The 250,189-nt window shown below is 43.6% G+C and overlaps 8 protein-coding genes across 13 annotated transcripts; 6 read left to right on the forward strand and 2 right to left on the reverse strand.

Annotated features, from left to right (window-relative positions):
- The first annotated feature begins 13,064 nt into the window (after positions 1–13,064).
- On the forward strand, positions 13,065–23,792 carry LOC139368174 (ATPase H+ transporting V0 subunit cb). Its single transcript, XM_071106784.1, has 3 exons — positions 13,065–13,368; positions 22,201–22,384; positions 22,681–23,792. The coding sequence occupies exons 1-3, from the start codon at positions 13,296–13,298 to the stop codon at positions 22,883–22,885; spliced, it is 462 nt and encodes a 153-aa protein (XP_070962885.1). The 5' UTR covers positions 13,065–13,295; the 3' UTR covers positions 22,886–23,792.
- Positions 23,793–25,342: 1,550 nt separating this feature from the next.
- LOC139367515 (nucleotide binding protein 2 (MinD homolog, E. coli)) lies at positions 25,343–31,026 on the reverse strand. Its single transcript, XM_071105756.1, has 7 exons — positions 30,934–31,026; positions 29,431–29,549; positions 28,004–28,202; positions 27,609–27,766; positions 27,249–27,359; positions 26,959–27,028; positions 25,343–25,698 (listed from the first exon to the last, which is right to left on the reverse strand). Exons 1-7 carry the CDS (start codon positions 30,947–30,949, stop codon positions 25,559–25,561), a joined length of 813 nt encoding a protein of 270 aa, XP_070961857.1. The 5' UTR covers positions 30,950–31,026; the 3' UTR covers positions 25,343–25,558.
- Positions 31,027–35,186: 4,160 nt separating this feature from the next.
- LOC139368176 (splA/ryanodine receptor domain and SOCS box containing 3b) lies at positions 35,187–48,783 on the forward strand. Its single transcript, XM_071106786.1, has 7 exons — positions 35,187–35,265; positions 39,788–39,914; positions 41,262–41,451; positions 41,783–41,970; positions 44,401–44,503; positions 44,614–44,739; positions 46,285–48,783. The coding sequence occupies exons 2-7, from the start codon at positions 39,795–39,797 to the stop codon at positions 46,803–46,805; spliced, it is 1,248 nt and encodes a 415-aa protein (XP_070962887.1). The 5' UTR covers positions 35,187–35,265; positions 39,788–39,794; the 3' UTR covers positions 46,806–48,783.
- LOC139368175 (essential meiotic structure-specific endonuclease subunit 2) lies at positions 48,550–51,734 on the reverse strand. Its single transcript, XM_071106785.1, has 8 exons — positions 50,983–51,734; positions 50,588–50,709; positions 50,398–50,490; positions 50,188–50,312; positions 50,016–50,088; positions 49,696–49,811; positions 49,124–49,313; positions 48,550–48,742 (listed from the first exon to the last, which is right to left on the reverse strand). The coding sequence occupies exons 1-8, from the start codon at positions 51,455–51,457 to the stop codon at positions 48,587–48,589; spliced, it is 1,350 nt and encodes a 449-aa protein (XP_070962886.1). The 5' UTR covers positions 51,458–51,734; the 3' UTR covers positions 48,550–48,586.
- Positions 51,735–53,311: 1,577 nt separating this feature from the next.
- Positions 53,312–59,558, forward strand: LOC139368177 (major facilitator superfamily domain containing 1-like). Its single transcript, XM_071106787.1, has 13 exons — positions 53,312–53,561; positions 54,076–54,176; positions 54,403–54,512; positions 54,595–54,650; positions 54,834–54,977; positions 55,202–55,360; positions 55,762–55,877; positions 56,108–56,208; positions 56,503–56,614; positions 56,944–57,081; positions 57,810–57,949; positions 58,072–58,183; positions 58,526–59,558. Exons 1-13 carry the CDS (start codon positions 53,540–53,542, stop codon positions 58,661–58,663), a joined length of 1,449 nt encoding a protein of 482 aa, XP_070962888.1. The 5' UTR covers positions 53,312–53,539; the 3' UTR covers positions 58,664–59,558.
- A 2,711-nt stretch (positions 59,559–62,269) lies between these two features.
- On the forward strand, positions 62,270–175,097 carry LOC139368178 (centrosome-associated protein CEP250). Of its 6 annotated transcripts, XM_071106791.1 has the most exons (26): positions 62,270–63,272; positions 71,727–71,804; positions 75,012–75,077; positions 125,178–125,329; positions 130,173–130,257; positions 133,880–134,096; positions 135,509–136,034; positions 137,342–137,489; positions 138,980–139,090; positions 147,602–147,658; positions 147,794–147,862; positions 147,989–148,078; positions 151,774–151,886; positions 152,042–152,080; positions 153,537–154,344; positions 154,442–154,558; positions 155,626–159,507; positions 160,489–160,636; positions 160,748–160,853; positions 166,297–166,456; positions 170,640–170,747; positions 170,838–170,924; positions 171,185–171,347; positions 171,509–171,594; positions 171,822–171,894; positions 173,684–175,097. In XM_071106791.1, the coding sequence occupies exons 1-25, from the start codon at positions 63,153–63,155 to the stop codon at positions 171,852–171,854; spliced, it is 7,569 nt and encodes a 2,522-aa protein (XP_070962892.1). In that variant the 5' UTR covers positions 62,270–63,152; the 3' UTR covers positions 171,855–171,894; positions 173,684–175,097. The 6 variants fall into 6 exon arrangements, with proteins under 6 accessions (XP_070962892.1, XP_070962889.1, XP_070962894.1 ...); XM_071106788.1 differs by lacking the exon at positions 171,822–171,894; XM_071106793.1 differs by lacking the exon at positions 171,822–171,894 and having other exon boundaries at positions 135,509–135,653.
- Positions 175,098–177,255: 2,158 nt separating this feature from the next.
- LOC139368180 (conserved oligomeric Golgi complex subunit 7-like) lies at positions 177,256–194,768 on the forward strand. Its single transcript, XM_071106797.1, has 19 exons — positions 177,256–177,540; positions 177,631–177,853; positions 178,927–179,075; positions 180,806–180,922; positions 181,372–181,540; positions 181,665–181,747; positions 181,863–181,985; positions 183,030–183,228; positions 183,746–183,873; positions 184,208–184,362; positions 184,861–184,977; positions 187,430–187,495; positions 187,686–187,872; positions 188,190–188,330; positions 188,425–188,508; positions 188,747–188,861; positions 189,247–189,390; positions 193,940–194,127; positions 194,476–194,768. The coding sequence occupies exons 2-18, from the start codon at positions 177,691–177,693 to the stop codon at positions 194,104–194,106; spliced, it is 2,307 nt and encodes a 768-aa protein (XP_070962898.1). The 5' UTR covers positions 177,256–177,540; positions 177,631–177,690; the 3' UTR covers positions 194,107–194,127; positions 194,476–194,768.
- Positions 194,769–195,494: 726 nt separating this feature from the next.
- Positions 195,495–221,572, forward strand: LOC139368181 (ubiquitin carboxyl-terminal hydrolase 31-like). Its single transcript, XM_071106798.1, has 17 exons — positions 195,495–196,954; positions 204,191–204,328; positions 205,022–205,110; positions 205,379–205,471; positions 205,723–205,858; positions 209,175–209,322; positions 209,766–209,949; positions 210,135–210,246; positions 210,333–210,427; positions 210,683–210,760; positions 211,060–211,189; positions 211,283–211,402; positions 211,709–211,934; positions 213,597–213,755; positions 216,569–216,721; positions 217,046–219,297; positions 219,331–221,572. Exons 1-16 carry the CDS (start codon positions 196,406–196,408, stop codon positions 218,626–218,628), a joined length of 3,993 nt encoding a protein of 1,330 aa, XP_070962899.1. The 5' UTR covers positions 195,495–196,405; the 3' UTR covers positions 218,629–219,297; positions 219,331–221,572.
- The last annotated feature ends 28,617 nt before the right edge of the window (positions 221,573–250,189 follow it).

Below are 250,189 nucleotides of genomic sequence, written 5' to 3' on the forward strand. Positions count from 1 at the left end.
GATGACCTTTTACCCTTTTCAAAAGGAGGCGAGAAAAGACAGAGGAGAGAGGAAGCAGGTATTGAGCAAACCAATTGAGAAAAGGACAGCGATTGGATTCTACCTCTCTGGTTGGGTACTCTTGTACTTCCTCGGCGGGAGAAGGCTATCAAGGACCTAAGGACACTTCTCAGTTCGCCTACTAACTAATTGACACTCTCCTCGACCACTTAGCGGTTTCCGTCAGCTGTCACTAATTTGAAGAATCTAATATCTAAAATGTATTTAGATTTGTTTAAGTATTTTTTTGGTGGCTTCATGATTCCATAAAGGTTATTTCATAGTTTTGATGTATTCATATTATTCTACAATGTACAATGTTTTTTTTAATTAAGAAAAACCCTTGAATGAGTAGGTGTGTCCAAACTTTTGACTGGTACTGTGTATATTCAAATATTAACATCAGACAGTGGACACCATAGCCTATAGGCCTTTGCATGCAATGCCCTGATACAGATAGTGCTCAAATCTCTAACAGCTAAACCATGAGGTGGACAATTACTGTTTAAGAAAAGTAGCCCAAAAAATACATGCAATTCGTTTTAGGATGTTTTTAAGGACACAGAAATGGGTCTTATTTGGCCAACATCTCTTGTTTATTGATGGGCGCTGGCTGCGTCACGTTGGATCTGAATGCATATGGATGTCCGGTAAATTAATGTCTTCCGTCATGTTGCCCGGCGCCAAATTTTCCAAATGGAAACTGAAATGGCATATTGTTTTTATGAAGATTTTAGAATATTCACATGAAAATCTCTCACCAATTGGATAGAACCCTAGCTATTGACACCCTAAAGACTCTGGCAAGAGCGCTAGTCCAGTGTCACTTTGATTATGCCTGCACATCATGGTTCACCCGCAGCCCCAAACATCTAAAGAATAACCTACCAGCCAAACTAGCTTGTAAGAATTGTACTTAAACTCCCCCCTCATACTCATCTGGAGGTTGAGTATTTTGTTGTCTATCTCTGTAATGTGTCTGTATCTACAGTTGAAGTCGGAAGTTTACATACACCTTAGCCAACTACATTTAAACTCAGTTTTTCACAATTTCTGACATTTAATCCTAGTAAAGATTCCCTGTCTTAGGTCAGTTAAGATCACCACTTTAGTTTAAGAAGGTGAAATGTCAGAATAATAGTAGAGAGAAGGATTTATTTCAGCTTTTATTTCTTTCATCACATTCCCAGTGGGTCAGAAGTTAACATACACTCAATTAGCATTTGGTAGCATTGCCTTTAAATTGTTTAACTTGGGTCAAATGTGTCGGGTAGCCTTCCACAAGCTTCCCACAATAAGTTGGGTGAATTTTGGTCCATTCCTCCTGACAAAGCTGGTGTAACTGAGTCAGGTTTGTAGGCCTTCTTGCTCGCACATGCTTTTTCAGTTCTGCCCACAAATTTTTAATGGGATTGAGGTCAGGGCTTTGTGATGGCCACTTCAATACCTTGACTTTGTTGTCCTTCAGCGATTTTGCCACAACTTTGGAAGTATGCTTGGGGTCATTGGCCATTTGGAAGACTCATTTGCGACCAAGCTTTAATTTCCTGACTGAGGTCTTGAGATGTTGCTTCAATATTTCCACGCAATTTTCCTACCTCATGATGTCATCTATTTTGTGAAGTGCACCAGTCCCTCCTACAGCAAAGCACCCCCACAACATGATGCTGCCACCCCGTGCTTCACGGTTGGGATGGTGTTCTTTGGCCTGCAAGCCTCCCCCTTTTTGCTCCAAACATAATGATTGTCATTATGGCCAAACAGTTCTAGTTTTGTTTCATCAGACCAGAGAACATTTATCCAAAAAGTACAATCTTTGTCCCCATGTGCAGTTGCAAACTGTAGTCTGGCTTTTTTATGGCGGTTTTGGAGCAGTGGCTTCTTCCTTGCTGAGCGGCCTTTCAGGTTGTGTTGATATAGGACTTATTTTACTGTGGATATAGATACTTTTGTACCTGTTTCCTCCAGCATCTTCACAAGGTCCTTTGCTGTTGTTCTGGGATTGATTTGCACTTTTCGCACCAAAGTACGTTCATCTCTAGGAGACAGAAAGGGTCTCCTTCCTGAGCGTTATGAGGGCTACATGGTCCCATGGTGTTTATACTTACGTACTATTGTTTGTACAGATGAACGTGGTACATTCAGACGTTTGGAAATTGCTCCCAAGGACGAACCAGACTTGTGGAGGTCTACAATTATTTTTCTGAGGTCTTGGCTGATTTCTTTTGATTTTCCCATGATGTCAAGCAAAGAGGCAGTGAGTTTGAAGGTATGCCTTGAAATACATCCACAGGTACACCTCAATTGACTCAAATGATGTCAATTAGCCTATCAGAAGCTTCTAAAGCCATGACATTATTTTCAGGAATTTTCCAAGCTGTATAAAGGCACAGTAAAGTTAATGTATGTAAACTTCTGACCCACTGGAATTGTGATACAGTGAATCATAAGTGAAATAATCTGTCTGTTAACAATTGTTGGAAAAATTACTTGGGTCATGTGCAAAGTAGATGTCCTAACCGACATGCCAAAACTATAGTTTGTTAACAAGAAATTGGTGGAGTGGTTGAAAAACCAGTTTTAATGACTCCAACCTAAGTGTATGTTAACTTACGGCTTCAAATGTATGTAATGGTATATGTATCTATGTAAAGAAAATAGGGACCACAATGGAAATACACTACATGAGAAAAAATATGTGGACACCCCTATTTTGTGGATTCAGCTATTTCAGCCACACCCATTGCTGACAGGTGTACAAAATCGAGCACACAACTATGCAATTTCCATAGATAAATATTAGCTGTAAAATGGCCCGTACGGTGACTTTCAAAGTGGCATCGTCATAGGATGCAGTGCCACTTTGAAAGTCACTGCTAGAGCTGCCCCGGTCAACTGTAAGTGCTGTTTTTGCTCATGGAAACGTCTAGGAGCAACAACAGCTCAGTCGCAAAGTGGTAGGCCACACCAGATCACAGAACGGGACCACCGAGTGCTGAAGCATGTTGCGATTAAAAATTGTCTGTCCTATTGCAACACTCACTACCGAGTTCCAAACTCATTGGCTGGAGAGGTGTAATGCTTGCCTGCCATTGGACACTGGTACAGTGGAAACAAATTGTCTGGAGTGATGAATCATATGCTTCACCATCTGGCAGTCCGACGGACGATTCTGGGTTTGTTGGATGCCAGGAGAACGCTACCTGCCCCAATGCATAGTGCCAATTGTTAAGTTTGGTGGAGGAGGAATAATGGTCTGGGGCTGTTTTTCATGGTTTGGGCTAGGCCCCTTAGTTCCAGTGAAGGGAAATCTTAAAGCTACAGCATACAATAACATTGTATACGATTCTCATTTTGGAATGAGATGTTTGACGAGCAGGCGGTAGGGAGCGATGTATTTTCTGTTTGCCTAGATTGACATAGTCTATTTATTGTTGTGTTGGTAACACAAACCATGGTATTGAAGTACCCGAAGTCAGTGTGCTTTGTTCATTGGTTGTGTGATTTATTGGCACAGAAACCTGTTAGTGGAAAATTTGTTGCATATATTTTATATATTTAAAAATATGGAATCAAAATGTTAAAAATCTGATTTCCCCCTAGCTGATCATTGTCTGCAGCCGGCTCTGAATGTAGTGCAATGAAACAGCCAGGGAGAGTGAGCTCGTCTGTGGTGGTCGGTGAATGCTCAACCCGTAGCCCTGCGTGGCATGGTCTGTGCCACAAAAGCATGCTAAAGAGGCAAAGCCAATATCCATGTTTATAAACACAGGGTTGCTAAAGTTATTGTTATTTGTGGTCATAAACATTATTCTTTAGCTAATTCTATGTGGGGGGAGGGTGTTCAATGAATTTCCTCCCAGTACATTTTGTTCTGGCCCTAATTGGTGCAATATCAGCTGATGTTAGAAGTTAGTCATAGGACTCACTGACAGTGTATTAAATCTATTTTCTATTTTTAATCTGTCTCGTGTGGACTGTCATGACAATGCCCTTTATGTCTGGAAAATGACACGTGGTGAAAATGAGTAAGATGGAACAGTTATACATTTGAACTAAAATTACATCTATACTCACTGTTCAATAGCCTGTGAGTCTAGGCTATGCCTATGACACAATTAGTACTTCATCCAAAATGTAAATATTATTAGGATGGATTCACAAATATAAAATCAAGTGGGTATTGACAATTGTCAAGGTTTTATATTTTTAAAAAGAGAGAAGAGGCCACTGCTGAAGAAAAGCTTTCCGGTTTAACACACAGAATCAATTCAAACCGTCACCCCATACAAAATGCATCACAATCCATTTGTTTTCAATGGGTGCAGTTCTTTTTAAACATCCAGAGGGGAAAGACAGACAGACAGACAGACAGACAGACAGACAGACAGACAGTATGTGGTAGAGTTTAAGTAAGTCTTTCCCTAAGTGGCATTGACTTCCCCTTCTTGGCAAGGCCATGCTGTTCATTCAGGATTCTCACCCTGCTAATCGCACATGCACTCCTATTTTTAGCACCTCCTTTGGGTGTTGGACGGTGCGGATCCTGAAATTCACGCTTTCCAGCCTCAACCAACCAGTAAGATAGATAAGATGCTTAAGTGTTTAACACTACACTGAGTCTGCCTCCATGGCTGATGCCCAGCCCCCTCCCCTAGACGAGGAGTGGATGAGGGATTAACGTCCAAACCAAGGGGTCTGTCAGATATTTGTTTTGGCTCACAGGGAGAGACAGTGTTACAGGCGTGTTTCCGTTTTCCATGGATGCCTTTTGTCAATAATAAATTGCATCACTAACTGTGCTTTTGCTGTTTTGTTTTATCAGTAATATGAGTTCTGATAACTGGTATATTTGGTATAACCAGAGTCATTGATTAGCCCATATGTTGCTACTAAATATAAATAAATGGAAAAGCAAAGGTAAGGCTACTGTACTATCCGTAGACTATACTTAGACTGCATTCTCACACTAACCCAACATTCACAACGGATCAACACAGCACCGTTTTTTTAAATTCCACCTTCCCCTGTTTCGGTAAGGATGTGGACTGTGTGAGGGGATGACAGAGATTCGCCTCATAAGACACTGTTTCATGATCACTAATGGTGGTCTTAGGCTCTTATAGCTGCCAAAGCATCACCCAGGTGGGTACTACACTTTCGGTGTTGGATGTTCCAGCCTACCTACAGAGGAGGAGTAGCCGTGATCTTCCTATACAGAGGTTCCTGGTGAAAAGCCTGTCTGATTGATGTTCTCCCTCCTAGCTGTACCATTGACGCCACCACTCAATTGAACTCATATATTGAACTGCATTATCATGTAGGTGTGGAAGACCTTCTCCCATGAACTGTCAGATCCCTGAATTCGCTATTTTTTGTTTTTCAAAGCGCTAAATAAATAAATACATAATTATTATTTATGGGCCAGATGCTAAACCTGAGAAGCTTAGCTCAGCTACTTCCTTAACATTAGGTTTACAGTCCTGAAATTGCCTCTTGCGATATAGTATCAAAAATAGAAATATGCACATCCTTTGTGCAAATGAATCTACCCACTCAAAAGGCATTTAAAATGTCACATGCACCGATCACAACAAGTGTAGATTTTAACGTGAAGTGTTTTTATGTACGAGCCCTTTCCCAATGATGCAGTTAAAAAGTACGAAAATTAACAAATAGATGAAAATAAAATAGTAAGACAATAAAATAACACAAAAAATAACGAGGATATATATATACAGTGCCTTGCGAAAGTATTCGGCCCCCTTGAACTTTGCGACCTTTTGCCACATTTCAGGCTTCAAACATAAAGATATAAAACTGTATTTTTTTGTGAAGAATCAACAACAAGTGGGACACAATCATGAAGTGGAACGACATTTATTGGATATTTCAAACTTTTTTAACAAATCAAAAACTGAAAAATTGGGCGTGCAAAATTATTCAGCCCCCTTAAGTTAATACTTTGTAGCGCCACCTTTTGCTGCGATTACAGCTGTAAGTCGCTTGGGGTATGTCTCTATCAGTTTTGAACATCGAGAGACTGAATTTTTTTCCCATTCCTCCTTGCAAAACAGCTCGAGCTCAGTGAGGTTGGATGGAGAGCATTTGTGAACAGCAGTTTTCAGTTCTTTCCACACATTCTCGATTGGATTCAGGTCTGGACTTTGACTTGGCCATTCTAACACCTGGATATGTTTATTTTTGAACCATTCCATTGTAGATTTTGCTTTATGTTTTGGATCATTGTCTTGTTGGAAGACAAATCTCCGTCCCAGTCTCAGGTCTTTTGCAGACTCCATCGGGTTTTCTTCCAGAATGGTCCTGTATTTGGCTCCATCCATCTTCCCATCAATTTTAACCATCTTCCCTGTCCCTGCTGAAGAAAAGCAGGCCCAAACGATGATGCTGCCACCACCATGTTTGACAGTGGGGATGGTGTGTTCAGCTGTGTTGCTTTTACGCCAAACATAACATTTTGCATTGTTGCCAAAACGTTCAATTTTGGTTTCATCTGACCAGAGCACCTTCTTCCACATGTTTGGTGTGTCTCCCAGGTGGCTTGTGGCAAACTTTAAACGACAGTTTTTATGGATATCTTTAAGAAATGGCTTTCTTCTTGCCACTCTTCCATAAAGTCCAGATTTGTGCAATATACGACTGATTGTTGTCCTATGGACAGAGTCTCCCACCTCAGCTGTAGATCTCTGCAGTTCATCCAGAGTGATCATGGGCCTCTTGGCTGCATCTCTGATCAGTCTTCTCCTTGTATGAGCTGAAAGTTTAGAGGGACGGCCAGGTCTTGGTAGATTTGCAGTGGTCTGATACTCCTTCCATTTCAATATTATCGCTTGCACAGTGCTCCTTGGGATGTTTAAAGCTTGGGAAATCTTTTTGTATCCAAATCCGGCTTTAAACTTCTTCACAACAGTATCTCGGACCTGCCTGGTGTGTTCCTTGTTCTTCATGATGCTCTCTGCGCTTTTAACGGACCTCTGAGACTATCACAGTGCAGGTGCATTGATACGGAGACTTGATTACACACAGGTGGATTGTATTTATCATCATTAGTCATTTAGGTCAACATTGGATCATTCAGAGATCCTCACTGAACTTCTGGAGAGAGTTTGCTGCATTGAAAGTAAAGGGGCTGATTAATTTTGCACGCCCAATTTTTCAGTTTTTGATTTGTTAAAAAAGTTTGAAATATCCAATAAATGTCGTTCCACTTCATGATTGTGTCCCACTTGTTGTTGATTCTTCACAAAAAAATACAGTTTTATATCTTTATGTTTGAAGCAAAAGGTCGCAAAGTTCAAGGGGGCCGAATACTTTCGCAAGGAACTGTAGTACAAGGCTATACACAAGGAGTACCAGTACCGAGTCAGTGTACCGGGGTACAAGGTAGTTGGGAATTGATGGGAATTGATGTAAAATATATCACTAGGCACTTTAAACAATGCTACTTAATATAATGTTTACATACCCTACATTATTTATCTCAAATGTATACGTATATACTGTACTCGATACCATCTACTGCATCTTGCCTATGCTGCTCTGTACCATCACTCATTCATATATCTTTATGTACATATTCTTTATCCCTTTGCACTTGTGTGTATAAGGTAGTAGTTTTGGAATTGTTAGCTAGATTACTCGTTGGTTATTACTGCATTGTCGGAACTAGAAGCACAAGCATTTCGCTACACTCGCATTAACATCTGCTAACCATGTGTATGTGACAAATAAAATTTGATTTGATTTGATTTAGTTGGGGCGATTGATTGAGGCAATATGTACTTGTAGGTTTGGTTAGGTGATTGATTGATTGATTGATTGATTGATTGATTGATTGAAGAACTATGTACATGTAGGTAGGGGGTGAAAAGCAGAAAGTCCGGCTAGCCATTTAATCAACTGTTCAGCAGTCTTATGGCTTTGGGGTAGAGCCTTTTGGTCCCAGACTTAGCACTCTGGTACCACTTGCTGTGCGCATAGCAGAGAGAACAGACTGTGACTTGGGTGGCTGGAGTCTTTGACAATTTTTAGGGCCTTCCTCTTACACCGCCTGGTATTGAGGTCCTGGATGGCATGGAGCTCGGCCCCAGTGATGTACTGGGCCGTACGCACTGCCCTCTGTAGCGCCTTGCGGTCAGATGCCGAGCAGTTTGTGGTGATGCAGTCAGTCAAGATGCTCTCAATGGTGCAGCTGTATAACTTTGGCCCATGCCAAATCTTTTCAGCCTTCTGAGGGGCAAGAGGCGTTGTCGTGCCCTCTTCACGACTGTGGTGTTGTGTTTGGACCATAGTGGACCATAAGTCCTTAATGATGTGGACACAGAGGAACTTGAAGTTCTGTCTCCACTACATCCCGTTGATATGAATGAATGGGGGCGTGCTTGGCCCTCCATTTCCCATAGTCCACAATCAGCTCCTTTATCTTGTTGATGTTGAGGGAGAAGTTGTTGTCCTGGCACCACACTTCCAAGTCTCTTACCACCTCCCTGTAGGCTGTCTCATCGTCGTCGGTGACCACTGTCGTGTCATCAGCAAACTTAATGATGGTGTTGGAGTCATGTGTGGCCACGCAGTTGTGGGTGAACAGGGAGTACAGGAGGGGGCTAAGCACACAACCCTGAGGGGGCCCCGTGTTCCGATGTGTTGATGTTGCTTACCCTCACCACCTGGGGGTGGCCCTCCAGAGTCCAGTATCCAATTGCAGAGGGTGGTGTTTAATCCCAGGGTCCTTAGCTTAGTGATGAGATTGGAGGGCACTATGGTGTTGAACCCTGAGCTGTAGTCAATGAACAGCATTCTCACATAGGTGTTTGTTTTGTCCAGGTGGGAAAGGGCAGTGTGAAGTGCAATAGAGATTGCGTCATCTGTGGATCGGTTGGGGCAGTATGCAAATTGGAGTGGGTCCAGGGTGTCTGGGATGATGGTGTTGACGTGAGCCATGACCAGCCTTTCAAAGCATTTCATGACTACAGATGTGAGTGCTACGGGGCAATAGTCATTTAGACAGGTTACTGTGGTGTTCTTGGGCACAGGGACTATGGTGGTCTGCTTAAAACATGTGGGTATTACAGACGGGGTCAGGGAGAGGTTGGACATGTCAGTGAAGACACTTGCTAGCTGGTCAGCGCATGCTCTGAGTACACGTCCTGGTAATCCATCTGGCCCAGCAGATATATTAACCTGTTTAAAGGTCTTACTCACATTGGCTACGGCGAGCGTAATCAGACAGTCGTCCGGAACAGCTGGTGCTCTCATGCATAGTTCGCTTGAAGCGAGCATAGAATGAATTTAGCTTGTCTGGTAGGCTCACATCACTGGGCAGCTTGAGGCTGGGTTTCCATTTGTAATCCGTGATAGTTTGCAAGCACTGCCACATCCAACGAGCATCAGAGTCAGTGTAGTAGGATTCGATTTTAGTCCTATATTGTTGCTTTGCCTGTTTGATGGTTTGTCGGAGGGCGTAACAGGATTTTTTTAAGCGTCCGGATTTGTGTCCCGCTCCTTGAAAGTGGCGGCAGCTAAATGAGGAGGTTACTTGTAATCCATGGCTTCTGGTTGGGATATGTACGTACGGTCACTGTGGGGACTACGTTGTTGATGCACTTATTAATGAAACTGGTGACTGATGTGGTAACCCCTCAATGCCATTGGATGAATCCCGGAACATATTCCAATCTGTTCTTGCGAAACAGTCCTATAGATTAGCGTTCACTTCATCTAACCACTTTCCTTATTGAGCGCATTTCTGGTACTTCCAGTTTGAAAATGTGCTTGTAAACAGGAATTAAGAGGATGGAGGATGCCATATCTGACCATAAGAGAGCTTTGAGAGCTTTGTATGTGTGTAGAGTAGAGGTTTTTTCGCCTCCAGTTGTACAGGAGACATGTCGGTAGAAATGAAGTAAAATGGATTTCAGTTTCCCTGCATTAAAATCCTTGTCCGCTAGGAGCACCGCATCTGGGTGAGAATTTTCTTGTTTGCTTATGGCCTTATACAGCTAGTTGATGGCCAGCATTGGTTTGTGGTGGTAAATAAACAGTTAAGAAAAATATACATGAAAACTCTCTTGGTAAATCGTGAGGTATACAGCTTATTATGAGTTATTCTAACTAAGGCGAGCAGGACCTCGAGACTTCCTTAATATTAGAGATTGCGCACCAACTGTTGTTGATAAAGAGTCACACCGCCCCTCCCCTCAGCTTACCGGGCGCATCTGTTCTGTCCTGCCGATGTATAGAAAAAATACATTTCACATGGGGCGGCAGGGTAGCCTAGTGGTTAGAGCGTTGGACTAGTAACCGGAAGGTTGTAAGTTCAAACCCCTGACCTGACAAGGTTGTTCTGTCGTTCTGCCCCTAAACAGGCAGTTAACCCACTCTTTCTAGGCTGTCATGGAAAATAAGATTTTGTTCTTAACTGACTTGCCTAGTTAAAAAAAGGTTTAAAAAAAACGTCCTTGTTCAGCCATGACTCTGTGAAACATAGGATATTACAGTTCTTCAGATCACGTTGATAGGATAGTCTCGAACGAAGCGCATCCACTTTATTTTTAAATGATTGAACATTTGCCAGTAGAACGGAAGGTAATGGTGACTTATCTACTCGCTGTCACGGTCTCGATAGATATCCCGCACGCCGACCTCTGTAGCGTTGCCTCCTCCTCCTCCAAGTGACAGGGATTTGGGCCTGGTCTGGTTATGTCCTTCAACTTTGATTCATTGAAATAGAAGTCCTCACCCCAATCGTGGTTAGTAATCTCTGTTTTGATGTCGAGAAGCTCTTTTCGGTCATATGAAATAGTGGTCAAAACATTACGGAGAAAGAAAGTTGGGATCAGTGCAGAAAAACACGAAATAGCAATTGGTCAGGGGCCTGTAAAACGGTGGCCATCCCCTTCGGTGTCATTATAGTTTTTGCAACAAACCCTATGAGTGTATCATGACAGCTCACTCCTGCTCAGAAACAATCCCTAGCCCCTAAACCTAACATAATTTTACAGATCTGAAGAGATCGGCTGGATAAACAATATGGTCATAGCTCCTCCTTGCCCTCTGATAGGCTTGCCATACTGCTTGAACCTATCCAATGTTCTCAGATCTACACATATGCCTGGGGAGACAGTCACTTTGAATCATGCCCTTGTGAGAATGTTTCACATGGTTCCCTATTTTGTGAGTTCCCCCTATCCATGAAACAGATGCACAGTGGAAGTCACTGTCTTTTCTCTGATTAATCTCTACTGTCAGAGACCATGTCTCGCTCGATGAACGTGGATCCACCAATCCTGACATTCACCAACACACACATGGGAGCGTGAGTTCATATGACAAAATGTTCAGGCAGGGAGTTGCTGAGTATGCATCACAGATATGCTATCGTGATAAACTTGCCTTAATGGAGGAGAGGTTACCTTTAGCTGCCTCGTCAAACATCACAGTAATGAGATTCCTGGATCAATAGCTGTTCAGTCACCCGTGAGAAAATAAAACAGGACACAAATCATATCCATTCAACTTTGACCTTTATGTTTTTGATGCATCCTCTTCCTGTGCATCTGTAGCACAAAATAATGTATTTCTCTGCAAGATAATGATAATTGTGAACCTCAAATATGTCAGGTAGCATATGGGCCTATAGTATGATGCCAGTTGAGGAAAACATAAACTAGAGAGAGGCCTGTGATGCTGGTATAGAAATGACATCACGGTGAAGGGGCTTGGTGGGGGGAGGGGTTGCTCTGACAGCCTGCCTGCCTATGAGGAGAATGGGGATGTAGAGGGGGTGGATGGAGGGATGGAGGAAGGAGGTGGGACTCTGCACAATCTCTCTCTGACTCACACACTCAGCGTCACTCCCTTGCTGTCCTCTTGCTGTCCCTGGCTCTCTGAGCCTGCAGTTGCTGGGAGCGATATAGTGGGATTCTCAGCTCCCTCCCCCACCACACAATCTCTGACACTCACGCTTCACATGACTTCTGCATATCACAGCTTACTGTAAACGACCCTCTCCTGCATGTTATCCAGGTGCAAAATGAACAAATTAATTCACAACGGAATTATACGTCTTGAATTTGTGTTATTGTATCATGTGCAAATCACTTTAAGAAATGCATGATTTCAAATGCATTATGTCTGTTTTGGAATTTAGTCACTCAATATCTAGGCTACTCTTAATGAATACAAAATGCATTGAGCCTCACTTCCAACAATGCAAGTCAGAAGCATATTGTTGTTGAGCAATAGTGAGATGTATTTCACTTAATTTTCAAGGAGAAAGGCATAACCCCTGAGCATCCACACCCTTCTTCCACTCATTTCATTCCTCATTCTGAAGGAGGGTGAATGCCTAGATAGCAAAGGGAAAGGGTGCGTTCCTCGGACCAGGCGTTGCTGGCGTATACCAGATCTTTACAACGCCTGGATAGGTATTTTACGCTTCACCTAACCAGATCACAGGCTATAGCAGTCTGTCAGTCGATGACACCAGTGATGACGTGCATGCAACCGTTGGTTGATGCATGCAACTTCTAAGCATGGGAACGCGGCGGTTGTCACTAGTTACCACAGACACAAAGTCAACATTTCTATCACATTTTTGGTCGTCATTTAATGTTAAGGTTGGGCATAAGTTTAGAAGTGTGGTTAAGGTAAGGTTATGTTTCAAATCAGATTTTCAGAAGGTAAATTGTAGAAATATGCGGGGTTTATACATTTGTGGCTGTGGTAACTAGTGACGTCCGAACGCCACAAAGCCTGCAGCGGAGCACACCAAAAGAGATTAAAATAGGGGATGACCTTCAAAAAATGAAATACAGAATCTGGAGATAAACCATTTACTTTGCATGGATTTAGTCGTAAATGTATACAATTGTTTTTGTCATTTTCATTATGTTAGATTTGTTTGTTGTTGTAATTTGAATTATGTTGTGATTTGCTGCAGTAAATCATTATTAGAGTTACTTGTGAGCGCCTCCCCTACACACAGTTGATGATGAGTTTTGTCCATATGACCAGTCAGGTGATCTTTTCCACTTCGCCATTTTGTGCTGCTGCTACGCCGGGTATTTATCTGAACGTTCGTGACTAGTCCATTTACATTGCTAGTTAGCTAGGTGTTATTGTATCTTTCCCAGTTTACAGCTAAAGACCATTGCCTTCGATAGGTTTAGTACCTAAACCATTGGGAAACATAGTAATAGCCGTTTTGTATTATTTAGCTTACTGTGTGAGAAAGAATGTCGTCCGAAAGCCCCGAATACTCTCCGTTCTTCGCAGTGATGGGTGCCTCTGCGGCTATGGTTTTCAGCGGTAATTATCACACAATTCAAATACTATCTTTATTAGCTAGCTGCATTTAAATTATACATTGTATGTGTAATTTGTCAATTTTAACAGCATAATTCTCGTTATTGCTTGAAACCAGCTAACGTTAAAGGAGCCCAGGCAGAAACTGTCATTGACGTAACGTTATTTGACATTTTAATTAACTTTAGCTAGCTAATATACTTGTCCAGTATTTTGCTTAACTGTCATTACCAATAACCACACCTTCAGATCAACGCATTTGAAGTGAGAGTTCGTTCTTTCTCAATTTTAGGCGCTTTTCGTTTTACGCTTTGTGACATGCGCCACACTAAGACACCACCAGATTTGAGCGTAACATTACTGGCGAGTTGGTCATTATGAAGGCAGGAGGCCTATTGATGGTGAATATTGACCATCCGTGTCAGATGTTGAGTATAAACAACTGATACTATGAAGAATACCAGCTCAAATTGGTTATAGATTTGTGCAATGTAACGTTAGGCATAACCAGCAGGGGAGCACGCTCATGCGATGACAACCTAGGGAATGGAATGCCATCGTTTGGTCCACGTCATACGAACAATTCCATGTACATTCGGGTGATTTAAAAGGCCACTGCATAGGAAATGGGCGCTTGTGGACCAATTCATGTGTATAGGCCTCAGATAATTGAAATGGAAATATACTGCACGAGACACTTTAGATTCAAGGAAAATGGCATTTGCATCAATATCACATGACAATCACACGATTGGACTTGTGATTTGGAATGTTAAAGTAGCAAAGGATTTAGGAAGTGCACTTGTGGTGTAGACCTATAAACAATATACCACTATAACATGATTAATATAACATTTAATCAGATTTGATACATTTGCATGTCTAAGAAGACAAATTGTCAACCAAGTGCAATAATTTGATCTCTGGCTCATGTTCTGGGTGGCCTCAGGTCCAAGTGAACGTGTAGAAACGACGGTCTAGTGATCTTTCTCATGACAAATGAGAACAGGGAAGACGATGATGTATCAGTATGGTCTTAGGATTTGTTTTATTGTCCTGTTATGTCTGATGTGTTCACTCAAGCATTTTGCATAATATACTTCCTAACAGCATACAATTACCAACCAACTGTGCCATTGACTGCAATATACATGGTTTGGACTATCCCTAGGCCAAAATTAGCAATCAATGTTTAAACATCCACTCCGGCAATCTTTTTAAACTTTTTTCCAGTGGAAAAACTATATGGCACTAAATACAGTAATGTACACACTTAGACATGTTCTGGAACTTTATCTACTCCTGCTATGATCTGTAAGTGTTAATGTGTAGCTCATACATGCAGAATTACTGTCTCACCTCAATTAGCCACAATCTCTAGTTTGAAAAAAACAGTTTTTCTGGAAGCTGTGGTGCCATTCCCCCCCCCCAATGTGGGCCCAGCCCCCTAGCAATTTGAGTTCAAGCAATGAGCTTCAACCTCTCGCCATATGAGTGACAGCTAGCAAGATGCACGTTGCACCCACAGCAGAGCGAGACAGGTCAATGATGTAGTTCAAAGCACACGGCCATGCAATCTCCATAGACAAACATTTGCAATGGCCTTACTGAAGAGCTCAGTGACTTCCAAGTCAGTTTGTCAATTTTTTTTGCCCTGCTAGAGCTGCCCGGTCAACTGCAAATGCAGTTAATGTGAAGTGGAAACATTTAGGAGCAGCAACCTTACAGAGCGGGACTGTTGAAGCGCATAGCAAGTAAAAATGGTCTGTTCTCAGCTGCAACACTCAGTACCGAGTTCCAAACTGCCTCTGGAAGCAACGTCAGGACAATAACTGTTCTTCGGGAGCTTCATGAAATGGGTTTCCATGGCCGAGCAGCCGCACACAAGCCTAAGATCACAATGCCAAGCGTCGGCTGGAGTGGTGTAAAGCTCGCAAACAGGAGCAATGGAAACACGTTCTCTGGAGTGATGAATCTCGCCTCACCATCTGGCAGTCCGACAGACGAATCTTGGTTTAGTGGATGCTACCTTTTTGCTACCTGGGCTCGAGCCAGGAACACATCGACAACAGCCACACTTGAAGCAGCGTTACCCAGAGCAAGGGGAACAACCACTCCAAGCATCAGAGCGAGTGACGTTTGAAACCCTATTAGCGCGCACCCCGCTAACTAGCTAGCCATTTCACATCGGTTACACCAGCCATTAGGCTGATAGGCTTCAAGTCATAAACAGCGCTGTGCTTGCGAAGAGCTGCTGGCAAAACGCACTATAGTGCTGTTTGAATGAATGCTTACGAGGCTGCTGCTGCCTACCATTGCTCAGTCAGACTGCTCTATCAAATCATAGACTTAATTATAACATAACACACAGAAATACAAGCCAGCGTCCCATCTGGCCAACATCCAGTGAGATTGCAGAGTGCTAAATTCAAATACAGAAATACTAATTCAGAAAACAAAACATTTTTTACATAGGTTTAAAGATGAACTTCTTGTGAATCCAACCACGGTGTCAGTATTTTAAAATGCTTTACGGCGAAAGCATACCTTATGATTATTTGAGAACCTAGCCCAGTTGACAAATTATTACTAACAGTAACCAGCCAAGCAGAAGCTTTACAAAACTCAGAAATAGAGAGAAAATGAATCCCTTACCTTTGATCTTCATATGGTGGCACTCAGAAGACATTCATTTACTCTAAATGTTCCTTTTGTTCGATAAAGTCTCTTTATATCCAAAAACCTCCGTTTTGTTCCCGTTTTCTTCAGTAATCCACAGGCTCAAACGCAGTCAAAACAGGCAGACAAAAAATCCAAATTGTATCCGTAAAGTTCATAGAAACATGTCAAACGATGTTTATATTCAATCCTCAGGTTGTTTTTAGCCTAAATGATCTATAATATTTCAACCGGACAATGTCATCAATATAAAAGGTAAACAAGAAATGCACTCTCTCGGGATTGCGCATGAAAAAGCTCTGACATGTCAGGGTCCACTCATTCAGACTGGTCTTACTCCCTCATTTATAAGAATACAAGCCTGAAACCATTTCTAAAGACTATTGACATCTATTGGAAGGCATAGGAACTGCAAATTGAGTCCTAAATCAGTGGATACTGTTAATGGCATTGAATAGAAAACTACAAAACCAAAAAAAAAACTTCCTGAATGCCAAATCAGTTCTGTTATACTCAGACACTATTTTAACAGTTTTGGAAACTTTAGAGTTTTCTATCCAAATCTACCAGTTATATGCATATCATATCTTCTGGGCCTGAGTAGCAGGCCGTTTAATTTGGTCATGCTTTTCATCCAAAATTCCGACTGCTGCCCCCTACCCTAGAGGTTAAGACTTTCCAAGTTAAATAAAATGAAATGGAATGTGTTTTTTTGTAATGTCAGTTGAGTTGAATGAACAGCTGATGAAGTCACTGCACTGGCAGTGGCGACCGATGTCCTTGCACAGTGATGCCATCTGACGTAAGACAATGACAAGTCACAGCACTTATTGACGTGTACACGTCCTGCTTTTACTTCCTGCTTTAACTTCATTCTTTGCGCCTTCTGGGTACTCTCGCAATGGCTGCCTTCATTGACTTGAATGGGGATGCCCATTATATTTCAATGGCAGCACATGCAGTGAAGAGAGTATGGTTTGCTATTCAAATGGTTATTCCGGAGACCATTTGGCTGGCCAATTACCTTCATCCAAAATTCAATTTCTGTCACCTTCCAGCTACTAGCAGTTAGGGCTGTATGTGGCACTATTGGCTCCTGTAGTGTGGTGGGGTGGCATCATGCCACCTGTCTGTCAACCTGGGCATTTGTATTGAGTAATAACCAGCATCTTAACCATTTAGGCCTAACTGCACAATTGAGAGCAGGTGTATGACAGCTCATATTTGGGGAAATGTTGTCTTTTTTATTTTTTCACAACCAAAGTGAATTGGTGACTCTAGCCTTACTGGCTGTATTGTAGTTCAGCTTTGGTATTGAAAATGAAGCCATGGCCTATAGAAAACATGGTTCTGTAATAACGTGGATGAAGGGTGGCATCAGTTATACTCGTGTCTAGTGCATTAAGTAAGTCTACTTGTACTCCTTTTCGCAGCCCCAATGTTCAGAAATGTGTATGACCCTCTCACCTAATGTTTCTGTCAACACTCCATACATGTGGAAACTGATTGCCCTGAAATAGACCATAACAAATATGTGTCGGTATGTAGGAAGCACACTGGCTAGAGGCTAACCTAACTGGAGTCTATACATGTTTAGTGCTGACTCTGTGCTCCTATGGATAGTGACGGCACAGGGCAGCGCGGGTAGCCCCTGTAGCTGGCAGTGGGCGTGATCTGTGACGGGCAGGGTGGGAAGGAGTGACAGATTGGGAATTAGCCAGCTGAGAGGGCTGCTGGTGGGTGGCGCACCCAGTGGAGGGGGCTGATTAGGGACACCGGTGATAATGGCCCAGCAGCATTAAGCATCTTACAAGGTTTATATCCTACAGGAAGCCTGCCATCTTGTGGTGTCTGCACCACCACTACCACCATACTTGAGATTGAGAAACAATATGTAAATAGACATTTTATCTATTGATTTTAAATGTGTTTTTGATCTACTGGTTTGTGTTTGTAAACCATTGCCTATATTGTGCTTCATGATCATTTTAAAGTGCATGCAGCAGCCTCTGAAGACCGTCTCACACTTATTTCACTGTTGCCGTTCCCAGTTATTTTCTTTCATGTCTTAACTCTGTGTGAAGGGTCTGCTTTGGCACGGTGGAAGCACCATGATGGAATCCAAAATATTGGTTAGAAGTCTCACTTGTAACAGAGGCATCATGAACGGCCTTAGAACATCACCACCATGAGTTGTACTGTAGCATTTTAACATAATCGATAGCCTAATAATTTGATAACTGGTTGTTGTGGCTATTTTTCATTAAACAACTTGTTACTTTCTGGTGCTAAACTGAGGTCGCTGCTTAGGGCTCTGACGATCATGGAATTTTGGATGACTATAATTGGCCAGCCAAATGACCGGTCTGTAATAACCGTTCGAATAGCATACACATTTTAAATGCAGATTTTCTCCTTTCCATGTGCTGCCATAGGAGGAGATTGGGCGTCAAGTCAATGATGACATGATGGGTGGACTGGCGGCCATTGAGAGTGTACCCATAGGCGCAAAGAAGGAATTGGAGTAATGGGTTTACCAGTTGAATTGCTATGGTTAGAGGTTCCAAACCCATTCTATTCATAGTTTGCTACTACACCTTGCTCATTTCGGCAAGGGACAACAAAGTTTAATCACAGAAATTGTCTCAACTGCACAAATACCCGGCTGTCCCGTCTTCAGTCAGATGTTCGTTCCCAAAAAATAAACGGTTATTTTATTTTCATGATGGTCAGTTGTACGGTCATTGTGCCAGCCCTAGTGGCTGTTCCAAGTTGCTTGTCCTCAGTTACGCTTGCGTCATATCGACTGGTTAGTATTGTTTTGGGCTGTTATGTCTGCAGCCTTCACTGCTTGAGGCCTCTGCTCTTGGTTGGTAGTCAGTACAGGCTCTGACTGGCTGTGACGAGCATGGTAGCGATATCCTTCAATGGCACTGGCTGACCCAGTCTACCATAGTGAGCTGTGCTGCACATTATCTCAGTAGTGCACACCCTAACCCTCCTAACAACTACTAGCCTATTCATGGCACTGGAGGAGATGCTTGACTTCAGAATTTATAGTGTTATATAGCCCAAAGTAGGGGCATAAGCATAATTTTAAAATGCTTGACTATTGCAGACGACAAGTTAAAATTTAGCCTTGTTATCTACTGGTGTATTTAAGACCTCCTAAAAGCCTGGTGTTGTATAAAAGTCCTCCTTTTAACTGAGGTGGATTGTGTCCTCCCTACTCTCAAAGCTAATATTTTTGTGTAATGAGTCAACCTATTTTGATTATTTACTAGCATTTTTGTTGTCTAGTTTTGTTCTATTACTGCTCAAATGGCATTTTCTGTCGGTTGGTTCAATAGATTTAGGAGTAGCTTTATATTTTTCCATAACATCATGGAGAGTACATTATTCTAAGGGTCTTATTTACTCCATTTGACCATTTTTGATCCCTCACATCACTACTAAACCCAGATTCAGCTCCACCACATTTTGTTCAGTGTCTATAGACATAGTTTAGGGATTGTTTGCTCAAAATATTTAATTAGATGGACCAGTATTTTTTTTTTTTTTTTTTTTTTTTTTTTTGCTAAATAAATGGGTGCTATATTGCAAAGCAGATGTAGATGCTTGGGCAATATCCCTGGCTTCACTGCAATACTGTCCACTACGGTTTCATCAAGGTAGCTTACAGTTAATGTGCTGTTTAAGACCAAGAGTTGGCTATATTATGCTTCATATTAAAGTACTGATAAAGGGCTGTTTGAGCATCTTTTTCACTGAACAGCAGTTTGATTACTTCCGTCTCCACAGTATCTTTACATTGCAGAGCGTCTGAGGCATCAGGGTGTAGTAACGTTAATGGGTGATCTGGAGGGGGGAGAAAAAAAAGAAAGCTCTTTACCTCTGCAGAGGATTAGGATTAAAGCACAGGGGTTCTGTCTCTCATGCCACCCATTGCAGCAGTCCTTAAACTCAACATTTAATCTTCAGAGAATAAAGCCATGGGACCTTGTCTCCACTAACCTGCATGTTTATTTACATTTTTACCTTCATTTAACTAGGCAAGTCAGTTAAGAACGTTCTTATTGTCAATGACGGCCTAGGAACAGTGTGTTAACTGCCTTGTTCAGGGGCAGAACGACAGATTTTTTACCTCGTCAGCTCCGGGATTCGATCTTGCAACCTTTCGGTCCAACACTCTAACCACTAGGCTACCTGTAGATCTGGGTCGTGTTCAGTAAAGCACACCATAGCAACAAAAAAAAAATCCAACTCCCCAATTAGAACACTGATTGTAGTTGACTAATTCTCTAATTTCACTCAACTATTTCTCTACTGAACACGACACTGGTGGGTATAGTCACTCGATCTATGGTTGCGTTGGTCTTCCTTAATCAAAGAGCAGGCATAAGGGCCAGCTGTTTGGAGAGGGTAATTCATTGTGCTTCAACATGGAAGTCATTACATTAACCATACACCACCTCAGGTCAGAGTAGGAGCTGCAAGATGGTGCTTTAGTGGTTGTGGCATGAATAGATACTGTATAGAACCGTTCAGCGGTTGGAAGTGGTCTTGTCTTGGTCTCTGAGGTGCTGTTGTAACATAAAGCCCTTCTGTCTATAGACTTCCCTCAAGTGAAATTGAAGTGCTTGGCTATTTCGTAAAACCAATCACCAAGACACATTTGATGGGGAAACTCGAAACCAATATGCAGTAAATGCATTTGGGTATTGGTACTACTTTGTCTTAGAAATTGGCTAGTGTGCGGCACTGCCTGACCTTTCGAATTTTGTAAATTGTCTCTGGTCTGACAAATTCTGAACATGACTGAATGCCTCACTCTGCTATCAGAGATGTAGGTCCAGACAGCATCCACTTTAAGTCACTCGTACTCAGGGGCTGAACAACTCTTCTCTATATGGCCTGAGTGATTAAACCTTGCATCGACGGCGTCAGTCTTGTGATGAATAAGTGAATGTAGAGGGAGTAGTGACCTGACAGGTGGCTGACTGCCATGTGCACATTTTAAGGATTGGCCAGCCACTTCCTCCTCTAGAGATTATATCCACTTCCTCATTCTTTCCCGTTGTCGCATAGAGATGTATAGAGGTCACAATGTTGTATCTGTCCTATTATGGTGTCTGAGCGCACGGGCAGTGCCATTGAGATGGATGCATCGTTTGCGATCTCTATGCTACAAAGGGGAAAGAATGAGGGAGTGGATAGAATCTTGTTTTTATGATTATCAGTGAAATTTATAAAATGTTGGTTACTATGTATGCAAGACTATAAATGACCAAACACCCAGCTTTTGAGGAGCTGGTTACTGCACTGGCAGACTTCCAGCATTTGTGCTAAGCTAATGATATGCTAACGTCACACTCAACTGCATGCAGAGACACATTGTATCCATGAGTTTGTCTGACTCTGAGATTTAGGTATTTTATCTACTTTCCCAATCTTGCAGTATTTTTTTTTTTAGATGCACCATTGCATTAATCGTGAAATGTCCATATGGCTCTCTGCCTCATGGTCTGTCATCACGCGCCACCTGTCTGTGCTGACTGCGTTCTGCGGGGCCCCTACCGGTTAGTGCTGTCATAGAAATAGAATGGACAGACTCAATTTCTATGATTGGTGCTGGTTTGTGTCCCTTCTGCTGTTGCTGGTTGCCTCTGGAGGGATGTGGCATCCTGCTGTCCTCTGATGTCAGAAGCTTCCTGTGTGAAGAGCCTAATGAGTTTTTCAGGCAGGGAGGCGGTGTGATTTAGAACACTGCAGCTCTGGCACAGAGCCATGAAAGGGGTTAAACTGAGCTCCATTCCCTGTTGGGAGCTATGGGTTGAGTAGAATTAGCCTGAACCGTAGCTGTAAAGGGGAATGGCTGGTTTGAGAACCGCAGTCGAGCACATCAGTGGCAAGCTGCTATTTTGGGGGGGGAAACGTGATGCTGGTAATTTCCTCATACACAGGCAGAATTCCCCAGCTTGTAGCCATGTTGACCTTGTTTGTAAAGGGAACAGAAACTGATTACATTACGATCTTCAATTTCAGTTCCTCATGTTGCTCAACCCTGTATTCTACTGTATTTGTACATTGATCTAATCACAAAATGAAGTAGAACACTATTATATCTAATGCTCTACCTCCTTTCCCCTCCACCAGCCTTAGGAGCAGCCTATGGGACGGCTAAGAGTGGCACAGGGATCGCTGCCATGTCGGTGATGAGGCCGGAGCTCATCATGAAGTCGATCATCCCCGTGGTCATGGCGGGTATCATAGCCATCTACGGCCTGGTAGTAGCTGTGCTCATTGCCAACAACATCTCTGAGAAGGTCACCCTCTACAAGTAAGCCTAACCCCTCTCATGACATCTCTTACATCTAGAAATGTGCTCGAGTTGCATTTCATCTTTCCCAATACTACAATGTGAGGAACTTAGAACAGGCTGGGAGGCAACTGGTCCGTCAATCCATAACACCTGACATTGACATAAGATCAAATCTTTATACTGTGGAAATTGTAGTTTTATTGCCAAATGTCTTATTGAAAACATCTCTGCTTGCTTTTGTCATTGTTCATTCTGCATCACATAGTAACCCTGTAAATTGTATTGATCCTATTGTAATCCTCTCTCTGCTGTAGGAGTTTCCTCCACCTGGGTGCTGGCCTGAGTGTAGGCTTGAGCGGGCTGGCAGCTGGCTTTGCCATCGGCATCGTAGGTGACGCGGGCGTGAGGGGCACGGCCCAGCAGCCCCGGCTTTTTGTGGGCATGATCCTCATCTTGATCTTCGCCGAGGTCCTAGGACTCTACGGTCTCATTGTGGCCCTCATCCTGTCCACGAAATAAACCACCAACTTCTCCACCAAAATATGTCCTATATGTTGCTGCTGGAGAAAAGAGTAAAACCAGAAATAAAATGTAAAGAGAAAAAAAAAAGGAAAATGTATGACAAAGTTTAAAAAGACGAAGGTGAAATAATTACATAATTAAAAATGGCTCCGTAAATATGGTCTTATCTCTACAATGTGTACAGTCCAGATTTGATAGTCAAACTTCTTGTAAATGCGCAATGTAGTGATTTTGTCTGTCGTGTGTAAATGTCTGGAGATTCTTCCCCCCCCCCCCCCCCCCCCTGGTTTAACGACATTCAGGTGCGCCAGGTTTCTTGCTGGTTTCTGCCTCGTCTTAGATCCTCACCAAAGGGCCCCACTGCATTTTTATTCTCCGCATTCAGTTGGGAGTTCACATGATTTCTGTGTTGTCTATGGGGATCTATTTGTAAAGAGAATTGTATGGACTTAGTTTGTTTTTTGTTTTTCCACTGGTTTTATTTATAAAGAATTGTTCAATGAATCTGTTTTTAAATGGAGCAAAAATGTTAAATTCCCTAGAAGATATATATATATACACATACATACAAATATCTAAAGATTTAATGCACTGTGGGTTAATTGTGATAAGTGGTTGGAATTCCTCTGGATGTATTAACGTACTTGGTTTAAAATTAAGATTGCCTTTAGTGTGTGACTGGTGGAGTGGGAGTTGTGTAGTTTAATCATTACAAACATTCTTGAAACACTTCAATGTTTTCCTGTAGTACCGCTGTTTTGATTGCATTAAAGGTGTGTGTGTGCCCCGTGTTGGGTCTCACGTGTAATTTCCAAAACTGTCATCTCCAGCTTCTTCATCCACCTCATCTGTAGATGTATGCATTCTCACCACAACTCTCCCATTAAACGTGCATGGAGCTATGGTTTTTGGTCCAATTCCTTGTACGTCGCCATACTCACTGTGCCATCGTAATTCAAATAGGTAGCCAGGTTGTTTAATTGTAGAAATGTCACTTGAAGTATCGCAGGTGATTTCCTTGATTTGGGTTATTTTAAAGGTGATCGTTAATTGTAACTCCAATGCGCTACACTGAACAAAAATATAGATGCAACATGCAATTTAAAATATTTTACTGAGTTAGTTCATATAAGAATTGGTCAATATAAAGTCAATAGGCCCTAATCTAAGGATTTCACATGACTGGGGAAACCGATGCCTCTGGTCACATAGTTTAAAAATACAAACTCCTTTGCATAGTTCATTGTGCCCTGTGGAACGTTGTCCCACTCTGCAATGGCTGCGAAGTTGCTGGATATGGGTGGGAACTAGAACATGCTGTTCACATCAATCCAGAGCATCCCAAACATGTTTAATTGGTGACATGTCGGGTGAGTATGCAGGCCATGGAAGAACTGGGACATTTTCAGCATTCAGATCCTTGCGACGTGTGGCGGATGAATGGCACGACAATGGGCCTCAAGGATCTCGTCACGGTATTTCTGTGCATTCAAATTGCCATAGATTAAATGCACTTGTTTGTTGTCCATAGTTTATGCCTGCCCATACCATAATCCCACCACCACGGGGCACTCCGTTGACATCAGCAAACCTGCTCGCCCACACGACGCTGTCCGCCATTGTCCAGTAGATTTGAAATCGGGCTTCATCTGTGAAGTGCACTGCTCCAGTGGCCATCGAAGGTGAGCATTTGCACACTGAAGTCGGGTCAAGACCTTGGTGAGGACGAAGGGCACGGAGATGAGCTTCCCTGAAACGGTTTCAGACCGTTTGCAGAAATATTTTGGTTGTGCAAACCCAGTTTCATCAGCTGTCAGGGTGGCTGGTCTCAAATGAGGTCCTGGGCTGGTTACACGTGGTCTGCGGTTGTGAGGCCGGTTGAACCTATTGCCAAATTCTTTAAAACAATGACATGGTAAATAAATGAACATTACATTTTCTGGCAACAGTTCTGGTGGACACTCCTGCAGTCAGCACGCCAATTGCATCCTCCAAACTTGAGACAACTGTGGCATTGTGTTGTGACAAAACTGCACATCTTAAAGTGACCTTTCATTATCCCCAGCACAAGGTGCCCCTGTGTAATGATCATGTTTCTTGATATGCCACCTGTCAGTCAGGTGGCTGGATTATTTTGGCAAATGAGAAATGCTCACTGACAGGGATGTAAATAAATAACCTTTTTGTGCTTTTGGAACAATTCTGGGGATTTTTTTGTTAACACATGAAACATGGGACCAACACTTTACATGTTGCATTTATATTTCTGTCCAGTGTAATTAGAAATCTGAACATGAACAAAACTATTGAAGTTTGTCTATAGTGGAACATAATTTAGTAATCGGATTTATGGTTGTCTAGACAGAGAATATTCAGCTGTCCATTCGTTTACCATAACCTAAATGTCTGCTGGCAGCCAGGTAGTGGTGAAGCGGATTTCACTCAGTTCTGCTCTCAATTAAATATCAGCCCACTTTATTACATTTGTGAAGTATTACATGTGGGTAGTTTTCTGAAGCTTACATACCAGTAGTATATGACAAGATAGATGCAATGTAAAAATGTCTTGTGTGGTTGTGTGTGCCTGCCTGTGATATATATATATGATTTTACAAAAGCTAAATACTACGATAGTGTATTGCTATTGAATATGCAATGGGATTTGAATGCTCAGGGATTCTGTATGCTTGTTAGGAGGGTCTGTGCAATGCTGTTGATGGCACTGAAGGTGGCGCTGTCTGGGAATGTCTGGATGAAGTCTTTGCCCTCCTCTATACTGGTAGTGAGCAGAGGGTCCAGGGGCACAGAGCCTGAAATGGGAAACACACAATCTGAGGCCTTCGCAACCATTGAAAACAATATACACACACACACACACACACACACACACACAAGCAGCTAACACACTGGCCTACTTTAGAAAACAAGACACTATGGTGTCTTTTGAGGTCAAAACTTGAAAATATCAAATGCTGTTAACATTACATGCAAAGGCTGTGTTCACGCAGGCAGCCCAATTCTGATCTTTTGCTAATAATATGGTATTTTGACCAACCGGATCAGATCTTCTGCTAGTAACCGCAAAATATCAGAATTGTCTGCCTGTATAAACGCAGCCATAGTCTACTACATACATCTAACCCAGGGCTCTCCAACCCTCTTCCTGGAGAGCTAGCCTCCTGTAGCTTTTCACTCCAACCCCAGCTGTAACCAACCTGATTCAGCTTATCAAGCAGCTAATTATTAGATTCAGGTGTGCTAGATTAGGGTTGGAGCGAAAACGTGCAGGACCGTAGCTCTCCAGGAACAGGGTTGGAGACCCCTGGTAGACCCAGTAGTCTTCACACAGTCTACATCAATGGTACACAGTTCTCTCAAAACCTCTCCATCCACAGCCATAGCAATACTGCAGTTGGCTGAGAACAGTGCTGTAGCCTTAAATATGGCTTCTCACTGCTCTGGGCTTTAGCTACATTAATCGCTTCATTACTCACCGATTGGTTTCCACTCTTACAAAGCATATGGTCGTTGAGTGTTAATGGTGAAATGGTCAATAATATACCACTTAGATTGATCCCCATCGCTTTGACTGAAATGTATCAGCTCTAACCCCAACATTTTACAAGCACTCCCACTGCAATGAAGACCAACCATTTTATCAGTGCAGCTCTGCTGTAAAATGCCTGCTAAATGGCGACAAGCAGTTTCAGAGTGCTGGAGTCGGTTGGGTTAGAGTGACATCTAGTGGCTGTTTAATAAAATACCCATCATATCACTAAAAGCCGATTCGGAGGCTCCGCACGGAGAGTATGAAGAGCCACATTTTTGAACAATGTGGAGGGCTCCGTATAGCTCTGCATTGATATGATTGGACAGTAGGTGCGGGCTGTACATCCTGTATAAACACAAATACACTTCCTTGACAACTTCCTTCACATAAGCTCTGCGAAGTGTAAGATGTATGAATGCCCAGACTTCTGCAGAGGCCGCATCGCAGGAAATGCTGTACGGCCAATGCAGATGCCGGAATGACCATCAAAAAAAAAAAAAAAAAAATATTTTTATTTTACCCAAATATACTGATCCTGTCAACTTGGCCAGCTCCTCTCCTCCTCCCTTGGAGAAGATATTACTGCATTCCTGTAAGCAAACACATTATATTAGAATGGTCAGAACTGGCATATGCTGAGATTCTAATATGACAAAATAGTGACACTATACATTTTTAAATGACACCGCTTCAGACTGACGATTGTGTCCAGCGAAATAATGCACATGAAGCTAATCTAAAACTAACTGGAGACCTGTTTGCAACAAGCACATATGGTGTGTGTGTGTCCATGCATATTGGAGTACTCACAGAGCAGTGTGGACACACAAATCCACTCATGTTCTCTACAATCCCCAGGATGCGCAAGCCTGTCTTCTTACAGAACGTTATCTCTCTCCTGACGTCCCCCGTCGATACTGCCTGCACAGAATAACAGCATATCTAAGTACAATATAATGTAATTAATACAATGAATCAACCAGGGGGAGTACAAGTGCGCACTTCAGGAGAAGGGTCGATATTTATCAGAACAAAAGGTTTCCTGTTGCCAACATTTAAGACCCACCACAGCGAAAGCTATTTTGTTTCTCTTCTAGAGAGGAGGCTGATCACTGATTAAACACGGAGCGCAGGAGTTGACACAACTTCCAATCTTTCCTTGTACTGTACCTGCGGTGTAGTGATCAGAATGGCTCCGTCCACTTTGTGCTGCTTCTTCAAGTTTTCCAGGACGGCCAAGTGTTCGTCTGACGTCCCCGGGGGCGTGTCCACCAGGAGCACGTCCAGTTCCCCCCACGCCACGTCAGACACAAACTGCCCAATCAGAGCTGGGACGTGACCATACGGCAGGTGGTGCAGGAGAGAGAGCCAGAGAACGTGAGAGGATATTGATGAGACACCAAAGTCCCACCCAGTAAGCCCCTACACTCTTCATGTTGATCAAGGGGAGGTATACTTCAAGCGTCTCAAATGAAGAGTGCTGATCCTGTGATCTAAACTTTTTTTTTTTGTTACTGTGGAAGCTCCACCTTGGCCTCTAATAGTCCGATGTAGACTGAGCATACCCGTTTTCTTTGGACCCCTCCAGACAACTGCTTCGTCTGGGTCCTCCAGCAGGAAGCCTATGGACATGAGCGCCAGGCTCTTCTGGGCATCTGTGTAGACGGGCACCCAGCCCGAGTCACACTGGTGCACCTCTGGCTTGCCCACACTCAGCATGCGGGGGATACTGGGACCACACAAGTCCACGTCCAGGATCCCAACCTGATTGATTGAGACAGACAAGACAAGACAGGACAGGACAGGACAGACAGACAGACGAGACAGAGACCACACATGTAGGCATGTGTGAACATGCACATAGTTATGTGGGCTCAATATTCCACACAGGTCCAAAATACCAACCTGAGAAAAAGATACTGTACAGTCTCACACATACATGGTTGGACAGATAACTAGGAAATGTGTAATCAGTAATCGATACATTTACAAGACAATAAAGGTAATTAGTAACAAAATCCACTTGATTACTCAAAATGAATAGCATAATCCGGTATTGGTATTTTATTAGTATCCCCATTAGCTGTTGCGAAAGCAGCAGCCACACTCGTTTGGCAGTTAAGTAATCGGGAAAATAATTGGCAACATCAAATGGTTTTGTGATGAATAAGCCATCTGAGTTGAATTTGTTTTTCTGTCCATAATTTCATTTAAAGTCGTTTTTTTTCTCCATCATTCTTTATATAATTGATCTTGGCTTCATAATACTGTTTTCTTTTTGTTGAGTTTCTGCAGTAAGTCAGCCATCAGATGTGCAGCCAAACAATCCAGCCAACTTGACAACTGTGAGAAGCATTGGAGCCAACATGGGCCAGCATCCCTGTGGAACACTTTTGACACCTTGTAGAATCCATGTCCCGACAAATAGAGGCTGTTCTGAAAAGGGTTAGGGTTCCCACATGGCCATATTTCCATGTTACTGCGCTTATTTACAGAAAACAGATGGAAGACTACCTGTGCTAATTAGCTATCTGCGTCTCCGAACATGTAACAGTATAACTTTACGTCCGTCCCCTCGCCCCGACCTGGGCGCGAACCAGGGACGCTCTGCACATGTCAAGAGTTACCCATCGCTCCACAAAAATCACGGCCCTTGCAGAGCAAGGGGAACCACTACTTCAAGGTCTCAAAGCGAGTGACGTCACCGACTGAAATGCTATGAGCGCGCACCACCGCTAACTAGCTAGCCATTTCACATCCGTTACACAAAGACACATCTTTCCCCAGCACAGCGGCTATGGCTGGGCCAAATACCCATGTTTTCGTTCAAACAATTTCTTCTCTCTCAAAACACAAGCATCTTCTGTTGTGAAAAGCAACTGCGGATCTGGGCTTTAGCATAACAGAATGGAGCTGTGTTGACCCATCAAAAATGTCCATTTGATACAAAGATCCTGATGACACACACACACATGAATGTTATGTCTCCCACCTTCTTGCCTGCGTGTCTTAGGGCCAGGGCTAGCTCTGTGGTGAGGGTGCTCTTGCCCACCCCTCCTTTTCCAGACAGGATCAACACCACATGTTGGACCTGGGCCAAGTTCCCACCTTCTGTGGAGAAACAAGTTAGTGAAATATATGGACATGAATGTGTAACAGTATAACTTTAGACCATCCCCTCGCGCGAACCAGGGACCCTCTGCACACATCAACAACAGTCACCCACGAAGCATCGTTACCCATCGCTCCACAAAAGTCGCGGCCCTTGCAGAGCACGGGGAACCACTACTTCAAGGTCTCAGAGCAAGTGACTTCACCAATTGAAACGCTATTCAGCGAACCACCGCTAACTAGCTAGCCGTTTCACATCCGTTTCAAATGCATGAACAAATACACACGTTCAAGTCCTATTACTGTGAAAGCAGCATTTACTAATTATATCCATTAAATCTCTCATTACTGTGTGTTCACTGACACTGAAAGATTCTAAGGACCCAGTCACGTTTTATCACGCAGGTTGAAGTTTATTGTCATGAGTCTTGTCCTGGAGGCAGAACTGAGCGATGTCCCCTTTCGGAATGTGAATATGTGCATGAGCTCGGCAAGTATGTATGTCTCTCGTGCATATATTTTTATATTTTGAGCATGCTTCAGGTGATAGAAATCTGAACGCACTACCAGCGCTTTGAAACGTTTGTAAGTATACTTTCATGTGGATATATTGTATCACATTCCTACCGAAAAAAAAGTACCAACAAGTAAAGTTCATTAAAATATAATTTGATTCAACATTCTGGCTTGTAGAGGTCGTGAGAGGAAACTTTTCTGATTCAAATGCCTATTTCTGCCCAACGAATAATTCAATACTTTTCAACATCAGGTTTCCAGGCAAAGCCGGCTGCAAAGTCAAATGTGTTATTAATTTTTTAAATGAAAACTCAAATATGTTTTCTAGTCTTAATTTAAGGTTAGGTTTAACAGTGTCGTTAGGGTTCAATTTAAAAGCAGATGTTTAGACTTAGTGGCTGTGCCAGCTAGTGATCACTCTGCATAGCTGCCTCCAGAACAAAGATTCATGACGAAAAACCTGGACCTGCTGTCCATACACATTTTAACTAGTCAAGTGAACGTATTGCTTTGCCAGATAACGAATTGCACCATTAGCCTAGCAAAAATTCGACTTGAAGGTAACTAGCTAGCTAACAGTAGCTACTGAACTTAATGTCGAGTTTTGGCTAAGCACTGCCACTAGCCTTGCCCATGACAGCTTCTTGAGCACATTAATGTATAAATATTACGGTATCTAGCTAGTTATCGAACAGATTAGAGCTAGTTGTTAGCTAATTACCTAGATAGAAGCTAACGTTAGCAATGTGAAAACAACATGTGACAGTTTATCGTTCTGACAAACTCATAATAGAAAGATGCCTTATTTTCAAAGAAGGAAGCTATATACACATGCATATTAACTGGCAGCGTAATATGGTTTTCATACCATTGTTTTCTTCCATATTTGCTTTATATATCACTTTTTTGTTGTTGCACTTTTGGAGTGTTCCGTATACTTCCGCACTTCGTCACATGAGCACCAAATATCCAATGGAACGAATGGGATTGCGTGTTGCGCTCGCCTCCAAAAATAAGCAAACAATCAGTTGCCTTAACGTCTAATCTGTTATGTGCGCAACCGTACCGCAAGCAATGCGTTTTGAAGTTCAGGGCTCTGAACAAAACTCCTGGATCGAAGATACCTTTTCTTGAATATATGCTAGAGTTAACTAGCGTCTATGAATAGGCTAGTCCTTGATCATGACTCTCAGTTCTATTACATTATGCAGTGCATTCGGAAACTATTCAGACCCCTTCCCTTCTTCCACATTTTGTTACATTACAGACTCATTCTAAAATTGATTAAATATTTTTTTCCCTTATCAATCTACACACAATACCCCATAATGTTAAAGCAATAAACGGGTTTTTAGATTTTTTTGCTAATAAAAACCCCCAGATACATTATTTACATAAGTTTTCAGACCCTTTGCTATGAGACTCGAAATTGAGTTCAGGTGCTTCTTGTTTCCATTGATTATCCTTGAAATGTTTTTACAACTTGATTAGAGTCCACCGTGGTAAATTCAACTGATTGGACATGATTTGGAAAGGCACACACCTGTCTGTATAAGGTCCCAGAGTTGACAGTACAAGTCAGAGCAAAAACTAAGCCATGAGGTCGAAAGAATTATCCGTAGTGATCAGAGACTAGATTGTATCGAGGCACAAATCTGGGGAAGGGTACTGAATCATGTCTGCAGCAATGAAGGTCCCCAATAACACAGTGGGCTCCATCAATCTTCAATGGAAGAAGTTTGGAACCACCAAGACTCTTCCTAGAGCTGGACGCCCGGTCAAACCTAGCAGGGCCCTGGTCAGGGAGGTGACTAAGAACCCGATGGTCACTCTGACAGAGTTCCAGAGGTCCTCTGTGGAGATAGGAGAACCTTCCAGAAGGACAACGATTTCTGCAGCACTCCACCAATCAGCTCTTTATGATAGAGTGGCCAGACGGAAGCCACTCCTCATTAAAATGCACACGACAGCCCGCTTGGTGTTTGCCAAAAGGCACCTAAAGGACTCTGACTATGAGAAACAAGATTCTCTGGTCTGATGAAACCAATATTGAAATCTATGGCCCAATGCCAAGCGTCACGTCTGGAGAAATCTTGGCACCATCCCTACAGTGAAGCATGGTGGTGGTAGCATCATGAAGTGGGGATATTTTTTCAGAGGCAGGGACTGGGAGACTTGTCGACGGAAAGATGAACGGAGCAAAGTACAGAGACATCCTTGATGAAAACCTGCATCAGAGCACTCAGGACCCAGACTAGGGAAAGGTTTACTTTCCAACAGGACGACGATCCTAAGCACACAGCCAAGACAATGCAGGAGTGGCTTCGGGACAAGTCTCTGAATGTTCTTGAGTGGTCCTGTCTTGAACTCGATCGAACATCGCTGGAGAGACCTTAAAATAGATGTGCAGCGACGCTCCCTATCCAACCTGAAAGGAAAAGGATCTACAGAGAAGAATAGGAGGAACTCCCCAAATACAGGTTTGCCAAGCTTGTAACATCACACCCAGACTTGAGGCCGTCATCACTGCCAAAGGTGCTTCAACAAAGTCCTGAGTAAAGGGTCTGAATACTTATGTAAATGTGATATTTCCGGGGTATTGTGTGTAGATTTATGAGGGGAAAAAATGTAATCAATTTTATAATAAGGCTGTAATGTAACAAAATGTTGAAAAAGTCTAGGTCTGAATACTTTCCAAATGCACTATACAGTTGAAGTCGGAAGTTTACATACACCTTAGCGAAAAAACTCAGTTTTTCACATTTCCTGACATTTAATCCTAGTAACAATTCCCTGTCTTGGGTCAGTTAGGATCACCACTTTATTTTAAGGATGTGAAATGTCAGAATAATAGTTGAGAGAAATTATTCATTTCAGCTTTTATTTCTTTCATCACATTCCCAGTGGGTCAGAAGTTAACATACACTCAATTCACATTTCGTAGCATTGCCTTTAAATTGTTTAATTAACTTGGGTCAAATGTTTTGAGTAGCTTTCCACAAGCTTCCCACAATAAGTTTCGTGAATTTTGGCCCATTGCTCCTGACAGAGCTGGTGTAACTGGGTCAGGTTTGTAGGCCTCCTTGCTTGCACACAGCCCAGTACGTCCTGTGCCAGCACCCCGCAGGTGCCGGGCTAGGGTGAGCATCCAGCCAGGAAGGGTGGTACCAGCTCTACGCTCCAGACCTCCAGTGCGCATCCTCGGCCCAGTATATCCTGCGCCGGCTCCACGCACCTGGCCTCCAGTGTGTCTCTACGGCCCAGGATATCCTGCGCCGTCTCTGCGCACTGTGTCTCCGGTGCGTCTCCACAGCCCAGTACGTCCTGTGCCAGCACCCTGCAGGTGCCGAGCTAGGGTGAGCATCCAGCCAGGAAGGGTGGTACCAGCTCTACGCTCCAGACCTCCAGTGCGCATCCTCGGCCCAGTATATCCTGCGCCGGCTCCACACACCAGGCCTCCAGTGTGTCTCTCCAGACAAGTGAGTCCTGTGCCTGCTGCACGAACGAAGCCTCCAGCGACGATCCATGGCACGGAGCCTCCAGCGACGATCCATGGCACGGAGCCCCCAGCGACGATCCATGGCACGGAGCCCCCAGCGACGATCCATGGCACGGAGCCCCCAGCGACGATCCATGGCACGGAGCCCCCAGCGACGATCCATGGCACGGAGCCCCCAGCGACGATCCATGGCACGGAGCCCCCAGCGACGATCCATGGCACGGAGCCCCCAGCGACGATCCTTGGCACGGAGCCCCCAGCGACGATCCTTGGCACGGAGCCCCCAGCGACGATCCTTGGCACGGAGCCCCCAGCGACGATCACCGGTCCGGAGCCCCCAGCGACGATCACCGGTCCGGAGCCCCCAGCGAGGTTCCCCGCACCAGAGGCGCCACCAAAGTGGGGTGACGGGTCTACGTCCCGCACTAGAGCCGCCACCGCGGATAGATGCCCACTGTCACGCCCTGACCTTTAGAGAGCCTTTTTATGTCTCTATTTTGGTTTGGTCAGGGTGTGATTTGGGTGGGCATTCTATGTTCTGATTTCTATGTTTTGGCCGGGTATGGTTCTCAATCAGGGACGGCTGTCTATTGTTCTTTCTGATTGGGAATCATACTTAGGCAGCCTTTTCCAACCTGTGTTTTGTGGGTAGTTGTTTTCTGTTTTGTGTCTGCACCAAACAGAACTGTTTAGTTTCGTTCCACTTTGTTATTTTGGTTCAGTGTTCAGTTTGAATAAATTATCATGAACACGTACCACGCTGTGCTTTGGTCCTCTTCTTCAGACGGGCGTTACAATGTCAGTGAGAAATAATAATTTAAAAAAAAGTTTAAATTGATACACATCTTTTTATAGGGTTAGGGTTCCCACACAGCCATATCTTCATGTTACAAAGCTTGTTAACGGAAAACAATAGGCAACCACCTGTGCTAATTAGCCATCTAGCATGCTCCAAACACCTGTGTGTAAGCGTAACACAGGAAATGTTTCAGGTTTTTGCCGTTGGGTGCACAGGGTGTATGAGCATAGCATGGAAACTACTTGATGCTGTTAAGAAAGCTTTGAAGCCACAAACTACAAGTGAAGTCATGCAGCCTTGGCCTCTATTGAATTTCGCAATTATGATTTCTGTACCTACCCTAGAACCCTTTCCCCCACTCACGTGTGAATTTTAATGACTTGCATTTTCTCTAAAACAAATGTTTAAATGTCGCTTATGCTTTGGCCCTTGACGTTCAGGAATGCCACCTTTCTCATTTTGGCTATAAAGGTAATTCATTTCCCTTGCATATTTCCTGATGTTCATAAACTTTAACAAATATATTAGTATCAAATTTTGACAATATTATCAAATGAATATTTACTGTCTGTTCTGAATTCTCATGCTTTATGTAACCAGGGCAATGAGAACATGCATCAATAAGTAAAGCCTGTTAATACTGACACAAATGACACCTACATAAAGCCACAATACAATTTCTACCAGAATGTTATATCTACCCTATTTAGATAGGGAAATTAGCATAGACTCCTCCCTTTTAGCACACTTATCCAATCAGTGCTAGGTGTGAGCGTGTAAGGGTATTGTTGATGTCTGGCGTGCAGGGAACTAGGTCATAGAGCAAGTTGCACCTGTCACACTCAGGAGTCTGGTATAGAGGACCTAACATGCAAGATAGTTCATAAGAAGACAACTATAAGGTAGGAACCTTTTCCTAGTTTAATGAAAGTAGGGGGGCAGGTAGCCTAGCGGTTAAGAGCATTGGACAAGGCACTTAACAATAATTGCTCTGGATAAGTCCGTCTGCTAAATGACTGAAATTTAAATGGCTATTGTGTTATATATTTGACAGTCCTCAGATATCAGTTAAGTATAGCCAGCCTATGGCTTTTATGTAAATCAAACAGTGTACAATGACAAATTGCACTTTTGGTTCAACTAACTGCATTACTATGTAATGAATAGATAGGAAATCATTAGGGATTTATGGATTGGAAAACCAATATTTACTTAAATTCAGGGGGAAACTACTTGCATATAAATGTTTACTAAATAACCCATTGCATCTTGGACATAAGGAAGTAAGCTAAGAGCAATTCAAACTTGGCTCTGAATAAAAATGTATTAAGAAAATAAACAAACTATGTGTTTGGTGCTCATGCATAAAAAAGAAATGGGTTGAGCTTGTATCCAGATAATATTACATTAGATTTTGATTGACGTGGAGCTATGGATGCAGCCTGAGTTACTCAGATGACGGTGATAGAGTATATAGGCTAAGCACTGTTAAAGTGAGGCGCATCAGACTCCCTTATCTAAACCATTGGCAATTATCTGGTGCACCTGTTTGGACAGCAGTCTACCCAGCTGCTACCTGTTTTCTGTGGAAACATTAGGCCTAAGCAAGGCGTGCCATCAGCTGCAGATTCCATGTCAGCTCAACTCCGCTGAGCATACATTATTTGACCCCCAAATCAAATCCTTAGCATAGGGACATAAGTGGGCCTCCATCCCCATCCCATTCCCCCAACCCCACCCAGGGGCTTAATAATTTATGATCACATCACTCGATACAGTCAGTGGGTCAAAAAAACATTATCACTGTTGATCTCATGAACCGGCTCACAGACTGCAAACTCGCTGCCAAAGTGGCACACTAGAAGGCAGGTCGGATTTAAAGGTCAAACTTACATGTGGAAACAGTCCATATGGAGCAACAGTACTTCAACCTCCGACAAGGGAGAATATAGGTTAGCAACTCCAGAGTTCAGTTTGTGTGTTGTTCTGTGGAGCCTATTTGTTTCAAGCAGGCTAGGGGTCAGTTCTATTTAAATTCAGGAAGCTAAGTGAAATTCCATTTCAAATCAGTTAAATTCTTATTTCAGACATTCTAAACTTCCCATAGTTAAATCAACGTTGACTTGACTGTAAAAATGGACTTTGGCACAAATCAGCTGTTTTGACCACTTCCCCAACAGGTTAAACAAAAACTTAGAGCACATGAAATCTTTACCTATTTTTTTTTAAATATTCAAATCTGGAATCGGATTAGAGAAATATAATTCCAATCCAGAGGTTACTTCAACCAACAAACACTGTTTTATTCCCTCAGACATCATTACACATCATGCACATGCGATAGAACAGCAGAGTATGTACTACAATGTTTCTGTTTTATTATGTTGCTGGATGCTCATCTCCTTTTTCTATGTATTTTTTTTTACCCCCCTTTTCTCCCTAATTTCGTGATTACTATCTTGTCTCATCGCTGCAACTCCCCAATGGGCTCGGGAGAGGCGAAGGTCGAGTCATGCGTCCTCCGAAACATGACCTGCCAAACCACGCTTCTTAACACCAACTCGCTTAACCCGGAAGCCAGCCGCACCAATGTGTTGGGGGAAACACCGTTCAACTGACGACCATCGTCAGCCTGCAGGCGCCCGGCCCGCCACAAGGAGTCGCTAGAGCGCAATGAGACAATTAAAGCCCCCCCCCGGCCAAACCCTCCCCTAACCCGGACGACGCTGGGCCAATTGTGCGCTGCCCTATGGGACTCCCGGTCACGGCTGGTAATGACACAGCCTGGATCGAACCACAAGTTGTAGTGACGCTGCAACACTGCGATGCAGTGCCTTAGACTGCTGTGCCACTCTGGAGGCCATCATTTCTTCCTTTTTAAAGAACAAAATGATAACAATAACAAATGGGGCGACCAGTAGCGCTGTTTCACCGGTCGCGGATCTCAACTGGGGAAGCACATAAGACTGATTATAATCTGGGTAGTTTGGGTCATGGATGCTGAATGGCTTAAACAGTATTTAACAATATATATATAAGTATGACAAAAACTCTTACTATTGTTGGTAACCAGTTAATAATAGCAGTAACGCACCTTGGGAGCTTGTGGTATACTCTGCTTCGCGTCGCGCATAAGAACAGCCCTTAGCCGTGGTATATTTAAGCAATAAGGCCCAAGGGTTGTGGTATATGGCCAATATACCACGGCTAAGTGCTGTTCTTAGACAGGATGTGAAACTGACTTTAAAATTTAGCAATAAGGCACGAGAAGGTGTGGTATATGGCAATTATACCACAGCTAAAGGCTGTTCTTACGCACAACGCAACGTGGAGTGCCCCTAGTCATGGTATATTTGTAATGATCAACGCTGGTAGACGAGAAACAAGTACAGGGAGTGAACATTTTAATTAGCAACGGACATGGAACAGGACAGCGTCTGGACATGAACACATAACGACACTAATGCTGACACATGGAACAAACTGAGGAGCAGACAGAAGTAGGGAAGGCAATCAACAAAGTGAAGGAGTCTAGGTGAGTCCAGTGATTGCTGATGCCCATAATGATGGTGACAGGTGTGCGTGATGAAGAGCAGCATGGCGCCCTCGAGCGCCAGAGAGGGAGAGCGGGAACAGGCGTGACAATATGGGCCATACACCACAAACCCCCGAGGTGCCTTATTATTATTATAAACTGGTTACCAATGTAATTATAGTATTTTTTGGGGGGGTCATATCCATGGTATATGGTTTGATATACCACGGCTTTCAGCCAATCAGCATTCAGGGCTTGAACCACGTGGTTTATAATGACCATTAGCCTGCCATTTAGCCTACCTATCTACACCAGTAATTATTACTGCTGCAGTGTAGTGCTACAACTACTAGGCCTTCTACTACTGGCCTACAGTCACTATTGCAACAGTCACTATTTCCACCACTACTGCAGCAGTGCTGTAAAGTACTTAAGTAAAGTAAAGTACTATTTATAGTTTGGACTACTTTTACTTCACTACATTCCCAAAGAAAATAATGTACTTTTTACTCCATACAATTTCCCTGACACCCTAAATAATGAATTGCATTTGAATGCTTAGAAGGACAGGAAAATGGTCCAATTCATGCACTTATCAGGAGAACATCCCTGGTCATCTCTACTCGACTCACTAAACGCACGTGATTCATTGGTAAATGATGTCGGGGTGTAATGTGGCCCTGGCTATCCGTAAAAAAAATAAGATGGTGCTGTCTGGTTTGCTTAGAATAAGGAATTTGAAATGATTTATACTTTTACTTTTGATATGTAAGTATATTTAAAACCAAATAATTTTAGACTTACTCAAGTAGTATTTTACTGGGTGATTTTCACCTTGAGTCATTTTCTATCAGGGTAGGTTTATACGACTAAAGTGGTATAGTGAAATAAGTGGTGTGTATATATAGGGTACTTTTTCCACCTCTGTACTGCAGTCACTAATTCTGCTGTTACTTTCCCACCACACTAGTCTCCAACAACTTCTACAAAAAATACTTTTGGACAGCTGAAGCAAGTCACACAATTTTTCTTGAAAAATAACCCTTTTCTAGTTTCAGTTTAATTCCTGAATTGAGATGGTATTGACCCCAAACCTTTATTTCAGTGCTGTCTCAAGGACTGGTTTTGGGCTCCCGAGTGGCGCAGCGGTCTAAGGCACTGCATCTGAGTGCAAGAGGAATCACTATAGTACTTGGTTCGAATCCAGGCTGTATCACATCTGGCCGTGATTGGGAGTCCCATAGGACGGCGCACAATTGGTCCAGCGTCGTCTAGGTTTGGCCGGAGTAGGCCGTCATTGTAAATAAGAATTTGTGCTTAACTGACTTGCCTAGTTAAATAAAAATAGTTGGCATCTTGTATTGCCCATAGAGGATAAGGGGGTAGGGGTGAAAGAGGATACAATCGACCTAGTTTGTGAGAGAGTTGAAATGAGCACTTGCTCAGTATTTGAAAAACAATCTTGTGTCATTTCTTATGCCAAAAGACATCCCTATCTGGATCATGTAAACCAAATAAACCAATAAAATCACTGTTTTTTCCAAATGTAATATATTTTATTAGATGCTACATCAATGCCAATGATATTTCAACTTCCCCACTACATGTGACTGAGTATTTTAACTGATCATATCGTTCCCACCAGCAGGGCATATAAATGATTCAGGTTCAAATAGCTTTGTCAAGTTGAACGTGTGTGGTGTGATCTTCGAAACATATTTAGCCTAGTTTCAAGTAGGGCAATGGGATGCACATGTCTGCCAACATAAGTTCACCATGCTGAAATTGTGGGATATAGGTTATACAATTATATTACTAAGGTTTTATGACAATCCTTTGTATTGTGTATTATGTATGTGATATTTAATTTTCCCTTCCTGTCCCTTTAGAGTGGCCATGCTACGGAGAAGCAGGAACAGCCGAGCTCCGCACTACGTGTGGAGTGACATCCGACGAGACATTGACGCAGTGGTACTGGGGAATGACCGAGAAGAGTGGGGCAACGAACACACACAGGTGAGAACCGGGAGAAGGGGGACGGATGGAAGTGGGGGAGAGAGAGAGTAGGTTATCTTTACCATTGTAAATACAACCTATATTTATGTTTATTTATTTTCCCTTTGGTACTTTAACTATTTGCCCATCATTACAACACTGTACATAGACATAATATGACATTTGATATGTCTTTATTCTTTTGGACATTTTGTAAGTGTAATGTTTACTGCTCATTTTTTATTGTTTATTTCACTTTTGTTTATTATCTATTTCACTTGCTTTGGCAATGTAAACATATGTTTCCCATGCCAATAAAGCCCTTATATTGAATTGAGAGGAAGTGGGGGAATGAGAGGGAGTGGGGTAGTGAGAAAGATTGAGTGGGGGAGTGATAGAGATGGAGAGAGAGACAGAGGGAGGAGTGGGGGATGGAGAAAGGAGGAGTGCAGTGGTGAGATGTAAATGGAGGGAGGAGTGCAGTGGTGAGATGTAAATGGAGGGAGGAGTGCAGTGGTGAGATGTAAATGGAGGGAGGAGTGCAGTGGTGAGATGTAAATGGAGGGAGGAGTGGGGGATGGAGAAAGGAGGAGTGCAGTGGTGAGATGTAAATGGAGGGAGGAGTGCAGTGGTGAGATGTAAATGGAGGGAGGAGTGGCGCGAGGAATACAGATGGTTTGAAATAATAAAGAATAGAAAGGGTGGAGTGATGAAAGGTAAGAGTGTGGAAGTGTGTGTTTGGGGCAGACCCAGAGAGGAGTTAGGGTAGAGAGGGGGTGATAAGTGTTGAAAGAGCAATGGGAGAATGCTGAGACAGAGAGAACACGAGGCCACGGCATGATCGAAAATATGACCTGGCTAGAGCCGGTAGTTTTCCATGGTGGATTCAACTGTCTCAAAATGGCTGTCTCTACTGAATGGGGACTCCTAAGGCATGGATGGTCTGTATTTTTGGCACAGGTCTATTTTTAAATGTTGGCATACCCTGCTTGCGCTCCAATGGGAATGCAAGGGCCTCTCTTTAGGGAAAGGGTCAACCTATAGAAGCTTTAAAGAACCTGAACAAGCTCGGTGCTTTAGTTGAGGTAACCGACTGAGGAGAGGTTGCAGTGCACAGTATTTCCAGATGTTTCTCAAACAGGACCTACTAAGCTAGTTTTTGGGTAGTCTAGTCGGTTTTTGTTTTGTATTTTGTATTTTTTCTTTCTTTCTGAAAGCGCTCCGATTGTAAATTCCTCAGATTCTCACAGATTAGTCTTCTCAAGTGTGGTTCAGTCTACCTGTTCTCTCAGTTAAAACTAGGGACATTCTCAAATGTCCAACTCATTTGCCTTGACCATCTCTGTCTATCCCATGTGCGTCAATCAGATCAGCGACTCGGACTCAGAAGTGGATTACCTGACCGTCACCCCGGAGGTGACAGACGTTGTGCCCGACACGGTGCCTGTGACAGGGGAGTCCTACTGTCACTGTGACGCCCAGGAGGAAACAAGCCCTGGGACTCTGCTGCAGGGCTTCCAGCCCCTCAATGACTGCCTGTGTGGAGAGGAGGACCAGGGTGTGTAGTGGGAACTATGGATCTGTGTATGTCTTTCAACTTAGTCTGGTCTGTGTTTACTGTATAGGTGAATGAATAATTGTCTCCTCTTTGTATTGTCAAGCAATGTCAGTTTCTGTGTTTTGACTCCAACTGGATGTGGGCTGACAATACTGTGTGCGCAGTATGTGCGTGCATGCACTTGTATGTCCACGTTTTGAATGGATGTGGAGCTATTATGTATATGAGCATGCACGTATAGCTTAAACAGTGAATCTGGGAAATGTAGCAGGTGTTATCAATGGATGGGTCATGAATTAGTGTGGATAACCATCATATTGTCTCTCTGCAGGTTTCGACTGGGTGTGGGACGAGGGCGTCAAGTCCAATGCAGTGCTCCTGAGCTGTGACAACCGCAAGGTGAGCTTCCACTCTGAGTACAGCTGTGGCACAGCCGCCATCCGCGGCACCAAGGAGCTGACAGATGGACAGCACTTCTGGGAGATCAAGATGACGTCACCCGTCTATGGCACAGACATGGTACGTACACAAAAAAAACATCCAGGTCAGGAATTACCCTAAGTGGGTTAACCTTAACCCTTACATGTTTACAGATACTGTAGGCCCATAGTATAGCTACAGTGTAGACAGGGGTCGATTTGTTAACAAGTGTCGTGGAAATTCAACAAAAGTCTGTAGGACTGTTGAACCTGTAGAGACTTGTTAACTAAACGTAAGGCTAAACGTTATTGTACTCCCAATGGCGTTTTCATTGATATCCCAAATGATTCTAAACCAAAAAATTCAACCACTCCCCGAGACTGAGTCAGAAACTGGCTCTATTTCCCAGTCTATCCCGTCTCAGGTGAGACTTATTATGGACAGAGTACTCCATCTACAGTGGACTGATAGACAGTGCCAGCCCAGTTATAATACACGTTGATGCCAGAAAGTTTCTCTCTTCCCTTCTGAATTGGCCGATGTGTTTTATAAATTTGCCGCATTACCTGCTAATCTTGAAATAAGAGGCATTTAATAAGTGTGAAGCAGAAAGTGAATATCCGACAGAAATTGGTAATACATACATAGAGTAACATTGTTAGTGTAGACTAAAATGAAAACAATGCCTTCCAATGAGGAGAAAGTTATCATGTTTGTTTTGTTTCTCAACCTTACAATAGGGGTAAAAGCAGAACATTGTTTGAGAGTGATCCGTGTGTATTAGCAGTAGTGAATGAGGGCTGTCAGCGGGGCATTCCCATGGTACTGGTACTTGCCCTCACTGCTGTACCCAGGGAGGAGGAAGCTAGGGGGATCCTGGGGCATTTGTTTTGTTAAAGCAGTTAGTTGGTCAATTCTGAGCATCCCTGGGAGGCTTAGGCCTATGACCGCGGTGGAATTAAACTAAAATCACAAGTTATCGGCGGATGTGATGGATTGCGACGCAGCCCATTAAAAAACCCCAGATATCTCCAGTTTAAACTGACGTATTTTGATGGGGATTTTCTTTTATTAGGCCAACTAGATTTCTGCAGGGGCACGGACATCGACTCTAGGGGGTTAAAACAGTTGCAGAGTTTAATGGAGGTTATAGGAGCAAACTGAGGATGGATCAGCATTGTAGATATTCCACAATACTAATCTAATTGACAGAGTAAAAAGAAGTAAGCCTGTACAGAACTTTGACTTCAATACAAAGCGTTATGTTTGGGGCAAATCCAACACATCACTGAGTACCACTCTTCATATTTTCAAGCTTGGTGGTGGCTGCATCATGTTATGGTTCTGCTTGTCATCGGCAAGGACTAGGGAGTATTTTTTTTTAATGAAAATAAATGGAAAAGAGCTAAGCACAGGCAAAATCCTAGAGGAAAACCTGGTTCAGTCTGCTTTCCAATAGACGCTGGGAGGCCAAATATGCACTGGAGTTGCTTACCAAGATGACATTAAATGTTCCCAAGTGGCCTAGTTACAGGTTTTTTACGGCTTTAAGATCAATGGCAAGACTTGAAAATGGCTGTCTAGCAATGATCAACAACCAACTTGTCAGAGCTCGAACATTATTCTTTAAAATTAAAAAAAATATATTGTACAATCCACGTGTGCAAATCTCTTACTTACCCAAGAAATATTCACAGCTGTAATCACTACCAAAGGTGATTCTTGTTAGAATTTTTCTTCCACTTTGACAAAGCAGACTATTTTCTGTAGATTGCTGACAGAAAATTACAATTAAATCTCTGATTCAGAGCGGTTGGGTTGAATGCAGTCAGTTGTGCAACTGACTAGGTATCCCCTTTCCCTATTTTAATCCCACTTTGTAACTTTGTTTCCTGAAATTCATGACATTTTTAAGGTAGGCTATTTCATGATACATAATTAAATAGGGGGGACATAAAGTTGACTATTTTCACAAATGTTATTCTCCTAATAAATATGTTATAATATTGTAATTTATTTGAACTATCAAGTATCAATTTAGTTAAACATCTTATTTTTTAGAAAGTGATTAACTCTATCGATAGCGAGAGTCACAGACATTACTTCCCAAGCAGTGTTCTTCTTTTTTCTTTACTCCTCGACATTAGAAAAACGTAGCTCAGCCTCTGAATATTATAGAGATGACCCAAAGATATCCCCATGTGCATCAGAAGCATATCTTCCTTGTGAAAGCTTGATTCTAGCCTAAAGCACTTAAGCGTCATTATAGATCCCTGTATATAATCAGGATACATTTTTCCCTTTTAAAATCTTAAGCTAACAAGTGGTATGGCATTTCTTCCACAAGGTGTCTAATTCGAGCAAGGCAAGGCCAACCAGGCAGACAAACAAGGCCAGCCAACCAGGCAGATAAACAAGGCCAGCCAACCAGGCAGACAAACAAGGCCAGCCAACCAGGCAGACAAACAAGGCCAGCCAGCCAGCATTTAACATTGTTACCTACTATTGTATGTTTTGTCTTCTATGTAGATGGTGGGCATCGGGACCGCTGAGGTCAACCTGGACAAGTTCCAACACAGTTTTTGCAGTATGCTGGGGATGGACGAGGACAGCTGGGGACTTTCCTACACAGGTGAGGAAGTGACACATAAATGTTATGAATAGGCATGCCTTATGGATATGACGTTTTATACATAGTAATTCACTAATTTGCCTCCGGTTTTTATTAATTTCCTATTCAAGGTATGCTTCAGCACAAAGGGGACAAGGTGAATTTCTCGTCCCGTTTTGGCCAAGGCTCCATCATAGGGCTGCACCTTGACACGTGGCATGGAACCCTTACCTTCTATAAGAACCGCCGCTGTATAGGTGAGTGACACCTTGATTCAAACTATACTGAACAAAAATATAAACACAACATGTAAAGGGTTCGCCCCATGTTTCATGATTTTAAAATAAAAGATCCCTGAAATTTTCCATACTCACAAATTTATTTACATTCCAGGTAGTGAGCATTTCTCCTTTGCCAAGATAATCCATCCACTAGACAGGTGTGGCATATCAAGAAGCTGACTAAACAGCATGATCATTACACAGGTGCACCTTGTGCTGTGGAGAATAAAAGGCCACTCTAAAATGTGCAGTTTTGTCACACGACACATTGCCACAGATGTCTCAAGTTGCGGGAGCGTGCAATTAGACTGCTGACTGCAGGAATTTCCACCAGAGCTGTTGCCAGAGAATTGAATGTTCATTTCTCTCCTCGTTTTAGAGATATTGGTAGTACGTCCAACCGGCCTCACAACCGCAGACCACATGTAAACACATGCCAGCTCAGGACCTCCACATCCGGCTTCTTCACCTGCGGGATGGTCTGAGACCAGCCTCCCAGACAGCTGATGAAACTGTGGGTTTGCAAAACCAAAGAATTTCGACACAAGCTGTCAGAAACCGTCTCAGGGAAGCTCATCTGGGTGCTTGTCGTCCTCACCAGGTCCTTGACCTGACCTTGACCTGACCGGCAGTTCGGCGTCTTAACCTACTTCTTCAGTAGGAAAATGCTCCCCTTCGATGGCCACGTGCACTCTGAAGTGTGCTCTTCACAGATGAACCCCGGTTTCAACTCTACCGGGCAGATGGCGTCGTGTGGGCGAGCGGATTTCTGCCGTCAAAGTTGTGAACAGAGTGCCCCATGGTGGCGGTGGGGTTATGGTATGGGCAGGCATAAGCTATGGACAATGAACACAACCTCATTTTACCGAGGGCAATTTGAATGCACAGAGATACCGTGACAAGATCCTGAGGCCCGTTGTCGTGCCATTCTTCCGCCACCATCACCTCAAGGTTCAGGATCTGTACACAATTCCTGGAAGCTGAAAATGGCCTGCATACTCACCAGACATGTCACCCATTGAACATGTTTGGGATGCTCTGGATCTTCGTGTACAATAGCGTGTTCCAGTGTTCCGCAAACATCCAGTGACTTTGCACAGCCATTGAAGAGGAGTGGGACAACATTCCACCGGCCACAATCAACAGCCTGATCAACTCTATGCGAAGGAGATGTGTCGCGCTGCATGAGGCAAATGGTGGTCACACCAGATGCTGACTGGTTTTCTGATTCACGCCCCTACCTTATATATATATATATATATATATATATATATATATATATATATATAAAACCAACAGATGCATATCTGCATCCCCAATCATGTGAAATCCATAGATTAAGGCCTCATGAATTTATTTCAATTTACTGATTTCCTTTTATGAACCGTATATTTTTGTTCACTTTAGATTGTTCAGATGGCTGACGTATCCTACCTCAACTGTAAGGGTAACATTTGCTCTAGATTTACATGTGACCATGTGCCTAATGTCTCGGTCTCTTCCCTTCTTCCTGTTCCTCAGGTGTGGCCGCCACCAGGCTGCAGAATAAGAAGTTCTACCCTGTGGTGTGCTCCACTGCAGCCAAGAGCAGTATGAAGGTGATCCGGTCCTGCTACACGCCCACCTCCCTGCAGTACCTCTCTTGCTCTCGCTTGCGCCAGCAGCGGCCCGACTGCCCTAACATCCTGAACGTGCTGCCCCTGCCCCCGGGCCTGCGCCACCTCCTCCACAACCAGCTTGGCTGGGTGTTCACCCTCAGTAACGGCGCCCCCGAGCAGTCTGAGGACTTGATGGAGGACTTGAATGAAGACTTCTTTGATGACTTTGCAGTGGAGTTGCCTGATGACTTGCCTGAGGAGCCTAGTCCATGCCCGAGCCCCTGTCTCAGCCAGGTGCCCACCCTAAGTGCCTGCTCCTTCCCTAGCCCTGTACCCAATCATGCCAATGCCCCTGCCTCCTCTCGTCCAGTTCCCAGCCCTTCCTCTCCCTGTGCCCCTGCCTGCCCACCCTTCCAGGGAGCAACTCAGACAGTGAGGACATGACTTTTCTTTTCAAATATCCACTCAGAAATGTTAGATAAAGTTGGCACTTTATCTCTTCTGAACCTTTCTATAAATGCCATTACCATCTACTGGTGGAAAAGTCCACAAGAGTGAAAGAGTTTTATCTTAGCTCAGATTTCTAAGCACTTTAAGACTTTCTGAGTGGATTGCTCGCTCACCCTCGAGACTGTCCTTCCAAACTCTCCCCAGTTTGCCTGGCTGAAGGGAAGGGGAAGACAGCCACCCCGGATATCCACCACCCCGCTCAAGTCAGATGACTTAGTTCTAAATCTAATGTTATCTACTGTATGTACACTCCCTATACTGAATGATTGGATCCCTTGATAAAGATGAGCAAAAAAGACACTGTAAAATATAATACAAATACTGTGCTATATTGTATGCTACATTTATTTTTTACAATATTATTTTATACTAATACTTTTGCGCAGAGAAAGAGATTATATTTAACAAGTAATAAAAATCTCTAATAGATAGCAGTCAAAATTATTGGATCCCGTTTTTCCATGCAGAATCTTTCCAGATCCTTGATATCCTTCGTCTGCGCTTATGGACTGCTCTCTTCAACTCAAACCACAGGTTTTCAATGAGGTTCAATTCCGGAGACTGAGACGGCCATTGAAAAATGCGTGCTTGGGGTTATTGTCTTGCCGGAAGGTCCACTTGCAGCCAAGTTTCAGCCTCCTGGCAGAGGGAACCAGTTTTTTTGAGGAGCTAAAATGTCCTGGTACTTGATAAAGTTCATGATGCCGTTGACCTTAACAAGGACTCCAGGACCAGTGGATGCAAAATAGCTCCATAACAAAGATCCACCACCATATTTTACAGTAGGGATGAGGTATTTTCTGCATTGTTCTTTTGAAAGTCAAACCCACCGCGGCTGTGCGTGGCCAAAGACTTCTATTTTTGTGTAAGGTGACCATTATAGCACTGGTTCCAATCCAAGTGCCAATGCCATTTAGCTGAATCCAGGAGGTGCTATGGTCAGATGACATGAAAATAGGTATTTGGCCACACACACACCAATGGTGGGTTTGGCCTTCGAAAGAACAATGCCGACATACAATTAACATTATCAAAATGTTTTATACTGCGCATTGGTGGTCATGTTCTTGTGTTCTTTAATAGCGCTTAGCTCTCCATGTTTTTCCGATATTTTGCAGTTTATCTGACTCATGCTTTACTTATAGTAGCTTATAGTCACCATGTGATGTGTCCTGCAGTAAAATGTTTTTTTTTTCTTGCCAATTTGTATAACCTTTCATGCTGAACGCAAATGAATTGTAAAAAAAATAAATGTAAAACAAACATTGTGTGTTAAACTTTTAATCATAATTTACTATTTTTTTATATCCAAATCTATTGCCATTCTCTCTTAAATATACAAAGTGCTACAGTACTATACTTCACTCATTTTGATGATCACCCCATGTGCAACCAAGGCCATAACTTTAACTTATGTAAACGTAAAAGTTCTGCATGTATTCAAGTGCTTAGAAAAGTTGTACACCCAAACCCAAACTGACCCCAGGCCTGAGGCACTTAGAATGATCAATTCACTCAGGTCTATCTAAGGTTAAAGATGGAGTTCCACAGGGTTTGGTCCTTAGGCCATTATTGTTCTGATATGCTCCATCCAGGCCATCAAAGCGCAAGAGATATTACTAATACTGCTGATGCCTAGACCTACACAACATGCCAAAGGGACAATTAGGAATTCATTAGGTATCAATTAGTTACAGTGACGCCAGAATGGTCAACTAGTCCAGGACCAGCTGGGGGTTTTGCGCTGTGAGGGAACGGTAGACTCTGGCTGAGATTTCAGGTCCGATGCGTCTCTCCTTCCCTCCAGTCTTCACTAGTAGGCCTGCCAGCAGCCCCCTCTTCTCTTCCTCAGACTCTAAGCTACTGTAGGCCTGAAGGTGAAACATTAAACAAGTAAACTATCCACATTCAAGTCAGACCTGTGTCAAATATAGATTGACATACTTTTATACTGTATGTATTTCATCTATGCAGTTTGTTGATATCATGTCAGTGATGTGGCCATGTCATACGCCAAACAAATTTCAACCTGACCCCAAAGAAAACCCATAACTTCTGGTCATGCCCTTATATGCAATGAAAGTCAACCCATTATATAACAGTCATATAAATGATTGGTAATGCTAAACATATAGTCTGCAGGTATAGGCCATTGTGGTACATTTCTAATGAATTGTAGGACTTACATTGGTCATAAATGCTTATGTTATGTCAATGATCCTGACTAAACAGACACGTAGAACGATTCCTACCTGCAGTAGTATCTGCGGTGAGGGGTAGGCTGTGGTCAAAGTGGAGGCCACTGCAGGGCTGACCCTGTTGAGCTGTGTGATCTGCCTGCTCCACACCTCGCCCAGCCCAGCTCCATCCCGCTCCACACGCACCCCACTGGCCCATGAGCCATCCACACAGAACGGCAACTCGCACCGCTCCGTCAGCAGTCTGCAGTGGCGTGGAAAGGCGTGACCACAGTTTAAATGGACTGCTCACCAAGCCTCGTCAACCCTGGACAGCTACAGGGTTTGCAGGATTAAGTTTCAGCCTAGCTCAAACACACATTAGAATCGAAATCATGAAGTCGATCGGTATCTCAGGTTTGGTACTGCTGGGCAGGAGCAAAAGCCTGCATGCTTTGTAGTTTCCTACTGTATCCATCACAAAAGTTGGTTACCGGACTTAGTGTTTAATCACAGTAAAGAAAGTAAGCTAGCGGTGCTCAAAGCCTGTTCTCATGGCATGGCAGTAAATTTATTCCAACTGATAAGATTCCTAAGTTGAATAATTCTTAATTATGTGGAATATGAAGAGTTCACTGGGTTCATACTTGTAGGGCCGTTTGGACAGGGCCTTGGTGACGGCACACACGTGGTCTGTGACATCCTGCCAGCTGTCCAGGAAGACCACAGTAATGTTCCGGTACAGTTGCAGGAAAACCAATACCTGAGGACAGATGAAGACAAGTTAGGTGAAAACCATCGAGCTCCATGACACGATGGGTAGGAACCGTTCGAGGAGCCAAGTACAAAAAGCAGCTTGAAATGGTTCATTTATGCACGACACTGGAAAACAGAAAAAACTGCCGCTACAAATGCATGTATTGAGGAGAGAAGAGAGATTGTATAGTATATCAGAAAGATACCTTACCTCCTCAATGTCCAGATCCTCCATTCCCAACTGAGATCTTTGGCTCAACTCGGGTACATCCCATGTCCCAGTCCTGGTGACAGACCAACATATACATCCAGTCTCTTCTCATACAGGGTGTCTCAAGGACCAAGGTTCAGAGACAGATTCTTAAAACAGATCTCATACGAACCAGCTATTTGCGTTGGATCCCATCACTAAAACAGTAACCGCCATCTTGGCATCTCGGTTGAGGCACTCGGACAAAAGCTTGAAGACAGACTCCACTGCCGATTCCTCCCAGTTGCCATGCAGTGTCTGGGTGAACAGAAAATGTGAACGTTCGCTTTGCACACACTGGTGGAGACACCAGGGAATTGGTTGAGGTTTAAAGGGCACTCACCTGTTTGACTGACACCACCATGCTCATGAAGTCAGTCAGACCCAACACCAGCAGAACCTGCTCCTCCTCCAGTGGTCCACTGCTGTCTTTCTCCTGACAACACCAAGACATTATCTAGTCAACCTGAGGGGCCGAGACAACAAGCCCAGCGTTGTGGCGCTCGTGTTGTCTGTGTGTGATGGTATGTTACCGGCGGAAGATCTCTGGTCCAAGTGATGCTGTGAGGGAGCTGCTGTGTCTCAATGCTGCTCCTCCACTCAACTGCAGACAGAGTTCCCAGCAACACATCCGATCCATCATCCTGCAGTAGAGCTGGGGAGTGGAAACACACATTTAAAAAATGTCCACCATCCTTTAGTTGTGTCGGTGGTCCTCTGATGTCACATCTTATTTACAGTGTGCCTTTGACACGGAGGAGGCTGGTGGGAGGAGCTATAGGAGGACAGGCTCATTGCAATGGCTGAAATTCTATAAATGGATCGGTATCAAACATATGGAAACCACGTTTATAGCGCCGCCCACCAGCCTCCTCTGCTTCAACGCCATCTGAACCCCTTCCACCTTCATTCACAAAGGACCAATTACCTGGATCAATACAGACAGTCAGGCACTTCAAACAGTTCTCAGGTCTGAGGCTCTTTTGACGCTCTGCAGCTTCTTTTCTCCTTTGTTGATCTTCTCGCCTCTCCTCTTTCTCTTCGGCCCTCACCCTCTTGAGTTTCTCTCTGGCCTCCTTCCTCTCCTCAACTCTCTGTCTGTCTGTCTCTATCTCCTCTTTGGTTCGGCGTTTTCTCCCCGGACTTGCGGTACCGGACCTAGCGGGTCGTGGAGCCACCAGTGTGTCACTTGGTTCGGTTTTGGCTGTTGACTTGCAATCTGTGTTGTGGTCTTTGTTGTCCTGTTCGAGACTGTCAGTAGGACTATTGGCCGTCGCTGTTTCATTGTTATCGTCACTCTGATCGGTAAATGCAATGCATTTGATTGAAGGTTTAGTTTCAGCATCGCTTTCGCCCTCAGATTCAGATATCTCCCATGTTTTGGCTCTTTTCAATACGGACATATTTCTATCCAAGACAAAATAATGGAATGCCTTTTCATAACGGAATGTAATATTACACAAATCAAATCTAAGACAGTAGAAGAAACCTAGCAATAACGGAATACACCAGCCTTAGTTTGAACTTCACTGTTTTCAAACTGGTTATTTTTATAATGCGGGTTGCAGCTTCTGGCAACAACGTATCAGCTTCTGGACGGAGTGGTACGAGGTACAAACATCAAATCGTTCTCCGTGCACAATTTCGTGGTCCGCCATAATATCCCAAATCATGATGACCAACTGACTGTCAGTCAGGGAGGCTGGTGGGTGGAGCTACAGGAGGACGGGCTCATTGTAATGGCTAGAATGGAATAATGGAATGGTTGGACTCAAACATTTGTTTTCCATATGTTTGATGTATTTGATACCATTTATTTATTCCATCCTAACCATTACAATGAAGCCGTCCTCCTATAGCTCCTCCAACCAGCCTCCTCTGCTGTCAGTATTTAACATTCTATTTCTAATGGTTAATCCTACAGCTATACTGCACGTGCCGTGTGTGTAGGTGTGCGTGTGCAAGACACAAACCATCATTGGATTAGAATTATTTAACTGGAACAGCAGATGGTGGACAGGCTGGCAGAGACACGTCAGCTGTCATGATCCTTGCCTTAGCTTGTACAGAACAGTACACTTGAGGCATGTTGTTCATAGACCAACTGTCTCTCACAGGTATTTCCTGATTGGATTGTATGAATGATGGCTCAAAACCACATCTCTCTCTCACACACACACACACTGTATAAATAGCATTATAAACTGGGTGGTTCGAGCCCTGAATGCTGATTGGCTGAAAGTCATGGTCTATCAGACCGTCTACCACAGGTATGAGGTATGGCAAAACATTTATTTGTACTGCTCTAATTACTTTGGTAACCAGTTTCTAAAAGCAATAAGGCACTTCAGGTGTTTGTGGTGTATCCTCCCGAAAAGTGTGTATTTTTATTTGATTTTTTACAGACATAAGTGTTTGGGTTGAAAGAAAACATGTTACCAAGATGGTTTATTATTGTTATTTGCCTGTTATTGTAAGTACAAAATTGCCCTCTGTAGTGGTCATTAGGAAGTAAATACGAAAAAAAATTACATTACAGTAGGTGAAAAACATAGTTGTGGCATCCGGGTGTCCACTACAGAGGACATTTCTTGATAAACTCTACTTTTGCCTATTTATTAATCTGAACAAATTATTACACAGTTCTGATAACTCACGTAACTATTCCTGAGCTATTCACTTTCTAGAAACAATTTGAATATCAAACTTACAAACATTTTAATGAATAATTACACACACACATGTGATATCATTGAAAAGCCCAGAATGTCCTCTCAGATGGACAACAGGATTTAATACAGTGGCTTGTATGACCAAGAACTTTAATGGACCAAGAACTGATGTCCACTAGGCACTCTGCGTTGCGTCATGCTAAGAACAGCCCTTGGTCGTGGTATATTAGCCATATATCACACCTCCGCGGGCCTTATTGTTTAAATACAACATTATAATAACACAAAACGATATAACCTCTTGATTGGGCATTATTGCTTAAATATAATATTAGAATAACACAATTACAAAAAACCCAAACTTGGGAACTTGGGCCTGTTTCTAGAGCTCCGACTTCCCGACCTGAAATTAATCGACGTCATGTTTTTACCTACCGCATTTTCCCGAGTTCCCAGTTGTTTTGAACGCGGCATAAAATACAATCCCTTTATTTGACAGGAGCTGGGGAACCAATCCAAACGAGGAACTGTGTCAGTAAGGAAGTGACGACGGCGCACGAGGGCAGTGGAAGTTCTTGCCATTACACCTCGAGCACTTGTGCGCGTTCAGCGACTTGTAAAGCATCCGTGTATTCGAAAAGTGTCTCATAATCTATCCATATACTTTAAAGTGTGCGCAATCTGCGTAGTTGCAACTTGGAATACGGCGATTTATTGAGTAACCGTTCGGTTCTTCCGACCGACATAAACAGAAAACAAATGGGTATTTACGTTTAGGCTACTTTAGTTTTGTGGACCTCGTTTTAGCTTACTATGGCGCAGCCGGCAGAGAAAGGTATGGGGCCCAGGGTATTCTGTTAAGTTTTTTTATGTGGATAAAGAGAGATCATCAAATTCAGAGATCCATTGCCAAGAAACCCCTCTTGAATTGTGCAATATCACAAATGATTCTCGTAATTGCTTAGTTGGCAAACTTGGCTCACTGCAAACTCCACAAATGTCTTCTGTTTATATTTATTATGGTTATTTATAACATTTAAATAGTTATTGAATATTCATTATGTTGGTCAAATCTATAAAGTGCAGTGGTCGTGTTGTTGGTCCTGTAGCTCACACGTTGTGCAAGCTCTTGTTTCCAGCCCAGCATTAACTCAAATGATTCAACAAATGAACTGCTCATCAAAACCCTTATTAACTGACTGGAGTGTGATAGTGCCGGGCTGGAACAAAAAGCCTATACACATCCTGTAGGTTTCCAGGACCAGGGTTGCTGACCACTGGCATTTAGCAGCAACGTTTTGTGACATGGATGTTCGTCACGTGTCATGCATCACACTGTCTTTTCACAGCATACTACCGCTTTCTGGTATTGTTCTTCAACTGCCTGCTCACGTTTGGCTCCTACTTCTGCTTCGATATCCCTAGTGTCCTCCAGGACCAGTTCCAAGGGGTGAGTCGCAGGAGCAGCCTATATAGGCCTTTGCACAACGAGAGTAAAGTAGCCTCGTCACTCACACTGAATGCACTCATTTCACCACAGAGATTAACCAATAGTTCTACACATTGACCTTCATTAATAACACATGTTGTGATGGAATTGTGAATTACACCGTGTCTAACGCACCAACACCATCGGGTTGATAACAAAACACTGTTCATTTCCCCCCTGCACAAAGAATTTGACGTGTGCCAATACAACCGTGATCAATGGGACAGTGGACTGTGTGGAGGGACTGGGGATGACCCCTCAGGAGTATAATCTGCTCTATGCCATCTATGCCTGGACGTAAGTGTAAACAACCCCTATATATATTCATGAAATGATTAACTATAGGCCCGATGTCTCACTCTTTTCTCTCTGTCAACAGTAATGCAGTGGTGGTTATAATGGCTGGGTTCCTTATTGACAAACTAGGCAACCGCTGTAAGTTGATATTGTCTACTCCACAGCACTAAACTGAGATTCAAAACTCTTGACATTTTTAATCATTGAACTCACATTGATTGATATGCTGGAACAACCCATGTTTCTATTCTCTGGTGTATGGCGCTGAATGTTCTGTTGGTTCTCCTAATGTTCTCTCTCTCTGTCTCTCTGTGTGTGTAGTTGGTGTGTTCCTCTTCTCCTTCCTGTGTGTGCTGGGGTCAGCCATCTTTGCTCTGGGTTCTCACTTCAAAGGAACAGGTTACCTGCTCCCTCTCATGCTCACCGGCCGTTTGCTGTTTGGCTCTGGCAATGGATCCCTCACCAGTAAGGCCACCTTATTATCTGATTCACACGATAGGCTGTCCTGGTTTCCGCATCCACCATAGGTTCTGGAACCGTGCTGGAAAGAACAATGTGAAAAGAAAATGCACGACCCAGGCCAAACACAGTACGGAGTGAGGCAATATACTGCTACGGGCCGAGTTCCAATACTTTCAAAGTCATCCTTCCTGCATTTGAGAACTAAGCACCCTATCCCTCCCCCTCAGTTGTCCAGAACCGGATTACAGCGTTCTGGTTCCGGGGGAAGGAGCTGGCCCTGGCGTTTGGCCTGACCCTGGCCTTCTCCCGCCTGGGCTCCGTCCTCAACTTCTTCCTCACCCAGCGGTTCCAGGCCCAGTACGGCATGCAGTGGACCCTATGGGGAGGTAGGATATACAACGCCTGCACTTTATTTTACGGCACATAAAGGAACTGGTATTTATGCCGAAGTGACATGGCAAGACGGTAGTGGCACAATAATAACCTATGAGACCTTTTTATTTACCTTTTAAGGATCCATTCAAACAGGCAACACAAGGCACTTTTTGGTATAAAGTATTTGGAAATTGTGTTGAAATGGGTGCGAGAGAGTACCCATTGATACCACAATTTTTTAGTAATTACTAGTGGAAACAGTAGTACTACTGGAATACCAGGTAAATATACTGGTGGAAAAGTACAGTAAATGAAAAGTGCTCAAATATAACTGTATAATAAAGCAGTAAAGCCAGAAGAGGCTGATCAATCCTGCATTGTTCACAGCTAAGGTGTGTGTGTGTGTGCGCAGGTGCCTTCCTGTGTGTGCTGGGCTTCATGTCTGCCATCACGGTCAGTGCCCTGGACAAGGTGGGCATGAAGCAGCTGGGACTGGATGGGGCCATTCAGGAAGAGTCACGCAAAGTGGTGAGTTGAATGGGCTTGGGTGGTATTCATAAGACGCCAAACGGGAAGAAAACCCGACTGAAACAAGGAGGGACTACCTGAACTTGTCCAATAAGAAATGCTAAAGATATCCTTCGGGGTTGCAAAACATTTAAAAGCATTTTCCATTGTATGCTCTAATGAATAATACAATCCTGTTGACTTGCCTTTGTACCTATTGACAGGACAGATATGTCTATGTGTCTGTGTAGAGGTTTCAGGACGTGAAGCTGCTCTCTCTCAGATACTGGCTGTTGGTTCTCACCATCATGTTCTTCTACAACGGCATCTTTCCCTTCATAGCTGACGCCAGGTATTGATTTACATATGCACGCACAGTTGCACACACACAGCCTACATTTTCACACTTTACCCTCGGAGACTAGGGTTGCAAAATTCCAGTAACTTTCCTAAAATTCCCCGGTTTTTCCAGAAATCCTGGTTGGACGATTCTGGATCTTATTCCTTCCTGACTCCAGGAATCTTTCAACCGGGGACATCTGGACAACCTGAGATTTTTGGGGAAAGTTAGCAGTATTTTGCAACCCTATAACTCGCACAGTTGAATATTTAAACAGTATGTGAGTCCTCTTGTCTCCCTTTCCAGTAAGTTCATACAAGACAAGTACAGTGACTACAGCCAGAAAGAGGCAGCCTACATCGCTGGTGCCGTATATGACAGCTCCCTTGTCCTCTCTGCCACTGTCGGAATTCTCATCGTAAGCCACCGTTACTGTACCTTATGCTGCGTACAACAGCTGTGTTATGGCAACCTTACCTGAACCAGTGAGAACCTCATTCATAAATCCTGCTTTCTGGTATCTGAGGTAGTCACAACAACCGTCAAATTCTAAACTGTGACAAAGTGCTTTTCAGTAATTGGCTTAGACCCCAAACAGCAAGCAGAAGTTAGAAGCAGCACAGTGGCCAGGAAAAACTAGCCTTTGACCACCAGATCTGATGTACTGTATATATCTGACTCTCTCTCATTGGTGTGCCTGTGTCTCTGTTGTTGCAATTGTTGACACTTGTGTGTTTTGTGTTGCAGGACAATGTGGGTTTGCGTGGGGTCTTTGCCGTGTCCTGTGCTGTCCTCACGCTTCCTGTCTTTGGCCTCCTGGCCTTCACTTTTGTCCCCCCTCTGGTATCCACCATCTGGCTGGGGGTCACCTACTCCTTCGCTGCTGTGAGTAGCCCTATCGAAGAGTTAAATTGAATATTGTAATGTACTGTCCGGTGTGGCTGCTGGTTGAGTATAGCGCTTGCGAGGGCAGGATTGTGGGTTCGATTCCCACAGGGGGACCGGTATGAACATGTTTAAACTCACTACTGTAAGTCTCTCTGGATAAGAGTGTCTGCTAAATGACTAAGATGTAAATGTATACATTGTGTGAGCCCTATACTTTGACTATACTAAACCTGCTCTCAAGTAGCTCTGTAATCCATTGCACATTCCACCTATTTTTGTACACTTCAGCTAGTATCCTTCTGATTTAGGATAAACACCCTGGGAAGATCTCAGTTGCATACTCCTCGCGTCCTCTCTCCTCGTCTCCGTCTCAAAACCCATTGGAGGAGAAGGTCAGAGGGGAGGGACCTCTGGCTTTCTCATTCAATGGGATTTGGGAAGGAGAGGGGGCGGGAGGAGTATGCAATTGATCTTCCCCCTGTTGTGTTTGGTAGTGTATAAAACTGCTCTTTCGAGTGCACATTTGCTGTTAAGTTGCATATTGTATCCGGGTTGGAGAGGATTCACATACAGTAGGTGACTCAATTGGTCTATCGGCAGTCCCCATTGAAGTGTAGGAAAGGGATCGTCTTGTACTTCACTGTGCATTTTCATTGAAGCACATTACAAATACACTTGCAATGACACACGTGCTCTTTCTTAGATGTATGTGTGTTGTTTTTCAGGCAAGCATGTGGCCCTCTATTCCCCTGGTGGTCCCTCAGGCAACTCTGGGGACAGCTATGGGCCTTGCCACCTCAGTACAGATGGTAGGAATTGGCATATCCAACCTTGTCGTTGGCCAGATCTTGGGAACCAAGTCAAGGTAGAGCTCACTGCAGCACAATGATGATGTGGTGTTAACAAAATGACTTATTCTTTTCTTTTCCTCGGCGTAGTGTTATGGCATGTCTGTATGTAAACTGTGCGCGTCTCCTGTGCGGGTAGTGACGCTAAGATCCCACTGTGGCGCTGGCAGCAGATGATGATCTTCATGTTGGCCAACACCATCGCCTGCATCGTCACCTCTGTGGTGCTCAACATCGTGGACCACCGCCAGGTCAGACCAGGCTCACTTTCTTTCTGTCTCCCTCCTCCATTTCCTGTTTCACTGCCACGACAGGTGTCCACTCTATAATGAAACTCGCCCGTCTAAAATAATGTGTTCCGATTGTCCGAAGTAATTCTAGCACTTGAAATCAGCCCATTGAGCTGAAATTGTTTGCTTTCATGTCAAATGGCTTGTTTTTATTAGATACCTAGAGCAACATCAACTGTTTGTGTGTCTGTGTCACCTCTGAGGAGATCCTTTAGTCAATGTAACAATGAAGTTGTATCATTTTCCACATTTGTTACATTGTGTTGTTACATCAGTAAATCTTCTATTGTCTTGTATCCTCAGGGTGGGATTCTGAATAAGACGACCAAGAGATCTGGCTCCCCGCCCCCCAGCGGACCTTCAGACAGAGAACCTCTCGTGGAGGGAGAGGAGGGGCAGAATGACGAAGGGGCTGTTCGCTCTCCCTCCAACAGTTCCTAATCACCTCACTCTTCTCTTAGAAGAGTCTGCCTCAGATAGTTGAACTGAAGTGTGTACACAATCGGCTTGAATTGTTTTCTCCATCTATATCTCTTGAGCCTTTTGGGGGAGGAGAGGGATTTTTTTTTACAGGATTTGTTAAGGGAAAACACTTCAGGACTCTGCCTATAATCTGAAAATGGAGGTGGTCGGATCCCCTCCCCTCATGGTTCACTAATCTTGTAGATTATACTCACTTATCAGACAGACACTAAATATTGCCTTTTTAAATCATGGTTTGTGTCGATGGAGCCTTTGCCCAAGTACAAGGCTCATGTTATTGAGTGCTACGGCAACAAACAGTGAACAGTATTGAAGTCAGCAAAATCATGTCTTCACACTAAAACAATCGGAAGCTAACTAATGCATGTTTTTGGTTTTGGTCTTATTTCAGTGATCCAAAAGTTCTCCTTCTTTTATAAGGTTAAACACGTAAGTTGGTTACTAATTTAACCACTATTAATAAGGAGTCAACAATAACCTGTTGCATAACTGTTTTATATAATTCTTTCAGTGATATTTCTGCACATGTTTCTGTGACGCCAATAATGACATCTTTAATTTCAGATAGCAACAACAATCGCTTCGGATTACATGAGATCTCTTTTTAATTTTTTTTTTATGTGGTGTTAGCAGTGGTCCAAAATGCTCAAGTTGATGTAACATGCAGCAATTTGTTCTGGCAATTACTGCCTTTCCAATCAAACACACCATTGCTTTTACTACAGGTTTCAGTCAATAGAGACTATGCATGCAGCGGTTCAAGGTCCGCCAGTGTGAACCTTCTATAAGGGAATGGGACCGATTTGCTTTATACTGACAAGCTAGCACAAATAAAAAGGTGTTGCTACAGTAACGACTGGTGTTGTTGTCATAGCTGTATTTTCACCCTTTTTCAAGGGCTTTTTGTACAACTGGCTGACGAAAAGAAACATTCAGCTGTTGCGTGGTGGTTTCCGTCATTTACTGTACACCAAATTAGCACATCTCGCATAATGATAAGTGGAAGAACAATAAAACCATTCTAGTAGGCCTTCAGCAGATTAACTGAGGGTTATATGATGTCATTGAAGATGTTGACACCAGGCACATTTAAATCATATACGCGACCGTTCAAAAGTTTGGGGTCACTTAAATGTCCTTGTTTTTTAAATAATTTTTTTTTTGTTTTTTTTTTTGGCCATTTTAAAATAACATCAAATTGATCAGAATTACAGTGTAGACATTGTTAATGTTGTATCGTAGCTGGAAACGGCAGATTTTTATGTCATATCTACATAGGTGTACAGAGGCCCATTATCAGCAACCAACACTCCTGTGTTCCAATGGCACATTATGTTAGCTAATCCAAGTTTATCATTTTAAGAGGCTAATTGATCATTAGAAAACCCTTTTGCAATTATGTTAGCACAGCTGAAAACTGTTGTCCTGATTAAAGAAGCAATAGAACTGGCCTTCTTTAGACTTGTTGAGTATCTGGAGCATCAGCATTTGTGGGTTCGATTACAGGCTCAAAATGGCCAGAAACAAAGACTTTCTTCTGAAACTCGTCAGTCTATTCTTGTTCTGAGAAATGAAGGCTATGCCATGTGAGAAAATGACAAACTGAATATGTTTGCTGATAATGGGCCTATGTAGATATTCCATTCAAAATCAGTCATTTCCAGCTACAAGTCATTTACAACATGTCTACACTGTATTTCTGATCAATTTGATGTTATTTTAATGGACAAAATGTTTTGCTTTTCTTTAAAAAAACAAGTACATTTCTAAGTGATCCTACACTTTTGAACGGTAGTGTACATTTAAAATGAATTAAGAAAATAAATGATACATTTACGGTGTACAGTAGTTATTCTCTGTATAGCCTACCATGCTTGAGCAGTCTCAGGCATTGGCCAGAGAGCCAGAGAAAAATCCCTGGGCAGACCTCTACTCTGTGGGACTGGCTGAAGACCACAGCGCCCTCTGTTGGCAGATAACAGATGCTGCACCTGCAGACACAGCGATATCCTGCAGCAGCGAGATTCAGACACCAGTGTGTGTATTATTGTTAATTATGTAATTTAACCTAGATCTATACTGGTTTGTCTCATTGAAATAAACATCTATTTTATAACAGGGATCTTATGTTTGGCTGGGAATGGTTCTCTATGTTGTGAATACAAACTCAATGGTTCACTGTCACTATCAGGTTAGAGTCACAGTTGTTCTGTGGAGTTTAGAGTGCGTTTATATTATAGGTCCAGGCAGACGAGTTCCTCATGACGCTGTCATTAACCATCATAACTGTCATCGACCATCAGCAGAAGAAGCTGGATGGAGCGCTTGCTGAAGCTCTCGTTGAGGGTCTCTCCACCAACCAGGGATGCTCAGAAGTCTCAATGTCTCAACACAGCAGTCAAAAGGAGGTCAGGTGCAAAGATAGTTGACAGCCAAATTACATTTGACCAATCACAATCAATGATTTCATGTTCCATGACCAATAACTTGACACTATTGTATTTTCTCAATTGTTATTTTGTAGTTGGGAAATTTTAGCGACCCGATAGACTGTACTGACCAAACACATGGAGGCGCTGTCTGGGAAAGTGGAGCGTCTCCGCAAAGCCAAACAGGGAGAACCTCAAAATGGGGTATTATTTTTTTTTTTTAACTAGGCAGGTCAGTTAAGAGCAAATTCTTATTTACAATGACGACCTATCAAGGAACAGTGGGTTTACTGCCTTGTTCAGGGGCAGAATTATCGATTTTTACCTTGTCAGCTTGGGGATTCTATCCAGCAACCTTTCGGTTACTGGCTCAACGCTCTAACCACTAGGCTACCTTCCTTCAGTGCTGGTAAAGTCACTCAACATGTTTTCTAAGCTATTGTCACTTGAAAATATGACCATGTTAAAGAGCATTTGTTTAAGCAGGTGTGGGCAGGAGGTCTCAGGTAAACACAGTGTGATTTCCAGAGGTCATACCTAGAGCTGTCAACGATGAAAATGTAGTCAAACAATGCACTATATATTTCTCAATAAAGATGAATTCCATAGAATTAGGAATTAGAAAACAATTACATCCTGTATGATGAATAATACCATGTATTCTCAAGCTCCCTTTGATTGTGATACACTTTCATTTTCAACTAGTTTAATACCACAGGAGGGCGTTACATAGCTACATATGATTGCACATGCCAGGTAAATTCAGTCTTAATTGATTCAAAGTGGAATACAGAGCCTGCTTTCATTTCATTCCCAACCCAGAAAATGTAGGGTAATATCCAATTGACAATTCCCTGCTACAGAACACTGTTAAAAAAACACTTACAATACTACAAACTTGGAATACTCCAACTGAAGCCAAAGACCTTGAGAGCCCACCTAACTTGATCCGTGTTGTTCCATAAAATTGGCAAGTGTTTCTAATATTTTCTATTGGACACACATCAATTGAAGTCTTAGTAGTGGGCGTGTTTCTTTTTCTCATTGGTACGTTTTGCTGACAGTCAACAGCTCATTCGTTTTCAGCACCTCCTCTTCTCTCCGCTGACTGGCTCCCCGTGACTTTGTTAGAGAGTGCGTTTACAGTTTTCAGCGCAAGCTACGTTCCTATGTTGCTACCACGACCACAGACCAAAATGCGTTGGACATGGCTACAAACTACAATTCCTGACGAAAGTTGGATCATTTTGATCATGGAGAATCAATTTGAGGGGAACAACAAGCGTTAGTCACCTGGATATAGCTGCAATGCATTCCGTTGGCTACTTATTTGAGAGATAGGGGAAAAACTGCAACTCCTGTTGTGGTGTTCATGGAGGCTCACAGGACCATTTCAGTGAGCGAGAGGACCGGCGAAATGTCACCTGTGTAGTCTTGTACACCTTGTAGTAAAGTATTTACCAAGACGAGAGTGCGGAGTACAAAAGCCTGGATCCCCATATTCTGCGTCAATTTATAAATTGGCCTGTTCAAATGTGAGCAAAAAAGTTATCACGACAGCAGCTGCGCTGTGGGAGGTACCTCGCGAGCAACAAGATGATAAGATCATTGATATGACCTACTCCTTTATCCCGTTTAGTAAGCATTAGTCGATTATAATGAGCTTGTAGGTATCAAAGTAAAAGGTGGACGTCGCTGTGGTTTCAAAGCACCTTCCATTATGTGCTGGACTAGCTACTTGATCTATCTAGGCTACTAAGACATTCAGACAGTTTTTCCATGAAGTAGTTTTCAGAATTTTGAATGAACTCTCATATCGTGTTGTGGAATTTGGAATGACTTTATGTCATTGCCGCACACACCTTGGACCAGCGTCTAGAGCTCCAACGCTATTGACTGCAACCCACCCGGGATAGTAGGCTACACAGGAAGAATTACGCAGTTTTCAGGTTTTTGTTTGTGTAGTCTTTTTACGGGTTCAATTGGCACCCATTTAAGCTCAGCTGGGTATTTCAACCATGTCCTCGAAAGACAATCCATGTCGGAAATTCCAAGCCAACATTTTCAACAAAAGTAAATGCCAGAATTGCTTTAAACCAAGAGAATCTCATTTATTGAGCGACGAAGATTTAAATCAGGTAAGCAAGTGTTGCCATATGTTTCACAGTCATGGGGTCATGCTCATTGGCGTAGCGCAGCTCCCGCTAGGCGTGGGGGGCCACAAGCTTTGGGGGTACTCACGGAGGTCGGGCCCCAGCCCCCCAGATAGCATATGAACACGTCATAAGCCACGAACAAACAATTTAGACAGACAGGAAATTGGCTTTAAAGCTGCAACATTTTCTCTCTCATGGCAAAATCTGTAGAATCACAGGAAGTTGGCTCAGGGATTCTTTAAAGTCGGGACGATCCTTGTCCAGCAGCAAAACTATTTTAATACTAGCAAAAAAAATAGTTTTATTCAGTCTTAAATTTACCTTTAGTATAATTTTATAAGGGAATATATTTGACTTAGGAATTTTGAAAGTACTTGAAATATTATTGAATATTACAGCCTGGTCTCAGACTAGACTAACCACAGTAAATGTAAATCCGGGACACATTTGTATGATATGTTACTTTTGGTATGGCTACTTAAGGAATAAACGAAAGTAGGGTTGCGAGTTCGAACCTCATCACTGACAACATTTTAGCAACTTTAACTAAACTTTTTTGCTACTTTGCAACTACTTAGCACGTTAGGTTAAAGGGTTGAGGTTAGGGTTAACTCCTAAACTTAACCCTATCCCCTAAACTCTAGCCTAGCTTGAATTCGTAACATACGGTGTCTTCATAAAGAATTGACTGATTGACCTTTTCCACATTTTGTTACATCCTTATTCTAAAATTGATTGAAATTGTTTTCCCCCTCAATCTAAACACAATACCACATAATGAGGTTTAGAAAGTTTTGCAAATGTAATAAACTGAAATCACATTTACATAAGTATTCAGACCTATTACTCAGTACTTTGTTGAAGCACCTTTGGCAGCGATTACAGCCTCGAGTCTTCTTTGGTATGACGCTACAAGCTTGGCACACCTGTTTTTAGGGAGTTTCTCACATTCTTCTCAAGCTCTGTCAGGTTGCATGGGGAGCGTTGCTGCACAGCTATTTTCAGGTCTCCAGAGATGTTTGATTGGGTTCAAGTCCGGGCTCTGGCTGGGCCACATTCAGAAACTTGTCCTGAAGCCACTCCTGCGTTGTCTTGGCCGTGTTCTTAGGGTTGTTGTCCTGTTGGAAGGTGAACCCTTGCCCCAGTCTGAGGGCCTGAGCGCTCTGGGGCAGGTTTTCATCAAGGATGTCTCTGTACTTTGCTCCATTCATCTTTGCCTTGATCCTGACTAATCTCACAGTCCCTGCCACTGAAAAACATCCCCACAGCATGTTGTTGCCACCATGCTTCACTGTTGAGATGGTGCCAGGTTTCCTCCATGTGACGCTTGGCATTCGGGCCAAAGAGTAACATTTTGGTTTCATCAGACCAGAGAGTCTTGTTTCTCATGGTATGAGAGTCATTAGGTGCCTTTTGGCAAACTCCAAGCAGGCTGTCATGTGCCTTTTACTGAGGAATGGCTTCCAACTGGCCACTACTATAAAGGCCTGATTGGTGGAGTGCTGCAGATATGGTGGTCCTTCTGGAATGTTCTCCCATCTGTACAGTGGAACTCTAGAGCGCTGTCAGTGACCATCAGGTTCTTGGTCACCTCCCTGACCAAGGCCCTTCTCCGATTGCTCAGTTTGGCTGGGCGGCCAACTCTAGGAAGAGTCTTGGTGCTTTCAAACATCTTCCATTTCAAAATGATGGAGGCCGCTGTGTTCTTGTGGACCTTCAATGCTGCAGAATTTTTTTTGGTACCCATCCCCAGATCTGTACCTCAACACAATCCTATCTCGAAGAGTTCTATGGACAATTCCTTCGACCTCATGGCTTGGTTTTTGCTCTGACATGCACTGTGGACTGTGGGACCCTATATATTGACAAGTGTGTGCCTTTCCAAATCATGTCTAATCAATTGAATTTACCTCAGGTGGACTCCAATCATGTTGTAGAAAAATCTCAAGGATGATCAATGGAAACCAGATGCACCTGAGCTCAATTTCGAGTCTCAGACCAAAGGGTCTGAATACTTATGTAAATAAGGTGTTTATGATTTTGATTGGCAATTGGAAATTTCAGCAAAGTTCCAGTTTCCCAATACAGAAAGTGTACATTGTGCAGTAGAGTTTCCTGTGAGTTAGCCATCTGTCAAATAGGCATAGTACAAAGGTTTAGTTTAATTGGATGTAATTAGTTGTTAGCCTATACCCTGGGGCTATCATCCTTAAACTAATCTGTGCACGAATTAACTCCCTGACATGAAAGAGCACAATGCATGAAATGGCACTGACCGTTTTAAAAGAAGTCAACGAGGAGATGCATGAATGCAGGATACATTTTGTTAGGCTTGTCAAACACATCGTGGTTGAATGAAAAGCATATTGAATCAAATCAAATGCATTTATAATGCCCTTTTTACATCAGCAGATGTCACAAAGTGCTATACAGAAACCCAGCCTAAAACCCCAATCAGCAAGCAATGCAGATTCAGAAACCCCAACTTAGTACTTTTCCTATGGTGAGAATAGAATCATTGCTTACCTTGCACATTTTACATTGTTGCCATCACCTTGACATAAGAGAGCTGGCTAAGAATGGCCTTGGTATAGAATTAAGTTGTTATATTGGTGAGAAGTGCCTGCTCTTTAACAGGGGAGACACCCAAAAAGCCATATAATTTTGATCAGAAGACTACAGGAATAGCTACGCAGTGACAGTGCTGATTTTCTCAATGCTGTACACCATTCGTTCTAGACATGTGAGAGGTTGTTGGGTCAAATCTAGATATTAGCCTTACAGCATGTACAGCCATGGCATTTGGAAAGCTCTTAGAAGCAGGTGGTCCTGACTCAACACTGAAACACGTCATATTATGACTAAATATGTGATTGACTCACACGTTGCATCCACGGACACACACACACACACACACACACTCATTCACTCTGTCTGGGCCTGCTTGACTTTAGGAGTAGTTTGTCTCTTGACTGGACATACACCTTCAACTGTACACAGCGCCACATCTATTCCACTACATTGACACTAGAGACTGACACCTTTAGCTAGACACAACATTACATCTATTCCATGATATTCACAACCGACTGTCCTCCTTGCACGGATGAAAATAGCTCTGTGGCAGACTCTTACCTAGTGGAATTCCTGACCCAAAAGGCTATCAAAAGACCTCATTGTGCTACTAACTTGCAAACTCTAGTCTCGTTAGCCAGGTGTCTCATTATCATCAACACCAAAGGCTCAGCACACATTACATACGAGAGTTTTTTTCCGTAAATCTCATTCCAAACATATTTTCAGCAAGCGCTTTGGTCATTCCTTTAGTATTTGACCCCCCCCTCCCACTCATCCCATCTAGCCCACATTCTCTCAGTGCGGTATTACATAGTCATTATGATGGGGGGGTTGTGAGATGAACGCACCACACAAATGACTGTGTTTAACCATTGAATGGTAAAAGCTGACCTAAATCCATCTTGCTCGTCCCTTCTCAGGGGAATTCAGCATAGGCCCCCTGTCTGGTCATGTGAAGAGAGATTGCTCTTTTTCTCTCTCTAAAGCACTGCTCTATTTTTCTCTTATTTTTTTTTTTACCTCTTCTCATTTTCTAGGGGCAGGGGGGTAACATTCTGTAACATATCTACATTGTCTTCTTCCATCTGTAATATAGTCATATCGGCTTAATCGGAATGAACAGCCATTATCCCAGAAATGCTACAATGGATTCCCTGCTCAGCCCTAAGATGGTGACTTATCAATATTTTAAGCATATAGACCACACACTTAAGTGGCTATCTGAACTCAGATGTTGTTAGTGTAAAGAGACTCATAAGTTCCTTTTTGTATGCTTGACGTGTACTATACAGGTAACTGCCAAAATAATGGAAACACTTGAGTAAGTGAGGGATGCGAAGTATATTGAAAGCTGGCACTTCCACACCAATGACTGTGTATATAAATGGACAAAGCCATTGATCACGTGACACCATTCATAAAAAAATATTTTTAACACCTTTTCGTGATATCCAATTGGTAGTTACAGTCTTGTCCCATCGCTGCAACTCCTCTATGGACTCGGGAGAGGCGACGGTCGAGAGCCATGCGTCCTCTGGAACACAACCCTGCCACGTTGCACTGCTTCTTGACACACTATTATTTGTACCCCTTTTTTGTGATAATGTAGAAAGTACGCGTGACCATTCGATTATTTGTTCAGCTGTCTTATAGTTTGGGGGTAGAAGTTGTTAAGGAGCCATTTGGACCTAGACTTGGCGCTCCGGTAGCACTTGCTGTGCGGTAGCAGAGAGAACAGTCTATGACTTGGGTGACTGGAGTCTTTGGCAATTTTTTGGGCCTTCCTCTGACACTGCCTAGCATAAAGGTCCTGGATGGCAGGAAACTTGGCCTCAGTGATGTTTTAGGCCGTACACACTACCCTCTGTAGCGCCTTACGGTCGGATGCCGAGAAGTTGCCATACCAGGTGGTGATGCAACCGTTCAGGATGCTCTCGATATGCAAGCTGTAAAACATTTTGAGGATCTGGGGACCAATGCCAAAACTTTTCAGTCTCCTGAGTGGGAAACGGTGTTTTGCCCTCTTCACGACTGTCTTGGTGTGCTTGGACCATGATATTTTGTTGGTGATGTTGTCACCAAGGAACTTAACTCTCGAACTGCACCACTACAGCCACGTCGATGTTAATGGGGGCCTGTTCGGCCCTCCTTTTCCTGTAGTCCACGATCATCTCCTTTGTCTTGCTCACATTGAGGGAGAGGTTGTTGTCTTGGCACCGCACTGCCAGGTCTCTGACCTCCTCCCTATAGGCTGTCTTTTCAGTGATCAGGCCTACCACTGCTGTGTCGTCAGCAAACTTAATGATGGAGTTGGAGTCGTGCTTGGCCACTCAGTCGTGGGTGAACAGGGAGTACAGAAGGGGACTGAGCACACACCTCTGAAGAGCCCCGGTGTTGAGGATCAGCGTGGCGGATGTAGTTGCCTGCCCATACCACCGGGGGGGGGGCAACAGGAAGTCCAGGATCCAGTTGCAGAGGGAGGTGTTTAGTCCCAGGGTCCTTAGCTCCGTGATGAGCTTTGTGGGCGCTATGGTGTTGAACGCTGAGCTTCTTCTGTCCTTATTTTTTTTATTTTTATAATCTGTTCAAGGACATACATCTGGTGTATTAGAAGCAATTTTTGGCGCCATGATTGTCTTCAATGTTTTTTTTTTACACAGATTGACCATGAAGATTGAAAACTATAAACCATATGCCATGGCCATGCATCTCAGTCACCAGATCTCAACCCAATTGAGCACGTATGGGAGAATAGAGCGGCGCCTGCGACATTGTTTTATACCACCATCAACAAAACACCAAATGATGGAATTTCTCGTGGGAGAATGTTGTCGTATCCCTCCAATAGAGGTCCATACACGTGTAGAATCTATTCTAAGGTGCATTGAAGCTGTTCTGGCTCATGGTGGTCCAACCCCATGTTAAGAGAGTTTATGTTGCTGTTTCCTTTAAGTTGGCAGTTACCTGTAGCTATCACTGTTTTGACATTATCTTGCCTTTCATCACGCCAAGCAGAGAAACATCCAACATTGTAATCAAAGATAAAGGAGCTTTACATTGGATTAGAAATAACATTTAGCGGGGGGGAACGTTTGACCTTGATCAGAGTATATTAAAGTGGGACATTTAGCTCTCTCATTGTCACACTCAACATTGTCCCCTTTTTTATACTTTCCCATAGCGACATGATGGATTTATGGAGTTATAACTGAGCACTTTCCATAAGCCAATTTGATTGTTTAGGTTTAATGGGAGTAGGTAAGCATAAATCCTTTTTAAACATGCTCAACAAAACTCCAGCAATGGCTATATACACAGTGAGACCAATCCAATCCCTTCAGATCAAGTTGGAGCTCAACAGGCTTTAGTAGTGTTGTTGCGTACATAGCCAAAATCTGATTTCACTAGGCTAACTGCTGCCTGTGTACGAGTTAACTGCATTTTAAAAATATAACGCAGTGAATGAGAGTCCTGAGTCTTTTTTTTGTTTTTTTTTTTGTGTGAAGAGAACAGATTTTTGTCACACTGCTTCTCCCTTCCTTCTCTGCTTCGCTCCTCACTTTCTTGCCCGCCCACTTAGGGGGATCACAGGGAAAATCACGTGTTGGAGGCTGTTTCCCCCTTTAAAAAAAGAAGAAAAAAGGCAGTACTGGTGCTCTGGAATGCAGCCAGTTAGTGTGTGCAGCCTGAACACCGCTCACACAGCTGGTCCAAACAGCCAGCCAAAGCGTGCAACTTGTACACAATCTATTGAAACAGACAGCCAGCGTGTCGTCAGATTATTCTGGGACATACTTGAGTAATCATCCAGGGCTCGTAATCGTGGCCAAATACCAACCAGGCCCCTGACCTCCAGGGGGCCCACATTTGATTTTGTTAGTCATTCTCACTCGTATCATATTATGATGGCACAGGTCATTACAAAATGTGTAGAATTTGTCCATTTTTTTTTTTTTTTTTTTACAAAGGTGAGGGAGTGCCAAGATGGAGGTGCTTCAAAACCCCCTGTCAGTCATTTAGTGCGTGTGTGATATATATAGATAGATATCATATATATCTCATTGGCTGTGATGGTCATGGAATTTTGGATGATGGTTATTGGTCAGCCAAGTGATTCCGGTCACCATAATAACCTTTCGAATAGCAAAAAAAAAACCGTTTCATTTTTTAGATACACATTTTGTCCCCTCCTCTGCTCCTTACTGCATGTGCTGTGCAGGGAATGGGGGTGTTGGCTAAGCAACCGAAGACTCTCATTTGCTACAACGTCTTGCTTGTTTCAGCAAGGAGCAGCAGTTTAGGTTTTACATAGAGTCCATGTTGCAGCAGAAACGGACTCAACCGCACGAATGCCCGGCCGTCCCGTCTTCAGTCAGCTGTTTTGTTCCACCAAAAAATTCAATGTATATATTTTAGCGTTATTATTTTATGGTGGTGTTCATCCAGTAATTACGCCAGCCCTAATGTGTTGTGTGTGTGTGTGTGTGTGTGTGTGTATATACACAAAAGTATGTGGACACCCCTTCAAATTAGTGAGTTCGGCTAGTTTAGCCACATGCGTTGCTGACAGGCGTATAAAATCGAGCATCTGGCCATGCAATCTCCATAGACAAACATTGTCAGTAGAATGGCCTTACTTGAAGAGCTCAGTGACTTTCAACGTGGCACCGTCATGGGATGCCACCTTTCCAACAAGTCAGTTTTTAAAAAATGTCTGCTCTGCCAGAGCTGCCCCGGTCAACTGTAAGTGGTGTTATTGTGAAGTGAAAATATCTAGGAGCAACATGGCTCAGCCGCAAAGTGGTAACGGGACCGCTGAGTGCTGAAGCGCGTAGCACTTAAAAATAGTCTGCCCTCGGGTTGCAGCACTCCCCACCGAGTTCCAAACTGCCTCTGGTAACAACGTCAGCACAAGAACTGTTCATCGAGAGCTTCATGAAATGGGCTTCCATGGCCGAGCAGCCGAGCATTGATTGGAGTGGTGTAAAGCTTGCCGCCTTTGGACTCTGGAGCAGTGGAAACGCGTTCTCTGGAGTGATGAATCACACTTCACCGTCTGGTAGTCCGATGAACGAATCTGGGTTTAACGGATGCCAGGGGAACACTACCTGCCCCAATAGTGCCAACTGTAAAGTTTGGTGCAGGAGGAATAATGGTCTGTTGCTGTTTTTCATGGTTTGTGCTAGGCCCCTTAGTTCCAGTGAATGGAAAAACACTACAGCATACAATGACATTCTAGATAATTCTGTGCTTCCAATTTTTTGGCAACTGTTTGGGGAAGGCCCTTTCCTATTTCAGCATAACAATGACCCTGTGCACAAAGCGAGATCCATACAGAAATGTTTTGTTGATCGGTGTGGGAGATCTTGACTGGCCTGCACAGAGCCCTGACCTCAACCCAAGCGAACACTTTTGGGAGGATTTGGAACGCTGACTATGAGCAAGGCCTAAAGGACCAACATCAGTGCCCGACCTCACTAATGCTCTTGCGGCTGAATGGAAGCAAGTCCCCGCAGCAATGTTCCAACATCTAGTGGAAAGCCTTCGCAGAAGAGTGGAGCCTGTAATGGCAGCAAAGAGGGCACCAACTCCATATTAATGCCTATGATTTTGGAATGAGATGTTTGACGAGCAGGTGTCCACATACTCTTGGTCATGTAGTGTACATTGGTAATAAACAGCTATAACGCAAGGCTATTTCAATGCTATGCGGTCTGACATTACTCTTACTGGAGGTTACGCAAGAGTCCCTAGATAAGAGCATATGCTTGGTCAGTCTTATTAAATCATTATTTCGCCAATTAATTATTTTGTTAACGCTTTCTTTAATCCATCTTCATTTTTTTTCTTCCCCATTAGGCAAAACCTATATATGGAGGATGGTTGCTCCTGGCTCCAGAAGGAACCAATTTTGGCAATCCCTTGCACAGATCTCGGGTAAGTTAGTTAACCTCTGGTTGGTTTTTGACAAATATATTCTAACCCAGTTGTAAACTTGTTGTCAAGTGCATTCAATTGAGATGTCAAAATGTATTGTAGGAGTCCTTCTAGATTCCGGGTCACTCAATCATTTGGTACGGCTATGCAGAAGAAGAAAGGTCACACTTTATCAAAGCACAGGCCTACAGCAATTGATTTTTATGTTGCCTCTAAAGTTCTGAGTTCCCAGCAAGCTATTCTTGCGACGTCGGTCTCTGTAGTCTTGTCTCTGTTCTGCCACAAACAAACAGAAATTAATAAAACTGGAGTTGCGGTTTGCAGAAAGTTAACAATTGTTAGCTTAGCAGATGGAAAAATAACTGCAGTAGTCTTGAATCAGGATGTTTTGACTCGCCTGCGAGTCTTGTATGAGCTCTGATCAAGTTACCTCTTTAAGGCTACGCTCGACTGAGGTTTGGAGCCAGAGTGTGACCGTTTAGTCACAATTTGCAACCCTTTTGACTTGGCTGTGCGAGTAAGAACACAGTGAGTGGGCGGCTCCCTGTGGGTGGCATGGTGCGCCTTCTAAAAAAAGAACCCCCCCCCCCCGACCAGCTCTTTCTCAGGGGCTAATGAGCATAATATTGACTCCGTGTCTCTGCTGCCGGTGCCCTGGGTTAGTTTGTAAGACTTACTTTCCGTGTTCGCTCCGATATGATGTTGGAGCATCCTAAAAGAGGAAGATTGAGGGGGAGTGGGAAAAGTCCCGGTTCTCACAGCCCCTGATGGCTTCCATATGGAGGGGGAGCATCTCTGGAGCCATTGGCCTCAGCCCTGTCAACAGTTCCCACCTCGTGATATCATTCACAGGCACTTTTTTTTTCTTCAGGAGTGTAAATAAACACACATGCTGAATTGGGGGTTGAAATGGTTGGCCCATATGAAAGGTTGACGATGGATGTATGGATCCCTGTTAGATTTGAAGTTGGCAGAGGACTCAACTGTAGGTATGGTCGGTCCCGTATTGGGTAGGTATGGGGGGGGGGGATCGCTATTACAGTGCCGTTTTCTCTATTTTTGCATAGTATGGACACTGAATGTTGTCAGCTCTTCAACCAAAACATAATATTGCAACTTTTTTTTAAATGTATTTAATAAACAAAGTTATGTACCTGTGTGGAAAAAGTAATTGCCACCACACACTCCATAACTGGTTGTGCCACCTTTTTTAACTGCAATGACTGCAACCAAACACTTCCTGTAGTTGTTGATCAGTCTCGCATCCCCGTGGAGGAATTTTGGCCTGCTCATCCATGCAGAACTGGTTTAACTCGGTGACATTTGTGGGTTTTCGACTCTGAACTGATCGTTTCAGGACCTGCCACAACATCTCAATCGGGTTTAGGTCTGCACTTTGACTAGGCCATTCCAGAACTTTTAAATGTGTTGTTTTTGAGTCATTCTGATGTAGCGTTGTTTGTGATTTTTGGATCGTTGTCTTGTTTGCATGACCCAGCTGCACTTCCGCTCACAGATGGATGTGCCTGACATTCTCTGATACAGAGCAGAATTCATGGTTCCATCAATGATGGCAAGTCATCCAGGTCCTGAGGCAGCAAAGCATCCCCAAACCATCACACTACCGCCACCGTGCGGTTCTTACTGTGGAATGCGGTGTTTGGTTTTCACCAGTCCCGTTGTCCAAAAAGTTCCACTTTTGACTAGTCTGTTCATAGAACATTCTTCCAAGAGGCTTCACAATCTTCCAGATGTGTTTTTTTGGGGGGGAGGGGGAGGGCTTGAGTCAACCTTTTGGGGCGACATGGGTCCCGCTATGTCCGGCGAAAGCCAAACACTGCATTCAGTGGTCCCCCTCTGAGCCTTATATTACAGTTTTAATGGCCTCTGAATTAGTATGATGTTCCTGTAAGTCAGGCTTCGCTGAGGCCGCCTATCGGCAGCCCTATTCGGGGGGCCCCCGACTCCCCGTAGCTCACAAAGCACTTCCCCGTCTTTTATTGATGGATCTCGGCAGAAAACCAAGGCCAGAAACTTAAACACCCGGACAAAACTGGGCATTAAGAAAGAAGGGGTTGGTGATAGAGGGCTAGTGTAGAGGGTATAAAAGTGTGGAAAACACAGCCTACCATTTATCATATTCACTAAAAAGAGAGTCACTGAGCTCTGGTTTCGCCCTCAGGTTTCTTTGCATACGTTCTAATACCTGGAACTCCACTAGTGCCTTCAAGGGGAAAACGAGGGAATGAGATGGAACAGATTGGGTTTAAGGGATGATTTCGTTTTTTTTGTCTTGTGGTGATCCAATCTTCTCCTCAAACAAACATGGACTAACCTGGTTGTAGAATTTACACTTGGAGGACACTTTGGTGTTGAAGGGTTTAGCTACAGTACATAGAGTGTATGCTGGATGTTTCTGTTTTGGCTGTGGCATGTTTTCATCAGATGCTAGCGGAGGTTCCTGTTAGCGCCAGGAATGTATCCTGGTGAACAGTGATCGCTCAGCGATCATATCTAGGTGGTTTGCTTAAGTCAACCTCCCCTCTGTTACAGAGTTTGAGGCATTCTCTCTCTCTCTCTCTCTCTCGGTTACTCTCGGTCTCTCTCTCTCTCTCTCGGTCTCTCTGTCTCTCTCTCTGTATTTAAGTGACACACATGTCCAGTATGTAGTACAAAAGTCTGTCATTTTCAAATGTTGCCAAGCCAACACAGTAGATACCGAATGGTAAGCTTTACCCGTGTGTGTGTGTGTGTGCGCGCGGCGCTTGTCTGCGTGTTGGGGTAATAGTGTTGACTCAGTCCTGGCTTTGGGATCAAGGACACACTGACTCACTAAATCATCTGCAGCCATGTCCCCGAAAAAAAGAGCTATGAAACCGCAAGGCATGCTGGGGACTTTTCGGTGTTGTTGGGCTTGGGGATTCTTCTGAGTGATCCCTGCTTTATAACGTAGCCACTATAGGTTCATAGATTCATAGGCTAACTCCCTACACATACAGTATGTGTTCTGTGCTCATTGAAAATCCAACCGTGCCTGTATATCCACCACTTTCAGAAGCTGCGTTGCGCTTAGCATTTGAGCTACATTGCTTTTACCCAAATCAACAGTTTAAGTCCTATAATAGCATACATATTATTGTAGCGTAAGTTGCCCTATCAGATGTCACTATAACTAGCATCTCTCTCTCGCGCTCTCTCTCTCTACAGAAATGGCAGAGGAGGTTCTTCATCCTATACGAACATGGATTACTCCGTTACGCCCTGGACGAGATGGTGAGTCAACTTCCCCGTTAAGCACTAAATTATGTTTTATGATGTCCGTAGTTTATTAGCGAGTTCCTTCTCCACGAACGCCGTTTTTTTTTTTTTTTTTTTTTCACAACCGGAGACGTTTACGCCCAGTTTAGACATGAAAACAGTCTAAATGTTGTGCGTGTGTTGTCAGTCAGGTTGGACACATGCCTTTTTTGATGTTTTCCTGCATGTGTAAGCCGGAGTGTTGGGATTCTGACACTCTCCTGAGGCGTACCTGTGTGCCTGAGGTGGGCCCGGTGCCACAGGGCTGGGTTGTCAACACTCCGAGCACACCGTCCCTCTGGGGCTAGCATAACATCACGCTAACATGCTAATTCGTAGAGAACTAGCTCAGTGAGCATGAAAGGAATGCGGGGACACCAGGTGTCACAGATAAGTCTGGTACACAGGTGTGCTTTGTTTTAAGGTGCAAACAAACCTGTGCAACTGACCATGGCAACTTCCCACCTGAGGCATAAAAACGGCCATTTTTAATAAACTTTGACGCCTTTCTGTTTATCAGTGTCACTGTTGGATACTCTGTATCCTACTACCTTCCCTACCAACACATGATGTTCTGACAACTTGTGACAACGTTACATGTTGTTAAGAAGGTTGGTCGTGATGACATTACCACGTGACAGCGTTGTGACGAAGTTGCCACAAAGTTGTAATTGTTTCTCTAAAGTAAATAAAGTTGAGGTACACATATTCAACACTGCCCTCTTAGTGCCAGCAGTTTAGCAATTCATATGAGGAGTGGAGAGAGTGGGCAGGCAGTGTATTGATTGGCCCCTATTCCTCTTATCCAACTGCTTGGAAAGAGAGGCTCTTTAAAAAACGAGAGGTGAAAACCGCATCGGGAGGAAAGAGCACTTTGCTCAATGCTGTTGACTCATTCTCTCTGCGGTGTTCGTTGGTGAGAGATGCTGAGTGTCCTTATGTAAGCGAGGCAGTGGGAAGAGGCCTTTTCTGGTGTGTGTGTGTGTGTGTGCGTGCACATTGGCGGTGAAGCTATTGGTATGTGGGTGGAAAACGCATCTCTCAACTCGAAGGGGTCATCAGAAAATAACTGTTGATCTGTGGAGACCTGTTACGTACATACTAATGCACACATGTATCAGTGTGTAGGAAAGGAACAGGACATGTCACATTGATCATCCTCTCACCGGGTGAAGCATACCTGAGAGTCAGTGAAATGAAATATTTCTGAGACAGCGAGTCCAAAGGAGCGTAACGTACGGTCTTAAAGACAGCGATTTGGATTTGAGCGAGGGGACAAATAAAGAATACGTACGGAGGAGAGGAGGAGGAAAGTGAAAGAAAGAGTGTCTCCCACTCGCCCTCCCTTTCCCTTCCTCCTCGGTTAGTGTCACTTCATCTTTTCATCTGCCGTCTGAAAGGAGGATCAAAATGGGTCAGCAACGGAGGTGGAGAGCTGGAGTGCTCTAAATATAGATATGTGAAGTGTAGAACAAGCGATGATGAATACATCATGTTTGAATAATTGTTGGGCCATTTTTAATAAGCGGCTACAAATTGAGCTAAATAACTCCTGTATCTGGCACCAGAAGCTAGGCCTTTGGTGAAACAGAGCACGAGTTGCTCAAATATCCTTTATTATACTCTCTTGTTTGATTGTAACCTTTATTTAACTAGGCAAGTCAGTTAACTTCTTATGGCTGCCATCCCGTTAACGGGATAATTGTCATCAACAACCCCTGAATGGCATAGCGCCACATTCAAATAATATTACTACAAATATTTATATTCATGAAATCACAAGTGCAATATAGCAAAACACAGCTTAGCCTTTTGTTAATCCACCTGTCATGTCAGATTTTGAAAATATGCTTTACAGCGAAAGCAATCCAAGCGTTTGTAAGTTTAATGATCGCTCGACAAAACATGATGTACACCTAGCATCAAGTAGCTTGGTCACGAAAATCAGAAAGGGAATCAAATGAATCGTTTACCTTTGATCTTCGGATGTTTTCACTCACGAGACTCCCACTTACACAGCAAATGTTCCTTTTGTTCCATAAAGATGTTTTTTATATCCAAAATACCTGTTTGTTTGGCACGTTATGTTCAGAAATCCACAGGAAAAAGCAGTCACGACAACGCAAACAAATTCCAAATAGTATCCGTAATGTCCACAGAAACATGTCAAACGTTTTTTATAATCAAGCCTCAGGTTGTTTTTAAAATATATAATCGATAAGATATCAACCGCAACTGTCTTTTCAGTCGGGGAGGGAAAGGCAATGGCAACCCAAACTCTGTTACGCATACAAAACGCTGCTGGCACCCGGCCATATAATGACGCGATGTTATATTTCTCGCTCATTTTTCAAAAGAAAAGCCTGAAACTATGTCTAAAGACTGACACCTTGAGGAAGCGATAGGAAAAGGAATCTGGTTGATATCCCTTTAAATGGCGTATAGGCAGGCTATGGAACATGGAGTTTTCAAAATAGAAGCCACTTCCTGGTTTGATTTTCCTCAGGGTTTCACCTGCAATATCAGTTCTGTTATACTCAGACAATATTTTGACAGTTTTGGAAACTTTAGTGTTTCTATCCAATACTACTAATTCTATGCATATATTAGCAACTGAGACTGAGGAGCAGGCCGTTTAGTTTGGGCAATTTATTCATCAAAGCTACTCAATACTGCCCCCCAGCCATAAGAAGTTAAGAATAAATTCTTATTTACAATGACGGCCTACCAGGGAACAGTGGGTTGTTCAGGGGCAGAACGACAGATTTTTTTTTTAACCTTGGCTCCTTGGGGATTCGATCAGCAACCTTTCGGTTACAGGCCCAACGCTCTAACCACTAGGCTACCTAGCAGTGCTTCTGATCTTGGGGTGTGTGTACCTTCAGGGGTGCTTGGCTTATCCACAGGGTATTTGGGAGGACTCATAAGAACATAGGCCTACTGGTAAAATGCATGAGAGGGTACGTCCGTGGTACTCCAAGCAGAGCATAATGTGATTTTGAGGGTACAGGAACCAAAAAAGGTTGAGAACCACTGGCCTAAAGCACATTGCGTATGTGGGAGAGGCGAGTTGTGTACCGTCCCTAAGAATTATTGCACTGTGTAGAATAAGGTGTGTGTGTGTGTGTGTGTGTGTGTTTCGCATGTGTGTTTCCCTCCCTGATGGAGAGTGCTGTATCCCCAGGACATAATGAGAGGGCAGGGATGGATGAAGGCCTCGGTGGGGCTGCTGAGACCACACTCCTCCTCTTCTCTTCCTCTCCATATCAAATATACCCTTCGTCACCCAGCCTCCTAACAACATACATGCACTACGTTAGAAAAACAAGCAGCACTACGCACGACTACACAACACTAGGCATACACGTCTAACCACAACACAAGGGCATGGGCAATAATATCATACAGCATAAACGCACTCCAAACAGGACAATGACATGTACAGTAACGCACTTTAACACAAGGAAATGCACGCGCACACACACACACACACACACACTCCTTTAGACTTTTGAGAAATGGGAACGACAAAAAGCATGACGTCTCCTCGAAACCATGAAACCCAGGGCCTGTAGCCACATCAGAGGCCCACCAGAGAGCACAGGGTTGGGTTTAGGAGATGAGAAGGTTGCCCCTGTGTGTGTGTATTTTTTCCGGGGCCTTTAGTTTTTATGGCTCTGGTGTCCTGCATGGCTCTAAACAGGCCCAGATGGGCTGTGGTCCCAACCCGCAGGATGTGGCATCGCCCTGGGGGGGGGGGGGGGGAGATCACACGTTCCCACTGGGCGTTTTTGGGGTCACCCTCCACTCCTTCAGGGGTGAACAGTGAACACCCAGTGAGACTCCACCACCATTTTAGACCAGGAGGGCAAGAGTGGCTTTGAAGAGAGGTTATCAGAGGGAGACTGTGTGTGTGGAAGGAGAGGGGGAAGATATACCAAAGTGAGAGAGTGTGTGTGGGAGGAGATAGCAGAGAGAGAGAAAGTGTGGGTGGGTGGATGGAGAGTAGGAAGAGTTACTTTCCAGTAGCAGTAGATGGGAAAAAATAGATGGAGGGAGAGAGAGAATGAGCGGAACGTGTCTGCCTATATCAAACATGTGCATCCGTCCTAGTGTATGGTACAATGGGCTTTGTGCTTTAGTGCTGGGTTTGTCGTAGCATAGGCCCCAAAACAACTAACATTTTCTAAGTACATTTCCAAAATGAATCTGTAAACTTGGAGCTTTATGTTAAAGATTTCATCCTTGTTTCTGATTTTGAAAGATATGAATTCAATTGACATATGAATGAAAGCACCAATCGTGGAACATGCGGTATTGACAAGTTTTGCAAGGGCTGTCTGAAGTTGTCGCGTTGCCTTGGCAACGCCTTTCTGTTTCTTTGTTCAACAGCGTGTTAAATGGATGTTTGACCATGGCATGGGTGAATTGTAGGCTACCAGAGGTGACTTTTTTTTTGTTATCTTTTGTTAAAAGAACTAGCTGTTTTTGCAATCCTAAAGCGGCTCAAGAATGTGGTGTGCGAGCCGTGTGTGTGAGCGCTTGTGTAGGACAAAGAGTGCTTGACTGCAGAGTGTGTGTCAGGAACAAGTGTTGCTGGGTCAGAAGTGTTTCAAGGCCTCCGACAGGAGTCACGGTCACCTGAAGGAGTTGAGTAAGCAGTTCTAGAGGAACATAATGTCATTGCTGAACTTATTTCCACAAATATGGCTTTCACTTTTGCATGGAACATGTTGTGATGTGTATTATGCTTAGACTGCGTGAGAGAAGCGCGTATCACAGACGCACGCTCCACAATCCCTTATCACACCTCGGACAGAAGCAGGTGAGGCGTGGAGATTTTTCGTCTCAGCGGGAGACTCTTGACAACATCACCAGCACACCGCTCGACACCCACTCTCTAATGACCCTCTTGCGACGCGGTCTAAAATGGGCCCGGCCACACCTCCTATTGACCACTTCGTTGGCTTGGTTCAAACGCACAGCTCAACACCTAATCTCCAACAGCCACTGTGTGACGTGGCTTAAAATAGGTTTGGTGTTCATGTTAGTATTCATGCTAAAGAAAGTCGCACACTCCATCTATAAACTCCCAGCAATTTATTGGGTATTTACCAACGTTTCGGCCTCACTGTGCCTCCCTCAGGGTGCGGAGGTAGGCACAGGGTGCGGAGGAAGGCACAGTGATGCCGAAACGTTGGTAAATACCCATTAAATTGCTGGGAGTTTAAATATGGAGTGTGCGACATTCTTTATTTTTAGAGTTTATTCGCCGTTAGTCAGCACCTCAACACAAACACATTTGTCTGGTTGTGCGCCAGCTCATGTTTTTAATCTAGTATTCATGCTCAACACACCCACTAACTCGTTGGCATGAGGTGGAGAATCCGACTCGGGTGGGATATCGTTTTGTCTTGCTGCTGCTGTTTGTTTTTTTTCTCCAGACGCTGTAGAATTACATCTATGAATGTTATCATATTAGGTTACTTGTTTCCTGACTGTGTTTCAGCTTTTGTATCCTGTTAGGGTAGGCCAGATTCTGCTGCTGTATCGAAAACCATGAATTAGAGCTAGGATTGATTTATGTTGATTTTTTTGCAATCGTTGTTTCTGCTTTGGCAGTGCCTTTTTAAGTTAATATTACATGCTGTCTATTGGGCGTGTTGTTATATTGGCGTGTTAGCCTAAGTAACTTTGATCAGTGATTGGATCACCGTTCCCTTGTTCTCACTGGTTCTATCACGGCAGCTATTTTAAAAGCGTTGCCTTTAGCATCCCGAGGCTAGTAGTCTTATCTAATTCTTCTAGTGTGAATTATGTAAAAGTGGTTGTCGAAGGATAAGGGATTGTGGGGTTGGTCAGAGCCGAGGCGGATCTGATTCTACACGAAAGCCATAGAGGCACCACTAAATGCTGTTCAGTCTCACTTGGACAAACCGAACTGTACGTACTTTTTAATTGCTGGCGTTTTGGCCTTCTTTCCCTCTTTTTACAGCTTGTTTGCTTGAACGCACCGCTACAGGTTTTGTGTAAGACCCCAGTCTGAGTTTGCCTTGGCCAAAGATTTGGCTAAAGATTTGTCTGCTTGCCACACGTGAGATGAGATTGTGACACACTGGAACGTGCAAGGCCCCCCCTCCCCAACATTAAACTGCAAGCTATTTTTAACTGGCTCCAAAAAGCCTTTTGTCTTTTGCCTGATCATGTGGATACAGGGGACAGGGAGTGCTGCAGTGTTGTTGCCTCCAGGCGATCTGTGGCGGGACATAACTGGAAGCCCACTTCCCCCCCCCCCCCCCCTCAATTAGAGCTGCTCGCTCCCAGAAGGCTTTCGAAACACTGCAGCCAGCCATGGGAAAAGAGGGGAGAGGCGGAGTAGGGAGGGAGGGGGACTGGGTTTATAGGAGAGAGCGCGGGATGGAGTGAAAGAGGTGGTGATGGTGTAGGAATGGGAGTAGATTTGAGAGGGATTTGGGTAGTTAGGGATGTTGGAAAGAGAATTCACAGGGATCGAAGGAGGGGTGGGTGGGTGTGTGGAAGAGAAAGGAGGGATTTAGAAATAGACGGGAGGGAAAGCGACCGATAAAGAGGAGTTGGGAAGTGGATTACAAGTCAGACCGTCTATAAGACTGTGTAAGTCTAAACCCAAGTGGTGTTCTCTGCTAGTTTGTTTACAGACCGCGTCAAGGCTTGTTTTGGACTGGGAAGATTGGGTGCGTGAGAGTGCTTTTTAACCCCTGCCCTTCCTTCCCCTGGCTCCAGTAGGAACTGATCTTCTGGAATGTAAACAGCCGCGGCTTACAGTGGGGTCACTGTTCCCGACGTACAAAGCCGCAAAACCATGGGAATACCCATTCACTGGGCTTCTAATCGCCTAGGTCCATACAGTTTGCTCCCGAACAACTACACAGCCCTGCCACAGATCCCAAGGCAGAAAGCTATTGTCTCATACAATGGCAAATTATGTTTTGTAAACATGCCATATTTTTCGTTTGAATGCTCCCTTGCGTTTAAGCTCCGCCATTAGTGGAAAGCCAAATCAGTGACATAATATGCAAAAATAAAACCAAAACGAAGTTTGCCGTCTGTTTTCTTGTGATAAAGGTTGTGTGTTTTGAACATTATCCAGAAGTTATTTTGATAACTTAAAAAGTGAGTTATTCAAGGGCTACTCGGCAAACCAATGCGCTAAAGAGGCCTATTGTGCCCTGTCTGCCATGTTTGCAGATGGAAACTGGGAAATGGGTGGGTAAAGAGACCAAGGTTGAGCAGCCTTGAAGAGAGTCATAACGTATGCTGCTAATTCTAGTGCCTGTTACAGTATAGTCCTATATACTGACACACACACACACACACACACACACGGACCTACTTCCTGTGGGTGCTTTCACACTATTTGTCACTCCACTACCCTCTTCCTGTCTCTCTCTTTTTCCATCTGTTTAAACCTCTGCTCTCCAGTCTTTCTGGCCTGGCTTTAGTCAACAGACATCCCGGATATGACACAGATAAAGATCTAATCTGTCCCAGTGGTTCACTGTTTGGATACTTTCATCACTTTAGTCAAAGCAGCTCGGTCCAGCCGTGCTTTCTAGACTTACTGCACTGTAGGCCTACTGTCCGTCGGCTAGGCTAACACTGGCTGTCTGCTAAATAACAATGCTAAGGTTCTTGCCGCCAGTCTTTTAGCCCCTAATGGAGAAATTACTGTTCACCCTATCTATATCTCAATGACCCCAGCAGAGGTTTAGAGTAGCTTGTAATGTGACATTGTTATGCTAACGCAATGCAAATATGCTGAAGGTTGCTATGCTAATGCTGTGGCTCATACAGAGACTATTTCTACCAGACGCTTTGAAGAGAGTAGTTACTAAAAGAAATTGACACCCTACCTCCTAAAAAAAAATAAGGACTTCCCAAATTACAATGTCTAAACAACATTCCCAGTGGCCATGCTTAAATCCACACACACAGTCCTCACAGTTTACAGATTTGCCCAACATAGTTACATGGAACCCAGACTGGCTGCGTGCATAAATATATTATGTTCCACTACACCAAACGCGATCACGACATGCAGGTTAAAATTTCAAAACAAACTCTGAACCAATTACATTAATTTGGGGACGGGTCGAAAAGCATTAAACATTTCTGGCAATTTAGCTAGTTAGCTTGCACTTGCTAGCTAATTTGTCCTATTTAGCTAGCTTGCTGATGCTAGCTAATTTGTCCTGGGATATAAACATTGAGTTGTGCATTTCAGGTCAAATAACAAGGTCCTCTACTCCGACAATTAATCCACACATAAAACGGTCAACCGACTCGTTTCTAGTCATCTCTTCTCCTTCCAGGCCTTTTCACCTTTGAACTTATATGGTGATTGGCATCTAAACTTTCATAGTATTACCACGACGACCGGCAAAACAGTTTGTCTTTCAATCACCCACGTGGATATAACCAATGAGGAGATGGCACGTGGGTACCTGCTTCTATAAACCAATGAGAAGATGGGAGAGGCAGGACTTGCAGCGCGATCTGCGTCAGAAATAGGAATGAATTCTATTTTAGCCATTGGTAAAACGTGAGCAGTGTGGATGCAATAATTGAATAACATGGATTTCTACATTTATTTTGTGGTCAGCCTGTTACCCACCCTCAGCGTTAGTCACTCCCTCCTCCAAACAAACTGTGTGGTGCCCAAACTGTTGGGATGTGTGTGATCTCTTCCTTCTACTTCATGTGAGAGAACCTATGGAGGCAATGTTGTAGATGTCTTGTTAAGTGGTTCATTGTTTTCACATGATTGTATTCTCTTGCGAGATTCCTCAGTCTTTACCTCCAGTTAGGCAAGCTGTCTGGCACTGGACAGAATCACTCAAGGTTGGGGCAGTATATCTCTCAGCACCTCTGGTGTTTTTGTATGAGTTGTAAGATGGCGCTAAAGTGGATAGCAGCCGTTTTACATGCTCCTGACCAATTTTGACTATTTTGTGTTTTTTTTTTTACGCTGATCTTTGTTCATAATGTCTCTGCCATAATTTCCTATGAATGAATACAGCTTCTGGACATCAGAAGAGCTACGTTTTCCCCCCTTCCCCACAGTGACAATACGTACATATCATGATGAGAAGCCATAGATTACATGCAACATCCGCACTGAGCTAAAGGCCTGCTTCTTTCAAGGAGCGGGACATTAATCCGGACGCTCATAAGAAATCCCGCTACGACATCCGACGAGCCTTCAAACGGGCATAGCGTTGTCGTGTCTTTACTATCATTAACTGAAGACTGATCGTTTTTTATCAAAGATTCTCTGTAATTAGTTACTACGCGATCAACTGATTAGTCACATAACTAATTAACTAGGAAGTCGGGGCACCAAGGAAACATTCAGATTACAAAGTTATCATTTCCTAAAATAACTTTTCAGATATTTTATCTGATCAATTAGTCTTCGAATTAATGAATTATTTACTTTACCTCATGTTAGTCTCATTCCAAACATTGTAAATTGTTGGTTATCTGCACGAATCCAGTCTTCACTATGAGTCATCCATACATCAATTGTCTTAAATCATTTATTTATTACTAAGTAATTCACAGAAATGCATAAACAAACAAACAAACAAACAAACAAACAAACAAACCAGGTAAATGTAATGATAGGAGAATGTGCCCTAGTGGGCTAAACCGGCATGGCGGCTTGTTAGACAAAAGGGGAAGTGGGGGTCGACTAAGTCACTACAGAGTGATTAATTTATAATAATTGAAATGCTAATCCTTTGCACATTAACACTCACTCATTCGGGAACAATTGCAATCAATATATATATTTACGCTCAGTGTGTCGTCTTGATCGCTGGTGAAAAGTTTGTCTTTCGTAGAATTGTCCGTCTCTCTCCCTCTCTCTGTCTTTGTTAGAGGGGATAGTTCAAAGTGATATTCGTTATAAAATGGATGTTTCGGCGGTTGTCGTTCTTCGCGTTCAATGATACCGAATTCCTAGCAGCAGACTAGTAATTAGTATCAAAGACTTGTTCTCATTCTGTCGGTATCGATAGTCTAAGAGTTTAACCACGTGGTGTGGTTAAAAGATTCAGCAATGGTCTACAACCTTTAGCCGTCTCGTAATTGAGGTAAGCTCGGTCTGCTGATTTTATTGGGAATTGCAGAAAAAGCTGTCCCAGGATGTCTGACCCTAACTGGGCTCAGGGGCGGTCCTCTGATTTAGTTCAAATCAAAAGGGAATTGTATTTTTCTTCATTAAACAGTCCAAAATCATATTATACAAACAGTATCATACTCACTCATTCATCTTATACAACAATGAGATGTAAACCTCATATCTGAGGCTATTATATAAACAGCGTTATGGTAATGTGTCCACACCGTCTCCCATGAGCTTTCCCAAGTTGTGACAAATGGACCAGTTCGTAGCTGGATTCTTCACCAATCTTTTATACTTTCTCTGGAACATGAAATTTGTTCGTACCTCAAGTTCTGTGAGGTGGAAGGATTTCCTTTGTCCTCTATGAAAGTTTACTCTCTCTCTACTGTGTCCATGAGGAGATCCTCTCAGGAATTTACGACCTCTGACCACAGCAGCCTAGTTGAAGGAGGCAATAGGGAGAGGGGGATGGGGTTGCTATACCCAAAGAGGCCAACGTCAATACAGAACTAAGATGGAATCCTACTAAACTGGCTCTGACAATCATTGAATGTGTCAGGTCTTGCAAACTATCACAGACTACAAAGGGAACACCAGCTGCGAGCTACCCACTTACATAAGCCTACCAGAGGAGTTAAATGCTTGCTTTGAGGTAAGCAACACTGAACCATGCATAAGAGCACCAGCTGTTCCGTACCTTTCACACTGTAGCCGATGTAAGACGGGTTAACAGACTGATTACCAGGACTAGGGCTGTTGCAGTGACCATATCACTGCCACACCAACAGTCATGAATCATGACCGCAGTAAAATTCTAAGTGACCGTTGAGTCACGGTAATCTCCTTTTATGGACTCTGGACAGGCATTAGTAGTACCCAACTCGCCAATGATCATCAGGTCGCTAATGGCATGGTTCTTAGGGCCCTATTGTCCCTCTAACCACAGACATCAATGCAAATTAAATTGAAAATCACAAACACTTATGAAAATAGTATGTGCTTTTAAAACTCATCTCACTCTGATCAATTTGAATAAAATAAATTCAACCGTTTGAATCGAAAACATGATCATTGTGGATGCTTCAAAACCTGAACTAAAATATTGATACAATACATACTGCATATTACACAAGGCAGAAAAACATGTAAAACAAATGTGAATAAAAAATACTGATTTTAAGATATCTTTGGCACATAATTGGTCTAGCCTAAATTAACAAATTCATATTTAGCCTAACATTATGGTGGATTTGATTTTGAATAGCCTTGTAATAGGATATGTTTTATATTTTCATAATTAATAGGCGGACACATTACCTTTATAAAAAAAAAAGAATATCTCAGTACCAGTACAAGTTTCCATCCCATCCCCTCCCCTCTCTCCTTCAGTCCTGTCTCCAGCGTGCATTGAGAGGGGATGTCAACAGTTTAATGAAATTTGTTTTGTTGTGAGAACATGTTACTATCGACGTTCCTGAACAGATCTCACTTGCTTTCCCAAATTAAGCACTAGGTAGCTGCAGGAACAGGGTTGGAGAGCCTAGGGCTGTGGTGGGCACAAAATGTAGTCAGCCGGTGATTGTCAAGCAAATAACTGTCAGTCTCATGGTAATTCACTGTTAATTAACATAAACACATTTAGCATCTCCTGGCTTCCACACACAGCCTTCAAGCCATTTTAAAAAGTTGAATAAATCCATGTAATATAGCCTACAACTTCACAATAAATCCATTATTTTAGACCGGTCTAAAGAAGCATGATATGAAGAAAATGGCTATGCCAAATGGCTGTAGGCTACACTAGTTAATTTAGCAGACAAGATTTGCTTATCATTCTGTGGCATTTATTTTATAGAATGAAGAATACAATTGAGCAAAAAGCTGAATAAAATATCAATATTTTCTCAACGATTTGAGGGAGTGCGCACATGCGGCTATTCTGTGAGTGGTTAACAGAGAAATAGGTATTCCTATATGCTTAATTTAGACAACTTTAGTTCTGTAAACTTTGGGCTATATGTTTTGATTTTTAATACACTGCTCAAAAAAATAAAGGAAACACTAAAATAACACATCCTAGATCTGAATGAATGAAATATTCTTATTAAATACTTTTTTCTTTACATAGTTGAATGTGCTGACAACAAAATCACACAAAAATGATCAATGAAAATCAAATTTATCAACCCATGGAGGTCTGGATTTGGAGTCACACTCAAAATTAAAGTGGAAAACCACACTACAGGCTGATCCAACTTTGATGTAATGTCCTTAAAACAAGTCAAAATGAGGCTCAGTAGTGTGTATGGCCTCCACGTGCCTGTATGACCTCCCTACAATGCCTGGGCATGCTCCTGATGAGGTGGCGGATGGTCTCCTGAGGGATCTCCTCCCAGACCTGGACTAAAGCATCCGCCAACTCCTGGACAGTCTGTGGTGCAACGTGGCTTTGGTGAATGGAGCGAGACACGATGTCCCAGATGTGCTCAATTGGATTCAGGTCTGGGGAACGGGCGGGTCAGTCCATAGCATCAATGCCTTCCTCTTGCAGGAACTGCTGACACACTCCAGCCACATGAGGTCTAGCATTGTCTTGCATTAGGAGGAACCCAGGGCCAACCGCACTAGCGGTACCTAATGGCAGTCAGGCTACCTCTGGCGAGCACATGGAGGGCTGTGCGGCCCCCCCCAAAGAAATGCCACCCCGCACCATGACTGACCCACCGCCAAACCGGTCATGCTGGAGGATGTTGCAGGCAGTAGAACGTTCTCCACGGCGTCTCCAGACTCTGCCACGTGCTCAGTGTGAACCTGCTTTCATCTGTGAAGAGCACAGGGCACCAGTTGCGAATTTGCCAATCTTGGTGTTCTCTGGCAAATGCCAAACGTCCTGCACGGTGTTGGGCTGTAAGCACAACCCCCACCTGTGGACGTCGGGCCCTCATACCACCCTCATGGAGTCTGTTTCTGACCGTTTGAGCAGACACATGCACATTTGTGGCCTGCTGGAGGTCATTTTGCAGGGCTCTGGCAGTGCTCCTCCTTGCACAAAGGCGGAGGTAGCGGTCCTGCTGCTGGGTTGTGGAGGAGGCCGTAGGAGGGTAACGTCTCCTGATGTACTGGCCTGTCTCCTGGTAGCGCCTCCATGCTCTGGACACTACGCTGACAGGCACAGCAAACCTTCTTGCCACAGCTCACATTGATGTGCCATCCTGGATGAGTTGCACTACCTGAGCCACTTGTGTGGGTTGTAGACTCCGTCTCATGCTAGCACTAGAGTGAAAGCATCGCCAGCATTCAAAAGTGACCAAAACATCAGCCAGGAAGCATAGGAACTGAGAAGTGGTCTGTGGTCCCCACCTGTCTTGCCAATTGCCTATAATTTGCACCTGTCTATTCCATTTGCACAACAGCATGTGAAATGTATTATCAATCAGTGTTGCTTCCTAAGTGGACAGTTTGATTTCACAGAAGTGTGATTGACTTGGAGTTACATTGTGTTGTTTAAGTGTTCCCTTTATTCTTTTGAGCAGTGTACATTGTAAGGCTGCATGAGACTAATGATTATTAACTGTGTGCGTCCTTATCCAATTCCGAGGTGCATATTGAAGATAATGGAAGAACTGCCCACATTTACATTTCGTCAGCCAACAAGTTGAGTAGGCCTAACGAACAGCAAGCGCACTAGCCTATATCAGTCTACTATTCCCCCATAGGACAAAAGTCGACCTATTCTGTGCAAGAAATAAATATTCCGAACAGTTGTGGGATGCGATGGATGCCAAATGTAATACACGTGCAAGCATCAAAACCTTTTTATGCAATGTGGCTGACGCAACAGATCAGAATGTTTAACTTTAAAATGTTGATAGCCTAATAGTTTATTTCTTCCCATTATAGGCGCAGTAATGCGCACACGGCAGTAGGCTATAAGCGAGAATGTTCCGTTTGCGTAAAACACCATTATCAATAGTGACCGGAAATGTGATTATGCATATAAGGCTTTTATTATAAAGGTGCATTTTTATGGTTAAAATTATCTTCCTCAAACTTGAACTTAACGCGCTGTGTATATATATGCCAGTTAGGCTCTACACCCCTTGTAAAGTGGATTGATGTGCTTTAATTTTAAGAAGTTATTTGGCCACTTTAGTTGTGATACAAACCGTATTAAAACATATTGGCCTATGGGCTAGGCTAAATGAGGGGTGCGACTATGATTTAGAAAACGTAGCAAAAAAAAGGCATAGTTTCATATGCTGGTCCTCATTCACGAGTGATAGGCTAATATTGTCACCCATCAGACTATTCTTGATTTCATCTGGTCTTTCCATATAATATATATGTGTGACATTTTGTTAGGATTTAGAATAGACTATTGTCATGCACCTGTATCACCCGGGGCAGCAGGAACAAATACAGTACGTGTCATCTATGCACTTTAAATAGCGAATGGAGGACGCTTTTTCCCCCATGGTTTATTTTAATGCCAGCCAGGTAGGCTATACTTCTGTTATAAATATAAGCAATGTGCTTAATATTAGGAACGTTGAGAAATAAATATAGTAGGCCTAGCCTATAGAAAGCTGATGGGATCCTCCTCTTTTTATTAGCAGCCATCACTCTATTTTCTCCCACAATTAAATAGCCTATAGAAATGTTGCGCAACATGAGATCATGGGCCCTCATGAAGTGTTTGATTTAGATTTTCAAATACGTTTCCATTGATGTCAGAGTGATTAGATGGACAATAGAGTGCTGAATACCAGGCAGTTAGCAAGTTTGGTAGGCTACTAATGACCAGCAGCAGCATCAGAACTTGGAGAAGCCTAATTACCGTGACTAAAGCGGTCATGTGGAATTTGACTGCCTTCATGACTCGTGACCGCCGGTAATAGTCACCGCAACAGCCCTTGGAGAGACCATGGTAGACTTTGGGCGGAATATCACCTGTCTGTCGCGCAGCGAAATTACCGGAGTAGCAACCTGACATGAGTGAAAAACTACCGGCGGGAAAGTGGCCTCCATTCGCTATTCCAGTGTATATGGATGACATGTCATTTTTAGTCTTACCCCTGTTCATGCCCATTTCATAACGGGCCATTCTAAATTTAAACTTGACATATTAGTAAAGTCAAGATTAAATTGAGAATAGTCTGATGGTTGTTGTAACATTACAGCCTTATTCTAAAATGGATGAAATAAAATGTTTTCCTCATCAATATCCCATAACGACAAAGTGAAAACAGGTTTTTAGAAATGTTTGCAAATTTATTAAAACTAAAAAACGGATACCTTATTTACATACAGTGAGCACCATAATTCATTGGACAGTGACCATTTTTTTTGTTATTTTGGTTCTGTACTCTAGCACTTTGAGTTTGACAATGAGGGTGAAGTGCAGACTGTCAGCTTTAATTTGAGGGTATTTTCATACATATCGGATGAACCGTTTAGAAATGACAGCACCTTTTGTACATGGTCCCCCCATTTTAAGGTACTACAAGTATTTGTTGAATTGGCTTCACAGACGTGTGTCGTTAGGCAGGTGTATTCATTCGTGTCGTTAGTAAAAGCAGCAGAGCTGTTAATGAATAGTATTGATTCTAGACTTTGCTATTGCCTTTAGAGGTTGTTGTTTGGTGTGACAACATGAGGAAGACAGCAGTGTCAATGCAAATGAAGCTGGCCATCGTAAGGCTCAGAAATTAAAATCAATCAATCAGGAACATTGCAGAAACCATGGACATGCCCAAGTCAACAGTTTGGTTCATCATTAACAAGAAAAAAACAAAAACTCAATGTCAAAAGACCCGGTAGACTGAGGAAGACCACTGTAGTGGATGGCTGGAGAATACTCTCTATGGTGAAGAAACCCCCCCTGACAACAGCCCAACAGATCAAAAACACTCTCCTGGATGCAGGTGTAGATGTGTCAGTCTACCATACGTAGAAGACTACACCAGCAAGACTACAGTGGGTACACTACAAGATGCAAACCACTGATGAGCCTGAAGAACAGAAAGGCGAGATTACAGTTTGCTAAAAAGCACCTAAAAGAGCCCCAAGAGTTCTGGAAAAAAGTATTGTGGACAGATGAGACAAAGATTAACATGTACCAGAGTGATGGAAAGAGGAAAGTGTGGAGAGAAAAAAAAAACATGCCCATGATCCAAAGCATACCACCTCATCCGTGAAACATGGTGGAGGGGGTGTTATGGCTTGGGCCTGTATGGCTGCCAGTGGAACAGACTCACTTGTCTTCATTGATGATGTGACTGCAGACAGAAGTAGAACAATACATTCTGAAGTCAACAGAAATATTTTATCTGCTCAGATTAAACCAAATGCCTCAACTCATTGGACGGCGCTTCATCATGCAACAAGACAATGACCCTTAACATACTTCTAGAGAAACAAAGGGGTTTTTGATGGCCAAAAAGTGGAAAATCCTTGACTGGCCGAGTCGATCACCAGATCTGAATCCAATTGAACATGGATTTTACATGCTGCATCGCAGACTTCAAGCAGTCATTGCATGCAAAGGATATGCGACCAAATATGAACAATTATTACTTTATTCTACATTATGTTAAACTGTCCAATGTTTTTTGATGCCTGAAAATGGGATGGGACTGTGTACAAAAGCTTCTATAATTTGTAAACTGTTCATCCGATATGTATGAAAATGCCCTCAAATGAAGGCTGATAGTCTGCACTTCACCCTCATTGTCATTGTATCCTTTCAAACTCAGTGCTAGAGTACAGAACCAAAATAACAAAAAAATGGTCACTGTCCAATGAATTGTGGTGCTCACTGTAAGTATTCAGCCCCTTTGCTATGAGACTCGAAATTGAGCTCAGGTACATCCTGTTTCCATTGATCATCCTTGAGATGTTGAGCCTCCATCCATTCCTTGAGCCTCCATCCATTCTTAAATGGAAGAAGTTTAGAACCACCAAGACTCTTCCTAGAGCTGGCAGCCTGGCCAGACTGTGCAATCTGGGGAGAAGGGCTTTGGTCAGGGAGGTGACCAAGAACCCGATGGTCACCGTGACAGAGCTCCACCAATCAGGCCTTTATGGTAGAGTTGCCAGACGGAAGCCACTTCTCAGTGAAAGGCATATGACAGCCTGCTTGGAGTTTGCCAAAAGTAAAAAGGACTCTGACCATGAGAAACAAGATACTCTGGTCTGATGAAACCAAGATTGAACTCTTTGGCCTGAATGCCAAGCGTCACGTTTGGTGGTGGCAGCATCATGCTGTGGGGATGTTTTTCAGTGGCAGGGACTGGGAGACCAGGATCAAGGGAAAGATGAACAGAGTGAAGTACAGAGAGATCCTTGATGAAAATCTGCTCAGGACCTCGGATTAGGGCGAAGGTTCACCTTCCAACAGGAGAATGAACCTAAGCACACAGCCAAGACAATGCAGGAGTGGCTTCGGGACAAGTGTCTGAACGTCCTTGAGTGGCCCAGACTTGAACCCAATCGAACATCTCTTGAGAGACCTGAAAATAGCTGTGCAGTGGCGCTCCCCATTCAATCTGACAGAGCTTGAGAGGGTCTGCAGAGAAGAATGTGAGAAACTCTCCAAATACAGGTGTGCCAACCTTGTAGCATCATACCCCAGCAGAATCTAGGCTGTTATCGCTGCCAAAAGTGCTTCAACAAAGTACTAAGTAAAGGGTCTGCATACTTTTTAATAAAAAAAAAAAACATGTTTTGCACATATCTGAACCTGTTTTTGCTTTGCCATTTTGGGGTGTTGTATGTAGATTGATGAGAACAAAAACAATGGAATCAATTTTAGAATAATGCTGTAACCTAACAAAATGTGGAAAAAGGGAAGGGGTCTGAATACTTTCCGAATGCACTGCATGTACATATCTACCCCAATTTCCTCATACTGCTGCATCGACTCTGTACTGATACCCCGTGTATATAGCCAAGTTAAAGTTACTCATTGTGTATTTATTCCTCGTGTTATTTTCAATTTGTCTCTCTGCATTGTTGGGAAGGGACCCTTAAGTAAGCATTTCCCTGTTAGTCTACAGCTGTTGTTTACGAAGCATGTGACAAATGACATTTCATTTGATGAGTGCCATCCTGGTCATAACACCATAAAAGAGGAACAAATCCTTTATACAGCACTTTTTTTCTCCACCCTCTTCCTTTCTCTCACTCTTCCTTTTAACGATTTCCAACCATTCATGGTGCAGAGAAAGCCTGTCTCTGGGAGGCTTTGGCTAGATGAGTGTATACTCTCTCTCACGTATACTCTCTCACTTAATTTTTTACTTTCCCATTACATGCTCACTCTCTCCCTCTCTCGCTGTCCCCTACCCTCCCTCGCTCACTGACTTTCACTCTTTGTCTGTCTGTCTGTGTCTGTCTGTCATTCACTCCCTCTCCTCTGTGCCAATAAATCATTTGAGTTTGAGATGGGAGCCAACAGCATTGTTTAACTTCTTTCTCCCCTGAACCCCCTCGTCCGACCCCTATAAAGACAAAAATGGTCTGACTGACTGCTCGCTCAGTTTGCTCCAAACACTAGACCAGGACACCGACAAAAGGTTTCATTTGAAGCCTCAGGGCGAAGAGTTTAGCCAACTCTGAGACAAGCGTCTAATAAAGCGAAAGACTGAGGGAGGGGCTAGCTGGAATGAGAGGGGACGGGACATTTTCCCCTCAGGACTTGTGTGGCGGCGTTCATGAGTGACACACACACAGACACGATACTGTATCTCAGTCCCGAGTCTGTTTGTCTAGAGGTCATAGCCCAGCGCTGCCAGTGGCCTGCTGTGAATGACTGCTTCTAGCGCTGCCTCTATTTGACCACAAACTGCTTCAAAACTTAAGTCGCCATACGAGGAAGCTATCAACATGTGTGTTGATTTAGCTACAAGGCAGTAGCACGTTCATGCATACAGAAATGGCAACCTGGTGATTGAGGGTTCTACCATCTTTATTGACGGTATGGTTGTATTTGTCTGTATTTTATGCTTCTGAATATAATAGTGATGGGGAAAAATCTATACAGTTCCATATTGTAATCTTATTTTGGACAATTTTATATTCTTACTTTGACTCCAACTATTGATTTGTTAAAAAATCTAAAAAAAAACAATTTTGTTGTTGCTAGATAGCCTTAGCAAATGCTAGTCAGCTCAGCCGTACCTGCGCCAGAACTCTGGCATGATTCATCCTTCAGCTTGTTCTCAATCATCTTTTTAAATAGTAAGCCAATATGTTTTCAACACTTTTTTTTATTTTTATAACCATGACTGATCAATATTCATTACTCATGATCTCTCTCTCATCTTTCTGTGCGCAATATGTTTTGACGCTCGCAGTATCGAATCGTAGTACCTATAGAATCATGAGAATCGCAATACATATTGTATCAGCGCGTGATATCGTTTCGTGAGATTCCTGGCAATTCCCAGCCCTACTGAATAATACAAATTCAAAATATGTTTTATGAGTAGTGCATGACCCTCGATGGCAACAAATTAATTCTAAGTGGTTTTAAGGGGCTGATTAATTTTATATTCAACCGAACATAACTGGGAGGGAAGTATTCCAATTTGTAGAACTTTTCATTTTCTTTAGCACTGTATCAGCATATCTTTATAGACAATATTGTAGACTGGTATTGACGATATATAGCCCAGCCGTACTACCCCTGGTATTTTACGGGTTGCGTCTCCGAGAGTGACGGGTGCAGGTGTGTTGTTTGACCTCTCACCTTGGCTTTAACAGGCTGCTAACCCGGTCAGCTGTTAAGGTCAAGTCACTGCAGAGCCCAGGGTGGAATCTGAAGGCTTTGAAATTAGTTTGGTTTGACCAGGACAGGTCATATAGATATTAATAAGACTGCTGGAGTACAGTAGTTTGAATTGGCTGATAACCTTTAGTAGGCATAGGCCTATATTTTATCCTACATTAGAATTGATAGCCTAGATAACGATGTTACTTTTTGACATCGATTGAGTCATTTTTTTTAAGACCAAGTTCCCCGACCACAGCTTTCAAACATTCAACTTATTTTTATAGTCATTGTTTATATTCTTTCACCCCATTTTTATGCATAGTGCCAAGTAGTAAAAAGCCACACGACCCCATACGCCAGTTCCTTGGCCAACCCGACAGTCTCATTGTTGTTGGGTGAGCCACTCGCTCTTTAATAACCCACTCCAGCTTCCTTAGGACCTAGCCCAGCATTCCCACTGCCGACGGCCACGGCTTGGCACCTCTCCAGGGCACAACCTAATCAGCTTACCGCTACCTCCCTCCCTCTCTCTGCTCCGCTCCCTCTCCACTCCCTCCTCTGTTATTTTGTTTTTCAAACTCCTTCATTACCCCCCCCCCAAACAGCTCACTCTTTCCCAAGGGTAGTGCACTGGGAACAGCAGGCTGATGGCTAGGCACTGCAGAACACTGTTAGAACAGGCTAACAGCTAGGCACAGACCTGAAAAAAAGAACTGTTACAGCAGGCTAATGGCTAACTGCAACGTACAGGGCTGCGTAGGCTAACTGCTATGTCAGGCACAGGCCTACAGAACACTGTTACAGCACTGTTGAGGAATGTTTCACCCTAGTACCAGGGTGTCAAACAGAGACCATAGAGTTCCTAGAAGAGCACATGTGGGTGAATGGGTTCACTAGCCTGCCTTGTCTTAATTACTTTATCAGCTCGGGTGGTGATTTGAGTCAATAGTTGGACATGTGCCCTGAGATTTCCACTAAAGACTCATTATTTGAGGCCTGACTGCACTTGTTATGTTCTGTTATTGCTTGACTGGGTGTAGAATGGTAGACATGAGCTAGCAGGGAACTATGACGATTGGGATGTTGTACAAACATGAAACTCGTGTAGTAGCAGTGTGTCCTCTGTTTTAAGCAGTGGAAATGAGAGCATGGGAATCAACGTATGGCCCTCTTTACATAATAATAATAATAATAATAATAATAATAATAATAATAATAATAATAATAATAATAATAATAATCAACTTTTAAAGTGCTATTCATTACTTAAAGACTCTCAAAGCAACAAAAAAAGACCAACCAATTTTGAAAAACATCATCCATGAGATGGAAGGTAATCAAATTGTATTTGTCACATGCGCCGAATACAACAGGTGTAGTAGACCTTACCGTGAAATAGTTACTTACAAGCCCTTGACCAACAATGCAGTTCAAGAAAGAGTAAAAAAAAAAAAAAAAAGTAACTAAAAAGAGTAAATGTAATTAAAAAGGAGCACAATAAAATGACATAACAATAACGAGGCTATATACAGGGGGTACCGGTACCGAGTCAATGTGCGGGGGTACAGGTTAGTCGAGGTCATTTGTACATGTAGGTAGGGGTAAAGTGACAATGCATAGATAATAAACAGCGATTAGCAGCAGTGTAAAAACAAGGAGGGGTGTGTGTGTGTCAATGTGAATAGTCCGGGTGGCCATTTGATTTAATTGTACAGCAGTCTTATAGCTTGGGGGTAGACGCTGTTAAGGAGCCTTTTGGACCTAGTACCGCTTGCCGTGCGGTGGCAGAGAGAACAGTCTGACTTTCGGGACTGGAGTCTTTGTCATTTTTTTGGGCCTTCCTCTCACACTGCCAAGTATATGGGGCGGCAGGGTAGCCTAGTGGTTAGAGTGTTAGACTAGTAACCGGAAGGTTGCAAGTTCAAATCTCCGAGCTGACAAGGTACAAATCTGTCGTTCTGCCCCTGAACAGGCAGTTAACCCACTGTTCCTAGGCCGTCATTGTTAATACGAATTTGTTCTTAACTGACTTGCCTAGTTAAATAAAGGTAAAATAAATAAATACAAATATATTGGTCCTGGATGGCAGGAAGTTTGCCCCAGTAATGTATTGGGCCGTATGCATTACCCTCTAATAGAGAAATGCTTATGATTTTTTTTCAACGCCGATACCGATTTTATTGGAGGATCAAAAAAAGCCGATACCGATTTAATCGGCTGTTAATCACATTGTAGGATTTTTAATGAATGTATTAGCAAAATATGGTGGAAAACGTTTATTATTGACCAAATACTTATTTATCTCAAAATTTTGTTATATACCCTTTGTTGGCAATGAGAGGTCAAATGTTTTCTGTAAGTCTTCACAAGGTTTTCACACACACTTGCTGGTATTTTGGCCCATTCCTCCATGCAGATCTCCTCTAGAGCAGTGATGTTTTGGGGCTGTTGCTGGGCAACACGGACTTTCAACTCCCTCCAAAGATTTTCTATGGGGTTGAGATCTGAAGACTGGCTAGGCCACTCCAAGACCTTGAAATGCTTCTTACGAAGCCACTCCTTCGTTGCCCGGGCGGTGTGTTTGTCATTCATCATTGTCATGCTGAAAGACCCAGCCACGTTTCATCTTCAATGCCCTTGCTGATGGTAGGCTTTGTTACTTTGGTCCCAGCTCTCTGCAGGTCATTCACTAGGTCCCCCCGTGTGGTTCTGGGGTTTTTGCTCACTGTTCTTGTGATCATTTTGACCCCACGGGGTGAGATCTTGCGTGGAGACCCAGATCTAGGGAGATTATCAGTGGTCTTGTATGTCTTCCATTTCCTAATAATTGCTCCCACAGTTGATTTCTTCAAACCAAGCTGCTTACCTATTGCAGATTCAGTCTTCCCAGCCTGGTGCAGGTCTACAATTTTGTTTCTGGTGTCCTTTGACAGCTCTTTGGTCTTGGCCATAGTGGAGTTTGGAGTGTGACTGTTTGAGGTTGTGGACAGGTGTCTTTTATACTGATAACAAGTTCAAACAGGTGCCATTAATACAGGTAACAAGTGGAAGACAGAGGAGCCTCTTAAAGAAGAAGTTACAGGTCTGTGAGAGCCAGAAATCTTGCTTGTTTGTAGGTGACCAAATAATACTTATTTTCCACCATAATTTGAAAATAAATTCATTAAAAATCCTACAATGTGATTTTCAGATTTTTTTTTTTTCATTTTGTCTGTCATAGTTGAAGTGTACATATGATGATAAATTACAGGCCTCATCTTTTTAAGTGGGAGAACATGCACAATTGGTGGCTGACTAAATACTTTTTTGCCCCACTGTATTTGTATTAATGACAATTACAACAATACTTAATGAACACTTTATTTGAACTTAATACATAAAATCAATTTAGTCTCAAATAAATAATGAAACATGATCAATTTCAACTAAATTATGCAAAAATGTGTTGGAGAAGAATGTAAAGTGCAATATGTGTCATGTAAAAAAGCTAACGTTTGAGTTCCTTGCTCAGAACATGAGAACATATGAAAGCTGGTGGTTCCTTTTAACATGAGTCTTCAATATTCCCAGTTAAGAAGTTTCAGGTTGTAGTTATTATAGGACTATTTCTCTCTATACAATTTGTATTTCATATAACTTTTGACTATTGGATGTTCTTATAGGCACTATAGTATTGCCAGCCTAATCTCGGGACTTGATAGGCTTGAAATCGTAAACGCCGCTGTGCTTCAAGCATTGCGAAGAGCTGCTGGCAAACGTAGGAAAGTGCTGTTTTGAATGAATACTTACGAGCCTGCTGCTGCCTACTACCGCTCAGTCAGACAGCTCTATCAAATCATAAACTTAATTATAACATAATAAACACACAAATACTAGCCTTAGGTCATAAATAGGGTCAAATCCGGAAACTATAATTTCGAAAACAAAACGTTTATTCTTTCAGTGAAATATGGAACCGCTCCGTATTTTATCTAACGGGTGGCATCCATCAGTCTAAATATTGCTGTTCCATTGCACAACCTTCAATGTTATGTCATAATTATGTAAAAGTCTGGCAAATGAATTACGGTCTTTGTTAGGAAGAAATGGTCTTCACACAGTTCGCAACGAGCCAGGTGTCCCAAACTGTTGCATATACCCGGACTCTGCTTGCACTGAACACGAGAAGTTGCACCATTTCCCTAGTTGATATTGCCTGCTAACATGAATTTCTTAACTAAATATGCAGGTTTAAAAAAAAAAAAGTTTTTTAAGAAAGGCATTGATGTTTATGGTTAGGTTCATTGGTGCAACGATTGTGCTTTTTTTCACAAATGAGCTCTTGTTAAATCATCACCCGTTTGGCGAAGTAGGCTGTGATTCAATGACAAATTAACAGGCACCGCATTGATTATATGCAATGCAGGACAAGCTAGTTAAACTAGTAATATCATCAACCATGTGTAGTTAAATAATGATTTTGTTAAGATTGATTTTGTTTTTCATAAGATAAGTTTAATGCTAGCTAGCAATTTACCTTGGCTCCTTGCTGCACTCGCAAAACAGGTGGTCAGCCTGCCACAGTCTCCTCGTGGATTGCAAAGTAATTGGCCATAATCAGCGTTCAAAAATGACGATTACCGATTGTTATGAAAACTTGAAATCGGCCCTAATTAATCGACCATGCCCTCTAAAATGCCTTACAGTCAGATGCCGAGCAGTTGCCATACCAGGCGGTGATGCAACCAGTCAGCAGGATGCTCTTGATGGTGCAGCTGCAGAACTTTTTGAGGATCTGGGGACCCATGCCAAAGCTTTTCAGTCTCGTGAGGGGGGAAAAGGTGTTGTTGTGCCTTCTTCGACTGTCTTGGTGTGTTTGGACCATGATAGTTTGTTGGGGATGTGGACACCAAGGAACATGAAATTCTCAACCCGATCAACTACAGCCACTTCGATGTTAACGGGGGGCCTAATGAGAAGGTCGGGAACATTCATTGCTTGAGTGGTCATCAGAGGAAGGCGGTCAAAGGGGGATAGCAAGCAAAGATGGTCTTTTGAAGCAAGTCTAGGGGCAGGTAGGCAGCACGGTTTTATCAAGGTGACTCGCCGTCCCTGCCGTCTGTGTGGCTTCTCCATAATAGGACTCGGATAAGGTTTGAGCTCAGCTACTGCGGTTCATGGACTCTGTAGTAGGCGGTGTCCATGAAATTAAGCACCCACTTGGCATTCATGTGGCGTCAGAAAGCAGACAATGTTTATCATTCAAGATATAGGGTCTTTGTCTTTTCAGTCGACTTGGTTATTTGTATGATGATTACTATGGTGGTGGTGAAGTGCCCAGTTGTTGCCAGCGAGGCAGTACATTCCCAATAAAGCCGGTCAACCCAAGTGCTGTGTCAGAGGACACTGCAGAGACCCAGACACTGCTGCTTGGCTCCTACCATCTGATCCTGGATCTGTTGCTCAATGTACTTAGGAATCCACTCTTTACAGAATTGTTTTTGATTAGAAATTAAACTGATTAAATGGAATGTGGACATTTTTGTTGGAACTTTTCAAAAAAAGAGTTGTCCATCAAACTGGCACTACCATTGTTATTGGATCGTAGTTGTTCTTGGATAGGTTGCCCTGGTGACACAGCAGGTAGCGTCATACATTTTGATTGGCCCGTGTTGTGGAGAGTGGTCAAGTGTCAAAGGCTTCACGCTGGTTATGTGTTTACTCACTGAATATTCCATAAACTAAAGCCAAGCCACCTAGGGGGTTTAGATAAGCCATCCCTTCCTGTTACCATGGGAACAGGATCAACGGCCCTGACCTAGGCAGTCAATAAAATCAAAACGGTCTCTCTCGCTGTTGCAGATCTCTCTACTCCCTTTTCATCCATCTGCCATATTACATAATACCAAAAAAGGAACATGGACCATTGGACACCAAATGTACACATCTTGTAATGAATGAATTGCTCAGACTATAAAATCAGCAGCAAAGTGTGAAAAGTGGGGGCTGAATGATGAGAGCAGACGGACACAGCAGATGCGTCGAAGCAGGTGGGCGTCAGAACAGTAGGATGGTGAGAGGCAGAGGGAAACCATACAGACAGAGATGCAGTGCCTTCAAAGTATTCATACCCCTTGACTTATTCCACATTTTGTTGTGTAACAGCCGGAATTAAACATTTTATAAATTTTTTGGAACTCTCACCCAGCTGCACAACAATACCCCACCCATACTGACAAAGTAAAAATATGTTTTTAGGAATCTTTGCAGCTGTGAGTCTTTCTGGGTAAGTCTCAAAGCTTTGCACACCTGGATTGTACAACATTTGCACATTTTATTTAAAAAAGTATTCAAGCTCTGTCAAGTTGGTTGTTGATCATTGCTAGACAGCCATTTTCAATTCTTGCCATAGATTTTCAAGCAGATTTAAGTCGAAGCTTGTAACTAGGCCACTCAGGAACATTCAATGCTGTCTTTGTTTTAGGTTATAGTCCTGCTAAAAGGGGAATTACTCTGTCACTTGGAAAGCAGACTGAATCAGGTTATCTAGGACTTTACCTGAGCCTAGCTCCAATCCTGTTTCTTTTTAGCCTAAAAAAAACTCCCTAGTCCTTGCCGATGACGAGCATACCCATAACATGATGCAGCCATCACCATGCTTGAAAATATGAAGAGTGGTATTCAAGGTTGTGTTGGCTTTGCCCCAAACATAACGCTTTGTGTTCAGGACATAATATTTATTATTTTCCACATTTTTTTGCAGTTGTACTTTAGTGCATTATTACAAACAGTATGCATGTAATGGAATATTTTGTACATGCTTCCTTTTCACTCTGTCATTTAGGTTAGTATTGTGGAGTAACTTCAATGTTGATCCCAGTTAGTGTGTAATGGCTCTGATAGGAGAAAACTAACTGTTTTAAATCCACCATTGGCCTCATGGTGAAATCCCAGAGCGGTTTCCCTCCTCTCTGGCAACTGAGTTAGGAAGGACGCCTGTACCTTTGCAGTGATTGGGTGTGTTGATACACCATCCATAGTGTAATTAGTAACTTCTCGATGCTCAAAGGGAAATTTAGTGTCAGCTTTTTTTAACCCTCTACCTTTCCGAGGGATTGGAAAACCTCCCTGGTCTTTGTGGTTGAATCTGTGTTTGAAATTCACTGCACGACTGAGGGACCTCTGTGGGGTACAGAGTTGAGGTAGGCATTCAAATCATGTTAAATACTATTATTGCCCACAGTCTATGCAAATTGTGACTTGTTAAGCACATTTTTACTCCTGCACTTATTTAGGCTTGTCATAACAGATGGGTTGAGTACTTACTGACTCAATGGAAAGATTTCTATATGCACTGATTTATCCCAGACATGCTGAGGAAGTAAAATAAGAGGTTAAGAGATGAGCAAGTGAAATGGGGAAAGTGAGGCACCTCTGTCTCGGACAGGTCTGAACAAAAGTCAAGAACCCCCCCCCCCCCCCCCCACACACACACACACACACACACAGTTCATGCCCAGTAGTCTAGCAAAAAAATACACTATCCACCCTATAGCCAGGAAGCAGAAACAGGTGCTATCTCTTACTGCGACACAGCACCAGACTGACTCTTCAGCTCCACTATACACAATGCGTTGTCATTAGCGTTGCGTCAATGTGATGTTCTACCTGCTACACAGGGTGTTTTGAGAGTGGAGAGTATTAGAGGGAAGTGTCTTTATTCTATTTTGCCTGCTGTACTGTACCATATTCATCGACTTGTGCGTAAGTACAATAGCTTTGGCCAAAACCTGGACAAGTACCCATTAAATGTTGTTAGTAGTTGTACTAAATGATCCTCTACGTTCACAGGTTGCTTTTGTTTAAATTGTGAACCTAGCTAGTAGGGCTGGGCTATATGGCCAAAATATATCACAATATTTTTGACGATATTTGATGTTTTTGAATAATACAAGTTCTAAATATGCTTTCTGAGTAGTTCATGACCCAAGGGGTGGCAACACATCAATTATAAGTGATTTCAATGGGGCTTTCTCCATTTATACTGTAGTCTAAATCCAAACAAATTATTTTCAGGATTTTCAATTTCTGCATTTCCTGCACTTTTCTTATAACACTGTGCCACGCAGCGTGAAAAGGGCAAAAAATCTAGGCCTAGTTAATTGAACTGCCGAAATCATGGAAATATAACAATTATTCTAAGTCTATAGTTGGAATATAGTGGCCGGCTTCTTGAATACATTGTTTGACTTGACGACAAATGATTAATCCAGTGAGGAATTATTGACAGGATAGGAACAAATTTTTGTCCGTTTCAAGATGACCCTAATTAGATATTTCATGAAGAATGAAAACGTGAAATGTATCCAGCCAGCCAACATATATTCATGCTTCGCCTATTCCTCTCTGATGCGATACCGTTTCACAAACATGCTTATCTAGGCTTACACCAGCACTGGTACCAGGCAGAATTAGCTAGCTAGCTAGCTAACGTTGCGACACTTAGCCGCTAATGCTAATCGCTAGTTAGTACTAACACAAATGATTTCAGCAGCACCTTGCTAAGAAAAGACAAACTAGCAAACAGTCGTTTGCAAGACAGTAAGATACGCAAACGAATAGTGTGATTATAGAACGCTTGTGGAAAGTAGCATGTCCCCAACATTGTTGCATCCGCCTGACCATGCGGGTCGAAGAAAGTGCTCGTGACTCCGCGGTCAAGCAACTGCTCTCTCCTTGAGTGACAGGTGGGTAGGGCTTTGTGACTTGAGAAGCAAACTAGAGTAAACTATGAAAATGGACATTCCACGTGCTGGAGTTGCATATCACATTTAACAAACCAAACATTGAAATACCGTTAAAGGTCAAGTAAAAACTCAAACTGGTCTGTGTCAATACCGTTATATAGTAAACTACGGTATACCGCGTGGTGTGTAGTCGAGGCCATATGCAACCCAAATTCACTTATTTTTCATTATTTCAATTCACAAGATGGCATGACCGCACGTCAGCCATCGAGAATTGAACCTCTGATTCTTGAGCTTGGACACTGACCATTGGATGTGACGCAACGCGAGCACAACACAGGCAGTGAAGCAGCTTTCACTGGTACACAGAGAATACTGAGAGATATACACACACACACACTGACAGGCATGACTATTTATGCTCAGCAACACAGAATCAGATAAATGGGTACAATTTGACAGTTCTAAAGATTCACCCATACACTCTTACTCTGTCAATCTCTTTTCTCTCTTGCTCTGTCACGCACGCACACGTACACACCAGAGCTGTAGCAGTTATGTGAACGTATGGAAAAAGATGGCATGACAACACAGGTATTTCATATCTAGCTGTTCTACTAGCTCAAATAATCTTCATCCTCCAACTCACTCTCCTCCTCTTCCTCCTCCTCTGCATTCTGAGCTCTGGCACTCTCCAGTCCTGCAAATGTAACATTAAACCGCCCACACCACTCTCAATGGAGAGGAATGGCGCTGCAATGGAAAGCAGACGTTTTATATGCTCCTCACCAATTCTGCTATTTTGTATGTTTTTTTTCCCTGTTCTTAACATTTTTTTTGGACACACTTTTTCCGCCATCGTTTCCTATGACTAGAGGTGTTGCTGTGACCGTGTTACCGCCACACTGGCCGCTATGACCGCAGTAAAATTCCATGTGACCGCTGAGTCACGGTAATCTCCTTTCATACACTCTGGACACGCGTTGGTAGTACCCAACTTGCTAACGACCATCAGGTCCTAATGGCCTGGTACTCCGGGCTGTATTGTCCCTCTAACCACAGACATCAATGGAAATGCAATTGGAAATCACATCAAACACTTTTCATGAAAAACAAGTAGGCCTATTGTACTTTTTAAAACTCACCTCACTGTGATGGTCAATTTGAAGAAATAAATTCAACAGCAGGTTGAAGCAGTGTTCAAATGAGGATGTTTCAAAAGCATAACACCACAAAATGGACAGCGTTTTCAAAGGGGAATTCAAATCTCACATTAGCGCATATGCATAGGCTTATGAGCCCTAGCCCGAATAAAAATAAATAACAAACCTGAATAAAAATTGACAATTTAGGGCATCCCGAGTGGCGCAGCGGTCTAAGGCTCTGCATCGCAGTGCTTGAGGCGTCACTACAGACCCGGGTTCAATCCCAGGCTGTGTCACAGCCAACTGTGACCTGGAGACCCATTGAGGCGTCGCACAATTGGTCCAGCGGTCGTCCGGGTTAGGGGAGGGTTTGGCCTGCTTGTCCCATCACGCTCTAGCGACTCCTTGTGGTGGGCCGGGTGCCTGAATCCTGACTTCGGTCGCCAGCTGGACGGTGTTTCCTCCGACACATTGGTACGGCTGGCTTCCGGGTTAAGCGAGCAGTGGGCCAAGAATCAGTGAGGCTTGGCAGGGTTGTATTTTGAAGGACGCATGACTCTCAATCTTTGCCTCTCCCGAGTCCCATCGCTGCAACTCCTGTATGGACTAGACTGTCTACCAATAGGCTATCATGAAATTGGGGAGAAAAGGTATAAAAAGTACAAAATATAAATATGACAAATTTGAGGAAAAGTCTGAGTGTATACATACTGGATGAAATTGTTACCTTTTTATACTATGTTCTCTCAGTAATAAAGCCCTTTAGTGGGGAAAAACTCATTCTGATTGGCTGTTGTCTCGTAGCCATGGTTGGGCCTGGGAGGGCATAGGCCCACCCACTTGGGAGCCAGGCCCAACCATGGCTACACTCTTACCCAGTCATGTGAAATCCATATACTGGGTCTCATGAATATATTTAAATTGACTGATTTCCTTATATGAACTGTAACTCAGTCAAATCTTTGACATTGTTACATGTTGCGTTTTATATTTTTGTTCAGTATAATTTTACATGTGAGTAAAGACTAGATTAAATTTATTAAATTGAGAATAGTCTGATGGGTGAAAATATGATCACTCGTTGAGACAACAGCTGTGTAGCCTGAGGCAAGGAACAGAGCACAAGATTGTTTTGCTACTCTCAAATCATCAATAGCCTGTAGCCGTACCATGAAGCCCATTATATATTTTGGATTTCTAAGACATTCGAAGGTTTATATCATTCACAACTAAAGCTGCCAAATAACTAAATCTAGCATAAAGGACCTGTTTTCAAATGATCACTGTTACCTCAACATAGCTACTTCATATGCACACTCGTTCCATAATGGGGAAAAAATATCCTTTCTTTTTTACTCAGTTCAATTATATTCTTACTGTAAAAGAATGGTACGAGACTTATACGCACGTGTATCTTGTGAGCTTGAACAAGCCTATGGCATGGAGCATAGCCAGATAACTAACATGCAGTAGATTTATTAGACTTTTAGTAGTTGTTCCAAAAGTGAGCATCAGCAGCTTGTATGCGTGACGAAACAGCTGGTGCACAATTTCTAATATTAGCAAAGTCTGGAGGTTCTGCTCGCCTGAGTTAAAATACCTCATGATGAGCCTGTAGACCATACTATTTACCGTCTATTTATAACCACAAACTGATGCTGGCACGAAGACCTCACTCAACGAGCTGTATAGGTCCATAGGCAAACAAGAAAACGCTCATCCAGAAGTGGTGGTCCTAGTGGCCGGTGATTTTAATTCAGGAAACCTGAAATCTGTTTTACCTCATTTCTACCAGCATGTCACCTGTTCAACTAAAGGTGAGAACTTTTTACTCACCTTTACTCAACACACAGAAAATCATAAAGCTCTCCCTCGTCCTCCATTTGGCAAATCTGACCATAACTCTCTCCTCCTGATTCCTGCTTACAAGCAAAAACTCAAACCGGAAGTACCAGTGACTTGCTCAATACAGAAGTGGTTCAATGAAGCGGATGCTAAGCTACAGGACTGTTTTGCTAGCGCAGACTGGAATATGTTCTGGGATTCATCCTATGACATTGGAGTTTTAACACATCAGTCACCGGCTTCATTAATAAGTGCATTGACGATATTGTCCCCACAGTGACCATATGTACAGTGCATTCGGAAAGTATTCAGACCCCTAGACTTTTTCCACATTTTGTTACGTTACAGCCTTATTCTAAAATGGATTAAATAAAAATAAATGTAAAAATCCTTATCAATCTACACACGATAACCCATAATGATAAAGCAAAAACAGAAATACCTTATTTACTTACATAAGTATTCAGACCCTTTACTATGAGACTCGAAATGAGCTCAGGTGCATCCTGTTTCCATTGATCGTCCTTGATGTTTCTACAACTTGATTGAAGTCCACCTGCGTTAAATTCAATTGATTAGACATGATTTGGAAAGGCACACACCTGTCTATAGTTGACAGTGCATGTCATAGCAAAACCCACGCTATGAGGTCGAAGGAATTGTCGGTAGAGCTCCGAGACAGGATTGTGTCGAGGCACCGATCTGGGGTAGGGTATTAAAAATGTTCTGTAGCATTGAAGGTCCCCAAGAACAATGGAAGAAGTTTGGAACCACCAAGACTGTTCCTAGAGCTGGCCGCCAGGCCAAACTGAGCAATCAGGGGAGAAGGACCTTGGTCTGCAAGGTGAGCAAGAACCCGATGGTCACTCCGAAACACAACCCAACCAAGCCACACTGCTTCTTAACACAGCGCGTATCCAATCCGGAAGCCAGCTGCACCAATGTGTCGGAGGAAACACCGTACACCTAGCGACCTGGTCAGCGTGCACTGCGCCCGGCCCGCCACAGGAGTCGCAAGTGCGCGATGAGACAAGGATATCCCTGCCGGCCAAACCCTCCCTAACCCGGACGACGCTAGGCCAATTGTACGCAGCCCCATGGGCCTCCCGGTCGCGGCCGGCTGCGACAGAGCCTGGGCTCGAACCCCAGAGTCTCTGGTGGCGCAGCTAGCACTGCTATGCAGTGCCTTAGAATTTTTTAAACCTGTTTTCTACCCAATTTCACGGTATTCAATTGGTAGTTAGTCTTGTCTCATTGCTGCAACTCACGTACGGACAATGTGTCGTAGGAAATACCATGCACCTGGTGACCGTGTCAGCGTGCACTGCACCCGGCCCGCCGCAGGAGACAAGGACAGCCCTGCCGGCCAAACCCTCCCCTAACCCGGACGACGCTGGGCCAATTGTGCGCCGCCCCATGGGTCTCCCACAGCCTCCGGCTGCTACAGAACCCAGAATCTCTAGTGGCACAGCTAGCACTGCGATGCAGTGCCTTTAGACCACAGCACCACTCGGGAGGCCATCTGAGGAAACCAAGATTGAACTCTTTGGTCTGAATGCCAAGTGTCATGTCTGGAAGAAACCTGGCACCATCCCTACGGTGAAGTGTGGTGGCAGCATCCATGCTGTCGGGATGTTTTTCAACGACAGGGACTGGGAGACTAGTCAGGATCAAGGTAAAGATGAACGGAGCAAAGTACAGAGATCCTTGATGAAAACCTGCTCAGGACCTGGGACTGGCGCGAAGACTCACGTTCCAACAGGACAACAACCCTAAGCACACAGCCAAGACGACGCAGGAGTGGCTTCGGGACAAGTTTCTGAATGTCCTTGAGTGGCCCAGCCAGAGCCCGGACTTGAACCCGATCAAACATGTCCTGGAGAGACCTGAAAATAGCTGTTTAGCGACGCTTCCCATCCAACCTGACCGAGCTTGTGAGGATCTGCAGAGTAGAATTGGAGAAACTCCCCAGATATACAGGTGTGCCAAGCTTTTTGTGTCATACCCAAGATGACTCTAGGCTGTAATCAATGCCAAAGGTGGTTCAACAAAATACTGAGTTAAGGGTCTGAACAGTTATATAGATGTAATATTTCAGTATTTTATTTTTTATACATTTGCAACAATTTCAAAACAGTTTTTGCTTTGTCATTATAGGGTGTTGTGTGTAGATCAATCAATTTGATCCATTTTAGATTAAGGCTGTAACATAACAAAGTGGAAAAAGTGAATACTTTCTGAATGCACTGTACATATCCCAACCAGAAGCCATGGGTTACAGGCAAAATCCGCACTGCGCTAAAAGTTAGAGCTACCACTTTCAAGGAGCGGGACACTATTCCGGACGCTTATAAGAAATTCCGCTACGTCCTCTGACGGACCATCAAACAGGCAAACAGGCAAATCCTACTACACCGGCTCTGATGCATGAGGATGTTTTTTATTTTATTTATTTCACCTTTATTTAACCCGAAGGCAAGTTGAGAACAAGTTCTCATTTACAATTGCGACCTGGCCAAGATAAAGCAAAGCAGTTCGACCCATACAACAACACAGAGTTACACATGGAGTAAAACAAACATACAGTCAATAATACAGTATAAAAATAAGTCTATATAAAATGTGAGCAAGTGAGGTGAGATAAGGGAGGTAAATGCAAAAAAAAGGCCATGGTGGCGAAGTAAATACAATATAGCAAGTAAAACACTGGAATGGTTGATTTGCAGTGGAAGAATGTGCAAAGTAGAGAAATAATGGGGTGCAAAGGAGCTAAATAAATACATACAGTAGGGAAAGAGGTAGTTGTTTGGGCTAAATTATAGATGGGCTATGTACAGGTGCAGTAATTTGTGAGCTGCTATGACAGCTGGTGCTTAAAGCTAGTGAGGGAGATAAGTGTTTCCAGTTTCAGAGATTTTTGTAGTTCGTTCCAGTCATTGACAGCAGAGAACTGGAAGGAGAGGCGACCAAAGGAAGAATTGGTTTTGGGGGTGACCAGAGAGATATACCTGCTGGAGCGCGTACTACAGGTGGGTGCTGCTATGGTGACCAGCGAGCTGAGATAAGGGGGACTTTACATAGCAAAGACTTACAGATGACCTGGAGCCAGTGGGTTTGGCGACGAGTATGAAGCGAGGTCCAGCCATCGAGAGCGTACAGGTCGCAGTGGTGGGTAGAATATGGGGCTTTGGTGACAAAACGGATGGCACTGTGATAGACTGCATCCAATTTATTGAGTAGGGTATTGGAGGCTATTTTGTAAATGACATCGCCGAAGTCAAGGATCGGTAGGATGGTTAGTTTTACAAGGGCATGTTTGGCAGCATGAGTGAAGGATGCTTTGTTGCAAAATAGGAAGCCGATTCTAGATTTAATTTTGGATTGGAGATGTTTGATGTGAGTCTGGAAGGAGAGTTTACAGTCTAACCAGACACCTAGGTATTTGTAGTTGTCCACATATTCTAAGTCAGAGCCGTCCAGAGTAGTGATGTTGGACAGGCGGGCAGGTGCAGGCAGCGATCGGTTGAAGATGCATTTAGTTTTACTTGTATTTAAGAGCAATTGGAGGCCATGGAAGGAGAGTTGTATGGCATTGAAGCTCGCCTGGAGGGTTGTTAACACAGTGTCCAAAGACGGGCCAGAAGTATACAGAATGGTGTAGTCTGCGTAGAGGTGGATCAGAGACTCACCAGCAGCAAGAGCGACATCATTGATGTATACAGCGACATCATTGATGTATACAGAGAAGAGAGTCGGTCCAACAATTGAACCCTGTGGCACCACCATTGAGACTGCCAGAGGCCCGGACAACAGACCCTTTGATTTGACACACTGAACTCTATCAGAGAAGTAGTTGGTGAACCAGGCGAGGCAATCATTTGAGAAACCAAGGCTGTCGGGTCTACCGATGAGGATGTGGTGATTGACAGTCGAAAGCCTTGTCCAGGTCAATAAATACGGCTGCACAGTGTTGTTTCTTATCGATGGCGGTTAAGATATCGTTTAGGACCTTGAGCGTGGCTGAGGTGCACCCATGAACAGCTTTGAAACCAGATTGCATAGCGGAGAAGGTATGGTGGGATTCGAAATGGTCGGTAATCTGTTTGTTGACTTGGCTTTCGAAGAACTTAGAAAGGCAGTTTGGGTCAAGAGTGTCCCCCCCTTTGAAGAGGGGGATGACCGCAACTGCTTTCCAATCTTTGGGAATCTCAAACGACACAAAAGAGGTTGAAAAGGCTAGTAATAGGGGTGGCAACAATTTCGGCAGATCATTTTTAGAAAGAAAGGTTCCAGATTGTCTAGCCCGGCTGATTTGTAGGGGTCCAGATTTTGCAGCTCTTTCAGGACATCAGCTGACTGGATTTGGGAGAAGGAGAAATGGGGAAGGCTTGGGCGAGTTGCTGTGGGGGGTGCAGTACTGTTGACCAGGGTAGGGGTAGCCAGGTGGAAAGCATGGCCAGCCGTAGTAAAATGCTTATTGAAATTCTCAATTATAGTGAATTTATCGGTGGTGACAGGAAACACTATCTTCAGTGCAGTGGGCAGCTGGGAGGAGGTGTTCTTATTCATGGACTTTAGTGTCACAGAACTTTTTTGAGTTTGTGTTGCAGGAAGCAAATTTCTGCTTGAAAAAGCTAGCCTTGGCTTTTCTAACTGCCTGTGTATATTGGTTTCTAGCTTCCCTGAAAAGTGTGGCAGGGCTTGCAAACTTTCACGGATTACAAAGGGAAATACAGCCGCAAGCTGCCCAGTGACGCAAGCCTACCAGACGAGCTAAATGCCTTCTATGCTCGCTTCGAGGCAAGCAACATTGAACCATGCCTTAGCTGTTTTGGACAACTGTGTGATCACGCTCTCCGTAGCCGATGTGAGCAAGACCTTTTTAAACAGGTTAACATTCACAAGGCCGCAGGTCCAGATGGATTACCAGGACGCGTACTCTGAGCATGCGCTAACCAGTTGTAAAGCGTCTTTACTGACATTTTCAGCCTCTCCCTGACCAAGTCTGTAATACCTACGTTTCAAGCAGACCACCATGTGCCAAAGAACGCTAAGGTAACATGTCTAAATGAGTATCACCCATTAGCACTCACAGCTGTAGCCATGAAATGCGTTGAAAGGCTGGTCATGGCTCACATCAACAACATCTTCCCAGACACCCTGGACCCAATCCAATTTGCATTCCGCCCCAGCAGATCCACAGATGATGCAATCTCTATTTCACTCCACACTGCCCTTTCCCATCTGGACAAGAGGAACACCTATGTGAGAATGCGGTTCTAATCAAATCAAATTTTATTGGTCACATACACATGGTTAGCAGATGTTTTTGTGTGCATGTGCGAAATGCTTGTGCTTCTAGTTCCGACAGTGCAGAAATATCTAACAATTCCACAACTACCCAATTAACACGTCTAAGTAAAGGAATGGACTAAGAATATATACACTACCGTTCAAAAGTTTGGGGTCACTTAGAAATGTCCTTGTTCTGGGAAAAAAAGCTGAATTTTTGTCCATTCAAATAACATCAAATTGGTCAGAAATACAGTGTAGACATTGTTCATGTAAAACGGCTGATTTAAAAAAATAAAATAAAATAATTGAATATCTACATAGGCCCATTATCAGCAACCATCACTCCTGTGTTAGCTAATCCAAGTTTATCATTTTGAAAGGCTAATTGGAAAATTAGAAAACCTTTTTGCAATTACTTTAGCACAGCTGGAAACTGTTGTCCTGATTAAAGAAGCAATAGAACTGGCCTTCTTTAGACTTGTTGAGTATCTGGAGCATCAGCATTTGTGGGTTCGATTACAGGCTCAAAATGGCCAGAAACAAAGACTTTCTTCTGAAACTCGTCAGTCTATTCTTGTTCTGAGAAATGAAGGCTATTCCATGCGAGAAATTGCCAAGAAACTGAAGATCTAGCTAACACAACGTGCCATTGGAACACAGGAGTTGATGATAATGGGCCTCTACACCTATGTAGATATTCCATAAAAAATCTGCCGTTTCCAGCTACAATAGTCATTTACAACATGAACCATGTCTACACTGTATTTCTGATCAATTCTATGTTATTTTAATGGCCAAAAGCACATTAATTCTTTCAAAACGAGTACATTTCTAAGTGACCCCAAACTTTTGAACTGTAGTGTATATATAAATATATGGATGAGCAATGACAGAGTGGCATAGGCAATATGCAGTAGATACAAAACAACAGTATATACATAAGAAATAAGCAATACAAGCTATGTAGCATTATTTTTTTGTTATTTAACCTTTATTTAACTAGGCAAGTCAGTTCAGAACAAATTCTTATTTACGATGATGGCCTAGGAACAGTGGGTTAACTGCCTTGTTCAGGGACAGATTTTTACCTCGTCAGCTCGGGGATTCGATCTGGGAACCTTTCGGTTACTGGCCCAACGCTCTAACCACTAGGTTACCTGCCACCCGTTATTATTATTACATTATTAAAGTGGCATTATTAAAGTGACTAGTGAACCATTTATTCAAGTGGCAAATGATTTCAAGTCTGTATGTAGGCAGCAAGCCTCTCTGTGTTAGTGATGGCTGTTTAACAGTCTGATGGCCTTGAGACAGAAGCTGTTTTTTGTCTCGGTCCCAGCTTTGATGCACCTGTACTGACCTCGCCTTCTGTATGGTAGCGGTGTAAACAGGCAGTGGCTTGGGTGGCTGTTGTCCTTGATGATCCTTTTGGCCTTCGTGACATCGGGTGCTGTAGGTGTCCTGGAGGACAGGTAGTTTGCCCCCGGTGATGCGTTGTGCAGACCGCACTACCCTCTGAAGAGTCTTGCGGTTGTGGGCGGTGCAGTTGCCGTACCAGGCGGTGATGCAGCCCGACAGGATTCTCTCAGTTGTGCATCTGTAAAAGTTTGTGGGTTTTAGGTGACAAGCCAAATTTGTTCAGCCTCCTGAGGTTGAAGATGCGTGTGGGCGGACCCATTTCAGTTTGTCCGTGATGTGTACGCTGAGGAACTTAACTTTCCACCTTCTCCACTACTGTCCCTCTGCTGTTTCCTGAAGTCCACAATCATCTCCTTTGTTTTGTTGACGTTGAGTGAGAGTTTTCTACAGCTCAGCGTTCAACACCAATCTGAGCTTGTGTTTTGCAATGTATCATGAGGACTTCAACTGTGACAAATGCATACTCTGTTGGTCTTCACTTGACAAGGAAAGGGCTGCATATAGCCCAGGTAGCTTTCCTAGTATAGTATGTAGCTTTCCTAATAAAATACATTAGGTTTTTAACAAATAATATTCACATTTTAGCTTTAACTGAAGTTAATGACAGACAAATGAACATGCATTGATATAGCCTACTTAGAAGGGATAGGAATGGTGGTGTAGCATTGTACATTCCGAATCATATACTTTCAGGAGGGATGAATGTTCTGCCTCGTACTTGAGCCCATAATGTATGTCAAGTAATCTGCCTTACCAGGCACCCATATTGGTAGGATGTGTGTACAGATCTCCTAGCTCTGTGTTTTAGTCTGAATGATTTATGCACTGGGTTTGACAAAGCCACACATTAGTAAACAATGTTTTTTTTTAAAATTTGGGTGATTTTAATATAAATTGGAAGGATCAGGATAATTTAAATATAACTACATTTATTGAGATGCTGAGCACTGTGGTTTGAAAAAAATGCTTAATGACACTACTAGATCATCAACCAAGTTGGGTCACCGTTCGGACACGTGCATTGATCTGATTTTCTGTAATGCACCATTTGCAATTCTCAAAGGCCAGATAAATGCCAGTCGGCTGGACAGACCATAATATTGTGACCGTAACCATGAACACCAAAGTTCCAAAGAACCACTGATTTAACTAGACAATGATTTAAATCACACTACAGAATGTTTTATTGAGTTGCTGGCGGGTAATGGACCATCATGCCCCAGTAAGAAACAGTTGGGGCACGTCCTTCTCCATGGATTGATAATGAACATCGAGTGTGGAGGTTGACGAGAGAACAACAACAAAACCAGCTGACATTGACAATCATTTTGCAGATTTGTGTTTACAAAGAACTAATTTACTGAGAGATAATGTAAACACCCATTCTTCCAAGCAAGCTATTGTCCAGTGGATTGATTATCATATTATGAGCAAAAAACATGCTCTTTTAGTCTACCACTGGTGTCAGTAGAGCGGTTGTTAAACCTATTGAAGTCATTCCCCAATGGTACATCGATGGGTTAGGATCTTATGGCCAATTTATTACTTTGCCATGCTGCTCCACTAAAATAGAGTTGAAGTCGGAAGTTTACATACACTTAGGTTGGAGTCATTAAAACTCATTTTTCAACCACGCCACAAATTTCTTGATAACAAACTATAGTTTTGACAAGTCGGTTAGGACATCTACATTGTGCATGACACAAGTACTTTTTCCAACAATTGTTTAGACAGATTATTTCACTTATAATTCACTGTATCACAATTCCAGTGGGTCAGACGTTTAAATACACCAAATTGACAGAGTCAATTGGAGGTTTACCTGTGGATATATTTCAAGGCCTACCTTCAAGCTCAGTGCCTCTTTGCTTGACATCATGGGAAAATCAAAAGAAATCAGCCAAGACCTCAGATTTTTTTTTGTAGACCTCCACAAATCTGGTTCATCCATGGGAGCAATTTCCAAAAGCCTGAAGGGACCACATTCATCTGTACAAACAATAGTACGCAAGTATAAACACCACAAGATCACGCAGCCATCATACCGCTCAGGAAGGAGACGCGTTCTGTTTCGTAGAGATGAACGTACTTTGGTGCAAAAAGTGCAAATCAATCCCAGAACGACAGCAAAGGACCTTGTGAAGATGCTGGAGGAAACAGGTACAAAAGTATCTATATCCACAGTAAAACAAGCCCTATATCGACATAACCTGAAAGGCCGCTCAGCAAAGAAGAGGCCACTGCTCCAAAACCACCATAAAGAAGCCAGACTACGGTTTGAAACTGCACATGGGGACAAAAATCGTACTTTTTGGAGAAATGTCCTCTGGTCTGATGAAACACAAATAGAACTGTTTGGCCATAATGACCATCGTTATGTTCGGAGGCAGAAGAAGAACAGCATCCCAACCGTGAAGCATGGGGGTGGCAGCATCATGTTGAGGGGGTGCTTTGCTGCAGGAGGGACTGGTGCACTTTTTAATTATTTTATTTTTTAACCTTTTTATTTAACTCGGCAAGTCAGTTAAGAACAAATTCTTGTTTTCAATGACGGCCTAGGAACAGTGGGTTAACTGCCTGTTCAGAGGCAGAACGACAGGTACCTTGTCAGCTCGGGGATTTGAACTTGCAACCTTTCGGTTACTAGTCCAACGCCCTAACCACTAGGCTACCCTGTCGCCCCACTTCACAAACTAGATGGCATCATGAAGGAAAATTATGTGGATATATTGTAGCAACATCTCAGGAAGTTAAACTTGGTCGCAAATGGGTCTTCCAAATGGACAATGACCCCAAGCATCCTTCCAAAGTTGTGTCAAAATGGCTTAAGGACAACGAAGTCAAGGTATTGGAGAGGCCATCAAAAAGCCCTGACCTCAATCCTATAGAAAATTGGGCAGAACTGAAAAGGCGTATGCGAGCAAGGAGGCCTACAAACCTGACTCAGTTACACCAGCTCTGTCAGGAGGAATAACTGACCTAAGACGGGGAATATTTACTAGGATTAAATGTCAGGAATTGTGAAAAACGGAGTTGAAATGTAGTTGGCTAAGGTGTATGTAAATTTCCTACTTAAACAAGTCAACATATACATACAGTTGAACACTTTTTTTGGTTACTACATGATTCCATATGTGTTAATTCATAGTTTTGATGTCTTCACTATTATTCTACAATGTAGAAAAGAGTCAAAATCAAGAAAAACCTTTGAATGAGTAGATGTGTCCAAACTTTTGACTGGTGTTGGTGGAATGTTTCCTGTTAGTTAGATACAACTGTACCAAATTCAATGCTCTCCTTAAACCCATAATGCAGTAATTTTGTTAAATGATAGTTAATGATCCACTAAATCAAATGCTGCACTGAAATCTAAAAATAGTACACCCAAAAACTTGCCATTATCCATAGCACTGAGCCACTGGTCAGTCATGTCAACCAATGCAGTGGTAGTGGAATGGTTTTTGCAATAAGCATGCTTCTGATTGGCTGTGATCAGATCATTTTTTCCCCATGTATTCCCATATTTGTTTCCTCACAATACCCTCCAATATCTTAGAGTGAAGGGAGTAGACTGATTGGTCGACTATTGGCAGGAGTAACGGGCTCTTTGCTATCTTTTGGGATTTGGACACTGTTTAGCCTACGTTCATACATTTTGGAAACATTTGGAAATTGCCCCTTTTCCAGTGACCAATTAAATATGTACAGTTGAAGTCGTAAATTTACATACACCTTTAGCCAATTACATTTAAACTCAGTTTTTCACTATTCCTGACATTTTAATCCTAGTAAAAATGCACTGTCTTAGGTCAGTTAGGATCACCATTTTATTTTTCAACAACTTTGGAAGTATGCTTCGGGTCATGACCCATTTGCGACCAAGTTTTAACTTCCTGACTGATGTCTTGAGATGTTGCTTCAATATATCCACATATGTTTCCTTCATGATGCCATTTATTTTGTGAAGTGCACCAGTCCCTCCTGCAGCAAAACACCCCCACACCATGATGCTGCCACCCCTGTACGTTCATCTCTAGGAGACCGAACGCGTCTCCTTCCTGAGCGGCATGACTGCTGCTTGGTCCCACGGTGTTTATATACCGACTTGCCAAACTATAGTTTATTAACAAAAAAATTGTGGAGTGGTTGAAAAATGAGTTTTAATGACTCTAACATAAGTGTATGTAAACCTCCGACTTCAACTGTATTTGAGATTCTTCAAAGTAGCCACCCTTTGCCTTGATGACAGCTTTGCACACTCTTGGCATTCTCTCACCCATCTTCATAAGGAAGTCACCTGGAATGCATTTCAATTAACAGGTGTGCCTTGTTAAGTTAATTTGTGGGATTTCTTAATGCATTTGAGCCAATCAGTTGTGTTGGGACAAGGTGGGGATGGTATACAGAAGAAAGCCCTATTTGGTAAAAGACCACGTCCATATTATGGCAAGAACAGCTCAAATAAGCAAAGAGAAACAACAGTCTATCATTACTGTAAGACATGAAGGTCAGTCAATCCGGAAAATGTCAAGAACTATGAAAGTTTCTTCACCCGCTATGATGAAACTGGCTCTCATGAGGATCCAGAGTTACCTCTGCCGCAGAGGATAAGTTCATTAGAGTTAACAACACCTCAGATTGCAGCCCAAATAAATGCTTCACAGAGTTCAAGTAACCAACACATCTCAACATCAACTGTTCAGAGGAGACTGCATAAAACAGGCCTTCATGGTTGAATTGCTGCAAAGAAACCACTACTTAAGGACACTAATAATGTGCAGAGACTTGCTTGGGCCAAGAAACATGAGTAATGGACATTAGACCAGTGGAAATCTGTCCTTTGGTCTGATGAGTCCAAATTTGAGATTTGTGGTTTCAACCTCTTTTATCTTTGTGAGATGCAGAGTGAACAGATGATCTCTGCATGTGTGATTCCCACCACGATGCATGGAGGAGGAGGTGTGATGGTGTGTGGGTGCTTTGCTGGTGACGCTATTGTGATTTATTTAGAATTCAAGGCACACTAGGCACACTTAACCAGCATGGCTACCACAGCATTCTGCAGCGATATGCCATCTCATCTGGTTTGCGCTTAGTGGGACTATAATTTGTTTTCCTATTTTTCAATAGGAAAATTGCCCAACACACCTCCAGGCTGTGTCAGGGCTATTTGAACAAGGAGAGTGGAGGAGTGCTGCATCAGATGACCTGGCCTGCACAATCACCTGACCTCAACCCAATTGAGATGGTTTGGGATGAGATGGACCGCAGAGTGAAGGAAAAGCAGCCAACAAGTGCTCAGCATATGTGGGAACTCCTTCAAGACTGTTGGAAAAGCATTCCAGGTGAAGCTGGTTGAGAGAATGCCAAGAGTGTGCAAAGCTGTCATCAAGGCAAAGGGTGGCTACTTTGAAGAATCTAAAATATATTTTTATTTGTTGAACACTTTTGGTTACTACATGATTCCATATATTATTTCATAGTTGTGATATCTTCACTATAATTCTACAATGTGGAATAGTAAAATAAAGAAAAACCCTTGAAATAGTAAGTATCCAAACTTTTGACTGGTACTGTATGTCAATGGGTCGTTTTCTTCCCCTCATTAGACTGTGGAGTATCGCAGGGCAGCTACATTGGGCTGCAGTGCAGCTAGGCAACTGCTTATCCTGGTCGTCTCAAATAACTAATCTACAGTATGTCAGTGTCTTGTGTCTGTATTTGTGTTTATATGTGAAAATGTGCTTGTATTATAAATTGTATTTTAATGTTCAAGGAATCCCGGAAGGTTAGTCCTAATGAGGAGTAATAGAGATCCTAGTAAAAATCAACCATAGTGCCCTCCACGCTCATCAATAAGCTGGGACTGGACCCTGGGACTGAACACCTCCCTCTGCAACTGGACTTCCTGACATGACGCCCCCAGGTGGTAAGCGTAGGCAACGCTGACCCTCAACACGGGGTCCCCTCTGGAGTGAGTCCCCGTACTCTCTGTTCACCCACGACTGCGTGGCCGGGCACAACTCCAACACAATCATTAAGTTTGCCGGCGACACGACGGTGGTAGGCCTGATCACTGAGAGCTTAAAGTTCCTCAGTGTCCACATCACTAAGGATCTATCATGGTCCGCACACACCGACACAGTTGTGAAGAGGACACGACAACGCCTTTGGATGTGGAAAAGTTTTAGCATGGGCCCTCAGAGCCTCAAAAGGTTCTACAGCTGCACCATCGAGATCCTATTGACTGGCTGCATCACTGCTTGGTATGGCAACTCCTTGGCATCCGACCGCAAGGCGCTGTAGTGGGTACGGCCCAGTACATAACAGGGGCCAAGCTCCCTGCCATCCAGGACCTCTATACCAGGAGGTGTCAGAGGAAGGCCCTAAAAATTGTCAGACTCCAGCCACCTTAGCCATAAGACTGCCAAGTAGTTATTCCGGGTAGCTATTTGGTTATCTGCATTGACCCTTTTTACACTAACTTTTTTTTGACTCGTCACATACGCTGCTGCTACTGTTTTATCTGTCACTTATTCCTAGTTCTATGTATATAACTACCTCAATTACATCGTACCCCTGCACATCGACCCGTTACTGGTACCTATCTTTTATTTCAACAAGGAACACAGACTGAGACCAAGGTCTCTTTTACAGCTGGGCCCTGCGTATACATGTTTACACATACAGTTTAGGTACAATGATTAAGAAACTACACAAGACACAAACAAAATGATCACAGATGACACAAAAAACACAACAACAAAAAATACAGCAGCAGATGATTACATTTACACACATTTATTCCCCTAACAACACAAGAACCTGCATTACCCGAAACGGTTACAAGCAATACAAAAATAAAAATCAAGAGTCTGAAGTTGAAGTTTAGTCTCCCAGGCTATTCCATATGCAAGGAGTGTAACAGGAAAAGGCAGCCATACCCATCTCTGTGGAAATCACATGGGCCTCAAGTGTAATCCATGTTTGCTGGTTTTAGGAATTAAATAGGTAAGTATATAGGCAAGTTGTCGTCACGCATTGTGTATTTTATGTTTTACTTTTCTATTATTTCTCTAGCGCCCACGGGGACACATCGTTTTGAAGAGTCATCCAACTCTGAACTCCAAGTCGGAAACTCCTGGCATTTCTAGAGCTCCCGACTTTCTGACCTGAAGATCACTGACGTCATGATTTGACCTCAGATCCCCCCCCCGAGTTCCCAGGTGTCTTGCAAGCACCGTTAGTCCTATACTGTAATCATAAAGTTCAGTTGAACCTCCTGAACACATTCCAGTAGGGCGAGGTGAGCAAACGTCTGGATGGGTATACTTGCCCTGACAGCACCGCCTGATATCCACCATATGGCATAGCATGATTTACGGAGGCTTCTGTCTGGCTGGGCTTAATATTAAGGGTGGGTTTAGGGTCAGCATCAAGGTCAGGGAATGAAGTTGATTTATACATAGGAAGGAAGTATGTTGGCGTATTGGTTCGCTGTTTTTGCAGGAGTGAAATTATAGGACATGGAAACTACAGGACAGGGAGATATTGTGATGGTAATCTCTGGGGGTTGATGATATATCAATCTGTCAACTCTGCGTCACCTGGTCTGTTTCCTTCATGTTTGGGTGTTCATATTCTTCTGGAATGAAGAAGTATATGACTCCATCTCTTTGGCACCCAGGAGCTGCTGGTGTTGGCTTGCTCAACCATGTCTACAGAGTGTGTTTACCCTTGTTGTTGTAAGTCTCCAAGGAACAATTGATTGCGTAATTGGCATTATCAGTTACAACCCCAAATGGACCCGATACAACTCAGTGTTCGTGAGTCAGTCAGGACTTCTCTAGTAGTGCCAGGTTGTCAGCACACCCATTGCTTTTAACTCACCTCTTGAAAAATGGGATATGTTGGAAGGCTAAATCTGAAATCTGTGCAGGAGTTGAATGTGGGAGCTGTTCAACAAAATACTTGCTGAATAATCTAACGATATACATCGTAGTAATCTATAGTGTAATCGACAGTATACCTGAAATCCATTCAAATACTGTAATCCAATTGGAAATCGGGGGGAAATGACATGCCCGTGTTATTGTTGCCAATTCAGCTACTGAAAATGAAACCCTTTTATCATACGTGTGAACAACCGCATTAATGCAAGTGCTCTTGTAACGGACCATAGCGATCAATAACACTATGACATGCAACATACTGTGTCAACCCCTCCCATGTTCTTCTAATTGAGTGAGTTTCCCCCGACTCTCATTTCTGTTTTCAGAAGTAGACCATCTCCTGCCTGGAATCCAAATGGACTTTGCTACATTTCAACGTTGTTTGACTTGACCGCAACTTTCAGTCTGGTTAAACCAGGCTAAACAGACTCTAGCATTGACAGAAGAACATCAATTAGCCTCCAACCCAACAAAAAATGTAAAGCACACAGCGAGCTGCCAGAGTAAACGCATCCTCTCTTCCAAAATGCCAATAGGGGAAGAACAAGGCTGTTTAGCTTTACTCTCCCGGGTCTTAGGGTATAGACTACAGGCCATGGCCTCCAATTTGTGTTGGGTGTCCCATAATCGGAGAATGATCCGTCCACTAATTGACCACTGTTCAGTTTCTACTCAGGACAACATCTTGAGATTGATTACAAAGCGGGCGAGACAGAATGCGAGAACGGGGGAATAGACTGACGATGAGACAGGGGGGGGGGGCTACAGAGGAAAGGCAGACTGTGTGAGAGAGAGAGAGGAAAAAGACAAGTTGATTTTAAAGTGTGTGTTTAGCGTGGCGGGTCACTGTTCTCAGACCAGAGAAGAGACTGACACCCTGGGTTAGCCTAACTTCCCGGGAGAGTTCGCATGGCAGCACTGTTGGGATAATCCAAGTAGACATTAGCCGTGCATAGAGATGGGCAACAAACAGACGCTGCTGGCACAGAGTATAACAAGACCACACCGGCACCCACTCTTAATGTAGCGTAGCTTCTGTGCAAAGTAATTGTGCCTAGGGCCTAAATGAAATCACACACACAAAACAACTCTTTGTGTGCACTTGAGTCACGCCTGAAGTGGAGCCACTGATCACACCATTGTCTGAACATCTTGAGAGACAGGAAACTGTTTACCCGGTTTATCAAATCAAATGTTATTTGCCACATACACATGTTTAGCAGATGTTATTGTGGGTGTAGTGAAATGCTTGTGTTTCCAACTCCAGCACTGCAGTAGTATCTAACAATTCACAACAATACACACAACCTAAAAGGAATGGAATTTTTTGTTTTCTTATTTGACCTTTATTTAACTTATGAAAGCAGGGTTGTTTTTGGTCTCTTTGGTCAAATCTTGGTCACTTCCTCGTTAGGAGGTAAGTGGGGCGGCTGTGGTGGTGCTTGTTGACAATCCCACATTGTGTTTATGCTAGTGCTACTCCACAAAGGGCTCATTGTGGAGAGTGACGGCCCAGGAGAGGGGTCCAGGACTCGGCTAAGGGACTGGGGGGTGTTTTGGGGCTGGAGGCTGGGTGGGGTTTTGTCCGGTGGAAAGGCCAGACCGTACTGTACTCAGCTGACGGGGCTGGGAGACTGCACATGTGAGAGGAGTCCCGTGCTCGACTGCTCGGTGTCAACGCCGTGCCTCCAATAGTCCTCCAGATCTCCCGCTGTGCTGTAATAGTATTATGAAAGGGATTTTTCATCACAAACTCAATGTTGTGGATTCTTGTTACATGAAAAAAAATTGTACTCTGAGTTTAAAGCTGAGATCTTAAGCGGCTTGGAAAACTGTCCACAGAATTTGTAATATTGTTGTTTTGGCCTATACTCTCCTGACCTCTCCCAAGGACACACACACACACACACGTTTGTTTACATGGACAGATGGACCTTACCTCCTCTCGATTCCTCTTCTTCTCTTACTATGTTGCTGGAGCTGAAACTGTACACAGAGGCACCTTGTAAAAAATTGATTCGACAATGTATCCTATGACATACTGTAAACAGCCCATGTTTCTCTTCTCCTCTTTCAACCCCCCTCCCCCCTTTTTTCTCTAATGTCTGAGAGTGACAGGACTCTCAGGTCAAGCTGGCGCCGTCTCTCTCTGAAGCAGGAACAGGCCCTCTCTCCCAGCTGTCTGTCCGCCTGCCTGTCAGATTCGGCTGTTGCGCTGGCCCCTCACCCTAGACTTAAGAGCCCTTCCACACACTACAGGCGTTTTATAGGGCCAGAGGCCCAGGCGAGACGTGCAGAGAAAGTTATAGGATTATCATAATGGCTCATTCTAGGTCTCTGCAAGTTTAGGCTTAACTCTTCTGTGGTGAAAACTCAGGTGTCCGTCAGTCAGTCAGTCAGCTGGAACACACATGCCCTTCTAGCACAGTTCTCTATGAATTGAGAGGGACTGTAAGGGTAGGGCAAACTGGGCCTCTCGACCGCTTTTTGGGCGGGATAACCATAAACTGTCAGTCATCGAATTTCTTCACCACATCAAAGAGCCTCTAGGGCTAAATTGCTCAATGATTGACAGGGCATGGTTATCCCGCCCATCTGGGCTTATGTCACTTATTCCATCACTAGCTTGACTTGACCTTTTTTTAATTTGGCCTCCCGCTTTTTCTCTCGGCGTAATTCAGGATCGATGGTGGTTGTAAATCTTCTTCTGTGGCTCTTCTGCACTGATGCTTAGGACCTCAGTGGCATTTTGGGTGCCTGTAATTCTGCCTGTTTGTTTTGAGTAGAGAAGGGCTTGGGGTTTGGGGCTGTCCACGTTGACGCCTGTGTTCTTCTTGGTGGTACACACGTAGCACTCGTCAGTCACGTCCTTTTAAATCCCGCTGCGTACTTGAGTTCATCCTGGGCTCTCCACCGGCTCGGTCAGGAGTAGGTCCGACTTCCCAAAGAAATGCCAAATTCTCCAAAAATGCTCAGTGTTTTTTTGTTTTGACGTGTGCATGATTGGGAAGAGTTGCATGACGACGATGCATCTCTCTGTAACCCGTGTGTTTATACACAGTGACTTTGTGAAAGATATTTACAGACGGAGCTCCTTCTCCGTTCAGGGTCGTGTCGGCGCTCCACTATTCACTGTCAACGAGCCGTAACCACACACACACAAACCCATAGTGTATTTGTGTTTAACTGCATAGAAGGTGGACTGCTTGGGTGAGCAGACACTTAACCAGTTTTGTTGCTCGGCTAGTTCGGCGGTCCCGTTGCTTGTGCAGATTAAAGGATGGAGGAGCCATGTACTCCATGCATAGCTGTTTATACAGCCCAGCTAGCCATCGTTGGATGTGTGGATTAAATTAAACGCTCTCACTCTCCCTGTGTGATCCTGTGGCCCTGCAATGTTTACAAGAGGGCAGAACAGAGATCAGTACTGTGCGGGGAAATTCTGGAGATCAATGGCATCAAACACAACATGTTTTGAGTTTGTATACGAGTTTGGTTCCCCAGGTGTGTGTCGGGTTATGTCTGTGTTTACATCTGCATTGGTGTGTGTGTGTGTTCATCTTTGTAATACTTACTATACTCACTCAGTGATACTCAAATGGTGGTTTGAAGGCCTATGGTTTTAAATTGGGCTGTGACTAGGAACTGTTTATTTGGTGCGTCCCCCCCCAAAAAAAATAATTTGGGGGGGGGTGTAGTGGGTCACTAGCACTATCTGACCCTGCCCTGTCTCCATCTCTGTGTTCTCTAGCCCAGCACGCTGCCCCAGGGCACCATCAACATGAACCAGTGCTCTGACGTCATCGACGGGGAGTCCAGGACGGGCCAGAAGAACTCCTTGTGCGTTCTCACCCCCGACAGAGAGCACTTCATCCGGGCCGAGTGCCGCGAGATTATCAACGGGTAAGACATGCATCTGGCTAGGGCACAGTGTAAGAAAGCTATATTCTTCTTATTGGAAAATTTCAGGTAGTAGGGAGATCACAACAACAACCCCTCTACCTCCTTCATTTGTTGTGGCGGCCTCGCCGTCTCCCATTTACATTCGTACTGTTCTCAGTGGATGTCTTTTGACAAGTGGATGCACAGGTTAGTGTTTTTCATCATGAATCTTGTTCTGGAGGCAGCTCTGCAGAGTATTATGTAGTTGGCACAGCCACAGTCGGATTTTAAACACAACCTTAACCCAAACCTCAACCACACTGCTAACCGTAATGCCTAATCCCAACCTTAAATGAAGACGAAAAAGTTTATGAATTTTTACAATAAGCAGTTTTAACTTTGCAGCTGGCCTATCTAAGAGGAAGTTGCTTCGTTCTGCCTCCAGGACAATAAACATCAACCTGAGCCACAAGCAGGCATCCATCATATTGCTTTCACCTATAAAGGGAAGAATAAGAGAGGAAGCCCTGGTGTCCAATGATTTCAAATACTGGAGTTCTGTCCTAGAGGTCATTGGACCTGTGGGGAGAAAGCCAGTCAGAGGGAAAGGAAAAGATGGCTAGAGAAAGTGTTGTTGCACAGCCTTGTGGGTGCTGTTCCATTGCTGTGTGAACAGCTCTGCCCCCTGTTGTCTCTATCAGGCAGTGCAGTCGGTGCTCTCTCCCTAATTCGCACTGCAATGACAGTGCACATTCTTTCACTGCCCCCTGCCTCTTTCACTGCCTCCCATCTCCCTCGTTCACTCACCACCGCATTCACTCACTACCTCCTCTTTTATTAAGCCCTCTCACCAACCCCAACCCTTAATACTTGCCTAGTTAAATAAAAACCAAAATAATAATACACTGCCCAACCTTGTACCTCCTGTCCATCCACAGACGTGATAGCACTGCTCTGCTAGCATCTCCCTTCCTCCTGAACACACTCCTGTTCTAGCTACCATTTTATGTCCCCGTACCAACTAACACACTGTCATTGCATGTTAACAAATCACCCTAGTCCCCATGCCTCTTTCTCTGTCAACCCCCCCCAATTTATAATACACTAACCTTACTGCCCTCCCCTGCAAAGTCCTTCACGACCCACCTCTTGACACACTTCACAGTGACCCCTCCCTCCCGCTGTACCTGGCTCTCTGCCATCCTGGAAACATATTGGCCCGGGCAGTGTTACTGCCATCTGATTGGGGGGGGGGGGGGGCTGGGCCAATGACAAACACCCAGATTAAGAGGATCTCTGTTTTTCTCATGGTCTGAATAAGCCTCTGGCTTTCCCCCCACCCCGCTACCCAGTCTTCCATAGAGGGGGATTAGGCCTGACACATACAGAATGGGGGGGGGAACAGCATGAAAACTCACTTTCAATCTCAAACTACCAGATTATATACTGTACTGTACAACAGCTGTAAAAAAAAAAAAAAAAAAAACAATAAAATGAATCAAATCGAAAACATTTTACAATTTCAATCTTGGCACAAGACTTCCTCAACAATTTTCTCAATCTTAATCTGTACTCTAATTTGCGGTAACATGCTAAAAACATTCACTTGTCCCACAAACTAAGATCTATGCTGCTGACATTACTATGCTTGTAGGCGCCATGATAGTGGACTTTTAGGAGGTGCTTTACTAGTGGGCAAAGACGAATGCCAGTAGTACACTGAAATGAGATCTCTGCTATTCAATTTGTTGTTGGATTGGTGTTGAAATGCCACCCCGCCAAGGTTGCCTTGACAAAAGCCAGCCACGTTCCTGTAGTACTTTCATTAGGCCACAGTGTTTTAATATCACAGAGCAGAAACGTTGAATAGGCTTTCACACTCACAAGAGGGCCGGACAATGGGGGAATTGATATGGCTTTGTGTTCTGTGCCATGGTGATGCACTTAGCTCTTCAATTAGTCACAACACAACCATTGTTTAGGCCATCGCAACCACTACCGTTTTTATCAGCGTTATTCATTCATTCATGGAATAGTTCATGTGATTTTGAACGGTTAACTAGTTATCACATTTCTACAAAATAGGTTTGCCACCTCACAAGTTGAACCTGAACTCCTATGAAGATATGAATTAATTCATTGATACTTCCCCGCTGACGTATTGTGGACTCCCACTCATACAGACTGGACAGGTCATGACTTGACGCACATCAGCTGGATTGGTGTGTGACTTATGGGGAACAAATGTTGACAAACACCTCCTTCCGTGGGGGGGGGGGGGGTGGTGTGTGCCTCGAAATGTTGTAAATGAGACTTGTTTGAGTAGCAGGGATTCTCACCGCCAGTTAGTGGATGTGTAATTCAGTATATCTGAGGATATCAGAGAATGCCATGACAGAAGAAGTACAGTAGGTGTGGCAGGTGACCGAAAGGCTGCTAGATCGAACCCGTGAGCTGACGAGGTGAAAGTCTGTCGTTAAGATCTTATGCCCCCGAACAAGGCAGTTAACCCACTGTTTCCTAGGCCGTCATTGTTAATACGAATTTGTTCTTAACTGACTTGCCTAGTTAAATACAAATGAAATAAAAGGTGTAGGACTGACTAGGTGTCAAGAGTCTCCCAAGCACAGTACCTACATGGGCACGGTTTCCCGATTAGCGACAGAACTTAAATTCACAGGCGTTTAACCATACATAGTTCCTATAACTGACGAAGATGTCACACACGTGTTTCCCAAAATACCACCCAGCGAGAACGTTCACCAAGTGCAGATGGGACCGAAGGAAAGGCAGCTCTACTTTCGGATTCGTTTTCTCCCTTCAAATCTGAGCTAACATTATAATTGTTCCACAATACTGACGACAGATCAGCTCCTAGAGACCTATATGGCTGTAAATATTGAGGGGGCTTATTCTAATGCTTACCCTATAATATTACAATGATTTGGCACATCATTGTGCACATATTAAAGGTAAAACAATATTGTCACACATTATGAAATATATTGAGGCAAAAGTTAGACGACCTACAATTAGCAAAATTGAACTGATTTAATAGAACATGAAATGTATTTCAATATGATTGAAATAAACTCGTCAAACAAAGAAACGTCCTCAATGTCAACTACGTTTATTTTCAGCAAACTTAACATGTGTAAATATTTGTATGAACATAACAAGATTCAACAACTGAGACATAAACTGAACAAGTTCCACAGACATGTGACTAACAGAAATGGAATAATGTGTTCCTGAACAAAGGGGGGGTCAAAATCAAAAGTAACAGTCAGTATCTGGTGTGGCCACCAGCTGCATTAAGTACTGCAGTGCATCTCCTCCTCGTGGACTGCACCAGATTTGCCGGTTCTTGCTGTGAGATGTTACCCCACTCTTCCACCAAGGCACCTGCAAGTTCCCGGACATTTCTAGGGGGAATGGCCCTAGCCCTCACTCTCCAATCCTGGAGAGTCATGTCAGGATGAGCCTGCTGGAAGGGTACTACATGAGGGAGGAGGATGTCTTCCCTGTAACACACAGCATTGAGATTGCCTGCAATGACAACAAGCTCAGTCCGATGATGCTGTGACACACCGCCCCAGACCATGACGGACCCTCCACCTCCAAATTGATCCCGCTCCAGAGTACAGGCCTTGGTGTAAAGCTCATTCCTTTGAAGATAAACACGAATCCGACCATCACCACTGGTGAGACAACCGTGACTCGTCAGTGAAGAGCACTTTTTGCCAGTCCTGTCTGGTCCAGTGATGGTGGGAATGTGCCCATAGGTGACGTTGCTGCCGGTGATGTCTGGTGAACAACAGGCCTGCAAGCCCTCAGTCCAGTCTCTCTCAGCCTATTGCAGACGGACTGAGCACTGATGAAGGGATTGTGTGTTCCTGGTGTAACTCGGGTAGTTGTTGCCATCCTATACCTGTCCCGCAGGTGTGATGTTCGGATGTACCGATCATGTGCAGGTGTTTGTTACACGTGGTCTGCCACTGCGAGGACGATCAGCTGTCCGTCCTGTCTCCCTGTAGCGCTGTCTTGGGTGTCTCACAGTGCGGACATTGCAATGTATTGCCCTGGCCACATCTGCAGTCCTCATACCTCCTTGCAGCATGCCTAAGGCATGTTCACGCAGATGAGCAGGGACCCTGGCCATCTTTCTTTTGGTGTTTTTCAGTCAGTAGAAAGGCCTCTTTAGTGTCCTAAGTTTTCATAACTGTGACCTTAATTGCCTACCTATCTGTAAGCTGTTAGTGTCTTAACGACCGTTCCACAGGTGCATGTTCATGAACTGTTTATGGTTCATTGAACAAGCATGGGAAACAGTGTTTCAAAAAAAGATGGACTTAGCTGTTCTACGAGTGGTCTGAGGCAATTGGTAAATGAGGGCTTTCAACCGCACGGGGACTTAACAATGCTTTTACGAAGGTTCTAACGATGAACTTAACCTTCAAATGCTTTTGGGATACCGGGCCCTGGTCACAAAGAGTAGTCTACCTTGGCTTGAACTTGTTCTCAACTGGCCTACCTGGTTAAATTAAAGGTGAAATCAAAAATACAATTGGTGATGAGTGTTCTGAGACACACACGTACTGTATTTCACAGACCAGAACCAGTGTTTTCCAAGTGGTAGGACCAGCTGGCAGGTCAGAGCCTGTTTGTTTTCGGGTTGTGACTGGGTCACGTCTAGGAACAGTGCTTTTGTTTATTCAGTGGCTCATGGGAAATCTCCAAAAACCTATTGATGGGTCTTAATTCACACAAAAAAACCGTTTGGGAACCATCAGTCTGTAGTTTTTGTCTTGTTTTTATGTTTGTCACTAATGACAGATTTTTGCCTCTTTGATCGTCTCTTCAGATGGCAGGAGGCCCTGACGGTCTATCCCCGGACCAACAAGCAGAACCAGAAGAAGAAGCGCAAAGTGGAGCCACCCACTCCTCAGGTACCATGCCCTCCACTCTGAGATTCTAATTAAGTACTGTATATACTGTACAATGTATTGGATATGTGGTCTCCCTATTGCAGGGCTTCCCAAACTCGGTCCTCGGGACCCCAAAGGGTACACATTTGCGTTTATTGCCCTAGCGCTACACAGCTGATTCAAATGATCAACTAATCATCGAGCTTTGATCGTTTGAATCAGGACCGAGTTTGGGAACCGCTGCCCTATTGTACAATGTACTCCAACAAACTGAATGGTCTTATTGTAACAGGGTGTATGGTGGATATCGGACCAGTACACACTAGCTTAAGATGAATCATAACGATTAGGTATAATGGACTGGTTTGGTATGAAGTCGTGTTATTGTATTGAATTTAAGAGGCTTGTATGATAACATGACAGACACTTTTGCCCTGAGGGGAATTCAAACGAAATGTCCATGTCAGTACATGCTTACACTACAGAGGTTCTCTCTGTTAGAGAGTTAGATACATGAAAAAAAAGAGGGTAACGTAAAGGTAAGAGGTTTTAATGACTAGATGAAGTAATGGTATTGAATATCCTCCTCTACAGACCACACACTTTGCGGTGTGGTTTGTTATTTTCCTTTCTTCCTTTCATTTTGATGTGATGCCAGATTTGTGGCGGGCGCAGAGACTGGCTCCGAAGCTCATTGTCTGGGTCTTCTAATGGCAGTGGACCGAAACAGACCCCCCCCCCCCCCCCCCCACACACACACACACACTGAGTCTAGTAGACACTAACAGCCTCATTTGCTTAAGAGAAAACACAGACAGAGGGGTGACCCTCACTTTTATGCCATGTTGGCCTCCTAAGTCCTGTGTTCCTGAAGTCTGCGCCGCACAGCAGTGAGCGTAGCTGCTTTCTGTCTGTCTGTCTGTCTTGCTTTGTCTAATTGGCTTGTCTGTCTGCCCCCTCTCCCTGTGCCCTCCCTTTACCCACTCGGTAGCAGTAATTACTGGTGCTGGCTGGCAGCATTCTGCACAGAAACCACAGAACAAATGCAGGGGACAAAACTGGGTTAACAGTGCTCTGGATCAGGATAACCCGACCAGTGGGGGGCCAGGAGTTATTGCTTGTTCCTACAAAACACTGTCTGCCTGACTTTCTGTACTTCTCTTTTATATGTATGTACAAGTATGGTATGTGTTGAGTCAATGACATTCTGGCGGCATCCACTTGCAGACATACGGTACAATGAGTCAAGGCCAAGCCATGTAATTAAGGTTGTTTACTTGAGCGAGTGATGACGCTTTCATTGCAGGTTCCAGATCGCTTTCCGTCCTCGTCGCATCCAGGTCTGACCAGCGCCGTTTGACTGATCTCTGTACCAGAGCGTATAGGAAAGAGCTTGTCACATAGGTGCATATTCAATGTAAGACTGAATGTTTCTCCACTTCCCCATTACTAAAAACGGTGCTAAGAAGCCATTTCCACCTGAAACCTCTCCACCCGCTTACACGTTTCTCACCAGAGATTCCTGTTTGCTCTGTAAATACGTAGGCACAGAGAAACATCTGTTTGCTTTCTGGGAAGTGGTTCCAAGGCAAACAGCACCTGACAAGGAGAGGTTAAGTCCATTGTATCTTGACAGGCCATTCTGGTGTTGCTGGCTTTTCGTGAGAGTGGCCGGCCATAAACTGTCTTTCTATGATCCTCTCTAGTTGGAAAAAAAAACCTTGGGACAGAAATGCAATGTTTGCTCCTCCAAATCCTTGCTGCTGGCTATATGGTCTTGAGTATCAGGGACTTTGAGGCTAGAGGGAAGAAAATCTGCTCCGCCATGGCAAGGGGCCACCGGCAGGGCATTAGTGACTCCATGTCCTGTTCCAGGCTTCAAGAATCTTCAACCCTGTTGAGAAGACCAACCTCTGGAATGGACCCCCATAATTGTCACATACCCTCTAACCACTGCAGTGAAATGTGTTGTTTTACAGGGTCCTGGAACAAAGTAGGGTTAAGGGCCTTGCTCAAGGGCACACCAACACATTGTTCACTTTGTCGGCTCGGGTATTAGAACCAGCGACCTTTCGGTTACTGACCCCAACCCTCTAACCACTAGGCTACCTGCCGCCCAATAGAGCCACCCCCTAACTGCAAAGGCTCTGTGTGATTTGCAGGGTGTACGAAGTCCGAGCTGTCATTTTTCCACCAGAGACATGAACGGACATGCTTTGAGTTGAGCCAAGCTGGATGAACTTCAAACCTGAATGGCTACACAATCCCAATCTCAAACCTTAATCCCAAACCCAATCAATCCAGGTGGAGGGGGATCGAAGTGGACACTCTTATACATCTTTCTTGTTTCAAAGGCAGTAATTCAGGGTTCAGTGGCATGCCTCCATATGTGCTGTTTGAGAGGGGATTGGCCGGAGATAGCAAGGGTCTATTCAGATTTAATTATCTCCGGCCACACGTAAACATATCCCAGGGCCTACCAAGTGTTGCAGCGGTCTAAGGCACTGTATCGCAGTGCTAGAGGCCTCACTACAGACCCTGGTTCGACTCTAGGCTGTGTCGCAGCCTGCCGCGACCGGGAGACCCATGAGGCGGCGCACAATTGGCCCAGCGTTGTCCGGGTTACGGGAGGTTTTGGCTGGCCAGGATGTCCTTGTCCCATCGCGCTCTTGTGGCGGGCTGGGCGCATGCACGCTGCCTGTACGGCGTTTCCTCCGACACATTGGTGCGGCTGGCTTCCGGGTTAAGCGAGCAGTGTGTCAAGAAGCAGTGCGGCTTGGCGGGGTCACGTTTCGGAGGATGCATGGCTCTCGACCTTCGCCTCTCCCGAGCCCCATCGCTGCAACTCCTGTACGGACAAGACTGTAACTACCAATTGGAAATCATGAAAGGGCGTCAAAAGTACCCTCAGAAAAAAAAGAACATATCCCAAAAATATAGTCGCAGGGAAAGGAGTGAAGAGCGGTACTGACGGAAGTAAGAATTATCAGTATCGCAAAATACTAAGAGTCAAGAGTCTACCTTTTTATTATCCCTGATTACATGCCAAAACGGATTTGTTTTGTGTGTATGTGTACTATATGTACTGAATGCAGGTATTGGTAAAAACCATAAATGAGCAGGGACTTTACAGTAAATATACTGCCTTGTTATTAACAAGCATTTGAAGACATTAAGTATGAAGTCAGGCATAAGTCGTCACATCTCTATCCCACAGAATGTTTCCCTTGTCTGTTCTGTCCTCTACAACAACAACAGGTGTGACTGCCATGAAGGAGCTCTTTGTTCTTTGTTGAGCTGTCTGTCTGCCTCTCTTTCACTTTGCCCCTCCCTCCATCCCTCTTAAATCTGTCAATCTGTACTGTTCTGTAATGAAACAATACTCTTTGTACATACGGTCTCTTCGCTAAACTTTTATTGAAAATGCTAAAGGAACTCTTAGTCATCGGAATACATGAAAAAGCTCCCCCAAAGAAAGAGATGGAGAGATGGACTCAGTAGATGGTCACGATTCATCTTCATTGTTGACATGTGTAACGATTGCATTTGTCTCTTTCCTCCTCCACTGAACCCTCTTGCACTCTTGTCTTTCCCTCTCTCTTCCTTTTACCGTTCTCGTCCCCCCACCCACCTCTACCCCCAGGAGCCTGGCCCAGCCAAGGTGACAGTGACCAGTAGCGGGGGCAGTATCCCCTGCCTGCCCAGCAGTATAGCCAGTGCAGAGCGGGTGCCGGCCAGCCGCTCCACACTGTGGCAGGAGGAGAGATGGAGCAGGGCATCCACCATCCCCTGCAGCCGCAGCGCCTCCTGTCTCAGCCAGCTGACCCAGAGCCATCCGGGGTCAAGCGTCACCAGAGAGGGTGAGGAAAGACTGGAGACACACTTTCACCAAAGCACCTGAGCCAATACATTTTTGGGTGTCAGCATAGCAGTCAATTTAGTTTGTAATCAACAGCAAAGGCAGTTATTGGATGCCAATGTTGATATCCTCGCTCTGTGTTCATGTACATACACTACCTGGCCAAAAGTATGTGGACAACCATTCAAATTAGTGGATTCGGCTATTTCACGTCCGTTGCTGACAAGTGTATAAAATCAAACACACCGCTATGCAATCTCCATTGACAAACATTGGCAGTAGAATTGCCCGTACTGAAGAGCTCAGTTACTTTCAATGTGGCACTGTCATAGGATGCCACTTTTCCAACAAGTCAGCTCGTCATATTTCTATCCTGCTAGAGCTGCCCTGGTCAACTGTAAGTGCTGTTATTGTGAAATGGAAAAGTCTAGGAGCAACAACGGCTCAGCCGCGAAGTGGTAGGCCACACATGATCATAGAACGGGAGTGGCGAGTGCTGAAGCGCATAGCGCGTAAAAATAAATGTCTGTCCTCAGATGCTAAACTCAGTATCGAGTTCCAAACTGCCTCTGGAAGCAAAGTCAGCACAACAACTGTTCGTCGGGAGCTTCATGAAATGGGTTTCCATGGCCGAGCAGCCGCACACAAGCCTAAGATCACCATGCGCAATGCCAAGCGTCGGCTGCAGTGGTGTAAAGCTCGCCACCATTGAAGTAACGCGTTTTCTGGAGTGATGAACCACGCTTCACCATCTGGCAGTCCGTTGGTCGAATCTTGGTTTGGCGGATGCCAGGAGAACGCTACCTGCCCGAATGCATAGAGTGAACTGTAAAGTTTGGTGGAAGAGGAATAATGGTCTGGGACTGTTTTTCATGGTTCGGGCTAGGCCCATTGGTTCCAATGAAGGGAAATCTTGACATTCTAGACGATTCTGTGCTTCCGACTTTGTGGCAACAGTTTGGGGAAGGCCCTTTCCTGTTTCAGCATGCAAATGCCCCTGTGCACAAAGTGAGGTCCATACAGAAATGGTTTGTCGAGATCGGTGTGGAATATCTTGACTGACCTGCACAGAGCCCTGACCACAACCCAATCAAACACCTTTGAGATGAATTGGAACGCCAGGCCTAATGGACCAACATCAGTGCCCAACCTCACTAATGCTCTTGGGGCTGAATGGAAGCAAGTCCCCACAGCAATCTTCCAACATCTAGTGGAAAGCCTTTCTAGAAGAGTTGAGGCTGTAGCAGCAAAGAGGGACCAACTCCATATTAATACCCATGATTTTGAAATGAGATGTTCGACGAGAAGGTGTCCACATCCTTTTGACTACGTAGTGTACGTGCTTGTGTATTATTTTCTGCCAAACATTTTTTGTAATCTTTCCCTTGCTCTGCTTTGTTTGTGTGGTGCAAGACGGTAGCTCCCTGAGCGGCGGACGCAAGGTACGAGTGGAGAGTGGCTACTTCTCCCTGGAGAAGACAAAGTCGCCGGAGCCCCCGCAGCCTCCCCAGCACCAGCCCCTGACCACCTCTACCTCCCTCGGCGTCCTCCACCACAGGTACAGCCCCTGTGACTCCCCCTCGTACCCCAACACCTCCCTGAACTACCCCTCCTCAGACCCCCTCCCCTCCCCAGGCGCCCTCCTCTCCCCTAGCTACTCCACCGTCAGCTCCTCCCAGAGCTCCCTTGACTCGGAGCCCAGCAGCAATGCCCTGAGCTGGGACAGCCGAGGCGGGGCAGGTGGGAATGTTGGCGGTGGTGGTGGGGGAAGAGTGGGACGACCAGGCAAGGACTACGTGGTGCTGTCGAACGTGCCGCGGGCTCGCCGGCTGAGCCACCGCGAGGCCTTCCGCTCGGACAAGAAGAGGGTGGAGCTGAGGGCGCGCACACGCAGCCCCGGACGGGAGGAGGTGGCCAGGCTGTTTGGGCTGGAGCGCAGGTGAGGATATTGAGATGACCCACCACACACCGCACATTTATTTAACTTATGCACAAAGGCACTTAGAAACAGTCAAACCCACACTACACCCAGCATTGCTTTGTAAGCCCACCGACTATATTGAATGTTATCACGCATGCGATCTTCAGTGTTTTTTGGTTTTGTCAAGCCTCCACTAAATTCAATTACTATGATCTTCATGAGCTGTATTGGTCTTCTGGCACCACCTAGTGGCAGCAGTCCTCGAGATCCTCTACTGCCTCTTTCATAATTAAATGGCTCTCTTGGAGCCAAATGTAAAAACCAACGTATGTTTATTGCTTGCATATTTCCCCCTCTGTCCAGCTCTGTCTACTTTGCTATTTTTTTTTGTTTTTTTTGTTTTGTCTCTTCCAGGAGCTTCTGAAAATTTGCCCTCCCAAACCTTCCACCTCCGTCCTGCTGCGCCCTGCTGGTTACCGCTGACTCCTGCTTTCTCTCATTCCACCACACACACACACACACACACACACACACACACACACACACACACACACACACATGCTCTCACTCATTCACTCACAATCTCTCACACGCTCAGTCAGTCACTCACAACTGGTCCAGTCTCCTTGGCTAACGCTGCTGATGCTGCCATTGCTGCTGCTCCTGGGAATATGGTCCTTAATCCTACAATGATCCTCCTTCCTCTCCATCTGAAGTTTGATCTCTTCACATAACACTCTATACTCATCATACTCTATCAGTCTCTTGTGGACCATTTTCCTTTTCTAGTTGCACTTACACATTCTCTCTATGGAATATGTGTTGTGCCAAAATGATGAATCAATGTCGTCATTGATCAAAATGTTCTTACATTCAAACCAGACTGATACTATAGACTTATAGATTTTTGGCACAAAGCAGCCTCCATAGTCCTGCTCTGCTCTTTTAGTCAACGCACATTGACGCTAGGACCTTGAGAGGATTTGCTCTTTTTTTGTTTGGTTTTTTTTGCAGCTCATTTGATTGTGTGTTATATCCTGACGCATGGCCGAAGAAAGGCTGCAGACGGTTTTAGTAGCAGCAGCTTGAGTGTGTTAGAGCCTCGTGTTTTACTGGAAAACCGTCGGCAACCTTCTTATAAAAGGCATGTTACTCTTCAGTTATTGGAAACAAAATGCTGTCACTTAAGTACAGGAAGAGATGATCCATAGCTGAGGTTTCAAAGACCCTATGTCATGCTGTTTATGTGATACTGTTCATGATTTTGTGTGTGTGTGTGTGTGTGTGTGATGCTGGCTGACTGCGTATGTGTATGTTTTCCACAGGCGTTCTCAGGTGATAGGGAAGTTTGAGTCGGGGGATGGGGAGGGCGTGGAACACATGGACACCACCTCTTCTTCGGAGCCCCCCTCCAATACCGTGTCTGTCCAGAGGCAGGGGCGTAGCGAGAGACGCTCCCTCGCTTGCAAACAGGTAATGTCCCCCCTCCCTCCCCCCTAACACAAGGCTGTCGTTAGGGGTCATAAACCATACATGGCACCTAACATTAGCTCCAATTTACAGAGAACTCTCATTCATCATAAACCTTTCATAAATGTTTCAGTTGACGTCAATATGAAGATAACCGTGTTAAAATTGACACGTGAATACATACACTACAGTAGTTTACGGTGCATTCGGGAAGTACTCAGACCCCTTGACTTTTTCCACATTTTGTTACTTTACAGCCTTATTCTAGAATGGATTCAATTGTTTCCCCCCCTCATCAATCTACACACAATACCCCTTAATGACAAAGCAAAAACAGGTTTTCAGAAATGTTTGCAAATGTATTAAAAATGTAAACTATCACATTTACACAAGTATTCAGACCCTTTACTCAGTACTTTGTTGAAGCACCTTTGGCAGCTACTCAAGTCTTCTTGGGTATGATGCTACAAGCTTGGCACACCTGTATTTGGGGAGTTTCTCCAATTCTTCTCTGCAGATCCTCTCAAGCTCCGGCAGGTTGGATGGAGAGCGTCGCTGCACAGCTATTTTCAGGTCTCTCCAGAGATGTTAGTTCTGGCTCTGGCTGGGCCACTCAAGAACGTTCAGAGACTTGTCCTGAAACCACTCCTGCGTTGTCTTGGCTGTGTGCTTAGGGTCGTTGTCCTGTTGGAAGGTGAACCTTCGTCGTAGTCGGAGGTCCTGAGTGGTCTGGAGAAGGTTTTCATCAAGGACCCCTTTGTACTTTTCTCCGTTCATCTGTGCCTCGATCCTGACTAGTCTCCCAGTCCCTGCCACAAAAAACATCCCCACAGCATGACACTGCCACCACCATGATTCACCGTAGGGATGGTGCAAGGTTTCCTCCAGACGTGATGCTTGGCATTCAGGCCAAAGAGTTCAATCTTGGTTTCGTCAGACTAGTGAATCTTGTTTTTCATGGTCTGACAGTCCTTTAGGTGCCTTTTGGCAAACTCCAAGCAGGCTGTCATGTGCCTTTTAATGATGAGTGGTAGAGTGCTGCAGAGATGGTTGTCCTTCTGGAAGGTTCTCCCTTCTCCACAGAGGAACTCTGGAGCTCTGTTAGAGTGACCATTGGGTTCTTGGTCAAGGCGTGTGCCTTCCAAATCATGTCCAATCAATTGAATTGACCACAGGTGGACTCCAATCAAGTTGTAGAAACCTCTCAAGGATGATTTAATGGAAGCAGGATCCACTGGAGCTCAATTTTGAGTCTCATAGCAAAGGGGTTGAATACTTATGTAATTAAGGTATTTGTTTTATTTTTTACAAATTTGCAAAGGTTTCTAAAATCCTGTTATGGGGTATCGTGTGTAGATTGAGGGGAATTAGGTTATAAAGCAAAAAATGTAGATAAAGCGAATGCTTTATATGAGCTGTAGTGAGTGTTTTTAGTCATATTTCATAGCCAATGGATTCATGTCATGTCAACCCTATATGTTGGGCATTTTCAGGAGATGTCATTGGATGCTGAGAAGGAGCGTCGCGTTCCTGATGTGTCCTGCTCGTTCAACTTCCGGAGGGCCAAGTCCCTGGACCGCCGAGTGACTGAGTCCTCTATGACTGTGAGTGCTGGGCAGTAATTTACTTTACGCAAGGTCACTCCACTGTACTTTATGCTAGGTTACTTTATATTAGATCACTTTAGTTTGTGATAGGTTGTTACTTTGCGCTAGGTCACTCCACTGTACTTTATGCTAGGTTACTTTACATTAGGTCACTTTAGTTTGTGATAGGTTGTTACTTTGCGCTAGGTTACTTTACTTTACTTAACACTAGGTTACTTCACTTTACTTAACACTAGGTTACTTTACTTTACTTAACGCTAGGTTACTTCACTTTACTTAACGCTAGGTTACTTCACTTTACTTAACGCTAGGTTACTTCACTTTACTTAACACTAGGTTACTTTACTTAACACTAGGTTACTTTACTTAACACTAGGTTACTTCACTTTACTTAACACTAGGTTACTTTACTTAACACTAGGTTACTTTACTTAACACTAGGTTACTTTACTTAACACTAGGTTACTTTACTTAACACTAGGTTACTTTACTTAACACTAGGTTACTTTACTTAACACTAGGTTACTTTACTTAACACTAGGTTACTTTACTTAACACTAGCTTACTTTACTTAACACTAGGTTACTTCACTTTACTTAACACTAGGTTACTTTACTTTACTTAACACTTGGTTACTTTACTTAACACTAGGTTACTTTACTTAACACTAGGTTACTTTACTTAACACTAGGTTACTTTACTTAACACTAGGTTACTTTACTTAACACTAGGTTACTTTACTTAACACTAGGTTACTTCACTTTACTTAACACTAGGTTACTTTACTTTACTTAACACTAGGTTACTTTACTTAACACTAGGTTACTTTACTTAACACTAGGTTACTTTACTTAACACTAGGTTACTTTACTTAACACTAGGTTACTTTACTTAACACTAGGTTACTTTACTTAACACTAGCTTACTTTACTTAACACTAGGTTACTTTACTTAACACTAGGTTACTTCACTTTACTTAACACTAGGTTACTTTACTTAACACTAGGTTACTTTACTTAACACTAGGTTACTTTACTTAACACTAGGTTACTTTACTTAACACTAGGTTACTTCACTTTACTTAACACTAGGTTACTTTACTTTACTTAACACTAGGTTACTTTACTTAAGACTAGGTTACTTCACTTTACTTAACACTAGGTTACTTTAGGTTACTTCACTTTACTTAACACTAGGTTACTATACTTTACTTAACACTAGGTTACTTTACTTAACACTAGGTTACTTTACTTAACACTAGGTTACTTCACTTTACTTAACGCTAGGTTACTTCACTTTACTTAACACTAGGTTACTTCACTTTACTTAACACTAGGTTACTTTACTTTACTTAACACTAGGTTACTTTACTTAACACTAGGTTACTTTACTTAACACTAGGTTACTTCACGTTACTTAACACTAGGTTACTTTACTTAACACTAGGTTACTTTACTTAACACTAGGTTACTTTACTTAACACTAGGTTACTTTACTTAACACTAGGTTACTTTACTTAACACTAGGTTACTTTACTTAACACTAGGTTACTTCACTTTACTTAACACTAGGTTACTTTACTTAACACTAGGTTACTTTACTTAACACTAGGTTACTTTACTTAACACTAGGTTACTTTACTTTAGGTCACTTTAGTTTATACTAGGTCAGGTCTGGGCAATTATTTTCCATGGAAGGCCACATTAGAATGCATTTTTGCCATTGTTCGATAAGCTCAAGTTGCAGGTCAGTGGGAGCGTTATCCACATTGAAGGTGAAAGGAGAGGAAACCAACAGCATGTCATTTTCCAACACTTTGAAATCCTCAAAACGATGAGAACTCACAGTTCAAAGCACGCAGCAGCGATGTGTACTTCTCCCGCTGGTCAACTGATAGGGAACAGACTAGTAGTGTCGGAAGGTCATCTGATAGGGAACAGACTAGTAGTGTCATCTGATAGAGAACAGACTAGTAGTGTCATCTGATAGAGAACAGACTAGTAGTGTCAGAAGGTGGGTGAGATTGTTGTCATCTGATAGGGAACAGACTAGTAGTGTCATCTGATAGAGAACAGACTAGTAGTGTCATCTGATAGGGAACAGACTAGTAGTGTCGGAAGGTGGGTGAGATTGTTGTCATCTGATAGGGAACAGACTAATAGTGTCGGAAGGTCATCTGATAGGGAACAGACTAGTAGTGTCATCTGATAGGGAACAGACTAGTAGTGTCATCTGATAGGGAACAGACTAGTAGTGTCAGAAGGTGGGTGAGATTGTTGTCATCTGATAGGGAACAAACTAATAGTGTCGGAAGGTGGGTGAGATTGTTGTCATCTGATAGAGAACAGACTAATAGTGTCATCTGATAGGGAACAGACTAATAGTGTCGGAAGGTGGGTGAGATTGTTGTCATCTGATAGGGAACAGACTAGTAGTGTCGGAAGGTCATCTGATAGGGAACAGACTAATAGTGTCATCTGATAGGGAACAGACTAATAGTGTCATCTGATAGGGAACAGACTAGTAGTGTCATCTGATAGGGAACAGACTAATAGTGTCGGAAGGTGGGTGAGATTGTTGTCATCTGATAGGGAACAAACTAATAGTGTCGGAAGGTCATCTGATAGGGAACAGACTAATAGTGTCATCTGATAGAGAACAGACTAGTAGTGTCATCTGATAGAGAACAGACTAGTAGTGTCAGAAGGTGGGTGAGATTGTTGTCATCTGATAGAGAACAGACTAGTAGTGTCATCTGATAGAGAACAGACTAGTAGTGTCATCTGATAGGGAACAGACTAGTAGTGTCATCTGATAGAGAACAGACTAGTAGTGTCAGAAGGTGGGTGAGATTGTTGTCATCTGAAAGGGAACAGACTAGTAGTGTCATCTGATAGAGAACAGACTAGCAGTGTCATCTGATAGAGAACAGACTAGTAGTGTCATCTGATAGGGAACAGACTACTAGTGTCATCTGATAGAGAACAGACTAGTAGTGTCATCTGATAGGGAACAGACTAATAGTGTCGGAAGGTGGGTGAGATTGTTGTCATCTGATAGGGAACAGACTAGTAGTGTCGGAAGGTCATCTGATAGGGAACAGACTAATAGTGTCATCTGATAGGGAACAGACTAGTAGTGTCATCTGATAGGGAACAGACTAATAGTGTCGGAAGGTGGGTGAGATTGTTGTCATCTGATAGGGAACAAACTAATAGTGTCGGAAGGTCATCTGATAGGGAACAGACTAGTAGTGTCATCTGATAGAGAACAGACTAGTAGTGTCAGAAGGTGGGTGAGATTGTTGTCATCTGATAGAGAACAGACTAGTAGTGTCATCTGATAGGGAACAGACTAGTAGTGTCATCTGATAGAGAACAGACTAGTAGTGTCATCTGATAGAGAACAGACTAGTAGTGTCAGAAGGTGGGTGAGATTGTTGTCATCTGATAGAGAACAGACTAGTAGTGTCATCTGATAGAGAACAGACTAGTAGTGTCATCTGATAGGGAACAGACTACTAGTGTCATCTGATAGAGAACAGACTAGTAGTGTCATCTGATAGGGAACAGACTAGTAGTGTCATCTGATAGGGAACAGACTAGTAGTGTCGGAAGGTGGGTGAGATTGTTGTCATCTGATAGGGAACAGACTAATAGTGTCGGAAGGTCATCTGATAGGGAACAGACTAGTAGTGTCATCTGATAGGGAACAGACTAGTAGTGTCATCTGATAGGGAACAGACTAGTAGTGTCAGAAGGTGGGTGAGATTGTTGTCATCTGATAGGGAACAAACTAATAGTGTCGGAAGGTGGGTGAGATTGTTGTCATCTGATAGAGAACAGACTAATAGTGTCATCTGATAGGGAACAGACTAATAGTGTCGGAAGGTGGGTGAGATTGTTGTCATCTGATAGGGAACAGACTAGTAGTGTCGGAAGGTCATCTGATAGGGAACAGACTAATAGTGTCATCTGATAGGGAACAGACTAATAGTGTCATCTGATAGGGAACAGACTAGTAGTGTCATCTGATAGGGAACAGACTAATAGTGTCGGAAGGTGGGTGAGATTGTTGTCATCTGATAGGGAACAAACTAATAGTGTCGGAAGGTCATCTGATAGGGAACAGACTAATAGTGTCATCTGATAGAGAACAGACTAGTAGTGTCATCTGATAGAGAACAGACTAGTAGTGTCAGAAGGTGGGTGAGATTGTTGTCATCTGATAGAGAACAGACTAGTAGTGTCATCTGATAGAGAACAGACTAGTAGTGTCATCTGATAGGGAACAGACTAGTAGTGTCATCTGATAGAGAACAGACTAGTAGTGTCAGAAGGTGGGTGAGATTGTTGTCATCTGAAAGGGAACAGACTAGTAGTGTCATCTGATAGAGAACAGACTAGCAGTGTCATCTGATAGAGAACAGACTAGTAGTGTCATCTGATAGGGAACAGACTACTAGTGTCATCTGATAGAGAACAGACTAGTAGTGTCATCTGATAGGGAACAGACTAATAGTGTCGGAAGGTGGGTGAGATTGTTGTCATCTGATAGGGAACAGACTAGTAGTGTCGGAAGGTCATCTGATAGGGAACAGACTAATAGTGTCATCTGATAGGGAACAGACTAGTAGTGTCATCTGATAGGGAACAGACTAATAGTGTCGGAAGGTGGGTGAGATTGTTGTCATCTGATAGGGAACAAACTAATAGTGTCGGAAGGTCATCTGATAGGGAACAGACTAGTAGTGTCATCTGATAGAGAACAGACTAGTAGTGTCAGAAGGTGGGTGAGATTGTTGTCATCTGATAGAGAACAGACTAGTAGTGTCATCTGATAGGGAACAGACTAGTAGTGTCATCTGATAGAGAACAGACTAGTAGTGTCATCTGATAGAGAACAGACTAGTAGTGTCAGAAGGTGGGTGAGATTGTTGTCATCTGATAGAGAACAGACTAGTAGTGTCATCTGATAGAGAACAGACTAGTAGTGTCATCTGATAGGGAACAGACTACTAGTGTCATCTGATAGAGAACAGACTAGTAGTGTCATCTGATAGGGAACAGACTAGTAGTGTCATCTGATAGGGAACAGACTAGTAGTGTCGGAAGGTGGGTGAGATTGTTGTCATCTGATAGGGAACAGACTAATAGTGTCGGAAGGTCATCTGATAGGGAACAGACTAGTAGTGTCATCTGATAGGGAACAGACTAGTAGTGTCATCTGATAGAGAACAGACTAGTAGTGTCATCTGATAGGGAACAGACTAATAGTGTCGGAAGGTGGGTGAGATTGTTGTCATCTGATAGGGAACAGACTAGTAGTGTCATCTGATAGGGAACAGACTAGTAGTGTCATCTGATAGGGAACAGACTAATAGTGTCGGAAGGTGGGTGAGATTGTTGTCATCTGAAAGGGAACAGACTAGTAGTGTCATCTGATAGGGAACAGACTAGTAGTGTCATCTGATAGGGAACAGACTAGTAGTGTCATCTGATAGAGAACAGACTAGTAGTGTCATCTGATAGGGAACAGACTAATAGTGTCGGAAGGTCATCTGATAGGGAACAGACTAGTAGTGTCATCTGATAGGGAACAGACTAGTAGTGTCATCTGATAGAGAACAGACTAGTAGTGTTGGAAGGTGGGTGAGATTGTTGTCATCTGATAGGGAACAGACTAGTAGTGTTGGAAGGTGGGTGAGATTGTTGTCATCTGATAGGGAACAGACTAGTAGTGTCGGAAGGTCATCTGATAGGGAACAGACTACTAGTGTCATCTGATAGAGAACAGACTAGTAGTGTCATCTGATAGAGAACAGACTAGTAGTGTTGGAAGGTGGGTGAGATTGTTGTCATCTGATAGGGAACAGACTAGTAGTGTCATCTGATAGAGAACAGACTAGTAGTGTTGGAAGGTGGGTGAGATTGTTGTCATCTGATAGGGAACAGACTAGTAGTGTCGGAAGGTGGGTGAGATTGTCTGCTTCTACTTGCCGGGTCAGGAGGAGTAATTTTTCCTTGTTTGGAATTCAGTTCATTCATGAGGGCCATGATGTCCACGGTGAAGGCAAAATCAACCAACCGTTTTTTATCTTGCCTTTTGCAGTTGAGGGAAATCCACATACTTTCCTTTCATTTGCAAAAACTCGGCAATCTCCGACTTCTGGTCCCACACCCACACTTCTGGTCCCAGCACCTTACCCCAAACTCAGACATCTCACGTTTGTGTGGTAGGGGAGGTCTGGATGACCCGACTCTGTCTCTTCCTACCGTGAGATAAACTGCATGTGGTTTAAAGATTTTCCTCTTATGAAGTGTACCACTTTAGTGACTGTATCCACACCATGGCTCATTTTCAGAACACATTTACAGAGCACCTTCTGATGAATAATGCAATGCAGGAAAAATATTTTCTCATCTGGGTTCAGCTCAGCTACTTGATCTTGTGTCCTTTTCAAAAGGCCAATGTTTTTTCCTGTCATGTTTGGGCACCCATCAGTGGTTTACACTGGAAAAAATGTCAAAACTCAGTTCCTAGCTTTGCCACACTTATTAACCTCCTCCAATAAATGTTTCCCTGTGGTTGTGCTCTTCATTGACTGCACTGAAGCAAGCTCTTCTATACGTTCAAAGTCTGAGGTTATGCTTCGGAAGAATAGCAACAACTGCATCACTGATCTCATCCAGGGCCCAAGGAGAAATAGTTGAAATCCTTTACCTTGACTTTCAACTGTTGTTCCATATTCTCTGCGTTGTCCTCAACACGCCGTGTCACTGTTCGTCTTGACAGGGAAACATTTTCAAACAGCTATTTCATGTCGGGGCAAAATTGCTGCAGAGGTCAATTAAACATTCTCTAATGAATTTGCCCTCAGCCAATGGCTTGCTATGTTTGGCAATTTTGTGGGACAGTACATAGCTAGCTCTCGCAATTCCATCGTTTTCTGAATGCCGTTTTGTGAAAAGTCCTTGCTGCTTTTGCAACTGAGAAAGCAACTCTTTCGATGTACTTGTCCTCTGCTCAGAAGACATATTCCTATATTTCTCTGCATGCTTCGTCTGGAAGTGTCAGGACAAGTTGTAGTCTTTCAAGACAGCGATGCTCTCTTTGCACACTAAGCACACAGCTTTCCCTGATACCTCAATAAAGACATGTCGATGTCCCCTCTCACTGGAACACCCTACATTCATTGTCTACTATCCTTTTCTTTGAAAAACTCTTTTTTTTGCACAATTTCTAGCTAGCTACTATTTGTAACTGTGAAGTGTGTGTCAGCCTGTCAGTCATTGTCTGTCCTTGTTATTTATACGTGCTTTCAAATAAATGTCCCACAAGCGGTGGGAGTTACATCATTACACAATGGTGAGAATTCATTGGGCTTTTATAACAAATACGTTTCTCCAAACTTTACTATCGCAAATTCTTTATGTGATCTGAGCATGATTCCACGGGCCGTATTGAATCAGGTCGCGTGCCACATATGGCCCCCGGGCCGGCCTTTGCTTTACCCTATGTTACTTAACCTTACCCTAGGTTACTTTACTAACAGATTACATGCATGGATCTCAGTGTTACTTAGATATGGTCTGGGAACTGTCCCGGTGTGGTGTTAGTTGTCCTCCTGTCAACGTGTGGATGGTATGGCCGAGCTGCAGCTGCCAAAATAGCCCCCCCCCAAACCCCCCCTGTTATAAATAGCTGGAGTGAAGGGTGTTAAAGTGCCAGCTCTTTGTGCAAAGACGCACAGAGAGCGAGGGAGAGAGGGAGTCAAGTGGAAGAGAGAGTGTGTGTTAATGAGTCTCCACCAGACCGTGGCCGTGCCACACCTGATGAGGATCAACAGAAACAAGGTAGGGGTCGAACGTAGCGCAGTTCCTGTTTGTTGACTAAATGGACGGTTTAGTTCTGGTGGTCTAACAGCAGACGTTCTTGGTTTGCTTCGTTGAGCAGTGAGAGTTTGGCGAAGAAGGGCTCACTTGTTGTGGATCGAGTGGTCATTCATTGAGTCTTTCTGTGGATGAAAGCATCGAAGGGGTTCTCTTTCTGCACTGTGATTGCTATATTAGTTGAACGAATCCAAGTCTAATATAAATATAGCACTAATATAGATATTTTGGACATCTGAAGACTGTAGCAGTTCTGTCGTAATGGCAATTTTGTATTTGCAAGTTTACTGTATTTCAGGGTTCAACGAAAGGTCGCTATTGGGTTGGGTGGGCCACTCTTCCCATTAGTCGAATCTGGGTGGCAACGTGGACTGAAAAGCTGTTAGCTGTTAGCTGCTGAGCTGTTGGCTGTTTATTGAGAGCATTGCAGTGAGCTGTCTGGCTGGCTCTGGACAAAAATCTGTTAGCTACTTTGTTAGCCGAGAGCTATTACATATTATGCGTAAATGACTACCGATAAAGCAGCGAACACTGATAATGAGAGCCATGAGCATAAGCTAGTTGTAAATCGCGTGTCATGAATTGAAGCTGTTGTTGTTTTTTGTTTTCAATGTAGCCAGATCTGTTGAATTTCAAGAAAGGATGGATGACCAAGCTATACGAGGATGGAATGGTAATATACTTTATGAGCAGGAATCATGGTTGTGTTTCTAAATGATTAGCAGTGCCTTATGACATCTCTCATGGATTTAAGTAGGAGAGTATGCTTTAACAAAACTAGTAAATGTTATCATTTTTTACCTCCTAGTGGAAGAAACACTGGTTTGTTCTCACAGACCAGAGTCTACGATACTACAGGGACTCAATAGCTGAGGAGGTAAGACTCACTGAATTACTTATATACCCCCACCCCCCAAAAAAAAGAACAAACAAACAATGTATGCAGTGTAATGTTAATACTGCCCTTGACATTTTTCTTGATCTTTTTGTTGTTTTATTCCAGGCTGCTGATATGGACGGCGAGATTGACCTGTCCACATGTTATGATGTCACAGAGTTCCCAGTACAGAGGAACTATGGCTTCCAAATCCTTGTGAGTGTTTTGTGGTTGTACTTTGCTCATCTATACCATCGATCAAACCAAAAATGGTCCGTGCCTTTCCCATCTCTAACAAATTGTTGCTCAGCTGTGACCCTGCACTCTAAAAACAGCATTGACAACATGTGGTATTGCCGGCGGCATTGGGTTTGGTCATTTCTCTTCCGAAACATTTATTTGTCCCATCGTGAGGGATGTCACTTGACCTGTCATCCCTCTGTGAGAGAGTGACATCATTTGATCTAAGTCTGCCACAGACGTTGCCACCCCCCCAACACCCGGAGGCCCTGAATAACATGTTTGTCTAACCTCGCTCATTCAAAAGACCAACCTGGTCTTACGTCGGCGCTTACTCAATGTTGGTGCCTGCGTGTTTTGGAAAACCTATTTTTCTAAAAATAGTTTTGAAGGCTTTCGGCATAAGCTTTAATGGCACACAGGATGGAATGTGAGACGACCCTTCCATAGGAGGAGCAAGGTGAGGATGATTACCTCGCGATGCAACATTTCCCTTGACTATAGGCCAAACACTTGATCTCTTGGCGATGGGCCACATCCAAAACGTTCTCTCTAAGCACCGATGTCAATGCGGGAGACATGCCCAGATCTGAAGTTAGTACGAGGCCCCATGGACACATGACATCCATGTCGCTTCTGCTGTGGGATGGTTGTTGTGTTTACATTGGCTTAGAGATGGAGCCCGCTCTCCTGGCGCTTCCCTGGTTATTTTCTGTTTCGGGGGTTCAGAAATAGAGCAGTGGGAGGAGATCATTCTCTCTTTGGCTGAGAACAACACCGGTTTAGTGACAAGAGATGAATAACTCCAGTATTTATAACACCTTTTAGCGCTCTGCATCATGGGCAGATCGGATGGAGGCCAGGAATGGGGCTTGACCCAGTGGGGGAACCACCGAAACAGAATGATGTAAATGAATGGAACATCCAGTAGAAGCCCTGGATGGAGAGTGCACTTTGTTTTTCATTCATCGTAGGGCTGGGTGATATGGCCAAAATCTCATATCCCAATATAGGTCATTTCATAGCACCTATTAATTATGCATATCACGATATAGCACATTTTCTGTCAATTCAGTGAATAAAGTTGATATAAAATGACCAGATGTAAAGGCCTATTTCTTATTACATTTTGAATTATACTCAACAAATAAAAGGTACTTACTCATATTTGATTATTTCTCCTTTTATTTAGAACCTTTGCACATTTTCAATTAAGCATGTCACAATATATATATATACAGTGCCTTGCGAAAGTATTCGGCCCCCTTGAACTTTGCGACCTTTTGCCACATTTCAGGCTTCAAACATAAAGATATAAAACTGTATTTTTGTGAAGAATCAACAACAAGTGGGACACAATCATGAAGTGGAACGACATTTATTGGATATTTCTAACTTTTTTAACAAATCAAAAACGGAAAAATTGGGCGTGCAAAATTATTCAGCACCTTTACTTTCAGTGCAGCAAACTCTCTCCAGAAGTTCAGTGAGGATCTCTGAATGATCCAATATTGACCTAAATGACTAATGATGATAAATACAATCCACCTGTGTGTAATCAAGTCTCCGTATAAATGCACCTGCACTGTGATAGTCTCAGAGGTCCGTTAAAAGCGCAGAGAGCATCATGAAGAACAAGGAACACACCAGGCAGGTCCGAGATACTGTTGTGAAGAAGTTTAAAGCCGGATTTGGATACAAAAAGATTTCCCAAGCTTTAAACATTCCAAGGAGCACTGTGCAAGCGATACTATTGAAATGGAAGGAGTATCAGACCACTGCAAATCTACCAAGACCTGACCGTCCCTCTAAACTTTCAGCTCATACAAGGAGAAGACTGATCAGAGATGCAGCCAAGAGGCCCATGATCACTCTGGATGAACTGCAGAGATCTACAGCTGAGGTGGGAGACTCTGTCCATAGAACAACAATCAGTCGTATATTGCACAAATCTGGCCTTTATGGAAGAGTGGCAAGAAGAAAGCCATTTCTTAAAGATATCCATAAAAAGTGTTGTTTAAAGTTTGCCACAAGCCACCTGGGAAACACACCAAACATGTGGAAGAAGGTGCTCTGGTCAGATGAAACCAAAATTTAACTTTTTGTCAACAATGCAAAACCTTATGTTTGGCGTAAAAGCAACACAGCTGAACACACCATCCCCACTGTCAAACATGGTGGTGGCAGCATCATGGTTTGGGCCTGCTTTTCTTCAGCAGGGACAGGGAAGATGGTTAAAATTGATGGGAAGATGGATGGAGCCAAATACAGGACCATTCTGGAAGAAAACCTGATGGAGTCTGCAAAAGACCTGAGACTGGGACAGAGATTTGTCTTCCAACAAGACAATGATCCAAAACATAAAGCAAAATCTACAATGGAATGGTTCAAAAATAAACATATCCAGGTGTTAGAATGGCCAAGTCAAAGTCCAGACCTGAATCCAATCGAGAATCTGTGGAAAGAACTGAAAACTGCTGTTCACAAATGCTCTCCATCCAACCTCACTGAGCTCGAGCTGTTTTGCAAGGAGGAATGGGAAAAAAATTCAGTCTCTCGATGTGCAAAACTGATAGACATACCCCAAGCGACTTACAGCTGTAATCGCAGCAAAAGGTGGCGCTACAAAGTATTAACATAAGGGGGCTGAATAATTTTGCACGCCCAATTTTTCAGTTTTTGATTTGTTAAAAAAGTTTGAAATATCCAATAAATGTCGTTCCACTTCATGATTGTGTCCCACTTGTTGTTGATTCTTCACAAAAAAATACAGTTTTATATCTTTGTTTGAAGCCTGAAATGTGGCAAAAGGTCGCAAAGTTCAAGGGGGCCGAATACTTTCGCAAGGCACTGTATATATATATGTATAAAATCTAAAAAGGTAAATAGAAAACACTTAAATATGGGCCTAATATATATATATATTTATTTTTGGTGGCTTGCCTGTTTTGCATGTTATTTTGGCATTAATTCCTGCCACATAACAATTTGGTACCTTGGTATTAGCACCAACTCACGAAACCCTCATTTCTCCACCGTGTAAATTGGGGCCATGTCTTTGCAGATGTAAGTTGTAACGGCAGCTGTTATCTCCTATCTTGGTCATTCTTTGCCATATGGTGGTGCGCGGTCAAAAGTCTAACGCAACGTCTGAGTCGGGGGTTTGTTTTGAGCACTCGACTGTACTTTTTTGGGTCTCATCCGTAGATGGAAATTTTGTGGAAGAACGTAAAGCGTCGTCCAATTGACAAAAAATATTGCCGTAAAGAGTGATTTGCGACACAACGTAATAAACGATAGATGTTTTTCTATCGTTTCATATTATGCTCTATCGTCACACGATATGTATCGTCATATCGCTCATCCCTAATTCATCAAGGTACACTCGTTATAGTAATTCATTGTATTCACTGTGCGGTCATTGGGATAAGTTTCCTGTTATGGTGTGAATGCATTAGAGATGGGGAATGAACACAAGATTTGGGACAGGATTCAGTGGGGGTGCGTTTTGGTTGCTCCCTAACATTTTGGTTACTGACATTTATTTATTAGTTAGCTACTACTGGTCGATAGGAGTGCATCTTAAATAGTACTGTTCGTCAGCTAGCCATTCTAACACTGTGCCCCTCCTGCCCTGTCGTCCCCTCCTGCCCTGCCCTCCCTTTGTCCAGAGTAAGGAGGGGGCGTGCACCCTGTCGGCCATGACCTCGGGAATCCGCCGCAACTGGATTCAGGCCATCATGAAGAACGCGCGGCCCACCATCGCTCCTCCCGATGTCACCCGGTAAGACTAACACACAGAGCGTGGGAGGGAGTGTCGACACAACCCGCCACTGACGGACATAACAATTTCCTCACTTTTATTTACTCTCACTAATCTCTCTCCTCATCCTCCTCTTCCTCCTCCTCCTCTGGTATTTCCACCCTTTCTGCTTCCAGGAAAAACGTCTCTCTGAAACTGTCGGTTCTGAAGCCCAGGTTGGAGCGCTTGTGTGTTGATCCCCCCCCCCCCCCCCCCCCCTCTCCCCGTGATGTAATGGTTCAGTAATGCCTGCCTGCGTGTTTGTCGTCCCGCCCTGTGTCCTGAACATTGAGTAATGTCTCCAAGTAGTACTGCTCAGGAAGCCCGCTGCAGTACGCGCACCATCAGTCAATTGAAATAGTCATCTATCTTACCTGGCTCGATCAGCGTAGAAAACTATTGTAGGTTGATAAAAGGTGATGTATAGAGATAATGAAGAAGGGACAAAAATGAGACGTATATGGTAACACTTACAGTATGTGTGTTCTGCTTTGATGAACCATGAAAAGGCAGCTGGAGCACGAGGAGACTCGTGTCAGTGCCACCTTGGTGCAAACACTGCCCTAAGTGTATCGCGGCAACAGAAGCATTACCGATTTTGTTGTCGGATCATTTTAGCCCCCTGCGCTAGTGTTTCTGCCCAGAGGTCTTGTCTTTCACTGGGGCTCTTCATATGCCTATGGACTCTGTATTGGGTTCAGTGTTTTTTCCCTAGGATTTTCTTCAGCAGGGGTGGCAACGGTAGTGGGGGAGGGGGAGTTGGCGCATTGACATCCTAGCTGTTCCCAAAGACCTTCCAGCTGATGAATATAGGGGGTTTAGTGTATAGGGTTTTACCCCTGTTTACTGAACTCACGTATGGCTGTGCTGCTGTCCGACTCGAAGGCGGCTCCCTCTAAACAGGAATGTGGGATATTTTTGGCGTTCCTGCGTAGACAACTCGCGGACTTCTCTTCTCTTGGATTGTACCCCTCTCCCATTCCTCTGACCCACCCCCCCGGAAATAGACTTTACCGTCAGCCCACTTTTTTAGGTGCGCACTCCCCATCGCGGTTTCAGTGAATGCCAAGCAGTGTGCAGATGACTGTGACCACATTCCCCCGCTCGTCTACTGTACAAACGGCTAAAGTTGAGAAACTGCAGTGCGCTCGGCTCAAGTCTCGGATTACAGACATGTCTTACGAAAGAGAAAGGCCAAATCTGATCTGAGGCCCATCATGCACTCACTGCAGTTTGGCCCAATTCTCCCAGACTGCTTTAGTGCTGAAATGTCCCAATGTATTCCTCTCATTTGCTGTTGTGGTTTAAGCTTACTTTGTGAGCACAGAGATGTTTTGTTGTAAGTGAATAGTTGATGTTCTGTAGCAGTGTGTGTGTAGCTGCGTTTGCATGGGCTTCTTCAACGCATTTTGAGGGTATCGGCATTGGTCACATCATTAGTCGTTATCTGGGGGAGCAAGATGATTGTAGGTCAGGGATTCTGCACGGTCATCCTTGCTCAGGCCGATCCTCTCGAACGTGCTGATTTGTCTTAACACCCGTACTGAGCGTCTTAAGCCATCACTGACCAGTCTCTTTCTCTCTCTTCCTCTCCATTCATTTCCTTCTCTCTCACTCCTCCCATGTCCTCAGCTCCCTCCTTGAGGAGAAGGCCAGAGGGCGGGTGGCGCTGCATCCGTCTCCCCAGCCAGGCCCTGACCCCAGCCCCGAGAGCCCCCGGGTGGAGGTCCGGGTGGTCAAAACACAGAGGTCTGTAGACCACGCTCCTGCCACAGTCGCTGCCCCCGCCTCGGAGCCACGCAAGAGCCGGGTCCGAGAGCGTAGGCGAGAAGGCCGCTCCAAAACTTACGACTGGTCCGAATTCCAGCCCGGACAGACGGAGGACCCAAAGAGGGACAAAGCACCAGATACTGTTGACCCCAGCTCTGCTTCTTCCTCTTCTACCTCCTCTTCGTCCTCCTCCACTTCTTCCCTGGCGTCCTCCCCCGTCTCCACCACCTCTTCCCCGCCAACTTCCTCCTCTATTTCGGCCCCTCCACCCGGCCGGGGCTCCGCCTTGGCAACCAGGGAGGAGTCAGAGCAGGAGCGGGGGCGGCGGCGGGATGAAAGACAGCAGCGCTTTAAGCAGGACACCCACGCACCCAGCACGGTCACCACCACAATGACGGCCACTGTAAATGCAGTGGGGGCCGAACCGAGGAACCCCGGGGAGTCCCAGGACCAGGGGAGGATGGAGGTCGACCACCCTGAGCCTGGTGCGGAGGGGAGCGGGGAGAGCGACTGCAGAGCCCCCGACGTGCAGGTGGAGATCGAGCAGCGGTGGCATCAGGTGGAGACCACGCCGCTCCGAGAGGAGAAGCAGGTGCCCATCAGCACCACTGACGCCAGCCTCACTGAGAGACTGCCCCCACAGGAGCTAGCTGCCCTGCTGGACAAGGAGGTAGGCTTTTATGTACACCGGCCAAAGCTTCAATATTCTACTGTGTGTCATTATAATGAGGAACCGTACTATATTCTAATGCATGTGAATGATGCAGCTGGGGCAGACCCAGAAGGAGCTGGCCAGGCTGCAGGAGCAGAACAACATGCTGCAGGAGCAGCTCGAAGATGCCAGGGGCAGAGAGCACAGTGCCAGGGAGGGCTACGTGCTACAGGTACCACACGCCAACAGTAGCTGATCATGTCTGATTAGTTGGATATTAGTTTCAGTTAGTTGGCTATTATTACAACTTGAGAGAGTACCAATCATTTTGCTTTAAATCATTTTAAATGATATACCCTTTTACTGTGAGTTCATGTTTGGAGGGCTTTTATCGTTTGATATTCTGGCTCGTTTTCGCAGCAGGGTTTCCTATTCAGTTTGTGTATTACATTACTGAACATCTTAGGGTGAGACACAGTATTTACAATCAAAGGCAATGTTCGCACTGATGGGAATACAAACTGATAGCGTGAGGTTGAGGATGTCGCGTGTGTGGGGTTTCTGACTTTGTGGTGTGTGTGTGATTCTACTAACAGGTGTGGGGTCTTAGTCCTTAAAAACAGATGTGCATGGTTGTGGTGGTCTCGGCATGGTTTTTCGCTAACTGTTTTTACGGAGTCTCACATCTACTGGGGGGGAAATGATTGGTTTGGATTGATGCCGAAGGTAAGAACCTAGAGGAGCTTTGCCGCTGTGCTTTTTCTTTCTTGTCGTTCTCGCCATCCTGTCCTCTCAGCCTGTTTTTGTGCATGACTTTTTGGTGTTTGGGAGTATGCATGGTTGCATTCAGTTCTTCATTCATTTACAGTTCATGTTCCCACGTTCACACATGTAGTGATGGCACGCTGGATATTTGATCGTTTCCTTTCTTTCCTTCAACGTGTATTATAATTATGTGTGAGTTGAAATATCAGGGGCAATAGAGACCATTTGACTCAGTTTAGTTTCACCATCTATTCACCGTTGAATATGTATCTTGTACCAGTTTTGATTTTTTCCCCCCGTTTCATTATATTTAGTTATTTTCCATTTTCACCCTTGAGGTCACCCTGAAAAAGCACAGTGGGAAGCTTGGGACAAAGCTTTTCAAAAGATATGAAAATATATCAAATCTATATTGAGATGGGAATGAAATTCCCAGGTTTTTCCTCATAGCCCCAGAGATGTGGTTCGCCGTAACTGTGGGGGGTAAATAAAAGATGATGTCACTAATCAAACTGTCTCATCAATCTTTTAAAGAGCGGCACCTCGCCCCCCTCCTCCTCACCACACAGAGCGCCATGGCAACGTCTGCATAAGCTCAACCAAGACCTGCAGAATGATCTGGAGGCCCAGCGACGCAAACAGGACCTGGCCCAGCACCAGGTGCAGACTCTGAGGAGGAGCTACACCGATGCCCAGGACGCCATTGGACGCCACGAGGCTGACATCCAGGCCCTGCAGGCCAAGCTCAGCTCTGCCATGGCTGAGATCCTGGCCAGCGAGCAGGCCGTGGCCCGCATGAGAAACGAACTCAAGCTGGAGCAGGAGCGCTCCCGGGAGCAGGAGGAGGAGTGGGTGCGCAGCGACGCCACTTTGCGGGTCCAGCTAAGGGACAGCGAGGACAGGCTCCGGGAGGTGGAGGCCAGCCTTCTGGAAAGGAGCCAGGCCCTGAGGCATCTGGAGCGCCAGCAGGCCCTGCAGAGGGATCACCTGAGGGAGGTGCACAGGCTTCAGGAGAGGCTGGCGGAGGTGACAGGCCGGCTGAGCGCCACCGAGCAGGGCCAGGCCCTGAAGGAGGAGCGCCTGAGGACGGAGCAGCGCTCCCTGCAGGAGAGCCACGAGAGGGAGAGGCAGAGCCTAGCCAGGAGGCTGGCTGAGGCCGAGTCTGGGCGGGCAGAGCTGGAGGAGAGGCTGCTGGAGGCGGAGCAGCAGGTGGAGGCTCTTCTGAGTGGGATGCGCGCCTCGGATGGAGACGAGGTCAGGGAGGAAGTGATGCGGCTGCAGGAGGATTTGGCCCAGACAACGGATGTGGTGGAGACCCTGAGGGAGAGCGTCCGCAGGCTGGAGGAGGAGAAGGGCCGGCTGACCTGCCGCTGCCAGGAGCTCCTCAACCAGATCTCTGAGGCAGACCGGGAGGTGACCAAACTCCGTAGCCGGCTGGAAACCGAGGAGGCCGACTACTATACACTGGAGCACTCCTATGAGAGGGCATCGGAGGAGTTCCAGAAGATCAGCCGTGTGCTCCAGGAGAAGGAGGAGGAGATACGGCAGACCAAGGAGATGTACGAGAGACTAGTGGAGCGCAAGGAGGAGGACCTGAACGAGGCCCTCATCAAGATGGCCGCCCTGGGTAGCAGCCTGGAGGAGACTGAGCAGAGGCTTCAGGCCAGGGAAGTGCTGCTCTGCCAGATGGACAAGGGCCTGATGGGCCAGAGCGAAGCCTGCAGTGCGGAGACGGACCTGCAGGCCAAGCTGGTGGTGGCAGAGGACCGCATTGCAGAGCTGGAACAGCACCTCAATGCCCTGCAGCTGGGCTATGCCGACCTTCGGATGGAACGCCAACGAGCCCATGAGGGGGCTCTCCATGCTCGGGAAACAACCAAGGAAAGGGGCCAGTCGTCCTCCAACTCCTTGCCAACGAACACAGACTCCTCGCTGACCTTTGACTTGGGTTCCAAGGTGAAGAGCTCCTCAGACAGTGATGAGTCTCAAGCGAAAAGGCAGAGGATACGGTTCTCCAGCATTCAGTGCCAAAAATATATCCAATCAGAGGACCTGGAGACCAGTAATGCAGACAACACTTCCTCAGACATAAGCGAAGAGATTAGCCAAGAGATCAGCCAAGACTTCCAACTGTCCATGGAGACCAACTCTTCCGATATTACATTCCAGTACTGCAGCGACCCAGAGAAGTTTATTTCCATCATAACTGCCCTGGAGATCAAGCTTCTGGCCACAGAGGAGAAGCTTAGAGACCTCACCCAGAAGCTTGAGGAGCAGCGGGTGGACCAGCCAGAGGGTCTGATGGAGGGACAAGGCTCCTGGGCAGGGACTGATTCAGAGCTCCAGGAGCTCAATGCCAGACTCGAACAGGAAGAGGGACCCAGCAGTGCCCTCCCTGGTCCAGTTAGTCAGATTACAGCTGCTAAGCACCAATACGCCAAGGCCCTAGTCTGTGTAGAGTCCAGTAGGGAGAAAGTCAGGGGTATTCTAAGTAGTCATTGCCCGGGCAGTACAGGGCTGCAGCTCCACACTTTATCTGAGATCGAGAATGAGTTAGTTAGTGCAACATTGTACATTAGAGAGGGCGGGATGACATGGAATGAGCACCCATCAGAGGTCACACAAAGTCCAGCCCAAGAGATTCACAAGAGCAAAGCATCGAATGAGGAAACGATACGACTCTTTGCCAAAACACTGTCTTTTGAGGCAATGGTTTTGAATAAGATGGCTTTTTTGATACAGAATCCAGACTCGGACCTTTTGCAACGTCTTATCGAGATATGTAGAGAGACTGAGACCATCAAAAGAAGTGATGGCGATTGTGTGGCGATTGTTTATGCAGACGTCTTGACCAGGAAGCTAATGTTAGAGAGTGCCTTCTGGGCCGAGGTGGAGAAAATGGAATCCCGTTGTGAATTGATGCAGGGAGAAAGCTCCGATGTTAAGTCAACAGTGGCTAGTATGTCCCTTGAGGCTAATGTTACTGTTATCTATAACACCTGTGTCAAAGCTGAATTATCGCACTCTCTTCAGAGTCTTAAGAGCTTTTATGAGGAGAAGTTCAAAATGCTCAAAAGGGAATTGGCCCAAGCCCATGGGAGCTTACAACAAAGGGAATCTGCTTTGAAAGAGATTATCCAAGCTCCCAAAAGACTTGATTTGACAAAAGTCCTTCAAGAAGTCAGTAGTGAGTTTGGCTTTAGTGAGGAGCAGAGTTTAGCTGACGTAAGTGAACTGACTCCCTATATGGAGCAGATTGAAATGGAGGAGGCACAGGATTTGGCTGAGGAAGTAGTGGATAGACACTTAGTGGGAGGCGTGCCATCTTGTAGCGTTGACTCTGTTGAATCTCTGCAAGTTGGGCGAGACAACTTGGCCGCTGAGCTAGAGAGACAGGCAGCTATCCTCCACAGATTTTCCCAAGCGATTGAGAGCGGCAGCCATCCTGGCTTAGCCAATATTATCCAAGCAAACTCAAGTTACCATTCCACCCTCAACCTCACGGGTGGCTCCCTTTGCATGCGTGAGGCGCTTATCCAGGCCCAGGTGGCCTACGTAGCCTGTAGGCTAAGAGCCGACCACGAGCGGGACCTGGTCCGATATCGGCAAGCTGGCCATAGCATGGACGTACTTGTCCAGGAGCATGCCTGCACTGTTGGTGCCATTCGGGAGCGCTACGAGGCCTCCCTACAGGAGGAGCGCCAGGGCTTCACGTGTACAATGGCCTCCCTTCAGGATGAGAACCAGGCCCTGAGAGGGGAAATGGGCCAGCGAGTGGAACAGCTCTCCCAGCAGCAGGAGCGATTGGCTCTCCTGGAGGAGCGCTTCCACAGGGAGACAGAGGAGCTGAGGCAGAGGCACCAACTGGAGCTGAGTCAGGCGGAGCAGGGCCGGGCCTCCACCGAGCTGGCCCTGATGGAGACCACGGCCGACAGCCAGCGGAAGCTGGAAGTTCTGCTGGTGGACATGGACACCATAGAGGAGCGCCACGAAGGCCACCTAAGGAGACTGGAGGAGCAGTTCCAGGGGCAGATCCGAGAGCTGCAGCAGGTCCACCAGGAGGAGATCCAGAGGCTGCACGCCCACTACACAGAGACCATCCGCTCCATCCAAGACCAAGAGGATAGCGGAAGCAAGGGCGATAGTAGCCCTGAGTCGGGCCACTCTCAGTCTCCACTACCCGAGGAGGTCACCCCATCCACTGAGCAGGCTTGGCCCATGGAGGAAGAGGAGCAGGGTAAGGGGGAGGAGGGTCAGGCTAGGGTGGCGACGGACCCCATGGTAGTCCTGAAGGACAGGATCCAGGAGCTGGAGACCCAGATGGACACCATGAGGGACGAACTGGAGACCAAGCATCTGGAGGGAGATGTGGCCAGCCTGAGAGAGAAATACCAGAGAGACTTTGAAAGTCTAAAGGTTTTTGTTCTTCCTTTCTTAACGTCGTAAATTGTAGTCTTCATGTGGTAAGACCAGTAGTAGAGCATGACTGAATAGTTGGTTGCGATGGTTGTTATAATCAGTCAAACTATGGGAATTGCAAACATTATTATTAGAATAATTTGTTATATTCTTGGGTCATTACATATGAAATCAACTGAAAAATCTCCTGAGTGGGGGAGGGGGCACTGATCCAGAAATGGCACTACATCCATTTCTCCCATGGCCAAACATTCATGGATACATTTGTAGAATGTGGTAAGGATGATTTGATGATTTCATATGGAACTATCCTATTAAATATTAGTTTGATCTACAACATAATTGTTATCCACAAAGTAGCATACGATACAAATGACTTCTATTGAAATGCAGCATTGTAGTCACTCATGCTTCAGAACCATACCTTTCTTCCGGTTACTCTATAACCATAATATATTACCCCCACACAGACAACAATGCCCAGTCTCTGTAACACTCAACATTATGTTTAGAAAGATACTAAACGCTGAACTATGAACATATGCTGTTTTTAGTATCTGAAACCAATTGCAGAAATGTTGATACCCATGTTTCTAGAAAGACGGATTCAAATCTTATTCGATGTCCTCTTCTTTGCCCTGATAAAATTGGCTGCCTTAAACACACTCCCTCATACTAACATTGCTTGGCTTCTGATCCAAAAAAATGCTTGCATGACTTTCTCAGATGTAATTCTGCTTGCACTGGTAAATAATTCACCATGAAGACTCGTCAGAGCACATAACACAAATGGGACTAACGTCTCACAGACCGTCCCAAGTTAGATTACTCCGATCGCTTGAGCATACTAAATCTCATCATAAATCTGGTAAGGATAAGGAAGCGTTCTTCACTCAATGATTTAAGGCCTTAATAGCATACTACTACGCCGTGGGGAGCTTTAAACAATGCCAACAGTATTATCCCCTTCTCCCACAGGCTACGTGTGAGCGAGGCTTCACAGCCATGGAGGAGACCCACCACAAGGTCGTCGAGGACCTCCAGAGGCAGCACCAGAGGGAGGTCTCCAAACTACTGGAGGAGAAGGAGAGGCTACTGGCTGAAGAGACGGCCGCCACCATCGCTGGTAAAGATTAGCCCCTGCATTGGCCAATCCCTAGTGTTTGCCAGATTTGGTTGGCTTTTTTTTGCCGCCTACAATTGTAATGACTCTGACCGCTAGCTTTCTGTGTTCCAGCTATTGAGGCTATGAAGAACGCACACCGAGAGGAAATGGAGAAGAACCAGCGCTCCCAAATCAGCGGACTGAGCACCGACATCGACGAGCTGCACGAGCAGTATCAGTAAGTCCCTATTTTGGTTGGGAACACAACTGGTACGTAGCAGACAATGGCAGAGATTTGAATGACTGTAGTGAGCTCTATATAGAGAGACACTCGACACCATATGTATTTGAACAAATGTGTCATATGAGGCGACAGTACAGAATGTTGCCTTTTATTTTAGGGTATTTTCATACAAAACTGTATATTTTTAGCATTTTAGAAATGAAAGTACTTTATATATCTAGTCCCTACATTTGAAGAAGTCAATTCACTTATCAAGGGGCCTCCCGGGTGGCGCAGTGCTAGCTGTGCCACCAGAGACTCTGGGTTCGAGCCCAGGTCTCAGCCGGCCGCGAACGGGAGGTCCATGGGGCGACGCACAATTGGCCTAGCGTTGTCCGGGTTAGGGAGGGTTTGGCCGGTAGGGATTTCCTTGTCTCATCACGCACCTGCGACTCCTGTGGCGGGCCGGGCGCAGTGCACGCTGACCAGGTCACTAGGGGCACGGTGTTTACTCCGACACATTGGTGCGGCTGGCTTCCGGGTTGGATGCGCGCTGTGTTAAGAAGCAGTGCGACTTGGTTGGGTTGCGTTTCGGCGGACGAATGACTCGACCTTCGTCTCTCCCGAGCCCTTACGGGAGTTGTAGCGATGAGGCAAGATAGTAACTACTAAAAACAATTGGATACTATGAAATTGGGGTGAAAAAAATGGGTAAAATTAAATTTTAAAAATCTCTTATTGTATATTAAAGTAGTAAACTGTTTTAGTATTTGGTCCCTACAGACACTACAGATATCCTTACAGACATTGACTACATCGTTGCACACAATGACTGACTTTACAAACGTGTTGGATGCATTTGCAGTATGTTTTGGTTGTTTCTGATTATGTTTTGCCTAATAGGAACTGAAGGGTGAATAATGTTCTGTGATTTGAGTCACTTTTATTGTAATTAAGAATAGAAGATGTTTCTGAACACTTCTACATTATTGTGGATGCTAGCATGATTAATAATGGCTAATAATGAATGAATCGTGAATAATGATGAGTGAGAAAGTTAGACACACACAGATCAGACCACCCTGCCCCTGTTGTTGGTAATGGTGAGCGGTTAGCAGGTTTTGTTGTAACCTCTGTTGTTGGTAATGGTGAGCGGTTAGCAGGTTTTGTTGTAACCTCTGTTGTTGGTAATGGTGAGCGGTTAGCATGTTTTGTTGTAACCTCTTTACTTTTCTCACTCATCATTATTCATTGTTTATTCATGTTTTTTCTTAATCATTGCGTTAGAAGTGTTCCAAAACATCTTAGCTCTTCGAAATATTAATCTACTCATTTAGAGATTGGAAAATGTTTTACTGTTTTCAAATGAAACAAAATACAGGTAACTGCTAAAAGGAGACGCCAATATAAAGCGTTGGGCCGCCAGAACAGCTTCAGTGGCCTCATGGTGAAACACCTTGCCATAGATTCTCCAAATGTCCGGAACTCTATTGGTGGGATGCGACGCCATTCTTCCACATGAAATTCCATAATTTGGTGTTTTGTTGATGATGGTGGAAAACGCTGTCTCAGGCACCGCTCCAGAATCTCCCGTAAGTGTTCAGTTGGGTTGAGATCTGGTGACACACACACGCAAACAAACCCTTTAAACCCCCTATGCCCCTTGGAGACCCCTCTTTCAAAGTCACTAAGAACTCTTCTAGGCATGGTAGCCAAAATGCTGGGCAACTAGGCATTTTTTATACATGACCCTAAGCATGATGGGATGATTTAATTGCTTAATTAATTCAGGAACCGCACCTGTGTGGGAACCACCTGCTGTCAATATACTTTGTATCCCTCATTTACATCCTTTATTTTGGCAGTTACCTTTTTACCTTGCTCTAGTTATGGCTTTTTAGAATTGAATTGTTTGTTATAATTACTCCAGTCGTCTTTCTCCATTCAGTTCCTGTTGGGCAAAACATAACCCAAAACAAACAGCAAATGCATTCCATGAGTTTGTAGAGTCACAAGCTTGATGTCGTCATTGCGTGCTAGGAATATGGGACCAAATACTACACTTTTAACCACTTTAATACACTATAAGTGGATTTGTCCAAATACTTATGACTTCTTCAAATGGAAGGAATAGATACATTGTGCTTTCTTTTATAAACGGTGAAACAGATGTTTGAAAATACCCTCAAATAAAAGGTGACATTCTGTACTGTCGACTCATGAAACATTTGATCTCAAATCAAAAATGCTGGAGTACAGAGACAAGTAAAAATATGTTAGCTTCACTTTCCAAATACATATGGTGTTTGTCTACTTATGGGCCCATATACACTAATCAATCAAAGCTTACTTGTATAGCTAGACCTTTTTACTGATGCATTTTCCCGCAAGGTGACAGTGGCAACTGGTAAAAGGTCTCCTCGGGGAAGGGGGTTGTGTATGCCTTCAAAGTATTCACACCCCTTGACCTTTACCACATTTTGTTGTGTTACAGCCTGAATTTAAAATGTATTAAATATAAATTGTTTGTCACCGGGTCTACACACAATAATGTCAAAGTGGATTTCTGTTTTTTTTATATATATTTTTTACAAAGGTGTTAAAAATGAAAATCTGAAATGTCTTGAGTCAATACGTATCAATCCCATCGTTATGGCAAGCCTAAATAAATTCAGGAGAAAAACATTTGCTCAACAAGTCACATAAGTTGCTTGGACTCACTTTTTGTTCAATAGTAGTGTTTTAACATGATTTTTGAATGGCCACCTCATCTCTGTACCCCACATACAATTACTTATCTGTAAGGTCCCTCAGTCGAGCAGTGAATTTCAAACACAGATTCAACCACGAAGACCAGGGAGTATGGCCTCAGAAAGTAGGGCACCTATTGGTAGATTGATTTTTTTTTTAAAGCAGACATTGAATATCCCTTTGAGCATGGGGAAGTTATTAACATTTTGTACGGTGTATCAATACACCCGGTCACTACAAAGATACAGGCGTCCTTCCTAACTCAGTTGACAGAGAGGAAGGAAACTGCTCAGGGATTTCACCATGAGGCCAATGGTGACTTTAAAACAGTTAAGAGTTTAATGGCTGCGCTGGGAGAAAACTGAGGATGGATCAACATTGTAGTTACTCCACAATACTAACCTAAATGACAGAGTGAAAAGAAAGAAGCCTGTACAGAATAAAAAATACAAAGTGATGTGTTGTTTTGGATTCGCCCCAAACATATCAGAGTACTCTTCATATTTTCAAGCATGGTGGTTGCTGCATCAGGATGGCTCAACAACATTGTAGTTACTCCAGAATACTAACCCAGTTGACAGTGTGAGAAGAAAGAAGCCTGTACAACAAGTAATACTGGAAAAAATGTGGCAAAGCAATTAACACTTTGTATTCAGAACAAAAAGATGATGCCGACAGACATGACACCTCTGCTTCTAGCTCCGAAGCAACTTTACAGTATTTTTTTGTGTGTGTTATTACTTACATTATTAGCCCAGAATGTTTTTGTGTTACTACATACAGCCGGAAAGAGCTTTCGGATATCAGAGCGGCGGTAACTCACCAGCATTAAGACCAGGAATACAACTTTCCCGAATTGGATGCTCTGTTCGTACCCCCCTGGGCAATTGAACCGATCCCAGAGGCTGCTCCAAGATGGCGTGCACACCATCTACCGCTTCCGGGTATGTTATTCGCTTCAGTATCCGGACAATAAAGTAGATGAGCTTAGGGCGAGGATCTCCTTCCTGAGAGACATCAGGGACTGTAACATACTCTGTTTCACGCAATCATGGCCCTCTCCGGATATACTGTCCCTGTCCATACAGCCAGCTGGGTTCTCAGTACATTACACAGACAGGAATAAAGAACTCTCTGGGAAGAAGAAAGGCGGTGATGTGATGGTGATAACGTACAGAAACCCGACCTAGAATACCTCACAATCAAATGCTGACGGCATTACCTCCCAAGAGAATTCTCTTTGGTTATAGTCACAGCCGTGTATAATCCCCCTCAAGCCGATACCACTACGGCCCTCAAGGAACTACACTGGACTTTGTGCAAACTGTAAACCTCATATCCTGGAGACGCATTTATTGTAGCTGGAGATTTTAACAAAGCAAATTTGAGGAAAAACGCTACCGAAGTTCATTGACTGTAGTACTCGTTGTTGGCCCCTAAGAGTGTGCAAAGCTGTTATCAAGGCATAGGGTGGCTACTTTGAACAATCTCAAATATAAAATATATGATTCCATGTGTGTTATTTCAATTTTTATTTCTACAATGTAGAAAATAGTTTTTTTTTAAATAAGAAAATCCATTGAATGAGTAGGTGTCAACTTTTGACTGGTACTGTACATAAACATGGAGTCACTGGTCACTTTAATAATGGCACACTAGTCTGTTAAATGTCTGCATACTACTTTACCCATCTCATATGTATATACTGTATTCTATTCTACTGTATTTTAGTGATTGCCACTCCGACATAGCTCAACATAATATTTATATATTTCTTAATTCCATTATTTTACTTTTGTGTCTGTTGTGAATTGTTAGATACTACTGCACTGTTGAAGCTAGGAACACAAGCAATTCGCTACATCCGCAATAACATCTGCTAAATATGTTTGTGTCACCAATAACATTTGATTTGAATTGTTTGGGGAAAATCCAATACAAAATATTACGGAGCACCACTTTCCATATTCCACTTTCCATATAAGCATAGTGGTGGCTGCATCATGTTATGGGAATGCTTGTAATTGTTAGGGACTGTGGAGTTTTTCAGGATCAAAAAAAAAAACTGAATTGAGCTATGCACAGGCAAAATCCTAGAGGAAAACCTGGTTCAGTCTGCTTTCCACCAGACACTGGGAGATTAAATCACCTTTCAGCAGCACAATATCCTGAACTACAAGGCAAAATCTACACCGGAGTTGCTTACCAAGAAGACAATTAATGTTCCCGAGTTGCCTAGTTACAGTTTTGACTTAAATCTGCTTGAAAATTGATGACAAGACTTGAACATGGTTGCCTAGCAACAATCTTGACGGAGCGAAAAGAATAATGGGCAAATATTGCACAATACAGGTGTGCAAAGCTCTTCGAGACTTACCCAGAAAGACTCACAGCTGTAATCACTGCCTCAGTTTTTTTGTATTTATGTTTTTATTTAACTCTAACATGTATTGACTCAGTGGTGTGAATACTTATGTACATTCGATTTCTGTATTTCATTTTCAATATTTAATTTAAAAAATATGTTGCTAAAAAATATCTAAACATGTTTTCACTTTGTCATTATGGGGTATTGTTTGTAGATGGGTGAGAAATATATTTTCTTAATACATTTTTAATTCAGGTTGTAACACAGCAAAATGTGGAATAAGTAAAGGGGTATGAATACTTTCTGAAGGCACTGTATGTACACGTGACTGTGTCTCAGGGAGGAGCTGCAGTCGATCCAGAGGGAGCTGGAGGTGTTGTCGGAGCAGTACTCTCAGAAGTGTCTGGAGAATGCCCACCTGGCCCAGGCCCTGGAGGCTGAGAGACAGGCCCTCAGACAGTGTCAGAGGGAGAACCAGGAGCTCAACGCACACAACCAGGTACACACAGAACACGGTTTCCGTTAGCCGGCAATTGTTTACCGGCCAACAATGACTGGGAGAAGAGAAAAAAAAAACATTGCCAAATTACGCTTTTTGTTCATTGATGGAAATATGAGTCATGTAAAGATTTTACTGAGTTACAGTTCGTATAAGGAAATCAGTCACTTTAATTAAATTCATTAGGCCCTAATCTATGGATTTCACATGACCTGGGAATACAGATATGCATCAGTTGGTCCCCAGATATATATATTTTTTTAAAGGTAGGGACGTGGATCAGAAAACCAGTCAGTATCTAGTGTGACCACCATTTGCTTCATGCAATGCAACACATCTCATTCACATAGAGTTGATCAGGCTGTTGATTGTGGCCATTGGAATGTTGTCCCACTCCTCTTCAATGGCTGTGTGCTAAGTTACTGGATAATTGCGGGAACTGGAACACGCTGTCGTACACGTCAATCCAGAGCATCCCAAATCTGCTCAATGGGTGACATTTCTGGTGAGTATGTTGGCCATGGAAGAACTGGGACATTTTCAGCTTCCAGGAATTGTGTACAGATCCTTACGACATGGGGCCTTGCATTATCATGCTGAAACAGGTGATGGTGGTAGATGAATGACACGACAATGGGCCTCAGGATCTCGTCACGGTATCTCTGTGCTTTCAAATTGCAATAGATAAAATGAAGTTGTGTTAATTGTCTGTAGCTTATACCTGCCCATACCATAACCCCACCACCACCATTGGGCACTCTGTTCACAACGTTGACATCAGCAAACCGCTCACCTACACAACTCCATACACGCTGTCTGCCATCTGCCCGGTAGGGTTGAAACCGGGATCCATATGTGAAGAGCACACTTCTCCAGCGTTCCAGTGGCTATCGAAGGTGAGCATTTGCCCACTGGAGTCGGTTGCAGGTCAAGACCCTGGTGAGGATGACGAGCATGCAGATGAGCTTCCCTGAGACTGTTTTTGACAATTTGTGTTGAAATGATTTGGTTGTGCCAACCTATAGTTTCATCAGCTGTCTGGTGGTGACTGGTCTCAGATGATCCCGCAGGAGAAGAAGTCAGATGTGGAGGACCTGGGCTGGCATCGTTACACATGGTCTGCAGTTGTGAGGCCAGTTGGATGTACTGCCAACTTTGGAGGTTTATGGTAGAGAAATGAACATTAAATTCTCTGGCATCAGCTCTGGTGGACATTCCTGCATTGCCTTGTGTGGCAAAACTGCACATTTTAGAGTGGCCTTTTAATATCCCCAGCACAAGGTGCACCTGTGTAATGATCATGCTGTTTAATCAGCTTCTTGATATGGGCCACCTGTAAAGTGGCTGGATTATCTTGGCAGAGAAATGGTCACTAACAGGAATGCAAACATTTGTGCCCAAGATTTGAGAGAAATAAGCATTTTGTGTATGGAAAATTTCTGGGCTCTTATTTCAACTCATGACACATGGGACCAACGCTTTACGTGTTGCGTTTATATTTTGTTTAGTATAACTGTAAAAAATATAATTTAGCTATTTGATTTAGAATTTTAGCACCCTTGTTGGTATCGTTTTGTTGGAGGGTTTGGGACCCCTGTAGGTATCACTTTTTATTTAATTTTTATTGTTGCTTGATAAAATAAGGAATTTGGCCTTTACTATTATACAGTAGCCCATGGAATACATTGAATAAAACGTTAATAAGTGGCAAAACAGAGTCAAAAACGAAATCATAAGGAATAAGGTTTTGACGTGTCTTTCCTGTATCTAGAAGAAATCTTATTTTGCCACAAAAACTACATTCATACTTCCATTAATTGAAAAAAAAAAGCGGTACCATTTACATTCAGACGAGTCCCGTGACACTTGTGGGGGTTGTAGAGCAAAACGGAGAACACCATGGTGTTAGATTTTAGCCTAAACAGTTCGGACGCTACAGACAGAAATTGGCACATCAACAGTACCGACTTCAGACGAGTCCCGTGGGGGTTGTAGAGCAAAACGGAGAACACATTCGTGTTTGTGAGTCATCTTTTCATTGGTATGTAGACAACGTTCCCTTCGGACTGCTGTGCAGAGAAGTATGAGATTGAACTTCTCTCAGCTTTCTAGAGTTTACCTTTCAGTTTACAACGCCATCCACGTTTCGTGTACTGTGGGAATTGTGCTCGAATCAATGCAATATAAGCCACTTTCAATGTAACATACCGAAAGAAAATGAACTATGCAAGACCTTCTTTGAAGGCAGAGCGCATTGGAGTAGGATTCTGTTGCATTGATATGCACAACTCAGGCCCGTACTCTACACAGACAGGTGAGCCATAACCAATCAGAGCTGCAGTAGGCCTAAATGCAAATAGCCATTGCCATATATGGATTTGTGCCATTCACCTTGAACTGGACTGTGTTTACAGTATGAGCGGTCACGAGTAAGTGTGCTTGTTTTGAGGTCAAAGCGAGAGCTGCATGTAGCCACCTGTGCACATTTGTTCATATTCAGTGCTAGTTAGTGAGTTTTTTTTATGTCTTAAAGAGGTGGTGTGGATATTTTGAGACTCTTGATTACGCTAAGTAGCCAATAGAGGGTAGCATGATTTGTCTGATTCGCTGTAATAATGACATAATAATGCATTGTATTTTGTAATGCGATTTCTTGCATCAAACAATGCAACATGTTCAGTCACCACCTTATCTGAAGGACAAGTGGATCAACAGGTTTAATGGAATGTAGGCCTACATTAAACACCACACATTTGCTGCTTCAGTAGGCTGATTGATAGAACAGCTTTTTCCATGCTAAAATGTTATGGGATGCATTTTCTCCATTTGTTTTTGATGGTAGGCCACTCTGGATGGCCTACATTATGATCAAATAGCCACAGTAGCCTACTTTGCTGCTGTAACTGTAATTTAAAGCGGGTACAGCCTCAGTGTTCACAGACGAGTTGCGCGGAATTTTCACCATGTTCAAGTTTGCGCTTAGCAGACCTGAAATTTGCTCAGTGACACCAACATTTTTTTTGAGGGAACATTGTTTTTGTAGTCCAAAATCGTTAGGACGCTGCAGACGTTTTCTTCCAAACACTGCTGTGGCTCGGTCACCTTCCGCCGCAGATGTGCATGCAAATATCAGATCTCTAGTTTAAACTGACGGGTTTTGATGGGGATTGTGTGCTTGTTACTTGTTATGCATGGGTTCGTCAATAGATTTAAGGATTAACAGAAATGAATGTAACCAAATGATGGGGATTAATGGTACCTTTGTAATGGAGAATGTAAAAAAAATTAAAATGTTTCATCGAAAGGCTAAACAATTCACACAATGAATGTGCGAGAATTGGCGGGAGACAGCTGAGCCATGCTGGAGAGAAACTGGCCTATATCTTTGCCACACACCCCTCCCCTTCTTGTCTCAACATTTTACATTATACTCGCACATATTTTAGATGCTTTTCACTGACAGCCGCAACTCAAATATCAGCTAGGTCTATTGCCACGCGCACTGCCCAAATTGCGGGCTTCCAAAAGGCCTACGAGCTTGTGATTTGAAACAATCCGCAGCTATTTTTCTTAAAGAAGCCAAGGATCCTCGATTCCTCTGTGGCTAAGTCGTGCTTTCTGGTGAAGTATTTTAAATTATTTTTATTTATTTCTGTATATACAGGAGTATTTATATAATGTTGGCACATTTATTTCCATTTCCTTCCCTATTGGATGCACCGCTATGCCATTTTCTTTCCTGTTCAATTGGTTTTCATATCAACTTCCTTTCGTTGTCCAGAAGCCAAAGGCACAATCCTAGTTATGGCGTATTTAGATTCCCCCTCTGTCACGTATGGAACCACTATCAGGTGCACTGTTTAGAATGGTGCTTTCCCACAAATTACATTTTGGCAAATGTTTGAAAATCACGTGTTATTGGCTGCTTCATTACATGAGTTGCATGTGCTGTTAAGACGCATTACCGTGATTTCTGTCATTCTGAGCACCGTGGGTAGACGCCCTAATAGGTTATGCACCCAAATGCAGATGGGTCCGGGAAATTCCAATCTTCCCAGTCAGGTTGTCCGGCGCCTAACAGAAGCCCTGACCCATACACTGTGTGATCCTGTTGGCCTTGAAACCTGTCCGGATGCCCCAGTTGAATAATGTGAACTCTGACCTCTGTGTGACCGACCCATAGGAGCTGAATAACCGTCTGACTGTGGAGATCACACGCATGCGCTCCTGCTACAGCGGAGAAACGGCCCTGTCACCCTTCACCCAGGGCAAGGACCTCTATGAACTGGAGGTACTGTACTCTCCGTCTCACACACACATTGGCCACACTGGTGTTCTATATTTGATGTCTAACTTTATTTACTGTACATCTCAATTGTAGGTCTTGTTGCGTATCAAGGAGTCTGAAATCCAGTATCTCAAACAGGAAATCCATTCGCTGAAGGATGAACTTCAGTCTGCGTTAAGGGTATGGAAAAACACACTCTTATCCTCAATCTTTTCTATCAAGATCATGTTAGTTATTCTAAACACTGTTCTTTGAGGACTAACCTTTTGATGTCCACCAACAATATAACCTGGAATCCAAAATATTTTGCTTCGCTTCCTCAGTGTTTCACTGAACCGTAGAAAATCAGTTTGGATCCCAGGCTACCAAAAAAAACACCAAGTTTGAAGTCAATGGCTAAATCAATGTTTTTTTTCCCACTCTTTTTTTTGTGTGAACAGGATAAGAAATATGCCACAGACAAGTACAAAGACATCTACACAGAGCTCAGCATCGTGAAGGCCAAGGCTGACTGTGACATCACCAAGCTGACGGAGAAGCTACTGGTTGCCACGGAAGCACTGGGGGAGAGGAACGTTGATGGGTCGGCTACCCCTGGATATGGTTAGTGGGAAACCATAACCCTCTTGGACCCCTATGCATTTTAGAGTTACTTGCAATGTCTAAAAATGGATCAGGTTGTTGTGTGGTGGGGGGGGGGGACGCTATGACGATGATTAATTAATGTCCACACGCCTTTTTTTCACCTAATTTTGTTTCTGCAGATATCATGAAATCGAAAAGTAATCCAGATTTTTTGAAAAAGGAACGATCGACTCTCTCCAAGCAAATAAGAGGTGTTAGATCAAAGGTACGCTAATGTGGACATTCCTGATGCAGAAATCCCCCCCGGGGTTTAGTTGTAAATTCAACATATTTGTTCACCATTTTAGAATCGTGCGAGCGTGTGTACATGTGAACGAGTGTAGGTGTGCACATATAGATTACTGCTGTTAGTGTGTGTTTGCTTACGGGTCAGTCCGTCAATCAATCGTGTTTTATATGTGGTAAGCTTGTCCTCCTGTCTTCCCACATCAGTCCGTCACTGAACAGGTCATCTGGGATAGCTGACACCCCCCTTGAGGGGTGATTCTCCCCCTTACCCCAAGATGTAGGTATAGCATGTCCTTGAGTGAGCATGTCCCACCCCAACCACACAGCATGTTGCGCTCTATTACCCTTGCCTCTCCTCTATGCCCCCCCCCCCCCCAATAAAACTGGTGAAATGAACTTTCACTTGATGTAGTACAGCAGAAGGTAAGACATGCAGGTCTTTCAGAGTGGTGAGGTCTGCCTTGCAGGAGCATGGGTTCTTTAGTGCCTAGAATGAGTTCAAACAGAAAACACAGCAACTACCCCATCACTGTTTTGGTAAAAAGCTGAGGAATGGGGCAGGAGAAATGTAACCACTTTCAAATTCATAGATAGGGCTATTGATGCAAGGACTGACCATCCATGAGATCAACATTATAGTTTTAACCTTGAGGCTTTAAAAAATATATATATTGTACCTTTATTTAACTAGACCAGTCGGCTTATTTACAATGAGTCGGCTTATTTTACAATGAGTCGGCTTATTTACAATGACGGCATACTGCCTTGTTCGGGGGAAGAACGACGTTAAATCTTTGGCTAATAACCGAAAGATCGCTAGTTCTATTCCCAAGGTGAAAAATCTGTCTGTAGCCTTGAGCCAGGCACTTAACCCTTATTGCTCTGTTGATAATGGCTGACCCTGGCCGTGACCCCACTCTCCGAGGGTGTCTCGGGGGGACTTGAGATATGCCGAACACACGTTTCCAATTCACACATGCGTATGATAGACACGTGTACATGTGAAATAGGACAAATAAGCACCCACCAAATGATTAGTATTACACTTTGCTCCCAGTCCTCTCAAATGTCTTTCTGACCGCATCTTCTCTCCCTCATCATCACCACTGGTTTATGAAAGGGCTGGATAGGATCATCCATCTTGACTCACCTGTCATGTTCTGTAAGCTCAGTGGTCATGAAGGAAAGGGAACGAGGAAAGGAAGCTTACTACAGTAAGCCTATTGGGGCACAGCAGATGTACGTTTGTGTGTTGCGTGGACTAGGACTTACTAGTCACCTGCAGTAGCTGTGGAGAATACTACGAGTAGGCCAGTATATGTAACGATCCCAGTATAAGCTGGAATGCCATTTTTCTTTTAAATCCTTGAACGTTATCAACTCGGTGATCCCCCTTGGTCAAACCACTGCTTGGGTGTGCAGTTTGGGCTGGAGATGGGGGCAGTGGTTTTTGGATGTCTTTGTAGTACAGTACAAAGGTATCCATGAGAACTCACGTTTGTACCACAATGAGCCCAGGAAACTTCTCTCCCTTACCTGGTCAGTCAAGGGAACGTACATTAACTGTGGTGTTCTGTTGAATAACTTTTGTCTGTGAACATTTCTGTTTTTATTTTGTCTGTACGGCACATAAACATGCCACAATGGTTGTTTTTGTGTTGTATGGTTTTGTGTTGTCTTGTGTGTATGTTTGTGTTGTGTTTTGTCTGGTATGTGTGTTTTGTCTGACTTGCATGACTGTGTGTCATTTAGCATCCCAAACTTCACCAACACACATTGGGTGGTCGTAATCGAGTCCCCATTCTGTCAGAATGTCAACATTTAGATGACATGTCAGCCAAGTTGATGTTAACTTTAAACCCTACTACCGGTTTCTTTACTGTGATTCACCAACATAACACCCCTAAATAACATATTCTCTAACGGTGAATCGTGGGCTCTTGCCAGGCCGAAAAGTTACACTTGTGGTTATTTATATGAATAATGCTTAACATGAATAGTGTTCTGGCCTTGAAGCCAGACAATATATTGGTTTAAATTTAATTGACACATTTTCTTTCTCTCAGAGCCTCAAAGAGGGACTGACCGTGCAGGAGCGCATGAAGCTGTTCGAAGCGAAAGATTCCAGAAAGATCTGAATATTGTGGACTCTGTTTCTTTTCCACACTTCACTCAAATGAAAATGGCGATCAGACTGCAGAGAGCACGCCCCCCCCCGCCAGGAAGATAAACATACACATTACAACTCTACCGTGATCCTGGACTAACTGCACCCCGTTCGGGAATAGAAAGTGCTCTGACTTAATTCAAGTTTTTTTTTTTTTTGCCCGTTTTTTGATTCATTGAAAGCTTTTTAATATGCTACGGTTTCTCATTTACACTGTTTAATTCTGTGAATATGCTTCACGATTCTTGCAGCTGTCAATCATGGCCTTGACGTGTTTAGAGATGTAATACGGTGATAAGTATATCCACTCTCCTGGGAATTTAAATATGTTTTGGGCTGCATTGCAGTTACGAGAGGGCTTATTAAGGCTAGCATTTATCTTCCATTTATGTTTTTGGCTTCTGTTTCTTAATCCACTGAAATGCCAAAACAGAGGGGTTTGGTTCAGTATAATAATCTGTCCCAATAGGAATTCGTTGGAATATCTGCTGTAGTGTTTTGTTACCACAAACAACAATTGCTATTTCTAATTATGATGTTGTACGTGTTTTAAATAAGTGGCTGTTCCACTTGTTGTAAATAACTACTGGAAGAGATATGTAAGAGTAGGGTTGACCAGGGATTGTGGTGGCATCTGGTGACTACTTGATTTACTTGAGGAAACAGATTTTTTTTTCGTCTAAAATGTTGGTGTAGTGGCTTCAAGCCAACTATATACCGTGCAACCAAACTTCACGGCTAGGCTACTGTCAAATATTATGGCAAACAACCTAACTCGCTACTGATAACATACGCCTTTTTGTCGTGTGAGGTTTTCAGCCCAGAAAGTTGACCTAATGTAGAGCTTTGCATGACTGTTAATTTGAATTAGTGAATTGATCAATTCCTATAATTTTTCCTTTTGTGTTTTAGTGATTGTTCAGTTTGAGCAGACCTCTCCTCTGTAAGCTTTGCTTTGCTTCACCGCTCTTGTCTTTGTTATTTTTGATGCTGGGAGGGGAAATGTTTAACTGAACATGCCTTTCACTTGGTCCAATGCCCTGACCTCTCTTTAAAACCCCTTTTTATCTTTCCGGCTCGTTTTGAGTTAAAAGATAAACACATTCACAAAACCTGTGCAGCTATGGAAACACTGTATAGTATTCAAAGCACGCCTTGTAAATATACTGTATGCCACACAGAAGTTGTTTGTGTTACGTTTTAAATCTGTACCTTGCTTACTAGCAACATATACTTACATATGAAAATATATATATGAATATTTTTTATTTTCGTTTGAATGTAAAACGTCAAATAAATTAACCGTTTCTGAACCTTGTGTGATTTGTTCTTAAATTACATTTAGACTCCATTGACACCAAATGTCTGCCATTTTGTTGGATGCTTTTTACTGTTGCAGGGTAAAGGTTCTCCACAGATGTCTTTGAAGTATAACTGCATAACCAAGGGGTTCCTCATCTGGTGAGGTACATCCATTTTTTAAATATTTTTTGTGTACTTTTATTTAACTAGGCAAGTCGGTTAAGAACAAATTCGTATTTACAATGATGGCCTACCGAAAGGCAAAAGGCCTCCTGCGGGGACGGGGGCTGGGATTAAAAATAGGGGACAAAACGCATCACAACAAGAGACCCCACAACACTACATAGAGACCTAAGACAACACAGCATGGCAGCAACACCACATGACGACAACAACATAGTAGCAGCACAAAACATGGTACAAAACTTATTGGGCACAGAGGACAGCACAAAGGCAAGAAGGTAGAGACCACAATACATCACGCAAAGCAGCCACAACTGTCAGTAAGAGTGTCCATGATTGAGTCTTTGAATGAAGAGATTGAGACAAAACTGTCCAGTTTTGAGTGTTTTTGAAGATCGTTCCAGTAGCTAGCTGCAGAGAACTGAAGAGGAGCGACCCAGGGATGTGTTTGCTCTGGGGACCTTTAACAGAATGTGACTGGCAGAACGGGTGTTGTATGCGGAGCATGAGGGCTGCAGTATGTATCAGTGATGTGTCCTATAAGGAGCATTGGTGGCAAATCTGATGGCCAAATGGTAAAGAACATCATTTATTTTATTTAACCTTTAACTAGGTAAGCCAGTTAAGAACAAATTCTTATTTACAATGACGGCCTACCAAAAGGCAAAAGGCCTCCTGTGGGGACGGGGGGCTGGAATTTAAAAAATAATAGGGAAGATAAACTTGGGAAATCCTTTCTCTAATCTCTATGGAGGACCTTGATGAAGAAGGAAAGGGTCTGTTATTCTCTTTACAACTAGAAATGGACCGACTGTTTGAAGAGAGAGCAAAAGGGGCATTTGTAAGATCAAGAAGGAGATGGTTGGAGGAAGGTGAAAAAAATACAAAAAAAAAATAAATACAAAATACAAATTCTCAATTTACATCTATTCATAAGTTTAATATAGATGGCAAAGAAAATGAAAGCCCCAAAGATATTTCAAAATATGTTTCAGAATTCTATGGTAACCTTTATACCAGTAATGCCTGTCCTACTAGTGACATATCTGCCTTTCTAGACTCTGTCAAATACTATACAAAATTCATAGATGAAGACTTCCAAAAGTCTTGTGATGAAATTATTTCTATCAATGAAATAAATAAAAAAATGTATCAGCAAGTTAAAAGAGAACAAATCTCCAGGGAATGATGGCATTATCAGTGAATTCTATAAATATTCTCAGGATGATATTATTGAATTTATATTTCCTGTTTTTAAGGAGGCAATTGATTTAGGGGTCCTGTCTGTTTCTATGACACAAGGCCTCATTTCTGTAATACCCAAACCAAACAAAGATTCTATGATGTTAGAAAATTGGAGACCAATCACATTAGTAACATCTCTGTTAAATTATCCCATGGAACTTCACAGAGATTCGACATTAGACGTGGAATTAAACAAGGATGCCCAATTTCTCCTTTCTTATTTTTATTGGTCACACAAGTTATGTCACTTCATATAAATAAGGATAGTTTAGGGGTATTCAGATACAAGACAACGAGATAAAATGTTTACAATTGGCTGACGACACCACCATTTTTTTTTTAAAAAGATCATAATGAAGTCAGGAAAGCTATTGAGTGTGTTAATGCCTATCCATATCCAGCTAAAACAATGTATGTAAAATAATATAGCCAATCCAGTAATCTGAAATGTTCAGACGTTAACATCCACTGTATAGGTTTGTATTCACATGTTTTATATAACTTGTCACTAGTTGTTTTGCAAATTGACCATCAGGAGGCAGGATTTGGTTTCAACGAGAGACTTCAAGTGTAACACAACTCGTTTTCCTAATTTAATATACAAGTACAATCATCCATCTTGAAAATTCAACCTCATGGATGCTCTAAAATAATTGTATTTTTAATGTTCTCATCTTGATCCATTTTCGAGCATAGATCATTGTAATGGGGACGGAACCATTTATAGTCATTTGTTTCTTGGGGAAGATTATTGAGTGAGCGCAAACAGGATATTGCTGTCATCTGTCAACAAAGCAGAAACTTATCTTTAGATGTTTTAGTCTATTCAAATCAACTCTGGAGGAGGCAATTATTTTGCTCGAACTCTATTTAGTTATTATGGTCATTTCATGCTCATGGGCTGTATATTTTCTGTTCGTTTCTAAACCTGTAATTGGGCAAACTTAAGATTGTTTCAAATTAAGAGAAGCAGCTAGCTAGCCTGTATGGCCAGTCTATGTTTATGTCCCATTCAGAAGTGAAATGGTAAGTAATTACTTTTAATATAGTGAATATTATTGGTAGCTAAACAAAGCTGTCTTCAATGTTGTCCAACTTGTTTTAATCCCCACCCAGAATTGTGGGTTTTCTTGACATCATTCATCGCTAGCTACCTGAAGTTTGTCGCACGGCAAAATGGACTTTTCCAAATTTCTGGACGATGATTTCGACGTGAAGGACTGGGTGAATGGGGCCTTCAAGATGCAGAAGGATGTGCCTGGGAAGGCAGATGCACACGCGGCAACGCTGGTCATGAAACTGCAGTTGTTCATCCAGGAAGTCAACAATGCAATAGAGGGTAACTAAGCTTTGGGACAACATCGGGAATCTATTGGTTGGACTCCCTGAGTTGTGAACGATCTAGTGGGTGGCGACGGAAAATAACCATACCACAATGTAGCCGATTCACCCCCCTATTTACCAAACAACACACCCCTATTTACCAAACAAAGTGAAACGTGTCCCTGGCTATCAAATAGACGTCTGATTCCAACTTTTGTCTGAACCGCACCATATCCCGATGTTGTCCCAAAGCTAGGGTAACTGTGACATACTGTCAATTTTGTGTCTCAAGTCATGCTATTTTATTGCTGCCTGTTCCCCGAAACTACCAAGAAACATAAGTGTTCCAGGTTCAGTTAACTGAACTGGAAGAACCAAGAGTCATAGGCTACAGTAACCCAATAAGTGTCCAAGGACCTTGTTATTTTCAGAGGAAGACTGGCTCTGGCAGCCAAAACCGCCAAATATTCCATTTAAACAAGAGTCAATTCTTAATTGTGATACGGGTTTAGAAACGTAAAGCCCTTTAATTTAATGTCACATCAAAATAATTCTACACTTACTGTACACTGTTTTTACTGTACACGGTTTTAACAGACTTCATTGCAGCTGATCATTTACAACACGTTCTGGTGGCTTTCTTCCATTACACACAGGTGTTCGGCGCATGCTAGATCGCTAATTAGAACAGAACTCTGTCTTCCGTAAACACGCGCCGTAATCTGGAGATATGCACAAACGTTTTTGACTCATGCCATACGCTGCTGCTACTGTTTGTCTAACCTGTTGCCTAGTTACTTTATTCATAGTTATGTACATATCTGCCTCGATTACCTCGTACCCCTGCACATTGACTCGGTACTGGTACCCCGTGTATAAAGCCAAGCTATTTTTACTCCTTGTGTATTGATTATTATTTTCTATAATTTCTCTATTTTCTGTCTCTGCATTGTTGGGAAGGGCCCGTAAGTAAGCATTTCACTGTTGGCCTACACCTGTTGTTTACGAAGCATGATTTGATGTCTCCTGCTTCTCTGACCATTGACGCACACGATGGGAAACATTTGAATTGTATTTCTCCTTGTTCAGAGAGCAGTAACCAGGCCCTGCAGAACATGCCCAGAGTGCTGCGGGACGTGGAGGCCCTGAAGCAGGAAGCGTCATTCCTGAAGGAGCAGATGGTCCTTGTCAAAGAGGACATCAGGAAATTTGAGCAGGACACTGTTCAGTCCATGCAGGTATGGGAGCCATTTGCGTTATAAACGCACATCAGACGGATACCTCATCGAAATTGACTTGCAACTAAGCAAACACACACACACACACCATTCAAATATGCAGCACAGTCAGTACATGTAGATACGTCGACATACACACAGTCGCATAATACAATATAGTACTATGGTCAGGATATTGTCCTATTCAAATAGGATAACAAGCTCCCAGTGTGGCAAATGCAGTTGAAGTCAGAAGTTTACATACACCTTAGCCAAATACATTTAAACTCAGTTTTTCACAATTACTGTCTTAGGTCAGTTTGGATCAACACTTTATTTGAAGAATGTGAAATGTCAGAATAATAGTAGAGACAAATTATTTATTTCATCTTTTATTTCTTTCATCACATTCCCAGTGGGTCAGGAGTTTACATACACTCAATTAGCATTTGGTAGCATTGCCTTTTAAATTGTTTCAATTGAGTCAAACGTTTCGGGTAGCCTTCCACAAGCTTCCCACAATAAGTTGGGTGAATTTTGGCCCATTTCTCCTGACAGAGCTGGTGTAACTGAGTCAGGTTTGTAGGCCTCCTTGCTCGCACACACTTTTTCAGTTCTGCCCACACTTTTTTTATAGGATTGAGGTCAGGGCTTTTTGATGGCCACTCCAATACCTTGACTTTGTTGTCCTTAAGCCATTTTGCCACAACTTTGGAAGTATGCTTGGGGTCATTGTCCATTTGGAAGACCCAAGACTGATGTCTTGAGATGTTGCTTCAATATATCCACATAATTTTCCTGCTTCGTGATGCCATCTATTTTGTGAAGTGCAACAGTCCCCCCTGCAGCAAAGCACCCCAACAACATGATGCTGCCACCCCCCTGCTTCACAGTTGGGATGGTGTTCTTTGGCTTGCAAGCCTCCCCCTTTTTCCTCCAAACATATTGATGGTCATTAATGCCAAATGGTTCTATTTTTGTATCATCAGACCAGAGGACATTTCTATGTCGATATAGGACTTGTTTTACTGTGGATATAGATACTTTTGTACCTGTTTCCTCCAGCATCCTCACAAGGTCCTTTGCTGTTGTTCTGGGATTGATTTGCACTTTACGCACCAAAGTACATTCATCTCTAGGACACAGAACGCATCTCCTTCCTAAGCGGTATGATGGCTGCGTGGTCCCATGGTGATTATACTTGCGTACTATTGTTTGTACAGATGAACGTGGTACCTTCAGGCGTTTGGAAATTGCTCCCAAGGATGAACCAGACTTTTCATTTTCTGAGGTCTTGGCTGATTTCTTTAGATTTTCCCATGATGTCAAGCAAAGAGGCACTGAGTTTGAAGGTAGGCCTTGAAATACATCTACAGGTACACCTCCAATTGACTCAAATTATGTCAATTAGCCTATCAGAAGCTTCTAAAGCCATGACATAATTTTCTGGAATTTTCCAAGCTGTTTAAAGGCACAATCAACTTAGTGTATGTAAACTTCTGACCCACTGAAATTGTGATACAGTGAAATAATCTGTCTGTAAACAATTGTTGGAAGAATTACTTGTCACGCACAAAGTAGATGTCCTAACCGACTTGCCAAAACTATAGTTTGTTAACAAGAGATTTGTGGAGTGGTTGAAAAACGAGTTTTAATGACTAACTTAAGTGTGTGTAAACTTCCGACTTCCAACTGTATGTGTTGTCAGTTATACAGCACTAAGTCTTTGGCGTGTGGATTCTGTGTTGCAGGTCTTGGTTGAGCTCGATCAGGTCAAGTCTCGGATGCATCTAGCCTCCGATGCACTACAGGAGGCAGACAAATGGAGCACGCTCAGTGCAGACATCGAGGAGACCTTCAAGACACAGGTGGCGTCAAACTACCTCTAAAACCTCTAAAACCCTGCTCCACTCCAGAGATATGTAATATCTCACTGCACTGATTTAAGGATTCAGTGACTTGATATTTTAGGTGGCACGGGTGACCAAATATAAGAGCGTTGAAGCGTGAGGCTCAACTTCTCTGCTGTTTTGGTGCCCTGGCTACCACGCTGTGAATAGTGTGAAGTGAACCTGTGCACATGCGCAGATACTGTGAGAGAGAGAGTCTTGCATCTCGCTCATCTCAATATCTGCGATGCTGCATCGCGACAGTGTCATTCTGCTGAGTCGACTTGTAACAAGTGACCAACTCCTCAAAGGCAGAAGACATCCCACGTTAACGGGAACACACAAGCTCTAGTCATTTTCATTTTTGACTTGACCAAACATCGATTTCCATTTAACCGGAACTTTCTGCCACTACCTCGTTCCCCCAGGACATGGCTGTAATCTCTTCTAAACTGACCGCCATGCAGAACAGCCTGGCTATGCTGGTGGACACACCAGACTACTCTGAGAAATGTGTGCACCTGGAGGCTCTGAAGAACAGGCTGGAGGCCTTGGCCAGCCCCCAGATAGTAGCCACCTTCAACTCCATGTCTGTAGGTAAGAGATGGTCTGCAAATAACTTCTGATTGGGTTGAGATGGAATGCTCAATCCGTATTAGTTTAGACCGGTCTTTCTGAAACCTGATTCTGACTAGGCTTATGGTTTTCTTTTCTTCTGCAGACCAAGCCAAGCTCTTTGTGAAAGTCTTCACAGAGATCGACCGAATGCCACAGCTTCTTGCCTACTACTACAAGTGTCATAAGGTATGTGTTATATTTTCACTGATTTTAATTTAGCGTAATTGCTTACGTGGTTTTGTGGGTGGGTGTTTTCCAATTGTTGACTTGAATTATCCTGTGTGTGTGTGTGTGTTTCCAGGGTCAGCTGGTGAGTGTGTGGCAGGACCTGTCTCAGAGTGAGCTGAGTCTAAATCAGCAGCTGGCTGAGTTCTACGACACCTTGCTCTCCACCTGGCACTCCCAGCTACAGTGGAGCATCCAGGTATACTCACACACACACACACACACAGTCTAGTGCTTTTTAAACTTTTTCAGTGGGATCCCATTTCTTTCAGCAGAATTTCTGGCAAAATTCTTCAAATAAATTTAGATTTATACTTTTCTCATCACAATTAAAATAACCAATAAATACTTTGTTTTACTCAATAAAATGTGTATCTTTCTCATTATCTTTCAAAGAAGTTTGTATATTGTCCCGTACAATGATCTGGAATTCACCCCAATTATGTATTTCATTATGTGAAAAACTGGCTAAACACTGCAATTCCCACTCGACCCCGACTTTGAGTACCACTGCTCTGTATCATACCATAACACACACGCTCCATCGTAACATAACACACACAACTAAGTATCCTTCCCACACTGTATCAGACAGCAACGCGTACTCTCGGTTTGGGCTGCCCAAGTAATTCAATTCACATCGAAATTGCAATATTGACATTTGCAGTGTCCATATCTCAAGAGATCCATATCGTATGCAATATTTTAAAACGCCACTCGGCCGCGTCAATTTTTAAAATGTACTTTGTTTGTCATCTCTCTTCTCTTGCGTCTGCTTTCCACAAGCCTTGCCCCATGTCACTCAAAGCAGCGCGGCTCCGCCTCCTCACTGTTCGATCCACTATAAGTTTGCATGCAGTTCCCGTCATGCAGTCCACAGATTGTTCCAAACACAAACGATGCTGCTTTCCACTTTGCTTCTTAATATAAGTATTTATATGATTCCAACCGTTCACCCAAGTGTTTTGATTTATATCACAATGTTTGATAAAAAAAAAAGCTATTATATTTTTTTTACCCATATCATGCAGCCCTGCTCTAGGCATCCTTACTCACACTACCATAAATTTACACACCATGACTTACACTAATAGACTGTACAATAAAAAAATATATATATTCTTGCTGTAAAAAAAACATGTCCGCAGAGGGTCCACAATCTTCCATCTACAACTTGTCATCTCCAACCTAACCCCATGTCCCCATATGACTGTATATGAATCGATCTACCTTCCACCACCAGGTGTTTAAGAACCCATACGAGGTGGTGACAGTGCTGCTGATCCAGACCCTGGGGGCCATGGTGCCCTCCATCCCTGTGTGTCTGAGCACGGCCATGGAGCGCGCCCCCCAGGAGCAGCGGCTGGACACCCTGCTGGAGCTCCACCACACCGCTGCCACCTTCGGCAGAAGCCTGGCGCAGGCCATGTTGCCTCACCTGGGTCTGTTCGCCTGCTACTGCGTCTATGTATTTATTTATTTATAGGCCTATCATTGGCACGTTATTCGACAAGTCTGTCAGTGCTGAGGTGTAAAACAGTTGTTGATTTTGCTAAACAGTTTATTTCCATCCGCAGTCCCTTGTTAGTCAGCAGTGAGATTGATGATATAGATTATAAGATTGTAGTGATATCAGCCCTGCGTCAAAATACTTGAAAGGTGGCCTTGATTTTGCTTGGAGTTTGCACTTTTGGGACTATTCCATAGGAACATAATTATAGTAGGGAAACTGAAGTATTTGAAAGATCTGCTCATGACATGTTTATGGTAATCTTGATAGTGATGCTAATTAATTGTTTTGATATATATATATATATATATAGCGCTGAATCCTAACTTGAGCTCCACTTAGGTAATTCAAACTTTTCCTTAGGGTTGACATCTGAGTGTTTTTTTTGGTGGGGGGGGGGAGAGTTCAGCGCTCACAAGGTAGACTAATGTTGTGGTTGTACCTCTCAGGCGAGAACAACCTGCTGAAGGTGAATGAGCTGGTCAGTGCCCTGTACGACCCCTACAAACCCTACCAGCTGCAGTATGGAGACCTGGAGGAGTCCCACCTCCTCATTCAGATCAGCGCCGTGCCCCTGGTGAGGCAAATTTACATTTTAGTCATCTAAGAGACTTACAGGAGCAATTAGGGTAAAGTGCCTTGCTCAACTAGTCGGCTCGGGGATTCGAATCGGCGACCTTTTGATTACTGGCCCAATAATCCTATCTGCTAGGATACCACCGCACACACACAAACCAAACCTTATTCAATTGTCATTTCATTTTTGGGGGAAGGCGAGTGGAAAGGACCTTGTGACCATTGACCGTGTACCTCTTGCCTTCTCTCTTCGTCGTACGTTTTCTTCTCTCTCCCGCTCTTCTTTCTCTGTCCTTCCCTCTTTCTCTCTCTCCTTATTCCCCTCCTTCTGTCAGGAGCGTGGTGAGGTGATAGACTGTGTAGAGGAGCTGAGTCACTCAGTGGGGAAGCTGTTTGGCCTGGCCGGTGCTGCTGTTGACCGCTGTGTCAAACTGACTGACGGCCTGGCCTTGTGTGGCCTCCTCAAGGCCCTCAAAGCCCTCTTCGCCAAGTAATTATACACAACTATACACTTAAAAAAAAAAAAATGTTTAATCATTTTTTGGGAGGTGGAATGTTAAAGCTTTTCAGTGTAAACTTAAACGGCATGTAGAAAAGATAATACAGTATATTTTCTTTTAAATAAGATCATCTTTGAGAACTAACAATCGCCATTCCAAAAATGTCATTGCATGGGGCCTCAATTGATTTTGTTATGTTTGAGTCACTCAGATCGCATAAGAACATGGCATAAGCCATGGTAAAATGTGTAGAATTGTAGTAAATTCGCTTTAAAACATAACAGTTTTGTCTCTGCGGCCAAGAGGACACCCACTACTCCCCCAACCCTAATTATGACACCACTGCTGGAAAAAAAATCCTAGGGGAAACACTGACAGTTCATACACATACTACACAGTACATGCACATTTCAATATTTGTGTGAATATTCTGGTTGACTTTTGTCCATTGCTCTCACATATATGTGTCTTGGCCAATTTTTCTACAGGTATGTGTCAGACTTCTCCACTACTCTGCAGTCAGTCAGGAAGAAGTGCAGGTTGGAGGACATGCCCAGTGCTGCGGTGTTCCAAGAGGATTGGACTGCCTTCCAGAACTCGGTCAGGTGGGTTTTGTTAATGTCACAGGGCCCAGTGTCTTATTGTACACTACATGACCAAAAGTAAGTGAACACCTGCTCGTCCAACATCTCATTCCAAAATCATGGGAATTAATATGGATTTGGTGCCCTCTTTGCTGCTAGCCTCCATTCTTCTGGGAAGGCTTTCCACTAGATGTTGGAACATTGCTGCGGGTACTTTCCATTCAGCCACAAGAGCATTAGTGAGGTTGGGCACTGATGCCTGACTCGCAGTTGGCGTTCCCATTCCATTCAATTCATCCCAAAAGTGTTTGATGGGGTTGAGGTCAGTGCTCTGTGCAGGCCAGTCAAGTTCTTCCTCACCTATCTCGACAAACCATTTCTGTATGGACTTCGCTTTGTGCACGGGGGGCATTGTCATGCTGAAACAGGAAAGGGCCTTCCCCAAACTGTTGCCACAAAGTCTAGAATGTCATTGTATGCTATAGCGTTAAGATTTAACTTCACTGGAACTAAAGGGCCTAGCCCAAACCATGAAAAACAGGCCCATACCATTATTCCTCCTCCACCAAACTTAACAGTTGGCACTATGCATTCGGGCAAACATGGTTCTCCTGGCATCCTCCAAACCAAAATTTGTCCGTCAGACTGCCAGATGGTGAAGCACGATTCATCACTCCAGAGAACGCGTTTCCACTGCTCCAGAGTCCAATGGCGGCGAGCTTTACACCACTTCATCCGTCGACTTGGCATTGCACATGGTGATCTTAGGCTTGTGTACGGCTGCTCGTCCATGGAAACCCATTTCATGAAGCTCCGAACGAACAGTTCTGGTGCTGACGTTGCTTCTAGAGGCAGTTGGGAACTCTGTAGGGAGTGTTGCAATCAAGAACAGACTATTTTTGCGAGCCGCGCGCTTCAGCACTTGGCAGTCCCTTTCTGTTTTCTGTGAGCTTGTGTGGCATACCACTTCCCTGTTGAGCTGTTATTGCTCCTAGACGTTTCCATTTCACAATAACAGCACTTACAGTTGACTGGGGCAGCTCTAGCAGGGCAGAAAGTTGACGAACTGACTTGTTGGAAATGTGGCATCCTATGATGGTGCCACGTTAAGTCACTGAGCTCTTCGGTAAGGCCATTCTACTGCCAATGTTTGTCTATGGAGATTGCATGGCGGTGTGCTCGATTTTATACATTTGTCAACAACGGCTGTGACTGAAATGGCCAAATCCACTAATTAGAAGGGGTGTCCACCCACATGCTTTTGTGTATATATAGTGTGTTAGAAAGCCACATATTTCTGCTACCACTCTGTCAGCAGAGCTGACTTTAAGTGTCAGGTTTTACACCCCGATTTGCGTAGGGAGTGACGTATCACATTTTGTGCCCTATCTAGACAAAGAATGGATTGAATTTGCCTCTGAGCAACGGTGCCCAGCCTGCCAGATGGCATGTTAAAGGCAGATTGACGTTTATTGTCGTGTATCTTGCTCTGGAGGCAGAATTTAGCTATTTCTGCTTTCTGGGCCAGATGTAAAGTCACAAAAACTCATTTAAGGTGAGGCATTAGGGTTAGCAGTGTGGTTAAGGTTAGGTCTAAAATCAGATTTTATGACTTTTTGGCTGTGCCAGCTAGTGACCACTCTGCAGAGCTGCCTCCAGGGCAAGGTTCATGACAATAAATGCCATATTAAAGGGGACAATCTAGGGACTCCATCAATTGTGGTTTCGTCTCGCTGTGATATTCTGAGCCAGATTGGGAGCTCTCGAAATGAATAAATGCGAAATAATTTTGTAGAATTGAAACACGACCACTTTCTCTTGGTCACAGAGGGACGAAATGACTTAATGCGCAAAGCTGAAGTTGTAACGAGTCTGTACACATTCGAATGGTGTTTCTGCTTCGCTAAGAGGACGCTTGGTAGAACATGCTGTGCCGTCAGTTATATGAAATGGATCCAAACTTGTACTGTCACTAAATATGATCATATTTATTTTACAGTTCGTTATAAGGTTGAATATTTTAGTAAATTGTTTATGATTTGATTGTTACTATATTTAGAAAGCGTTTCAGTAATTACAAGCCCTATTTCCCCCACTTTTATTGAATAGGACAAAAGTCTGATATTGTTTTTTAAAAATATTTTTGTAATATTTGTACTATATACTTGAGCCTGTGTCCTCAAAAGTCAGTACACCTCAGCAATTGTATACATTTTTTTTTTTACCAGAAAGGTCAGTTCCAGACCTTTCGAGAACTATGCAGCATTACCAGATATTGTTTATGGTAATATCATGAAAAATAATAACTTTTGGGTCTATTTAGGCAGAAATCTTCATTTTTTTATTTCCCCCATAACGTTTAACCAGGCCAATGCAGCACAGCTCGGCCGGTCATGGCCCGGTAGTATGAAAAGAGTAATTGTGCATGAACTGTCTGTTATTTTTGCTACCCCGTGTATCCTCTGCATTGCAGGATCATTGCCACCTGTGGGGAGTTGCTGAGACAGTGTGGGGCCTATGAGCTGCAGCTGTCAAACAAGTAAGACCAATGTCATCGCTCTAGCCGAGTTCCAAATCAACCCCCAGACCCTACTCCCTAGCTACCTGACTCCCCTACTTATATCCCTTCATACTTCCCCCGTTCTCTTGCCATGACCTATAGGTCAATTTTATTTAAGTACGTTTTATTTCAAAGTGCATGGGCCTCAACACACTTTATGATCCTATAGGATCCTGGCCACGGCGGGGAAGTACCTGTCTGAGTCGTACAGCCCTAGGAGCCTGGCGGGCATCCAGGAAGCCAGCTCCACAGAGAGGAAGGCAAGCGGCAGGAACCCCTGGCAGGAGTATAACTACCTGCAGAGGGGCAACATGTCAGAGTACAACAGCCTGATGGGGCTGCTCTACTCCCTCAAGGTATGGATGTTCATACGGGGGGGGGGGGGGGGCACTGTTAACTTGGCACTGTTAACTTTCATTTGGGTTTAAGGTTTTTAGCTTGGGTGTGATGTTACAGTAGTTGTTGGCTAGGATGGGAATGTAGCCTATAAATGGTCAAATGTCCCATTTTGAACTATTTTCAGAGTGAAAATACAGAGAGTCTTGTGATCTACGACCTAGTCATTTTTGCTTCAATAAAGGCTTGTAAATGCAATTAAGTAAGTGTCACTATGTTTTCAGGGAGTTAGGTCTGTTGTGAGGTCTGACATGTTCAAGTTGTCGTTGTTTTGTAGGAGAAGGGGACAGGTAACTCCAGTCTTCTGGCTGAGCCCCGAGTGGCTCTGACCCGTCTCAACCAGCAGGCCAACCAGCTGGCCTTCGACTCGGTCTTCCTGCAGATCAAACATCAACTCTGCTTGGTCTCCAAAATGGAGGTCTGTGTGTGTGTGTGTGCAGTCAGTGACTCTAGTTTCTGTATGTAAATGTAATGCTTACATATGTTCCGTCTTGTACCACGGCTGTTATCAGAGCCGAGACGCAGGAGGTTTTGGAGAGAGCTATGCTGAAGACCTGCCTACCTTCAGCTTGTCCCCACAGGAGTACATCACCAATGTATGTCTGGTCTAACTATGGGCACAACATCTACAGGTTATATAATTCAAGTCGTAGATTCTAGTGTTATTGTATGTGTATTATAACCTGTCCTTGCAAGCTGTCTTTTGGAAAAATGTTTTAGTGGTGGTTTTTCTGCTGTAAATGTTCACCGTTAGTGTTACTATAGTACTATGAATGTTCCGGTTCCGTCAGGTTGTGTTGAGGTGGCTTACTGCCTGTGGTTTCTCCTTGAAAGATAGGACAGTACATCATGTCTCTGCCGCTCCACTTGGAGCCCTTTGTGACGCAAGAAGACCCGGCGCTGGAGTTGGCCCTGCACGCAGGAAAGCTGCCTTTCCCTCCTGAGCAAGGTGACCCCCCCCCTCTCTTTCATTCGGTCTATCCCTCCATCTGTCTCTCTACTCTTCCCTCCTTTTTAGATGTTTGTCCCTCTTGTCTGGTACCCGTCTCCCTTGTTCTTTTGCTCCTCATCTCTCTTCAGGTTTTCCACCTTTTTCCTCTCTTCCACAGTCCTCTTCTATCTCCCCATACCTCTCCCCTCTCTTCTCAGTCCCCCCCCCCCACTTTACCTATTGCCCTAAACTTCCGGTCTCTTCTTTCTTTCTTTTTCTCCTTGCACACTCCATCTCTCCTCCAGTCTCCCTCTCGTTTGTCCTAATTTCAATAGCTGCCCTTGCCATTTTCTGTGTGTGACTGGCCATGCCTCATGTTTGTCTGATGTTGTTTCAACCTCAGGTGATGACCTTCCGGAGCTGGACAACACAGCAGACTACTGGCTGGGCTCCATCGCCAGGGCGACCATGCAAACGTACTGTGACGCCATCCTGCTCATCCCAGAGCTCACGGCCCACTCCACCAAACAGCTGGCCACCGACATCGGTACTGTACCTCTGTCAATGACCCCCAAAATATTAGGGATGTAACAATTCAGCGATAAGCATTGGTCCCTGGTTCAAATGTTGAAGATACGAGTGCGTCGCTCTGCGCGAGCCCAAACCGCTCCGACGTTCAAATGTTACAAATTGCCGGTTCACTAATGTTTTTTTTAATCGTATTGTTTTATTTCCGAAAATACCTCATCTGTTGTGACTGACTTGATGTGTCCTCTCCTTCAGTTCAGTAGCCTGTCGAACTTTTGTGACTAACTGCATATGACTGTCAAATAACAACTGTGCGCCCAGCTGGGAGATACAGCTGCTGGTGCCAACGAGAGGTCGGCCTATCCCTGTTCTAATAGGATATTCGTACATCTGTGCGGCACTTTCAGCATTCAGAGGCCTGTAAAATGGCTCTCGCAATGTCAAATCATAGGCTTTATTAGTTGAGTGACAACCAATGTAATTTGATGGCTCATTGTTACCAAATGTGCTGTAGAAAATGGTGTTTTACCGGAGTTGTGTAGCCTACCAGAGTGGATGCAACTCACATCCAACTGCTGATTTTAAGGTTTTCAATCATTCAGATTTTATTTAGATTGTTCAGGTTCACCATAAGAAATAGTTTTGGTAGTTTTGCTTTAAACAGTCAATGTTTTGGGTAATTTTTTACATAAACAGGGTTATTTTGTAAGGGCAGCAATAATTTTTGCGAGAATGCAAGGTTGCATTCAATGGTTCCCTCCTGTACTCCCTGTTCACCCACGACTGCATGGCCAGGCACGACTCCAACACCATCATTAAGTTTGCAGACGACACAACAGTGGTAGGCCTGATCACCGACAATGACGAGACCGCCTATAGGGAGGAGGTCAGAGACCTGGCCGGGTGATGCCAGAATAACAACCTATCGCTCAACGTAAACAAGACTAAGGAGATGATTTGGGACAACAGAAAAAGGAAGACCGAGCACGCCCCCATTCTCATCGACGGGGCTGTAGTGGAGCAGGTTGAGAGCTTTAAGTTCCTTGGCGTCCACAGCAACAACAAACTAGAATGGTCCAAACACACCAAGACAGTCGTGAAGAGGTCACGACAAAGTCTATTCCCCCTCAGGAAACGAAAAAGATTTGGCATGGGTCCTGAGATCCTCAAAAGGTTCTACAGCTGCAACATCGAGAGCATCCTGACATGTTGCATCACTACCTGATACGGCAATTGCTCGGCTTCCGACCGCAAGGCACTACAGAGGGTAGTGCGCACGGCCCAGTACATCACTGGGGCAAAGCTGCCTGCCATCCAGGACCTCTACACCAGGCGGTGTCAGAGGAAGGCCCTAAAAGCTGTCAAAGACCCCAACCACCCCAGTCATAGACTGTTCTCTCTACTACCACATGGCAAGTGGTACCGGAGTGCCAAGTCTAGGACAAAAAGGATTCTCAACAGTTTTTACCTCCAGGCCATAAGACTCCTGAACAGGTATTCAAATGGCTACTCGGACTATCTGCATTGTGTATGGTATTGGGGCCCATGTATTTAGAGTCCCATTGAATCGTTCATGAAATATTTGTTAGATAGCTCTAGAGCTCTGGAGCTCTAGCTCTGGAGCCAACGTGGTTATAAGTACTGAATGTCATTGCTTTTTGGATGCTGTATGATCGTCTGGAGTTGGTTGTTTAGTAAAAAAAAAAAAATTCAAACTACAGACTCGTTTTACATTTTTCAGATAAAAAATTAAATTAAAATAAACCAAGAAGCAGTACGTACTTACACACACGTTGTAATTAAAAAGTTATATGTAACTGCATTGATGTTGATAGTAATAAAGCATCATCAAGTATGCGTTGTCAAATGGCTACTTGACAAAGCATCAATAGTGTATCATTAAGCTTGGCAGGTACTCTACATCTATTTGTAATTAATATCGGAAACCCAGAACTAAAATGTTGACGCTCGATTAACTTCAAGGGGAGGGAGATGTGAACTTGTCTTGCAAAGTATCCCCCCTCCCTCCCTTAATTGGAAACTCTACAAGTTTCAGGCAAGTCTATTGGCCAAATGTCCATTTCTGAAATTTGAAATATGCGAGCACCTGCAAAATTGTAATTTGTCCAAATGTTCAGTGGTGAAAAATCAGCGTACCAGAACAGAGTTCCTCGTTAGTCGTTGCATCCCACAGACTGTTGACAGACGCAACGATACCATTTATGTTAAGTGCGTCTATCCACAAGAGATTAATTGGTAATAATATAGTAATAATCTAATTGTATTGGTCACATACACATATTTAGCAGATGTTATTGGGGGTGTAGCGAAACGCTTGTGTTCCTAGCTCCAACAGTGCAGTAGTATCTAACAATGCACATGAATCTAAAGTTAAATAATGGCATTAAGAAATATATAAATATTAGGACACGCAATGTCGGAGTGACAATGACTAAAATACAGTGTATATATATATATATATATATATATGTATGTATGTATGTATGTATGTATGTATGTATGTGTGTGTGTGTGTGTGTGTGTATGTGTATGTGTATGTGTATATATATGTGTATGTATATGTATATATATATATGTGTATATGAGTAAAGCAGTATGTAAACATTTATTAAAGTGATAAGTGATTCTATGTATATGATGGCTATTTAACAGTTTGATGGCCTTGAGAGAAGCTGTTTTTCAGTCTCTCTGTCCCAGTTTTAAAGCAGCTGTACTGACCTCGCCTTCTGGATGATAGCGGGGTGAACAGGCTGTTGCTCGGGTTTTTGTTGTCCTCTGATCTTTTTGGCCTTCCTGTGACATCAGGTGCTGTAGGTGTCCTGGAGGGCAGGTAGTTTGCCCCCGGTGATGCGTTGGTCAGACTGCACCACCCTCTGGAGAGCTCTGCAGTTGCGGGCGGTGTAGTTGCGGTACCAGGCGGTGATGCAGCCTGACAGGATGCTCTCAATTGTGCAGTTGTAAAGGTTTGTGAGGGTCTTAGGGGCAAAGCCGAATTTCTTCTGCATCCTGAGGTTGAAGAGGTGCTGTTGCGCCTTCCTCCGCACACTGTCTGTGGGTGGACCATTTCAGATCGACAGTGATGTGTACGCCGAGGAACTTGAAGCTTTTCACCTTCTCCACTGCGGTCCCGTCAATGCGGATAGGGGTGTGCTCCCTCTGCTGTTTCCTGAAGTCCACGATCAGCTCCTTCGTTTTGTTGACGTTGAGAGAGAGGTTATTTTCCTGGCACCACTCCTCCAGGGCCCTCACCTCCTCCCTCTAGGCTGTCTCGTCATTGTTGGTAATCAGGCCTACTACTGTTGTGTTGTCTGCAAACTTCATGATTGAGTTGGAGGCCTGCGTTGCCACGCAGTCATGGGTGACCAGGGAGTACAGGAGGGGGCTGAGTACCCACCCTTGTGGGGCCCGTGTTGAAGATCAGTGAAGTGGAAGTGTTGTGTCCTACCTTCACCACCTGGGGGCTGCCTGTCAGGAAGTTCAGGAACCATTTGCACAATGTGAAGTTCAGACCCAGGGCCCCAACTTTAATGATGAGCTTGAAGGGTACTATGCTGTTGAATACTGAGCTATAGTCAATGAACAGCAGTCTTACATAGATATTCCTCTTGTCCAGATGGGATAGAGCAGTGTGATGGCGATTGCGTCGTCTGTGGATCTATTGGGGTGGTATGCAAATTGAAGTGGGTCTAGGGTGTTAGGTAAGGTGGAGGTGATATGATCCTTAACGACTGTAGCCTCTCAAATCACTTCATGATGACAGAAGTGAGTGCTACGGTGGCCTCCCTAGTGGCGCAGTGGCCTAAGGCAGTGCTAGCTGTGCCACTAGAGATCCTGGGTTCGAGTCCAGGCTCTGTCGCAAACGGCCGCGACCGGGAGACCCATCGGGCGGCGCACAATTGGGCCAGCATCGTCCGGGTTAGGGGAGGGTTTGGCTGGCAGGGATGTCCTTGTCCCATCGGGCACTAGCAACTTCTGTGGCGGTCTGGGCGCAGTGCACGATGACACGGTCGCCAGGTGTACGGTGTTTCCTCCGACACATTGGTGTGGCTGGCTTCCGGGTTAAGTGGGCATTGTGTCAAGAAGCAGTGGGTACAGGAACAATGGTGGACATCTTGAAGCAAGTGGGGACAGCAGACTGGGATAGGGGGATATTGAATATGTCAAACACTCCAGCCAGCTGGTCTGCGGATGCTCTGAGGACATGGCTAGGGATGCCACCTGCAGCCTTGCGAGGGTTAACACGCTTAAACGTGTTATTCACATCGGCCAGGGACAACGATACAGTCCTTGGGAGCGGGCCGTGTCGGTGGCACTGTATTATCCTCAAAGCGGGCGAAGAAGGTGTTTTTAGCTTGTCCCGGGAGCAAAACATCTGTGTCTGCGATGTGGCTGGTTTTTCCCTTTGTAATCCTTGTTTGTCTGTAGACCCTGCCACATACTATATTATTACCTATTACATACTATATTATGTCCATACTATGTTTTCAGTGTCTTAGTGCCACACAGTGTTTGTTGGTCTTCAACATCTGTCTCCTAACTCCCCACAGACTATCTGAGCAACGTTATGGACGCATTGGGCCTGCAGCCCTCCAGGACACTTCAGCAGATAGTGACCCTGCTGAGGGCCAAGCCAGAGGAGTACAGACAGACGGCCAAACTGCTGCCCCGCAGACTGGTGTCCACCATCGCTGCCCTGAGAGGGCTGGACCACTGACCACGGTCACACTCTAAACCGGTAACGGACTATGGACAAAAAAATAAGCTATTTTGCTAACTCTGGCACATTGACTCTTAAATGTTGATGAATGTACACTGTCTCTGTCACATAAGTCCAACGTTAAAAGTATAGGGCCCAGTTTTTTTTTTCTCGTCCCAACACAAATACATTGTCTTTCACCTCCTGTGTTGGTCAGCCTGATTTCAAATGTGTTTACACTTGACCCAAAAACAAATCCAGTCTTAGAATGTAGAGAAATATCAAATTACACTTTTTTTATACGTGTTGTAAATATGGAAGTATGTCATGTAAAAAATTATGATCCTACTCAAATCGCTTGTTCCTCACTGTTTTTCTTCTCTATAGATTTGATCATTACAATCTGGAGTCTGGACCCCTGGTATGACGGAGAACTGAGAAGTATCCATTTGGGGATATTCCCATCATGCAACATCTTCAAATCAAATATTGTAACTGCTTTGGCATCATACTATTGGCAATTCTGTTAGTAAAAAAATATATATTGTTTTCTATTATGTTACATTTTTGTTCATTTACACTTATATTGGGGTAAATCCGGGTAGAATTGGTTTTGCTTATTTGTAATGTACTGGAATCTATCCACTAATTTAATAAACATGTGGCCTTGTTGTCTTCAAGTCTTTGATATTGAAATTAATTGAAGATTCAAGCTCAATGTCTGATTAACTGAGGATGCTGTTGCCACAGCAAGGGTAGTATTGTTCACATAGGCTATGTTTAACAGTATGAAGGTTCATCTCAGAAAATAATTAATGAACATACTGTAATGCTAAGGTTGGCAACAGGCCAAAGCTAAAATCTAGACTAAAATCTCCAGGAATTCAACTGATTTGTTTAATTCAGGAAATATGTTCCCAAGTATTCCCACAGGCAAAAAAAAGATGTGATCATGTCTGAAATTGTTATTTTGAAATACAATCTGTTTTGGAGCTTAGTTGTGGTCAATTTGCAGTGTACAAATGATTAGAATTATGTTTCCGCCCTGACCATCCGTCGGACAAAAATCGTCCTGAATCTAGTTGCCTACCCCTGGCCTGCCGTAAAACAGTTGCAGGATAGGCTAACTGTAGTGAGGATCTGAATTTTCTGGGCACCAAATTATCGGAGTATCTTTCCCAATGTAAAAAAAAAAAGTGTTATTTTTATATATATTTTAGGCCTAGCTGTGTATGTGTCACTGTCTGATTTCTAGTGGAGCATTCTGGCCTACAACAGGAAAGTAGAATGAGACAGACCCCAGTCAGCATCACATGCCGCTACCTGCTCTCCTCCAACATGGATCAGTGTTTGGCCGTGACGTCAGCCGTCACCGCCCTGCCTGCCTGCAGTATCGGTGACTCCAGATGATGAAGACAGGAGACGCGGCCTTGCGATGAATCAGAATTAACAGGGAAATAAGCCATCACAGGATGAGATACTGCTTTAAACTTGGCGACGGAGGTATCGAACGATGTTCATTTTACGACGCTTATACGATGGATAGTATTATACCGAATGGAGGGAGCGGTGGACTATGCTTCCCTCCGGGCTTCTTTCTAGGGGCTTTTCAGTTTAAGAGCGCTTCTGCAAGCGCTTCCACGGTATGGGCGATTTAGTGAAGACATCCACGAGTCTATAAACATCAGCAATACAATCGTTTTGGGCAATATCGTGGAATATTTATGTTCTTAAAGATTCTAGAATAGGATTATATAGGTGGAGCTGCGGTTTATTTAATAAAACATGAGCCCCGCTCGGTACACTGTGGTCCCAATATATGGGTTGATTTATTGCTGTTGATGTTCGAGTATTGTGAGTCGCTGATTTTCTAATGAACGCGGATCATTTTGGGCATCCTAAATGTTACACCTGCATGGCATGACCCTAAATTGATAGACTACGAGACTATTAACATTTGCTCGTGCATGGAGACCCTCTAGGCTACCTAATTTAGAGTGGCATGATAGCATCTCCCCATGGAGAATATTTATGCAACCCGACGCAGTGTTTTAATTGAGATAAGAGACATGTCATGGGTCTTTTGTTCAGGCTATAGGCTGCTGGTGATAAGACCCTCAAATGCTCCACCTTTCCTCCAAAATAGTGTTTTATAGCCTACTACTGTCATCATCAGTGAGGAACATAAATAACATCAATAATTATTATCACTGTGGTTAGCTTTTATCATTGGACAGACTGGTCCAGTTATTGTCCAGAGGTGCTCTCTCTCTCTAGTAAGATTTAAATATTGAGAAACCCCAGCCCGACTGTGACCATGTCGAAAGCTGCCACTAAAGAGAAAAAATCATTCAGCAAGAAGCTCTTCCGAAGGGGCTCAGTGCGCTCCGTGGGGAGCTTTATGAACAGAGTTCTCAGGACTCTGTCGACTTTGTCCCATTTCGGCAACGAGGAGCATCAAGATGAAGACAAGGACGATGCAAGTTCCATCCCGGCCACCACTGGCGGCTCTGTCCCCTCCGACGACAGTGACTGTGGCGGGTTCCTGTTTGGGGACAAGGTCCCCGGAGTTGCCGGACTCAAGAACCATGGCAACACCTGTTTCATGAACGCTATCTTGCAATGTCTGAGCAACACGGAGCTATTTGCTGAATATCTAGCATTGGAACAATACCGTGGAGAGGACAACAGTCACGGTACTAATGACAAATCGACTGAATCGAATAAACCGAAGTCAACCAACGGTGTCTGTATCCAAAGAAAGGGACACCAGCAGGAGTCAGGTGAAGTCACCGAGCAACTTTCTGGTCTCGTCCGCGCTCTGTGGACGTTTGAGTACACCCCACAACACAGCCGCGAATTCAAGGTATGTCGATGCACGCCCTGGCAACTGAATTGTTTTTGATCGCTGTCTATTGTTTGATGGAAATGGGATTAATCCTATGGATTATAAACTGCGACGGGCGCACACTTGAAAGCCATTCGAATAGTTGGCATGGGTTGTTGCAATGCAGTACGTGACTAACAGGCACCTGCCAACCGTTACAATGTAACCGCACAAATGCAACTGATTGTTTCATTAGTTCGTTCTGTCATGGTGTTACTTTGTTGCAAAATCTCGAGCCAGTTTCATAAGTACAGTAAACCCAATCTACTGGTTGTCTGTGGGGATTGAACGTGTCAAGCCAAACTACTGTATGCCTACTATTTATTCATTCAAAGTGACTGTCATCAGCAGAAACATATAATGTGCAGTTGATGAGTAAGCGTGTGTTAGAGCAGGTATGCTAGGTGTGTTTGATAAGAAAAGCTGCACACTCAGCCCAGCAGAATGGCAGCCTGTGACCCACGTGACTACTCAGTGAGGAATACATCCAGAGCTGGTGTCAACCAGACTAGTAGAATGGTTGGCCAATCCTGTATTAGTGCATAGGCCTCGGGTGCTTTGCAGTTCAGATTTACTTCTGATGGATATCCTAATGTTGAGAACACACTCAGAAAGTATTCGTACCTCTTGACTTATTCCACATTTTGTCGTGTTACAGCCTAATGTCTCACCCATCGACACACAGTACCCTATAATTACAGTCAAAATATGTTTTTTTATTTAAAAAAAACAACATTTATTGAAAATGAGATACAGAAATATGACATTTACATAAGTATTTACACCCCTTTGCGTTGCAAAGATAATGTCAAGAGTGTGCAAAGCTGTCATCAAGGCAAAGGGTTGCTACTTTGAAAAATCTAAAATATATTTAGATTTGTTTAACACTTTTGGTTACTACATGATTCCATATGTGTTATTTCATCGTTTTGATGTCTTCACTATTATTCTACAATGCAGAAAATAGTAAAAATAAAGAAAAACCCCTGAATGAGTAGGTGTGTTCAAACTTTTGACTGGTACTGTATATACTGAAATATCACATTTACATAAGTATTCAGACCCTTTACTCAGTACTTTGTTGAAGCACCTTTGGCATCGATTACAGCCTCAAATCTTCTTGGGTATGACACTACAAGCTTGGCACACCTGTATTTGGGGAGTTTCTCCCATCCTTCTCTGTAGATCCTCTCAAGCTCTACCAGGTTGGATGGGGGGCTTCGCTGTACAGCTATTTTCAGGTCTATCTAGAGATGTTTGATTGGGTTCCAAGTCCGGGCTCTGGCTGGGACACTTAAGTACATTCAGAGACCTATCCCAAAGCCACTCTTGCATTGTTTTGCCTGTGTGTTTATGGTCGTTGTTCTGTTGGAAAGTGAACCTTCTTCCCAGTCTGAGGTCCTGAGCACTCTGGAACAGGTTTTCATTGAGGATCTCTCTGTACTTTGCTCGGTTAATCTTTCCTTCAATCCTGACTAGTCGCGCAGTCCCTGCCGCTGTAAAACATCCCCACAGCATTACTCTGCCACCACCATGCTTCACTATAGGGATGGTGCCAGGTTTCCTCCAGATGTGACGCTTGGCATTCAGGCCAAAGAGTTTAAACTTGATTTCATCAGACCAGAAAATCTTGTTTCTTATGGTCTTAAGAGTCCTTTAGGTGCCATTTGACAAACTCCTGCATTGGTAAACTCCTGCTGTCATGTGCCTTTTACTCATGAGTGGATTCCGTCTGGCCACTACCATAAAGGCCAGATTGGTGGAGGGCTGCAGAGATGGTTGTTCTTCTGGAATTTTCTCCCACCTCCACAGGGGAACTCTGGATCTCTGTCAGAGTGACCATCAGTTTGGCCGGGCGGCCAGCTCTAGAAAGAGTCATGGTGGTTCAAAAGTCCTTCCATTTAAGAATGATAGAGGCCACTGTGTTCCTGGGGACCTTCAATGTGCAGAACGTTTTTGGTACCCTTCCCCAGATCTGTACCTCAACACAATCCTGTCTCGGAGCTCTACGGACAATTCTTTCGACCTCATGGCTTGGTTTTTCTCAGACATGCACTGTCAACTGTGGAACCTTATATAAGCAGGTGTGTGCCTTTACAAATCATGTCCAATCAATTGAATTTACCACAGGTGGACTCCAATCTCCAGGATGACCAATGGAAACAGGAATTTCAATTTTGAGTGTCATAGCAAAGGGTGTGAATAGTTATGGAAATAAGCTATCTGCTTTTTATTTTTAATACATTTGCAAACATTTCTAAAAACATGTTTTCGCTTAGTCATTATGGGGTGTTGTGTGTAGATTGATGAGGACATGTTTTTTATTTAATCCATTTTAGAATAAGGCTGTAATGTAACCAAATGTGGAAAAAGTCAAGGGAACACTTTCCGAATGCACTGTAAGGTCACACAGTTGACAGTGTATGTCAGAGCAGAAACTATACCATGAAGTCCAAGGAACTGTCCATAGATCCACAAGATAGAATTGTGATGAGGCATATATCTGGGGTAGGGTATAAAACAATTTCTAGAGTGTTGAAAGTTTTCAAGTGCACAATGATCTCCATCATTGGTAAATGGAAAAATATGGAACTACCCAGACTCTGCCTAGACCTGGCCGTCTGACCAAACTGAACAACCGGGCAAGAAGAACCTTGGTTGACCAAGAACCCAATGACCACACTGACAGAACTGTAGAGTTCCTTGGATGAGATGGGAGAACCTGCTAGAAGGACGACAGTCTCTACAGAACTTCACCAATCTGGGCTTTATGGGAGAGTGGCCAGACGGAAGCCACTTCCTGAGAAAAAGGTGCACTCCTGGGGTTGGCAAAATTACAGGTGAACGACTCTGAGATCAAAAGGCAAAAGATTCTCTGGTCTGATGAGACAAGAATGGAACTCTTTGGCTCAAATGCAAAGTGCTATGTCTGGAGAAAACCAGGCACAGCTCATCACCCACCTAACACCATCCCTACCTACCATGACACGTGGTAGCCTCATGCTATGGGGCTGCTTTACAGCGTCAGGGACTGGGAGACTGGTAAGGATAGAAGGAACAATGAATGGAGCCAAACACAGGCAGATCCTTGATGAGAACCTGCTTTGGAGTGCAAGTGACCTCAGACCGAGGAGAAGATTTACATTCCAACAGGACAATGACCCCAAGCATACAGCCAAAGCAACGCTGGAATGGCTTCAGAACCAGAACGTGAAAGCCTTTGAATGGCCCAGTCAAAACGCAGGCTCAAATCCCATTGAAAATCTGTGGAAATAGTTGTAATAGAGCTTGGGAAAATCTGCAAGGAAGAATGGGAGAAAATCCCCAAATCCAGATGTGCAAAGCTAATACAGGCATACCCAAGACGACTCAAAGGTGCTTCTACAAAGTATTTACTCAAAGCAAAGAGGTGTGAATAATTATGTAAATGAGCTATTTCTGTATTTAATTTTCAACACATTTGCTAAAACTTTGTCATTATGGGGTATTGTGTGTAGATGTGTGAGGGGGTGGGGAAATATATATGAATTCAGGCTGTAACAGAACAAAATGTGGAATAAGTCAAGGGGTATGAATACCTTCTGAAGGCCCTGTACATGTCCGTCAGAGCCACAGGGTCTAACAAACAAGACGGATGAAAGAGGAAGAACCACCCAAAACATGCATTGTTAATACATGAATGATCAATAGTTACATGCTTTATTTATTTAACTAGGCAAGTCAGTTAAGAAGAAATTCTTATTTTCAACGACGGCCTAGAGACAGTGGGTTAACTGGTCTAGGAACAGTGAGTTAACTGGCCTAGGAACAGTGGGTTAACTGGCCTAGGAACAGTGGGTTAACTGGCCTAGGAACAGTGGGTTAACTGGCCTAGGAACAGTGGGTTAACTGGTCTAGGAACAGTGGGTTAACTGCCTTGTTCAGGGGCAGAATGACAGATTTTTACCTCGTCAGCTCGGGGATTCGATCCTGAAACCTTTCGGTTACTAGTCCAACACTCTAAACATTAGGCTACCTGCCACCCTTACATGTAAACCTATATCAAAAGTACGAATATGTTTGCAGATATCTATATAAATCCATGAAGGATAAGCCAATCATAACAAAAAGTGTACTCTTATGTTTCCTGGTGATGAATGGTACAGTAGGCTATAGTTCAAATTGACAAACAACACGTTTTATATTATATCACCAGGAACCAAAGCGTCCACTTTTTTTGTATGATTGGCTTTTCACGAATTGACTTGTTACATAGATATCTGCGAACAGATTCATTATTTTGATATAGGCTTACATTTAACTATTGATCACTCGTGTATTAACGTGTCAATTTCAATTAGAGCCTACTGTACCATTCTCTTGATTCATCAAATCAATTAGCAACAACCTCCAAGTAGACTAGCAGTGGCAGATATTATGACTGGATGGACTCAGGAGCAGTGAATCTCACCTATCCGTCGGATCTCCCTAATCAGACAGATTTACGGGGTTTAGTTGAGGATGGCAAAAACGCTTTTGCCACTCAAATCAATCACATTTCTTTTATAAAGCCCTTTTCACATCAGCTGTTGTCACAAAGTTCTGGACAGAAAGCCAGTCTAAAACCCCAAACAGCAAGCAATGCAGATGCAGAAGCACAGTAGCTAGGAAAAACTCCCTAGAAAGGCAGGAGTCTAGGAAGAAACCTAGAGAGGAACCAGCGTCTGTGAGAACAGCAAATTCGGAAACAAAGGAGCACGCCAAGGCAACACACCCGATGAAATCAAGTCAGGGTTCCACAGATTCCAGACTTTCTGAAGAGCAGAGATGTTGTGTTCCTGTAGAGTTTTCGATGGACATTGAAATGTGTAGCAGCATCTGAATCTACCAGCTTGTGTCCCAGCAGATTAGCCTGGTCAGCTGTCTTAATGTTGTTTCCCCTTAGGAAGCTCAGGTTACCCTCCCATCATCAGCACCAGAATTCCTTTCAAAGTCACTCACTAAAGATTTCTCTGTGAACCTCCATCCTTTGCACCAGGGATTTTATTTTTGTCTATTTCGGGTCTTATAACTACATGTCCTGCTTTACCGGTTCAAAGTAAATATTGGAGGGGAATTGAATTGAACAGGTCCATCCAGCAACACACTGCTTATTCCTGACAATGTTTCTATTTCGGTCCATTTTTCTCCCTTGGTTGTCAGCCAGAGAACAAACTGTCTTATTCTATATAGATTATTCACTCTGGAGTGTAGAGCCACGGTCATATTTATGAAGTTGGCTGTGTTTACACAGGCAGCCCAATTCTGATATATTTTCCACTAATTTGTCTTTTGACTCATCAGATCAGCTCTGAAAAAGATCTGATGTGAAGAGATCTGATCTGAATGGCTGCGTCTACAAATGCAGCCATTCAGATCAGATCTTTTCACATCAGATTTGATTTTTTCAGAGGCTCCTTCACTAGATACATTGGACTCTTTTAAAATATGCCCGTTATTTATGGAGAGAAAGTGTGTTTATATGTTTTGTATTGATTGATTCAGCTACATTTGATCTCCATAACTCAGCACTTACTATCAGTCCCAACCTTCATCAGTTAAATGTTTGGGTAATTGTGCTTTAAATGGTATTGGCTCAGTTTTTCACAGCAGGTCACTTCACAGGTCTACCTGGTTAGTTCATTGCGTAAGCCTCAGTATAAAACAGTTGTGTTCAGAATGTCTGAAAGGTTGGTTTTAGCACCTTTGAACTGCCAAGCTGTTTCGTTTTGCTTATTTTGCACAATAAATGAAGTATTTTACACAGTTTTATAATCTGTGTACTTTTTCAAGCCATTAAGTGGACAAGGCGATGGCCGGCATTGTCACAATATCTCTGAGCTGGGTTGTTGAGTAAAGCGCTAAAAAGTACAGTATACCGAGCTCCTCTTACACCTAATTTCTTCATGATTTTCCCAGTTTGCGTCATCAAGTTTCTTGGTAACCAAATAGCCGTATTTTACTGGAGCTAACTTGAGTTTCCACCATTGACAGTAGAAGGTATAGACCCTTTTCAAATCACGACCATGTTGAATAGAATATGAGGCTGAGCAGACAGAATAGCTGCTGTCTGAGGCCACATTGAGAACAAAACTTGAGAGCACTTACAACTCATTAACGAGACATGAACGATAGATACACAAGGGGATAGCCCTATCCGTTTTCCTGTACATCGACTGCCCGACCGAGCGATAAATTGTCTATCTCCACTGTCATTGACTAATTAGGCCATTATACAAATGTAATTGTTTAATTACATATCATCAGTAGTTTACCTGGCTGCATTATACTGCAAGTACCATAGGCAGATTATGCAGATGCCTTTCCAGGACTCAACAGCACTCAACCTCCATTTTACCTTGCCGTTTTTCTGGTTAGATATTTTACTGTGGCACACAATGCTACAGTATACGTACAGTAAACATCCTACACCTACTCTACAGTTCTCTTTTAGTATGCACACAGAGGCTTTGGGTTGAGTGCTTGGTCTTTCATGGCATCATGCTTTGCATAAAGTGCTGGGGCTGCAGTGCTAATGGTTTCAAACGGAGGGTTTCCCTGTGGGGTTTACTGGGAGGAACAGCGCTCGGCGTTCTGGTTGCATCGTTGCCCTCGTGTGACATTTGATAGCCAGTGACCAGAGGTGACTACACCTTGGCCTGGAGGGATGGCTCTGTCGCCACGCACGGAGGTGTCCTCAATTAACTAAGTCTGTCACTCACCAGGTTATTAAAGTGTTATTTCTCCAGTTTTTCTCGTCACGATGTTACAATATAAACTGTACTGTCCAACATAGAGAAAGGAGCATGTTGTTACATTTAAAAAAAATAAAAAAATAACATTTATTTAACTAGGCAAGTCAGTTAAGAACAACTACTTATTTTTCAATGACAGCCTAGGAACAGTGGGTTAACTACCTTGTTCAGGGGCAGAACGACAGATTTGTACCTTGTCAGCTCGGGGATTTGAACTTGCAGCTACTAGCACAACACTCTAACCACTCGGCTACCCTGTCAATGCCTTTTCCAACCAACACGTCGGTTTGCTTCGACTCCTGCTCCACAGCCATGTCTCAATTTGAAGACGGACCAATCAAAACACAAACACAAACAAAAATTATCTGTTTAATGCCTCACATTAACTTGTGACCTTATTTTTACCATTCATCTTTGAACTTGTGTTTTTTTTTCTCCCCAGAACGTTGTGTCGAAGAGTGCCCTGCAGTTCAGGGGCAACGCCCAGCACGATGCTCAGGAGTTCCTCCTGTGGCTCTTGGACAGAGTTCACGAGGACCTCAACAACATCGTCCTGCCCAGCAGCAGACCCCCCAGGAAGGTAACCAACTTTACTTGGGCATGCGTACGTCCGTTACATCAGTTGCAAGTTGGGGATTATACCTCAGACCGTTGAATGATATTAGATATAGCCTAAAGCCATGTCTGGTAGCATCGCTGCCAACTGTACTGGTTCTGAAGCTTCGAGACTGTGGATTGGTACCTTTCTGTACTGAACAGACAGCATTGTATCTCCTCCAACTGTATCGTCTAGGCTGTATCCCCTTTACTGCATTTCCATTGTTGTATCTCCTCCAACTGTATCGTCTAGGCTGTATCCCCTTTACTGCATTTCCATTGTTGTATCTCCTCCAACTGTATCGTCTAGGCTGTATCCCCTTTACTGCATTTCCATTGTTGTATCTCCTCCAACTGTATCGTCTAGGCTGTATCCCCTTTACTGCATTTCCATTGTTGTATCTCCTCCAACTGTATCGTCTAGGCTGTATCCCCTTTACTGCATTTCCATTGTTGTATCTCCTCCAACTGTATCGTCTAGGCTGTATCCCCTTTACTGCATTTCCATTGTTGTATCTCCCTTAACTGTCAATTACCGGATTGTGTTTACTTTGTTTTATTTTTATTTTTTTTATCTCGTGTTACTCAATTCGGGCGTTAATGTGGGCTGACTAACTGCTGTGTTACTATATGTCGTCTCTCCTGACTGTCGTCTGTCTGCTCGCTGTCTCTGTAGCCTCCGTTGGAGGAAGAAAATGTCCCCGAAGGATCCTCATTACCAGCAGCTGGCTCTTTCGTACAAGAGCTATTTCAGGCTCAATACAGGTGAGTCACTCCTCAAAGTAATCCCCTGATTGACACCCCACTGCACTCAGAATATAGTTACGATAGATTCGACACGTTGATAGGGCACTGTTGATAGGGCAGATCCTAGCACAAGGGAGCTAGCCAGTTTTCGAATGCTAATTTGACGACTAACGTTTGGCTCGCTGTGATTGTAGCTTTCACATTGACACAGGCAGTGTGCACTGTCAAACGTTACAGCGGTTTGAAGTGAATATGTTCTTCTTTTTTTTTGTCTCCACACAAATAGGTCCTCCCTGACTTGCCCTCACTGCCAGAAACAGAGCAACACCTTTGACCCTTTCCTCTGCATCTCACTGCCCATCCCGGTACCGCACACTCGGTAAGGCGATATTGAATATCTTAATAAGGCAATATCTGACACACAAACAGTATACCCCACTCCAAATTACACAAAGACCCTTTTCTTGTTCTGCTGTATTTGATCTCCACTTACAACTGAGTGCCTAACTTGGCAGTGATACACGGAAGGATGCCAGAGACAAACCACAAACAGTGTAGAAGCATGATGAGATGATGGTGTTCCTTGACGCGTGGGTAAGATAACTCAATTGTCCTGTGTGTCCCTCCCAGGCCCCTGTATGTGACAGTGGTGTACCAGGGAAAGTGTTCCCACTGTATGAGAGTGGGTGTGGCTGTGCCTCTCTCCAGCACTGTGTCCAGACTGAGAAGCGCTGTGGCCCAGGAGACCAAAATACCCTCTGAACAGGTACCAAGTCTTTGGTACCTTTGAAATTGAGCCTCAAAGTGTAAACATGTATACAGATGAACGGATAAGAGACAAGTGAAACTGTCAGCAATGATTGAAAATGCCCACCCTACTAAAAAGCAATCTTCAGCACTATTCAAACTGAAACATAAAATGTCAACACTATTAAATTCAAAACTCAAGGCACTGAGTAGGTACTTAAGTGGTAGTCATGCTCATTCATTATCAAAGTAGGTGTTTGTTTTTTAAGGTTCAGCCAATGATAGGGACTCAAGGCCCTTGTGAGCATCTTCATTACAGAGAAATCTATTGTCTCAGCCTTCAACAATCCACTGTTTGTGTTTGATGTGTCCCCTAGAGTCATGATGGGAGGCTCAGATCATGTGATATTGTTTGCTCATCCTATTTAGTATGGTCTACTACTCTGTATAAATCCTGAGTTACTGTGTAATAATTAAGGTGTGTTAATCAATCTTATGAATCTTATATGATTTCCATATGAATAAACCACACACCTCATGCCTAGCTATGTTGGCTTTTCAGCATGAAATTGATTCCCCTTTGAGATTTTGTAGCCCTTTACACTCGTACCCGTATACGAGTTGAAAAATGGCAGATTTGGGCACTGATAAACGCAGTAACATGCTATGCATGACGTCAGAGCTCTGGCTCTGCGATTCACAATGCCGCATGGGTTTTGACTGACAGACGTTCTGAACTTGAGCACCTCTCACGTCAAAACGTTTCCCCCATCCCTCCCACTAATTGGGCAACTTTTGTAAATGTTTTGTTGTCTGGGCAAAGTGAGGGAAATGCTGTAAATGAAAAGGGCTCTGTGTTTTTTGAAAGATGAGACCTTGAGGATTATAATAAATACCGCTTTGATGTCATACAAGCAAGCCAAATACCTGTGAGTCTAAATGTGCACTTCGCATTTTCAAATCATAAGAGTCATGTCAGAATCGGATCAAATCGAATAAAATACACAATACCCTGGGTTGTTCTGAACAGAATGAGTCTGTTTGTCTATTGTGAAGAAAATTTGCAGCGGCACACGCAACTGAATGCACTCGACGCCTTTCTAGGCTCACCAAAACTTAGCTAGTCATGTTCGCAATAGAACAAGCTTTCAAATGATGCCCATCTGACCCAGATAGCGATTTAGAATGGATCGTTAATTGTGTAATTGCAGGGTTGTGTTCCAAACTTAACAGCTACAAGTGGGCTTGCTCTAGTTCCTCAACGGAAGAGCTAGGATAGCTCAAAACAGCACCTTATGTACTGAACAAAAATATAAACGCAACATGTAAAGTGTTGGTCCCATGTTTCTTGAGCTGAAATAAAAGATCCCAGAAATGTTCCATATGCACAAAAATATATTTTTTTACATCCCTGTTAGTGAGCATTTCTCCTTATCCAGGATAATCCATCCACCTGACAGGTGCGGCATATCAAGAAGCTGATATAAAGGCTTGTGCTGGGGACAATAAAAGGCCACTCTAAAATGTGCAGTTTTGTCACACAGCACAATGCCACAGATATCTCAAGTTTTGAGGGAGTGTGGAATTGGCATCAGGAATATGCACCAGAGCTGTTGCCAGAGAATGTAATGTTCATTTCTCTACCATAAGCTGCCTCCAACGTCATTTTAGAAAATGTGGCAATACGTCAGAGCGGCCTCACAACCGCAGATGACATGGTAACACGCCAGTCCAGGACCTCCACATCCGGCTTCTTCACCTGCGGGATCGGCTGAGACCAGAGACCCGGACAGCTGATGAAACTGGGGGTTTGCACAACCAAATAATTTCTCCACAAACTGTCAGAAACCGTCTCAGGGAAGCTCATCTGCGTGCTTATCGTTCTCACCATGGTCTTGACCTGAATGCAGTTAGTTCAGTGTCGTAATCAACGTCAGTGGGCAAATGCTCACCTTCGATAGCCACCGGCATGCTGGAGAAGTGTGATCTTCATCAAATCAAATCAAATCAAATGTATTTATATAGCCCTTCGTACATCAGCTGATATCTCAAAGTGCTGTACAGAAACCCAGCCTAAAACCCCAAACAGCAAGCAATGCAGGTGTGCAGATTCATGGATGAATCCCGGTTTCAACTGTCTTGGCAGATGGTACACAGCGTTTATGGAATTGTGTGGGTGAGCGATTTGCTGATGTCAACGTTGTGAACAAAGTTCCCCATGATGGCAGTGGGGTTATGGTATGGGCAGGCATAAGCTACGGACAACAAACATAATTGCATTTTATCGATGGCAAATTTAATGCACAGAGATACAGTGACGAGGTCCTGAGGCTTGTTGTCGTGCCATTCATCCGCCGCCATCACCTCATGTTGCCGCATGATAATGCACGGCCCCATGTCGCAAGGATCTGTACACAATTCCTGGAAGCTAAAAATGTCCCAGTTCTTTTATGGCCTGCATACTCTCCAGACATTTCACCCGTTGAGCATGTTTGGAATGCTCTGGATCGACGTGTACATCAACAGTTCCTGCCAATATCCAGCAACTTCGTACAGCCATTGAAGAGGAGTGGGACAACATTCCACAGGCCACAGTCAACAGCCTGATCAACTATGCGAAGGAGATGTCTCACTGCATGAGGCAAATGGTGGTCCACACCCCTACCTTTTTTAAGGTATCTGTGACCAACAGATGCATGCACATCTGTATTCCCAGTCATGTGAAATCCACAGATTAGGGCCTAATGAATTTATTTCAATTGACTGATTTCCTTATATGAACTGGAACTTAGTAAAATCTTTGAAATTGTTGCATGTTGCGTTTTATATTTTTGTTCCAGTACTAACTGGAGACACCAGTTAGTACTCTCACTCAAACCCTTTTCGTTTTTTTTCCTTATGTTCCACCGACCCAAAATGTTTAGCATGTTACTGAATATATCCAGAATATTTTCAGATTTCATTATGAGCAAATGCGGCAAAAAGTACAGTAAATGTAAAATGCACATAAAATCAACAGTGTAATGTTTGGATTCCGTCTTGTGTCAGGTGAACTGTTGTGTCCTCACCTTTGGTCTAATAATTGTCCCATGATCACCTACATCTTCCCTTTCAATTGCTACCATGGTGATGCACATGCTTTTCATATTTCTTCTGTAAGAAACATTTCAATTTAGCCCTATCCATATAGGCCAGTTCCCACAAGTGTAAAGGTTTAAACCTTTGTGGGACCTTCCTCGATGGAGGACAAAATGTTACTGGAGGCTCAAATCTTAATATAACTTAATTGAATGAGATTAACCCCATCTCTGTTAATGATCCATGTGTGTTGGCAGATTGTCCTTACTGAAATGTACTCCGATGGCTTTCACCGCTCCTTCTGTGACGACGATGACGACCTTGAGATCATTCAAGAGAGCGACTCCATATTTGCCTTTGAAACACCGGAGTTGTTTAGACCAGAGCAGATCCGGTCTCAGCGAGGTTTGACTTCATGTTATGATTCCCCGTAAATCAGTTTAACTCAGGGCCGGATTAGGGAGGTAAGAGTCTAGATTAGATTACAAATGGATTTAGCAATTGGATTTAATAGGAAATCATGTTAAATCTGGATGTGATTACCTATGTTCACCCTCACTGCATATGCGTGTACAGTATCTTTTGGACCCAGAAAATTGATAGCCCAATAAGAATTGGGTATACAGATATGCGTTCCTATGCCAGAATCCAACATATTGCGCAGGTTAACAGCCTTATTCAACACATTTGCATCTCACTGACCTGCAGCAGGCTGTGATCTTTGTTTCATTAACCCCTTAGGATAATGTGACCGCAACCGCAGCTTGGGTAGTTTCGATTTAGAACTCAAAAGTTTGTTCATATCGTGCTGTGTATACATTTACAGTATATACGGCAATGTGTTGCAGGAAGTCCCCATGCTAATCTGAATCAGAACAACTTGAAGTATGGGACAGACAACAACAGGCTACAGGTGTCGACAAAAATGGAAGAGTCAGTGACTCCCCCTCCGAGCCCCAATAAGACCAGCGTGGCTGACAAGATCATTCTGCTGGTGTGTAACAGAGCCTGCGCCGGACAGCAGGGACGCAGGTACACAAAGCAACTCCTCAAGATTTCAACAGGAAACATTCCAGTTGAATGTGGCGAAGCAACGTAGCACCAGGAAAATAAGGAACTCAAGGAACATGTCCATACAGTGGAGGCAAACTAATTTGATATAGTTATGGTGGATGTGGGAAAATCGTGTTCTTCACCCTTGTCTATGACGATTCTAGGTTTGGCCATCCGTTTGTGCTGTATCTGGAGCGGAATGTCACCTGGGATGTTCTGCAGAAGGAGATCCTGGAGAAGATGCGTCACCTTTTGCGTCCTGGGGTCTTTGTCCAGGTAGGTGCAGGTTGTCCACACACAGAGACTCATTCAACACAGGCACACACGTACACGGTGTAACTAAACGTATTGCTGTCCCTCAGGTTGGGCCCTTCAGTTTGCGTGTAGTGGGGGTGGTTGGAATCACGTATCTCTTACCTCAAGAGGAGCAACCACTGTGCCACCCCTCTGTGGAGAGGTAATGTCACCCAGCGCCACCAGAGGGCGCTTATCTCTCACTGATAGAGGACAGGTAGCAAGAGTTAAGTTTAGCAAGTGTTCAACCTTTCAGTGGGTTTAGCCTTTTGTTTAACCCTTCCGTGGTTTTTCACACGTGCTAAACCGTCTGGGTTGTTGTTCCATATGTAGCGTACCCTGTTTTCCACCTTGAGCTGTCATAGGGCTCAAAGATAACGTTGCATTGGTTTCCTATTTATCCAATGTTTGTCTGCAGAGCGTACAAATCTTGTGGGCCAGGAGGCCCCCCACATGTCAAGATTGTGGTGGAATGGGACAAAGAGACAAAAGACTAGTAAGTGTAATGAGACAAAAAAAAAACACTATGCTGAGAGGGAAAGACACTCACCTCTTTCATCATGACCCAGTGCACACATTTAGCGTTGACTGGCAGTCACTCATATGGTGAGAAAAATAGTTTTGCTCTTTGAAGAGAATGCGAATGTGAATTCAAAGCAATAGTTGTGACTGAGGTGTCAGACGTTTCCCTAGTTTCTGTTTGTCAACACACTTCGATAGACCTTTCATGGTTTCCTTTGAAGCTTGTTGTGTGACCTCTGTGTGAACTGTGCATTTTGTTGTGTCTGACTGCAGTCTGTTCAAACGCACGGAGGACGAGTACATCCCAGATGCTGAGAGTGTACGTCAACAGAAAGACGGACATCTGCAGCCTCAGACGTGCTCCCTCGCCCAGTGCTTTCAGCTCTACACCAAAGAGGAACAGGTACGTGTGTACCCGTGCCTGTGTGTGTGTGTGTGTGTGTGTGTGTGTGTGTGTGTGTGTGTGTGTTTGAGAGCTCCGCTCTGTGTGTTTCAGCTTGCTCCAGATGATGCCTGGCGCTGCCCACACTGCAAGCAGCTACAGCAGGGCAGCATCAAGTTGAGCCTCTGGACCCTGCCTGACATCCTCATACTGCACCTCAAACGTTTCAGACAGGTACAGTACACTACAGACCACCACATTATACGTCAACATCATTCATACAACTACATAATCAAAGTGGATAAGCTCAGTTAGCCTTATATTACCCCAGGAATAAACTCAAAATAGTATTTAATTCAAAGTACACGTGTATAGATTGTATTACTAGTGTATGTCAACACTAATATTATGTTAATTCTTACAAGCTCAGTCGGCATTGTAAGCTCAACCAATCTGCATTAGCATAGTAAGTATTCCATCCTCAACCAACATCATCAAATTTGTTGCTGTTGTGCGTGTGTGTGTATGGTGTCTTCTTAGGACGGAGACCGGAGGATGAAGATGCAGAACATGGTGAAGTTTCCTCTGATCGGGATGGACATGGCGCCCCATATGGTCAAGCGGAGCCAGAGCAGCTGGAGCCTGCCCTCGCACTGGTCACCATGGAGACGACCTTACGGGATGGGCCGCGACCCAGAGGATTACCTGTATGACCTGTACGCTGTGTGTAACCACCACGGGACAATGGCGGGAGGTCATTACACAGGTTAGCAAACAACACACGTATGGACACACACTCTAATATGTTCCTGCAACAGTAGGGCTATAAATTGACAGGGTTGCTGTTCTGCCCTTGAGAAAGCCACATACTCCATGTACAGTACCAGTCAAAAGTTTGGACACACCTACTCATTCAAGGGTTTTTCTATGTTTCTACATTGTAGAATAATATTGAAGACATCAAAACTATGAAATAACACATATGGAATCATGTGGTAACCAAAAAAGTGTTAAACAAATCAATATACATTTTAGATTTTAGATTATTCAAAGTAGCCACCTTTTGCATTGATGACAGCTTTGCACACACTTGGCATTCTCTCAACCAGCTTCACCTGGAATGATTTTCCAAAAGTCTTGAAGGAGTTCCCACATATGCTGAGCACTTGTTTGGATGCTTTTCCTTCATTCTGCTGTCCAACTCATCCCAAACCATCTCAATTGGGTTGATCCCTCTCCTTCTTGGTCAAATAGCCAAAGAAGATAGTCCCACAAAGCGCAAACCAGATGGGATGGCATATCGCAGCAGCCATGCTGGTTAAGTGTGCCTTGAATTCTAAATAAATCACAGTGTCACCAGCAAAGCACCTCCATACCATCACACCTCCTCCTCCATGATTCACGGTGGGAACCACATATGCGGAGATCACCGGTTCACCTACTCTGCGTCTCACAAAGACAGTGCGGTTGGAATCAAAAATCTCAAATTTGGACTCATCAGACCAAAGGACAGATTTCCACCGGTCTAATGTCCAATGCTCGTGTTTCTTGGCCCAAGCAAGTCTCTTCTTATTATTGGTGTCCTTTAGAAGTGGTTTTCTTTGCAGCAATTCAACCACGAATGCCTGATTCACGCAGTCTCTTCTGAACAGTTGATGTTGAGATGTGTCTCTTACTTGAACTCTGTGAAGCATTTATTTGGGCTGCAATCTGAGGTCCAGTTAACTCTAATGAATTTATTCTCTGCAGCAGAGGTAACTCTGGGTCTTCCTTTCCTGTGGTGGTCCTCATGGGAGCCAGTTTCATCATAGTGCTTGATGGTTTTTGCGACTGCACTTGAAGAGACTTTCAAAGTTCTTGAAATTTTACGCATTGACTAATCTTCAGGTCTTAAAGACATGATGGACTGTTGTTTCTCTTTGCTTATTTGAGCTATTCTTGCCAAAATATGGACTTGGTCTTTTACCAAATAGGGCTATCTTCTGTATACCACAGCTACCTTGTCACAATACATCTGATTGGCTAAAAATCATTAAGAAGGGGAAAAAATCCTCAAATTAACTTTTAACAAGGCACACCTGTTAATTGAAATGCATTCCAGGTGACTACTTCATGAAGCTGGTTGAGAGAATGCCAAGAGTGTGCAAAGCTGTGTATCTTGATTTGTTTAACACTTTTTTGATTACTACATGATTCCATATGTGTTATTTTATCGTTTTTAATCTACAATGTATAAAATAGTAAAAAATTAAGAAAAGCCCTTTAATGAGTAGAAACTTTTGACTGGCACTGTATGTCTATCGAAATGTGATTGGCATCGATATTCCTGCTCTTTTTTTAGAAACTCAAATAATTCAAATCCACTGAATTATCCAGGTAACATGATAATTGACTCTTTATCCCATCCTTATTATGTCCTCTTCTGCAGCTCACTGTAAAAACTCCATCGATGGCATGTGGTACTGCTTTGATGACAGCGATGTCCAAGCCATATCTGACGATGACGTCTGCAAGCAGAACGCCTACATACTGTTTTATCAAAGACGGGCCACCATCCCATCATGGTCTGCCAACAGCTCCGTTGCAGGTAAGAATATATGCATTTGTTATTAAAAAAACGATTTAATTCATGATTCAAATAAAATAAAATTGTATTTGTCACGAATACAACCAGTGTAGACCTTCCAGTGAAATGCTTACTTACAAGCCCTAACGAACAATGCAGTTTCATAATAAATTACCCAAGAATCACAGAATAAAAAATAAATAAAAGTAACAAATAATTAAAGAGCAACAGTAAAATAACAATATCGAGGCTATATACAGGGGGTACCCGTACAGAGTCAATGTGCGGGGGCACCATTCCATAATTCTATGGGATGCAACGTTTTTCAAACAACAAGATGCAACAATGTCATAGATAGTCTGGAGCCCTGTACTAACTGTTTCCCCTGGTGTCACTGGTGCCACTAACTTTTTCACTTGTTGGCAACCACCCTTGATTTGGTCGCATCAAAAACAATGAATGGCGTCACGCAATAGAAAAATGAGTAATCATCATGTTCATTGATAGTGCTTTATTATTAAGAAGTGTATTAAACTACTGAAAAAAATGTAACTCCCACAGCCAAGTCAAAGGGACGCTGAATGCGACTAAACGGCCGTAGTCTGGAGCCATGAAGTAGAAAACCTGGGTCTCATTTGGTTTATGCCTCACATCCAATCTCCCTGTAGATGTCATGTCCTCCCCGACTGAGACATGTGATTTAAAATCATATACACATGTGCACATATACATGTTTTTATACTGTATGTCTAATATATACATTTATGATGTGTATATATACAGTTGAAGTCGGAAGTTTACATACACTTAGGTTGGAGTCATTAAAACCTGTTTTTCAAACACTCCACAAATTTCTTGTTGACACACTATAGTTTTGGCAAGTCGGTTAGGACATCTACTTTGTGCATGACACAAGTAATTTTTCCAACAATTGTTTACAGACAGATTATTTCACTTATAATTCACTGTGTCACAATTCCAGTGGGTCAGAAGTTTACATACACTAAGTTGACTGTGCCTTTAAAATTACAGTGCCTTGCGAAAGTATTCGGCCCCCTTGAACGGACCTCTGAGACTATCACAGTGCAGGTGCATTTATACGGAGACTTGATTACACACAGGTGGATTGTATTTATCATCATTAGTGATTTAGGTCAACATAGGATCATTCAGAGATCCTCACTGAACTTCTGGAGAGAGTTTGCTGCACTGAAAGTAAAGGGGCTGAATAATTTTGCACGGCCAATTTTTCAGTTTTTGATTTGTTAAAAAAGTTTGAAATATCCAATAAATGTCGTTCCACTTCATGACTGTGTCCCACTTGTTGTTGATTCTTCAGAAAAAAATACAGTTTTATATCTTTATGTTTGAAGCCTGAAATGTGGCAAAAGGTCGCAAAGTTCAAGGGGGCCGAATACTTTCGCAAGGCACTGTATGTCATGGCTTTAGAAGCTTCTGAAAGGCTAATTGACATTATTTGAGTCAATTGGAGGTGTATCTATGGATGTATTTCAATGCATACCTTCAAACTCAGTGCCTCTTTGCTGACATCATGGGAAAATCAAAAGAAATAAGCCAAGACCTCAGAAAAAAAATTGTAGACCTCCACAAGTCTGGTTCATCCTTGGGATCAATTTCCAAATGCCTGAAGGTACCACGTTCATCTGTACGAACAATAGTACACAAGTATAAACACCATGGGACCACGCAGCCATCATACCACTCAGGAAAGAGACGCGTTCTGTCTCCTAGAGATGAACATACTTTGTTGCGAAAAGTGGAAATCAATCCCAGAACAACAGCAAAGGACCTTGTGAAGATGCTGGAGGGCACAAAAGTATCTATATCCACAGTAAAATGAGTCCTATATCGACATAACCTGAAAGGCCGCTCAGCAAGGAAGAAGCCACTGCTCCAAAACCGACATTAAAAAAGCCAGACTACGGTTTACAACTGCACATGGGGACAAAGATCGTACTTTTTGGAGAAATGTCCTCTGGTCTGATTAAACAAAAGTAGAACTGTTTGGCCATAATGACCATCGTTATGTTCGGAGGAAAAAGGGGGAGGCTTGCAACCCGAAGAACACCATCCCATCTGTGAAGCACAGGGGTGGCAGCATCATGTTGTGGGAGTGCTTTGCTTCAGGAGGGACTGGTGCACTTCACAAAATAGATGGCATCATGAGGCAGGAGAATTATGTGGATATATTGAAGCAACATCTCAAGACATCAGTCAGGAAGTTAAAGCTTGGTCGCAAATGGGCCTTCCAAATGGATAATGACCCCAAGCATACTTCCAAAGTTGTGGCAAAATGGCTTAAGGACAACAAAGTTAAGCTATTGGAGTGGCTAGCACAAATCCCTGACCTCAAACCTATAGAAAATTTGTGGGCAGAACTGAAAAATCATGTGCGAGCAAGGAGGCCTACAAACCTGACTCAGTTACACCACCTCTGTCAGGAGGAATGGGCCAAAATTCACCCAACTTATTGTGGGAAGCTTGTGGAAGGCTACCCGAAACGTTCGACCCAAGTTTAACAATTTAAAGGCAATGCTACACTCAATTAGTATTTGGTATGTACATTTCTGACCCACTGGGAATGCAATGAAAGAAATAAAAGCTGAAATAAATCATTGTCTCTACTATTATTCTGACATTTAACATTCTTAAAATAAAGTGGTGATCCTAAATTACCTAAGACAGGGAATTGTTATTGGGATTAAATGTCAGGAATTGTGAAACTGAGTTTAAATGTATTTGACTAAGGTGTATGTAAACTTGCGACTTCAACTGTATACATACAGTATATGTCCTTTGTTTACTCGTCCCAGGTTCGACCAGCTCGTCTCTGTGTGAACACTGGATCAGCAGGTTGATAGGGAGTCGTCCTCCTAGCCAGGCCTCATCTGGCTCCTCCAGACGCACTTCGCTGGCCTCCCTCTCGGAGTCGGCCGAGTTCACTGGGGAACGCAGCGAAGACGATGGTGAGAAACAGCCTCTCATGCATATTTGTCAAGATGTTGTATTTCTGCTATATCAAATATGTTTGCACAATGATAGTACTTGGAACTAAAATTTATACAAAATATATTGTTACGATGACACTGCAGGCCTTATTTATACATTAGCCTACTTTCAGTTGTTTTTGCAAAGCTGAACAATCTGTATCATTCTGTAATATAATTATATAATATCAGACTTTACTAGCTTGAAACCCACTGATAAAAGAGGTGATGAACATGCACTCAGTCTATTCCACTCCACACCAACGATTTAGTTGTACATCTCTGTCCCCTTCTGTTGAGAAGGCTTCTCTACCCGCCCGGCGGTGCGGAGTATCCAGAGACAGACCTTCTCCTCACGCTCCAACATGGCCAGCCCTCTGGCCCTCAGCGAGAACGGCTCGAAGCCCTCCTGGTCCCTCTCCACCAAGCTCCATCTGCGCTCCAACTCTCCCTCGCGCTTCTCCCTGGAGTCCCACTCCTCCTCGCCCACCCTTGAGAGGATAGGCGAGGCGGTTGATGACAAGGTCTCCACCTCCTGCTTTAGCGGCTCGGCGAAACCCGAGGTAAGGGCTGGAGGTAAGACACCCCTGGTCCTGGATGGTAATGCAGGGGCTAAAAGGCTCTTGGAGCAGGTGCACTCCAAGGCCATTCCCCAGGCTGAGCTGAGGAGCTCCAGCCCGGCAGGGGGTAACAGTAACGGGGCCACGGTCATGGAGCCAGGCAGCCCGGGTCAAGGAGCAATCGCTAAGGAGCCTAAACAACGAGGAGCAGGGGGAGAGGAGGATGCCGGGGCCAGGAGAAACTCTGCAAAGACTGTTGAGACCGAGAAGAGCCCCAAGAAGCACCCGACCACCCCCTCCCCTTCCCCCTCCCACACCTCCTCTGCGACCCACGCATCGTCACCTTCTCGAACCCAAGCCAAGAGCGTGGCGGCCACAGTGTCCAACCCCAAAGAAAAAAGCGAGGGGGCAGTCAAAAAAAACAGCAAGACCTCCTCAGCCAAAACAGCCACCCCCACGAAAAAGGAGCCGTTGCAGACCCCAGAAACACTTCACCCTGAAACAGCAAAGCAAAGGAAGGGAGGCTCCCCCAGGTCCCAGAGTTCCTCGGCACACCCGCCGAGGAAGACGTCGCCCAGAGGGACGGTGGAGAGGAGCTCCGCATCAGCGAGAACTAGAGCAGCCGAGAGAAGCGCCAGTCGGGAGACGTCGCGGACCACCTCAGTGTCAGAGAGGGGGGTGAACCACGGTGGTCCCTCCTCCAGGGCCAGTGGTGTGTCCCGGGGAGGAGAAATGTGTGCCGCTGGCCGGGGCGAAGGTAGGGCGGGGCGAGGGGCGGAGAGCAGGGCTGGGGGGAGGAGCACCAGCAGCAGCTCCTCCATGACCAGCCTGCGATCGTCCAGTGTGAGCGGGGCAGCGGCCTCAGCAGCGCCACCCAGGGGACCTGGTAGGAACAGCAAGACGGAGGAAAAGGGACTCAACTTCTTCAAGAGTGCCCTGAGGCAGAAAGAGACACGCAGGTCCACGGACGGGGGAAAGCCAACCACGACGGCCAAAGCAGGGACAGGCGAGGCTAAAGGCATCTCAGAAGAGGGGGCTGGGGAGGAGACTGGAGAAGGGGCGGGGAATGGAGCAGCCAAGAGGGCCCAGCAGGGGAACCCAGAGGCCCAGATGAACACACCCTCGGCCAAAGACAAGGAATCCTCCAAGACGTCCAACCCAGCCAAGCACTCTATACTGTCCTCCGCCAAGTCCAAGTCTTCCGGAGCAGAGACGGGTGGAGTGGAGAAAGCCTCTGCCAACGGGAAAAAACCTCCTGAAAAGAGGTTGCCGCCATCCCGAAAGATCCCCATCAATTCTTCACGAACCACCCAGAAGTCAAAGTGAGATATCTTTGGGGAACCAAAACAATCGCTGAAGTGAAGCTCTAAGGTGTCTCAAAGATTGAACTACATCTCCTCTTTGGGAGCGACTTTTGAAAAGCACCTCTGGCTTTTCATTGGCCCCAGGTGATTGCAAGCTGCCATACATGACAGTCTGTCCCTGTCCACTTTATTATATAGTAATGGATTGAAACAAAGCACTTTGTATGGATTGCATTGTTAATTCTTTTTTTGAAAAATGATTTTAATCAAATGGATTATTATATGAACTGCACATGTAATGACATTTTTACCTGGTTCTTTAGCGTACTTTGAGAAGGTTCGTCTTGGGCCGACGTCGAAAGGAACTTGTGTAGCGAGCAAGTGCGTTTGTTAAGCAGTGTCAGGATGAGAATCCCTGTAAATCACACAATAGATCACACATGGAATACTACTCAGTCACCAGATGTAGTTAACGAGCAGTGTTTTACATCTCTGACTTCTTTGTACTTTGAAAACTTCTGGGTCCACTTTCAAATAGTTCAAAACATTCCACACCAGGCAGAGCATCTAAATATATGGAGCCATGAAACAAACACGAATACCTATCATAATCCCAGTTAATAGCTAATTTGATACAGTATAGGTCAGTGGTAATTTATGTCAAATCTCATATTATGAGCTATCAATGCAGGTACATTTGTAATCCCAAATTCACTGGTATTAGTTGTCCAGTACTGATAATCCCAGTTTGACCAACTCCAATTCCAGATTTACATAATGAATAATCCCAGTTTAACAACTCTTGGTTTTCATTTAACATAATCCCAATTTAACAATAGTGATTGTGCAACAACATTTTGCTAGCCTATGTAGGACATTATAAGTATCCAGGACTAGAGGTGTGTGTATACCTGCCAATAGCATTAAAGGGACCCATTAGAAATATACAAGGAAGGTGACATCGATCAATGATTTTGGAAGGTTGGGACTGTGGTTCTTCACTCTCCCTCTGGTTGTACTGATTTTGGAATAGTAGTGACATCATAGTGTGACATAATAGCCCCCCCAGAGTGCCCTAACAACTCCACTCACCTCTGCCCCCGACTGGTGACCACTGTCACTTGCGGGTGGTCAAGGCCTGACAGGGGACCACATTCAGACTGCCAGACATCTCGAAACATTCCTTAAGACGAACACAGGGTCGACGTGGAAAAAAAGATACACTCAAGGCCATCAAAGACATTGCTAAAGACAATACATGGGGGCGTCTTTATAAGATCACCATATATGGTGCGTTTGGATCCGCCCTATCCTTTTCTGTTTTTCTCTGTGTCATCACAGCTTGTGCCTGTGCACATTTTTGGCTTATGCGCTACCAAGCAGATTTCCCGCGTAGAATGCACTGACTTAGATTCAGAAAAGTGATCGCCGTGATGAAATGTATGACAGCAATCTTTGCATGAAATTGCTTATGCATGCATTAAACTATGCAAGCAACACTTGCTAATGTCCACACAAGTAATACTGCTACTTTTGGATGTGTATATATTTCTAACTGTATATTTTTCCAAATGCCTGCATCAGAGAGCATGTTTAGGCATCATTCAATGCTTTATTTGCACATTTTCTTCAGAGTATAATACTTTTTTTTTGTTAATGAATTGTAGGTATTGCTCCTTCACCTTAAAGTAAATCAACTCACTTGCGAATGAATGATTTCTGTATTGTATTAATTTGACTCGTGTTTGATTCCAAACCATTTAAGGGACACGCTACCCCATAGACCTCTGCAACCAAACATCGAATAACTAAATATAAGAAATACATTTGGAAACAACTGGTATGATTGTGAAATGTCACTTTGTCATGGTTTGAGAGTAGATACTTTTCAGATGGTTTTAGTGACTGAATCCCCAACTAGTTTATATAATCCATTCAATCAAATAGCCAAAGACAATATACGAGATTATTTTCAGTGGAATACTTTATGAACCTGTTATCTAAATACTGGCTGTAGCTATAATCTCCCAGATGTTTTTCAAAGTGAGATGATACAGTAAAGGGTGATACAGGGGTGACCTTTATCAGCATTCCCTTTGCAACCACACTGCCTTCTGTTGCCTTGTTCAAAATCGCCTATTCCAAGGAGTACCCTTAAAAATATCACATATACACCGAGTGTACAAAACATTAGGAACACCTTCCTAATATTGAGTTGCACCTCCCTTTGCCCTCAGAACAGCCTCAATTCGTCGGCGGATGGACTCTACAAGGTTTCGAAAGCGTTCCACAGGCCCATGTTGACTCCAATGCTTCCAACAGCAACACAACTGTTGTGCCTGGCACCTACTACCATACTCCGTTCAAAGGCACTTCAATCTTTTGTCTTTCCCCCTCACCCTCTGAATGGCACACATACACAATCCATGTCTCAATTGTCTCAACACTTAAAAATCCCTCTTTAACCTGTCGCCTCCCCTTCATCTACACTGATTGAAGTGGATTTAACAGGTGACATCAATAAGGGAACATAGCATTCACCTGATCAGTCTATATCACTGAAAGAGCAAGTGTTCCTAATGTTTTTATGTATTTGATAGATTATATTAAATTGAATATCTGCAGATTTCAACTATTGTAAGACGTATCTTTTTTTTCAACCTCGCAATTAGCTGCAATTACCTGTTTGCAATTCTGATATCTTCCCCTTCCCACCCTTGCACCAATTTCAAATGAAGAGTAGAATGGTAATGGTGATTTTAAGTAGGGAGTCTGTTTTGCTCTGGAGCACTAGCCTTGGTGGTCTACATACAGTACAACAGAAAACAACAGAAAAGCTTCAAATCATATCATGATTATGTTCAAGTGGAATGGGACTTCAATAGAGTAAAAGGTAAAAATGCAAGTCATTATTTATTTTGGGCAAGCGCATGAGTGTCAATTAAAAAATAAAAAATAAATTATTAGTATGCACTTTTAATGACTCAATTCTGAAATATTTGTTTTCTTCATGTTTTTTAAGGATTCATTACTTCAAAGGGAGAAAGCAATGTTTGTATATGCCATTGGTTTAGCAATGCAACAACAAGAAGATGTCATATAATAAAAAATAATTGTTCATTTTATATTGCTTTGAATGGATTTAGTTTTTAGTTTTGTTTGTTTGTTTATCATTACAGTTCTGGTTTCATCCACTTGGTGGAGCAAACATTTTCCATTACTCCAAATTCTACTGCATGCCAGTTGATGACTTGGAAATAAAGTAACCGCAAAACCGAATTTGCCCTTAAAATCTAACTTTGAGTGAATCTCCCTTTATCAAGACATATCATTCTGTCCAATCTAATGTTGTCACTGAGGGGGATGACAGTTGGTGTATTAAACTACAGAGGCATAATTTATTTATAGCTGATTGAATTATGGATATATTAGTTTTGCCCAAGGCTGGGGGGGTTATTAAGAGTTAATACACCCTCTTTGTCTCTTTTCCCCTGTAATTTTCATCTATTTCAGGAATCTTTTTGTGCTCTCTGTCTCCACTTATTCCTCTCTCCGAGGGAGAAAAGTGATGAAATCCAACCTTCAGATGAAATTGCTTATTGGGGCTACAACTAGGTCTATTTTTTCCCCCACAATCTCGCTGCCTAGGAAATATCAAAATACCATTATACCCTATCAATATCATTGCTGATCTACCAAATTGGAATAGCAAAACAAATAACTAAATAAGAAAAAAAAAAATATATATACTATATATGGAAAAAATATGCAAATAAATAAGATTAATAAATAAATAATGAATGAGTAGTATACATATAACCACATCTCTGTTATCTCTGTACACAGATAATATTATTTCGTGGGGCGGTGACAGTAAAACCAGCCAGCTTAAGAAGCAAACCAGATGTTTTCTCTGAAATCAGAAATATGAGCCACAGCAGCCAAGTTCTTCTAATGCCGAATCAGTCATCTGTTGCCAATTGTGTGAGATCTAAGGGAACCCTATTAGCGATACCTAAGATGAAGAGTTGTCGACTTTTTATCTTGATGTAACACCTGAACAATGACAATATCTCGCTTGTCTTCTGAACACAATGCGTTTAGTGTGTTGATTAAGGTCTAGGAATGCTTTTCCTGGGTTATTGGCCCGCAAATTCTCGACAGGCAATCTCATTTTATTGATCAGTCTTCTCCGGGTGTCTCCTGGGGCCGACTTTAATCCTTGATACTGCTGTTGAGAGACTCCATTTTAAGACACTCTCGATGGATATAACTCCTGGAACGTTATTAGGGTGGGGAATAAAGACGGCTGGAGGTGGAACAGGCTCTTGATTAGCGCCTACGCACTTGTACCAAGATGCATTTCGCTCTCTTGTGAGAAAGGCATGAGTTTGTAAGGAGGCTGCTTGGATGCTGGTGAATTTGTAAAATAAGGTTTATTTGGTATGTAGGTAGGTAGGTATGCATGTATGTAGGAACCCATCTCTCTTTACATTTATCCTTATGCCTCTCTCTCTAGGTCATTGATCAAGCGTACATCTACTGGTAACAGGGTATTGTGCATACCGTTGTAACAGTAGGTCTATATCAGGGATGTTCAACTCGGGTTCTCAACTTACTGTTGAGAGTTAGAATAATAGAATACACAAGGTGCAATTTCAAAATGTGATTGTGCATCAGCAGTCACTCAATTAGTCCATGTCAGGTAATTTGTTTTAGATTGGTCAATTAGTCTAGGAGCCAGCCATCTAAACTTGTACATGGAACAAAAATATAACTGCAACATGTAAAGTGTTGGACCCATGTTTCATGAGCAGAAATAAAAGACCACAGACATTTTCCAGACGCACAAAAAGCTTATTTCTCTGTCATTTTGTGCACACATTTGTTTACATCACTAGTGAGCATTTCTCCTTTGCCGAGATAATCCATCCACGTGACAGGTGTGGCATATCAAGAAGCTGATTAAACAGCATGATCGCTGTGCTGGGGACAATAAAAGGCCACTCTAAAATGTGCAGTTTTGTCACACAACACAATACCACTGATGTCTCAAGTTGAGGGAACATGCATTTGGCCTTCTGACTGCAGGAATGTCCACTAGAGCTCATGCCATAAGATGTAATGTTAATTTCTCTACCATAAGCCGCCTCTAACATAATTTTAGAGAATTTGGTAGTACGTCCAACTGGCCTCAATTCCGCAGACCACGTGTAATGTCGTCATGGGGGCAAGTGGTTTTCTGACGTCAATGTTGTGAACAGAGTTCCCCATGGTGGCGGTGGGGTTATGGTATGGGCGGGCATAAGCTACGGACAACGAACACAATTGCATTTATCGATGGCAATTTGAATGCACAAAAATATCGTGACGAGATCCTAAGGCCCATTGTGAGGCCCTTTTTTTTTTACGGTGGCCCCTCATGATGAGTTCCGTTTTTTTGTGGCCCCCACCCCCATCAAAGTTGCCCATCCCTAACCTATATAATACAGCACACACACATACTATATTATCAACTGTGACACAACAGCGGTAGACCTGATCACCGACAATGACAAGACAGCCTATAGGGAGGAGATCAGAGACCTGACTGTGTGGTGTCAAGAACAACAACCTCTCCCTCAACGTGATCAAGACAAAGGAGATGACTGTGGACTACAGGAAAAGGAGAACCGATCACACCCCCATTCTCATCGACGGGGCTGCAGTGGAGCAGGTTGAGAGCTTCAAGTTCCTTGGCGTCCACATCACCAACAAACTAACATGGTCCAAACACACCAATTCAGTTGTGAAGAGGGCACAACAATACCTATTCCCCCTCAAGAGACTGAAAAGATTTGGCATGTATCCTCACAAGGTTCCACAGATGCACAATCGATACCGGTTGCATCACTGCCATAGTATGGCAACTGCTCGGCCTCCGACCGCGAGGCACTACAGAGGGTGGTGCGTACGGCCCAGTACATCACCGGGGCCAAGCATCCTACCATCCAGGACCTCTATACCAGGCGGTGTCAGAGGAAGCCCCTGAAGATTGTCAAAAACTCCAGCCACCCTAGTCACTGACTGTTCTCTCTGCTACCGCACGGCAAGCAGTACCGGAGCGCCAAGTCTAGGTCCAAGGGGCTTCTAAACAGCTTCTACCCTCAAGCCATAAGACTCCTGAACTTCTAATCAAATGGCTACCCAGACTATTTGCATTGCCACCCCCGTCTTCTACGCTGCTGCTACTCTCTGTTATTATCTATGCATAGTCACTTTAATAACTTTACCTACATGTACATATTACCTCAATTACCTAGACTAACCGGTGCCCTCTGCACATCGACTCTGTACCGGTACCCCCTGTATATTGCCCCGCTATTGTTATTTTACTGCTGCTCTTTAATTCTTTGTTACTTTTATTTGTTTAGTTCTTTAGGTATTTTTTTAACTGCATTGTTGGTTAAGGGTTTGTAAAGTAAGCATTTCACCTGTTGTATAAGGCGCAGGTGACAACTACAATTTGATTTGAGAGACGGAAACTCCAAGATCAATGTACTTTGTGACATCATAACTACATGTTGTGTTCTGAAAAAATTGAAGGGTTTGGGGTCCTTATTACAGTGTAATTATACTGTAACAAGCATTGTAGTTAATTGTAATACTTTTAGATTTATTAATTTTTTAAACCAACTGAAATATGACATTTGCATAAGTATTCAGACCAGTTACTCAGTACTTTGTTGAAGGGCTTTTGGCAGCAATTACAGCCTTGCGTCTGCTTGGGTATGACGCTACAAGCTTGGAACACCTGTATTTGGGGAGTTTCTCCCATTCTTCTCTGCAGATCCTCTCAAGCTCTGTCAGGTTGGATGGGGAGCGTCGCTGCACAGCTATTTTCAGGTCTCTTCAGAGATGTTTGATCGGGTTCATGTCCGGGCTCTGGCTGGGCCACTCAAGGACATTCAGAGACATTATCCAAAGCCACTACTGTGTTGTCTTGACTGTGTGTTTAGGGTCGTTGTCCTGTTGGAAGGTGAACCTTTGCCCCAGTCTGAGTTCCTGAGCGCTCTGGAACAGGTTTTCATCAAGGATCTCTCTGTGCTTTGCTCCGTTCATCTTTTCCTCAATCCTGACTCGTCTCCCAGTCCCTGCCCCTGAAAAACATACCCACAGCATGATGCTGCCGCCACCATGATTCACCGTAGGGATGGTGCCAGGTTTCCTCCAGACGTGATGCTTGGCCAAAAAGGCCAAAGAGTTCAATCTTGATTTTGTCAAACCAGAAAATCTTGTTTCTCAATTGTCTAACAGTCCTTTAGGTGCCTTTTGGCAAACTCCAAGCGGGCTGTCATGTGCCCTTTACCGAGGACTGGTGGAGTGCTGCAGAGATGGTTGTCTTTCTGGAAGGTTCTCCCTTCTCCACAGAGGAACTCTGGAGCTCTGTTAGAGTGACCATTGGGTTCTTGGTCAACTCCCTGATCAAGGCCCTTGTCCCCTGATTGGTCAGTTTAGCCCGGGCAGCCAGCTCTGGGAAGAGTCTTAGTGGTTCCAAACTTTTTCCATTTATGAATGATGGATACCACTGTGTTCTTGGGGACCTTCAATGCTGCAGACATTTTTTGGTACCCTTCCCCAGATCTGTGCCTCGACACAATCCTGTCTCGGAGTGTTAAAGTTACATATGAGCAATTTCTATATAACTACTTACTACTCATTACCTAGTGAAAATACCTGCAAACAAAACTTTAAAAAGCAAAAAGCATGTAAAAATTATTTGTATTGTTAGATTAATAATTTGATTAATTAGATTAAACAAATATATAGGCCAACTCAATCACATAAAAATAGCTATTCTAGTGGTGGTGAGTAGTAGTGTAGATAACTAATTTAGAAAAATGGGATTGTCTTTTTCTTCCTTTTTAACATTACAAGTAAAAATGGAAATTGACACCTCTGTTTCTGTCTTCATCGGTTTCTTTGTTGTAAGCAATTTCCCATCCTGGAGTCTGAGACCTTGTTGGAATCTGGGGTAGAGAAAAATAATGTACCTATGACAATTTACATTACCCATCATTACATCATCATGATGATTTCTATAGTCTTGGCCTGCTACCTAGTTAGTTGTCGTGTTATCCAGCTAGCAATAATAGTGCTTGCTAACACTGATACATTTACCAGTGTTTAGCTACATTGAAAAGGAACTAACGTTACTCACAGCGTGTTGACACAAGTGGCTAGCATGCTGGGCATGTCTTACGTAATATCCTTGGGATACGGATACCCTGAGAACAAGGTTCTGGAAAGATAAGACCATTGAGCCCACCTAATGTTAGCTAGCTAGTTAACTAGCATATAGCAACCACTGCATAGCTATTTGCCAGCTTTAGGTAGCTAGCTAATCAAGGTCAAAAACTAGCTAGCCAGCATGCTAGCTAATTCCCAAAAAATCTACAGATTGCATGGAAAGTCTATTCTGCAGATGGAAACTAACTAGTTGGTAGGCTAACAAAACCGCAAGAGAAGCTAACATTAGCTAGCTACAGTTAACTAGCTAACTAACTAAATAACCTACGCTAAATCATCCAGCAGAAATCATGTATACAAAAAAACAAAACAAATTGCATGGAAAACTTGTGTTGTGTTGACGTTTTTGTCTTGTCTACAACATTTTGTTATGTTTCACTATATTGGATCACTCCAATATATTGGTGTCACTCTGGGCTCAGGGACGTCTAGCGTCACTATGCGCAGCGCACATACTTGACATCCTGAATGTGGCAGCAGATATGCTCTCGAGGGAGGGCCCACCATCTTGGGACTGGAGCATACATCCCTAGGTGGTGCAGCGCCTGTGGGACAAGTTCGGGAGGGCGCAGATTAACCTGTTTGCCTCCCTGGCCAATGCACACTGCCCCATGTGGTTCTCCATGTCAGAGCCACCAGGGCCTGGGCTTGGATGTTCTGGCTCACGATTGGCCAGGGCTGGAGCTTACGCACTCCCCCCCCCCCCCTTTCCCCTGATCCAGGTTGTGATGGACAGGACCAGGATGGCGAAGCATCTTCTGCTGCTGGTGGCCCCATACTGGCCCAGATGACCCTGGTTCAGCCTTCTCCTGTCCCTGTTGTCTGGGACACCTTAGCAACTGCCCCTGAGACCCGACCTGCTGTTTCAGGCCGGGGGAACACTGTGGCATCCGAGACCGCACCGCCTCAGTCTGTGGGCTTGGCCGCTGAACGGCATCAATGGTCCATGTCAGGACTACAGGAGGGCGTAAGGAACACCATGCAGAGCGCAAGGTGACCGGCTACAATCGCAGCATACCAGTTGCGCTGGCGGTTGTCCTGCTCTTGGTGCACTGGCGTTGAGGATGTGCCTGAGTCATGCGGGGTGCAATATGTCCTCCAATACCTGCAGTCTCGCTTGGATGAGGGCTTAGCAGCCTCTACACTGAGAGGGTATTTGGCTGCTATATCTGCCTGCCATGTAGGGTGGATGGACAGGCCAGTGGGGCGCCATCCCTTGGGTGTTCGTTGCCTGCGCCCTTCTAGGATCTGGATGTGGTCTTGCAGCTTTGGAAAAAACTCTCTATGAAGGTGGCTTTCTTGGTAGCGATTACTTCCATGAAGAGGGTGGGTGACCTCCATACTCTTTCAGTAAGTTCTGAGTGCTACCGGATGGACCCCAAGGGGAGGTGTATATCTCTCCGCCCCAACCTTTCATTCCTCCCAAAGGTTCTGTCAGACAAGCATGTGAACATCCCTTTTATCCTGTCTGCTTACGACCCCCCGGCAGTGGCAAAGGAGTCTGGGCCTCCCACCGGCATGCTGTGCCCTGTGAGGGCACTACCTGCCTATGTGGAGCGGACACGTCAGTGAGAACAACAGACAAGCTCTTTGTCTGCTATGGTGAGAGAGTCCTGGGAGCTTGGCTATCAAAGCAGAGGATCTCTCACTGGCTCGTGGAGACAATTACGACAGCATACCGCCTGGTTGGCAGGCCAGTGATGGGATCTGTGGTGGCACATTCAACACGAGGTGTGGCTGCATCCTGGACTCTACTGAGAGGAGTGCCCCTCGCTGATATCTGTGCTGCAGCCAGCTGGGCTTCCTCTTGCACCTTTGCTAGGTACTAACGGGTAAATGTGGCACCTCCCTCTGCGGTTGGTTTAACGGTCCTGGGCGTCGCTTCCTCTTCTGGGGACTGTACCTGGACCCCCCTTCCATATTGACGGCCCCTGCGTCTCGGACTCACGCTGGAACTTCGCCGCTGGCCGGCCAGGTCCCTCTAGCACCGACTAAATCTGGTACGGGTATACCAATATATCGGAGTGATCCAATATAGGGAAACATATCAAAGGTTATTTTAACCATAACTGTTTATAAATGTGCCTAAAAAAATAATTGATGGTTAAAGTAATTGACCCATTGTCAAATGCACCGTTAATTGATTTAATCATTTAAAGTATTTGTTTTTTATGTGAACCGTTTGTGAATTCATTTTTGTCATTGGGCCTGGGCATCAGATACCAGAGCCCCATATTGCACATGGTTTGTGCAAGCTGAAATCTGCGGTCAGAAATATGGTGCTTTTGGATATATGGTTGGAATGCTATCGGAAAATTATATCTTTCTCTTTTCTTTATCCCTCTTCCTTTCATCCTCTTCCCTCCTTTGTTGGTGTTCATGATTTTACCAACATACTCATCTGCAGCTTCTCCAGAGATCAGATGAATTCCGTTGTGAGTGCCTTTTTGCAGCGAATGAAAAAACACAGTCAATAATTCACTTAGATGAAGAGAGAGTACGTCAATTATTCCTCTTCTCTTGAGTCCAAAGATGCGCTACTTTAATTCCTTTTTAATTGGAGATAATAAAAAAAATTGCAGGTCTGAGTGTAGCCCTGCTAGAGTGGCTTTTTAGCTAATGCAATATGAATGATGTGATGCCAAATGGGATAACCACGGCTGAATTATATAACCTCAGGCCGTGAGCATTGCTCAGAAAACAACTTCAGCACTTGAAGACGCAGCAGTGGTGTATCAGGATCAGGACCATGGATAGCTCCACCGCAGCATCTCTGTGTTCTTTTAACCATTTAGGCCTAAGTGACAACTGGCCTGGCATTGCCCATCTATTCACATTTCTGACTGACCAGTGGCATGTGGAAGTTATTACAGTTTCTTATTAGGGACAAATCAACATTTACTGGGGGGTGGGCTGGTCCAACTTGTGTCACATATATATATATATATTTTAATAATAGTTTTCACATGTATTGTAAAAAGATTTGCACATCCTCAATGCAACACATAACTTCATACTGATTACTGACTTTGTGGGCTTATCATCATGGTTTGCATTTTCAACACCACAGTCAAGTAGAGTATGTTAATCTCAATAAAAAGAAAATACATCCATCCCTACTCAGCATCAAAGGCTTGGTTTGACAATCTCCAAATGTCATTAAACGTTTCGGTGTTTTGTAACAGATGTCTCTTTCCATTAATCGAATGGCCTTTGCGCAGTTTGAATGCTGGAATTGTATTAGAGTGGAGTGGATGAACATATCAAATCAAACCAAGCTTTATTTATACAGCGCATTTCAGACATTGAATGCAACACAATGTGCTTCACTGGAAGAAAAAAAAATTGAAGCAAGGAAGATAAAACTGAAATATTTACTACAAAAACAAAATAATAGGTTCTCTGACAAGCTATTCCAGAGGCTGAGGGCATAGTCAATAAAGGATGCATCTCCATGCCTCTTGATCCTAACCTTAGGGATAGTTAAAAGGCCAGTGCCAGAGGACCTGAAGGACCTACAGAGGACCTGTAGAACCTGTAAAATTCACATGCAACCAGTGCAGAGACCTTAAAACCGGTGTAATGTGAGCCCTCTGTCTGGCTTGGTCAGTACCCATGCTGCAGCATTCAGTATGTTTTGCAGTGGACCAATGGCTTTCTTGGGTAGACCAGACAGGAGAGCATTACAGTAGTCAATGGATGAGTCTCTCTGTATCAACCTAAGAGAGAAACAGACAAACCTTGGCAATGTTCTTCAAGTGGTAAAAAGCTACAGTATTTTGGTTACATTTCTAATGTGATTTGAAATTGAGTTCAGAATCTAAAATAACACCTAGGGTTGGCACAGAAATGTAAAGCAGTGTATCGTCTGCGTAGCAGTGAAAATGAATGCGCTTTCTGATAACTCTGCTAAGTAACATATGTAACATATAAACTGAACAGTACCGGACCAAAATTGAACCTTGTGATATGTGTTTTCTCTGAGTTATGTTCACCACACAAAAAACTCTCAACTCGTTAAATAGGTCCTAAACCAATTTAGAACTGGACCAGAGAGGCCAACCCACCTTTCCAGTCTGTCCAGAAGGACATCATGGTCAAAAGTGTCGAATACAGCACTTAAATCCAAGAGTACAAGGACAGAGAGCTGTTTGGCATCTATTTTGGCTCTAAGCTCATTTACCACTTCAACTAAGGCTGTCTCTGTGCTGTGGTGGGCCGGAAAACCAGATTGGAATTTTTCAAAAATACAGTTGGCACTTAAAAAATAATTTAGCTGTTTGAAAACCAATTTCTCCAGAATTTTGCTTAAGAATGGAAGGTTGGAGATTGGCTGAAAATTGCTAAGAGCTGAAGAATCTAGATTACTTTTCTTCAGAAGGGGTTTCACCATAGCAGTTTTTAGTGCAGTGGGGAAAGTGCCTGTGAACAGGGAGAGATTAACAATAGCTTGCAATTCTTCAGATATGCAATTCAAAACTGATTTGAAAAGGTGGTGGAGATAGGATCGAGAACGCAGGTAGAAGGCTTAAATTGTTATATCACTTTCCTGAGCATGTCTGTGTCAACCAGAAAAAATAAATCCATAGTGCATTTGCGTGGTAGGCTAAGGCACATATTGTCAAACTTCTCATCAGGTCTTGCTTGACTGATACCCAGCCTAATGTTTGTTATCTTATATCTGAAATATGCCGCAAACTCATCACATTTAGATGTGGAGGAATGTTCACATAGGTTTCTAGGGATAGGATAAATCAGGCCATCAGTGGTCAGGAGGAGCACCCTTGAATTATTCTGATTAATAGTGATCAAGTTAGAAAAATGAGCCCATCTGGCATTTCTAATTGCCAAGTTGCTTTCAGAATATCATAATGGACCTGCAACTTTGACTTCCTCCACTTCTGCTCTGCCTTTCTGCAATTTCTCTTTAATTTATTTGTTTCCTCACTCATCCAAGGGGCTCTCTGTTTGGATGTGTCCTTTTTCAACTTTACTGGAGCTATGGCATCAATGGTTGCCCTTAATTTGCTGTTAAAGTGATCAAGTAAATCATCACAGGAGGAAGGCAGAAAGGGTGATGGAGTATTGTTCATACACTCAATAAAATCTGTAGCAGTTTCAGAGGTAAGATAGCATTTCTTAATAATGCATTCAGTAATACCCTGTGCTATGGGTAACAGGGTAGTACAAAATACAGTGGTTATCAGATAAAGCAACATCAACAATAGAGAGCCCTTTGGTAAAATCAGGTCCAGAGTATGGCCACGATAATGGGTGGGCATCAGTAATATGTTGGATAAAGCCTATAGAGCTCAAAAGATTAAGAAATTCAATGTCCTTGGTGTCAGTCTCTTCGTCAACATGAGTATTAAAATCGCCCAACACAATGATTTTATCATAGTTCTCAAAGGACAATAGACAATAGTTAATAGAAATCAGATTCAAACATGGTGACTAGTTGTGTTTATGCCGCACATAAAAGGTAATGCATTTTAAAGTTAAATAAAAAATATTTAGGCTATATTGAAGTGTTAGGTTATAGGCAGTCTATCTATATATTTTTTTTTTTTATTGGCCTAATAGTAAAGACATCATAAAAATATATATAACCTTTTAATGTGGCATGAACACAACCAGGCATGATATTTTGATCTGATTGTCAAAAGTAGGATACCTGTGCATGTTCGTCCACTCCAAAATAATTCCAGCATCCAAACTGCACGTATACTCACGCCATTTGATGAATGGAAATAGACGTCTGTTACAAAACACCAAAAAGTGTACCTAATGACATTCAGCGATTGCCATTGATTAGGTCTACATTAATTGATGTGACTTGGTGACAAATCAACCTTTTTTGTAGGCTGAAAAGTTGGGACACCTGAAATGGGGCTAAAACTGTCCCAGGAAAAGTGGGATGGTCACCCTAACACACATGGTCAATTTACTAGAATAGGCTACAATGTGTATTGCCATGAACTTCAAATAAGCCTTACCGGTAGCCAGTAATGTAGTGGTAAAAAAAAATAGGTGGGTAAACTCTGATAGCCATTGCGGTAAACAATAACAACAAAAAGTCACGCTCCCTATACTTTCAATGCATTTTTCTGAAAAGGGTGGATAAACAGCGTTTACTTGCGTTTACCCTCGACTAGGCCTACACCATTGCCGGTAGCCTACCCTCTCAGCCGATGCAATTTTGCACACATGAACACACGCAGAACAGGTAGCCTAATTTATGCATTAATGCTTGGAGTCTTCACAGATTGTGTGAAATAAAACACTACCTTTTGTTCCTTACATTAATGACATTTATGACAGTGTTATTTGTAATTATTAAGCATTTAACAATTGAATTAGAACATTGAACTTAAACCCTGTACGAATCATGGATCTTGGAAATCTCGGGAAAATGCACTGTAAGTGTAACTATCCCGACTTAACATGTCATTATGTTTCGCCGTGAAAACAGTTCTCATGGCCGCACAAATCCAAAATAATGTTGGTCTATGCCATTGCAAAATCGAATGCTTCCAACCGAACATTAATATTTGATCCTCTTCTAACTGAAAGAGTCACCTTATAGGCCTGCTGTCAATAACGTATAGCGTACTTGTTGGATGGATTGGATGCTCATTGGTGTCTAGCTGTAGGCTAGTTGTCTAGTGATATTGTCGACCATCATCAGCTGATCCAGGAAAGAAAACATACACTGCTCAAAAAAATAAAGGGAACACTTAAACAACACAATGTAACTCCAAGTCAATCACACTTCTGTGAAATCAAACTGTCCACTTAGGAAGCAACACTGATTGACAATACATTTCACATGCTGTTGTGCAAATGGAATAGACAACAGATGGGAATTATAGGCAATTAGCAAGACACCCACAATAAAGGAGTGGTTCTGAAGGTGGGGACCACAGACCATTTCTCAGTTCCTATGCTTCCTGGCTGACGTTTGGTCACTTTTAAATGCTGGCGGTGCTTTCACTCTAGTGGTAGCATGAGACGGAGTCTACAACCCACACAAGTGGCTCAGGTAGTGCAGCTCATCCAGGATGGCACATCAATGCGAGCAGTGGCAAGAAGGTTTGCTGTGTCTGTCAGCGTAGTGTCCAGAGCATGGAGGCGCTACCAGGAGATAGGCCAGTACATAAGGAGACGTGGAGGAGGCCGTAGGAGGGCAACAACCCAGCAGCAGGACCGCTACCTCCGCCTTTGTGCAAGGAGGAGAAGGAGGAGCACTGCCAGAGCCCTGCAAAATGACCTCCAGCAGGCCACAAATGTGCATGTGTCTGCTCAAACGGTCAGAAACAGACTCCATGAGGGTGGTATGAGGGCCCGACATCCACAGGTGGGGGTTGTGCTTACAGCCCAACACCGTGCAGGACATTTTTCATTTGCCAGAGAACACCAAGATTGGCAAATTCGCCACTGGCGCCCTGTGCTCTTCCCAGATGAAAGCAGGTTCACACTGAGTACATGTGACAGACGTTACAGTCTGGAGACGCCGTGGAGAACCTTCTGCTGCCTGCAACATCCTCCAGCATGACCGGTTTGGCGGTGGGTCAGTCATGGTGTGGGGTGGCATTTCTTTGGGGGGCCGCACAGCCCTCCATGTGCTCGCCAGAGGTAGCCTGACTGCCATTAGGTACCGAGATAAGATCCTCAGACCCCTTGTGAGACCATATGCTGGTGCGGTTGGCCCTGGGTTCCTCCTAATGCAAGACAATGCTAGATCTTATGTGGCTGGAGTGTGTCAGCAGTTCCTGCAAGAGGAAGGCATTGATGCTATGGACTGGCCCACCCATTCCCCAGACCTGAATCCAATTGAGCACATCTGGGACATCATGTCTCGCTCCATCCACCAACGCCACGTTGCACCACAGACTGTCCAGGAGTTGGCGGATGCTTTAGTCCAGGTCTGGGAAGAGATCCCTCAGGAGACCATCCGCCACCTCGTCAGGAGCATGCCCAGGCGTTGTAGGGAGGTCATACAGGCACGTGGAGGCCACACACTACTGAGCCTCATTTTGGCTTGTTTTAAGGACATTACATCAAAGTTGGATCAGCCTGTAGTATGGTTTTCCACTTTAATTTTGAGTGTGACTCCAAATCCAGACCTCCATGGGTTGATACATTTGATTTCCATTGATAATTTTTGTGTGATTTTGTTGTCAGCACATTCAACTATGTAAAGAAAAAAGTATTTAATAAGAATATTTCATTCATTCAGATCTAGAATGTGTTATTTTAGTGTTCCCTTTATTTTTTGAGCAGTGTATATTGATAGAAAACAGTGAAGCTAAATAAACAGTCTACTACTTCTGACCACAGACGGCACAGAGAACAATGAGAGTTCTATACAGCTGACTGACAAAAGCAAACAATGATAAATCAACTGATGAATCTAATGCATTGGAATAAAGTTATAGGCAATTTTTATCAAGGACGCATGTCAAACAAATGGCGAAAATGAGGAAGTACAAAGGAAATACTATGCATAAATTCAGCACTACTGAGTGGACAGCGCCTCCGCATAGAAATACATGGTTTAAACCATGACAGAGAGTTTCATTTCATTTGGAAGCTTTTTAAAAAACATATTAACCACTACATTTTAAACAAATAGAAGAATGGTTCAATTAGCATTATTTAGAGACCCCACCCGAAGTTGAACTTTTGTTGCATTTAGGGGAGCTAAAGTCTCATTCAGGGGAGCTGAGCCCCCCTGGCTCCCCCATAATTTGCACCTTGGTTATAGGTCGAGTAATAACCCCTCAGATCGGAAAGGAAGCAGAACCATGTTAAGTGTTCCTGAATAACTGGGCCTGTGGGGAGCATAGACCTATGTGGCCATCCTACAGTGCCTTCAGAAAGTATTCACACACCATTTTGTTATGATACAGCCTGAATTTAAAATGGATCAAATTTAGATTTTGTGTCACTGGCCTACACACAATACCCCATAATGTCAAAGTGGATTTTTATTTATTTTTAGAATTCGTCACAAATTAATTAAAAAAAATGTAAAGCTGAAATGTTTTGAGTTTTAACCTCTAGGGGCAGGATAGACAGTTGACTGGTAGATTATATTGACATGTGGTATAGTAAGCATTCGGAAAAGAGTAGTGAATAAAGGCGTCTGCATACTAGGTTCGGTTTGCTCCTAGCAGAAGTCGGCTAGGCGAAAGTGAACGTCTGTGCCTCGCATACTCTCCAAAAAACCTGAAAAAAAAGCATCAATAGTACTGTTTGTCCCTCTTGAGACGTCGTAGCCAGTATACACTTCCTCAAAATAGTCAGAATGAATCTAAGATAACTCAAGAAATGTGTAATTAATTTTGACGTTTTTGCCAAGGAGGTCTTAGTCACGCAATTTTACATCTAACTAAGATGTTTGGTGCAGTATTTCTCAAGTGAAAACATTTGCATGAAAATATATCTCTCGTTGAATGACAACAAACACTTCATTGAAGAATCCCTACGGTTGACCAATCACCGACGAAATTGCGTAGACTTTGAGTGCGTAGACAGCGAGTCACATCACCGATTGAAAAGCAACTTGCGCACACCGCTAAATAGCTACAGTAGCCATTTCACACCAGTTGCAAGAGGTCCTGGTGCATCAGGTCTGACACCAACAAGCTCTTGGAAAGCTTCTATCTCCAAGCCTGCTAAATAGCTAACAGAATGGCTATGCAGACTATCTGATGCCTATGTAACAGTATAGCTTCCGTCCCTCTCCTCGCACCAACCTGGGCTCGAACCAGGGACCCTCTTACCCATCGCGCCACAAAAGCCGCGGCCCTTGCAGAGCAAGGGGAACCACTACTTCAGGTCTCAGAGCGAGTGACGTCACCGATTGAAACACTATTTTTATTTTTTACAATTTTATTTCACCTTTATTTAACCAGGTAGGCTAGTTGAGAACAAGTTCTCATTTGCAACTGCGACCTGGCCAAGATAAAGCGTAGCAATTCGACACATACAACAACACAGAGTTACACATGGAATAAACAAAACATACAGTCAATAATACAGTAGAACAAAAGAAAACAAAAAGTACATATACAGTGAGTGCAAATGAGGTAAGTTAAGGAAATAAATAGGCCATGGTGGCGAAGTAATTACAATATTGCAATTAAACACTGGAATGGTAGATCGGCAGAAGATGAATGTGCAGGTAGAGATACTGGGGTGCAAAGGAGCAAAATAAATACATAAATAAATACCAGTATGGGGATGAGGTAGGTAGATAGATGGGCTGTTTACAGATGGGCTATGTACAGGTGCAGTGATATGTAAGCTGCCTGACAGCTGGTGCTTAAAGCTAGTGAGGGAGATGTGAGTCTTCAACGTCAGAGATTTTTGCAATTCGTTCCAGTCATGGGCAGCAGAGAACTGGAAGGAAAGACAACCAAAGGAGGAATTGGCTTCGGGGTTGACCAGTGAGATATACCTGCTGGAGCGCGTGCTACGAGTGGGTGCTGCTATGGTGACCAGTGAGCTGAGATAAGGCGGGGCTTTACCTAGCAGAGACTTGTAGATAACCTGTAGCCAGTGGGTTTGGCGATGAGTATGAAGCGAGGGCCAACCAACGAGAGCGTACAGGTCGCAATGGTGGGTGGTGTATGGGGCTTTGGTGACAAAATGGATGGCACTGTGATAGACTGCATCCAGTTTGTTGAGTAGAGTGTTAGAGACATCACTGAAGTCAAGGATTGGTAGGATGGTCAGTTTTACGAGGGAATGTGTTTGGCAGCGTGAGTGAAGGATGCTTTGTTGCGATCATTTGAGAAACCAAGGCTGTTGAGTCTGCCAATAACAATGTTGTGATTGACAGAGTCGAAAGCCTTGGCCAGGTCGATGAATACGGCTGCACAGTAATGTCTCTTATCGATGGCGGTTATGATGTCGTTTAGAACCTTGAGCATGGCTGAAGTGCACCCATGACCAGCTCTGAAACCAGATTGCATAGCGGAGAAGGTATGGTGGGATTCAAAATGGTCAGTAATCTGTTTGTTAACTTGGCTTTCGAAGACCTTAGAAAGACAGGGTAGGATAGATATAGGTCTGTAGCAGTTTGGGTCTAGAGTGTCATCCCCTTTGAAGAGGGGGATGACCGCGGCGGCTTTCCAATCTTTTGGAATCTCAGACGATACGAAAGAGAGGTTGAATTTTAGAGAGGGTCCAGATTGTCTAGCCCGGATGATTTGTAGGGGTCCAGATTTTGCAGCTCTTTCAGAACATCAGCTATCTGGATTTGGGTAAAGGAGAAATGGTGGGGGCTTTGGCGGGTTGCTGTGGAGGGTGCCGGGCAGTTGACAGGGGTAGAGGTAGCCATGTGGAAAGCATAGCCAGCCGTAGAGAAATGCTTATTGAAATTCTCAATTATAGTGGATTTATCGGTGGTGACAGTGTTTCCTAGCCTCAGAGCAGTGGGCAGCTGGGAGGAGGTGCTCATATTCTCCATGGATTTTACAGTGTTCCAGAACTTTTTTGAGTTAGTACTACAGGATGCAAATTTCTGTTTGAAAAAGCTTGCCTTAGCTTTTCTAACTGCCTGTATATATTTGTTCCTAACTTCCCTGAAAAGTTGCATATCATGGGGGCTATTCGATGCTAATGCAGAACGCCACAGGATGTTTTTGTGCTGGTCAAGGGCAGACAGGTCTATTAGCGCAACCACCGCTAACTAGCTAGCCATTTCACATCGGTTACACTCACCCTCTGTAATATTCATATGTGTAAACATACTGAATTGTAATTGGATGCATTTTACCTCCATATCATACTGTGCTATGATTGGTTAAGACCACCCAAATGGTTAGGTCATGGTCAGTTTGATCCTGGTTGGCGATAAGTGAACATGCCAGTTATAGCTAGCTAATAAAGAGCTACGTTAAGACATATCCTGTAGTACTGCATTTTATTATTTTGTACAAAGTGTGCAAAACAAGACATGGTGTCAGAGTAAAAGGTCTTACAAGTTGGACTTTTGTGGAGTTCCTTCACCTCGAATGGACGGGGAGTCTACGAACTTACCCGATGCATGGCGCAAGTACAAACAGTACGTGGAGCTAATGTTCACGGGTCCTCTGAAGGACAGGGGAGAAGAGGGAAAATGCAGCTACTTGCTCCTCTGGATCGGTGAAAAATGGAGAGATATTTACAACACATGGACACTTACCGAGGCTGAATCAAAGGTACTGAAAACATACTACGATCGTTTTGAAGCATATGTTGCGCCGAAGACCAATACGATTTTCGCTAGGTACAAATTCCATGAGAAAGTACAGGGAGCTAGCGAGTCTTTTGAACAGTTTGTGACAGAGCTGCGTCTGCTTGTGAAAAACTGATTTTGCAAACAAGGATGAGATGGTCAGGGACCGTTATTGTATTTGGAATACACTCACCGCGAGTGAGAGAGACACTTTTGAATGTTGGGTCTGAGGTAACGCTGGACAAAGCTATCGACATAGCCAGATCTCACGAGCTAGCACAGGCTCAGATGAAAACCATTTCGCGCGGCAGCACGAGCGCATCACGTGAACAAGCAGTGCACTCAGACAGGCAGACATCAAAGCACACCTCAGGTGCACAGAGAGCGCGATTTAGAATGGAGAGAGACATAACTCCAAAACAGAGCGACACAGACTCAAAACGCCTCAAAACATGTGGATATTGTGGATACAAAGTGCATGGCGAACAAGGAAATTGCCCAGCTAAAGGCAAACAGTGTACTAAATGTGGAAAATGGAATCACTTTGCAAAAGTGTGCAGAGCTTACCGTTGAAAAACAGTACACACAGTGAGTGAAGATGAACTGTCAATCAAAGAGTCAAACGCTGATGAACTGTTTATTGATTTAGTGACACAGAAAGTCATATATCAGAGACAGAGCAAGCCTTTACTGACATTGAGATAGGAACACAAGGCACAAGGCTAAAGTTCAAACTAGACACTGGTGCACAAGTAAACATTATTCCTCTGAATAATATGAGGATTCTGTGTTATGCAATATAGCCTGTTACCATATATGTGATTGAATATTATCTGCTGTTGGCTTGTGTGGATGTATGTGTTATGCAACATAGCTTACTTGAGACATTGTTAACAGTTTCAGGGCCATGGGCCTTTCTCAGGATGGAAAAATACAGAATAACATGAAGACAGGAACTGTGCAATGAGTTGGGGGGGCACATTCAGAACGTAGTGTTGTGAGAACAAACTGTCTTTTGTTAGATAACAGGAGCCAGGTGCCTGATAACTGTATATTCTACACAGCTACAGCGACTGACCGTTGAAGCGCTTAAGGGGCTGGGACCAGCCTCTGCGCCAACAATCAACAATAGGCTGGGTGAGTCTAAACCACGCCCAGTCTCTACTCTGACAGGCCGGCTCGGAAGCAGGAACTACTTCTGTCATCAGAGTATATTATAATATCTTTGTCAGGAACAAGTCAGTTTTCTGTTTGCCCTGCGAGGTGGGACAGAGAGCACGTATATACGAAAATTGCATTTAGCACTTATTGCTTAGCTAATAAAAAATACATAGTATACAATCGGTGACTCAATGTCAGATTTATCCTGATACCAGATTCGAATTGACGCGACCCTAACAATAAGTACCGCAGCTTGACATCTGAGTGCGAGCTACAACCCACCACACGCAGACTGACTGGCTATGGTGGTGAACAGTTCCCAGTAAAAGGCACATGCACTTTCAAATGCAAATACAAGGAAAGTGACATAATGTTGGACTTTTATGTTGTTGACACTAGAGCACCTGCAGTGCTAGGTCTTAAAGCATGTTTAGACATGGATCTCATCAAGCTAGTTTTATCAGTGACAGCACCAGTAGAGAGACAATTTATTGGAGGAGTTTACTGATGTTTTTACAGGAATAGGATTATTCCCAGGAGAATGTACCATTCACCTTGACCCAGACGCAACCCCTGTGGTCTACCCACCGAGAAAGATTCCCCTTGCTCTCCGTGCCCGTCTGAAGAAAGAGTTGGAGAGCATGGAGCAATCTGACATAGTCACCAAGGTTACAAAACCGACTGACTGGGTAAACGCGTTAGTGGTGGGGAAGAAACCACACACAGGCAAGCTCCGAGTATGTCTCGACCCAAGAGACTTGAACAAGGCTATCAAACGCCCCCATTACCCTTTACCGACGCTAGATGGCATCACACACAAGCTAGCGGGAGCACACTACCTCAGTGTCATGGACGCTAGATAAGGCTACTGGGCTATCAAGCTAAAAGAAGAGTCATCTAAGCTCACAACATTCAACACACCATTTGGACGCTACAGGTTCCGTCGCCTGCCTCTTGGGATTATCTCAGCCCAAGACGAGTTTCAGCGAAAGATCGACGAAGTATACGAAGGCCTCGACGGAGTTGTGGCAATTGTGGACAACATCCTTGTCTATGGTCGAACCAAAGAGGAGCACGACCGACACCTCCTCGCGATGCTGCAAAGGTCCCGCGAGAGAGGAGTCCGGCTCAACCCCGAGAAGAGCACAGTCGATGCTACAGAGGTCAGCTACTTCGGACATCTTCTCACAGCGACTGGAATCAAGCCAGATCCACAGAAGATCTTAGCCATAAAAGAAATGCAGCCACCAAAGAACCGTGCAGAGCTGGAAACAGTGCTTGCCATGGTCAACTACTTAGCCAAGTTCGCACCCAGCCTCTCCAACGCTAATGCACCTCTGCGTCAACTGCTAAAGCAGTCCAGTGAGTTTTTCTGGGACAAGCAACGCAACATTGCTTTCCAGAATGTGAAAGACTTGATCACGAGAGAACCAGGACCAATCCTTGCCTACTACGACCCTGACAAAGAGCTCAGACTCCAAGTGGACGTGTCAAAGTATGGACTAGGTGCAGTGCTACTGCAAGAAGGAAAGCCCACCGGCTACGTTTCCAAATCTCTCACAGACTGTGAAATCAATTACGCTCAAATCGAAAAGGAGCTCTACGCCATTCTGTTCGGATGTAAACGTTTCCATCAGTACATATATGGACGACAAGTCATTGTGGAATCCGACCACAAGCCCCTTGAGTCAATTATGAGGAAACCACTAGCCGCAGCCCTGCCAAGGCTACAGAGAATGATCCTTCAACTACAAAAATACGACTTCACAATCACTCACCGTCCAGGCAAAGACATCCCTGTCGCAGACACACTCTCCAGGAAGTTTCTTACCTATAGGGACAGCAGCCTCAGTGAAAGCATGGACATGCAAGTGCACACTGTGTACAGTAACTTACCAGTTAGTGACACAAAACTGAAGGAGATCCAAGCAGAAACAGAAAAGGACTCAGCTGAGGAAAGTCATACAGGATGGATGGCCTGAGGAGAGGAAAAAATGTCCTCACAGCGTCTCAGAATTCTGGAACCATCGTGATGAACTATCACAGATCAACAGAATAATTTTCAAAGGAGAGAAAAGCATTATTCCTACCAGTCTCAGAGAAGAGATTTTGACAAAGATCCATGCTGGACACATGGGCATGGAAAAGTGCAAACAGAGAGCATGGGACATTTTGTTTTGGCCCGGAATGTGCAAACTAATAGAGGACATTGTTGGTAAATGCGCCATATGTCTTGAACTACGCCCCTCAAACACCAAAGAGCCAATGTTACCTCACTGTATCCCAGACCGACCCTGGCAGGTGGTGGCAAACGATCTGTTCACCTGGAACAACGAGGACTACGTCGTAACAGTGGACTACTACAGCAAATACTTAGAACTCGACAAGCTTCACAGCACCACATCTGCAGCTGTGATACACAAGCTGAAAGCAGCCTTTGCCAGGCATGGCACTGTAGAGACTTTAATATCTGACAATGGGCGCTGTTACAAATCAAATGAGTTTGAATCCTTCACAAAATAATGGGAGTTCACACGTCACCACAAGCCCACATTACCCTCAAAGTAATGGCCTTGCTGAAAATCTGTGCAGATTGCTAAATCACTCATGGACAAAGCAAAAGCAGACAAGAGAGACTCCTACCTCAGTCTCCTTGAATACCGCAACACTCCAGTTGACAACTTCAAATCCCCCAGCCCAGCTGTTGATGAGCCGCACACTTCGCTCAATCCTTCCCAGCACCAACCAGCAGCTGCAACCTGAGGTCGTCAGCTACAAGGAAATGCACGTGCACGGAGACAACAACAACAATACTATGACAGATCAGCTAGACCACTGCCACCACTGATCGACGGAGAGTCAGTTAGAATCCAGGAGCATGGCCTCTGGAAGCCAGCAGTCGTCATCCAGCCAGCTGACACTGAACATTGTTACCACATCTGCACCGCAGAAGGAGCGGTGTACCGCCGCAATCGTCGTCACCTACTGAACACAAAAGAACAACACACTGATGAGATGAACTGTTCCCCTGAAAGAGAACGTGATGGACTAAACACACACACAGCACAACATACACCATACTTACCTGCAACACCACAAGAGCTGACTGACACAGAAGCATGCTCAGCATCATATCGCACAAGATCAGGAAGAGAGGTCAAGCCCAGAGCTGTCCTAGACCTGTGAAATGTCAAAGGGTGTAGGCGGATCACTGCCCTAAAAGAGTTCCAGACTATAAACTTGTTATTGAAAGTTCACTTGAAATGCTTTGGTATTGTATTTGTTTGAAATGTTAAGATGCTATTGCTACAGTGAAAGCTGAGTTGCTGAGAATCCCTTGTTTGAAAAGTAACAATATGTTGGATTATTGTTTCGAGTCTATGTTGATTCAGTTGGTGTAGTATGCAATATAAATGGTTACTTACCTTGAGTACAAACTACAGAGCATGTATTCAAAAGAAACCCTTAGAAAATGTAAACATTTTTCTTTTGTTTTAAAAGAAGGGGGGGGGGGGGGGGGGGGGGGGGTGTAATATTCATACAGTGCCTTGCGAAAGTATTCGGCCCCCTTGAACTTTGCGACCTTCTGCCACATTTCAGGCTTCAAACATAAAGATATAAAACTGTATTTTTTTGTGAAGAATCAACAACAAGTGGGACACAATCATGAAGTGGAACGACATTTATTGGATATTTCAAACTTTTTTAACAAATCAAAAACTGAAAAATGGGGCGTGCAAAATTATTCAGCCCCTTTACATTCAGTGCAGCAAACTCTCTCCAGAAGTTCAGTGAGGATCTCTGAATGATCCAATGTTGACCTAAATGACTAATGATGATAAATACAATCCACCTGTGTGTAATCAAGTCTCCGTATAAATGCACCTGCACTGTGATAGTCTCAGAGGTCCGTTAAAAGCGCAGAGAGCATCATGAAGAACAAGGAACACACCAGGCAGGTCCGAGATACTGTTGTGAAGAAGTTTAAAGCCGGATTTGGATACAAAAAGATTTCCCAAGCTTTAAACATCCCAAGGAGCACTGTGCAAGCGATAATATTGAAATGGAAGGAGTATCAGACCACTGCAAATCTACCAAGACCTGGCCGTCCCTCTAAACTTTCAGCTCATACAAGGAGAAGACTGATCAGAGATGCAGCCAAGAGGCCCATGATCACTCTGGATGAACTGCAGAGATCTACAGCTGAGGTGGGAGACTCTGTCCATAGGACAACAATCAGTCGTATATTGCACAAATCTGGCCTTTATGGAAGAGTGGCAAGAAGAAAGCCATTTCTTAAAGATATCCATAAAAAGTGTTGTTTAAAGTTTGCCACAAGCCACCTGGGAGACACACCAAACATGTGGAAGAAGGTGCTCTGGTCAGATGAAACCAAAATTAAACTTTTTGGCAACAATGCAAAACGTTATGTTTGGCGTAAAAGCAACACAGCTGAACACACCATCCCCACTGTCAAACATGGTGGTGGCAGCATCGTGGTTTGGGCCTGCTTTTCTTCAGCAGGGACAGGGAAGATGGTTAAAATTGATGGGAAGATGGATGGAGCCAAATACAGGACCATTCTGGAAGAAAACCTGATGGAGTCTGCAAAAGACCTGAGACTGGGACGGAGATTTGTCTTCCAACGAGACAATGATCCAAAACACAAAGCAAAATCTACAATGAAATGGTTCAAAAATAAACATATCCAGGTGTTAGAATGGCCAAGTCAAAGTCCAGACCTGAATCCAATCGAGAATCTGTGGAAAGAACTGAAAACTGCTGTTCACAAATGCTCTCCATCCAACCTCACTGAGCTCGAGCTGTTTTGCAAGGAGGAATGGGAAAAAATTTCAGTCTCTTGATGTGCAAAACTAATAGAGACATACCCCAAGCGATTTACAGCTGTAATCGCAGCAAAAGGTGGCGCTACAAAGTATTAACTTAAGGGGGCTGAATAATTTTGCACGCCCAATTTTTCAGTTTTTGATTTGTTAAAAAAGTTTGAAATATCCAATAAATGTCGTTCCACTTCATGATTGTGTCCCACTTGTTGTTGATTCTTCACAAAAAAATACAGTTTTATATCTTTATGTTTGAAGCCTGGAATGTGGCAAAAGGTCGCAAAGTTCAAGGGGGCCGAATACTTTCGCAAGGCACTGTATGTGTAAACATACTGAATTGTAATTGGATGCATTTTACCGCCATATCATACTGTGCTTTGACTGGCTAAGACCACCCAAATGGTTAGGTCATGGTCAGTTTGATCCTGGTTGGCGATACGTGAACATGCCAGTTATAGCTAGCTAATAAAGAGCTATGTTAAGAAATATCTTGTAGTACTGCATTTTATTATTTTGTACAAAGTGTGCAAAACAAGACACCACCCTTTTGACCTCCAACCAGTGATCCGGGTCAACAGCATCAATGTAACAGTATAGCTTCCGTCCCTCTCCTCGCCCCTACCTGGGCTCCGAACCAGGGACCCTCTGCACACATCAACAGTCACCCTCGAAGCATCGTTAACCATCGCTCCACAAAAGCCACGGCCCTTGCAAAGCAAGGGCAACCACTACTTCAAGGTCTCAAAGCGAGTGACATCACCGATTGAAATGCTATAAGCGCGCACCACCGCTAACTAGCTAGCCATTTCACATCGGTTACACCTAGTCACCTTACCCCTATACATATTTACCTCTATCGCTTCAGTATCCCCTCACATTGTAAATATGGAGTTGGAACTGACCGTGTATATGGCTTCTTACTTTCGTGTGTTCTTCTTATTTTTTATTTATTGTGTGTTTTTATTCTACCTTATGTTATTTTTAGTGCTACATTGATATTGATTTCTGCATTGTTGGGTTTGGAACATGCAAGAAAGGCATTTCACTGTACTTGTGCACGTGACATTAAAAACTTGAAACATCAGGAAATAATGTTGCGTGCACGAACAGCAGAAGATCAAAACAAACAAAATCGTCACAAAATGTCCTCATAATATATGCAATAGCTGTTCAAAACTGTTGGGGAAGCATGGGGACGCCTTAAGTGAAGAACACCTTGATAGGGGAGGTACAAGCAAGCAGATGAGGGCATTATATAGTAAAACCTACAAAATGGTGAATGTAAATCGGAAAAAATACACTATCCTCCCCTGTTCTCAATGAAAAAGCACTCAACCCTCCTCAAAATGCCCCAAAAAATTTGACAACCCTCCCCTATTTTGGACCAGCCCCCCAACCCCAGTACATTTAGAAATGTTCCTTATGTTTGCTTATACATATCTGGAGCCATCTTGGATTGTTAACTTTGCCATGTCATTAAGGTCTTTAGAGAACTAGCCAGGTCAGTCTTCATTGGCCATTTACTGTACACCACGTGCTAATCTTTCGAGAGCTTGAGTTCATTGATGTTGTGTACTGTGTCATCAGCTTGTTCGAACACTATCATATGGATTACTCTAATTATGTCTTTTTTCTTCTTCTACTACAACAGTACCCCCAGAATCCACCACAAAAGGTGGAGCATGTGGAAAGCCATGGACAACTACTAAATACACAAGACGAGTAGGCACACTTAACCTACATACTGCATAAGATCTCGGCTACGTTGTACAGTGTCCAACGAATCCCAACCCACTCACTGAATGTCTGACATTCCCTTGTCAATAACCAAGTCTGTGTGATGTGAGAAGGCAGTGAAGCGTTTCAGTCCAAGATACAGCCAACACGTGTCTATCCTACTCCCACTGACACTTCTAGTCTATAGGCTGTTTGAGAAGTGATTGACAGAGATGTTGATTATGCGTCTTCGAGCCAGGTGGCTGGCAAGCAAAGAAGCGCAGCGCACCAGATTGCAGCATCAGCCAAAGTGTAAGGCCGTCAGATTCTGGCACTGGCGTGTCTTGACAAACATCACAGGAATATTAAAGAGATCTGGAGCTGTCAATCAAAGTGAATTGTTGTTGCTTGTTAATCCTCCACTGCTTTCCAAAAATGTGTATTTTTTGTTCCAGTATTTTCTCATTATTTTTGTCTCACCCCTTTCTACACTGAGTGTACAAAACATTAGGAACACCTTCCTAATATTGAGTTGCACTGCCTTTTGCCCTCAGAACAGCCTCAATTTCTCGGGCATGGACTACAAGGTGTCGAGAAAGTGTTCCACAGGGATGCTGGCCCATGTTGACTCCAATACTTCCCACAGTTGTGTCAATTTGGCTGGATGTCCTTTGGGTGGTGGACCGTTCTTGATACACACGGGAAACTGTTGAGCGTTAAAAACCCAGCGGCGTTGTAGTTCTTGACACTCAAACCGGTGTGCCTGGCCCCTACTACCATATCCCATACAAACGCACTTAAATCTTTTGTCTTGACAATTCACCCTCTGAATAGCACACATACTGTACACAATCAGGGTATGTAAGGGATTACATCCCCTATGTAAGGGATTACAAAAAACGGTAACTGTAATCCGTTATGTTACCAACAAAAATATTCTAATCAGATTACAGATACTTTTGAAAAACTAGATGATTACTTCAAGGATTACTTTTAAATTCAGAAAGGATGTTTGGCAAAAAAAAAATCTTTGACACTTCTCTGTTTTCTCAATGACATTCAAATCAGCATTGAAAAAAAGGTTAAAGTTTAAGTTTGTTCCACCTGAGCGAGTCTGACCACAAGTCAGAGACCACTATAGTGACACACCAAATGGGATTGATCGATCGCGGGAAAAGAGCAGGAATAGGTTTTTGTAAGCTACAGTCCAAGCTATGTCTTCCAATGGTGCGACTGCTGTCAGCATCCAAAGATTATCCAACTTGAATAAACGCTTGGAGGTAAGGACGACAGCAGTGGTGTAGTCTACGGAGATACGGATATCACTTATTATTGATATCTACATAGCGCATTGATGTGAATCGCACAGCTGCTCTCTCATTTAGCTATTTGCGCCTTACGAATTGTGTTTGTTGTGGATGGCTGTTCATAAATCTAAATGTGTATTTGAACCCAATAACGGTTGAGTTCAATAAGTTTAAGCTGCCTATCAATCATTGTTTTTGAAACCAGTGGACAGCCAGTGAAAAATATGCTCTTGCAACAGCTGCATAGTGCGGATCCCAGTCTATGAAATAAAATGTGGCTTTTATTGCTGAATCTAATTTATGCTGCTAAAAAAAAAATCCATAGGCATAATGGACATATGCTCAGACTCACACACTTTTGATAGACTTAAAGGGGCAATCTGTAGTTGCTACATCCATTTTTGGACTGATATACTATACAGTACTAGTCAAAAGTATGGACACTCATTCAAGGGTTTTTCTTTATTGCTACTATTTTCTACATTGTAGAATAATAGTGAAGACATCAAAACTATGAAATAACATATGGATTCATGTAGTCACCAATAAAGTGTTAAATAAATCAAAATATATTTTAGATTCTTCAAAGTAGCCACTCTTTACCTTGATGACAGCTTTGCACACTCTTGGCATTCTCTCAACCAGTTTCACCTGAAATGCTTTGAAGGAGTTCCCACGTATGCTGAGCACTTGTTGGCTGCTTTTCCATTCACTCTACTGTCCAACTAATCCCCAACCATCTCAATTGGGTTGAGGTTGAGTGATTGTGGAGGCCAGGTCATCTGATGCAGCACTCCATCACTCTTCTTCTTGGTCAAATAGCCCTTGCACAGCCTGGAGGTGTGTTGGGTCATTGTTCTGTTGAAAACAAATGATAGTCCCACTAAGCACAAACCAGATTGGTTGGTGTATCGTTGCAGAATGCTGTGGTTGTCATGCTGGTTAAGTGTGCCTTGAATTCTAAATAAATCACAGACCGTGTCACCAACAAAGCACCCCCACACCATCAAACCTCCTCCTCCATGGTTCACAGTGGGAACTACACATGCAGAGATCATCTGTTCACCTACTCTGCGTCTCACAAAGACACAAAGGTTGGAACCAAAAATCTCAAATTTGGACCAAAGGACAGATTTCCACCGGTCTAATGTCCAAGTCTCTTCTTCTTATTGGTGTCCTTTAGTAGTGGTTTCTTTGCAGCAATTCGACCAAGAAGGGCTGATTCACACAGTCTCCTCTGAACAGTTGATGTTGAGATGTGTCTGTTTCTTGAACTCCGTGAAGCATTTATTTGGCTGCAATCTGAGGTGCAGTTAACTCTAATGAGCTTATCCTCTGCACCAGAGGTAACTCTGGGTCTTCCGTTCCTGTGGCGGTCCTCATGAGAGCCAGTTTCATCATAGCGCTTGATGTTTTTTGCAACTGCACTTGAAGAGACTTTCAAGTTCTTTAAATTTTCCGCATTGAAGGATCTTCGTCTTAGAGTAATGATGGACTGTTGTTTCTCTTTGGTTATTTGAGCTGTTCTTGCCATAATATGGACTTTGTATTTTACCAAATAGGGCTATCTTCTGTATACCACCCCTAATTTGTCACAACACAACTGATTGGTCCAAACGCATTAAGAAGGAAAGAAATTCCACAAATGTACTTTTAACAAGGCACACCTGTTAATTGAAATGCATTCTAGGTACATTCTACCTCATGAAGCTGGTTGAGAGAATGCCACAAGTGTGCAAAGCTGTCGTCAAAGCAAAGGGTGGCTACTTTGAAGAATCTCAAATATAAAATACATTTTGATTTGTTTAACACTTTAACGCGTGATTCCATATGTGTTATTTCATAGTTTTGATGTCTTCCCTATTATTCTATAATGTACAAAATAGTAAAAATAAATAAAAACCCTTGAATGAGTAGGTGTATCCAAACTAATGACTGGTACTGTATGTGGTATGTAGGTATGTATGTATGTATGTATGTATATATGCATGTATGTGTGTATATATATATATATATATATATATATATATAGATTCT

The sequence above is a fragment of the Oncorhynchus clarkii genome, chromosome 16 (genome assembly GCF_045791955.1).
Source record: "Oncorhynchus clarkii lewisi isolate Uvic-CL-2024 chromosome 16, UVic_Ocla_1.0, whole genome shotgun sequence".
Lineage (NCBI taxonomy): Eukaryota > Metazoa > Chordata > Actinopteri > Salmoniformes > Salmonidae > Oncorhynchus > Oncorhynchus clarkii.

Coding starts and splice junctions, on each gene's coding strand:
- LOC139368174 (XM_071106784.1), top strand. CDS start 13,296: ATGTCGTCCGAAAGCCCCGAATACTCTCCGTTCTTCGCAGTGATGGGT. Junction 13,369..22,200: donor TGCGGCTATGGTTTTCAGCG/GTAATTATCACA, acceptor CCCCTCCACCAG/CCTTAGGAGCAGCCTATGGG. Junction 22,385..22,680: donor GAGAAGGTCACCCTCTACAA/GTAAGCCTAACC, acceptor TCTCTGCTGTAG/GAGTTTCCTCCACCTGGGTG.
- LOC139367515 (XM_071105756.1), bottom strand. Junction 27,767..28,003: donor GAGGGGTCCAAAGAAAACGG/GTATGCTCAGTC, acceptor GTCACGTCCCAG/CTCTGATTGGGCAGTTTGTG. Junction 27,360..27,608: donor TTCTGATCACTACACCGCAG/GTACAGTACAAG, acceptor TATTCTGTGCAG/GCAGTATCGACGGGGGACGT.
- LOC139368176 (XM_071106786.1), top strand. CDS start 39,795: ATGCTACGGAGAAGCAGGAACAGCCGAGCTCCGCACTACGTGTGGAGT. Junction 41,971..44,400: donor CCGTCTATGGCACAGACATG/GTACGTACACAA, acceptor TCTTCTATGTAG/ATGGTGGGCATCGGGACCGC. Junction 44,740..46,284: donor TAAGAACCGCCGCTGTATAG/GTGAGTGACACC, acceptor CCTGTTCCTCAG/GTGTGGCCGCCACCAGGCTG.
- LOC139368175 (XM_071106785.1), bottom strand. CDS start 51,457: ATGTCCGTATTGAAAAGAGCCAAAACATGGGAGATATCTGAATCTGAG. Junction 50,491..50,587: donor GGACCAGAGATCTTCCGCCG/GTAACATACCAT, acceptor TGGTGTTGTCAG/GAGAAAGACAGCAGTGGACC. Junction 49,812..50,015: donor AGGATCTGGACATTGAGGAG/GTAAGGTATCTT, acceptor ATCTGTCCTCAG/GTATTGGTTTTCCTGCAACT.
- LOC139368177 (XM_071106787.1), top strand. CDS start 53,540: ATGGCGCAGCCGGCAGAGAAAG. Junction 56,209..56,502: donor CCCTTCATAGCTGACGCCAG/GTATTGATTTAC, acceptor CTCCCTTTCCAG/TAAGTTCATACAAGACAAGT. Junction 56,615..56,943: donor CCACTGTCGGAATTCTCATC/GTAAGCCACCGT, acceptor TTTGTGTTGCAG/GACAATGTGGGTTTGCGTGG.
- LOC139368178 (XM_071106788.1), top strand. CDS start 63,153: ATGTCCTCGAAAGACAATCCATGTCGGAAATTCCAAGCCAACATTTTC. Junction 159,508..160,488: donor GAGACTTTGAAAGTCTAAAG/GTTTTTGTTCTT, acceptor CTTCTCCCACAG/GCTACGTGTGAGCGAGGCTT. Junction 160,637..160,747: donor GACGGCCGCCACCATCGCTG/GTAAAGATTAGC, acceptor TCTGTGTTCCAG/CTATTGAGGCTATGAAGAAC.
- LOC139368180 (XM_071106797.1), top strand. CDS start 177,691: ATGGACTTTTCCAAATTTCTGGACGATGATTTCGACGTGAAGGACTGG. Junction 180,923..181,371: donor AGGAGACCTTCAAGACACAG/GTGGCGTCAAAC, acceptor TCGTTCCCCCAG/GACATGGCTGTAATCTCTTC. Junction 188,331..188,424: donor GCTTGGTCTCCAAAATGGAG/GTCTGTGTGTGT, acceptor GGCTGTTATCAG/AGCCGAGACGCAGGAGGTTT.
- LOC139368181 (XM_071106798.1), top strand. CDS start 196,406: ATGTCGAAAGCTGCCACTAAAGAGAAAAAATCATTCAGCAAGAAGCTC. Junction 196,955..204,190: donor AACACAGCCGCGAATTCAAG/GTATGTCGATGC, acceptor TTTTCTCCCCAG/AACGTTGTGTCGAAGAGTGC. Junction 211,935..213,596: donor GGCGGGAGGTCATTACACAG/GTTAGCAAACAA, acceptor CCTCTTCTGCAG/CTCACTGTAAAAACTCCATC.